Source organism: Panthera onca, chromosome A1 (genome assembly GCF_046562875.1).
Source record: "Panthera onca isolate mPanOnc1 chromosome A1, mPanOnc1 haplotype 2, whole genome shotgun sequence".
Classification (NCBI taxonomy): Eukaryota; Metazoa; Chordata; class Mammalia; order Carnivora; family Felidae; genus Panthera; species Panthera onca.
This window is the reverse complement of record NC_138339.1, coordinates 90586758-90875115: the sequence shown is the minus strand read 5'-3', so window position 1 is coordinate 90875115 and position 288358 is coordinate 90586758.

Below are 288358 nucleotides of genomic sequence, written 5' to 3'. Positions count from 1 at the left end.
CTAAGGTCATGATCACGGTTCCTGGGTTCGGGGCCCACATCGGAATCTGTGATGACAGCTTAGAGCCTGGACGCTGCTTTAGATTCTGTGTCTCCCCCTCTCTTTGCCCCTCTCCTGCTTGTGTGCTTTTTCTCTTTCTCTCCCTCTCTATCTCAAAAATAAATTTAAAAACTTAAAGAAATAAAGAATTTAATTAAAAACTGTAAAAGTATATGTTTGAAATGGCCAAAAATAAATAAATAAATAAATAAATAAATAAATGGCCAAAAGAAATTTAAATGGGATTGTAAAAACAAAGTCAATTAACTGGAGTGGGTAGAAATGGAGAAAAAGAGAAGTAAGGAACAAGTGACACAAGCAGGATACAAATGACAACATTGCAGACCTGAATCCAACCATATAATTGTAAATAAACTATAAAAGTTATAAAAATTAAACAGTATAAAGTAAAATTGTCTGCATTTGCAGAGATGCATTTTTTTAAATATGGAAAATCTTAAGTAATTCAGAATGTATATACAGGAATAGAAGAGTAGGGTGATAAGGGGAGATAGATTTATGACTTTACAAAGGTTGTATCAAACTATTGTCTAAACTAGTTGTACAAATTACAATTTCGTGGCCAATATATAAAAAAAATATCCTATGTATCTACGTGTTCTCAAAATCTCCGTTATTTTCAAGCTTTTCATTTTTAGCAATTAAATAGTTAAAAATGTTTTATTATAATTTTGATTTGCATTTGCTTAAATCCTAGTGAGGGTCATCAGCTCCTTGTGCTCTTATTAGGCCTATTTTATTTTCTTAGGCAAACATTCTCATCTTTGCTTACTCACTGAAAATGTTGACTCCTATTACCAAGAACAGGATACACTTTTACAGAAATTCTATGTGTACTTGAAAAAATATGTAAAAGTCTATTTAGGTGCATATTCTAATTGCTGATTATTGAATTTGTTAATGCATTTTTCAAGTCTTTTTAGCTCTACTTTCTTTGCTTTAGCTATCATTACAAAGAAAAATGTTAAATTTCCCAATATGAAATTGGATTTGTCTAACTTTCACCTTTGGTTTTAATAATTTGTTCTATATATTTTGTTTTTTGTTTTGTTTTGTTTTTCTGATATATATTTAAAATTGATAGTCCTCCTGTCAAGTTGACCTATCATTATGCAGTAATCCTTTATACTCAATACTTATTTTTGTCCTAAACCAAATACCAGATATTTTGATTATCATTTGTTTGATATATGCTATGAACTGAATTGTGTTTCCACCGAAATTCATATGCTGAAGGGCTAAACCCCAATACGATATTAGAGATGGTGGCTTTGGAAAGTAAGTAAGCCATGAGGGTGGAGTTCTCCTATGATTAGTGTCTCTCTGCTGTGAGGACACAGCAAGAAGGTAGCCATCTGCAAATCTAGAAAAGTGTTCTCAACAGACACCAAATCTCTTGGAACTTTGATCTTGGATTTCCCATCCTTCAGAGCAGTTATGAATAAATATCTGTTATTTAAGCCACCCAGTCTATGGTATTTTGACATGACAGTCCCAGCTGATTAGAGTTTTCTAACCCACTCTCTTTTCCCATTCATTTGTTTTCCCCACATTTGGTTCTCTTTTATCTCTACGGGCCAAGTCAGTGTCTAGGGTACTCCTACCCTGACACATGGCATTCCTACCTCAGCTTACCATAAAATTTGTCCATTTCTAAACTTTCTATGTACCTCTGATATTCTTTGGGCTCCTCTCTCATTTTTGACCTGTTTGTGTGTTTTCTTTTTGTGTTTGTGCAAGTTGGTGTCTCTTTAGATTTCTCCAACATCCCATGATACCAGAAATGTTTCTAAGACTTCATTATTTCTGGTATCTAATTGTGCTGGAACAGGTGTATTCATTCCTCACAGCTCCTAGCTACTCATAAGCCCAGAAGCAGAAGCAATCAATACAACTTGAAAATAATGACATCCATAAAAGTCTTTTATCCTAGCAGAAGTACGAATTAGATGGCACTGAGGTGATGTAATTCTATAATCAACACAAATTATTTTATGTTTTTTTTGCTGAGGAAGAGACATGAAGGAGAGGGTAGTAAACTAGGAAAATAAGTGGTAGCACACTTCACAGAGAATAGTACACACATTGACAATTAGATAACAAAATGGAGCTAGTAAGAGAAAGAAGGAATCGATTTGCTGTGTGTCAGGTTCCCAAATGGATGTGCATTTACAGTCACAATATGGGTCTTGACTATTTCAATTCCCAGACATCATGCCTATGTCTGGTTTTCCTGGCCCTTAAGTTGCCAAAGCATCAGCTTAGATTTGTGGCTCTTAGAATCCAATTGCTGTTTCAGAAACTAAGATTTTTCACTTTGTTTCTAGGTCTGTTATGCATTAATATTTTTTTAAAGTACATTTTTTTCCTAGCATTTCTATGTTAGACTTAGAGCAGAATCAACTTTGTCTAAAATATATATGTTATGGTTGTAATATACACGTGTATAATTTTCATAATTATAACCATTTTAAAATCTGGCAAAATACAAAAAAATGATAATCCTAAATTTTCCTCTAATGTGATACATCCAATAACATGCACTAAATTTTTTTAGAGCTGATTTTATATGTGTATATAAAATCACTTAAAAATACTCTGTGGTGTTTTAGATCTGTTTCAGTTTATATCAATTATATTTTGCAATAGGCTTCATAATGAATTTTTTAAAAAATATACACTTTTAAAATCTATGTAGGTTGCTGATTATATATCTAGTTCAGTGTTTTCAAGTTCTTATGGAATTCCTTGGAAACAATCCAGCAAATTTTATTTATCTATTATCCTCTGTGTTGAAAGCTGAACTAAAGTTTTAAGTTTTCCTGTATTGTAACAATAAGTGAATGATTTTAACTTACACACTTTTATTTGTTTTGCTTTAATGTGTCCCACCAATTTTGATTTGAGTTTCTTTTAATTTTTAACTAAATGACTATTTCTCTTTTAATTTACATATGTAGGCAATAAAATTTTTCTTTAAAAGGCAAGATAAATAAATATTTTCAGATCTGTGGGCCATATAGTCTTTGTTGCAACTACTCAACCCTTCCATTATAGCATGAAAGCAACCATAAATAATTCATAAAGAAATGAGTGCGGCCAGACTTGGCCCACTGTGTGCTGTGGACTACAGTTTGCCAATCCCACATTTCAATTAAAAAAAAAAACTCTTAAATATAATCAGCCCAGGGAGGTATAGATATACTACTTTATAAACTGTTTGCTACCCTGTAGGACAATACCTTTACATATTTATGTACTGACTATTATTTTCCATTTTTTAGAGTTATTTTTGAAGTCATTTTTCTTTCTTTCTTTCTTTTTTAAAATTTGTTGTTAACATTTATTCAGTTTTGAAAGAAAGAGAGAGAGAGAGAGAGAGAGAGAAAGAGAGAGAGAGAGAGAGAGAGAGAGAGAGAAAGCATGAGTGGGAGAGGAGCAGAGAGAAAGGGAGACACAGAATCTGAAGCAGGCTCCAGGCTCTGAGCTGTCAGCACAGAGTCAGATGCAGGGCTTGAACTCAGGAATGTGAGATTATGAACTGAGCCAAAGTAGGATGCTTAACCAACTGAGCCACCCAGGCACCCCTCAATTATTTTTTCTTATTCTTTAAGAACTTGTAAGATAATTTTTAGAGAAGGCATTCTGAAAACCTCTATGCCTAAAATTATATTTGCTGTACCTTCACACTAACTGATAGTTTAACTGGATATGAAATCTAACCTTGATGTTCTTTTCCTTATAAATGTTGAAAACATTATACAATATTCTTCCTATCTGTATTCTGTTCCTGGGAAGTATGACGTAAATTTTGTTTTTGCTTATACCTATGTTTCTTTCCACCTGTAGTGAGCAGAAAAACCTCTCCTGCACCGGCTAATGGTAACACTCTAATTTCTGGAGCCTATGAATTTATGTTCCATGAGCAAAGGTAATTAAAGTTGTAGATGCACTCAAGGTTGTTAGTCAGCTGACTTTGAGATGGGGAATTATTCTGGATTATGTGATTATTCCTAACATAATCGCATAGTCCTTAAAAAATGGAAAAGAAAAGAGAAGAATGGGCCAGAGTGATAAATTGTGTGAAGGGCTCAAACTGTCAATGCTGGCAACAAAGATGGAAGAAAGTGAGCCACATGTTAAGGAAGGCAGATGGATTCTAGAAAGGCAAAGAAAAGAATTATCCCTAAGAAGTTCCAGAAAGAAACACAGCCTTGCCAACACCTTGATTTTAGCACAGCGAGACTTGTATCAGACTTCTGAACTCTAGTACTATTAGGTAATAAACCTGTATTGTTTTATGCCACTAATTTTGTAAACTGTTACAACAGCAACAGAAAACTAATATATATCCTCCAATGCTTTAGCAATTTCCCTGTCATTGTTTGAGAATTTTATTATAATATTTCTACATGGGTGTTTTCTCTTACATGTCAAATTTGGCAATATATGATCACATTTTATCAATATTTTTGATCATGTGTACTCTGATATGCAAATATAGTGAGAGAAGAGGGTACAGAAATTTATACTGGATTGACCAAATTCTAGACATCTCTTCTTATCCACTCCATCCAATAGCTGGGATTTTATTACACTATGATATAAATCAGCTTATCACAGGCACACTAGAATGGAGCAGCTGTTTTTCTGTCTTCTCAGTGACTTTCTAATGGTATAATAGGGAAGAGATAAGGGCCCAGGAAAAGAAAATTATACAATAAAATCATGAGTTTTGCCTATGAAAAGGAGGAAAAATGAGTAAAGCAGGGAGAATAAGTGAGGAAAGAACAGCCCAGGCTTAAGAAATGGTTGGAGAAGTTCAAGCTTGATGAATAGACTAGAAGAGATGACTTGGATCCCTCTCTTCTTAATCCAAGAACATAACTTTTCCAGTAAGTCTCATGAATAATTTAATTTACAAAATATAAAATGACGTTTTTAAAATTGTCCTTACAGAGGAGTAAAAAAAGAATGCCAGCATAACTTCTAAATGTGTTTAGAATCAAATTAATGACAAATATATCACTATGCTCATAATCCAAGATAAACCCATCAGTGTTCATGTAGCAATAAATTTTCTTATCTTTGTTACCAAATATTTACAAAGAGTTTTAATAAGTCTGTATTTATAAATTTAAAAATCCCCTTTATTGTTTTTCATTGATTACTTGAACAAACTTGAGATGTCATTTTTAATGTGACGAAATCTCTGGCAGAATGTTTGTGTCACTTGCTGCCATCTCTGGTGCCATATCCCCAAGTGAAATTGATGATGATCCTCATGAACCTGTCAGCTAGATGCACTTGCAATTTAATTCCTTCAATCCTTTATCAGTAATATCCCATTTACAACACGAGACTTGAGATTTAAACAAGCTGCCCTTTCAAAATACTGCATGTTTGACTTCAATATTTTTTCACAGCTACAACTGAATTTCATTAGAATGACAAAAATCATAAAGGTACTGACAATGCACATTAAAATATATAATGGAACAAGCTTATTGTAACAATAGTCCAAACATATTTACCAGTAATATTCTCTTTCCATCCAGTTGTGCTCTAGTCAATATATAACAATATATATTATTTAAAACAGTGGACTGCAAATGTGATGAGAAATGGTGCACCCATTGGCAAAAATGATATAAATATCACCTAATCTGAAATCAGCAATTGTGGGTTTGTTTTTAAAAGCTAGGCACTTTCCTGGTTCATTTTTTTGTTTAATTTAAGAGCTACATGATGCTGTTATAGAAACTGGATGACAAACTGTCATATTTTGAGGAACAGTGATCCTTTGATTATGAAATAGCTATGGCAATAAACACAAAGAACTGAATAGTCAATGAAACTTTAGAGCTCTGTTTTTAAAATTGAGGGCTATGACTGGTTAAGAGACATAAAAACAATTTAATAAATGTTATTAATATTTTTTAAATGAGACATACTAGAAATGCTAAAATATATGCTATACAGATAATTCTTAATGATATTTTTATTATATGTATATGCTTGCTGGTTCATGTAAAATATATTGTCTACTATAGGTTGCAGTAAAAGTGAAGTCACAGATTAGAAGGGTAACATGTTGTTATTTACATTTAATTATCTCATAAATAGGACTCTGGTACGAACTTGTTGTTATCTTTATAATAATAATCAATTGTTGAGCTTCTATTATATTTCAAGACCACTGTTCTAGGCTAAATATACACACTTTAGTCTTACTCAATCCTATAGAGTAGATGACATTATCTTCTATCAGGAAAAAGTTTAAGCTACTTATCTAAGGCCAAAAAGGATAATCATGGACTCTATGAAATAGGTGCACTATGGGTTTTCATTCAACCTATATTAAGAATTACCTATGATATAGGATAAGAAGAAAAATGGAATAATTCGCTCATTATATATACTAAGATGGATACAGAAATGTGTTAGAAATATTTTGGCAAATGACAGCTCAACTGAAAGCAGACTTTGTGAAAAGGGAATTTTATTACTTTATGTGATCAAGAGGGCAGGATTCTTGCTAGAAACAGTGGAAGTAGGCCTGACTTTCTCAAACTCTATTTGCTTCTTTAGGAAGATCTTGATCACTTTCTCTTGTAGATTCTCAGTGTCTTTGGGCTCTATATGACCACTTCTACCTTTGAGCAGCAAGGAATTTTGAGCAAGAGTGGTGAGGAAAGGCTAATCTGCCCTCCACTCTTATGCTGTATCTGAATGGATGACAGTTTATAATGGGAAAGATTACTAACTCTCATGCAAGGGACATACAGTTGGAGTTGTTTAATAGTATTCTGGGATAATCCATTTTTCCCAATTTCTGTGACTCTTTCTGTATGTTTCTCTTTTTAGGCAGTTCAAACTTTGGCAGGGAGTGATGAATTCAGCTTTTAGCTTTGGTTAATTACACAACTGGTAGTCCTCAGTAGTTTTGGATGTGGAACTAAGAATGTTTCTCCTTTAACCAAAGTGTTCTTCTTGGAATATGCTAGATGCTTTTTTTAGAAGAGTAACCTTAACACTTTAAAACTCTGATTTTTTTTTTTCTACACAGAATCTGGTTCAGAATCTCAGAAACAGTTAATGTGATCCAAGATTCACAGAGCTAAAATAATTATTTAGCCAACTGATTTGTAACTATGCTACAAACTGACAAAAACAATTATATAATGCAAAGTTAAATAAAATATATAATTATAACTTATATGATTATATAGTGCAAAATTAAGTAAAAATTAAATAGTAAGCAGGCCTAAAACTGTTCCTAAAATTTTTTTAATATATTCATCATATCAAAGAGTACTGGATCTCTAGCACTTTGTATTCTAATGACACCTTCCATGAGGGATTCACTCAAAGAAGACCCAAAAACTTCAGAGGCAATACTCTGAAAAGGTATCTGATAATTTGCTTGAAGAGAGTTTAAAAACTAGTGAAGAGTGCAGATTTTTCCCAGAGATATTGTATCTAAAAAAACAGTGAAGTCTGTAGATTTTCCCCAAAGATATAATATATAACCCTAGATCTGTTAAATGGACCTTCTTAGCTTGGGCCACCAGAACACGATACCATAGATTGCATGGCCTACACAACAGAAATATATTTATCACAATTTTGGAGCCAGAACTCCAATATCAAGGTGACAGCATGGTCAGTTTCTAGTAAATTGTCTCTTCCTGGTTTACTGAACTTTTGGAGTACTCACTTAGGAGCAAGAGAGAATAAGTTATCTGGTGTCTCTTCTTATGAAGATACTATTCCCACCCTGAGGGCCTCCCTCATGACTTCATCTAAACCTAATTATCTCTCAAAGTTCTTAACTCCAAATACCATCACATTGTGAGGTAGGGCGTCAGCCTGTGGATTTGGGGGATTATTCAGTCTATAGCAGTATCAGTGTCTAATCACTGATTTAGGAGGATATCTGGTTGACTGATGCTGAGTATAATAAAGAGAATCTTGGACTCCCCTTGTTAGAGTTATCGCACTACAGGGCCTATCAAAATGTCTGACACACAGAGAACACTTAAAATATTGAATTTTTGAACACATGAATGAACACCTCAAACCCAACATGCAGTGGCTATCAATTCATGTGCTAATTGAAACTGGACTGCCAAAAACTGAGCTTGGCTTTACCATTAACTGACAACATAATCATTAGAAAGTTATTGAACTTCTCTGCTTCAGCTACCACATCTATAAAATGAGAACAATAGGGGCACCTGGGTGGCGCAGTCGGTTAAGCGTCCGACTTCAGCCAGGTCACGATCTCGCGGTCCGTGAGTTCGAGCCCCGCGTCAGGCTCTGGGCTGATGGCTCGGAGCCTGGAGCCTGTTTCAGATTCTGTGTCTCCCTCTCTCTCTGCCCCTCCCCCGTTCATGCTCTGTCTCTCTCTGTCCCAAAAATAAAAAATAAAAAACGTTGAAAAAAAAAAATTTAAAAAAAAAAAATAAAATGAGAACAATAGTATCTACAAAAGTAAAATTATGTTAAGGATTAAATGATTTAAAGAGTTCCGAGCACACTCTATATGCTGTACAAGTTTTATCTATTTATTATTATTATTATCATTATTATTATTATTGAAATTCAGTTCATCTGTCACATTTGAAGTCATTTCCTCTCCTTCAATGTCCATGGTAATTAATGATCATCTACCCAGTTGCTCAAACCTGAAACCTGCCACATTCCTTTCTCCTGCTCTTTTCATCACTTTTACATATACAAACATTTATTTATTTTTCAGGTTTAAGCTAAGAAACTTTCCTGTTTCCTAACAAAGAGTTACCTCTTCAGAAATTTCCATATTCTTATATTTAGCACCTCATTTAAAGACAATTTAATGAAAAATACTATAGTTTTATTTGAATTCTTCTTGTTTACTTATATTTTATTTATTTTTGGTCTTTAACATAAAAATATAATAAACATAGAATGCTTAGTAAAGATTTGTTGAAGTGATTGAACTAAAAACCAGATTTTGGGAGAAAAATGAATGTGACATATAAAATCACTTTATATAGCAATATAACATTAGTGTATGTGGGGGTAAGGGGATGGAAAACTTTTCCTAAAAAATGAATCCTCATAAAAATTGTCACTTGTTTCAGGGGAGTTTGATATGGTTAACGGTCTATTTAGTTTTATGTGTATAATGGCTATAAGGCTCCCTGAAAAATACTTATCAAATACTGAATTTTTTCAATAGACAGCTCCACAAAGAACTCATCAGCCTCTTTGTCACTTTGACTTCTGGAAGTAGCAAACTGACACTTTCTTTGATTTGGTTAGTTGTTTCTCTCAACCACTCCCCAGGAGGTTAATGAGTTCTGAAATGCTCAAGTGGTAAGAAAGAGAAAACCAAGTAGGGAGTAGGAAAAAGCTTAAAACCAATAGAAGAAAATTAATTTTTGAATGAGTGAATGTAAGCCATATTTAAGAACTATGGCACTATTTTAATCATTTGATACTAGCCCATATATTTTATATAATATATAAAATAAATATAAAATATATTAAAAGTTTAGGAGTTCAAGAGGGCTTTTCCTTTAGTTGAATTACTGATTGTAGAATGGAAAATATATATTTTATATTTATATTATGTATTATATATATTTAAGAACTATTGATTATATTTAAAATATAAAACTATATTCTAAACTATTTTATTCATTGAAATAATGTTTATAAACTATATATAAGAGATAATTTTTTTATGTAACATAGTAAAAATTGAATATGTTCTATCTCTAACAAATGGATAACAAAGAAAAATTAAGCCTTGGCTTTCTCATTGGCAAAATGGAATTACAGAACAACCTGAAAGAAAAGAGTGCGAAATTTAAACAAACCAATATCTATAAAGCCTGTGGTATTTCATACATATGTTGTTTTATAACAATTTTGCCTTTAAGGTACTGATAATGATTTTCTAAGCACCAAAATCCTTAATTAATTTTGGGAAATGAGTCAATCTATCTCTAAATTACTAACCCATTGAAATATATAGTATATATGAATAGGTTATATATAATTAATATATAAAATATAACGTGTAATATATAATATATAATAAATATATAATCAAATAATATATAATATATAAATATATAATATAATAACATATAAATATAGTACATATTTTATTATATGTATATATATCATATGTATATGTTTTTTAGATGTTACTCTTTTACAGAAAGTAACAGAATCTTATTAATTTCAACAGTTTGTTGTCATTCCAAATCTGCCTTTATTATATGACTTCTAAATTAGATGGGATTCTTATAATCATTCAGTTGTTTTATACTACATGAGCCATCATGGCTAGTAATTACTCTTGAAGGATTTGGTGCCAGCCAAAATTTTGGTTGGTACGTTAAAAAAAAAAAAAAAAAAATACTTGTCTTGAATGCCTGAACAGTTTGTATCAGCAAGATATTTTGGTAAAAGAAGTCTAAATTCTTCCTTTCCTTTAGTTCGATCTTCTTGGTTTTTTTTTCCCAATTGAAACTAATTCTGTTGAGAATGCTCCAGGTAGAATGCCAATGTTTATGAAATGTGTATTCAAACCCTGCAGTCATAGGTAAATTGCAGTTCTCACATACTGATGCTTGGCTGGTAGATGCCTTCTTTTTAGAAAATACTTTACTCAAGGGATGACTATAATAAAGAAGTCAATGACCTGTAAATTGTAACTAAAATGCTCAACCCGGTCTTGTTGATAAATATTTTTCATTGCAGTCTACAATTCTGTTTAGGCAAAGACTTTAACTTTTGTTATTGTTATTCTTGTTAAGAGTTTGATAGGACCTTTTAAAAAGGTGAACACACAGCATAGAAGGCTTAAGCATTTTTATTTCTTATTCAATAAACACAGAAGTCAACTGACTAAAATAAAAGGAGTAAGAGACAGGGATACACAGGAGGGGGAAAAATAAAATACCTCCAGCTAAAATCTTTTTATGCTAATTAATCTTATTAATTAGATAATGATCAATGGACACAATGGGATGGCTATAGATAGAAATAATACAAATCAAATTTCTTCAGTCTGCTTGTGCATTGTTTTCTTATTTTCCACATTAAACTATTTATGATTGACTCTTCTTACCTTTTAGATAACTTAGTTGCCATCCAAACACCATGGTCTGGGAAGTCATCACTCATCAAAATGTGAGCAGAATTCTTCTCAGTGTTCAGAGATTTATAAAATCAGTACCCATTTTTCTAATAATCAACATATGTCCTCTATCTGTGGGCTATGCCTTTTTACAGACATCAGAAAATAACAAAAATTGTCAATTTGATTTTAGTGGCATTAACGTTATCATTGAAATAATAATTATTGTTTCCTTTTTTTGTTCTTTTTAATTTCTTGGAGCCTTACAAAAAAACAGCATAAACAACATATTAAAGTAAGTGAGAGTAGGGGCTCCTGGGTGGCTCAGTTGCTTAAGTATTGGATTCTTGATTTTTGGCTCAGGCCGTGATTTCATGGTTTGTGTGATCGAGCACCACTTTGGGTTCCGCACTGGCAACATGGAGCCTACTTGGGATTCTCTCTCTCTGCTCCTCCCCTGCTTATGATCTTTCTCTCACTCAAAATAAATAAATAAGTATTAAAAAATAAAGTTAAAATCTAAGGGAGGGGTTCCTGAGTGACTCACTCAGTTGAGTGTCCCAGCTCAGCTCAAGTCATGATCTTATAGTTTTTGGGTTCAAGTCCAGAGTTGGCTCTGCGCTGTGACTGCAGAGCCTGCTCGGTATTCTCGCACTCTCCTCCTGCTTCTCTCTCTCTCTGACCCTCCCCGCTCGCACTTTATCTCTCAAAATAAATAAATAAACTTAAAAAAAAAAGTAAGATTAAATTGAGACTCCAAGCTTCATTAAACAAATGGTAATCTGTCAGCCATGAAAGGTATCTTAATTGATGCCTAATTGATTTGAAAAGAGAACATTTACAGAACTTATAACATTTCTTCTCATGTAGTCTGTTTCTACCTTTGTCATGAATAATCCAAAATAATAGGTATTTCAAGGGTAATTTATGCTTGAGATAGGAACATCTTAAGAATTCACTTTTGTGTCAAATCTCCCTTTCCTGGCAGCTTTCTAATTTAATTTTCATAAAAAACAAAATTAAAAGCTGTAAATACAGTCTTAAAACATCCTGGGGCATAGTAATGTAACTATGAGTAGGGAAAAATTTGGAAAAAAGGGGATGTTTGTTTTTAACATGTTCTTTTCCTCTATTCCAACTGATTTTTCTCCCTCTTCCCTCCTCTCATCATATTTTATTAAAACACAACTGAGTGCTATCAGATCACGTAGGTCGTCTATTCATATCACTCAGTAAGACCCCTCTATCCTACAAAAATTCCCTGGGAGCCTGATGTCTACTACCAGATATGATTCCCTATTTTCTGCTGATATGCTTATAGTTGTTATTGTGTTAACACATAGTGTAGTATTACCTTTCTTATTTTATTTGATATTAATTGACAAAGTTTTTGTTTGAAATTTTTGAATACTTATATATACACATGTTACAGAATTCATAAGACATACAGTAGTAAAAAGTAAAAGATAAGATTTTCCCCTTTTCTTTTTCCCCAACCATGCAGTTGTTATATTTATTTCTGGAAATATGACAGAATTGCTTTAAAGTTTCCAAAAATAGTCATATAATTCTCTACAGATTCTACAGCACTGATTAACATGTACAAGAAATATGTGGGCCAGATTCATTTCCACACCTTTAGTTTTTGGAAGTTGTTGATAAACAGAATCATCTTGTCCTCATTATTTCTTTTTATTTTATTTCATTTTTATTTACTTTTTTTTAGTTTTAAGATTTTTATTTAAATTCCAGTTAGTTACTATACAGTGTAATATTAGTTTCAGGTGTAGAATTTAGTGATTCATCATTTATATACAACACCCAGTGCTCATCACAAAAAGTGCCCTCCTTAATATGCATCACCCCTTTAACCCATCCCCTCCCCTCCCCTCCAGTTACCTCACACCAGTCAGAATGGCTAAAATTAACAACACAAGAAACAAGATGTTGGTGAGGTTTCAGAGAAAGGGGAACCCTCTTACACTGTTGGTTGAAATGCAAACTGGTGCAGCCACTCTAGAAAACAATATGGGGCTTCCTCAAAAACTTAAAAATAGAACTATCCTATGATCCAATGATTATATTACTAGGTATTTACCCAAAGGACACAAAAAATACTGATCTGAAAGGATACATGGACCCAGTGATTACACCAGCATTATCAACAAGAGCCAAACTATGCAGAAGCCCAAAGGTCCATCTACTGATGAATGGATAAAGAAGAGGTGGTTTTATATACATATAAAGCACGGAATATTACTGAGACATAGAAAAGAATGAAACTTGCTATTTGCAATGATGCAGATGGAACTAGAGAGTATTATGCTAAGGGAAATAAGTCAGTCCAAAAAAGACCAATACTATATGATTTCACTCATATTTGGAATTTAAGAAACAAAACAAATGAACATCTGGTGGGGGAAAGAGAGAGGTAGTATTACCCATTTTAGATATCCCTTATCACAAAGGGTAATTGTAGGAATTTTTGTCTGGAAAGTGAGCCTGCAGTACAGAGATCTGGGACAGATTGAGAGGATGCTCCTAATTCCATGTACTTATATTGAGATGTATTTTGGTTTGGGATGACAAGGAAAAGCCCATCTATGAAAATGACAGGTGGCACAGGTTATCTGGAAATTCTGAATAGTAGAGTACAAAGTTAAAAATTTAGGAGTTCAAGTGCGCTTTTCCTTTAATTGAATGACTGACAGCAGAATTAAAAATGTATGTTCAAACTCTAAAATCAATCCACACTGCTTCTTTAAACCAAACCAAAGAATCAACCAAAGAATGTGTTTTCAGGGATTTTTCTCCTGAAAGACCATAAAGTAGAAAACTGGAATTGAACTAATTTCAACACTAATTTTAAAAGTAATGGGACAGGATTGAGCTTATTCTGATTACTTAAAAATGCTAATAATAACATAATGCCCCTCTTTGGAACGATCTTACCAAACCAATACCCATAGTGACAAATGAAAGAAAGGACAACACAAATTAATGAAGAGTTGGGAGAATTAACTCTTAAGGGAATACCTATTGCATTGTTGAAAATGATGTAATTCATCTTGCAAATTCATATGACAGGAAAAAAAAGAAATAAGAGAATAAGATTTTACTCACAAATACTGAATAATTCATGCAAACATAAACATATTATTGAATAAAGCAGCAATATGTGTATTAATTCAGATTTGACATAAGCTGCCACATTTTTAACATTGCATTTGGCTTTTCCTAAGTATTCTAGACTGTCTGTAACAGTGAATTTACTATGAAAGAATGAAAGATATTTCTGGTTCAGAACACATCTCATTACCCACATGCTGTTCTTCTTATGTGTTTAACCTGTTAATCAAAATACCACCTGGTATATATCATTTGGCTATTAGGAAACATAATTGTTTATGTCTTAGAGTTAAAAAGGCTTTGTCTTTGAATCAAATGAGGGCACATGCACATATCAGAATAAATAGAAATATCCTATTTTACAATATTTATTTGTAAGACTCTACCATACAACCTACCTTGTTTTAGGGTCTTATTGTAATGCACTTACATATAAATAATAGTATATTGAGACAACTTTTGTTGGGTCATCATGTTCTCTTATTTCTTACGGTTTTTCAAGTATTAAAAAAATGCTTTTATAGTTGCAGTAAAGCTAAAGGGAAATACACTAGTTTTACACAATGACATTTAGATCAAAATAACAATTAAAATGTCACTGAAAAGATACTATTGATTAAAGTCACACCATTTTGCAAAATAATTAGTGGCAAGAATACTACAATTTCTGGTAAAAGACAAATTATAATTGGGGCACCTGGGTGATTCAGTTGGTTAAGCATCTGACTTAAGCTCAGGTCATGATCTCATGATCTCACTGTTCATGAGTTCAAGTCCTGCAACAGGCTCTCCACTGACAGTGTGGGGTCTGCTTCAGATCCTCTCCCCACACCCCTCTTTATGCCCTTCCCCTGCTCGTGTTCTCTCTCTCTCTCTCTCTCTCTCTCTCTCTCTCTCAAAAATAAATGAACATTAAAAAAGTTTTAAAGACAAATTATAACTATTGGTTTTCTCACATATTAAATACAAATTCACTTTTATTTTTCCCAACTATAAATGGAAAGAAAATAAAATGCTACACTACGTTCCAGAAAAAACTCTTTAATGTTACATCCAAGATCTAACAGATTTCTAAAATGCACTTATTAACAAGTAAACTTTAAACAACTTGAAAGTGAATGCATGATTTCCACCACCAATTCTTGTACTATTGTATAAAGAAGTTGCCTCACACTAACTTTGTTAGAGGGATATATTGTTGTTTTATTTTACATGGGATTTGATACAGAACCAATTACATATAATTTAATGAAAGCGACTATTACCAGAAATAACTAAAAGGTTATGTTTGGTGCTTTATATATAGATATAATTATAGATGTAGATGTAGATTTAGATATAGATATAGATGATATAAATATAGATATATAGATATATATACTCTTGGTGTCTTGAACTTAAGTAGCAGTCATAATTTTCTCAACTTTGTAGAGACATGCCACTTAATAGTTTTTTCCTGACTTATATAGTCAGCATCACAGCAATTGGGGACAGCCTACTTTCACATGGTGAATGTACAGTAACGTTTTCTCCTATCATTAATCTCTACACATTCTTTCATTCAAGGGGTTGGGCCATCTTTATTTTATTACAATCACCTTGACTTCACAAGTGGCAAGCAAGAAGTATTTTAAATGATGCTGATAAAATCAGAATTAAAAAAAACCTTGAAAACAGAGATTTTGGACTAAAAGTAGAATATTTATTAAGGGAAACAAGTGAGTAATAGAGTTGTGCAGCTCTAAAGACATTACTTGGCTATACAATTTCTCTCCAGATAGATATGGTTCAATGGGATCTTCTCTGATAATTAACAGGAACAATTATTGCTTGCTTCTCTGAAACTTGTATATTATTTTTCATTAGTTCATGTAACTATCTGATTTCAAAATCAATGCATTTCTATATGGGTTGATTGTCATAAACTCCAGTAGTCTTTCTTGACCCAAATTCTAAAATAACATAGAAATATTTTATATCTGCCAAAGACCTTAGAAATCTAATATTATTTCAACTTGCATAGTATCTGTTTCCTCATAGTGCTGATTCAATATTCTTTACATATATTTATACATTCTTTGCTTACTCTAGTGTATTATAATTTATTTTAACAATTAGGTAGTAAATACCCATTTTCTATCCTCCTCAATTTATCAAACCATTTTTGATTAAATTCAATTTTTCGTTAAAAAAACACTTTCAATGTATTTATCGTGTGTATATCATTTCTGAGTGAAGGTAATACAAGAAATATAATTGTTGGGGGACAGAAACTGTCAACTAAACTCAGAGCATTTATATTTAAATATAGTTTATTTTAAGTAAGTGCTATTCGTTAAGCCATTTTAGCCATTGTATGTGAAATACAAAATTTTCCAAAAAAACTGTTTTTCAATTTGCCAAGTAAATTTAGCATTACGTATTTCAAAATGATGTGACATAAAAAATAGAATCATAGAGAAATTGAATAGTCAAAGAGAACTCAAAAGTTGAAAACTTTGCATAAAGTCTGCTATTAGTAGTTATAAAATTTGATTTTAAATATATTGTTGGACATACAGATACCATAGTTAGGTAAAGTCATTATAGATAGAATCAACCAGTATAGAAATCACTGCATATTACTTTCCCTTTGAGTCTGATGGATGTCCAGGTTGAACCATATCTGAATGTCATATACACACATATATATGTTTAAATGTTCATTATAAATATAAATTTTATATATGCATATAACTACTCCTTATATGATAAATCATTATTGATTTAGCAACAATTAATAAGCAATAATTGACTGATTCAAAAAACTATATTTGCAATTCACTATAGTTTTACATAATTTCTGTTCTAACTTTGGAACTTAACACCAAATGTGCAAAATTATAGACTAAAACAAATAGCAATTACACAAGAGATGACTTAACAGCTGTCAGCTTCTGCAAAGAATGGCAGTGCACCAATTCCCTTGGCATTCATGAAGCTGTTACCATGCCTGTTGTTGCCCCTGTCTTTGCTGAGGTTAACAGCAATCATAAGATACTTTTTTGGTTCATTTACTCAGTCTGTTGATTAACATGGATTCAATGCCAGAAAAGTGTTACAGTCAACTGAAATGCCTTTTAGACATCAACATTATCAAGGATGCTCTTCTGGTAGTTTTAGTTTCGAGGTATATTTTTTGAACATTATTTACTACATCAAAGTGATTAATTATAAGACGTGTGTGTGTGTGTGTGTGTGTGTGTGTGTGTGTGTGTGTGTGCATGTGTGTATTTTTCTCTCTGTGTATGTGTATATCTCTGTATGGGTACATATGGCTTTCACAGCAGTAAGCAGTGATACATTTAGTGTTCAGAGTCTCCAAGATTATACTCCCTGTCACCAAAGCCATATGCTCATTGGTATCATCATTCTATGAATGTGTTTGGAAGTACTGAATAATCACTCCATACATTCACATAATGTTGTCAGTTTTAAAAGCCCATTCACATTCACTATGTTGCTTGATAATGGCTTTCATACAACCCAGCAACAAAAGCAAAATGGGAACTGTAACATTTTAAAGGTGAGAAATTGAGGTTCTAGAGGTTATGTGTCCAATATGATATCTGATCGGGTACTTGGATGCCAGATCTGCTAACTGCATGTCCATAGTACTGTTTTTGTTTTTGTTTTTCCTTCATAGAAGCAAATAATCCTTTTCAGATTTGAGTAAGCCATATAACTGATAGCATGCCAAGAGTGGATATGCAAGCATTTTCCCCATTTTCACACTGATTATCTCACTTCTGATTATCCCAATTTGGATTGGTATCACTATGATCAAAGTTTAGGAAATCACGACAATTTGTAGGTCATATTCTGGTTTCCTAAGAATATAAACAGTAACTCACATTTGAGCACATTTAATATTGTGCCTAAAATAAATATTATACCCCTTCATAAGGTTACATTCAGAGAAGAAAAAAAAATTTAATAGCACATTTTAACCTCCATAAACATCTTCCTAAATTTTTTGTTGTCCTTTTTCTCTCAGAGACTAATTCTATAATTAAATTTCTTAAATTAATTAAGGAAGGAGGCCATCAGACTGAGGTAGCTCTAACGAGGGGGCAAGTTATATAAGCAAACCAATATCTACACCTGTAAATGTCTCAAGGTTATGAAATTGAAACTTAAAGGCAACCAATCACCAAGAGCCAACTAGGCTTTAAGGTGTAGGAGGTCAAAGATTTGCTTTGCTTTACTTCTATCTTTTCTGTAAAAAAAGGCTCTTCCCCAGCTCCTGTCAGTGGAGTGCTCCTAATCACTTCCTGTTTGGTGCTGCCCACTTAAATAGATTTTTTACTCAAATAAATTCTTAAAAAGTTTGGGGCGCCTGGGTGGCTCAGTCGGTTAAGCCTCCGACTTCGGCTCAGGTCACGATCTCGCGGTCCGTGAATTCGAGCCCCGCGTCAGGCTCTGGGCTGATGGCTCAGAGCCTGGAGCCTGTTTCCGATTCTGTGTCTCCCTCTCTCTCTGCCCCTCCCCCGTTCATGCTCTGTCTCTCTCTGTCTCAAAAATAAATAAACGTTAAAAAAAAAAAAGTTTAACATGCCACAGTTTATCTATTACTGAGCTTCTTCCCAAATGCTGTTGCCACACTTATTTCATCAACACCTGGGAGAAGAGAGGACACCTGTGAACTTGGGCTAGCGCTCTGAAAGTCAAAGAGTTCTGATCATTGGATGATAAAAATATAAACGACTCATGAACCAGAAATTCCAATTGTACATTAAAAAAAAGAAGAAGAAGAAGAAAGAAAAGAAAGGGTGCCTGGGTGGCTCAGTCAGTTAAGTGTTTGACTTTTGATTTCAGCTCAGATCATGATCTTGAGGTTTGTGAGTTTGAGCCCACCCCTGCATGGGGCTCTGTCCTGACAGTGAGGAGCCTGCTTGGGATTTTCTCTCTCCCTCTTTCTCTGCTCCCCCACCCTCCCTCGAACCTGTGCTCTCTCTGTCTTTCTCAAAATAAATAAATAAACTTAAAGAAATGAAAAATTAAAAGAATTCTTGCACATGAACGCACCAAGACACATGCATAGATATTGAACACGGGTTTGTTACAATAGCAGAAATCGAGAAAAGTCTGAAATGTCAGTCTAGAGAAATAAGTAACTGCACTTACAATCCTAAAACCACAGTGCTGGATAAATAAAGCATGCTTAATAATCTCACATACAGAAAAAAATCATTAACAAAACTCAAAATGTCAAAAAAATACTGTTTATACACATACCTGTTAACTTTAACATTTGTTAAAGCAGATCCCCAGCATATTGAATACGGAGCCACTGTTCAACAAAAGAGCATAAGGGAAAGTGAAACAGAGAAGTTTATTACTCACAGGTCCTGGAGAAGTTACAGGGGAAGATGAAGGCAGGGTGTAGGCAGAGAAAGCACGGCAGGCAGGACCTGGGACACACACAGGTGTAGTGCTTAAGTTTCTGTGCTTAAGCCAGATTGGTCAGTTCAAACCAGAAAGAGTGGGGTTTTGATAAGCTTCACCAGAGTTTTATCTAAGGCTCTCACAAGTGTGGGGCAGTCATATCAGGAAATTACTTTTACTTAATTAAGACTGCAGGTGGTTATCTAGGGCATGTGCTGGCAGGAGGGGTTCTTATTGGTTAAAGGCTCCTGCAGGCCAGCAGGCCACATAAAATGGATGCCCAAGGCAGCAATATTATGGAATAGTAACTTTCATTAATACCTTAAGTATTAAAGTATATATAAAAAAAAAGAGCACAAAATTCACAAGAATAGTTATCTCTGGGGTAGAAAAAAGAGGCAAAAAAACCCACTAGAGATTTCAAATTTCATCTGCCTTTATGTCTTGTTAAAAAAATAAAGAGCTTTAATCACATGTTAATTATTATTTTTTTCAATTTGGGGTGCCTGGTACATGAGCATTTAATTACTTAGTTATTATACTTAAAAAACAGTAATATTTAGATTACTTCTCTGGGAAATTTTCCTCCTTACTTCATCTACTATGGTAAATTAGAATTTCTTCTAAGGGTGGCTGGGTGGCTCACTTGGTTAAGCATCCAAATTCTGCTCAAGTCATGATCTCACAGTTCGTGGATTCAAGCCCCCAGTTGGGTTCTGTGCTGACAGCTGAGCCTGGAGTCTGCTTCAGATTCTGTGTCTCCCCTTCTCTCTGCCCCTCCCCTTCTCGTGCTCTATCTCTCTCTGTTTTTCAACAATAAATAAATGTTAAAAAAAAAGATTAAGAATTTCTTCTATTGTCTTTTTTCTAATGTATGAATCAGTTCTTTCAAAAATGAGGAAAATTATTAGCAAAGTGAATATGAAATTCATTAAAAAAATCAATGTGATCCTCACAGAAAGTTTGTGCCTTAGTCCTGTCTTATTTAACTCTACAACAGCATGGCATTTTCAGAGAATTGCAGGATTTTGTAGATTATATTCTAGAAAAGTAAACTCATTGAAAGACTTTGGTAACTTTAACTATGTATAATAAATCAATATTTTCTATCAGTGAAGGTACTGATGAAAGCTTTCTCAGGTTAATTATGCTTTACATAAATTTTATTTACATAAACAAGTAAAATAACCATTCAAATTACTTTATGGGGAATTTTTTAAATTATGGAAGTATGAGAATACTTTGAGGTATGCATATGATTTGCCTATAAAATAAAAATAAATAACCCATAAAATCATTTAGATTACCATCACATTTGCCAAATTTGAGCTATTAATTAGTTAACTTGCTAAATACTTTTAGAGAAATGACTTTCAGCATTAAATAATTAAATACCACAGAATAAACTGCTCTTATTCAAATATACAGTCATATAGGTAGTAATATAATATATGGCAATATATACAGTAATATAATGACTGAGTTCACCAAATCCTGTGTGTGTAAAGGTTGCATGAAGCAGGTGGGCATTGTGAAGTAGTGACAAGTCAGCGGTGACATAGGGAGCCAAATGGGGTAGGACTACCAGTACGAAAGGTACGTGATCTGCGGGATCACTGAGATGCTTTCAAGATCAGGCAGAGAGGAGAAAAGAGATAGGCATTCCTGTTAAGGAACAAGAAACTGCCTCTTCCAGGGATTCAGTAGAGAGAAGGAGCAGTTGGCATGGGACTGGCTGCAGAGGTCAGCCTGAGCAGACACCGTTCTCATTGCTTCTCTGTGAGGTGTGGGTTGAGGCAACATAAAAGGCAACAATAATTGGATCACATGAACAGAAGCAAAAGGATCTTTTCCCTGCTCTTTGGGGTTTATATTTTTTGAAACAGTGTAGTGGTAGGATTTTCAAGTTTTATAAGAAAAAAAATATGGCCATTATCATATTACATTATCTCCATGAAAAATATTACATAATTAAAATCAGATAATTAACACATTTCCATATATAAATATTGGGTGTTCAAATGGTCAGTATAAAACAAATCTTTGAGTGTATAGATGATATCACCAAACAGGGTGAATATATATATGCTTTTCAGCTTATTGGCACAAATAAATCTAACAACAAGAACATCTGCCCTTGGAATAACTTATGCGTCAGATTCAGATATCAATAAATGCAAGAATAAAACATGAATTTTAACTATTCTACTTAAATGTTCCTCCATCTGGAAAAGATCCAGTGCGATAAAAATAGGGTTATTTCATCTTTGTTTGATATAATCATCTTTGGTTCAGCTTACCACACACAAAATAAAATGAACAATTGAAGCAATTATCTGATAATTCGTGCCCCCCCCCCCTGTTTTTTTGCTTAAATTGAATATCTAGAAAGCTGGACCAATTTTCCACTTTACTTTCAGCATATTGTCAGATCATTAAGAAATATATTACTATGGAGTATAAACTTGCATTTTCATGTTAACTCTGAATGCATCTTTTTTTTTAATGTTTATTTATGAGCAGGGGAGGGGCAGAGAGAGAGGTAGAGAGAATTCCAAGCAGGATCTGTGCTGTCAGTGCAGGGCCCAACATGAGGCTCAATCTCACAAACTGAGATCATGGCTTGAGTCTACGCCAAGATTTGGATGCTTAACCTATGGAACGACCCAGGCACCCCTGAGTACAACTTATGAAGATTATTTTCTAATTATTTTTAATTCCAGTTTTTAAATTATGCTCACATATCTGTAAAAATTCTGGGTGTTTTATTGAATCTTTGAGTATTTAAACATTCTATTTTATTTCACAAAATTGAAAAATCATCAAAGAGCCCAGAAGTCAGAGATCATGACCTGAGCCGAAGTCAGACACTTAATTGACGGAGCCCCCAGGGTGCCCTGTAATTTGTTGTTCTTAATAGGCCTAAGAATCATGTCAACCAAATGTGGAGAATGTTTGTATCTTGTTATGAATGAAGAAAAATGTGCTTTGAAAAATTGCAGATAGAATGCTGACTTGATAATGAGGTTTCATGTTAATGCTAATTTTGATAATGCTATTGTAGGAGAGAGAAGGAGGAAGGAAGAGAGATTTGATCTACACATACTGAATCATTTATGGATAAAAAGCTGACATTTGGGTTTTACTTTGAAATATTCTAGTGAAGGGATTGATCCGCATGGGTATAGAGTTGAAACAAGATAGCCAAAATTTAATAATTATTGTACTAGATCATGTGTACATAGGAGTGTTCATTGCAGACAAGTGTCACGATCATCTCAACTTCATGGGCCAGGAATAGTTATAAATGCTTTTCATATATTAGCATCTATAATCCTCACAAAAACTCTATAAGATAGGTACTACTATTTTCACTGTTTTGCACATTCATAAACTGAGGCCCAGAGAAATTAAATATTTGCTCAGATATGTCTCTGCAGATTTTAACAAATATATCACTTCAGATCCTCAGATGGAAAATAGATTATTTTAAAAGTTAGTGTCAAGGGTGGCTGGGTAGCTCAGTTGGTTAAGCCACCAACTCCTGATTTCAACTCAGGTCGTGATCTCACAGTCCTGAGATTGAGGCCCCCTCTTCCCCACCAACCCTGGCATTATGCTTACAGCACAGAGCCTGCTTGGGATTCTTTCTTTCCCTCTCCTTCTGCCCCTTCCCCCTTGAACTTGCCTTCTTTCTTTCAAAATAAATATACATTTTAATTTTTTTTTTATGAACGAATGCCAGTCGACAGCCTCTTTTAGCTTTTTTTTTTAACGTTTATTCACTTTTGATAAACAGAGAGTGAGTGCAGAATGGGCAGAGAGAGGGAGGCACAGAATCTGAAGCACGTTCCAGGTTGTGAGCTGTCAGCACAGAGCCCCAGCTCAAAGCCACAAATGGTCAGATTTAATTCTTTCTCATTGCCAAGTAGTATTCCACTGTATATATAAACTACATCTTCTTTATCCATTTGTCAGTTGATGGACATTTAGGTTCTTTCCATAATTTGGCTATTGCTGAAAGTGCTGATATAAACTTTGGGGTAAAAGTGTCCCTATGCACAAAAACAGACACACAGACCAATGGAATAGAATAGAGACTCCAGAATTGGACCCACAAACATATGGCCAACTAATCTTTGACAAAGCAGAAAAGAATACCCAATGGAAAAAAGATAGTCTCTTTAACAAATGGTGCTGGGAGAACTGGACAGGAACATGAAGAAGAATGAAACTAGACAACTTTCTTACACCATTCACAAAAATAAACTCAAAATGGATGAAGGACCTGAATGTCAGACAGGAAACCATCAAAACCCTATAGGAGAAAGCAGGGAAAAAACCTCTCTGACTTCAGTCGCAGCAATTTCTTACTCAACACATCTCCAAAGCAATGGAATTAAAAGCAAAAATGGATAGTAGATGGTAATGAACACATTTTTCAGAGAAAAAAAATGAGTGTGTGTGTGTGTGTGTGTGTGTGTGTGTGTGTGTGTTAGTCAGATCCCATAGGATTCCATTTCTGCCAGAAAGAATTTAGGCTTCTCAGCTTATATATTGATAATTAGTCAGAGAACAGGATACCTTGATTGAACACATTTTCATGCAATTGGTAATGAGTATCTTCTACAGCAAAGATATGTTGCTGCTACCAAGACCGGTTTGGTGAGCAGTGGGCAATGCTTGCTGTACAAGAAAAGATGACACTACAATTGTTTCAGTGGTGGATGGAGGAACAAAAATGGACTTCTTGTTAGAGGTTAATATTTGATAATAACTCCTTTATACTAACCATTTTAAGCAAGCAGATTAATAAAGTAATAAAATAAAACAAAATAATTATTTAGCAAGAAGAAGTGACTACAGTTGAGCAAGAGAGATATTACACTCATTATCTTCTGACACATAATGGGATACAATAAGGAGAAAAAAATCTTGAGATATGCTTAGAGGGATAAATATTTTGCTGAAATTAATCCTTGTGCAAGTTCCAATGAAGGATTCAGGTTTCAACATAGAATTAATACTGAAATATCTTCATTTAAATGTCTCTGTAAAATTTACACATGGTAAAGAATTTAATATTAGAAATCATTCAGTAGCATGTGTTCTTTCTGTAAGATGTTATCAATGATTTTTATTAAAATAAATAAAAAAAATTCTTTGATAGTTGCTGCCTTTTTACTAAGTCATGATGTTTGTTGAAAGTACTATAGGAATTTATTTCCAGAGAGTGATATTCTTCCAATGATTCTATCGAAAAACATGGCTACCACTCATAAAAATGTTAAGGTGTCTTGGTAATAAATGAATTTTCCCCAAATAACTACAGTAAAATAATAATTTTTAAAAAAGAAAAAAAAAGAGTGTCATGCACCATATACTGTACAATGGAGTGGAAAGAGAAGAATAAAAGTTAAAATAAGAGATGAAGAGGAAGAGAGTAAAGAAAGATTAAGGAAATAGGAATAAAATGATTCAGAAGGCAGCACACAAGATGAGGGAAAAAAAAGAGAGAAAATGATCAAACAGAGTTAGTACATAATAAGGAAACCCTAGAGCCAGCCAAACCCTGATGATAACACTTTGATATTAAGATATTTATGGGGGGTGAGAGGGAGGGGAGGGTGGGTGATGGGTATTGAGGAGGGCACCTTTTGGGATGAGCACTGGGTGTTGTATGGAAACCAATTTGACAATAAATTTCATATATTGAAAAAAAAGAAAGAAAGAAAGAAAGAAAGAAAGAAAGAAAGAAAGAAAGAAAAAAGAAAAAAAAATTAATGTTTTTATTTAATTTTGTGAGAGAGAGAGAGAGACATAGTGTGACCAGGGGAAGGGCACAGGGAGAGGGAGATGCAGAATCCAAAGCAGGCTCCAGGCTCTAAGCTGTCAGCACAGAGCCTGATGTGGGGCTTGAACTTGTGAACCACAAGATCATGATTTAGGCTGAAGTCAGACACTCAAGTGACTGCTCCACCCTGGCGCCCCAGAAACCCCATTTCTAAGTGTCTTGTTTTAAGCTCCAATACAGTCTTTCTTAATTTCATACTAAATATATGTATAATGATGAAGAAAGGATAAATACTGAAAATGCCACAGAATTAAAAATAAAGATATCCAATACATAATGTGGTAAAATATATAAATATAAATTATATATATAATTAAATTAAATATAATTTATATATACAATTTATTTAATTTATAAATATAATTAAATAAAATATAATATATATAATTATATATAAATATAAACTATATATAAACTATATATTATATATAATATATATTGTATATAATATATAAATTAATAAATATAAAATTTAAAATATAAATTTATAAATATAATTAAATAAAAAATAATATATAATTATATATGTATAAACTATATATATAATGTATATATAATATTATATATATTATATATTATATATATATAATATTATATATTATATATATAAATATAATATATAATAATATATATAATAAACTATAATATATAATTATATATATTATAATTATATACATAGTATACTATAATTATATATGATAATAAACTATAATATATATACTATATTATATATTATATATACTATATATAGTATACTATAGTATACTATAATATAGTATATATAATATATAATATAGTATATATACTATAAATAATACTATACACTACTATAGTATACTACTAGTATAGTATAGTATACTAGTATTATATATAGTATACTACTATACTATATATATACTATATATATAGTGTATATAATACTATATATAATATATACTATATATATACTGCTATACTATATATACTATAATATATATACTATATATATACTATATAATATATGCTATATATACTATATAATGTATATATAATATATATAATATATTTTATATTATATATAATATATATATTTTATATATATATTATATATATAATTACTTTATGGACAGTGGAACTAGGTTAAAAATATGTTAGTTAAATTATAATGAAGTTTTGGGCACCTGGGTGGCTCAGTCATTTAAGAGTCTGACTTCGGCTTAGGTCATGATCTCATGGTTAGTGAGTTCAAGCCCCACATCAGGCTCTCCACTGTCAGTGCAGAGCCTGGCTGGGATCCTCTGTATGCTCTCTTTCTGCCCTTCCCTCACTTATGCTCTTTTTCTCTTTCTCTGTCTCCTTCTCTCCCTCTCTCTCTTTCTCTCTCTCTCAAAAAATAAATAAACTTTAAAATAAAGAAATAAATTATAATGAGGAGTTTGTGTATGTGTGTTCACTATTCTTTAAAAAAAATCAAGAAAATATGTGCTATATCCTCTAAAGTATTTTTTCACTTTCTAAGTAACTAAATTCTTTATCAATCAGAAAATTGGGAATTTACAATTGTGCTATACAAAGATATTTATTTAAGAAAACAAAAGCAATATCCACCCAAATCTGACCATCTATAGATTTGAAAGCTATAAAACACTGCAGAAGAATGAATCCAGATAAAGGCACATTAAGTATTAATATTTTCCAGCTACTTCCTCTCTCATCTAAGAGTATTAAGAAGTGGGAAGTGAAAATAGGAATATTTCTCACCTTTAGACAACAAAGATAACTAGGTAAATATCACTAAATGAGTTTGTGATGGAATTTACAGAAACCAATTTACCAATTTACTAAAGACGCAGTACCCTAAAAGGTGAATCACACTGTCCTTGGTAGACAGCAAGAGAGCCAAGGACTAGTTATCAAATGCATCTGTTCAAAATCCTTATTTTATTTTATTTTATTTTATTTTATTTTATTTTATTTTAATCTATTTGGGGGGGGGGGGGGGGGAGAGGGAGAGGGAGAATTCCAAGCAGGCACAAAGCTCAGTGCAGACTGTAAGATCATGACCTGAGCTGAAATAAAGGGTCTTATGCTTTTAACCGACTGAGCCACCCAAGTGTCCCATAAACTCCAATTTTACATAGACCTCAATCTCTTTAAGAATAAACTAGAGATTAAAAAGTATGGCAATTAAGTTAAATACTATAGTACGAGTTACAAAATTATCATGTTAAAGACTCAAAAAAGGCATATCAGAGAAAAATTTTTTGCAGCATCTAGAATAAACTTTAAAAAAACTACTTTCTGGGGTGCCTAGGTGGATTGTTTGGTCAAGCACCTGACTCTTGATTTCGGCTCTGGTTGTGATCTCATGGTCGTGAGATCGAGCCCCATGTCAGGCTATATATGCTGTGCATGGAGCCTGCTTAATACTCTCTCTCTCTCCCTCTCCCTCTTTCATGCTCTCTTTCTCAAAAAATAAAAATTAAAAAAAGAAAGAAATTACTTGGTATCATTGAGTAAATTCAATAATCTTGTTATCTATGAAACAGAAAAAGAATATTGAATAGGGAAAATAGACTGAGAAAAAAAATAGAATTCCCAAAGAAGAAAAGAAAGATGAATTAAATAATGCTTTACGGTGAAATAAAAATGCAAATATTGACAAAACATCTAAAGTAGAGATGATGTAAATCATACTTAAGACTAGGGGACCATTAAAAAATGACATGAATAAAGTAATGAGAAATTTCCCTATGTAAAACAACCCCTGATCTATATTATCTCAACATTGCATATCATACATGTTCAAAATTGTCGGCAAACTAAAATTGTTCTTCTTTGAAATAAAAAGATACATTTTGTTTGTTTTTGTTATCTTTTTGTGATTTCAAAGCAAATATTTCCAAAATCTATAATTAAAGATAAATTGAGCTTCAACATAAATTCTTTTATTATCTCTTCTTTATATGTCAAGAAATAAATGTGAAAGATATTAACTGACTTGGCCAGGGTCATACATCTGATAAATGATGAAGCAACAATATGATACAAACTGACTCATTAAACACTATGCTATACTTCATGAAAGAAAAAGGTAAGAAAAATTAACCACTGCTATCACCACCACCACCACCAATAAGAACAAAAAACAGAAGAGAAAATTATGAAAGTTCAAATATGTCTACTATAAAATTAATATGAATTAATTAAAATTACTTTAAAAAACTGAGATAATCAGACAAGCTCAAAATCAACAAAGATGTATTCTTTCTGTAAGTGAGTCACTAAAAGTCTGCATAGAAAAAGTAAAACTACTAGAAATTATGTAAAGATGATAAAAATACCGGCATGCCTGACTGGCTCAGTTGGAAGAGCATGAGACTCTTAATCTTAGGGTCATGAGTTCGAGCCCCACGTTGGATGTAGAGACTACTTTAAAAAAATGCATAAAAATACAACAAAATATAATAAAGGACAATAAAGTTGGTACTAAACAAAGTATTAAAAGGGAGATACAGGGATTTTTTGCTATTTAAAAAATATTTTTTAATGTTTATTTATTTTTGAGAGAGAAAGACAAAGAGCGCATGAGCACAAGTGGGGTAAGGGCAGAGAGCGGTGGAGACACAGAATCTGAAACAGGCTCCAGGCTCTGAGCTGTCAGCACAGAGCCTGACCCTGGGCTCAAACCCATAAACTGCGAGATAATGACCTGAGCTGAAGTCGGAGGCTTAATGGACTAAGCGACCCAGGTGCCCCAAAAGGGACACACAGGTTTAGATCACCACGTATACACCCAGTCAACCAATATTCAGGAAGTGTGTTCAGTACACGTGTTTTGTATTGCAAAATAATATACATATATGTGTGTGTGTGTGTGTGTGTGTGTGTGTGTGTATATATATATATATATATATATATATATATATATCTCCTCACCATCACCAAAGTAATACTTAAGTGAGACTAATATTAGACAAATTATAAGACAAACCATTTTTATATATACTAGGAAAGAAAACATACTGATATGGTATGAAAGCCATTGCATTTGTTAAGCTTTACATAACTGATGCTCTTACATCAATGTATGTAAAATAAATAACACTAGAAACACCAAGAGATTTTTTTTCTGGAATTTATTTTCTCAATATGAGGATCTGAACGATATTTTTTTAAGGATTCACAGAAAGGTAAAAATCTTCCCTTTCTCCATATATCTGTTCTCACACACATTATGCAAAAAAAAACAAAACAAAACAAAAAAAAAACAACAACAACAAGAAATCATCCATATTTTGTTTCTATAGACTCTTCAGTAAAGAATAACAAGAAGCCACACACACTTGCTCAAAGTCAGGTTACTGTCATTATTTAGATTAAGATTTCCAGGGTGCTTGGGTGTCTCAGTTGGTTAAGCATCTGACTCTTGGTTTTGGCTCAGGTCATGAACTATGTCATAGTTTGTGAGGTTTCATGAGTACAAACCTCACTTTGGGGCGCCTGGGTGGCGCAGTCGGTTAAGCGTCCGACTTCAGCCAAGTCACCATCTCGCGGTCCGTGAGTTCGAGCCCCGCGTCAGGCTCTGGGCTGATGGCTCGGAGCCTGGAGCCTGTTTCCGATTCTGTGTCTCCCTCTCTCTCTGCCCCTCCCCCGTTCATGCTCTGTCTCTCTCTGTCCCAAAAATAAATAAAAAATGTTAAAAAAAAAAAAAAAAAAAAAAAAAAAACAAACCTCACTTTGGGTTCTGCACTAAAGCCTATTTGATATTCTCTCTCACTGCCCTTCCCCACCCCTTCTCAACAATGAATGGATAAATTTTTAAAAAATAGATTAAGATTTTCTTATATATTTCAAGTTACAATATATGTTTTCTTTTTCTTGATATTCTATTTAGATATTGTGCAAATTATTAATAATGTAATACATTTATTTATTTTTTCTGTTGTGTTAAAATGTAATTAAAATATCAAGAACTTATATCAAATGTACTTTGACTTTGGAAAAAAAAATCTTCTCCTGAATTTTAAATAATTGCTTTTCTGAGACCCAGAAGCACTAATTCTTTCCTTAGAATAGCATATAAAATGTATGCAAATATGTTTGGACTACTTTCAGTTAAGAATGGATTATTATTACTGACATGATGGATCCAAATAGAAAGTCAAATTGCGTAGAATATTGGAAACACACTGAAATGTTTCAGCTGCTTGAGCTTTAGTTGATTTATAAGCTACATTATTAGACAGAAATTTCTAGTGTAATATGACACATTTCTGTGACCCATTCTAATAGGAATTAGGGGCAACAGTCTTTCATTGAAAAATTTGGTGGAAGGCTGCTTTCCTCATAGAAAATACAAATCCCAGATATGCATGAAGGCCAGACCCAGACATTGATGGACACTAGACATTAGGATAGCACTGAAATTCCTTCTGCTCAAATTTTTAGGGATTTGTAGATAGAAGAGTTGGGAAAAGTTTAGTACTGCATAGTGCATAACTGTATTTCATCTGCAGCATTAATAGACAGCCTAGCTTTCCTACCTAGTCTAAAATTTTTCAATTTTCAAATATCATCAATACTAATTATATTATTATATAATTATTTTATTATTATTATTATTATTATTATTATCATCAGGGTCAATGTAATTTTGTTTTATAACTCTGTTAGAATTCCTTGAACTGTATTAAATAACTACCTCCAAATAAATATTATTTTATCATATTTTGCACAACCAAAGGGAATTAGTCCAACAGTGGCTTTTCGGATCTGTAAAATGATACATAGGACATAGGAAGTATGTAAATCATAGTTAATGCATGGAGCTTAAAGAAGACAAGTTTTAACATCTTTGATACCATCAAAAAGGCACTGTTTCATGGGTATAATTCATATCTTGCCCCACCAGGGCTCCTTTCTAGGGTGTGTGATTTGAAGATGGTGGGATTCTCCCAGGTTGCAGGGAAACTCACAGTGAGTTTTCCAAACATTGCTATCATTCTCCTGGCCATGCCATCAAGCCACTGAAACATAATCATTTTATATGGTTGCAAAAAGTTACTTGAGAGTCACTTTATTTGTATATAAAATCCAGATTCTGGGAAAAGTTTCTTATAACACCAAGTCCATAAGATTGTGTTATCCATAGGTTATATGTCTTGTTTCACTGATTTTTTTATAGGTATGCTTTTCACTTGTTACTATCTCAGAAAATAGGATACACAATGTAATTGATGGAGGCCTACTATAAATGTTGGCTTGGTCTAAAATGGATTTTCTTCCAGATAGAATTTCTTTTGTTTCTCTGTTACCTGGGGGAACGGCTAACCTGAAACCATTTTAAATTAAAATCTTTGCTTAATAATTTTTCAAATATACTGTTAATATGAATCTTGGAAAGATTGTTTTTACTTTACCTGTAACAACCAACTCCAAATTCAAGACATACAGAAACGTTTTCTGATCCTTTCTTGGTGGTACATTTATTTCTTATTATGTTTACTCTGATTATGTCCAGGCTTATCTGTGGGTCTCTAATAGACTCCCTAACTAGGACAATCTTCTTAAATAATGGAACACAGAATGATATGTAACTTTTAACTGATGGAATTTTCATTTGGTTAAATATAGGAATGAAAAATGGAGATCACACCTGCACAGTTATGCTGAGAGTTAATAATAATGATGTATCTGTGAGAATGTACTATAATAATTTCAACATGAGAATTGGGAAATACTGAGGACCTTAGATAGGGAATGGCCACTGGAAAACCAAAAATTAACTCACTTATATATATTGAGCACAAGTTAAATGGATTATAAAAGGCCAACATTATGGAAATTGGTCATTCAATGAAAAGTTAAAGTCTAATGAGGAGCTAATATTGGTGTATCATGAGGAAGCATTATTTATGGATTAATATAAATAATACTTGGTCAAAAAAAGTTTCATAAATGATTCATCATAATTTATAGTTATACATAAGGTCAATTAAATATTGGAATAAGAGTAATTACGAGTCAAAGAAGGAAACAAATGCCAAATCAGTTGATAGGTCCCATCTGTAGAACAGCTATAATATCTCACCCCCTCTCTTCATCGGAGATATCACTGCAACTATTACCTAGGAAATATTTCTCAAAATGAGTTGATTCTGTATCCTACTACTGTATCTGTGTCTTGAAGATATCCTATCCATCAGCCCTACTCTATCTATATAACCACAAAATATCCTGACTCTGCATCTACCACAGTCATATTTCTCCTTTTGCTACAATAAACTCTTCTGATGACTCTTTGTGAAACAATATTTTCCTCATATTCTTTGATTCTAAAATTATGTATTCTACTCTGCCCTTTTGGATACTTTTTTTGTGTCCTGGGCAAGTAAGCCCCTCAACTCCTTAAATAAATAATTCCAGGTCTGTTTCCTTCTACTCTTTTGTAAACACTCTTTCTAGGTCACCTCACTAAATCCCACAACATACATACATACATATTTAGTTAACACCTAAATTTGTATTTCCAATTCAAGAATACTCGTGCTCCATACTCACATAAATTTGTTTGTCTATCTTCTGGACATGTCTATTTGATATCAGACATAGACTGCTTCCTTTTGCAATTCATCATTCATACAACAAAGTCTAACTTATTCATTTTCAATGTTGAAACTAATGTAACATGTGTCAGGTATACTTCAATAAAAAAAGTTTCAGTGTAAATATAATTTTCTCAGAGGAGTGTTACCCACCACCTTTCACTATAAATTCATAACATCCTTATATCTCTTTTCATTGTACTTCACCATAAATTCCATGAAGAGAAAGAACTATGACCATTTTGTTCACTATCAAACCTAGAAAAATATGTCTAGCATAGATATTGTCACATACTAGTCAGTATATAATTGTTAAATAAAGTAATTTCCCTCCACTGCAAAATGATTCAGATCTAAAAACTATAAGCTCTGTGCAATTTTTAAACATATAATCTATATCAAGTATCATTAAACAGCAGCCCACTGGACTGATGCCCCATGGACTATTTGCTGATGGCCCATAAGTTGAGAATTTTTTTTGTTGTTGTTTTTGGGTTTTATTTTTAATTTTTAAATGTTTTTTTTTAAAGGAGTAAAAAAAAAGAATATGCAGCGGAGACCATGGCCTACAAAATCTAAAATGTTTATCATCTGGCCCCTTACAAAAAATTGTATAGACTTGTGATCTATGCATATGATGCCCCCTTGTCCACAACCTGTGCAGTTGTACATGATTGTTTTGAAAGAAGTAATTACTCTTGGGTACTTGAAACTTTCAGAATACAAGTTCGTGAGTCATTCAAAGGACTAGCACGTAGGTTGTTTCTTTTACCATCTGAGTTGGCCTTATCTCTAGACCAAACCAATAGCAAATAAGCAAACAAAAATCTGGAAGAAACAACAAATTCTAAAAAAAAAAAAAAAAAAAAGTAAAACCATTGGTTTAGTCTAGGCCAGTTCTCAATCAGTTCTCAATCCTTAACCTCATTAGTCTGGTCAGTTGTGAGGGACAATGTATATCTGGTGTTCTTTAAAGACAAATAGAAGAAATTCTCTTGACATTCAATGAAAGCACAGCATGAAACTGTTTTCTTACTGTTGTCACACAACTGGCCCTGATTATTCCAGAGAAAAATGAAAAATAACATCACAAAAATAAGATCCATATTTTTTTTCAAATTGCTATTGTGTAGTTGTGGTCTTTTTTTAATGTACTGAAAGTTAGAAATAACAGGTCTGTAGAACTCTTAAATGCAAATAGCAACTTTAAAAAGCACTATGGTAAGCTGTCCCCGTGATATATAAGCTGACTATAACCTGAATATACCAAAATCATATTCTGTTTCTACACAGAATGACAATGTGAACTCCCTAGAAACCACATAGCATAAATTTCATTTTTAAGAAGAAACTAGGATAATGAGAAATTCACTAGGAAAGAAATAAGAGACAAAAAAATTCAATCTTCTATTGCATCAATATGAAAAAAAGATAGGCCGACAACTTTGTGCTTTCCCTTTTAAATGAGAATAAAAAAAAGGACAAAATAGATAGAATAAAAACAGTGTCAATCCCAATTATTGTCATATGTTTGGGTATACATAGAAGATCTATGTGTGCTTTGAGGTTGTTGTGACTGGGTTTTACAAAAATGATTTACAAATAGGTTTGCTTCCTTAAACAAGCTACAGGTATGCTATTTAAATAAGAAATTGAAATAGACCACAGTAAAAGTGTTATATATTATACTTTCCCAACAGTCTTAGTATAAAAACATGCATATGAACATTTAGTCTCTTAATTCAAAATTATATAAGTATAAAGTTTGGGATCTTTCATATTGAAGGAGAAAGGGTATGATAATACAGTAATAAGTGTTTGTAAGAGATATGCAATGATAGGAATCTCATAATAGAATAAGAATAATGTCTAATAAAACAGGTTTTAGTTATAATATCCACTTCACATTCATTTGGATATAGATCAAATAAGTAGAGAACAAGTGTTAGAATCTAGGAAAGTATAATAGCATGATTTTTCTTATACAGAATTAATTTTATTTTGAAGGACAATTGAAAAATGAAGTGTACATCTGTGATCTATACTTTTCTTAAATGCTTGCAGGAAATTAAATAAAAGGAAACAGCAACTAGACTGGACATCAGGAGAGCCAGTTTCCCTGTTTACTACCAACCAGCTATGTGACCTAAGTAAGTCACCCAAAGAAATTACTATTCATGGAGCATTTATGATGTACAGGATGCTTTACAACTGCCATGAATTTTTTACAGTAGCTTTATGAAACAGAAACACCCAATGTTACTTATGAGACACAGATTCATTAAGTACCCAAGGTCACTTTGTAGGCAAATGGTAAAGCCATGATTTGAACTAGAGTCTGTCTAAATTTATCCAGGTCATATTTTTTGCGAGATTAGCATACTGAGCTATATGATATGCTTTATTCCTTCTAACTCTATTGATTTATATATTATTTCCCTACTATGGTGGGTATATCTCTTCCTTAAATCTATTCACACCTCTGAGATCTCCTCTTTGCATCTCTTCTGGTCACTAATCTTTTTCCATTTATTCCTACATATAATGAATTAACATTTCTCAATGCTCTTTTCTTGGCTTTCTTTTATTCCAACGATGTAAATCCTATTGTTGGGTTTTGTTTATTTTTATTTCATAGTAATCCACGTACATGGCAATAATCATATTGTATAAAATGACATTGCTATTTCATCCACAATATTATCCCAAATAAAAAGAAATCAAAATGTTCTATGAATGAAAAATGTTATAGTTTTTTCAACATTTCTTCATATCTTAACACCAAGAGTCAGATTTTTAAAATAAACTATTGTTGCCAAGTATCTCTATAACTTGAAATTATATGTAGATGTATGTACATATAAGTGTTTGCTCTTAACAGAAAGGATTCCTTGTTCTGGCTAGTACATTAAAAAAAGTTATATCTGGTTCTGATTATAATTAATTCTACTCCTAAAACAGTATTATTTCTGGAGTGTTTTCTTTATACTGACAAAACTTGTTCCTAAATGACTGCTTTATCACATTACATTTTGGATTATACATACATGTGTCAAGAAGTTTGGATGTTGTATCAGTTTTACTGGACAAAGTTTTATGAAATTATCTACTTAAATTTATACAAGACCACCACACTGCTGTTGCTAAAACTTCCATCTGGATGTAAGAATACCTAGGAAGATGAAGTATTAAAAAACAAACAATTCAGCAATCTAACATCTGTCAATAAACCTTCTAGAAAATATAATGTGATAGGTCATGACAACATTTTGGTTTTTTTATTTTTTTTAACGCTTATTTATTTTTGAGACAGAGAGAGACAGAGCATGAACAGGGGAGGGACAGAGAGAGAGGGAGACACAGAATCTGAAGCAGGCTCCAGGCTCTGAGCTGTCAGCCCAGAGCCCGACGTGGGGTTCGAACTCACGGATCGTGAGATCATGACCTGAGCCGAAGTCAGACACTTAACCGACTGAGCCACCCAGGCACCCCGATGGTTTTCAATTTCTTGCACATGTCACACCTTACTATGAAACAGTCAAAACCTCGATTTGTCGAATTTAATGGCACTTTACCAGAAAAACAACCAAGCAGGGTCTACCTTATCTAGATTGATTTATAATGTTATTCTAACTAAAAATCAAATTAAATTAGCTGTAAATCTTATTTGATTTTATTTGTCTAAAATTCTGAGATAAGAGGAGTGTCTGGGTGGCTCAATCGCTTAAGCCTCCAACTCTTGATTTTGGCTCAGGTCATGATCTCAAGGTTCATGGTTCGAGCCCCAGGGCAGGCTCTGTGCTCAGAGTGTAGAGACTGCTTGGGATTCTCTCTCTCTCCCTCTGTCCCTCCCCCTCATGCTCTCTCTCTCTCTTTCTCTCTCTCTCTCTCTCAAAATAAATAAATTTAAAAGAAAAAAGAAAAACAAGCAAGCAAACAAAAAAGGCTAGAAATGTTTTGACTATAGAAATCAATTGGCACATTTTAATCAGAAAGGTGAAGCTCACATCTCTTTAATGGAAGGAGTAGTCAGTTGACAGACTGTGAAAACATGAGTTTACTTGTGAAATTCCTGTTCTTTTCCAAAAAAATATTTTATTGAGATTTATTTTACATACCATTTATCTATTTCAAATGCACAATTCAATTATTTTTAGTGACTTTACTAAGTGGTGATATCATCACAATTAATCAGTTTTATAACCTTTTCACTCCATCAATAAGATACTTCAGTCATTTATCATGAATCCTCATTATCACCCCCAGCACCAAGCGACCACTGATCTTTCCATCTTTATGCATTTGTTTTTTCTGGATATTTCATGTAAATTGAATTTCATGTAAATTGAATCATTACATATGTTGCATCATGGGTCTGGCTTCTTTTACTTAGCATAATGTTTATGGTAAGCAAAATAATGGCCCCACAGAGGTCTGCACTTTCATTCCAAGAACCCGTGAATGTTTCCTTACATGGAAGAAGGCTTCACTGGTGGATTTAAAGGTGTGAATCTTGAGAGGAAATCACTCTGTATTATTCAGGTAGATCCAATCAGACACCTGGGTCTTTTTTTTTTTTTTTTTTTTTTTTTTTTAATTTTTTAATATATGAAATTTACTGTCAAATTGGTTTCCATACAACACCCAGTGCACATCCCAAAAGGTGCCCTCCTCAATACCCATCACCCACCCTGCCCTCCCTCCCACCCTGCCCTCCCTCCCACCCCCCATCAACCCTCAGTTTGTTCTCAGTTTTTAACAGTCTCTAATGCTTTGGCTCTCTCCCACTCTAACCTCTTTTTTTTTTTTTTTTTTTTTTTTTTTTTTTTTTTTTTTCCTTCCCCTCCCCCATGGGTTTCTGTTATGTTTCTCAGGATCCACATAAGAGTGAAACCATATGGTATCTGTCTTTCTCTGTATGGCTTATTTCACTTAGCATCACACTCTCCAGTTCCATCCATGTTGCTACAAAAGGCCATATTTCATTTTTTCTCATTGCCACGTAGTATTCCATTGTGTATATAAACCACAATTTCTTTATCCATTCATCAGTTGATGGACATTTAGGCTCTTTCCATAATTTGGCTATTGTTGAGAGTGCCGCTATAAACATTGGGGTACAGGTGCCCCTATGCATCAGCACTCCTGTATCCCTTGGATAAATTCCTAGCAGTGCTATTGCTGGGTCATAGGGTAGGTCTATTTTTAATTTTCTGAGGAACCTCCACACTGCTTTCCAGAGCGGCTGCACCAATTTGCATTCCCACCAACAGTGCAAGAGGGTTCCTGTTTCTCCACATCCTCTCCAGCATCTATAGTCTCCTGATTTGTTCATTTTGGCCACTCTGACTGGCGTGAGGTGGTATCTGAGTGTGGTTTTGATTTGTATTTCCCTGATAAGGAGCGACGTTGAACATCTTTTCATGTGCCTGTTGGCCATCCGGATGTCTTCTTTAGAGAAGTGTCTATTCATGTTTTCTGCCCATTTCTTCACTGGGTTATTTGTTTTTCGGGTGTGGAGTTTGATGAGCTCTTTATAGATTTTGGATACTAAGCCCTTTGTCCGATGTGTCATTTGCAAATATCTTTTCCCATTCCGTTGGTTGCCTTTTAGTTTTGTTGGTTGTTTCCTTTGCTGTGCAGAAGCTTTTTATCTTCATAAGGTCCCAGTAATTCACTTTTGCTTTTAATTCCCTTGCCTTTGGGGATGTGCCGAGTAAGAGATTGCTACGGCTGAGGTCAGAGAGGTCTTTTCCTGCTTTCTCCTCTAAGGTTTTGATGGTTTCCTGTCTCACATTCAGGTCCTTTATCCATTTTGAGTTTATTTTTGTGAATGGTGTGAGAAAGTGGTCTAGTTTCAACCTTCTGCATGTTGCTATCCAGTTCTCCCAGCACCATTTGTTAAAGAGACTGTCTTTTTTCCATTGGATGTTCTTTCCTGCTTTGTCAAAGATGAGTTGGCCATACGTTTGTGGGTCTAGTTCTGGGGTTTCTATTCTATTCCATTGGTCTATGTGTCTGTTTTTATGCCAATACCATGCTGTCTTGATGATGACAGCTTTGTAGTAGAGGCTAAAGTCTGGGATTGTGATGCCTCCTGCTTTGGTCTTCTTCAAAATTACTTTGGCTATTCGGGGCCTTTTGTGGTTCCATATGAATTTTAGGATTGCTTGTTCTAGTTTCGAGAAGAATGCTGGTGCAATTTTGATAGGGATTGCATTGAATGTGTAGATAGCTTTGGGTAGTATTGACATTTTGACAATATTTATTCTTCCAATCCATGAGCAGGGAATGTCTTTCCATTTCTTTATATCTTCTTCAATTACCTGCATAAGCTTTCTATAGTTTTCAGCATACAGATCTTTTACATCTTTGGTTAGATTTATTCCTAGGTATTTTATGCTTCTTGGTGCAATTGTGAATGGGATCAGTTTCTTCATTTGTCTTTCTGTTGCTTCATTGTTAGTGTATAAGAATGCAACTGATTTCTGCACATTGATTTTGTATCCTGCAACTTTGCTGAATTCATGTATCAGTTCTAGCAGACTTTTGGTGGAGTCTATCGGATTTTCCATGTATAATATCATGTCATCTGCAAAAAGCGAAAGCTTGACTTCATCTTTGCCAATTTTGATGCCTTTGATTTCCTTTTGTTGTCTGATTGCTGATGCTAGAACTTCCAGCACTATATTAAACAGCAGCGGTGACAGTGGGCATCCCTGTCGTGTTCCTGATCTCAGGGAAAAAGCTCTCAGTTTTTCCCCGTTGAGGATGATGTTAGCTGTGGGCTTTTCATAAATGGCCTTTATGATCTTTAAGTATGTTCCTTCTATCCCGACTTTCTCAAGGGTTTTTATTAAGAAAGGGTGCTGGATTTTGTCAAAGGCCTTTTCTGCATCGATTGACAGGATCATATGGTTCTTCTCTTTTTTTTTGTTAATGTGATGTATCACGTTGATCGATTTGCGAATGTTGAACCAGCCCTGCATCCCAGGAATGAATCCCACTTGATCATGGTGAATAATTCTTTTTATATGCTGTTGAATTCGATTTGCTAGTATCTTATTAAGAATTTTTGCATCCATATTCATCAGGGATATTGGCCTGTAGTTCTCTTTTTTTACTGGGTCTCTGTCTGGTTTAGGAATCAAAGTAATACTGGCTTCATAGAATGAGTCTGGAAGTTTTCCTTCCCTTTCTATTTCTTGGAATAGCTTGAGAAGGATAGGTATTATCTCTGCTTTAAACGTCTGGTAGAACTCCCCTGGGAAGCCATCTGGTCCTGGACTCTTATTTGTTGGGAGAGTTTTGATAACTGATTCAATTTCTTCGCTGGTTATGGGTCTGTTCAAGCTTTCTATTTCCTCCTGATTGAGTTTTGGAAGAGTGTGGGTGTTTAGAAATTTGTCCATTTCTTCCAGGTTGTCCAATTTGTTGGCATATAATTTTTCATAGTATTCCCTGATAATTGTTTGTATCTCTGAGGGATTGGTTGTAATCATTCCATTTTCATTCATGATTTTATCTATTTGGCTCATCTCCCTTTTCTTTTTGAGAAGCCTGGCTAGAGGTTTGGCAATTTTGTTTATTTTTTCAACAAACCAACTCTTGGTTTCGTTGATCTGCTCTACAGTTTTTTTAGATTCTATATTGTTTATTTCTGCTCTGATCTTTATTATTTCTCTTCTTCTGCTGGGTTTAGGCTGCCTTTGCTGTTCTGCTTCTATTTCCTTTAGGTGTGCTGTTAGATTTTGTAGTTGGGATTTTTCTTGTTTCTTGAGATAGGCCTGGATTGCAATGTATTTTCCTCTCAGGACTGCCTTCGCTGCATCCCAGAGCGTTTGGATTGTTGTATTTTCATTTTCGTTTGTTTCCATATATGTTTTAATTTCTTCTCTAATTGCCTGGTTGACCCACTCATTCGTTAGTAGGGTGTTCTTTAACCTCCATGCTTTTGGAGGTTTTCCAGACTTTTTCCTGTGGTTGATTTCAAGCTTCATAGCATTGTGGTCTGAAAGTATGCATGGTATAATTTCAATTCTTGTAAACTTATGAAGGGCTGTTTTGTGACCCAGTATATGATCTATCTTGGAGAATGTTCCATGTGCACTCGAGAAGAAAGTCTATTCTGTTGCTTTGGGATGCAGAGTTCTAAATATATCTGTCAAGTCCATCTGATCCAATGTATCATTCAGGGCCCTTGTTTCTTTATTGACTGTGTGTCTAGATGATCTATCCATTTCTGTAAGTGGGGTGTTAAAGTCCCCTGCAATGACCACATTCTTATCAATGAGGTTGCTTATGTTTATGAGTAATTGTTTTATATATCTGGGGGCTCGGGTATTTGGCGCATAGACATTTATAATAGTTAGCTCTTCCTGGTGGATAGACCCTGTGATTATTATATAATGCCCTTCTTCATCTCTTGTTACAGCCTTTAATTTAAAGTCTAGTTTGTCTGATATAAGTATGGCTACTCCAGCTTTCTTTTGGCTTCCAGGAGCATGATACATAGTTCTCCATCCCCTCACTCTCAATCTAAAGGTGTCCTCAGATCTAAAATGAGTCTCTTGTAGACAGCAAATAGATGGGTCTTGTTTTTTTATCCATTCTGATACCCTATGTCTTTTAGTTGGCGCATTTAATCCATTTACATTCAGTGTTATTATAGAAAGATATGGGTTTAGAGTCATTGTGATGTCTGTATGTTTTATGCTTGTAGTGATGTCTCTGGTACTTTGTCTCACAGGATCCCCCTTAGGATCTCTTGTAGGGCTGGTTTCGTGGTGACGAATTCCTTCAGTTTTTGTTTGTTTGGGAAGACCTTTATCTCTCCTTCTATTCTAAATGACAGACTTGCTGGATAAAGGATTCTCGGCTGCATATTTTTTCTGTTTAGCACACTGTAGATATCGTGCCAAGCCTTTCTGGCCTGCCAAGTTTCAAAGGAGAGATCAGTCACGAGTCTTATAGGTCTCCCTTTATATGTGAGGGCACGTTTATCCCTTGCTGCTTTCAGAATTTTCTCTTTATCCTTGTATTTTGCCAGTTTCACTATGATATGTCGTGCAGAAGATCGATTCAAGTTACGTCTGAAGGGAGTTCTCTGTGCCTCTTGGATTTCAATGCCTTTTTCCTTCCCCAGTTCAGGGAAGGTCTCAGCTATAATTTGTTCAAGTACCCCTTCAGCACCCTTCCCTCTCTCTTCCTCCTCTGGGATACCAATTATGCGTATATTATTTTTTTTTAGTGTATCACTTAGTTCTCTAATTTTCCCCTCATACTCCTGGATTTTTTTATCCCTCTTTCTTTCAGCTTCCTCTTTCTCCATAACTTTATCTTCTAGTTCACCTATTCTCTCCTCTGCCTCTTCAAGCCGAGCCATCGTGGATTCCATTTTGTTTTGCAATTCGTTTAAAGCGTTTTTCAACTCCTCGTGACTGTTCCTTAGTCCCTCGATCTTTGTGGCAAGAGATTCTCTGCTGTCCTGTATACTGTTTTCAAGCCCAGCGATTAATTTTATGACTATTATTCTAAATTCACTTTCTGTTATATTATTTAAATCCTTTTTGATCAGTTCATTAGCTGTTGTTATTTCCTGGAGATTCTTCTGAGGGGAATTCTTCCGTTTGGTCATTTTGGAGAGTCCCTGGCGTGGTGAGGACCTGCAGTGCACTTCCCCTGTGCTGTGGTGTATAACTGGAGTTAGTGGGCGGGGCCGCAGTCCGACCCGATGTCTGCCCCCAGCCCACTGCTGGGGCCACAGTCAGACTGGTGTGTGCCTTCTCTTCCCCTCTCCTAGGGGCGGGATTCACTGTGGGGTGGCGTGTCCCGTCTGGGCTACTTGCACACTGCCAGGCTTGTGTTGCTGGGGATCTGGCGTATTAGCTGGGGTGGGTAGGCAAGGTGCACGGGGGCTGGAGGGGCAGGCTTAGCTCGCTTCTCCTTAGGTGATCCACTTCAGGAGGAGCCCTGTGGCAGCGGGAGGGAGTCAGATCCGCTGCCAGAGGTTTGGCTCCGCAGAAGCACAGAGTTGGGTGTTTGCGCGGAGCGAGCAAGTTCCCTGGCAGGAACTGGTTCCCTTTGGGATTTTGGTTGGGGGATGGGCGGGGGAGATGGCGCTGGCGCCTTTGTTCCCCGCCAAGCTGAGCTCTGCTGTCCGGGGGCTCAGCAGCTCTCCCTCCCTTTGTCCTCCAGCCTTCCCGCTTTCCGCGCAGAGCTGTTAACTTATGACCTCCCAGACGCTAAGTCGCGCTTGCTGTCGGAACACAGTCCGTCCGGCCCCTCCGCTTTTGCCAGCCAGACTCGGGGGCTCTGCTTGGCCGGCGAGCCGCCCCTCCGCCCCGGCTCCCTCCCGCCAGTCCGTGGAGCGCGCACCGCCTCGCCGCCCTTCCTACCCTCTTCCGTGGGCCTCTAGTCTGCGCTTGACTCCGGAGACTCCCTTCTGCTAATCCTCTGGCGGTTTTCTGGGTTCTTTAGGCAGGTGTAGGTGGAATCTAAGTGATCGGCAGGACGCGCTGTGAGCCCCGCGTCCTCCTACACCGCCATCTTCCGGCACTCTCGACACCTGGGTCTTTAAAAATGGAGAAACTTTCCCCACTCTGATCAGAGAGGGAGGTGTGACTATTGAAAACTAGTCAAGAGAGATGCAAGGAGACTGGCCTTGAGATGGTTGAGATAGATAAAGGGGTGATGAGACAAGAAATTCAGGCAGCCTTTAGAAGTTGGAAAAGGCAAAGCAACAGATTTTCCACAAACCTCAAGAAGGAACCATTCCTGCCAGTATCTTGATTTTAGCTCAGGGAGACTTGTGTCAAACTTCTAAACTACAAAATTACAAGATATAGTTCTGTTATTTTTTGTTAAATTTGTGGTGATTTTTAGTGTAGAAAACTAATACAGTGTTTTTGAGGTTCATTCATGGCATAACCATGTATCAGTAATGAGCTCATTTTTCTTGCTATATAGTATTCCATTGCATGGAGTGAGGTGCCAGATGATCTCCCAAAATAACTTACCAGCAATGTATTAGAGTTCTCCTTCTCTACATCCTTGCCAACATTTGTTATTGTTTGTTCTTATTTAATAAAGCAATTTTAATGGTAATGAAATGGCATCTCACTCTGTTTTTAATTTGTATTTCTTTAATGACTAATAATTTTGAACATCTTTTCATGTGCTTATTAGCCATTTGTATATCTTCCTTGGTAAAAGGTCTCTTCATTTCTTTTGCCTATTTTTTTTCTTTTGTATTCTTTATTCTTTATTTTTAGGAACTAAGAGTTTTGTCGTATTGTTGTTGTTGCTGTTTTTTTAATTTATTTTTTAATGTTTATTTATTTTTGAGACAGAGAGAGACAGAGCATGAATGGGGGAGGGTCAGGGAGAGGGAGACACAGAATCTGAAACAGGCTCCAGGCTCTGAGCTGTCAGCACAGAGCCCGAAGCAGGGCTCGAACTCACGGACTGTGAGATCATGACCTGAGCCGAAGTCCAACGCCTAACCGACTGAGCCACCCAGGTGCCCTGAATTGTTGTTTGTAAATTCTGGACAAAGTCTTTTATCTGATAAATATTTCCTCTGATTAAAAAAAAAAAAACAATTGTTTTATGTTTATTTACTTATTTTGAGAGAAAATGAGAGTGAAAACAGGGGAGGGGCAGAGAGAAAGAGAATCCCAAACAGGCTGTGCATTGCCAGTGTGGAACCCGATGTAGGACTCGAATTCACAAACCTCGAGATCATGACCTTAGCCAAAACCAAGAATCAGACACATAACTGACTGAGTCACACAGGTACCTCCTTAAAAAAAATTCTTAATGGTGACTCTGAAGTGCAAAACTTTTAAAATGTAATGAAAATGAATTTACTTTTTTACTTATTTTATATGTTTATGGACCATGCTGAGAAATCTTCGCCTAATCCAAAGGTTCAAAGATTGGTTCCCATAATTTCTTCTATTTTTTTTTTCAGCTCTTGCATGCACATACAATCTATTTCATTTTGTGTGTGTTGTGAGTTAAGGGCCCAAATTCCTCTTTGTTCAGCAGGATGGCCAATTATTCCAAAACTATTTGTTGAACAGACTATCCTGTCCCACAATGAACTGCCATGGCAACTCTGTCAAGAATCAATTGACCTTACAGAACTGACCCTCTCTCTCTCTCTCCACACATACATATATATATATATTTTTTTTTTAAATATATATTATTTATTTAATATGTATTATTTCTAGAATCTCTAGAATATCTCTAGAATATCTCTAGAATCTCTAGAATGTCTCTAGAATCTCTAGAATATATTTAATATATATTATTTATTTAATATATATTATTTCTAGAATCTCAATTCTGTTCCATTGACCTGTCTGTCTAGCCATATGTCAGTATCCCAGTGCCTTGATATCTGTTGCTTTGGGTAGGTTTTGAAATCAGAAAATGTAAGTTCTTTATTTTATTCGTTTACAAAACAAAATTGTGTTTGAAATGTTCTAGGTCTCTTGCATTCTAAATAAATTTCATGGTCTTCGTGTTAATAACTGCAAAAAAGTCTGATGCAATTTTGATAAGGATTGCATTAAATATATAGAGAAATTATGAGAAAACTGCCATCTAAACAATATATTATCTTCCATTTCACTAAGCATGAAATGTCTGTCATTTATCCTTTCAAAATGTTGTTCAATAAAGTTTTATAATTTTCAATGTGTAAGCTCTGCACTCGTTTTGTTAAATTTATTACTATGAATTTTATACTATTTTGTGTTTTGTGAATGGAATACATCCAATTTCATTTTTGCTTATTCATTTCTCATACAGAAATATAATTTGTTTTTGCATGTGTATATCGTATCCTGCAAAACTGATGTACTTATTTATTAATTCTAATAGTTTTTCTATGGATCTCTTAGTTTTTCTACATTCAGGATTGTGTTGTCTGTAAATAAAAATTTTGTTCTTCTTTCTAATATGAATGACTTTTACTTCTCATGCCTGGTTGAACTGGTTAGAACTTAGTTGAATATAAGATATGAGAGCAGACATTCTTGACTTGATTCCAATTTTAAGTGAAAAGCATTCATTCTTTCACCATTAAATATTATATTTGTTATACGCTTTTTATAGATACCTTTAATAAGGTTGAGAAAGTTCCATTCTATTCCAAGTTTGCTAAGAGTTTTTACCATGACTGATTGTGGAATTTTGTCAAATTGAAGTGATCATATTTTTACTTTCTTTTTCTATTAATAGCACATATTACATTAATTATTTTTTAAAATTACTTTTAGGTAACTACCCAACCTTGCATTTAATAGATAAATTCTACCTGGGCATGATATCTAATTTTTTATATGTTATTACATTTTATTTGCTAATATTTTTAAGGATTTTTGAATGCATGTAATCATATGGGATATTATTCTGTAACTCTCCTTTCTTGAGATGAGTTTGTCTGGCTTTGGTGTCAAAGGGATACCAGTTGTGTAGACTGTGTTGGAAAGTATTTCATCCTCCTTTGCTTTTTCTGGAATAGTTTGTGGAGTACCAATATTATTTAATCTTTAAATATTAATACAATTTAACAGTAAGCCATTTGGATTTGGACTTTTTATAGGAAGATTTTTAATTACCACTTTAACTTTTAAATAAATTGTTATATATCTACTGAAACTTTTTATTTATTCCTGACTCAGTTTTCTTAATTAGTGACTTTGTAGAAACTTGTCCATTTTATCTAAGTTGGATAATTTGTTAGCATAAATTTGTTCATAGTGCTCTTTTATAATTCTTTAGAAATCAGAGGGTCAGTAATGATGTCTCCTTTTTGAATCAAAATTTCATGACTGTGTTGTCCCCCTCCCTCCCCACTTTAGTCTGTCTGAAGATTTGTCAATATTGTTGCTTTACTTGTTTTTTTTCTTCCAAATTTGACTACAATTATTCATTTGGAACACAATAGGCTCTGACTCTATAGGTCTGGAGACAATGTGATATTATGGGGGTAGAGCAAGAAAATAATTGATTTCCCCTTCTAAGTGCACTGATGAGGCAACAACTCTATCCAAGCAAAGGAAAAATGAACAAATAAATAAAAAGCATTTCAACAAGCAACTGAAGAGAGGGCACTTTTCTGGCAAAGCAACAGAGTTTTGTTGTGGTTTGTTTTATAAGATCTATGGATTTGATATAGACAAAGTCCTATGACTGCCTTCATACATTTCCATTTAAATTCTCCAGTTGTCTCTCATTCCAGGAGAATGACTAGACTTTCACATAAGAAACCTACTGATTAAGCCTTATAGTTTGGCAAAATTCAGACTCAAACTGTCCATTTGGAATTGAATTCAAGTGATCAGGTTATAAAGATAGAAATAATTTAACATATCCTAGAGTGGTCATAGTCTATGCCCTGAGCCAAAGACAGATATTTGATCTTTTCATACTCTTACTTTAATCTTCCCAGTGATATTAGAAGCGATATCTGCATACAGTATTTTGCATATTATTTTTGCTAATGTAGAACATCAGACTACTTGTCTCCTAAGACATTGATTTTTAGGGGATTTTTATTTCAGTAGTTTAGAGACAATTCAAAATTTCCTTCTCATTCTCATGGTTTGCTAATTTTCCCTTCTTTATTAAAAGCTTAATTTTTATTTTCTTTTTAATTCCAATTAGGCCAGATAGTTTAGGATGCCATTTATTTTATGGAAATCCTGTTGCCTTTAAATAACTAGTACAAAAATATCCAGGGTTGGGGCACCTGGGTGGCTCAGTCTGTTAAGTGTCTGACTCTTGACTTCGGCTCAAGTCATGATCCTGAAGTTCGTTAGATCGAGCCCCATGGCGGGTTCTGTGCTGAGAGCATGGAGCCTGCTTGGGATTCTGTCTCTCCCTCTCTTTCTGCCCTTCCTATGCTTGCACGTGTGCATGTGCTCTCTTTCTCTCTCTCTCTCAATAAATAAATAAACATTAAAAAAATGTGTAGTCAAACCGGATTGTTCTGAGCATCTCATTTTGAATACTAGCTCAATAGGTAAGTCAAATATTTTTTAAATGGTTCAAATGTTTAATTGCATGATAATTTATCTAATAATCAGACATCTTTACCATTGTTTGTTATATACTATATCTCATTAATTATCTCATTCATCTTAATTTTAACAAGTATTGCTGCAAGTAAGAGGCTAAATATGAAATGTGAGTTGAATTTCTAGTCTGAAATGCCAGGATTTTCCTAATCTAGCTGGAGGGCTTTCAATACCTATTTGACAGGTATTATTTATCAAGCCAACCAAACACCAAAAGGGGAAAATATCTTTAGATGAGATCTCTGATGATAAATATCATAAGTTCACCCTTAATTCCTTCCTCTATAGCATCTACCACTGCTGTGTAATGAGATGTATATTGTTATTATATCAAACATTAGCAGAACTGGGAGAAAATAGGGAATACTGTTTCTATCCACAGTGGAAGTTATAGGCAGCATATTTCATGGAAAATTAGTCCTCAGAATTAGGTTTAAAGTACAGTATTTCTTGTTTTCATGGAGTTGTTATATGTGCCCAAACCAATAAAACCTACATTATTTTCTAAGTAAAAACTATCTTTCTTTAGCATCATGTTACTCTGGTGACATCATGTGTGTCACGACTATTGGTCATGGCTCTTAAAATGGTAAGAATTAGGGGAAAATCCTTAATAATACTTTTTTTCATATATTCAAACAGAAATTTTCAATCCCAGTACTTGTTTTTAGACCACCTATAGTGTGTCTATCAAGGAGTTTTCCTTGTTCCTTTGTTTTGTTTGTTTTATTCCCTCCATCCTAGTCTATTTCCCTAACTTTACATTTAGAGAAAAGAGAGTAATTTGCAATTGTAAATTAATATATCGTGCTATAAGATATTCTTAATATGGTTAAACAGTATTAATTAGCCAAGTTACCATTTTATTGAAGTCAGAATAAAATCTACATTGGCCAGTAAAAATAAATGAACTATGAATTCTAAGGATCATTTGACTCGAATATCTTTCCATAACATGCCCTGAGAAGGATGTGGGATGAGAGTAGTATAATGTCTGGTTGTGAGTGTCCAGAGATGTAATTCAGACAGTAATTATGTGGAATTGTGCTTTGGAGCCCGATATGGGTAGAGTGCAAAACCGACATATCATCTATTACTGCCTGCCTGTCTGATCTAAAGAAAAACCTTATGACTTCATCGAATTATACATTTCTCAAAAGATGACTTTACCAACTATTTTTTACATGGTTATATTATGCCAGACTAGCTTTTCCTTGATCCTTCAGTTTCATAAAATTTCCATGTGAAAATAAATTATCTGAGTTAACTATATTTAGGTCAAAGATATGTCTAATTAATGTAAGCCAAATAACTAATCATATGGTTTATATAAACAGATCTTGGATATATAACTTCAAGATATTGTACATGGAATTTTATTTTCCTACACACAACCTGTGTGTATACACATGTAGGTCATTCTCTAACAGTTGAAAATAAAAAATCATTACACTTTCCATAGTACCAGAGGGAAAAGAAGTATTATTTCATACTTTCATTTGAATCCCCCTACTTATTAAACGTATGCATCTAAGTAAAGCAGTTCCCAAGGTGGATCTAAAATGGACTTCAAGTGATAGTCAACAGGAAAATGTGATCCAATCAGTGTAGCACCCATATTTGTCACATCTTTCCTAGTACTCCAGATGAATTTCACCCGCCAGCACCCACATCTCTGTGCATGAGATTTCCCCCCTTTACTAGAGACAGTCACGCTGAGCTCTTAAGAGTACTTGTGACACATGCAACATGCCAGAGAATAAATATCCACCCAGGAAAATTCCTCAACCAGTGAACCTCTGCACTTGGTGTATAATTACCCCAGCTCTCTCATACCTCACATAGGATATTTCTGAAGTGTGTTATGCACCCCTTCACAAAGTTTCCCAGGAGAATTATTTTCTAGTCATCCACTGTGCTAGCTGTCTTAAAGTATGAACCTTATTGTCCTCCTTTTCCTCTATGTTTCACTTCCCCCTCTTCCCTACTAATGTTACCCAAGCTTCCCAATATACTACTTTCATCAATACTGGTTTCACGATCTAATTAAGGGAGAATGCAGCCTTAGACAGTTGGTATTAGATGAGATAAATAAGATGGGATGCACATGGATTATAGTAAACTACAATGTGTGTCTTGTGTTGGACGGTTTATCACTACTCAGGCCCATCTCATTGCAACCATGAGGGAAAACAGGACCAGTATTCCTCTATGGCAATGATAACCAGTATGCCTGGTCTTGGAAGATAAATTGGTCATCTAAAATTTTACCTAAAATTTCTTGTTTTGTTAGTTTGTTTGTTTAACATTGACAAGTAATGAAATTTTATTTAAATGTACATAGCTATTAAAAAATACATCAAACTAAATGGCTAATATGCAGCCAAACTAATCTGTTTTGAATGATACTCTAGCTCCATTGAGCCTACCTTGTTTAGCTTCAGAGAGCTCATTTGCTCTGGGCCACTATTAAAATTGGTATGCTTTAAATTAAGCTGATAAATTAGTATAGCAATACTTTCAATTGTTGTATATTCTCCTTCCAGAATTCAAAATCTCCCATAAATACCTGCCTTTTTTTCTTACTGGTAAAGGTTAAAAAGTACAATAATGTATCTTTTACTTTGGAATGAATACCCTGGATTCCAGGATATTCCAGATCATTGGAACCTTTATAACTTCACCAATGTGGTTATTTCTGAATATCTACATATTTCCCTCCCATTCTCTGGTAAGCATATATCTGTGTTCATCAGGTTTGATTAACATAATGTCATCAATATAGTGGACCAGTATGGTGCTCTGGGGAATGTTATCATAGTCTTGACAGTTTTGACCAAAAACTAGTCCCCCAAAAGCTCAGTTACAAAGAAAGAAAATTCACAGTTTTTATATTTATATTTATGTATAATATGTATACACCATGAGTAAAAATCAAAGTTCTGTTATCAAAGATGAAGAACTTTAGACAACTAAACTCTTTGCTATAGACAAATTTTTTTGTATACTTAACATAGATATAAATTTTTAACATATTTGAAAATCATGAATTTTCTTTTAACAGGTTTTGAAGGATTAGTTTTTGGCCAAAATTACCTACATTTATTTTATGCAAAGTTTCAATTCACCACACATAATGCTCTAAATCTGCGGTTCAATGGTGACAAAAATTCTATTAATATACACACTGGTAGAGTTGTGACAAAATGCTTCCATTGTGTGGTAGGAAGAACCCTTGGAATCAGAGAACAGATACTGTTAGGTGTTTGATTTGAATACCATTACAGCCTTCAGTCAGCTTCAGGAACTGTATAATGAGATAATAATGTTTTCTGTAGGGGTGAACAAAAATGTATAAAGAATGAAAACCTGATTTTTAATTGAGAAATCTTAATAGACCTGATATAATACGGTAGCTGTATTGGGCAATCCTAAGGTCAGGCTTGGGATCCCGAACAAATACGATTCCTATCAAGAGTTCTTTGCTTAGTCACCTGATTCTCCCTGAAGTTAATCGAAGCCTCTATGCTTTTTTTTTTTTTTTTTTTTTTTTTAACATTTATTTATTTTGGGACAGAAAGAGACAGAGCATGAACGGGGGAGGGGCAGAGAGAGAGGGAGACACAGAATCGGAAACAGGCTCCAGGCTCTGAGCCATCAGCCCAGAGCCTGATGCGGGGCTCGAACTCACGGACTGCAAGATCGTGACCTGGCTGAAGTCGGACGCCCAACCGACTGCGCCACCCAGGCGCCCCGAAGCCTCTATGCTTTAAACAGGAAGTTGACTGATGCAAAAGAGTGGTTTGAATTTAGGAGTGCATGCCACTTTCAAAGTTTAAGAATGTCAAAGAATGTCTTTAGCTCTATACTGTTGAAAGGATTTACCATGTACTGGCTTCTTCCCGAAATTCGTTTCTACTGTTGATGCTCATGATGGTGATGTTGATAAGAAACAGTAATAGCAAATTTTACTCAATGCTTGCTATGTTCAAGGCACTATTCTGTGCACTTTGTATGTTTTAATACATTTACTTTCATAAAATATGAAAAAGGTAACATCATTAGTCTAATTTTACAGATGTGGAAACTGAGGCATAGAGTTTCTTATGGAGTTTGCATAAGTTTATATACTTAGGTAGTGACTAAGCAGACTTTCAACCCAGAGTGGCTCTGCACTAAAGCTACACCAAAATATTGCCCCAGGAAAGCAGCACGCAGGTGCCTCACAAATCGAAAAAAATTCCGATGACTCTCTTCCCAAGGCAACTTGCATCTATGGAAAATTAATTGTTTCCCCATAGACCTATCTAGGTTACTGCCTGAGATGGAGGTAGTACTCTTCATAGACAAGAAAAGGAAGAACTTATTTCCTGGAGAGAGAGAGAGGCTTCTAGAAAAATCTAGTCCTCAGGTTATCCAACCTGAGAGGGATAATGAACATTTAAATATTTTCCCCCTCTTACTCTTTTTCTTCCCCGAGAGGTGTAGGGCTCAGTATTAAATCTGGATTTTGCTTTAATATATCTCAGTGAGATTGTGTTCTCTATGTAATGTCCCACTTATCTAAAGGGAAGGGAAAACATGTTTCAGTTCTACTTTTGGAGCTGAAATGCTATCTCTTAATCACTCTAGCGTCATTTTCTTTTTAAACGTCATCACTATTGACATCTTGGTCTGGATGATTCTGTACTGTGGAGGCTGTTGTGTGCATTGCAGTATATTTAGCAGCACCCCGGCCTCTACCCACAAGATGACAGTAGCATCTCCCCAGTTATGCCAACAAAAAAGTGTCCTATAGTTTGCAAAATCACCTCAGTTGAGAACATTTAGACTTCAGCACTTTAGTTCAAAAATAAAATAAAGATTGATAATGAGATCGATTTGACTGCAGTGAGAAGAGTGTTTAATGTGATCATTTAAGGAATTGTTCCTTAGAAAACAAAGTTAATCAATAAGGCTTTTTTTTTTCTAAATTATGTTACAAAATTTCTGTATACCTCACCTAAGTGTAAGCCAAATATCAAACTTGTCCTCTATATTGTATATTGATGACTACAAGGCCTATACCCTTACCTTGTATAGGTCTAAGAGTCACATAAACAATATAGTAGATTTACTTCAGCTTCATGACATAGCATATAGCAAGATAATGAAATAAACCAAGGCTGGAAATTAATGAAACAGTGCAACAAGTTAAGGAGGCATTACAAATCCAGGCAGTCCTCAGAAGTTAGGGGTTTTTAGAGTATTAAGTCAAAGTCAAAATGAGCTAAAAGCCACACATCATGATGCAGCAATAGGTTAAAGTCAGTCAAGCTGTCAGTGACTTAAAAGCAACATTGTATCTGGGTGGCTCAGTCGTTAACCTTCAGACTTTGGCTCAGGTCATGATCTCGCAGTTTGTGACTTCGAGCCCTGCATCGGGCTCTGTGCTGACAGCTCAGAGTCTGGAGCCTGCTTCGGATTCTGTCTCTCTCTCTCTCTGCCCCTCCCCCGCTCATGCTCTGTGTCTCTCTCTGTCAAAAATAAATAAACATTAAAAAAATTAATAAGAAAAAGCTACAAAGAATTCTTTAAGCTTTTATTCAGGGAGAAGGGTACAAAATTTCTTCCATTTTTATGAACAAAATGTATAATATGCTGTAAAAATCCAAAGTAAATTGTTAATTGGCACTTGACTGACAACTGATTAGTAAGTTTTAACAAGAGCAAAATCTTAAATCAGTTTTAATTCACTTTCTCAATTTAAAACTATTACGTTCTTGGGGCGCCTGGGTGGCTCAGTGGGTTGAGCATCCGACTTCGGCTCAGGTCATGATCTCACGGTTTGTGGGTTCAAGCCCTACATCGAGCTCTGAACTGACAGCTCAGAGCTTGGAGCTGCTTCGGATTCTGTGTCTCCCTCTCTCTCTGCCCCTCCCCTGCTCCCACTCCGTCTCTCTCTCTCTCAAAAATAAAGAAACACTAAAAAAAAAAATTAAAAAAAAACATTGTATCTAGAGATAAGTATACCTCAAGTCAGAGAGTAGCCCTTTCTCACAAATGCAGGCTTTCGAGGCCAGACACAATAATTGATTTCCTAGGGAAGACTACCATATAGTGTGGTTCATTTAATGGATGTTAAAAACTAAGAGTTGAAAAGAAGAAATATTTTAATATATATACTTCCATAAAAACAAAAGAAGAACGTGGTGAAATATGTACCTCATTACTAGAGAAAGTTCGAATAGAAATATAATAGTATTCTTTAAAAATGTACACAATGAAGTTCAGAGAAATTAAATGACCTATCTGTGTGCTTATAGCTACTAAGAAAAATAGAAGTCCAATTTCTTAATTACTTGGCTATCTGTTCCAATGTTTACTACTTTTTTTAGACTAATAAAACACCTCTGATTTCCACTGTTTTAGAAACACAGGCTTTTGTAGCATATTAAACAGACAAAAAAGTCAACCACCAATCACATCCCTGCGGCTACTGAGAAGGCAATACATTCTACCAATGAATAAAAACTGACAGAAAGATTAGGTACAGTGTTTAAAAACACACTTTTCCTCAACGTTAGACATTTTGTTTGGCTAATTAGAGAAATTACTCCAATTATAAATATTTCTTCATTGGTACAAATAACTGTAGTATCATTTGCACATTCCTATCCTTAGCATCTTTCCAAGCATATTAGAGGATAAAATGTCTCTTTTGCATTATCTATGTTTTCATAAACCTTTTAAATATATATATATTTTATATATTATATACTATATTTTACTTATATATATATTATTTCAAGCTAAACTTTTCAACTTAAAAACATATTTTCTTGGAAGAAAAAAATAGCTATTGATTACATATGCATATAATTCTCTATAAATATCTCCAAAAACATAAAGAAGGAAACATGTAAATAAATACATAGCATATGTAAAATAAATGTCTCTCATGCAAGAAATACCACTAAGATAGTGGTTTTTCTCTGTGTGGGGGATCTCTCTCTTTTTCTCTTATTAATAAGATTAATCAGATAAGTCTTATTAACTTTTTCTCTCTGATTAAACTTGATAATGAAGACATTTGTTTTATCTTTTTAAGGATTACAATTGATGCAGATAGCTCAGCTGACCCTAAACATGCACTTTGTAGTCCATTGCATTGGAGGATTGTTTACAGAATGCTAATCACATTAAGAAATATGCCTTCAGGGGCGCCTGGGTGGCTCAGTCGGTTGAGCGGCCGACTTTGGCTCAGGTCATGATCTCTCGGTCAGTGAGTTCGAGCCCCGCGTCGGGCTCTGTGCTGACAGCTCAGAGCCTGGAGCCTGTTTCAGATTCTGTGTCTCCCTCTCTCTGACCCTCCCCTGTTCATGCTCTGTCTCTCACTGTCTCAAAAATAAATAAAACGTTAAAAAAAAAATTTTTTTAAAAATCTGCCTTCAGCTTCTGTTTACCTGAGTCTTCCAGACAAGCATACATTTTGAAGTAACATATTTGGTCATAAATTAACAATTTAGGGCTGTATAACAGGTACTCCCAAGACAGAAATGACTGTGACTAACTCTGGCATTTCGGAAGCAACAAGTCTCGTCTGTTATCAGCATGTTATCTGTTATCTGTTATGGTCGGTTGTGGAAACTGAGAATCAGTGTGTGCTAAATTAAAATAGAACTTCCGGGGGCGCCTGGGTGGCTCAGTCTGTTTCAGATTCTGTGTCTCCCTCTCTCTGACCTTCCCCCATTCATGCTCTGTCTCTCTCTGTCTCAAAAATAAATAAACGTTAAAAAAAATAATAGAACTTCTGACTTTTTAAATATTAAAAAAGAAAAGCTCAAGACCCAAAACATAGAGTTACTAAATCTATTAGCAGTGAAAAGAATTAGCTGTCCAGGTGAGCTTAATGTTCATGATACTCATGGAAACTTCTTCCCAAGTGTTAAGGATTTTTAGCTGATCTACATTTCATCCCCAACACCTAACGCCATCAAGGGGCCCTCAAAATGCTTTAGTTTCAAGCAGTCACACCAAATTGTAATATAATACAGAACCAATCTAGAAATAGGATTTTTAGATTCTATTGTGAGTCAGTGTGCATTCTGTCATGAGCAAATTATGCGCTGCATTTCTACTGTGGATTATATCATTCTAGAAAGGCTCATCTAGATCGAGGAAATCAACACTAGAAAAATATAGACCTTGACTACATGTTAAAACTATGGTACTAAAATGATTAGAGAAAATTATGAGATTATTGATCATAAAAACAAGCAATAGTTTTTAATTAAATTTTATAGCAATCATTTTCAAATGTGGAAATTTTTGCACATTTTAAAGTAATAACGTTTATTGTTCATATTATAACTTTGATCAAACTTTATTCATAAAATTACAGCATGACTTTTTTTTTTCCTTAAGTAGGTTCCACACCCAGTGTGGAGCTCAATGTGAGGCTTGAACTCACAACCCTGAGTTCAAGACCTGAGCTGAGATCGAGTCAGATACTTGCCTGAGCTACTCAGGTACCCTTCAACATGACATTTTAAACCAATTTTCATAAGTTCTTCACTTTTTACATTTTGCAAATAAAAATATCATTTTCCACAGGAAACCACCCTGAAATATTTTATACATTATAACTTGGACACATATAAAAAATTATTGGTTCACTGTCTTTTCTTATAACTGAACAGAGTAAGATATTCAAATAGTTTAAATAAATACACAATTTAAATAATTTTCAAGAGTTATAATGTAGTTAATACAATTTCACTGAAAATGGTGAATTCATAAAATGAGCATTTTTTTCCAAGTCAAGTATGATCCTTATGGAAGGAAGTTTTTGCCTGGAAATATTTTTTCTTAGATGTGAGCTAATTGTAACATCCTTCACATAGATAAGTTGAGATTACTCTTTGAAATCTCTTCCCTCCAGGGACCTTCCCTCTTCTCCCCTCCTCAACCCTTTCTTCTCTTCATATGTTCTTTCTTTTTCTTATTAGAAGGAGGCATCCCTTACACTGAACTCTACTTTCTGAGGCCAAAGAAATAAGTGGCTTTGTCCACATCTGTGGTTCCCAGACCATCTGGTAGTAGCCCCATTTCAGCCACTCTGGAGGGTGTTTGTGTACCCTCTAGATACAGGAAGGTATTAGGCTTGGTTTTCAGGAGAGAAGATGCCTCTTTTGTTTGGCCAAAAACATTCTTCATTTTTTGGTTTTTGTGTTTGTTTTATTGTCTGATTTTTTTCTTTTTTTTTTTTATGTCCTTGAATTATTTAGTTATTGCCATTAGAGCCTTATATCATTATTCTTTTAAGGCATTCTCAAATGTTTTTATTAAACAAAAAAACCTTCTTTAAAATCATTATTAAATCCAAATTTTAAAAATATAAATAAAAGTTAACTGTTAAAAATACTTGGAAAATGTAGTATATTTATAGTGTAACCATATTTTAGGTACACCTTGACATGCAGTTAACATATAAGAGAAGCTGAAGATTCAAACTTATTTCACATTAAAATCTTGTTCTTTCTACTGTATCCAAAGTTGATAGCCAATATTCTTGTACTCCTTATCTTTTTCTTTGGTGGAATAAAATGAAATTAGAGACTAAGATTTCTTCAAATTCATCAAAGAGAAAATTAAATTCGGTCAACGTCTAGTCCACATTTTAATTTGAATTCTTAACTAAGGGTTACATTACAACTAATAACAACTTTCACTAAGAAACCATATCGTATTTTTGACAATTTCATGTTGTATAAAATACTCAGTGTGAGAGAGACTCAACCCTTTACTCAATGTAAGCAGTTTTGAATTTAATTTTCTGATTTGACCTAAAACTGGTGACTTAAATCTTATCTGCAGCCCTCCTTCTTCCCACTATGGAAGGGGAATATACTATACTCTTTCATGGACTCTTGATTTAAAAAAATAGACTATGGATCCTTACATTTTTCAATGTTCCCTTTAAATGTATATCTTAAGGTTAATAAATTTCTCAAAATCACCAGTGTGCTTTAGGAAGTCAGTTAAAGTTCATATATTTTCTATGGAAACCCTAGGTGCTTTATAATAAATTGTAACAGATTCTGAAGTAGATATGACTAATTTATCTCTTAGAAATTCACCTAGAAACTAATTATACTGCTTTCTCTCAATTTAGTGAATTATCACACTGCTATTAAGCAAATGAAATGGTCTGTTAGAGTTTCACTGAATCATGCTAATAAATGACTAATATTCTATGTTTTCTAAGATGCTGCAAATGTATTTTTATTCCTCAGGTATAATAAATACAGGAAAAGCCTCCATAGGAGAAAAACAGATACAGCACAGAACCTTTCCAGATATTTGTTGCCCAGACAAAACATGACAACGTCATATTCAATAATTGTTAACAAAAACTATTCTTGCTTAGGGCAAAATATTCTTAGGGGATGCATCTTGAGAAGTTATACAGTCTTCAAAAATTATTAAGTAATTAAATTATAGAGTTCCTGAAAGAAAATTGCTCTCTCCCAAGTTCACCGACTCTATACTGTATCTGAACTCAAAACATTCTAGTGTTTTGTTTTCAGTGCAACACCTCATCTTTAACAGAAATATATACTAGGTAGAAAACATGCATACCCCACTATGGATTTATGGTATCACAGTTAAAACAGACTTGCCTAAACCTCTCTGTGAAATAGTGTATTTTTTTGTGTGTGCACTGAAGGTATTTAAACTGAGGCCAAGGCACCAGAGTTCAATTTGGAGCATAGAAAATTTATGCTTTTTCAGTGTTGGAAAACAGTTGGGGAAATAGGATATCTCACTAACTTTTTTTGAAAGTGTAATTCTTCAGCTTATCAAGAGGATAGTTTGGCAGTATCTATCAAGATAAAAAATAAACATTCTGGGGGTGCCTGAGTGGCTCAGTCCATTAAGTGTCTGACTTCAACTTAGGTCATGATGTTATGGTTCGTGAGTTCAAGCCCCACATCAAGCTCTCTGCTGTTGGTGCAGAGCCCTATTTGTATCCTCTGTTTCCCTCTCTCTCTGTCCCTTCCCTGCTCATGTGCTTTCTCCATATCTCTCAACAATAACAAATAAACATTTAAAAATAAATAAACAAACACACATACATTCCATGGTAACATAATTTCAGAAATAGTCTCACTCTCTGCCAAGATATTTGTACAAAGGTTATTATAGTAGCAGCTCTTGTAATTATTATACATAAAAGAATCATAAATTACCTGAATATCCATCAGAAGCACTATGGTTAAACCAGTTATATGAAACAAATGCTCTAGAATACTAGGAAGACATAAAAGAAAAAAAAAAGCAATACTAAGCAGCCATTAAAAACATCAATTTGATCTGTGTCCTGATATGGAGAAATCAGTAACATGTTCACTGTTAATTAAATAAAAGTTGTATTAATTAATTTTATTTAACAAACACGTATAGTGCCTTCTAAGTGTTGCATACTGTTCTAAGTGCTTTACAAATATTAACATTTGTTAGTTTTTCAGTAACAATCTTATGAAGTGGAACTGTTATTACTTCTCCATTTTCCAGACGAGGAAACAGAGGTATGGAGAGGTTAACTGACTTGCACAATGTAACACTACTAGTACACAAGAAAAATTACATTTGAACGCACAGGTCGAAGAGCAATAGGTCATATAGATGCTGGATGATGCCATACAATTGCCTCCTGGATGAAGAAAAGGAGTACATTGTTTTTATAATTATAAAGTTCCTTCAAAGAAAACTGTAGACATGAAAATGGTAAAGCACCTCTCGTTTACATTTTCTAGTCTTAGGATATTTCAAAAGCTTAGTATATAGATTTAAATGCCAAGTTTTCTTTGAGAAAACTTAAAATAACAGAACACCACAAAATGTGCCTGAAATAATTTGCCACTATTAGTCTTACTTTTTTTTCCCTTTCTGCAGACAGATAGGTTGCATAGTCTCAATAAATTAAAAACAAGTCTTTCCAGAAGTTTACATTAAAGTGACTTCTAACAGTTTGCTAACCTTAATCAGAAATCCAACTACATTGTACCCAGAGATAAATGCCTGCTTAAAGCCCACTCATGTACTAATTCAGATTCCACCTAAGAATTCCATATATAAATTGAAAGGTAATCATACTTTCACTTCCTTAATTACTTTATCATTTATTTTTCCAATTTTATTGAAGTTTAATTGACAAAATTGTAGTATATTTAAAGCTTACAGCCCAATGATTTCATATCATATACTTAGTGAAAAGGATTCTCACAATCAAGTTAGTTAACACATCCATCGTCTCACAATTACTCTTTTTTTTTTAAATTTTTTTTAACTTTTTTTATTTTATTTTTTTTTATTTTTGAGACAGAGAGAGACAGAGCATGAATGGGGGAGGGGCAGAGACAGAGGGAGACACAGAATCGGAAGCAGGCTCCAGGCTCTGAGCCATCAGCCCAGAGCCCGACGCGGGGCTCGAACTCATGGACCGTGAGATCTTGACCTGAGCTGAAGTCCGACGCTTAACCGACTGAGCCACCCAGGTGCCCCTCACAATTACTCTTGTGTGTGCGTGCGTGAGTGTGTGTGTGTACGTGTGTGTGTGTAGAAAGTTTAAGATCTACTCTCTCAGCAAATTTCTACTATATTATACAGTATTGTTAATTCTATTCACCATGGAACATTAAATCTTCAAATTCTATTCATCCTATAACTAAAAATTTGTACTCTCACCAATTTCTCCCCATTTCACCACCCCTGGTCCCTAACAACTACAATTTTTCTATTTTTATGAGTCTGAATTTTACTTCATTTTTTATGACTCCACAAATAAGTAAGTGACATACATCCATATATTTTAAAAATTTTTTATGATTCCACATATAAGTGATATATATGTATATCTATAACACATTTTATGTATCCATACCCTTAGATTGTTCCCACACTTGAGATATTGTAAATAATACTGCAATAAACATGGGAATACAGATACTTCTTCAAGATAGTTATTCTGTTTCCTTTGGATACATACCCAGAAGTGGTATTGCTGGGTCATATGTTAGTTCTATTATTAATTTTGTGAGGAAACTCTATATTATTTCCATAATGGCTGTGCCAATTTATATTCCCATCAACAGTGCACAAGTCTTCCTTTTTGTCTACATCCTTGCCAACGTTTATTTTTTGCCTTTTTGACACAGATATCCTAACAGGTATGAGGCAATATCTCATTGTGCTTTTGATTTTCATTCCCCCAATGGTTAGTGATTGTGAGCAATCTTTTCACATACTTATTGACCATTTGTATGTATTCTTTGGAAAAATGTTTATTTGGGCTCTTCTCCCATTTTTAAATTGAGTTACTTGTTTTTTGCTATTGAGTTGCACAAGCCCTTTATATATTTGGATATCAATCCCTTATTAGATACATAGCTTGCAAATATTTTCTCTCATTCCATAGGTTACTTTTTCATTTTGTTGATAGGTTCTTTTGTGGTGCAGAGCTTTTAGCTTGATGTAGTCACACTTGTTTATTTTTGCATTTACTGCCTTTCCTTTTGGTGTCAAATCCAAAAAAATTGACAAAACCAATGTCAAGAATTTTTCTCCCTATGTTCTTCTCTGGTATTTTTTATGATTTCAAATTGTGCCCTTATTTTTTAATCCATTTTTTAAATTTTATTTGTTATTTTTTAAAATTTACATCCAAATTAGTTAGTATACAGTGAAACAATGGTTTTTTAATCCATTTTGAGTTGACTTTTCGTATAGTCTAAAATAGGAGGTTCAATTTCATTGTTTTAAATGTGGCTGTCCAGCTTTCCCATCACCATTTATTGAAGAAGCTATCCTTTCCCTAACGTGTATTCTTTGTGTATTTGTGGAAAATCAGTTGACCATAAACCATGGATGTATCTCTGGGCTCTCTGTTCTGTTCTATTTATCTGTATCTCTGTTTTGATGCCTATATTATCCTGTTTTGACTACTATAGCTTTTCAATATACTTTAAATCAGGAAGTGTGATGCTTCCTCCACCTTTGCTTTTCTTGCTCAAGCTTGCTTTAGCTATTTAGGGTCTTTTGTGGTTCCCTGGCATTAATTTCTTTTCCTATTTCTGTAAAAAAGCATTGGAATTTTGATAGAGATTGCATTGATTCTGTAAATTACTTTAGTATGAACATTTTTAAAAATATGAATTATTCTAATCCATGAATACAGGATATCTTTCCATCTATTTGTGTATTCTTCAATTTCTTTCATCAATGTTTCATACTTTTCAGTGCACAGATGATTTTTGCAGGACAGCTTTGCCAGGTAAGGGGTTTTTGGTTGGCAGGATTTTTGTTTGTTTGTGTGTTCATTGTTGTTGCTACTATTTTTCTTTCAGTGCTTGAATATATCTCCCCATTCTCTCCTGGTTCCCAAAGCTTCTGCTGAGAAATCTTCTATTAGCCTTTAAGAGTTCCTTTTTTTCCTCTTGGTACTTTAAAAATTATCCTTTTCTCTTTGATTTTAGACAGGTTTAATTATAATGTGTCTTCTAGAACATTTTTTTGAGATGAATCTTTTTGGGAACATATGAGCTTCATGAACCTGTATGTTCAACTCTATCTGCAGATTTGGAAACTTCTGAGCCATTAGTTCTTTAAATAGGCTTTCTTCCCTCTTTCACCTTCTTTTCTCTTGGTATCCCAATAATTGTTCCACTTGATAGTGCCCCATAATTCAGGTAGGCTTTCTTTACTATTTTTATTCTTTTTTCCTTGTTCTCTGACTGGATAATTTCAAATGATATGTCTTCAAGTTCACACATTCCTTCTTCTGCTTGATCAAGTATGATATTCATGCTCTTTACTGATTCCCCACTTCCCACCTCTGTTGCATTTATTTTTCAGCTCGAGAATTTGTTTGGTCATTTTTTTTCTCTATTTCTCTGTTAAATTCACTTTGTTCATGTATTGTTTTCCTTATTTGTTGAATTGTCTGTATTCTCTTGTAGCTAGCTAAATTTTCTGAAAAGAATTACTTTGAATTATATCCCAAATGATTTGTAGATATCCATTTCTCTGGGGTTATTTACTGAAAAAACTATTGTGTACCTGTGGTGGTGTCCCTTTCCCTTTATTTTTCAGACTCCTTCATGACTTGTGTTGTTATCTTCACATTGGAAAAGGCAGTCACCTTCTTCAGTCTTGACTGACTGGTTTCATGCAAGAAAACCTTTTGGTTGGTGCTGCTAGATATTTTGTCTCACAGGTTTTTTATTTGTTTCATTTTGTTTTGTTTTATGGATATGACTGTTCCACACTTGTTCTAACTTGGTGGGTAATTTTTTTGTTTTGTTTTCTTTTGTTTGACTGTATGACTTTTCTTGATTGTACAAAACAAGGCTGGGTTTGGCAGTTTCCCATTTACCTTGCCCAGGGGAATTCTGAATGCTCAACTTTTGTACTTTCATTCAACCCTGCAGAATTCGACTAGCTTTCTGTGAATGCCCACTAGCTATCTGCAAAGGCTCACATTCACTAATCTTAGGGATAAAGGGAGCCAGGTACAGAATTGGGAGCATTTGGGCGAGGCATGTGCAATGTTAGATGACCATGTACCACATGGGGGAAATCCACATGTGATGTGTCCTCAGTGGTTTGTGGAGAAGCCTCCTTATAGAGCCTGTGAAGAAGATAGAGGATCTGCATCCCTTTGATATGTTCCAAACCCTGGCTGCTATTCTCCTAGTTCCTCTCCACCCCTTAGTCATGCAGCTCACCTCAGTATTCTGGATGGGATGAAAAAGAAATGAATTTCTTTCACAGCATCACAAACAGCTAGGGAAACTGGGTGCTCACTTGCATGCTCTAATTTTCCTCTGTGAGTGAAATCACAGGCCAATGGGTATCTCTTGGCATTGAACCGTCATGACTTAGGGGAAGGGTGATGTGTGTAGGTGAGCCTCCCAGCTACCCTATAAACTTATCTTTACTCTCTTTAGTCTTACTGTCTTCAATGCATCCAATCTTGACTTTTTTTTTCTTCGTCTTCAACAGTGTGCTAGGATTTCTCTGCTGAACTCCTGAACTTTCACAAAGGTACTCTTTTCCATGGGTGATTGTCAAAATCACATTTAGGTGGTAATATGGTAGAAAACCCTTATTCCACCACTTTGCTGACCTCATTTAGCCTTAATTCTGGGTTAATTCTTTGTAATTCAATGTGAAAATAATTGTTATTTACAATTTATTGAATCATTTAAGAATATATGTTATTATTCTTGGAATAGGGCTGCAAATTTAGCAAATAAAAATGTCAAAGTCCAGTTAAATATAAATATCTGATAAGCAAGAATTAATGTTGTTAATATAAAAAACACAGCATGTGGAACAAACTTATATTTTTTAAAAAGACTTTGTTTATCTTAAAGTTAAATGTAATTGAGTACCTTATTTTTGTGTATAACATCTGTCTCTCTATAAATATACATATCTTTATATTTCCAAAATATATATATTTTTAATTTCTCCCTCTCTGGGTCGCTTACGTGTCTGACTGGCTCAGGTCATGTCTTGTGGTTCATGGGTTCAAGCCCATGTTGGGCTCTGTGCTGACAGCTCAGAGCCTGGTGCCTGCTTCGTGGATTCTGTGTCTCCCTCTCTTCCCCTCCTCCACTGGTGAGCTCTCTCTCTCTCTCTCTCTCTCTCTCTGTCTCAAAAATAAATAAATCCTTATTATTATTATTATTATTTTTAGTTTCTTCTTGAATGCATGCTTAAATGTACACACATACACACAGACACACACATATACATACACACATACACAAACATATTGGGTTTTGGATTTTTCTGTCTTACCTATAGTTAAAGAGAGAAGAAATAGCATTTTTACCTAAGGCATGAATTGGTAAGTTATCTCACTGAAACTTATATTGCAGTTGTCAACCAGAAGATCTGACTTATCTTTACATGCAGGAATCAAGTATGCCGCATATCCCAAACTGCTTTTGCCCTCCTCTCAAGTATTTCAGCTAATTAAAAAGTACACTAAATGTAATAAGTCAGAATGAATTCCAGGCTAGAGAGCTATTCAAGGATGTACTGGTTTGCTGAAAAATACCTTGAATTTCATGAAATCCGTAAGTATGGTCCTATCTAAATGACCCCAGATAGTATTCTATTGAAGATTTTATAGCCTTCTAAATAGTGAATGATTTCACCAATCTAAATAAAGTGTATGTCACTCTTATTCTTAAAATCTCACTACCTAAAATCTGAAGTCAATATTCTAAATGACATAGAAATAGAATTTATATAGAATACCAATGAGGTCATTACTAATTATATATAATTTGTAGTTTTGCATATATGAGTCAGTAAGAATAATGATAAGTAATATTGGTCCAAAATTAAAAACTTATATATTTTATATTTTAGAAAGAGGCAGTTGAATCATAGTGTTCTTCAGTGAGCAACACAGACACTTACCCTGGGAGCCCTGCTTTCTTGCTCAAGCTCCTTTGCGTGAGCAGCACATTGCCCTTCTATGTCTTTGGGCCTTCAGAAAACAGGAAAATGTTTGTTCACATGAGTATGGAGTTTTTATTGTTAAAAGTAGCAGTTAACTAGTTGTGTTGTATAAGATTATGATCTTAAATTGAATATTCTAAAACTTTCCTTAGATGTTTTGGTAGATAATTAAGCAAATTTGTGTTGGCTTATGATTAAAAGATTTATATAGCAAATTAACTGAATCAGTACTTTTTATAAAGTAAAAGTAGGGAAGAACATAACTTGAGTTAAATATTAGATACTTTCCTGAGGTATTATTATGATTAAAATGAACATTTGGTTATACACAATACAAAACATAAGATCTTCCAGGCTGGAATTGTTGCAGCCATGTTCTAAAGAGTAGAACTTTGGGGTCTCAATGACAGCTAATAATTCTACAACAACCTCAATTCCTTTCTTTTCTTTCTTCTTCCTTTCTTCTTTTCCTTACTTGAGGAAAAAGTTCTTCCTGATAATCAGTGCAGCCTTTCTGGCCACCTTAGTTGGTAAGCAATTATGATATTCTATTCAAGAATTTTTTTAATGGACTTTGTCATTATTCTAAGCTGTCCACCCTCACTGGGTCTCACCTAAATAGCATGAGAGAGTATCTGCATCCCCAATACTGCTAGATAATATCACTTTGAACAGACTCTTCCTATATTCCTAACAGAAGGAGATAAAAAAATGATAATATTCCAGATTACCTATTAACATGTGGTCCACTTAGTCTTCTACATTCTCTATACTTGTCCTTATCTTTATTTTTATTTTAATGTTTATTTATTTTTGAAAGAGAGGGATACAGAGTGAGAGCAGGGGAGAGGCAGAGAGAGAGGGAGACACAGAATCCAAAGCAGGCTCCAGGCTCTGAGCTGTCTGCAGAGAGCCCGATGTGGGGCTCAAACTCACAAAGATCATGACCTGAGTCGAAGTCAGACTCTTAAATGACTGAGCCTCCCAGGCACCCTATAAACTTGTCTTAATAGAGATCATCATGTGTACTCTCCTTGTGTACATTGCTTTGGGCCTTGCTTTAATTGTTTTTTTTTTTTAATTTTATGTATTTTTGAGAGAGACAGAACATGAGTGGGGGAGAAACAGAGAGAGAGGGAGAGACAGAATCTGAAGCAGGCTCCAGGCTCTGGGCTGTGAGCACACAGCCTGAAGTGGGACTGGAACTCACAGATGGCAACATCATGACCTGAGCTGAAGCTGCCTGCTTAACCAACTGAGCCACCCAGGTGCCTCAATATTGCTTTTATTGAACCACTCTTTAATATTTTCTCAGCCCTCTATAATAAAGGATGTTCTAAGAATCAATACTTTGAAACATGTTAGATCTGTTGTGATTGAGGACAGTATCCATATGCCAAAAGTAAATATGTTTTGTGTGTGTGAGTGTTACCTCCAGGGGTAGAATTTCTGAGCCATTGTTCTGATTTCTTATCTTCTGAATGCCATAAATCAAATAAATTTATTTTTTCACTATTTACATTGACTCTTAAATTTAATAGGTTCTATGCTTAGATCCTATATATTTACTTATTATTTTGTGTATATTCATAGTCACAAAGACAAAGTGAAGAAAGGGGGTTTTGTGTTTTTTCTTTACATAGACTTTGTAAAAACCCAATTTGTTGGTAAAATACAGAGTAAGTTACTTTTCACCAAAGGGTGTCCAATGTGCCAGTGCTTGTCAGTATTCTTCACCCAGAGGAACTCCAATATTAGAGACCAAGATGACAAAGAGGAGTCCATTGTTTTCTAATAGCAGTGGTCCTTATTTAACCCTGCTATCAAACTGGTGGGTATTCCTTATAGTTTTGTGATTATATTAGGCCAGCAGTTGTCAGGCTATATTTTTCCCCCATTAATGCTTTACCAACTAGTAGACACTCAGCACAATAATGTAGATTCCAATTCATTCACAGAGATTTCTTTTTTCTTGGTAAATTTCAGGAAAGTAAAAATATATAAAATTACAATAACAATTTCTAAAATAGTTATCCAGAAAGCATAGAAAATATTTTTGAGTAAAACCTAGTTTTACTAAAACCTAGTTTTACTAGAAGAATATAATTATATTTATATACTGAGGCCAGATGCACTGGTATTTAAAATCTCCAACCCAGCAGAAGTCACATGAATTCTATACACAAACTTGTCCATTTAAGAAAAGGAATGTCATAAGCTTCACAAAAAATGATGTTAAAATAATTTAAATTGTGAATAAACATAAGCTACTTGACTTTTTTAAATTAGAAATATAATTTTAAAATAACTAACAACTTTTTACATTTTCCAAACTTGGATATTCCTGGCGGATAAAAATTATGTGATAGATACTTTCATGAGGATGGTAGAATTGTCTTCACATTAGTGAAAAATGGGAAAACATAACCACTGCGTTGGTTAGTCTTATATAAAATTAAAATTAAACTCTCTCTATTGCATATATTGCATTCTTCTTTGAAATTGCTTATAAACAGTATGATAATGTATTAAAATGAAGTGATATAATATGCGAAATGGTTGTGACAAAGAAACGAAGTCTATTTCCAATTAAACATAAGTACCCCTACAATCCCTTCAAAGATGTATGTTTGTCTTAACGATAAAGTGCAGATGTTACTTTTCTGTAGAAGATGAGATTGAAAATTGTCACTATTTCTAATGCTGTTTCCTCCATTCCTGATTATATTTTAAGAACTATAGTGTCTCTACAAAACCACACAATTCAAAGTGCTTTTCTTTTCTTTTATATTCTACTACTGAATATCAGAGGAAATTAAGAGTAATATCCAGAATGCAAGGAGCACTATTACATATAGAAAACAGCATAATAACTATGGGGAGCTATTGAGGAAATTAGCTAAAGCATGGACATAGATTAGAAATACCTTGTTGCCTCATCTGTAATGCTACTTTTTAATGTATTTCATTTGGCTAAATGATTGTTTCACCACAAACATAAAACCCCAATAAATGTATGTAACAGTAGCTGATGTTAATTTTACATTGTTTGTAGCTCTTTAAATTATGCATCAGAATAATTTAAAAATTTTGAGATTGGTACCAGTGTCTGAATCAGAGATAGTAACTACTAGCCCTTAGTTAAATATACATATGTTATGTGATATGCTTTCTCTACTTTTCTCTTCTCCTGGGATTTTGCTCTTTCCCCTTTATTTCTTGTCCATACATACTTAAAACCTGTCTGAATCCCAATTTGTTAACATCATTGGGTATGATTTAGCATGAGAAAAAGTTAATTTTTCTCTTCGTTTTTTTGAATTAAAATTATTTACTTCAGAATTAACATGTTTGTCCCAAACGATTTACAGATTCACAGTACTTTTGTAAATATTTTTATAATATATATATTTTTAATATTTTGTTCCACAAAATTTTTTAAATAACTGAGGTCCACTACATTCATAGTCATTGCATATTTTTAAGTTGCCCCACCTGTCTGCTGAACATCTTAAAATGGATATTATTCAGAGAAACAAACCCACTTCTGCCATAAACTTGCTTCTTATCTGTAACCTGCCTATTCTAATATTTTTATTAAAAAAATTAATGTTTATTTACTTTTGAAAGAGAGACAGAGACAGAGAACAAACAGGGGAGGGGCAGAGGAAGAGAGGGAGACACAAAATCAGAAGCAGGTTCCAGGCTCTGAGCTGTCAGTACAAAGTCCAATGCAGGGCTTGAACTCAGGAACCTTGAGATCATGACCTGAGCCAAAGACAGAGGCTTAGCTGACTGAGTAATCCAGGCTATGCTTAAAAAAATTGGTTTTAAGTTTATTTATTTTGAGAGAGAGAGAGAGAGAGAGAGAGAGAGAGAGAGAGAGAAAGCATGAGCTGGGGAGAGGCAGAAAGAGAGAGAGGAGAGGGAGAATCCCAAGCAGGTTTCTCACTGTCAGCACAGACCTGGATGCTGGGCTCAAACTCATGAGCTGTGAAATCATGACTTGAGCCACAGTCAGGAGACTTAACCAACTGAGACACCCAAGAGACCAACTTATTCTAATTTTAATACTGGTGTTTGTTAGGAGGAGACTTTTAACCTCAGAGTGACTTTCAAAGAAATTTAACTTAAAAAAATTAAAATATCCACAAACACATGAAAACACAGCCTTGGAAAAGTAGGCATGTGTTCTTATTCACACATGGTCCTAAATGAATGGTAATATTAACAATTCAAAAGGATGTAGTCCATTATTTTAAGTGATTCTAGACCTAAGATTGATCACAGCCCTTCCAGGAAAACCAGTCAAGTTGAAAAAAACTTTAGACAGGGAGAGGTTGGAAGATGGCGGTGTAGGAGGACGCTGGGCTCACCACGCGTCCTGCTGATCACTTAGATTCCACCTACACCTGCCTAAATAACCCAGAAAACCGCCAGAGGATTAGCAGAACGGAGTCTCCAGAGCCAAGCGCAGACGAGAGTCCCACGGAAGAGGGTAGGAGGGGCAGCAAGGCAGTGCGTGCTCCACGGACTGGCGGGAGGGAGCCGGGGCTGAGGGGCGGCCTGCCGGCCAAGCAGAGCACCTGAGTCTGGCTGGCAAAAGCTGAGGGGCCAGATGGAGTGTGTTCCCACAGCAAGCACGACTTAGCGTCTGGGAGGTCATAAGTTAACAGCTCTGCTCTGAAAGCTGGAAGGCTGGAGGACAAAGGGAGGGAGAGTTGCTGAGCCCCTGGATGACAGAGCTCAGCTTGGCAGGGAACAAAGGTGCTTGCCAGCACCATCTCCCTAGCCCATCCCCCAACCAAAATCCCAAAGGGAACCAGTTCCTGCCAGGGAACTTGCTCGCTCCCCGCAAACACCCAACTCTGTGCTTCTGCAGACCCAAACCTCCAGCAGCGGATCTGACTCCCTCCCGCTGCCACAGGGCCCCTCCTGAAGTGGATCACCTAAGGAGAAGCAAGCTAAGCCTGCCCCTCCTGCCCCCGTGCACCTTGCCTACCCACCCCAGCTAATAAGCCAGATCCCCAGCACCACAAGCCTGGCAGTGTGCAAGTAGCTCAGACGGGCCACACCACCCCACAGTGAATCCCGCCCCTAGGAGAGGGGAAGAGAAGGCACACACCAGTCTGACGGTGGCCCCAACGGTGGGCTGGGGGAAGACATCAGGTCGGACTGAGGCCCCGCCCACCGACTCCAGTTATACACCACAGCACAGGGGAAGTGCCCGGCAGGTCCTCACCACTCTAGGGACTATCCAAAATGACCAAACGGAAGAATTCCCCTCAGAAGAATCTCCACGAAATAACAACAGCTAATGAACTGATCAAAAAGGATTTAAATAATATAACAGAAAGTGAATTTGGAATAATAGTCATAAAATTAATCGCTGGGCTTGAAAACAGTATAGAGGACAGCAGAGAATCTCTTGCTACAGAGATCAAGGGACTAAGGAAAAGTCAGGAGGAGCTGAAAAACGCTTTAAACAAAATGCAAAACAAAATGGAAACGACGACGGCTCGGATTGAAGAGGCAGAGGAGAGAATAGGTGAACTAGAAGATAAAGTTATGGAAAAAGAGGAAGCTGAGAGAAAGAGAGATAAAAAAATCCAGGGGTATGAGGGGAAAATTAGAGAACTAAGTGATACACTAAAAAGAAATAATATACGCATAATTGGTATCCCAGAGGAGGAAGAGAGAGGGAAAGGTGCTGAAGGGGTACTTGAAGAAATTATAGCTGAGAACTTCCCTGAACTGGGGAAGGAAAAAGGCATTGAAATCCAAGAGGCACAGAGAACTCCCTTCAGACGTAACTTGAATCGATCTTCTGCACGACATATCATAGTGAAACTGGCAAAATACAAGGATAAAGAGAAAATTCTGAAAGCAGCAAGGGATAAACGTGCCCTCACATATAAAGGGAGACCTATAAGACTCGTGACTGATCTCTCTTTTGAAACTTGGCAGGCCAGAAAGGCTTGGCACGAGGTCTTCAGTGTGCTAAACAGAAAAAATATGCAGCCGAGAATCCTTTATCCAGCAAGTCTGTCATTTAGAATAGAAGGAGAGATAAAGGTCTTCCCAAACAAACAAAAACTGAAGGAATTTGTCACCACGAAACCAGCCCTACAAGAGATCCTAAGGGGGATCCTGTGAGACAAAGTACCAGAGACATCACTACAAGCATAAAACATACAGACATCACAATGACTCTAAACCTGTATCTTTCTATAATAACACTGAATGTAAATGGATTAAATGCATCTACCAAAAGACATAGGGTATCAGAATGGATAAGAAAAAACAAGACACATCTATTTGCTGTCTACAAGAGACTCATTTTAGACCTGAGGCCACCTTTAGATTGAGAGTGAGGGGATGGAGAACTATTTATCATGCTACTGGAAGCCAAAAGAAAGCTGGAGTAGCCATACTTATATCAGACAAACTAGACTTTCAATTAAAGGCTGTAACAAGAGATCAACAAGGGCATTATATAATAATTACAGGGTCTATCCATCAGGAAGAGCTAACAATTATAAATATCTATGCGCCAAATACCGGAGCCCCCAAATATATAAAACAATTACTCATAAACATAAGCAACCTTATTGATTAAGAATGTGGTCATTGCAGGGGACTTCAACACCCCACTTACAGAAATGGATAGATCATCTAGACACATGGTCAATAAAGAAACAAGAGCCCTGAATGATATATTGGATCAGATGGACTTGACAGATATATTTAGAACTCTGCATCCCAAAGCAACAGAATAGACTTTCTTCTCGAGTGCACATGGAACATTCTCCAAGATAGATCATATACTGGGTCACAAAACAGCCCTTCATAAGTTTACAAGAATTGAAATTATACCATGCATACTTTCAGACCACAATGCTATGAAGCTTGAAATCAACCACAGGAAAAAGTCTGGAAAACCTCCAAAAGCATGGAGGTTAAAGAACACCCTACTAAAGAATGAGTGGGTCAACCAGGCAATTAGAGAAGAAATCAAAAACTATATGGAAACAAACGAAAATGAAAATACAACAATCCAAACGCTTTGGGACGCAGCGAAGGCAGTCCTGAGAGGAAAATACATTGCAATCCAGGCCTATCTCAAGAAACAAGAAAAATCCCAACTACAAAATCTAACAGCACACCTAAAGGAAATAGAAGCAGAACAGCAAAGGCAGCCTAAACCCAGCAGAAGAAGAGAAATAATAAAGATCAGAGCAGAAATAAACAATATAGAATCTAAAAATACTGTAGAGCAGATCAACGAAACCAAGAGTTGGTTTTTTGAAAAAAATAAACAAAATTGCCAAACCTCTAGCCAGGCTTCTCAAAAAGAAAAGGGAGATGACCCAAATAGATAAAATCATGAATGAAAATGGGATTATTACAACCAATCCCTCAGAGATACAAACAATTATCAGGGAATACTATGAAAAATTATATGCCAACAAATTGGACAACCTGGAAGAAATGGACAGATTTTTAAACACCCACACTCTTCCAAAACTCAATCAGGAGGAAATAGAAAGCTTGAACAGACCCATAACCAGCGAAGAAATTGAATCAGTTATCAAAAATCTCCCAACAAATAAGAGTCCAGGACCAGATGGCTTCCCAGGGGAGTTCTACCAGACGTTTAAAGCAGAGATAATACCTATCCTTCTCAAGCTATTCCAAGAAATAGAAAGGGAAGGAAAACTTCCAGACTCATTCTATGAAGTCATTATTACTTTGATTCCTAAACCAGACAGAGACCCAGTAAAAAAAGAGAACTACAGGCCAATATCCCTGATGAATATGGATGCAAAAATTCTCAATAAGATACTAGCAAATCGAATTCAATGGCATATAAAAAGAATTATTCACCATGATCAAGTGGGATTCATTCCTGGGATGCAAGGCTGGTTCAACATTTGCAAATCAATCAACGTGATACATCACATTAATTAAAAAAAAGAGAAGAACCATATGATCCTGTCAATCGATGCAGAAAAGGCCTTTGACAAAATCCAGCACCCTTTCTTAATAAAAACCCTTGAGAAAGTCGGGATAGAAGGAACATACTTACATATCATAAAAGCCATTTATGAAAAGCCCACAGCTAACATCATCCTCAATGGGGAAAACTGAGAGCTTTTTCCCTGAGATCAGGAACACGACAGGGACGCCCACTCTCACCGCTGTTGTTTAACATAGTGCTGGAAGTTCTAGCATCAGCAATCAGACAACAAAAGGAAATCAAAGGCATCAAAATTGGCAAAGATGAAGTCAAGCTTTCGTTTTTTGCAGATGACATGATATTATACATGGAAAATCCGATAGACTCCACCGAAAGTCTGCTAGAACTGATACATGAATTCAGCAAAGTTGCAGGATACAACATCAATGTACAGGAATCAGTTGCATTCTTATATACTAACAATGAAGCAACAGAAAGACAAATAAAGAAACTGATCCCATTCACAATTGCACCAAGAAGCATAAAATACCTAGGAATAAATCTAACCAAAGATGTAAAAGATCTGTATGCTGAAAACTATAGAAAGCTTATGAAGGTAATTGAAGAAGATATAAAGAATAGGAAAGACATTCCCTGCTCATGGATTGGAAGAATAAACATTGTCAAAATGTCAATACTACCCAAAGCTATCTACACATTCAATGCAATCCCAATCAAAATTGCACCAGCATTCTTCTCGAAACTAGAACAAGCAATCCTAAAATTCATATGGAACCACAAAAGGCCCCGAATAGCCAAAGTAATTTTGAAGAAGACCAAAGCAGGAGGCATCACAATCCAAGACTTTAGTCTCTACTACAAAGCTGTCATCATCAAGACAGCATGGTATTGGCATAAAAACAGACACATAGACCAATGGAATAGAGTAGAAACCCCAGAACTAGACCCACAAACGTATGGCCAACTCATCTTTGACAAAGCAGGAAAGAACATCCAATGGAAAAAAGACAGTCTCTTTAACAAATGGTGCTGGGAGAACTGGACAGCAACATGCAGAAGGTTGAAACTAGACCACTTTCTCACACCATTCACAAAAATAAACTCAAAATGGATAAAGGACCTGAATGTGAGACAGGAAACCATCAAAACCTTAGAGGAGAAAGCAGGAAAAGACCTCTCTGACCTCAGCCGTAGCAATCTCTTACTCGACACATCCCCAAAGGCAAGGGAATTAAAAGCAAAAATGAATTACTGGGACCTTATGAAGATAAAAAGCTTCTGCACAGCAAAGGAAACAACCAACAAAACTAAAAGGCAACCAACAGAATGGGAAAAGATATTTGCAAATGACATATCGGACAAAGGGCTAGTATCCAAAATCTATAAAGAGCTCACCAAACTCCACACCCGAAAAACAAAGAACCCAGTGAAGAAATGGGCAGAAAACATGAATAGACACTTCTCTAAAGAAGACATCCGGATGGCCAACAGGCACATGAAAAGATGTTCAACGTCGCTCCTTATCAGGGAAATACAAATCAAAACCACACTCAGATATCACCTCACGCCAGTCAGAGTGGCCAAAATGAACAAATCAGGAGACTATATATGCTGGAGAGGATGTGGAGAAACGGGAATCCTCTTGCACTGTTGGTGGGAATGCAAATTGGTGCAGCCGCTCTGGAAAGCGGTGTGGAGGTTCCTCAGAAAATTAAAAATAGACCTACCCTATGACCCAGCAATAGCACTGCTAGGAATTTACCCAAGGGATACAGGAGTACTGATGCATAGGGGCACTTTTACCCCAATGTTTATAGCAGCACTCAACAATAGCCAAATTATGGAAAGAGCCTAAATGTCCATCAACTGATGAATGGATAAAGAAATTGTGGTTTATATACACAATGGAATACTACGTGGCAATGAGAAAAAATGAAATATGGCCTTTTGTAGCAACGTGGATGGAACTGGAGAGTGTGATGCTAAGTGAAATAAGCCATACAGAGAAAGACAAATACCATATGGTTTCACTCTTATGTGGATCCTGAGAAACTTAACAGAAGCCCATGGGGGAAGGGAAGGAAAAAAAAAAAAAAAAAGAGGTTAGAGTGGGAGAGAGCCAAAGCATAAGAGACTTAAAAACTGAGAACAAACTGAGGGTTGATGGGGGGTGGGGGGGGGGGGGTGATGCGTATTGAGGAGGACACCTTTTGGGATGAGCACTGGGTATTGTATGGAAAACAATTTGACAATAAATTTCATATATTGAAAAAAAGATAAAAAAAAAAAAAAAAAACTTTAGACAAATCATAGGAAGTATTGGGACCATTATGGCTATTGTACGTATTTTGAGCCACAAAGCTGGAACTTGATAATTAAAACAGATTAGATGTTTGTAATCATTAAATTAACATTTTAATAATCATTGATCAAATGTCCTTTCTGCAAAAAAAAAAAAAAAAAAAAAAAAAGAGCAAAGCCTGTAAATTGCTAAGTGGCAAACTTTGCTTACATGCTGATTTTTTTGGAATCAGAAATGGTGCTCCATAAATAAATGTTCCTTAAATACTTGTATGAAACTTCTCTAATTTCTAATCAAATTAACTTAGACACAGTTTTAAAATCTAATAAATACAGAAGGAAATGTGATCAAAATAAAAAGGAAATTAAAAGCAAATAGTATTAGTTATTGCTTCACCTTCTTGAGTCATATTTAGCGTAAAACCCATTTAATTTTGCATATGCATATGGGACAGAGGGGGCTATTGGGATTATTTAGGAAATAAGTTCTATACAGTAATATTATGACTTGGGAAATTTAATGAATACCATTTCTTCCATTTCACAGAATTTCAAGTGGGATGTAAAGTAACTGCTCTGGACCATTCAGAAGGAGTTGTTCTTGAACCCAATCTTAAATACCTACACCTACTAATCAGGTATAAAATATAATATTTAATTATATGTATAGTTTTTATCAACTTTACAGATTATAATAATAGAAAATACATCATATCCAGACATATAGCAAGGGACAGGGAGACCAGGGGTAATTTAAATAAGGTTCAATCTGTAATTTGACTGATAATCTGTTTTGTTTCCTAACAGTCTACATACAGTTATATGCAGTCTATATATAGTCTTACAGCATTAAAAACCAGTTGCATATTAATAAGAAAAAATGATTTTTTTTAGTATTTGGTATGGAGGATTTTCATGGGAAATTACCATTGAAATTAGTGGCAAACTGTAATTTGGTAAAATGACCCCAGTTTAAATTGCAAAAGGCCATAATAGACAAATTTAGTATCTACAACAATAAAATAAAATTATCAAATATATGATCGTCTATGTTGTGCAATTCATGTTGAAATATATTTCAATTAAAATAGAGATATTTGTTCTATATTGACAGGGGAAGTTTGTTGTGTGGGAAATGTATATAAAATCATAGGTTTCCCTTATATTTAATATATCCTTTATATAGTCAAAGACTAAATTATTATATATTGCGTATCTTGTTATTTGAGAAATAGCTTATTTTATTTAAGATATGAAAAAAAATGTGTGACATTTGCCTGTTTCTACAGTAAATAGCTATGGCAAATAAATGGAAAAGAAAGGTCAGGAGTTTTATCACTGCATTTCAATATGATTTTCCCGTAAATATTGGGTGCCCTACACTTTATTAATGGGTTTGAAATGAATGCTTTCAAATTCATGATGATATACAGAAGTGAATAAAAGGATGAAAAAAAATTAAGAGAAGAAAATTAGGTAAATTGGAGGTTTTCTGTATATTTAGAAGATAAGGATAGATGTCAGATTTTGCAATAATTTCTGAAGTACAATTATTCTTAGGTTTAGAAACAAAGTTGATGTGATTCTAAAATTCTAAAAATTGAGGGTGGGTATAAGTTGATATATGAGAAAAAACAAAATCAATCCCGGTTTGTGTTTAAGCCTATTCTTAACTACAACAACAGATATCTCTTTCTAGAAAATGAAATGAAGACACAACAATAATGTGTTCTATGAAAAAAACAAACAAACAGTACTTTAAAGAATTATACAGTGTATAATCTCTTGATGTGCAGGAGACATTTTAGGATAACTTCATATATAGTTTCATAATAGGACATTGTTATAAAAATATAGAGCCAGAATGAGAACAAGGGAAAATGATAAAAACAACAGAAATTCAAGTTAAAAAATAGTTACTAAATTAAAGCTTATTATGGAAATGTAAATATGCATAATGATTAAAAACTAACACAATTTAAAATAATAATAATAGCAGAAATCAAATTGTACTAAGTAAAATGGAGAATTTAATTGTAACTCTAACTTAAGTATGTTAAATAATTCTACTCAATGAGGCGTGAGTAGGTATTTTCCATTGATTTCTCAGTTAGGCTCAAATACTATTTTTTTGAAAACCAAAATAACAAAAAAAATAAAACCCACAAAAAACCAAAAGATCAACCGATATCAGATTTTTTAAATCTAGATTTTTAGAGAAAATAAATATTTTATTTCATTTATTTAATGAAAAGTATTTGAGTGCTTACTCTATGCCAGGCATTGTATAGTTATCAAGTAAGTTAAAAATATAGTTACTATCAATTAAAAATGATCTGGCCCTTGCTCTCATGAAACTTACATTCTAGATGGGGAGACAGCAACTATATAAGTTATTGCTGAGCTGAGTTCTGTGCACCACTTATCAATTCCAAGAATACTGGGTACTGATTATCAAAACCAGGGTAGGACTTTAAACATGCCTCTTCACTGCATGTTGGTACCTTACTGACCAAGGAAAACATAACACAGTCAAAAAGTGGAGGGAATAATGATTTACTTATTACACAGAGAAGAGACATAGCCAGATCGGCTTCAGTAAATGTGTGTCAATCACTCTTGGCCAGAGTTTCTCTGACCTGCAGTCCTTTATGCTACAGTAGAAGAAACCCTGTCTCCCTCCAACAGAAAATAGACATTAACATAGGGGTTGACCACGTTCCATATGACACACAAGCCTTAAGCAGAGATAAAACTGTACTCACTGTGCCTGAAACAGAAAGATATTTGATAAGCCTGGCACAGGACATGTGTGTTATCTCTTGGTAAGGATCTGTTCCAAGTCCTTGGACCATTTTTATACAGTCCAGTAGGAGTCAAAAGACTATGTACATGATACTGTCTTTACCAAGATTCTACCTCTCATCCATTAGTTGTCCATTGAAGAAGCAGATACATAAAGCACATAAAATCTGGTAGGACCACTGCCCACCTTAAATTTCGAGATGAGGTCAAGTCCAGTGGGGCTCCTGAACAATCCATACTCATGCATTTTTTTCTCACTTGTCTCACTTTGAGACAGCACTTTACCAGGTCAATAAGAAAGCCAGACACAGAAGAATGACTAGTCCTCTCAGAGGATACTATTCAAACAGGAGCATTGGCACACACAAGGTATTGGCAATAACACAAATGCCATTCTGTTCCTCTGCACATAACCAAAAGCTGTTTGGTTTTTCATCTCCAACTTTGCTCATGAGTTCAGTGAGTTTTGTTTGTCCTGAAGCGCTTGAATGGTAGTTTTAGTTTTCTTCACCGTAGTTAATAACAAGTTGTGTACCACTTTTTTTTTCTTCTAGGTCAGGTATGCCTGTGCAAGGTATGAGGACACAGACACCAGAGCAGAAGCAGTTATTTGATGATTTTCCTAACAGTGTGCTTCAGGCAATGATGCCATGTGTCAGAAATGTGGGGCTCTTCCCTCTAAGAGTGCCATTTTGCACAAACACTTGAGGACATAAAATTTCCAAATAGCACACTCGATTTGAGGGTCACAACACTCCATAGCCCAATATACCTCAGAGAGAAACCCTATAACTTGAAGGAACACATGGAACTCAAAAACAAAAGCAAAAAGAAAGAAAATTTCAGATCAGTATCTTTCATTAACTTAGATACAAAAGTCCTAAAAAAATGTAAACCAAATCCCAAAATGTATAAAAATAAATATACACCATTACCAAGTTGAATTCATCCCAGAAACGCAAGAATGATTCAACATCTGAAAGTTAATGTAGTCTACTTTATCAACAAGCTAGGGGATATAAAAACCAAATGAATATATCAATTGATGCAGAAGAATGTAAGAACTAAATGTTTGTTGTGTATAAGCCACCCAGTTTCTGGTGCTTTGTTATAGCACCCCAAATGAACAAGGAGAGTAAGTTTATTATACAACACTTGATTAGAGAATGTGAGGATGTAGTCTTAGTGACCAAGGATAAAATGGATGGAAAAAAAAAAAAAACAAAACAAAAAACATGTATAGACAACTGGTGTATGTCTATTACAAATTAGGGTGAAAATCAATCCGAACCTGTTCACCTGTGATATAACAACTGCTACAACTATATGGAATTTCTTTACTTATATATCAGGCACCACTCTTTGTGGTGAATTTTTGAATTCTTTGGAAAGCTTTTTATACTAAATATGTTTTCATATTCTGGATGATTCCTAAATCTTTACCATATATCTTAAAAAATTCAGTCCCATTAGAAAGCAGTTAAGTCCATGAGAGGTCATCACCTAAAACATCAATACCTCAGTGCTATTCAGTTTCAATTTCTTTCCAGAAAGCTGATTTAAAAGCCCAGTGTGGGGGCACCTGGGTGGCTCAGTCTGTTAAGTATCTGACTTTGGTTCAGGTCATGATCTCACAGTTCATGGGTTCAAGCCCTGCATTGGGCTCTGTGCTGACAGTTCAGAGCCTGGAGCCTGTTTCAGATTCTGTATCTCCCTTTCTTTCTGCCCTTCTCCCATTCACGCTCTGTCTCTCTCTTTCTCTCAAAAATAAATAAACATTAAAAAAAATAAAAAAAATAAAAATTCCAGTGGGAAGACACCAAGAGTTCACTAGGTACCAGATGGATTGGAGACAGGATATTATAAACTGAGGTTGTGATCTTCTGTGGCAACCAACAAATGTATTTAATGTTTCTTGGTGCTATATATAGTACTTTGGAACAGAGATGCTCATTAAATATCCATTGTATTAATTAATAAATAAAGTAAAAAAAAGGAATTCCAGAAGAGAAAGAATGAAGAAAATATAACTTTGGACAAAATATATTTAACAGTAATTAGAGGTGACGACAGGTTATTTCTTATTACTTCATTCTATGACCAGCATTCAGCAGAACATGTAATCTCAGGCTGCCTCAAAACGAATGACTGAAGACAATTTTCACACGTCAGTGGGCGGATAATTTTTTATTACATATAGTGATGATGCATGGTGCACAGTGATGACTTGATCAAATATTATGTCAGCAGTTATGTGAAAAATGGTCCCAGTGAAAAGAAGTAGCATAGCAATAATGCTTAAAAGCACAGAGTCTGGGAGTCAGATTGCCTGGTTTTAAATTAAAATCCCTCTTCTCAGTAGCTTTTAGGCAAGGTACCTCATCTTTAAGATGAAAATAATAATGTCTATTTCATAGTTTTTGTTTTGTTTTTTTTTTTGTGTGTGTGTGTGAAGATTAAACAAGTTGATACTTGCAAACATAATAAAAAAGTGTCAGGCTTATAATAAAGGTCATACACATGTTTGCACTGATGACTATTATACTTTTAAGGAGAATAAATGGGGAAATTATTCTCCGTATCAGTCTTCCACTATGCATTGTGTCATGTCTCCTTCCATTAAGGGGTGTGTCTACCAATTCAACCTTTGTCTTATCTTCTCATCTCAGTCTCTCCATTTTCACCAGATCACCTTACTCACTAGTTTCACACGGGTAAAATCACCCTACAAGCTCTAAATCATTTGTTAATTTCATATTCTTCATACAGAATTCACTGTCTCTATTCTTCTCCAACAGTACACTAACCGGGCTAATAACACACTTTGACTCAAAACACATACAACTATTTTTCTTTAATTCCATTTCTACCTCTGGATATAACTCCATGCCACACTCTCATTCTTGTTTACTTACTCTTTAGATCTGCTTTCTAAATCTTTACAAACTACTTTCTGTCACAGTAGTTATAAGCCCGGTGAAAATAATGCCCATATTCTCTATTCTGGATTTGTTTCTTTCACAGTTCCTCTAAGGCGTTAGACACAGAGTAGACACATAATTAGACTGGATGACTAAATACGGTTAAAGTGGCTCAGACACTAGGGCAGCTATTGGTTTTGAACAACTATTTTAAATGGTTAACTGAGCATAATGTTTTATAATGGTTTTCACTCAATTATTTGATATACAAAAGTATGAAAAACAGGAAAATAATCACCATAGAATTGGCATTCATAAAGTTGTATGTATTCATAAGATCTAATATACATTCTTACATTAGAATACATTTTTGGAAATGAAGATAACCACTCCCAAGAAAGAAGAACATGATTGCATAATTCAAAATCAGTTCACCTAAGATTATAGGTGATGTTCAAATAGGTACATATTTCTTGATGTTCCCTTTGTGTGTATGACACAAATGATTCTGCAAACCCGTCTGTATCATTGACTGAAATAACCTCACACTGAGGAATGCTCGAAATAACCATTATCATGATTCAAAGAACAATAATGTTTGGATTTGTTGTAAGAGTCATTGCTTCTTATGACGCTGAAAGAGCTTAGTACACCTTATAGAGGTGTTTGAATATTCGCTTTAAAATATTGCTCACAACAAAGGAATTTCATAGTGACAATTCTTTGGCAGTGCTGACTGATAGCATCACATGCTACATCTTATGAAGTGCTTAGTAATCAGGTCTTCAAAGGCATTGAGCTCTAGTCAACAGAAGGAAGGGTGATTTCAATGACAGTATTCACAATAAATGTTCTCCTGGGGAGCATTTACATAATCATGGGAATGGAAATGATCATTACTTGTCATTTATTATTTTACTGTGTCCCCTTGAAGAGTACTATGGATGAATATCTCCATCCACCTTCTTCATATATTACTCTAATAGAGCTCATCTATACAATCCGCTTTGTTCTCCATAATAACAACAGTTTAGACTCTGAAAGAAACCTTTCATTTATGCAATTATTAAGCACATTTTAATGATTCCAGTAAAATAAGAAAGGAAACAAAGAGAAGAAAATGAATTCAAGAAAAATCCTGTAGTAACAGAGTACACGTCCTTATGTGTATTCACTTCTTTTTTTTGAATTTTTGTTTTTTTGTATTCACCTTTTTAAGTTCAAATAACCACGGGGAAGATTCCACTCTGAAATGCAAAATGGCATTTGCCTTTGGTTTATACATATCTTACATTGCATGCAGTTTCCTGAAATATTTTGTTCAAAATATAATTAAATACCTTTTTTCTAAATACGTAATACAAATATGTTCATGTGAGGTATAAAAATATAACTAAAGAATCAAAGGTTATTAAAGTATTTAGACAATTCATTGCTAAATATTTTAGTATATTTAGAATATTCCCTGAATAACTTTCTGAAAAACTTCCTCTACTGTTTTATTAAAGGTACACTACTCAAGTGATCAGCTATAAAACAAATGTTTCTTCTGGTTTTTCCCTGTTTCTATACCACCCTTGGGTGTGCTGTCTTTTGGAATAATTATGACCCATAAAACTTGCCCTCAGGGCCATATATTATAACTCTATTTGTTTGGCTCATTTGACCAAGCCAGTCATAATCTAAGGAATTATTTAAAATTATATATCAAGATAGTTTACATGATTAATGTGTGGTTAAAAAAACAAAACAAAACAAAAAAAAAGATGAGACAAAGTAAAACAGGGAGCAGACTATAAGACACATCCTCAAGTCCATAACATTAACTTAATCTGCTTATGAAGTACCAAAAAAACCCCCAAAACATCAAGGTTTGATCGCCTGCCCAAAAAATGTTTCTAATCAACAGCCTAAATATACATATGCATAAGATACCAAATACTTATGATAAAAGACCACTACATCTAATTCCAAGGACAAAAAAAAAATCTATATCCTTATAAAGATGATATCATGAACAAGATTATGATTAAGTCTATTAATAAATAATGCATTGGACTATTTCTTTTTACCATGTTATTCAACATATGCTAATAGCATTCCATTAAAAAATACTTTATAAAATGTGGGTTAAACATTTATAAACATATAACTTCCCATACATGGTCCTCTAATGATACACTGTAATCATGGCATAAATTTTGTTTATATTTCTAGGTGGATAAACTACTATTTTTATGTATGGTTGTTAACTACTGTTTCTTGCAAATAAACTCAGTCCACAGTGAATTTAAGCTCATATTCTTTGACATTATTAGGAATGTGACTATTGCTTTCTACAGGAATCTAAGTATGTGGTAATTATCACTCCATTTATAACCCTATACCTGCAGTTCAGTGAAGAATTCCTCCTTGTTCCACTTAAATATTTCACAGCAAACACTCAAAATTCACATCCTAAATTGTAAAGGACCTTTAGTCATCTGAAGGCTTTAGGAAAACTGCACAGTACAATTTTAAATGGATAAAATATTTAATTCTATGAAAACCTACATCTAAATTAATATAAATATATATGTTTCTGGAAGGATAAGTAATCAGTTATGCAATACATTTAACTAATTGTATATGGTGGACTTCTGTCTCTTGGGACAGAGGACAGAAGAAAATAAGATATCTTTCTTTCCCTGGTTCAGAACTTATATCATCCACACATTTGTTTCTTCCATTAAAACAAATAAACAAAAAGATGTGTTGTGACTACTCATAATTTCAAACACAGAGGTACACATATTCTTTGACTTTATAAGTCTCTGGCATAGGACAACAGATAAGAGAGCACAGGCTTTTGAAAGATGCCAACATTATTTATCCCTTTCCACTACTTACTGCCTTTATAATTTTTAATTTCTTCAGTTTTAAAATAGAAATAATTAGAAAACATTTCCTATGGAATTGTTGTGACACTTAAATGACATATGTAATAGAAGATATGCCTGGAACAGCGAACCAAATAGGTAGACAAAGTAGTAAATTGAAGGTTTCACCTGAAACATCATAATAAAATAGACTGAAATTCACATAGTTAGAAGATGGAAATATGTTGACAAAAAGTGGCTTCACACATTTTCACCCTTTAATTCATATCCAGGATATCAGATATCCAGGTAGACAAAAGAAAAATATTGTTAGTGTATTTCTTGTGACAAAGTAGCAGTGGGTCCTATCCCCTTAATCCCAGAAGGGCCAAATAGCAAGTTTTTAACTCCTTTCCTCAAGCCTCAGTGGTGCGACTGAGATCATTTGTTGTGTGTTCCCTGTTTCTGAGGAATACAGTGATCTGGTATCTGACTTCCATTTCAGGGAATTTGTAGAGCAACAGAAATGATCTGGTAAGCAGTTTAGAAGACAAAGCTGAGTTGTTGCTATATCTAGAAAGTAGCGATAGGCCCAACTAAATGGCAAGTAAGAAAAGAGAACTAGTGTTTCCCAAGGAAAATTATGGACCATACATGGAACTATTTTGATGCTGTTTCAGGTCTTACCTAAAATGACTTATTGGAAAGATTCATGTACTTGAGACTGTCACTCTGGAAAGGCGGTGTCAGAGTGCAGAGCTGACAATGGAGTGGCATCACCAAGATCATACAAGTTTCAACTGGGGGGTCCCAGTAGAAGGCAACCACATGAGAAAGTACATCTGCACAGCTGGGTGACAAGTACACACCCAGTAGGTAAGTCTATGTGTTATTCTGAACATCACTTTCCCATGGACTATTTTAGGATTAAGCAACTTTAATTAACAAGTAAGGAAAGGAAAAAATACTAGGTGGGGAAGAGATGTATAAAGGACTATGCTACCTTATCCACAGAAGGCAGCCAGACCTCAGTATGCCCCAAGCTGGGAAAGAAGAAAGAAGATATTCACATATTCTCTCTCTCTCTTGTTCTCTCTCTCTCTCTCTCTCTTACACACACACACACACACACACACACACACACACACACACACACATTGGAGTTTCTGTGTTTAGAGATTCAACGGAAGCTATGGTTCTAAAATTAATGTTCTCACTGCTCTGCCTAATATCTAAGTTTAAACAGATAAGTGATGGGTTATTTTCCAGTTTTTATGTAAGTAATGGAATTACCCCTATTGGACACATTTTAAAGCGACAAAAAAATAATAAAAATAAAGTCAGGCTTTGATTACATCACATTCCTTGGGTTTGTTATTGCACCAATCACTTTGGTTCAACAAGCTATTTCTTGCTTTTATGTATTTGCTTTGAGAGCGAATTCATGTTTGAAAATTCAGTCTTGAGTTTATAGCTAAAATCTTTATTAAAGTCTATATAATATGCAAATTAATAAAACCACTATTTTTTGGTTCAAAAAATGAGAATTTATTCCCATTCATACTAATTGCAAATTTGGATGAAGTTATTCTATTCTGTGGTTCTATACAAAGAGTTGAAATATGATTTGCTTTATTTATCAAGCTGTACTACTTTTGCTCCATTTGAATGTATCGTACATATACTGATCTCTGTGTTTCCAACCACCAAGAGCCCTGGAGAGTTTACTCTGTAATGGTCTGCAACATTCAACGAAGTCAATCATGTCAATGTTTTATTGCCTGGTGGTATATCAATGTTGGGCCCTATGGATTCTGAGAAATCTCATCCATGAAATCTGTAACCACTTTCATAACATCAGGACACTAGAATTCAGGGTATTTCTTTGGTAAAATCCAGCTCAGGACATTGTATTTTTGCTTTCCTGCTGTGAACGGTTTTCTACAATGGAAAAAATTTTTTAAAAATAAAAGTTAGAGAGTCTTTTAAGGTATCTCCATACTATTCTCCAGAGTGACTGCACCACTCTGAATTCTCACCAACAGTGTAATACAGCTCCACTTTCTCCACATCCTCACCAACACCTGTTATTTCTTGTGTTGTTAATTCAGAAATTCTGACAGGTGTGAGGTGATATCTCATTATAGTTTTGGATTGTATTTCCCTGATGATGAGTGATGTTGAGCATCTTTTCCTGTGTCTTTTAGCCATCTGAATGTCTTCTTTGGAAAAATGTCCCTTCATATCTGTCCATTTTTTAACTGGATTATCAGTGTTTTGGGTGTTGAGTTTGATAAATTCTGTATAGATTTTGGATACTAACCCTTTATCAGATATGTCATTTGTAAATATCTTCTTCTATTCTGCAGGTTGCCTTTTAGTTTTGTTGATTTTTTCTTTGTTATGCAGAAGCTTTGTATCTTGCTGAGGTCCCAATAGTTCATGTTTGCTTTTGTTTCCCTTGTTTTGGTGACCTGTAGTAAGAATTTGCTCCTGTGTTCTACTCTAGGATTTTTACTCCAGTCTCATATTTAGGTCTTTCATCCATTTTGAATTAATTTTTGTGTATGGTGTAAGAAAAGGTCCCGTTTCATTGTTTTGCATGTTGCTGTCCAGGTTTCCCAACATCATTTGTTGAAGAGACTGTCTTTTTTTCCACTGGATATTCTTTCATGCTTTGTTGAAGATTATTTGACCATATAGCTACCCTATGACCCAGCAATTGCACTACTAGGTATTTACCCAAAGGATACAAAAATACTGGTTCAAAGAAACACATGTATCCTGGAGAACATTATCAACAATAGCCAAATTATGGAAAGAGTTCAAATGTTCATCGACTGATGAGTGGATAAAGAAGAAGAATGTACACACACACACACACACACACACACACACACACACACTGTGGAATATTACTCAGCCATCAAAAAAGAATAAAATCTTGCTCTTTGCAATGACATGCATAGAGCTAGAATGTTTTATGCTAAGCAAAACAAGTCAATCAGAGAAAGGCAAATACTATACGATTTCATTCATATCTGGAATTTAAGAAACAAAACAGATGAGCATAGGAGAACAGATGAGCATAGGAGCATAGGAGAAGGGAGAAAAACAGAGAGGGAGGAAAACCATAAAAGACTCTTAACCTATAGAGAAAAAACTGAGAGTTGATGGAAGGGAGCTGGTGGGGGGGGGGGGAATGGGCTAAACAGGTGATGGGTATTAAGGAGGGCACTTGTGAGGATCCCTGGGCATATATGTAAGTGATGAGTCACTATATTCTACTCCTGAAACCAATATTACAACTATATGTTAAATAACTAGAATTTAAATAAAAACTTGAAACAAAATTTTAAAAAAGCACAAAATTAGACTCAAATAGAAAGGCATTTCCCTGCTTTTGCATAGGATGACTCAACATTATTTAATATCAGTTGTCCCTAGTATACAAATGCAATGCAATCCTATATGAAAATATCCATAAGTTTTTTAAGGAAAAAAAGTTATAGCATAATGATATTAATATTAATGATATTGTTGATAGAATATAAACGATATAAGACATTAGTAGGAAGTTAGAAATTCGTGCATATTATAAATATGTGTAAGATCCAACACAAATTTAAAAAAAAAATTTTTAACATTTATTTATCTTTGAGAGACAGAGTGTGAGTGGGGGAGGGGTGGATAGAGAAACAGGGAGACAAAGAATCTGAAGCAGGCTCCAGGTTCCAAGCCCTCAGCACAGAGCCTGATGCAAGGCTCAAACCCACAAACAGGGAGATCATGACCCGAGTGGATGTCGTATGCTCAACCAACTGAGCCACCCAGGTGCCCCCAACACAAATTTTTCATGTTTATGTCAACTCTTATACAGTTACCTCAGGCAATCACATACAAAGTAGATATTGAGAAGGAAGGACACTCTATGTCAATGTGAACGTGAAATTTCATCCTTCTTAATTTCAAAATTTTATAGTCATAAGTACTATTTTTTCAGTTGATCCAATAATCTTTTAAATTTTTTTTGTTTATTTATTTTTGAGAGAGAAGGAGAGCGAGAGAGAGCAGGGGAGGGGCAGAGAGAGGGAGACAGAGAATCCCAAGCAGGCTCTGTGCCTGCTGCTGCCCAGCAGAAAGCTCCAACTCATGAAACTTGAGATCATAACATAACTCCAAATCAAGAATCAGGCACTCAACCAACTGAGCCACCCAGGCACCCTGATCCAATAATCTTTTAATGACATGCCAAATTCTTCTTTATTCTTAATCTGAGGAATTCAATTCTGGACCTTCTTTTAGGAGCTGGTTCACTTTTCCAGCCATCTGAAGTGTTTATGCAAAAGACATACGCTCTCAAGCATAAGGCAATAGTTTTTCCATATCCTTTTATCTTGTTTGATACAGAAATTCTGCATACCTTTACATTTGTTTTAAGAAAAAAATATGGGGGTGCCTCGGTGTCTCAGTCGGTTAAGCATCCATCTTGGGCTCAGGTCATGATCTCACGGTCCGTGAGTTCGAGCCCCGTGTCAGGCTCTGTGCTGACAGCTCAGAGCCTGGAGCGGGGAGCCTGCTTCGAATTCTGTGTGTCTCTCTCTCTCTGACCCTCCCCCATTCATGCTCTGTCTCTGTCTCAGAAATAAATAAACGTTGAAAAAAAAAAAAGAAAAATATATGTACTTTATTTTTACAGCAGTTTTAAGTTTACAGAGAGATTGAGTAGAAAATGGTTTCCATATATCCAAATACTTTCTTATTTTATTAACATCTTACATTTGTGTGATATATTTATTACAACTGATGTAATAAATGTAACAATTGTTGATTATACAATGATGGAATCCTTGATAACATTTATTATACTTGGTTGCCTAATATTAATTTTTATTAATCAAAGGCCATTACATTAGGTTTGACCCTTTGTATTGCACATTCTACGGACTTTGACAAACATATAGTGTCATGTATTCACCATTCCAGTATCATATAAAATAAGTTCACTGCCCTAAATATCCCCTGAACTCCACCTATTTATCATTCTTTTCCCCTTAACTCCTAGCAACCACTGATCTTTCACAATCTTTATGGTTTTGATTTTTCCCGAATGTCATACAGTTGAAATCATATAGTATGTAGTCTCCTCAAAATAGTGTCTTTAACTTAGTCATATGCATTTAAGTTCTTCCACATCTTTTCCTGGCTTAAGAGTCAATTTTTTAAATCGCTGAATAATATTTAATTATATGGATACAACACAGTTTGCTTATCCATTCACCTGTGCTTAAATTGCTTTTCTTTCTCTAGAGTCTTCTGGTGGAAGGACTTTATTAATATTCCATTTTTCTTCTTTCCTAAATATATGCATTTAATGCTATAAATTTCCCTCTAAGCAACTCCAAAGCATTGTATCCCCAAAATATTACAAAGGTGTATTTCACTTTCATTTGTTTCAATACATATATTGAAAATTCAATATATATATATATATATATATATATTTTTTTTTTTTTTTTTTTTTTTTAATGTTCTCTTAAGGCTTCTTTTTCTTTTCTTTTCTTTTTCTTCCTCTTCCTTTTTTTGTTTTAAATCTTTACTTTGAGAGAGGGAGAGACAGAGCGTGAACAGGGGAGGGACAGAGAAAGGGAGACACAGAATCCCAAGTGGGCTCCAGGCTCTGAACTGTCAGTCTAGGGCTGAGTTTGAGGGGCTCAAACTCACACACCGCGAGATCATGACCTGAGTTGAAGTCTGAGGTTTAATGGACTGAGCCACCCATGCGCCCCTTAAAGCTTCTTTTTCAACCATGTATTACTTAGAAGTGTGTGGTTTAATCTCTAAATGTTTGGTAAGTCTTCTATCTTTCCATTGATTGATAGCTAATCCCTAATCCTGTTGTGTTTTGAGAATATACTTTGTATGACTTCTATTTTAAAAAATTTGTTAAGGTGTTTTATAGTCCAAAATTTGATCCAATGGGTGGGTGTTCCTTGTCAGCTTTAGGAAAATGTGTATTATACTGTTCTGGGGTAAAACACTGTATAATAGACAATTAGATCAAGTTTGTTGAATCCAACTTTACCATATGGATTTTCTTCCTTAATCAATAAATCACTGAAAAAAAGTGTTGAAGTCTAGAACTATGATAGTGATTTGTCTATTTTTGCAATTCTTGCAGTGTTAAAATGTATTTTTATGTTTTATTCTTAAATTGTAGCTATTTACTAAAATTTGATATCTTTATGATTGTGTAATACTGCCTCTTATCCCTGATAATTTTCTAAAGTATGCTTTGAATTTAATACAACTATTCCAGTTTTCTCATTAGCATTATCATGGTATATCTTTTTCCACCATTTTCCTCTTTTAAAACATTTATTGAGATATAATTCACTATTGCTTTACTTTTTACCTGAATCTTTATATTTAAAGTGGGTTTCAGATAGACAAATTATGGCTATGTCTCATTTTTTATTAACTCTGAAGATCCTCATCTTTTAACTGATGTATTTGACCATTTGCACATAAGGTGATTATAGATTTACTGGGGTTATCTACTACCTTTGTGATTGCTTTCTATTTACTGCACTTGTCTGTTTCTTTTCCCTCTTTTTCTGTGTTCTCTGGTTTTAATTGAACATTTTACATGATTCCATTTTATTACTTCTTGTAGCATATAAATTAACTTCTGTTTTTAGTTGGTTTAGTTGTTGCCTTAAGAGACTGAAATACACACCCACATCTACCTTCAAATAACATTATATTATTTCTGTTGTAATACAGGTAACTTACACCAGAGTGTGATGCCTCTCTTCAATCTGTTTTTCATTTGCTGCCATTTATATCATTCATTCACATCTATAATAACTCAAAGATTTTTATTATTCTTACCTTAAACAAAACTATTTTTTAAATGAAGAATGAGAAAAGTACAAATTTTATTTTACCTTCTTTTATTCCTTCTCTAACGAACTTCCTTTCTTTTTGTAGATGCTGGTATCTGATCTACATCATTTTATTTTTTCCCTTAAAAACTTATCTTGCAGTGCCAGTCTGCTGTTAATGAATTCTCTTAATTTCTGTTTTTCTGAGAAAATATTTTTCCTTACTTTTGAATGATGATTTTGCTAAATATACAATTTTAGTTTTTTTTTCCTTTCAATACACTAAATATTTCTCTATGCTTCCTTCCTGCTTACATGGTTTCTGATGAACAGTCCACATCCTTATAACTTTCTTTCATACATAAAGTGTTTTATATTCTCAAGATTCTTTCATGATCTTCTCTTTGTCCTTTTTGGCAGTTTGAATATGAAATGTCTGTAAGTACATTTTGTTTGTTTTTATCCTGCGTCGTTTCTCTGAGATTCCTGAATCCATAGCTTGGTGTATTATTAATATGGAAAATTCTTGGCCATTGTTACTTAAGTTTTTCTGCTAGATTTCCTCTTTCTTTTGGCACTCTAAGTTTATATTACACCTTTTTATATTCATTTTTACCTTTACTTTTCAATTTGTGAAGTTCCTTTGGATGTATCTTCAAGCTCACCAATTCTGTCCTCAGCTGGCTCCAGTCCACCAGTGAACCCATTAAAAGTATTATGCATTCTTATTACAATCTGTTTTAATATTTAACAATTTCTTTGGAGTTTTTTCTTATAATTTCTTCTCCCTGATTACATTATCCACATCTTTGCATGGTGACTACTTTTTTTTTTTCTATTGGAGTACTTAATATATTAATTATACTTATTTAAATTTCCCATTTGACGATTCCAAATTCTATGCCATGTCTGAATCTGGTTCTGACGCTTGCTCCATCTATTAGAACTTTTTTCTTTGCTTTTTTGCATGCCTTATAACATTTTTTCTTCAAAAGTCAGACATGATGTGTAGGATAATAGGAACTGAGGTAAATGGGCTTACAGTGTGAGGATTTATGTTAACATAGCTGGGAGTTGGACTGAGTTAATGTTTGCCATAGTTGTAGATGACAAAGGCTTTAAATTCTCTAGATGACAAGGGCATTAAATTCTCTACTTCTAATACCCTTTTTGTTTGTTTTTCTCTCTTCTTATCTTTAGTCTTCCCTTTGTACTCCTGCTTAGAGAGTCCTAGCTTCAAAGCCTTTCAGTTATAATCCATTGTAATTATAATGGAGCCCTTTTGTGTGATGAGAAGGTGTGGGTTGGGGAAGTAGGCTACATTCTCTGATTAAATTTTCATCTTTTACTGTGCCTGTGCCCCTGGACTGTAACATGCAGAAGTGTTTCTAGCATTATCCTCCACTCATAGGTTGGACAGGAAGTCAGGTTGGGACTTCAGTCAGAGGAGTGTTCTTCCCTCATGTTGAGATAATGCTCATGTAATGTATTGAAAGGAACAATCCAAATGACAGCCCTGCCTTAGTTTAAAGCTAGGTTCTCTTTTCTGCTTATTATGGATCTTTGATAAGAAATACAATTGTTGAGAAGTCTGTTTTGCTTGCTGTTTGCTACAAGCATTGTGAGGCCTTTCATGAATGTAACCCACTGTGTAGTAGAATGGGTTGTAAAACTTCCTAAATGTAGTCTGATATGTAATGGAATGAGTGATTGTACATAAACTAACGGGCATTTCTCGCTTCTGTAAACCTGCTTGCTCAACACATTCCTCCCCTTCCCCCTTCCCCCTTCCCTCTTTTTCCTCCCGCCACAAGTAACGGACAAAGCCTTCCCGCCAAAGGACAGACAAAGGACGCCCAATTAGAGAACAACAAATGTCCTTACTTTAAAACCAACTAATCAGGCCCCTCATAATTTGAAACCTCCCCTGTGCTATTTGTCTTTGTCTATAAAAACGCTGTACCAACCCTGATCGTGGCCTCTTGCGTCACCGGCGACGAGTGCGCAGAGGACCAGGTTCGAACCTGCAATAAACGACCCTTGCCGCTTGGTTTTGACTTACGACTCTGGTGGTCTTTTGTGGGAGGTTTTGGAACTTCAGGCATTACAGTATTTTTCTCCAGAGAATTAATCTTTGTTGTGGGCAAGTCTCTGGATGAATTTCACAAAGGTTATTCTTTCCTGGTGCTGGTGAGAACATTATACAGATCTCCTTGATAATCTGGTGGTGTTCTTGGAGGTAAATCTCATGAAAATATGGAGGCCTCTCTAACACTGAAGCTCCTAGGATTTTCTTTTCCTCACATTACTCCACATTCATCTTCCGTGAGCATTACTATTTAAGCATCCCTACCTTTATAGCTCTAATGCATTCTGTTCCAGCTAAGCTTATCTTGGTTATAATTGTCTGGGTAAGCCTTATCTCCAGATTTCAAGGTCATGGTTTTTCCTGCAAAGTCAGCTATATGATGAATCCATGAGTGTCCTTAATTTTCAGTTTATTCAGCTTCTACACAAAGCCCTGACACAGTCCAAGAATGTTACACGACCAAAATAATACTGGAAGTCCAACATTTTTTTTTTTTTTAACTATTCCACTGGATGTTTCCTACCTATGATTTCCCAGTATCCTTGAATTTTCTTGTTTCTCACTGGTATCCTCACTGGTATTTAGATTTCAATTTGCCATTCTGCTAAGTTACATCATGCTTTCCACTTCTGAAAATCATTGTGACATTTTTCCCTCTTAGCAATTGGGGATTTTAAAATGCCTGTTTAAAAATTATAACATCCTTTACTGTTTCAATATTTGACTTCTCAAGAGGAAAGTACTTGTATTCAATGTGTAACTTTAATAAGAAAGAATGCACACACACAACACACGCACATTTTTAGTTAGCAACAACTGGCACTCAGAGATAACATTCAATTATGTGCAAACTGTGTGGGGGCTTTATTTTGTTTCTGTTTTATTTTTCTGGAAAATCTCATTCCCTAAAGACATTTCTCAAATGGCATATATAATAGAATATGGAGAAAATAATTTTCTTGGATTTGTTCTGTTGAAGAAGATTTTTTTTTTTTTTTTACAAAATAAGCTATTTGGAAAGATATTATTAAGATGTTAGCAAAAATGTCATTTAGCAAGATGCTACTAAAATAGGCCTCATGTTAATAATTATGCAAATTGTCCTGCTAAAGGTTTTGACAAAATATTTAGTCCTGTATTTGAAATTGTTCTAGATACAGGGACCAAATGTTTAGACATAAATAAAATTTCTTTTGAAAAAATATTAAATATCTTCTCTAGAGTTAGTTCATTAAATTAAATATAACATTAACTTGCACAGAAACTCAGTGCAGTTGCACAGGATAGCTTCTGGAAGTTATAAAGTTTTGTTATACTTTTCTTATGTCTTTCCACCAAAAGTAAGACTTTTTAAAAGTATTTAACTTTTATTTCATGCCTTCCTGGTTTATTTTCTTGGTGCTGTTTTTTCTTGAATTATCCTTCTGCTTTTTTCTTTCTTTCTTTTTTTCTTTCTTTCTTTTTTTTTTTTTTTTAATCTAGTAGACTTTGCTCTTGAAGTCTTGGTGCAGAAACAAAGGAAATTTCAGGCAATTAAAAAAAAAAAATCCAACTGCTGAATTTTTCCTGCCAGTTTTCGTGGAATTGTTATAAGGAGGGTACCTAGAAGTCTATCCAGGTTAAAAATGCAAATTCAGAAGTTCTGAAGTGTGTTAAGTATAAGAGTTTTATGATTTCTTATAGATAATACACCTTTTCCTGTGGGATTACATTTGACATCTGTGATTGTATAAGTCAACATGAAAGCACAATGGATTTAGATACTACTTATGGACTCTGCTCCTACACAGTGTGGTGAATTGGTATAAACTTAATGAATGGTTTATACCACTGCCTTTGTGTTACCAACATTTGTCTACCAGTTCATTATGTATTCTAAAGTAAGGTCTAATATTACACTAAATGGTGTGATTCACAGTGAGCATATGCGTAGTGTCCCAAATTGTTCAACTCTGCTAGTGACTTTATCCATTTTTCAATTTATCAATTTAACTTATCTAATTGTTACATTAATATATAATTTATCATAATTTTGACATTCTTATATAATATATTTTACAACACTACATTGGGGTGTCTGGTTGGCTCAGTCAATTAAATGTCTGACTTTGGCTCAGGTCATGATCTTGTGGTTCATGAGTTTGAGTCCTGCATCAGGTTCTCTGCTGTCAACATGGAGCTCACTTTGGATCCTCTGTTCCCCTATCTCTCTGTCCCTCCCCTGCTCATGCTCTCTCTTGCTCTCTCTCACTCTCTCCCAAAAATAAACATTTAAAATAAAACTACATTAGAAAAAGTTATAAAATAATAATGCTTTATAAAGGATAAAGCCACTAAAACATGTTTTAAGGAGGTTTTTCTGCACACATAAATATTCACTTCCGTTGGGAAATACCTAGGAGAGAAATTATTGGATTATTTGTGAAGTTTGGGTTTTTCTTTTTAACAAACTACCAAACTGTTTACCTTTTTATTTTACCTTTCCAACCAGTAATATCTGAGGGTTCCAATTTCTCTACTTTTTCATCAAAATTTTGATTTTGTCTGTTTTTTTTAATTATAGACATTCTACTAATGTATAGTTATATTACATTGTAGTTTTAATATGCATTTCCTAATGCAATGAAAATAATAAAAGTGGAATAAATAAATGAATATGATAAAAATAGTACCAATGATGAAGGTATGAGTATCCTTTTAACAAAAAAGAAGCAGTAAAAAGCTTTTCAAAGCTCTGAGTGGGCATAGAGCAAGAAATCCTGTTGGGACCTTATACTTCGTTTGTGAAGCAAGCATTTATAGCATGACTTGATCAACTGGTGAAATTTTAGAGAATACCGGCTTAGAAGTAATAGAATCTTTATATCTGAAAAAAAGAAATCTCTTGACAGATGGCTTTGTTGTGCTGTGAAAATTGTCCTCACACTTAAAATGAGGCAAATATTGTTAATTTGACTTTAGCCTTAGTATCATCCATACTGAAAATATTTAGAACGTAGCTATGTTTATAAGACCAAAGTAAATGCTATCAACATTGTCAAGGATAAATTGAAGGACAGTTTATTTTTTTCCATAAACTATGTGACACTATTTGCTAATATCTTTGCTATAAATAGAGTGAAATAAAATAAAATAAAATAAAATAAAATAAAATAAAATAAAATAAAATGAAACAAAATAAAATAAAATAATAAAATAATAAAGGGGATGGACATATAATGGGGATATGAGCATACCTACTTTTTGCCAAGATGTAGTATTAACATTTTTAGTCAATATAGCAATAAAATGTTCATACTACTGCTTTATTATGTGACAACAAACAACTTTTCCTTGTGCTTGGCTGGTAGACTATCTTTCCCTCATGTGATTGAAAAGGAAGAAGAGAGCTAAAATTTCCTGAGGGATTACCAACTGTAGGCAGACATTGCATTAGATTCTTTAAATATCTTATCTCTTTAATCCTCACAATAAATCTGCTAGGAAGAGAATTATCTCTTTATAGTGGACCAGAGCAGTTCTTAGTTTATCAGCTTTGAGATTAAGCTAGGCTCTTCTTAAAGGAATTTGCTATAAGAGTGAGAGTCATCTCTCTCTCTCTCTTTTCTTTTAAACATCAGCAGAAAATGATTCAATATAATTTTAACACCAGATAATTTTATAGAGATGACAAGCCTTAATTTTCTTTAAGTAACTTACTATTCAAATAAATAATGTATAATCTCTAAAGATCAATAATTTACATAGCAAAATTACCTTTTATCAACTATATAGAAAATGGATCATTCAACAAAGTATTCAGTTTCTTTAGTTTCCTTTTGTCTTCTCTAAACTACAATACTGAAACCAACACATATACACACAAGCATACTCATATAAAAGTACACATTATATTTTCCGTCATGAATTTAAATAACCAATGGACAAGATTTGCTATATATTACTTTGTTGTTTTCAAATTTAGGCTTTCGTGTTATATTATTACACTCAAAAAGTTCTATTCCCTAAACCATAGGTCAGAAAAGGTGGGTCATGGCCAAATCAGGTCCCCATATTTTTATTAATAAAGTTTTATAGAAGTAAAGAGCCCACAATTTACATACTGCTTATGACTGTTTTTGTGCTCCAACATCCTAGGTCAATAGATATGATAGAGATCATTTGGCCACAAGAACTAAAATATCATTAGTTCCTTTACAGAAAATATTTGCCAACCACTGCCTCAAGATATTCTGCCCTTTAAATTTTTCATACAGGATTTGGAGTTCAAGTCTTCCGTGAAAATTTCCAGGAAACCAATCCTTATTGTTATTGATCCTTATCCTTATTGTTTCTACTAATGACCTCAATAGTTACCTAATTCATGTATATGATTATCTTTGATTTATGTCCCTGAACATACGATCTTTAGTTAAGATAAGCATATATGCTGTGCCAATGCCACTGGATTATAATATTCATAAGGATAAAGGTTGTATATACTGCTCTTGTTGAACTCTTCCTAATTATATAATCAGTAATGGTTAGGGATACAATGTGTACTCAATGAAACTTTAAAATTTCACTCAAACCAAGCCCTTAGTTGTTTTTTGATTCCTCTACCAAAACAGCAAATTACAGCAGTAAAATAAAAACTCCTTAGTTATATTCTTACAAAATGAAGCTATATTCCCCATATTTCAGTTTTGTGAGGAAATAATTACAACAGCAGTTTTTAGAACTCTGGATTTATAAAACAGCATTTCTAGGAAAGATATAACAAAGAAACTAGAATCTGCCAACAATAAGTTTTAAAACTTAGGAGACAGTGAAGAAAACAGCAATAGGCAGTATATTATCCACGAAATACCCATAAAAGGAAACGAAACAAAACAAAACAAAAGAGTCACTACTCAGTTATCCTAAAAAGAACAAGCATTTACCATGGAATTCTGCCCATACAAAATAACATCATCTTTCTGGATCAAATGATTTAGTGGATTTTTTCTTATGGACGTATCACTTTGTTTACTTTAACTTCAGCTGAATTACAAGGATATAAGCAGTTATTAAATAAGCATATTGTGCAAATAAGAGGAAATTTTCATAAACAATCACAGTTTTACCATGATCTGACTATGTAATAAAACACAATTAACAAAATTTTTTAAAGTAAAACACCCAGGGAAATTTAGAAATACTCAGTAGCCTGGGGTGACTGGGTGGCTCAATCGGTTAAGCAGCCAAGTCTTGATTTCAGCTTAAGTCATGATCTCAAGTCATGAGATCAAGCCCTGCATTAGGCCCTGCACTGAGAGCGCCAAGGCCTGATTGGGATTCTCTCCCTCTCTCTCTCCCTCTCTTTCTGCCCCTCCTCTGCTCATGGTCTCTCTCTCTCTCTCTCTCTCAAAATAAATAAACATTTAAAAATATAACCAGTAGCCTATAACTAGTGAATAGTAAATGAGTGTAGAAAACTGTGTGATTACATCCACTAATATATATATTTGGCATACTTTATATTAATCAAGTATACACTTAATTGCTTTTTAATACATACTGAATCAGGATATACTTAATGATCCAAAAACAAGGCTACTCAAGTTATTACTTAATATGTAATTAACCTTTGTCATGTAATTAACTATATTTCTTTCGTAAATTATATATGTCAAGAATTATTTAGAAAGAATGCTGATGAAGTATGGTAAGATTTACTAGTAAGGTTAAGCATGACTGTTTTCATTAAAAGTGTGAATGTTTATACAGACATTCATACACTGTTTCAAAATATATGAAAATAATTTTCAAAACATATTATTTATATAGAACTCATGCAAATTTAAAAAAAAGGAAAAACTGTATGAAGTAAAGTTCTATCCAAACATTATCATTTTCTTTATTTTTAGATGTTTTATTGTTAATGTAAAGAAACATCAATGATTTCTGTATGTTGACTTCATATCCTGCAATTTTCGTGAATTTGTTGATTAGTTCTAAGAGTTTTTTTGGTTGATTCTATAGGATTTTCAATATACAAGATGACATCATATGCAAATAATGACAATTTTACTTCTTCCATTTCAATTTGGATGCATTTTAGTTTTTGACTTGACTAATTTCTCTGATTAAGAGAACATTACTATGTTGAATAAGAATGATGAGAGAGTGCACTCTTGTTTTATTCCTGATCTTAGAGGAAAAACCTTCACCCTTTCACTATTATATAAGAGATTAGCTATGTGTATGTCATATATGGCCTTTCTGAACCAATGGTAGTAATGTAAATTGATTTAGTCATTATGAAAAATAGTATGAAGTCTCCTCAAAAAAATTAAAAACAGAACTACCATATAATCCAGCAATTCTTCTAGGTTAAAAAAAAAAAAAAAAGAATATCAAGGTTATATCTGCACTCCCATGTTCATTGCAGTATTATTAACAATAGTCAAGATATGAAAATAATCTAAGTGTCCATCAGTGGACAAATGGATAAAGTGGATGCGTAATACATAAACAATTGAATAATATTCTGCCACGAGAAAGAAGGATATCTAGGGGTGCATGGGTGTCAGTTGAGTGTCCTACTCTTGATTTCAGCTTAGGTCATGATCTCATGATTTCTTGAGTTCAAGCCCCATTACGGGTTCTGTGTATTGACTGTGGGAGCCTGCTTGGGATTCTCCCTCTCTCCCTCTCTCACTGCTCCTCTGCTGCTCACACCCTCTAGGTCTCTCTCAAAATAAATTAGTAAACTTAAAAAAAAAAGAAGAAGGAAGGAAAGAAATCTTGCCATTTGCAACATTAGGGAAAGGACTTTGATGAAAATATACTAAATGGGGTAAGTCAGACAGAGAAAGACAAATACTGTGGATATCATTTATATGTGATGTCTAAAAAAGCCAGACTTAAAAATACAAAGAGGAGAGGGGTGCCTGGGTGGCTCCATCGGTAAAGCGTCTGACTTCTGCTCAGTTCATGATCTCACAGCTTGTGAGTTCAAGCCCCATGTTGGGCTCTGTGCTAACAGCTCAGAGCCTGGAGCCTGCTTCAGATTCATTGTGTCCCTCTCTCTCTGCCCTTCTCCCACACTCTCTCTCTCTCTCTCAAGAATAAATAAAACATTTAAAAAATTTTTAAAAATACAAAGAGGAGAATGGTGGTTACCATGGGATGAGGAATGGAGACATTGGGGAGATGCTATTTAAGGGTTCATATTCATACTTCATAGTCAAATAAGTCCTAGAGATCTAATGCATGGTATGATTATAGTCAACAGTGCTGTATTATAAATTTCAAAGTCTTTAAGAGACAAGATCTTAATTGTTCTCAACACACAAAGAAAATGACAGTTATATGACCTGATAGAGGTGTCAGTTAATATCACTGTGATAATCATATTGCATTATGTAAATGTATTAAATTAAAACACTGTACACCTTAAACTTACACAATATTATGTGTCATTTATATCTCAAAAATTATTATTTTAGTTTACTAACCATATTTATTTTACAATAGCATGTATATGTCTTACAAGAAGCATACCAAAACTGACTGCATACACTCAAAGACTAAAAAATAACCACTAATCTTTTCACTCTTGGTTCAGAAAAATTATTTTAATAATTAAATTTAATTGGCAGAAAAGTACACCTTAGATCCTCATATCTCATTTGTGTTATTTCTCTTTTAGAGCAGTTCATTTTACATGACTTGCTGTTATGTTTCATCCTCAAACCCGCTTTTTTCTTTTTTTTCCCTGAGTGGTCTTACTATGACACTTTGCTTTGGGTAGGATGCATGTTCGATAGGTTGATACTTAATTTATATTCTTCTTTGATAGAAATAATAGATTCTAAAAATCAATTCTACTCTAAAATTAGTTCTAATAATTTTTGCCAGGCATGGCTTTTTATTTATTAAGTGCTTCTAATTATTGTTTCACCATTCATGTTTTCAAACTCTCTCCTTTGCTTTCACCAAGATTAAAAATAAAAGATTTGCTCTTGGTCAGAATAAAAGTAATATGACTGCCTCATTGTGTGTGTGTGTGTGTGTGTGTGTGTGTGTGTGTGTGTGTGTGTGTGTTTTATGCCTTCAGGAGGATAGGTAAGGACACTTTGTCAAATAATGAGTCTTGCCCTGTGTTTTGGGTATTGTGCATTAATGGAATCTTCGAAAGATAAACATACACAATATTCCACCTAATTTAACTTTGTTAGAAGGGTGTTTTATCTCTTTGTTTTTATACTTATCTCTTTGTTTTTATACTTGTGTTTTATACTTGTTTTATACTTTTTTACATACTTAGCATGTATGTGCACATTTCAACACATCCTCTGTGACATTTACTGTCACCTGAAATGTTAAAGATTAAAGTTAAGCATTTCTCAAAGTCTTAACCATGAAATATTGGTTGTTCTTCCAGGCACTTTGTTGACATGGCAGCAATGATAAAGGAAAAGATATATTTGATGTTTAAGATGTGTCACATGGACTCACAATTTATAATTATGAATCTTTCCTGGTATTGTTAAAAATAATCCTATTATAGTAACTAACAGTTGAAAATTTAAACAAGATTTCACAATTATCATTTTAACAGAGAGATTAAAAGATATGTTAAGTGGGTATAATGTCATAACTAGGTGACTGAAATGGTATAAAGTCTTTTAAGGTTACTGAAATGGTAAGCGAGAGAGAGAGAGAAAGAAAGAGAGAAAAATCTAAAATATATACTGTGTACCAACTGGTAAAGCAACTTCCACCCCAAGGGCTAGGGAAAACAAAGGGAGGAAGTTGGAATTATTAAAACATAGAAGGCAGGATGAATGTCCCTGTAGAGCTGAAATTCAGACATCTGTGGAGAAAACACCAAGGTAGTGCTGTAGTCCCTGGATGTATATCTGTTGGATATGAGCGATTTGGCTGGGATTAGGATCTGCTTCTGCCATAGTGAAACGATGGGCTCCAGTGACACTCAAAGGACTGCAAGCAGAAAGGTTGCAGACTGGAAGGTCACGGGAAGTACATATGAAAGAATAGTCCCTTCCTCCTCTTCCCGGCCCACAGATTCCTTCTTTTACCCATTACTGGAGTCAAATGGCAAAGCAGAGAGGTTTCACAAGTAGAATATGAGTTTAAAGCTGAAAGAGAATAATAAGTAGTCACCATTTTGAATGATTAGCATGTATGTGCACATTTCAACACATATTTAAATGTTTGGAAATAATCACAAATGTAGAGAAGAGTTGCTAATGAAGTTCAATCCCGCCACCCCCTTGAATTAGTTGAGAGCATGTTGCTGACATAATGCTTCCTCACCCTTGAATAGTTTGTGGCTGTATATTCCTTACAAAGATATTTTCTAACATTATCAATGTAATTATTAGAATCAAGATATTGACATTGACACATTATTACCACATGATACCCAGACCTCATTCACGCTTAACAAACTGTTTCAATTGCCTTCTTTATAGCAAAAAGTTTAGAATGAACCACATGTTGTCTTTAGTTATGTGCCTGATTTCCTTCAACCTAAAAAAGATCCTGAGAATTTGATTCTCATGACTTGGGTAATAGTTTCTCTTTTGTTTTGTCTTATTTTTGATCCCCGCATTGCAAGAGCTTTTAAAATAAATGGCACCGTATCAATTAGCTATTGCTACATAATCAATCACCTTCCACCAAAATCTAAAGACATAGGACAAAATAATTTATTACTCTGCTTTGTATGCTTTGTTTTGGTTTGCCTTTTGGGGAATGCTTCTTAATTTGGAAAACAGTTTGGGCCCAGTGTTGGAGTTTTTCTCAGATTTTCTTATCATTAAATCTGACCACATATCTTTGGCAGTGCTATGGACTGAATGTCAATGTCCTCCTCAAATTCCTATGTTGAAACCCTTAACCCCAATGTCATGGCACCTAAAGATCAGGCCTTGAAAGATAATTAGAGCTAGATTAGGTCATAATGGTGGGGTCCTCATGACAGCATTAATGCCCTTATGAAAAGAGAAAGAGACACAAGATCTAAATCTCTCAATTTCTCTCTCTTCCCTCCTTTCCCTCCTCTCTCTCTGCCCCTCTGTAAGCACCAGGGAAGCCATGGGAAGATAAACCAGGAAAATGACTCAGCAAGAACCTGACCATGTTCACCCTGATCTCGAACTTATAGCTTTGAGAGCTATAGAAATAAATATTTGTTGTTTCATCCACCTACTCTGTGGTATTCTTTTACAGACGCCCACATTGACTAAGGCAGGCAATGATATAATAATAATAAATAAAATAAAATAAAATAACAATAGTGCTGTTATGTACTCATTGCATCCTATCACATAGTATAGAATTTCAGTGTCTCTTTGCTAGTGATGTTTACTTTGATCTTAATAAAGGTTGTATCTACCACCTGTACCATGTAAAGTTATGCTTTTATTTTCCTCTGTACTTAATAAATACTTATGAGAAAGTATCTTGAAACTATGTAAATTCCCAATTCTTCATTAAATCTTTTTTTCCTGTTTATTATTGATGTAAGTATGGGCTTATGGATTTCTATTTTATTCAATGAAGCATAATCTATTGTAATTACTATTTAATTTGGAAGTTTAATTTCCCAGGGTTAAATCAGGCATCCATTTCATTTTGATATTTATTATGTTCTGTGAATACCTCTTTATTTTCTTACACATCAAAATGTAAAAGGTCAATCTTGTACTGTTCCTTTCCATCAATGAAATCTGTTAAAAAAGTCATATGGAAGTAATAGAAATAAAAGTCATGTTATCACAGGTGAATAAGTTCCTCAGTAGGCTGAAGAAAAGACCCTAACTGAAATATCAAGAGGAAATAAGTAGAAACAAAACAAAGGCAGAATTAAATATTTGGGAGCTGTAGAATAATAACAAACTGTCTAACATACATGTAAGAAGAACACTAGAAAAGATGATAGAGATAAAGGTGGCAGAAAAATATTTGGAGAAAAAAGAAAATTATTTATTTATTTATTTATTCATTCATTCATTCATTCATTTATGAGAGACTGTGCAAGTGTACGAAGGGCAGAGAGAGGGAGACAGGTAGAGAGAGAGAGAATCCCATGAGGGGCAGAGAGAGAGGAAGAGAGAGAGGTAGGGAAAAAGAGAAGCCCACACAGGTTCTACACTGTCAGTGTGGAGCCTGAAGTTGACTCGAACACACAAACCAGAAGGTCATGACCTGAGTGGAAGTTGGATATTTAACCAACTGAGTCACTTAGGCACCCCCGAAAGAAAATGTTTTAAGAGGAAAAAGCAAACTCCAATCTCATTCAGTTCTCTACTAAGATAATCTTGATACCAAGATTGATACTTTGAGGGGCGCCCTGGATGGCTCAGTCGGTTAAGCATCCGACTTCAGCTCAGGTCAAGATCTTGCGGTCCCTGAGTTCGAGCCCCACGTCGAGCCCCACGTCGGGCCCTGGGCTGATGGCTCAGAGCCTAGAGCCTGCTTCTGATTCTGTGTCTCCCTCTCTCTGCCCCTCCCCCTTTCATGCTCTGTCTCTCTCTGTCTCAAAAATAAATAAACGTTAAAAAAAATTAAAAAAAAAGATTGATACTTTGATACCAAGGTCAATATGAGAAAGAAGAGAACCAATGAAACCTACTAGTAAACACAGGTGCAAAAATCCTAAACACAAATAGGAAATTTGAGTTTAGGATTATATATAATCCTATGAATATGTATATATAAACAGATATAGATATAGATCTATAGATATAGTACACATGACTTATATACACATATATACTTATATCTATAAATAAGCATGAAGACATTATATCATGGCTTAAATTTGTCAGGAAATAAAATATTGATCTAATTCTACAAAATTAATTAATATAATTATCCATATTAACAGATTAAAGGGGATAATTCACATAATCGTATTGATAGGAAAAGCATTTGACAATCATTAGTACTTATGATAAACTCTCTTAGAAAAAAATGTGGTTTTGCATTTAGAAGTTACATCAAATATTATATTTAAAGGTTAAATGTGAACAGCTTTTCTTTTTAATGGGGAAAGATACAGAAATGATCATGAACCACTCTTCTATAAAACTTTGTAATGAGTTGCTAGATAGGGCAACAAGGAAAAAATGAGATAACATCTATATGGTTTGAAAAGGAGGAAAGCAATTGTCATTATGTGGTTTAGAAAAAGAGAAGAAAATGTCATTAGTTTAGGCAGAAATAGAGTATATATAGAAATTCCAAGGGAATCTAGGTATAAATTTAGATAATTAATATGGATGCATACAAAAATCGATATATAAAATCAATTGTATTTCCTATCAAGACAACCATCAGGAATTTTTTTTTAAGTTTATGTATTTTGGGAGAGAAAGCATACATGTAGGAGTGGCAGAGAGAGAGAGAGAGAATCCCAAAGCAGACTCCACACAGCCAGTGCAGAGATCAGTGCAGGGCTTAAACCCACAAACCATGAGATCATAACCTGAGCCAAAACCAAGAGTGAGGTGCTCAAGTGACTGAGCCACCCAGGAACCCCAGGGAATATTATTTTACAAAAAAAACAGTATTATTTCAAAATATACAGCACTGTGGAATAAATAAAAAGCAATAAAACTTTATTGAGGCACATAAAGTAGAGCTAAATAAATGAGGATACATACCTTTTCATGAATTGTAAGACTCAATATTATCAATTTGTCAATTCTCTTCAATTTTTGCTATAGATTAAAAGTATTCTAATTAAAATTCTAACTGTATGTATGAATATTGGTGGGGAAACCTGTTCTACATACTAACAATACTCATCACAAAACTTTAGTAATTAGAAGAGTGTATTATTAGCACAAGGACAAATAAATATACAAATTCTCAGATGAGAGAGCCCACAAACAGACATGTTTATATAGACACTTGATTTATAACAAAGTTGGAATGCTTAAGAAGAAAGGACAATCTTTTCAACTGTGTTAGGAAACTGGCTATGCCTATGGGAAAACAAAACACAACAAAACAAATACTTTAATTGAACACTTATGTGTTCTCTTACATAGAACTCAATTACAAGTAAATTATAAGGAAAGATAAAACAATGAAGATTTCAAAACAAAACCTAATAGTATCACCATGTACTCAGTGGAGGGAGATATTTATAAAATAGGAAATTAACAGGGAAAAAAAGAGTCATGTTTGACCTTATTAATATAAATTATTTGTTCATGAAATGTCCCCATTAAAACATTAAATATATTTATTTACTAGATAATAAAGAGGAAGATGATATTTAGAGCACATTTACACAGAAAGTGACTCAATCCAAATACTTTATGAAAACTGAAAATAATTGAGTGAGATGAAATGTTTACTAATATTAAGTTTTATTGAGGATATAGGGCAATTGGGACCTCTCAAACATTACAGACTGGATGGGGATACATAACACTTAGGTTGAAGTTAAAGTATTTTCTATGAACAGGGATTCAATTTCTAGGTATAAACTCTATAGAATAGTGTTTTTAATAGTTTGTGTCTTTTTAGGAATATGTCCATTCCATCTAGGTTATATATTTGTTCACATAGTTTCTCATAGCATTATCTTCTTCAAACACTGTTTCAGCCACTTCTAAATTCACATGTGATTTCTTTGACTTATTGTCTATTTAATACAGTCTAATTTAGTTTGTGAATATCCCACTTTTCCTATTGTTATTGATTTCTAATTTCATTCCATTGTGGTCCGAGAACATACTTTGTATTATTTCAATATTTATTAAATTACTGAGGTATTATTTCTTAACGTGTTCTTTTTGCTTCTTTCTCTGTTTCCTTTTGGATTCTCATTATGTACATGCTAGTGTGCTTGATGTTGTCCCACAGGTTTCTAAGGTATTGCTTTTTTATTCTTCATCACTTTTTTCATTCTGTCATTCAGACTGAAGTCACAGTCTATCTTTAAGTTTGCTGATCTTTTATCTGCCAGTTCAAACATGCTTGAGGCCCTTTTGTGATTTTTTTCTCCTTTCAGTTATTTTATCAATTGACTTTGGACGTGCTGATTTATTGTTTATCGTAAAATTTCCATCTTTTGAAATATTTTATTTGAGATACATGGTTTTAATACTTTCCTTGAATTCTTTACACATGGTTTCCTTCAGTTCAGAACAAAGGTAATAGTTGATTTAAAGTCTTCGTCTAATAAGACCAGCATCAGGACCATCCCAGAGATGGTCTCTACCAACTGTTTTGTTCCTATTTTTTCCTGTATATGAGCCATACATTCCTATTTTTGCATGTCTTTTTTTTATCATTGAAATTTTAAATAATACAATTTGCAACATTGGAAATCAGATTCTGCCTTCTTTCTAGGGCTTGTTTGTTTTTTTTTTTCCTCTTTTGTTGTTGTCACTTTTTAGTTATCTCTGAAATTAATTGAAGCATAATCTTTGGTATATGCAGCCACCAAAGTCTTCAATTAGCTTAGTGGTTAGCTTATGATAAGACAGAGATTTTCTTAAATACCTTGAACCAACAGGTCTTCCACCCTTGAACCAATAATGACTTCAACCAATGTTCTTGCATTGTGGTATCCTTTCAGTGCTCTGGTAGCTCCTTAAAAAAAATTTTTTTTTGAGGATGGGGCTTTTGGAAAGTGCCAAATCTATTAGACCTCTGTTTTCACAGCTCACTGTGGTTTCAAGATTGTTGTTTCTCAAGGATATTATTGGGCTCAGGGGAGGACAGGAAGAGTGCAAGTTAGAACAGTACTAAATTTGCTCTTCTTACCAAGATTAAGTCGTTTTCTTTGAATTGTTGCAAGCCTTTGGTTAATTCCAAGAGTTCTGAAGAAGTTTAATTTGACAATTTTTTTTTTTCAGTTTTCTTGTTGATACTTTGGAGAAGTGGATTTTCAGTTTCTTACCACATTACCTGAGAAGCGTTTCATTAGGAAACACTTATGTGTGTGTGTATATGTTTGTGTGTATATAGATGTATATATATTAAAATTCATGTGTATCTGGAAACACATACATATATATCTAATATAATAAGAACTGATTTGGAAAGTATATTTCCCATAACTTCATATTGTTAAGCATGTTTTTAACTGCATGTTAGAATTAACAAAGACTGGCAAGCTTACCATGAACTGGTAGGATTACTAGTGATCTCTCTTTTTCTCTATCACTTCTCTGTATTATGTTATTTTCTTATTTTTTCTAAATAATGATAAATTACGGGGTGCCTGGGTGGCTCAGTCAGCTAAGCGTCTGACTTTGGTTCAGGTCATGATCTCATGGTTCCTGAATTCAAGCCCTGCATAGGGCTCTGTGCTGACAGCTTGGAGCCTGGAGCCTACTTCAGTTTCTGTGTCTCTTTCTCTTTCTGCATACCCCCAACCCAGCCCCCTGCTTGTGCTCTGTCCCTGAGTCTCTCTCTCTGTCTGTCTCTCTCTCTCAAAAATAAACATTAAAAATATTAAATAATTATAAATTATTATCATTAAATAATAAAATCAATAAAATGTTTTTTATCTGAAAGTAGAGTAAATTTCTTTTCTTTTCTTTTTTTTTTTTTTTGGTCTTTAAAACTTCCTCAGTTTTTCTTCACCTAACAGGTGGCTATAACTACCAAATATATAAGGCTAAGAAAAAAAAAGTACTGATGCTATAACTTGGATGTAATTTGTAAATTTTAGAAAATGATCGTATCAGGAGCTCCTGGGTAGCTCAGTTGGTGATAGTGATCAGTTCAGCTCAGGTCATGATCTCCCATTTTCTGAGTTCGAGACCGACATTGGGCTCTGTGCTGACAGCTCAGAGCATGGAGCCTGCTTTGGATTCTGTCTCCCTCTTTCTGCTCCTTTCCCACTCATGTTCTGTCTCTCTCTCTCAAAAATAAACATTAAAAAAAGAAAATGATATTATTCAGATTTTACAGTCATATATATATGTGTATGTATAAATATATGTCTATTAGAGCATATATACATATGTATTTTATAATATTTATATAATTTTAATATTATATAAATATTAATATGCAATTTAATATAATATATTTATATATTATAAATTATATTTATGTATTATAATATTATATAATTAACATATAATTTAATATTATATAATTGTTAATATATATTATGTCACATTATTATATATTATATTATTATATAAATATAATATTTATATATTAAATAATTAAATAATATACTCATTAATATATATAGTTATATATTAATATATATATATAATATATATATAATATATTCTGTCTTGTGCTTGAATGCCAAAAGTTATTTTCTTGATTTCTTCAAAAGAAAATCTCAAAATCCTATGAACAAAATACCTTTCTTCAGTCAAGACATTTCTGGGGTTTTTTTGAAAATTGATGTCATTTTTATTGCCCAAATAATGAGACAAACACTAATAAGTTTTTATGATAGTTGTATAAATTGGGCTTTAATCTGTGACCATTGAGATATTGCTACTGACTGGAGATTAAATTTGTTTTTATTCAATGTAATAAATAAAGATGATATATTCAAATATCCTGAATCATGTGTATTTAGAAATAGTTTTATCAAGTGCAGGAAATAGGACCTATTAATTTTTGATATTATTGCCTAGATTAGTGCCTTGAACATAAAAAGTGGTCATTAACTTTTTTTTTTATTTTTTAAAAAGTAGCTTTATTGATATATACTTCATATACCATAAGATTCACCTTTTTACTTTTTATTTTTTTTTAGTTTATTTATTTAAATTCAAGTTTGTTAACATACAGTGTAGTCTTTGTTTCAGTAGGAGAACTCAATGATTTATTACTTACATATAACACACAGTACTAATCCCAACAAAGGTCCTCCTTAATGCCCATCACCCATTTAGCCCATTCTTCCACCTACTTACCCTCTGGTAACCATCAGTTCTTTTCTCTATATTTAAGAGTCTTTTATGGTTTGCCTCCTTCTCTGTTTTTATCTTATTTTTCCTTCCCTCCCTTATGTTCATCTGTTTTGTTTCTTAAGTTCCACATATGAGTGAAATCATAGGATACTTGTCTTCCTCTGCCTGACTTATTTTGCTTAGCATAACACACTCTAGCTCCATCCACATCATTGCAAATGGAAAGATTTCTTTCTTTTCCATCACCAAGTAATATTCCAATGTATATATATACCACATCAATTGATGGACATTTAGGCTCTTTCCGCAATTTGGCTATTGTTGATAGTGTTGGTATAAACACTGGGGTGCATGTGCGTCATTGAATAAGCACTCCTGTAACCTTTGGATAAATACCTAGTAGTGCAATAATCTGTTTGAGGAACTCCATATTGTTTTCTAGAGTGGCTCCACCAGTTTGCATTCCCACCAAGGGTGTGAAAGAGTTCCCCATTCCCCACATCCTCATCAACATCTGTTGTTACTGAGCTGTAAATTTTAGCCGTTCTGACAAGTGTAAGGTTGTATCTCATTGTGGTTTTGACTTGTATTTCCCTGAGAATGAGTGATGTTGAGCATCTTTTCACATGTCTATTAGACATCTGGGTGTCTTCTTTGGTAAAGTGTCTATTCATGTCTTCTGCCCATTTCTTCACTGGATTATATGTTTTTTGGGTGTTGAGTTTGATAAGTTCTTCATAGATTTTTGATACTAAGCCTTTATCTGTTGTCATTTGTAAATATCTTCTCCCATTCCATCAGTTGCCTTTTAGTTTTGTTGATTGTTTCCTTCACTGTGAAGAAGCTTTTTATCTTGATGAGGTCCCAGTAGTTCATATTTGCTTTCATTTGCCTTGCCTCCAGAGACATGTCTAGTAAGAAGTTGCTGTAGCTGAGATCAGAGGTTGCTGCATGTTTTCTCCTGCAGGATTTTGATGGTTTTCATCTTGCTTTTAGGTCATTCATCCATTCTGAATTTATTTTTGTATGTGGTGTAAGATAGTGGTCCAGTTTCATTCTTCTGTCCAATTTTCCCAGCACCATTTGCTAAAGAGACTGTCTTTTTTCCAACAGTTATTCTTTCTTGTCTTGTTGAAGATTAGTTGGCCATAAATTTGTGAGTCCATTTTTCGGTTATTCAGTCAAGAAATTTCTAATTGTCCATAGACTACTTTGTTGTATAGTATTGCCAATATAGCATACGAAAATTGCAAAGCCTCTGATTCCTGTGTTTGAAATGTAACTGCTTGAAAGGCCCACATTTGTTCCATGAACTCTCAGAGCAGAAGCAGTTCCAGTCTTCATGAAATGAAGATCAGTACTTGGTCTCTCTCTCACTATTAAAAATCATATATCATGGTCTTTATTATTCACTTGTTGAAAGACAGTTTTAAAAATTTTCAGACGTTGAAAATCTATAGGAATCTCTTACATTTTTCAGGACAAAAAAGTGAATATTTTCTCATTTAAAGCTTTGAGAATATAGCCCTTATTTCATCGGAAATAAACTTCAGAAACTTGGCTTAGGTATTATAATAAATTAGATGCGATTAAAGTAATAGTTAAAAATTAGTAATGCATACCAGGAACAAATCATGAAGCAGCTAAAAAAGGAAATAATGCACAATGCAAAATTTTGTTTAGCGGAATGATGTACTCATTAATCATTTATAAAATAAATCATATGGGAAAAATTTATGAAAGGTTATAATTATATGAAATGAAAAAATCATGTGATTTCATGTTCATTATGTTTTATGTCTATTTACTATCCCAATGCTTGCTCTTTTATGAACATACCCTGATTATACTTGCCTCAGTGATGATCTAGTTATTTCCCCTTGGAAGGCCTTTTTTTGCAGATCCTTCTAAGAATCCATTCCTTCTTCCATTCCTTACCAATGCTACATGCTATAGGTAATGTTACCCCTCCATGCACCAGAAATAATATCTTCTTCTACTATAATCTATTGCAATATATATGCCTCTATTGAATATATTTTAATGTCTTTAATTTATTTATCACTTCTACTGAATTGTTAAATCCTTCAGAGCAAGAACTATGTTCCAACCTACCAAGAGTAATGCAGAAAATATCACATACAATAAATATTTGATCAACAAACAAATTAACTAGAATGTATTTTGTCAGAGGAAACGTACAGTAGGCATACATAAGGATTGTTTTTTCTAATTAACTACTGTCCTTTTAATGTTAAGTAGTGGCCTTTCACATGGTTTTTGGCTTCCTATCTACATTTGAATACTTCTATGTTCAATTAATTTCGTATAGGGGGTGACTGAATCTCCTTTTTCTAATGATTTTTCATCTAAGTTGTAAACATGTGATACGGTCAGTTATTCCCACTGTTATGAGAAGAGAGCAGTGGTAATAGGCAGACTGGTACCCATTATCCAGTATCACCAGCATGAGCCTCATATCTGAACATAGTGGGCAGGTGCAGAATAGTCTTCACTGGAGTAGCCTCACCTTGTTTCTGGCTGGATAGCCTCCAAGCCTAACTCTAATGACCCAGGATATTTATGATTATTAGATCTAATAACATTTAGTGGATTCCTGTACTCCTTAAACTGTCTAAAATAAGGTCTATGGCTTACAACTAAAAATCTGATTAGATACATAGTTACTGACTGTGAGATTGACTCCAAAATACCCAGTCCAAGGTCAAGAAGTCAAACACAAAAAGTAGAAACAACACAAAAAAGTGGAAAAACAAGAAAATAAAACATCATGATGCTGTGTCATTTCAAAATCAAATACCTCCCCACAAAAAATCAGCAGTTGTTTTACTTAATTAAAAAATAGTATATTTTTTTAACATTCATTTTTGGGAGAGAGAGAGAGAGCACATGAGCTCAAGTGGGGAGACACAGAGCAAGAGACACAGAGGATCACAAGCAGGCTCTGAGCTGTGAGCACAGAGCCCAATGTGGGGCTTGACATCACAAACCTCAGAGCAAGACTTGAACCCCCATGAGATCATAACCTGAGCCAAAACCAAGAGTTGGCCACTTAACCCATTGAGCCACCCTGGCACCCCTCAAAATAATATATTTTGAAGCAGTTCTGTCTATGGTATCCTTACTTGGCAAACCAATAAATAGCATTTAAACTAATGAACAGTGAATTTGGTTGCATAAACAAATATTGGTATGGGAGGACCACCAGCTGTAGTGATGTTCAGAGTAAAGACAAAAAAAGATTGATATTTTTATCCCATTATTCTATTAAAAAGACATATGAAAGGTAACAATTTTACACATAAAAGAAGCCATTGTGAAAATTCTGGCAAAATTTTGCATTTGAGACCAAGGTAATTAGATAACTTTTCTCTGAACTCATCCCTATATCAATTAATAAATGTTGAGCTATATAATACTACATATGTTTGCAAGACTGACATCTAGTTAGCTTAGTCTTTTCTTTTTTACTTTAAAAATGGCATAGAATATAACAAGTATCTTTTTTTGTAATTGATCATATTTTGTTTAGTTTTTTTTTCTTTCTTCATCTAAGTGGTTACTAATGCAAGAGAATATGATAACCACACTTTTTTAAACTCCTTGGATTATGTGCTCTTACTCTTTCTTCCTTCTATTTAATTTTCTCTTCTAAGCTGTGCATTTGTTTATCAATTAGCCCTGAGGTTTGTTTGTTGTTGATGATGTTGTTTTACTTCGGTTTCTTTCCTTGTTTTATAGCAGAAAACATTTCTTATTTGACTCTGATCCTCAGTCATGTTTTTTTTTCCCACCATAATTTATACTTCTTATTGACCATATTTTTTTTTCCTTTTTCAGTTGCCAGAATAGCTGAACTTATATCCCCTCCTCCAGGCAACAGTGGCATTGGTTCTTATCTTTAAAAACTCCTATCACTATTATTTTTTTAGGTTAATTGGTAAAAAAAAAAAAAAAAATGAAGAGTTCCTTTGCAGATGCTATCTTACTTAGTAAAAACTGTCCTATACTCCAGAAATTAGATTCTTGAAGCGATTTAATGAGTTTACTATTTTGCCTTCTGTATCCAGTGTTTTTCCCTATTTTACAGATGTAAAGTTGACCTAAGTCAATGTTTACTGCAATGGCTCATTTTTTAACTATCTTTTATAGACTATAAATCAACTGTGAAGTGATAGGAAACAAGAAATTAGATGGGCACAAAGTGAAAATTGACAGACATTTGCGGTGTTGTAACTTGTAAATTAATTCATTTTAAAATCAGAAAATGTAAGTGTCTGATTTTTTTTTTTATTTTATTTATTTTGAGAGAGAGAGACAGGGAGAGAGAAGGAGAGTATGTGTGCATGAACAAGGGAGGGGCAGAAAGAGAGGGAGAGCGAATCCCAAGCAGGCTCCACACTGTCAACTTGGAGCCTGATGTGGAGCTCGAACTCATGAGCTGTGAGATCATGACCTGAGCCAAAATAAGTCAGAGGCTTACCCGTCTGAACCACCCCGCTGCCCCGTAAATGTTTGATTTTTAATGAACTTTTAAATAGGCTATCATAAAATCATTGGGAGATTTTTAACTTGTATTAGTTAAGTTGTATACTGAGTCATAGTTTTCTGTAATTGAAGTTCTCTACACAATTGTATAGTTTTACAGAACTGTTATAAAATAAAAGTTGGAATTCTTAGTATTGTTTAACGGAAGTGGAGACTATTGTGGTGTGAAATTATCGAGCTTTAAGTCTAAGGAACTATATTAAAAATCCTGACAGTACCACTTAAAATCTACAAGCTTTAGTTTTCTCATTTGTAAAATACAGATTGTAGTTCTTATTATTTGTAGCACACTGGGGATGAATATGCCATAATTCACAGGAATGCTATGAATCTCAGATGAGATACAGATGGTGAAGGTGTATTGTAAATTATAAAGGTCTATGAAAATGTAAAGCAGGGGTGGCAAACTTTTCCTAGAAAGGGTCAGATAGTAAGTATTGTTGGCTTTGCAAGTTTTAGAGTCTCTTTCCCAATGGTTCAGTTCTGCTGTGACAGCCCCCAGCTATAGGCAGTAAGTAAAGGGTTAAATGTCCTATGTTCAGTACAACTTATTTGTGGACAATGAAATTTAAATTCCATATAATTTTTTACAAAATATACTTCTTCCTTTTTTTTTTTTTTTTCAACGTTTTTTATTTATTTTTGGGACAGAGAGAGACAGAGCATGAACGGGGGAGGGGCAGAGAGAGAGGGAGACACAGAATCAGAAACAGGCTCCAGGCTCCGAGCCATCAGCCCAGAGCCTGACGCGGGGCTCGAACTCACGGACCGCGAGATCGTGACCTGGCTGAAGTCGGACGCTTAACCGACTGCGCCACCCAGGCGCCCCTACTTCTTCCTTTTTAAGCTTTCCCCCAATCATGCAAAATTATAAAAACATCCTTCACTTGCAAACTAATGAAAATAAAAACAGCCACTGTTTTTGGCTTGTAGGCTCTAGTTTTGCTGACGCCTGATGTAAAGCACTGTAAATGTTGATCTTCTAACTTTTCATTATCTCTCTACATCTTTAGAATACACAGAAGTCAAATCTTCCAATTAAATGCAATAATTGTTTGGCCCCTAGTGTGCATCACACTCTTTTGTAACAATGGAGGTCACAAAAACAAATAAAATGACTCCTACTTTAAGAAGATTATATCACTGAAGTTGTGACAATAGCAGTGAAAGCAAGGACATAAGGCAGAATCTGATATATATAAAACATGAAAGGGTGGAGACTGGAAGCTTTAATTATCATTAAATATATTGAGACCTGATGGCATAAAAACTGGACTTTTTCGTTTCATCCTTTCAAATGTTTCCTTTATTTAGTGATTAAAGTGGTATTCATATTCTGATCATCTTTCACCTCATAGTCTCACAGTCTTTTTTTCTCAGTAAATTGTTCTTTTTAATCTGATATTTGCAGACTTTATCAGTTCTTATTTCTTCAAAAATTCTAATGTTCAATAATTGTTATTGGTTTCTGTTATGACAATGTGGTGACTAATTGTATCACTTCTGGCTCCAGAATGGTGTTAAAATTCAATTAATGTGAGGTGATGACTTAATTTATACACAATAGAATTAAATGCCAAGTTTTCACTAGAATGGGAACTACATAATTTTATACACATAGAATAATATGTGCTATATTGAAAGTAATAATGGAAAATCATACTGAAAATAAATAAATATATTAAGGTAAAAAATACAACAAAATTAATGACCATTTACTACTTGGTTTTTTCAAAAAACATTAAAAATTCATAGGCATACCTATGAATAATGTTTGTATATAGTAAAAGTATAATGTTTGGCATTGCTAAAAATTATGGGATTATGCATAATAGGAACTTTTTTCTGGAAACTTTGAAATGACATTGTTGTCAGTTCCAGATTTTAAAATAATAATGGTAAATAGGATGCTGATGGCAAACAGAAAATAAGTGAAGAGTAAATAAATAAAAAGGGTAAATAAAAATTGCTATTATGCAGAAAAAAATAGGTATTTATTTTTCAATGTAAGAAGAATTTGAGAATAAGCCAGTTACATGTGCAGTCTTTCTGTTAACATCTTTCTTGCTTCTCAATAATACCAACTAGTTAAATAAAACGGACAAGAATTGAATAACATGGCTAATTAAGTTCATTAAAAAAATACCAGTGATAACTATAGCTATCATGATAGTGATAATAATTAATATAATAAAGTATTAAAATTTTATGCAATTTCCTATGTAGTTTCATGCAATCTTCTTACATTAAATAGTCTGAGATATAAACTCCCCCAATTCGAAGATGTTAGGTTACTTCTACAAGTTCACAAGAATAGTAATTGGAAACATTGGATTTATGTATCAGTTAAAAAGGTGCCAAACCCCATGTTTGTAGGAACTTTTTTTTGTCCCAGTGTCACTGTAGTACAGCTAAAGAGAATCTTAGACTATGTTTTCCATTCAATAACAAAACAAGTGACATGAATTAATCTAGATATAATTATTTTCTACAATGGGGAAAAATAAGCCAAACTATGAAGTCATCATTATTCATCTATACCAGAGTGTCTCAAAGTTTTTTTTTTTTCCTTAACAATAAGACACATTTTAATTACCTGAAATGGTCATAATAAAATAGTCTCATTTTAGACTATGCCCTTATCTTAGACTGAAACAATATTTTGTGGACAGAAACAGTATTTTAAAAGACTTCCTAACTACTTCTGACAAATACTGTTTCCCAAGAACAGACACAATATTATGGATATTGTTTGTTTACATGTATATGGGGCAGATATTTTAGCAATAATTCAGCATAAGCTTTAGGATTATCTATGTAAGGATAATTCTGATAATCAATAGTCATTTCATTTCTAGAATCACTGACTTGTTTTTTTATTCACCACAAAATGGAGTTTATGATTCCATAATGTGGATGAAAGTTGTGAGCTACTGAAATATATATTCAGTATATATTTATAAAATAAAATTTTTTATTTTGTTCTTCAAAGTGTTACAGATAAATATAGTAAAGATTTCTGGTAAATGAATATATACCCGTGAGAGTAAAATTAGACAAGTAAAAAATAGCATGAAAGATATTTATGGAATGTTAAGCGTTAAAAGTATAGCTTGCACACACATAATTTTGAGAAGCAATAGAAATAATATTTCAATAAATCCATAGTTCATAAAAGAGAGCTTACTTTTTAAGCCACTAAATGTCCATGGGTTTTAATTTTTTCAACTTTAAAATCAGGCCAGGGTTGCTCTAGGGATTATCTATAATTTCTTTCGTTTTTATTATCAGTGATTCTATTATTGAGCCAACCCTTAGTGGGTTTTTTATTTGTTTGTTTGTTTTTAGTTTTTCTTCTTCTTCCTTCCAAATCCCTGTAAATTGAATATTTCTCATGTTTGAGTAGCTAGCTTATTAACCTTTCACACATGCATGTTTCTTTTCCCCACATTCATAGTAATTCTTGCTGAAAATCCTCAATGATCTTGACTCTTTTGATAAATGTAGAATATTGAAATAATCTGCATTCTTGCTATATTCATGATAATGCAGACAAAAAGGTGTCAATTATTAGGTATGGTTAAAATACTAATTTAAGCCAGGTAGTTAGTGATCTATTCTTCACAATGGAGTTATATGCCTATCTATTGCCTGTTTTAGGGTTCTAGGTTCCTGAAAAAATGCTCTGCAACTGAAGACGAGCCTTGGAGCTTAATTTTTTTTAAGGAAAAAAAAAAGGAAAGCTTTATTTTTTAAAACATCTATGTTTTTCTGTTTGCTGGAGGCTATCTTCATCTTCCTTCTTAGGCCAAATGGGTATTTTCAGTGTTTTCTTTTTTTTTTTTTTTTTTTTTTATTTTTATTTATTTATTTTTGGGACAGAGAGAGACAGAGCATGAACGGGGGAGGGTCAGAGAGAGAGGGAGACACAGAATCGGAAACAGGCTCCAGGCTCCGAGCCATCAGCCCAGACCTGACGCAGGGCTCGAACTCACGGACCGCGAGATCGTGACCTGGCTGAAGTCGGACGCTTAACCGACTGCGCCACCCAGGCGCCCTTTCAGTGTTTTCTTGAAGGCATCTTTCAAAATTGTTTCACAGCTGGAATCCCCACTGATAAGAATGGGCATAAGGCAAAAGAAGCTTCAAAGGACATGTCCCAAAGAAAAGCCAAGGAGCTTGCCAGGACTAAATGAAGTTTGGGAAAGAAAATAAGCCAGCAATCAATCCAATTGGATGCAGCTGTAACATTTGTTCTTTTTAAAAATACATTTTTGCTAAGGATCTATTCCATCTATACTTAAATATTTTCCACTTGCCCACAAAGAGCCTCATGTTCTCATAACAACTGAATGTAATGCCTCATATTACAAATACTCTATAAGCCCTAGTAATAATAGTATTTTTTAATGTTTCTTTATGTTTGAGAGAGAGAGAGTGCAAGCAAGGGAGGGGCAAAGAGAGAGGGAGAAACAGAATCTGAAGCAGGCTCCCGTCTGAGTTGTCAGCACAGAGCCTGATACAGGGCTTGAACTCACTAGCCATGAGATCTTTACCTGAGCTGAAGTCGGATGCTTAACTGATTGAGCCACCCAGGCACCCTTATTTGCTATTATTGTATACTGGTCTGACATTCTTTTATTTCTTTCTAAGTTATCTGGCTAGTCTCAGCAATTTAAAAAAATTGGACTAATAGGATTAATAAAATTAGAACACAACTTTTTTTTTAAAGGTTTTAAGGAACATAAGAGACTCTTAAAAACTGAGAACAAACTGAGGGCTGATGGGGGGTGGGAGGGAGGGGAAAGTGGGTGATGGGCATTGAGGAGGGCACCTGTTAGGATGAGCACTGGGTGTTGTATGAAAACCAATTTGACGATAAATTTCATATATTAAAAAAAAAGGTTTTAAAGATTATTTTTCCTTAAAAGTAAAGTGACTATGAGTCTACAATGTCACTTTTTAGTTGTTACTTTAAAAAATAAGAAGTGTTCTTGGGGCGCCTGAGTGGCTCAGTTGGTTAAGCTGCCAAATCTAGATTTCGGCTCAGGTCATACTTTCACCGTTCATAGGATGAAGCCCCACATCAGCCTCTACGCTGACAGTGTGGACCCTGCTTGGGATTCTCTCTCCTTTCTCTCTATAACTGTCCTGCTTGTGTGCATGCTCTCTCTCTCTAAAAATACATTTTAAAAATAAAAATGATAAAAATAAAAAGTATTTTAAAGGCAGAGGATAAATGCCAAGAAAACATTTATTCTGAAAAGACCTGCAGAATCGTCAGTAGTTGAGCCAGAGCATCAGATAGTTCAGAAAAGCAGTGAGTCATGCTTTAAAAGTCACTCTTAGAGACCTCCTACACCTATCATTATGGTAATAATTAAAATTAAAAATATTAAGATTTTAGGAATTCCCTAAGGGCATTTGAGTGTTTTCTAAATGTTTATTTTTGAGGGAGAGACACAGCATGCGCGGGGGACGTGCAGAGAGAGAGGAAGACAGAACCTCAAACAGGCTCCAGGCTCTGAGCTGTCAGCACAAAGCCAGACATGGGGCTGAAATCAGGAGCCATGAGATCAAGACCTGAGCCTAAATAGGATGCTCTCAACTGACTGAGCTACCCAGGTGCCCCTGAGCAATTTTTTAATGCATTATTAAATACACAAAAATGAATCAATTTTGCCCCAAATTCCAAAACCAAAAAACAACAAAAAACCTTCAACTTGTACACAACTACAAGGCCCCTCTATCCTCCTGATCCAAGTCTTTTCCCTCCTGCACAACAGTGGCCTCTCCTAACTGTAGTAGACCTTCACAGGGACCTTTCCTCTGCATTTGTATAATGTATGTATTTATGTGGTATATCAATTAATATCATATTTCAATATATTTTAAAAATATAAATAAGATCCTTTTCTTTGTATCCTTGTGGAACTTGCTCTTTTCACCTGTTACTATCTGTAAATCATGTTTAAAACAAACATTAGGTGTGAATTGCAATCAAAACATAGTTTAATTTTCTTTTGTCTCTCTGTTTCCTTAAACTTTATTCTTTGGGGGTAAATGTCCCCTGTAGATACATGGAGATTTAAATTGACTTGAGACTGAGCTGGTCATACTCTGGTAATCAAACTTCCTTTGTTCACTTTTAATCATGAAAGAAAAAAAAAAACCTAAATTTTGAAAATAAGTTATCTAGTCCTGTGTGATGGTCAACATTTTGCAAGTGTTTAGCTTTGAGTCTTCTTGTTTTAACCATTTAGGATTGTCCCAGGCTGAAGCTACAGGGAAAAGAAAGCAGGATCCTTCTATTTTCTTACTATAAGTTTAAAATCTCCAAGCTCATCTCTGTCCGCACTGGCCAGCTGCAAATTCAGCCATAGCCATTTGTCAAATAAAGGAAAGGGGAAAAGATTCTTACTGGTTTTGCAATTTAAACTGTCTAAAGACTGACAGATAATTAAATGTGACTTGCCCTCGGGGGTGCTTTCCTGAGCACTTTAAAGGTTCCCAGCTGGACACTTCTCTTTTATTTCTCTTGACTGATGTGAGGCATCTTCTCTTGAGTTATGTGTTTTGGTCTTCCTTTCACTCATGGACTTTTAATTGTTTACCTCTCCCTCTGTCTGCTGAGGTCCCCCCTCAGGCATCCTCTTAAATAGGATCCAGGATGGTACCACATCTGTGCCCTCTCTCTCACTCCCCAAGGTGCTCTAAAAGAATTTGGGGTTCCCTTATCCCTACATATGTGGGGACTGGGAGTATAGCAGTAAAACTCCTGTAGTATAGTATAAGGCCCATCCTCCAAATTGCAGGAAAACACTTCTAAAATTTTCCCAAATCTTTTTAAAAATAATTAAAAAAAATAAAAAATTCCCCAGTGGTTCTTTCTTAAGCCACCTTCAAAAGGTTTGGGGATAAAAAGTGGCATTGTTCTTCTTGAATGCATTTGTTCCTAGACCAACTATCAATAGATGGAATTTTGGGGTCCTGAAATGTATACCTTTCAAATTTTCATAGAATGTAATAAATGTTTTCACTAAATGATTTTGTTAATTTATACTAAAAGCATTTGAGAATCTCTATTTTCTCATATCCTTAATTCATTTATAATTTATAATATTTTTCTCCATTTTCATTAGCATTGCAATTCCTGTGGCCTCCATTACAGTTTAAAATAATCAAATCTCAATAGAAAATTTTAAAAATCAACATTAATAGTCTGGATTTTTTTTGGCGAGGAAGTGAGAATTTGCTCTCTACATTCAGTATATTATTCGCTCTAAAATGTTATTCATCATGAAGTCTTGCCATTTGCAACAACATGGATGGATCTAGAGATTATAATGCTAACAGAGATGAGTCAGTCAGAAAAAGACAAATACCATATGATTTCACTCATATGTGGAATTTAAGAAAGAAAACAAACAAGCAAAGGGAAAAAAAAGAGAGAGAGAAAAATAAACCAGGAAACACACACTTAAGTATGGAGAACACACAGATAGTTACCAGAGGGGAGGTAAGGAGGGGTGGGTGAAAATGTTATGGGGATTAAGGACACACTTATGAGCACTGAGTAATGTATATAATTGTTGAATTACTAGATTATACACCTGAAACTAATATAACACTGTATGATAACTATACTGGAATTAAAATTTAAAAACTTAAAAATAAAAATAAAATAAAATTTTATTCACTAGCTTTACAGCCTTTTAAAAATAACTTTCAGGGGCGCCTGGGTGGCTCAGTTGGTTAAGCGTCCGACTTCAGCTCAGGTCACGATCTCGCGGTCCATCAGTTCGAGCCCCGTGTCGGGCTCTGGGCTGATGGCTCAGAGCCTGGAGCCTGCTTCCGATTCTGTGTCTCCCTCTCTCTCTACCCCTCCCCCGTTCATGCTCTGTCTCTCTCTGTCTCAAAAATAAATAAAACGTTAAAAAAAATTAAAAAAAAATAACTTTCAGATAGTAAGATCTATTGTTCACCACGACCAATGTCTAATCTGCTATACTTCTCCCTTTCTTTCTCTTTCTTTCTTTCTTTCTTTCTTTCTTTCTTTCTTTCTTTCTGTGTGTACTCTGGTAAAGTTAAATAAAAGTTAGGAAAGTAACTTTATATTCACCTCTCTGATTTATCACTGAATCAGAAATGCCTAGGTTCTGCTGTTGTGTGCATGAGAGCAAGAGTAAGAATAAGAGTGCTTGAACATAAGAGGGAAAAATGCATAGATTTAAAAAGTGAAAAAAAAGGGAAATGTGTTGGGAAGATGATTGATTTATGTCAACTGTAAATGTATGTTTTGATAAAGGAAAAATATAACTGTGTTCTCTTCATTAGGAATTTTGTAATAAGAAATGATCTATTTTTATTAGATTATATGAGTATTTTGTACAATTTAGCTCTATTTGAGGTAAAAACATTCTAAACCAGATCATTCCTTTATTGCTTCTCCCTGTAGCTTGCATCAATGGTTTTAGAGATTTTCTGAGAAATCCCTCTGAACATGCTATGAGAAGACGGCATCTGACAGCTTTGAATGTCATATACCCTTAAATTGAACATAACATATTAAAATTACACTGAGAAGAATAATGTAAATGGTGTAATGCAATAGAGGTTAATTTCTTATTCTTTTTCTACTTCTCTTTGTCCAACAAGCTTTAAGAATATTCTTTCATGTTGGTGACTGATTGTTTTTCCCCCAGCAGCTTCCAAATTACTTTTCCTATTATCATATTACTTTTTCACTATCCAAAAATAAATTTTGTAATATTCAAACAAGGAAACACTAGCATGTATAAGGCTCCCTATTCTGCATTGCCAATTCTTGTTTGACTGTTTGTTTATTTCAAGTGCTGTGGTTTAAAGGGGAGGTTGCAATGAAGTGTACCCATGTATGCAACCAATGTGACTATAGGAGAGCACAGGAACAATGCGATAACCACATGAAAAAGAAGCAAGTGGGCAAACTATACACTGCACATAGGCAGAATGACAAGAACAACATCACATTTCTTCATTTATGGGAAGATGTTTTTTACCTAGAAATCGTATTTGCCTGGGAAAACAACTTCTGACCACGCTAGTGATTTTACATATTTACTTCCCACATGTGGATGAGAATTCTCATAGAGAATGTATATTTAATAAGGAGGAAGTTTCTCATTGAGTCGATGTTAAAAAAAAAACATCTTGACTTAATAGAAATACAAAATAGAAGATATATAATTCTTGACTTGCATTTGACAGAATAAAAAACAATAATAAACAAATTTTTATAACTACATCATAAAGAGAATTGTAGGTGTATATGTCTATTTTCCCCTAAAATATAGTATAAATTCAGGACTGTTATATTTCTCATTAGTTTCCTAAAATGCATTTTAGTTGCCAATTAATACTAAAAGTCTCTATTTTGTATATATATAAACACATGCATGCATTATAGGCATGGGTTAATAAATAAATAAATCTAAGAAATCTTCAAATTTATTCTACAAATTTAATATTACTTTGATATGTTAAAGTCTTCCAAAGGTGATAAAGTCATATAACACTCCCATTTAACTCCAGACCAACAAAGTGGATAAGCTCTTGTAATGGTGTGAAAATATGAAAGCCATTAATTAAATCTTTTTTTAGAGCTATTTATATTCACTTTACATTGCAAATCTATTGCCATTAAGTAGAAGTGCTATTTTATTTTCTTTGCATAAGAGTTGAGATCTGTTTTAACAGTGAAAAATAATTCATTAGATTACTCTTCAAAGTATAATTTCGATAAAGGAAAAAAGATGTTCAGCCTTAAAAAGTTGCCTAGGTATTTATGTGCTCAGATAACCACAAAAGTACTTTTGCTTAAGATCTCCTACTTGGTATGCAAATGGTCTTTATAAAGCAATGCTTGATTTGCCCTATTTTAAATTAAATTCCTGTGACTTTTTGTCAGTCTACTGGATAGGAACACGGAATCTGACATATTGAATCAGTCCATTGCTCCATCAAGTAGACTATTTTGTTTCCAATAATAGTCTATAAAATGAGACTTCAGAGAAAAATAAAGTATATTGCACACAGTGAATTTTGAAAGATCTTACCTAATGTTCCTGATTCAGCCCCATGTAGGCATTTCACTGTGAACTTTAAGGTGAGAGCAGTGCTAGATTTTCACATTTCCTTTACCACCAAAGTAATTCCAAGCGCAATTCTTATTTTCAACTAACAGCAATTTATGTAGTAAACTTGTGTTAACTTTTATTAGATTGCATATTTATGGTAAATTATAAAAGTAGCAACAGTTTCATATTGAATTTAATTGTATATATTCTGTAAAATCTGCAGTAGTTGTTTTGATGGTGATTGTGTTTTGGAAATGTTTATGTGGCTCTAAATAGTTTGGGCTATTATAAACAGAGCAGTATTCTTTTCAGCTAATCTTTTCTGTGACTAACAGGTTGGCTGCTACTCTAACAATCAAAGAGTGTCTGTTCACTTTGGTTATAAGAAAGCCTTAAAATACAGGTGGGAAATTGAAGAATATATATTTAGGGCAATCACGGTATATTTGTCTCCTAGATATAGTTGATACATGTTTATTTCAATAGGAAGAAACCACATTAACCAAAAGTTGAAAAAAATGTCTGAAGTTTACAGTGACATTCACCTAGACCAATCAACTCCATTCAGCTCAAGCAGCACTGAATTGCAGATCTTAGAAGTGAAAGCAAAGTGACTTCATTTATCATGTTACAAACACAAAAATAAATTTTCCACAATATCTCATTTTTGAGAGCTTCTTTAAAGAATAAGAGATACTTCTATGAAAAACAGAGGTATCTACCTATACCATATAAATTTTTGGAAAGTATACATGATGTTTTCCCAATAATTTATATTGGCTCAGACATAACACATGTTGCTTTGATTCCTCCTTAGTTCAGGTACAGAAATTATTACAAATACAGAGTTAATTTTTTCCCACAGAATTATTAGAATAAAGAAATCAAGATATTTTCGCTCAGAAATTTCATTGCACTATCATGATCTACACTACCACCCATAAAGTCAGATAATGTAAGAACAGATGATTGTTTTAATCATATTACCTTGAGTGATGTATGGTAAGACCAGGTACAGATCATGATATACAAAGACTTAGCACAAATTAAAGGTTTTACTATACTCACAGCTTCCTGGGGAGATCACAGTACACTAGGCAGGGCCACTCAGGGGAAGAATCTGTCAGGAGGTAGGAATAAAAGAACAGTGAGCAAGCAACTTTATTGTGGTTTCTGTGGGAAGGAAAGGGTGAGGCAGGGCAACCAGGCTCAGAATTGGTTTGTTATATTTGAAGGTGGCTTCCTCCCCCATAATGTTCATATTCACTGTGAATGCTAAAGAATATAACTTAAAATTATCTAAGGACTCCAGATATCTACAGATAGGTCACAATTTGGTTATGGATAGTGAATAGTCCCATAGGTGGATGTTAAACATCAATTTATACAAATTAAAAGTATGGTTAATATTATGATATACCCATCCTTAAATGTCACTATTGTTCTAATCAATGTGAGTATAATTCACATACAAATTAGATATAAAACATATTCATGCATTTTAAAATTAGCTTTTATTTGTTCCATGCACATTTGCAAATAAATGCCCTTTAGATTTTTATTATTCATTTTTCAACTTGCTTTACAAAAGTGAACATGCAATTTCTGCCTGCTTTCCACTAAAGAAAATATAGAGCCTGGATTAGATAATTTTCCAACATTTTTAGAAAGTCTCCTATCTGAATTATGAGCTTTATTAGTAGCTTCTTTCTGGGTTCTGGATGAACTGTGACATTTTTCAACTCACAAATAGATAATCTCTTATATTATTGTGGACAACTTTCAGTCAGTTTGGTTTTTGACATGATGCTTACTTTTAATTTTTTTTAATGTTTATTTATTTTTGAGAGACAGAGACAGGGGAGGGGCAGAGAGAGAGGGAGACACAGAATCTGAAGGATGTTCCAAGCTCTGAGCTGTCAGCACAGAGCATGATGTGGGGTTCAAACCCACAAACCATGAGGTCATGACCTGAGCTAGAGGCAGACACTTAACTGACTGAGCCACCCAGGGACCCCTAAGACTTATGTTTAAAAAGTCATATATAAAAGTGACTTCACTTGCATTATTATAAGAAATATTGTGTACAAATCTTAAATCAAATTAAAAGGACCTAGTGTTTATTAACTCTTTTAAAATAGAAAACTGAAGTTAAGCAGGAACCAACAGGGCATCCAGAGTTTTGTTTCCTTTCCCTCTCTCTTCTCCTATCAATTTTTAAGTATCATTTGGCTATTGGTTTAGATTGAGAATTTTCAGCAGAGAGATAAATAAGGATGCAGTACCTTAAATACTAAATAAGCAACTTATTTCACCATTATCCATTGATTCCAAATTATTTTCCCCTCTTATGAATTTCAGAGTATATCATCTGGACTAGTCACCATTATCCTGAATCAAAGGCTACCTTCAAAGACTTCAACATGTTATCATTGCAAATGTTTTGAGTCCTCATGCAGATTTTAAGCAAATTGAGTCTGACCAGTACATAATAACTGCTATGATCTGCTTCATGCATGCTTCTCCCGCCTCATAGTTTGCCTCTCTCCTGAATCATCAGATTCTTACTGATTTTTTCATTACATTCATACATGCTACCTTTGCTCTCAGACCATGTCCTTCTCCCTCCTCCATATCCTCTCTCTACCTTGGATGGCTAAGATTCATCATTCAGTTCTCAGCTAAAATGTAAGCTCTTCAGAATCAACCTTCCAAACTATCTTTTCTACAGAAGGCCCCTTCTCTTTCTATCATAGAATAGATAAGTTTCAATATTATATTATTATAATTTTAGATAATATTAGTACTTTTTTTGTTTCCTGATATTATTAGTCTTCCTTAGAAATGGCAAAGTCCATAAGGACAGGAAGTTTTTGCAACACTGATCAAATACAAGGCTTAGCAAAGTGCTTGGCACTCAGTTTGTTTATTTTGAACCAGTGAATGAAAGTTATGAAATAGTTGGCATAAGGAAACCAGTTACTGGATTTTTTTAGAGATGCAGCTATTACTCTATGTTTATTGATAAAGTAGAATAAATCTATTAAAATATACTATAAAAGATATTCATTTCTTGCCACAGACAGATGCAGGGCAGCAATTTTATGTGAATGAATCTCCTCCACTGATCTAAGCTTTCTCTTGACTTGGTCTTCCCACAGTCAACACTGGCATGCTGATGGTGACATTGGTGGGGTGAAGAACGCCAGAGCATCAGTAAATGTACTTGGTCATATATATTACAGCCATGTTCTCCAACAGCTTTTATGTATAAACAGCATGTTTTGTTCTCAATTTTTCTGATTCCTCTAGCCAATTATTAAATGGTTCTATACATAAACAAGGGAGAATTGATATTTTTCTATAATGCTTCATTCTCCAAAGAGTATTTTGAAGACTCATTACACAATGTCAATAAGGTAAATATCAGGTGATATTCTTGAATACTATTATGATTAAAGCTGAAGACATTCATAAAATGTCTATTTGAAAATTTTTGTTTTCTGTTTTCCTATTTGAAAATTTTCAAAGGAGAAAATATTTTTTTCTTCCAAGATTTTATTTAAATTCAAGTTAGTTAACATATAGTTCAGTATTGGCTTCGGGAGTAGAATTCAGTGACTCATCATTTTCATATAACACCCGGTGCTCATCACAAGTGCCCTCCTTAATGCCCATCACTCATTTAGCCCACACACCCACCTCCCCTCCAGCAACCCTCAGTTGGTTCTGTATAGTTAAGAGTCAGGCTCCTTATGGTTTACCTACCTGTTCCTGTCTTATTTTATTTTTCTTTCCCTTCCCCTATGTTCATCTGTTTGGGTTTTTAAATCCCACATATGAGTGAAATCATATGGTATTTGTCTTTTTCTGACTGCCTTATTTTGCTTAGCATAATATTCTCTAGTTCCATGTCATTGCAAATTGCAAGGTTTCATTCATTCTCATGGCTGAATAATACTCCATGGTATATATGTATGTATGTGTGTCCATCAGTTGATGGACATTTGGGCTCTGTCCATAATTTGGCTGTTGATAGTCCTGCTATAAACTTTGGGATGCATGTAACCTTTCAAATCAATATTTTTGTATCCTTTGGATAAAAACCTATTAGTGCTGTTGCTGGGCTATAGGATAGTTCTATCTTTAACTTTCTGAGGAAGCTCCATACTGTTTTCCAGAGTGGCTGACTAGTTTGCATTCCCACCAGCAGTGTAAGAGGGTTCCCTTTCCCTAAATCCTCACCACCATCTGTTTCCTGAGTTGTAAAGTATAGCCTTTCTGACAGGCGTGAGGTAGAATCTCATTTTGGTTTTGATTTGTGTTTTCCTGATGATGAGTTACGTTGAACATTTTGTCATATGTCTGTTAGCCATTTGTTTGTATTCTTTGGAGAAGTATCTGTTCATGTTTTCTGCTCATTTCTTAACTGGATTATATACTTTTTGTGTGTTGAGTTTAGTAAGTTCTTAATGGATTTTGGATACTAGCCTTTTATCAGATATGTCATTTGCAAATATCTTTTCCCATTCTGTGGGTTGCCTTTTAGTTTTGTTGATTGTTTCCTTTAATATTCTAATAGTTTTCTTTCTCACTTTTAGGTCTTTCATCCATTTTGAATTAATTTTGGGGTATGTTATAAGAAAGTGGTCCAGTTTCATTTTTCTGCACGTTGCTGTCCAGTTTTCCCAACACCATTTGTTTTTTGTATTAGATATTTTTTCCCACTTTGGCAAAGATTAGTTGACCATATAAGTTGTGGTCCATTTCTGGGTCCCCTATTCTGTTCCACTGGCCTAGGTGTCTGTTTTTTTTGTGTCAGTACTATACTGTCTTGATGATCACAGCTTTGTAATACAGCTTGGAGTCTGGTATTGTGATGGCTCCCACTTTGCTTTGCTTTTTCAATATTACTTCAGCTATTCGGGGTCTTTTCTGGTTACATACAAATTTTAGAATTGTTTCTTCTGGCTCTGTGAAAAATGTTGGTGTTATTTTGATAGGGATTTTGTTAAATGTGTAGATTGCTTTGGGTAGTATAGACATTTTAACAGTATTTGTTCTTCTAATCCATGGAATGTTTTTCTATTTTTTGTGTCTTCTTCAATTTCTTTCATAATGTTTTATAATTTGCAGAGTACAGATCTTTTAACCCTTTGATTAGGTTTATTCCTAGGTATGTTATGGATTTTGGTGCACTTGTAAATGGAATTGATTTTTTTATTACTCTTTCTGTTGCTTCATTATTGGCTTCCATGTATTTTTTTTTTAATTTCTTCTTTAATTTCCTGGTTAGCCAATTCATTATTTAGTAGGATATTCCTTAACCTTCATGTGTTTATGGCCTTTCCAAATTTTTTCCTGTGGTGGACTTCAAGTTTCATAATGTTGTGGTCTAAAAATATACATGGTAATGATCTCAATCTTTTTGTACTCATTAAGGCCTGATGTGTAAGCCAGTACATGATCTAGTTTGGAGAATGTTCCATGTGCACTCGAAAAGAATGTGTATTCTGCTGCTTTAGGGAAACATGCTCTGAATATATCTGTTAAGTCCATTGGTTCAGTATGTCATTCAAAGCCATTGTATCCTTGTTGATTCCCTGCTTCGATTATCTGGCCATTGTTGTAAGTCAGGTGTTAAAGTCCCCTACTAGTATTATATCATTAGCAATGAGTTTCTTTAAGTTTGTTATTAACTGATATATGTACTTGGCTTCTCTTTAGTTGGGTATATAAATATTTACAATTGTTGGATCTTTTTGGATGGACCCCTTTATGATGATACAGTGCCCTTGTTTGTCTCCTATTACACTCTTTGGCTTAAAGTCTAGTCTACCTTATTTAAGTATGATTTAAGTATCCCACTTTCTTTTGATGTCCTTTAGCATGAAAAATGGTTCTCTATCCTCTCAGTTTTAATCTGGAGATTACTTTGTGTCTAAAATGAGTCTCTTGTAAGCTGCATCAATGAGTCCTGTTTTTTTTTTTTAATCCATTCTGATACTCTCTATATCTTTGGATTGGAGCATTTACTCCATTTACATTTAGAGTAATTATTGATAGATATGAAATCATTGCCATTGTATCATCTGGAAAAATAGCTGTTCCTGTAAATTTTCTCTGTTCTTTTCTACTCTATCTTGCTTTTGGTCTCTCTTTCCTACTCAAAGGGTCCCTTTTAATAATTCTTGCAGGGATGCCTGGATGGCTCAGTTGGTTGAGCATGTGACTCTTGGTTTCAGCTCAGGTCATGATCTCATGGTTCATAGGATTGAGACCCATGTCAGGCTCCATGCTGGGTGTGGAGCCTGCTTGGGATTCTATCCCTCTCTCTCTGTCCCTCCCCTGCTCATGCTTTCTCTCTCTCTCAAAATAAATAAATAAACATTAAAAAAATAATTCTTTCAGAGCTGGTTTAGTGTTCACAAATCCTTTAGTTTTTGCTTGTCTTGGAAATTCTTTACCTCACCTTCTATTCTGAATGAAAGCCTTGCTGGATACAATAATCTTGGCTGCATATTTTTCCCATTTTTCACATTAAATATATCATGCTATTCTCTTCTGGCCTGCCAAGTTTCTCTGGACAGGTCTGGTGCCAACTTTATGTGTCTACCCTAAAAGGTTAAGGACTTTTTGTCGTTAGCTGCTTTCAGAATTCTCTCTTTATCTTTATACTCTGCAAGTTTCACTATGACATGTCTTCGTGTTGACCTGTTTTTGATGATTTTGAGGGGAGTTCTCTGTGCCTCTTGGCCTTGAATGCCTGTTTCCTTTCCCAGATTAGGAAAATTCTCAGCTATAATTTATTTGTTCAGATAAACCATCTGTCCCTTTTCCCACTCTTCTTCTGGGACTCCTACAATATGGATATTACTACACTTTATAGAATCACTGATGTCCCTAGTTCTATATTTGTGATCTATTAGTCTTCTTTTCTGATCTAATAGTTTTATTTTCAGATTCATTAATTTCCATTATTTTATATTCTGTATCACCTATATGATCCTCTGCTTCTTTCATAGTTGTAATTACAACCAGTCAGTTTTCCATCTCAGTTATAGCATTTTCTATTTCATGTAACTAGTTTTTAGGTATCTTATCTCTGCAGCAAGCATTTCTCTGAAGTCTTCTGTGCTTTTTTCAAGCCCAGCTGGTATTCTTATGACTGTTGTTCTAAATTCTTATTCAGGTATATTACTTATATCTGTTTTGAGCAAATCCTTGGCTGTGGTTTCTTATTGATGTTTCTTTGGGAGAGAATTCCTCTGTCTTGTCATTTTGTCTAGGTTCCTGTCTTTTGAATGTTATGAAAGCTTGTTATGTTTCCTGCTTCTGAGGGTAATGCTGTATTAAGAAGGGATTATACTGTCCAGGACCTGGCACTTCAGGAAGTATTTCTGATGTATGCTGTGGTACTCTGCTATTGTGATTTGGCTGCTCTTTCCCCCAGGTCATTCCTCTGCAGAGCTCCTCCTTGCTTGCAGTGGGGAGTGTTTGGACCTTTAACTAGGTGTGCTTTGGTTCGTTTGTTAAAATAAGCCTGATTAAAAAAAAAAAAAAACACCTTATCCAAGAACATAAAAAGAAAGACATAGAGAGGAAGAGAGAAAAGAAGGAACAAAAATAAATAAATAAATAAATAAATAAACCCCAAACAGACAAAACTATAAGCCTGATTCCAAAAAAAAGAAAGCAAAAAAGAAGACAAAGAAAAAGAAAAAAGAAGAAGCCTGATTCAAACAATGAGGAAAATTCAAAGCAAACACACAAATAAAATTATAAGTCTGAGAAAGAAAGAAAGAAAGAAAGAAAGAAAGAAAGAACAAACCTTTTCCTATTTCCACCAGAACTGAAGCACGGAAGCTTATGCTTTGGAGCACTCCACATTCAGTAGATTTGGTGATTGCAGGGGGCCTGTGTTGGTCCTCTGGGAGACAGGGCCTCTTCACTGGCTCACAATCAGACTTGGCCTTGCAAAGATGACCCCATAGGGCATAGGGTGCAGGGTTTGGTAGAAGTGGCTCCAGCCTTGACTGGGAATACTGTGTTGCTCTCTTAATTTTGACTGTGCTGGTGGGCAGGGAAGATGGCATCACCCTGCTCTCTTGTCCCCGGGTAGGGGAGCTAGCGTCCACCACTGTTCAAGCAGTCCTCTCAGAAAAGCAAACAATCTCCCTTGTTGTGTCCCTGGCCATCAGATCCCTGCCCTCAACCATTCTGTGCTCAGACCATCAACATGCTCAGCACCAAAGCTCTCTTTTCTCTGTTCTATCTCTGGTGGGAGACTGGGATTCAAAATTCCAAATCTTAAAGGACTCAGCAAGGCACGGACCGGCTACCCTCCTCCTCCAGAGAGGCTTTCAGCAGTGCACTTGGCACTGTTCTGTCCCAGAAAAGCAATCCCATGGCTGTGGAGGAGCCTGGAGCTTATGGTGAATCACAGTGGAGAGCTCAAACCTCTTTATCCACCCTCTGTATGTACCTCTGAACCTGTTATTGAAAGGCTGCTTAAAGACACCAGCCAGGGGGCACCTGGGTGGCTCAGTTGGTTGAGCGTCAGACTTCCGCCCAGGTCACGATCTCACAGCTCCTGAGTTCGAGCCCCGCATCGTGCTCTGTGCTGACAGCTGGGAGCCTGGAGCCTTTTTCGGATTCTGTGTCTCCCTCTCTCTCTGCCCCTAACCCACTCACATTCTGTCTCTGTCTCTCTCAGAAATAAATAAACATTAAAAAAAAAGAGAGAGGCAATACACCCTGTTCCAAAAGTACTCCAGGCAAGGGAATGTTCTCTCCCAGCATGACCCAGGGGATCCCCACATGAAGCTATCCACTGTCTCTTCCCTGGCTTCCCCTTCTTCTCCCCTGGAGCACCAGTGCCCATCTGGATCTACTCCAGCCAATGGTACAGACTTTCAAAAACACAACATTTTAGCTCCACTGTTTGCAAGAACTTGCGACAGTCAATAATAACAATTATTATTGTTGCTATTATTATTATCATTATTATTATTTTGTAGTTAGATAGTTCCATCAGTCTGGTGTTGCCAAGAAAATATCTTTGTTGGAAGACAAGATCAGAAAAATCACAATGCACCCTTAAGAAGATGTGAACCTCCTTATCTGTCTTGATTAAGACATGTGATATAAAAGATCAAGGTTTAGTTCCAGTATTAAGAATACAAACTATATAAGTATCCATAAAACATGATCATTTTAGCTTTTGTTTTCCTTGATAAAATCAATAGCTTATGAACAATGATTACTTATATCTAAGTGTCTATTTAGAATTCTTTTGGATGTTGTAGAAAAAATTACCAAATACTAATACTGTAAGAACTAATTTGCCCTGATTATAGCTACATGACAGCTATCCTAGAAGAAAAATAATTTTTAAAAAGCATTTGGAACCATTCCCACTGTTTCTCTTTTACCCTCATTGAGCAATAAAGTATACACAATAGGGAAATTGACAAGTCTACTTTGGTAGCTGCAATTCAATTAAATCATGACTATTTGTCACACAAAAGTGACAACACATTTATTTTTTCACCACTCCTACATACCTTTGTATTTATACCATAATTTTTTCATTAAATATGCTTAATATTTAATAAATATTATATGCCTAGAAAATACATAAATAGGATTAAATTAGAAATCCATTTCCAGTATATACTTGAATCATATACTCTCAATATACAGTTATACAGTAGCAAAAGAACATTGACACACATTGCTTAATATCCAATGTTAAAAACTGCTCCTCACATTGATAAAATGTTTTGGTAAACAAATTTTCCTTTTTTTTCTTTCTTTTCTTTCCTTCTTTCCTTCTTTCTTTCTTTCCCTTTCTTCTCTTCCTTTTTCTCCTCTTTTCTTTTCTTTCATAAAACGTATTAAATGTATTCTATTTCAGATAATACAACCATGAACTCAGATGAGGGAATTATTTTCTCTTCTTTGTCAGTAAGTATACTGACTGCAGCATTCTCTAGTCCCGGTGAATCTAGTATACTTTGATAATAATTATTTTTTTTCTCCTTTCATATATTTCACATATACATATGTGTGTGTGTGTCTGTGTGTGTGTGTATATATATATATATATATATATATATATATATATATATATAGTAATATTCAGTCACTCAAAAGTTCTTATCTCTCTAAACACTTCCAAATTTCATATGTTTTAAAACCATTTAATCTTAGTAAATAGTATATTTTCTGTTTTAAACGTCTCACCCTCCGTCATTTGCATTTTATCTGTCTGTTATGTTAACCAATATTTTTTCATCTCATCAAATCTTGTAAGGGAAAGGGTGTTAAGTTAAATTTTCCAAAGCTCAAGTTTAGAGAGGTCTAACATGAAGAGTAAATGTATCTAATATGGGCATGTCTTTCCTGCATTACCTTTGCTAGCATTGGCTTTGTTTCCTTAAGACAAATTTAATTCTATTAAGTTTCTCTTTTCCCTTCATTACACATCACAATCTTGATTTCTATTTAGGAAAACATGCTTTTCTCATTATCAATACACTTCCTCCCCTGTGTCTGTTTTAATTCTCTGTCTCCTTACCTTCTCCATTAAAAAAAAAAAAAAAAAAAAAAAAAAAAAACTTCTCCCCACAGGACAAAAATGCAGATTTGCCTGAGATAGGCCTGAAACTACTCAAGGAACAGAATTCTTCCAATGAGACTGTTTTCTTCATAATTTAAGCCCAGAACTGCTAGTATTCATGGCAGAGACAGTACCTACATAAGAATGAAATTATGAAATTCAGTTCATTCTCACACAGAAATATCCACATATTTATTGTTATTATTTTACTCAGGATTTAATGAAGGAGAATGTTCACTGAATCCTGATGCTATTCTTGAATTTCTCCTTGCAAAAGAATGTATGAAATATTAATTAGTGTGGTGATGAGGAAATTTTTGTATTGACCTGGGTTTCCTTTAGTGAATTATTGTTCTAATTTCACCTGATCTTGTCAGAATTAGGAATGCCAGGATCCATTGAATGATTATTTTAGTGTTACAGCAAGATTTAACTTTTGCATATGCATTTATTTAGATACCTGTCTTAAGCATTGATACCGGTTGCTCTCAATAATTGTTGTGTAAAGTTATGATATTGTTTTTATAAACTAAGTTCATTTACATGTGTCCTCACTTTTGGAGTTCAAGTTCTTCTGCTTTGACTTCTGAATTATTTACAAGCTTCTGGGTTGTCCACATTCCATGAGGGAGACAGTAAAGCCCTTTGACATAGAAGTCTCTGTCCTTGAACTAACACCCCCCAGCTACTCCTCTTTATCAAAGTAGTACTGGAAACCTTTCAAACTAATGTAATTCAACAATCCCCTTGAAAATTTTGGCCAAATTTGCTAATCTGTTTGCTCCAAACACCGTATGTGTCACATGTTGTTATGTAGAATATTGAATAATCTAGCTTAGTTAGACTATTCTCCCCTTGGATCCTTCAGTTCACAAGCTGAGCAAAAGTCTGATTTATCATACAAAGATTTGCCCATGTGTGGAGATATAATTAATTATCCAAGAAGGAATAAGTTCCTACTGAATATTGATTTAGTATATGTCCTTGACGAGAATGATAGGTCCTTGTTTATTTGACTTAGTCTGATCCTTTTAGAGTGGCAACAAATTTGAGGGTGAGAGCAGTGGTCAAAATTCTACAGTATTACAAGGAGCTAGAGCAATCCCAAGGCATTCATTTCTCCTGGAGTCTCATTCAGATATAGTTGAAACAACAACTAAAAGGAGTGGGTACTAGTTTGTAAAGCTCAATATAGAGATAAAATAAAAGTCAATTTGAAGACATCAGATTATGAAGCTTCATATAATGGATAGGGATGTTGCTGAGAAGAAGGGAAGGTGGTAAGCTATGTTCAGAACAGTTGAGTAGACCAAGATTCTCTAAATCAGTATACATTTGAGCTTTGAAAAATGTGGAAGTTAGGAGCACTCTCTGTACAGTGAAAAATCTGTGTATAACTTTTTGACTCCCCAGAAACTTAACTACTAATAATGGCCTACTGTTAATCAGAAGCTTTACCAAGAACATAAACAATTGATTCACATATGTTTCCTATATGTATTATATATTGTATTCTTACAATAAAGTAAAGTATAGAAAAGAAAATATTAATAAAATCATAAGGAAGACAAAATACACTTACAACAGTGTACTGTATTTATAAAAAAAATCATGCAGCTCAAGCCCATGTTGTTCAAGGGTCAACTGTATTGTGTACATTCTGTCCTTAGTGATGTCAGAGCTATCCAAGCTTCTTCTGCTAGGTCTCTGCTCTGTTATTCCACAAGTCATATGGAATACCAATGCAGAATGATAAGTCCCACTCTGATATACACTAGAATTGACTTATCTGAATATACTACTTACATATATGCTTTGCTTCTCCATTCATTAATGTTAATTTTTAAACAATGTTTATTTATTTATTTTGAGAGAGAGAGAGAGAGAGAGTGAGAGTGAGCGTACATGAGCTGCGGAGGGACAGAGAGAGAGAGACGGAGAGAAAGAATCCTAAACAGGCTCTGGCTATCATTGCAGAGCAGGACATGGGGCATGATCTAACGAACCATGAGATCATGACCCGAGCTGAAATCAAGAGTCAGATGTTCAACATACTGAGCACCCAGGCGCCCCAAATTAATGTTAAGTTTTTTTTTGTTTTTTTGTTTTTTTAAAAAAAATTTTTTTTAACGTTTATTTATTTTTGAGACAGAGAGAGACAGAGCATGAACGGGGGAGGGTCAGAGAGAGAGGGAGACGCAGAATCTGAAACAGGCTTCAGGCTCTAAGCTGTCAGCACAGAGCCTGACGCGGGGCTCGAACTCACGGACCGCGAGATCATGACCTGAGCCGAAGTCGGCTGCTTAACCGACTGAGCCACCCAGGTGCCCCTTAATGTTAAGTTTTAATAAGTTTTTGCAGATGTCTCTACCTCATCATTCAAACTTCATCTTCAGTTTTAGGTATGTTCCATTAAAATATTATTCTAGGACTTATAGATTTCATCACATCACAAAAGTAAAATGTTGGATTCTCCTCTTTTTTTAATTGAGATACAATTCACGTAGTATAAAATCCATTATTTTTAAGTGCAAAATTCAGTGGCTTTTAGTATATTCACATGGTGTGTACCCATCACTATACTGTAATTCCAAGACATTTTTCTCATCACAAAATAAACTTCATACCCATTAGCACAACATTTGTTTTGATTTCAGGGTAATGCTGATTTATATAATGAATTAAGAAATATTCTTCTCCTTCCCCTCCTCCTTTGTAGAAGAGTTTGTGAAGGATTGTTGTTAATTTTTACATCATGGTATGGTAAAATTCCAGTGAAGCCACTTTATCGTGAGCTTTCCCTTGAGGGAAAATATTTGATTACTAAATCAATCTTTTTACTTGTTATAGGTCTATTTAAAATTTCTATTTCTTCTTTAGTCAGTTTGAGATTGTTTGTCTTCAGAATTTGTCCACTTCATTTAGTTTATCTGATTTGTTAGCAAATCACTGTTCATGTTATTCCTATATAATCCATTTTTGTTTCTGTAAAATCAGTAAGAATATCTTTTCTTTAATTCTTGATTTTTTAAATTTAAATCTTCTCTTTTCTCTTGGTAAGTCTAGCTACAGGTTTGCAATTTTATTATCTTTTTAAAGAAATAATTTAGTTCTGATGACTTTTTCACTACTGTTTTTCTAAATTTTATTGATTTTCACTCTAATCTTTATTTGTTTCCTTGTGCTTATGTTAGTTTAGTTTGCTGTTCTTTTGTCCCTATCTTAAGGTGAAAACTTATGGCATTGATCTGAGATTTTGATTTTTTTTTTAATATAGGTATTGTAGTTATTTTTTTGGTGACTTTTCTATCTAAATCTGTGACTTCTGTATCTTTGTTGGGCATACCTTCAACCCTCAACCAAGCAGTTTATAATTCTGCCTTACTTTAACTTATTGCTTTTACAGAAGTTTAAATTCAGTCAGAGTTGGAAGATTAGGACCTTCTTAGGTGTTTCCTGAACATGTCATGGCTATATTTATCCTTGAGGCCTCCAGATTCCCAGAAATATATCGGAGGTTTTCAAAGTCCCTACGGCTATCTTATTTCTCAGCTTATTTTTTCAGCTTATTTCTTCAGCTATGATGTTAAAATATTTGATAAATGTGCTGCAACTCTCGACCTCAGAAGTTTTTATCACTAGGTCAAATAAAGATAGATCTTCATACTGGTGTGTTCAGGGAACCACAGGCAGGTCAACTGATGAGTTTTCTTTGAGAATAAAGCTTCAAAAGTGCTCCTGCCCCATTTTGCTCCCTCTAGTACTAGTAATATAGACTGTTATTTTCAAGGCTGATCAAAATTTGAGGACTAGAACTGGGGCTAGGGTAAATGCAATTCCATACATTTACTGTTCTTCCTAAGATTCATCCACTTTCCTTTCCTGAATGTCTCCTTTTTTTGCTGCAAGCCTTTAGTTAATTTCCAAGTTCTAAACATTTTGATTCTAATTATCACTGTCATGGTGTGGTAAATTTTCAAAGCTCCTCTCTACTATTTTCAATGATATTACCCAATTATCTCCAGTTTTGAAATGAGGTCTCAAGGGCAATGGACTTAAGTAACTTTTCCAAAAAGTAGATCAGTAGTACTATCTACACAACACCTAACTACACAATCTATGCAGATCTAAATTATGTGCAACTACTGCCATTCTGGGCCAACTGTACATGATTACAAATAAACTTTCAAAACATACAAACACATTATATTCTAGATTCAAATTCTATAGCTTTGATACAACATGGAATAAAATCTGTACTTTTAAACCATAACAACTTGATTACAGTTTTTGAGGTCAGTAAATTTGATGAATTGTGTCTATATGGATTCAAATAGTAGGTGCTTTTTCTGCATTCATTTGAGAAGATGTAGTCTTATAAAACAAAGCACAAAATCTTTCTTTTAGTTTTCTTACTTCCTTTAAGTGATATGTAGACTTTCTGAGTTTCTAGGTCTTTCTATTAAATGTGATTTGTCACAAAAGTGTCTGCTTTCCATTTTCTGAAAGAGGGAGTTGGAGTATGAATAGATGCTGACCTAATTTGATTTCTCTTTGATTGTACTGGAGTGACAAGCATTCTTTATTGCACAATGGGGAGAACATATCTGATGATTGAGATTGTATTGACAAGGAGGAAAAATTCAAGTTGTGATTTCTCTATTAAGCAAAGACCTTTCAGAAGGGGAGAAAGATTAATGGATAGTGACATTAACTCTGCTCTCTCCAAGGCTTTAGACAATTCTAGATGGGTAAACTCTTTTCTATAATTCCTTAATATGAACAAAGGGTCATGAAATGTTTCTATCATGGCTAATCTATCAGTGGAAGTGATGACTGCTTAGTTAATATATTTAAAAAGTAAAATAATTAAGAAAATAAATGTTAATTGTCATAGCATTTTGCTGAGTGTAAAGTAGTCTTCCTCATTCACTTAATTAAAAACTATGTATTAGAATTTGCATATTTAAGTACATACATCTAATGTTGTGCTAGTGCTATCAGGTCACATAACTTCTTGTTCTCTCTTCTTAAGTCTCTGCACTTTTTCTTAACTCTTTAGTTGTCCCAAGTATGTGGTGGATAAAAGATGAATAAGCTATGTACTTTGGAATCAAGGACCCTATACTGTAGCCTGGTAGATATCAATAACAAAATTATCAATTGTGAATCCTCAATTTATCCTTCAGGCTTCTCTTTTTCAGACTCCCCTGATGACAGTTATTTTAAATTTATTAAATACTATAAATACGTAAATTTATTCATTAAATACTGTTCCCTTTCCACAGTCCATTGTTATTTAAAGTTAGTTACTTGGTTTTAAACAATATTCACTGAGATCTAATGACATGTCACCCACTGAGCCAAGACATTTAAATGCTTTATTTTATTTAATCTTCAGAAACCCTTGAGAAGGTGCCTGCATTGAAATCATTTTCTTAATGAAACAATCGGATTTTTAAAAATTTAAGTAATGAAGAAGTTAAGTAGCTTTAAGAGGTAGATTGATATGTATTGTCTCAATAAAAATATGTCTGGAAGTAAATAGTCATTGGAATTGGTTTAATAGTTCAATCATGTTAGGGTTGGAGTCTATACAGTCATCCTGGCTCTTTTTTCAGTGTCAATATAGATGTCCCAGCCCAGTTTATCAATTATCATTCAGGAAGAAGGGTAAAAAAGGTCAAAGTATCAATGCTATCAATTTTATTAGGAAGATAAGTTAGAAAACCCACAACAGAATCTTACTTACTACACTTTACTAGAATAGTGTCACATTCACTTATATTTGAAATTCTTAATTTCACAACTTTGGGAAAGCACAAGTATATATCTGCAGAGGAATGTAGAAAGTGAAAAGAGGTATGGAAATACTATTGACAAGCCAAATAAGTCAGTTTCACCTACTTTTTGTCACTCACAAAGCCCACCTTCTTAGCCAGAAATCTACACCTACTTATCCCTACTTAGATGTAATCACAATCGTAATATTGGTGTTTAATCTTCTCAGGGACATTTAAAAATTTTTATAACAAAAATAAGTATCCTAAAACAACAACTAATATTATTTTAAATAATAATATTTAAACCTTCAAATATTTAAAATAATAATCTTTAAACCTTTATAACACAATGAAACTATTGTTAATCTTCTGTAGCTTATTTTTGTACCCCCTTGATGTATTTTTAAGTCTTCCATAATGATACCTGTAATCCAATTCATTCTATTTTATAGATAAATTATATTCTACTGTGTACACATAGCAGAATGATGATGACCCATATAAGACTGTTCTTTTTGTAGCTCAAAAAAGGTTGTGTATCATCCATTTCAAATGGCTTAATTTGATAAGTATCTATTTTCCTTTCTAAGGACATTGAGATTGTTTCCAAACAGTTTAGCCATGAATAGACTTGTATAAATTTTCTTATGACAAAAAGAAAGTTAAGTTTAACTTTAGGCAATGCTTCCCAAAAAGCATTTCCTGTCAATGTGAACATAGAAAATTGTATTATTTAACACAGCATTGGGATAGAGAATGCTAACTGGTGTTCGTGACTGGCCTTGGACCTCCAGCCACCACAGACCTGTCTGGTCCCTTTCTGACCATACAATTTGTAGTATAACTGTTGAGAACTTTTGCCCCAGAGAAAATACTATACATATGTTACAGTTATTATACAATATATCTATATTCTTTTACAAAACTAAACCTCACTTTTTTTTAAATTCCATATCTGTTCTTATAATAACAATAGAAAGTGTGTAGGGGCACCTCGGTGGCTCAGTCAGTTAAGCGTCTGGCTTTGGCTAAGCATGATCTCAGAGTTTGTGAGTTTGAGCCCGCCTCAGGCTCTGTTCTGACAGCTCAGAGTTGGAGACTGCTTCAGATTCTGTGTCTTCCTCTGTCTCTGCGTCTCCTCCACTTGAACTCTCTCTCTCAAAAATAAACATTTAAAAAATTTTAAAAACTCACAATAGAAAGTGTTTATATATTGCTGATTTTGAACCATGCACCTGCTAAGCATTTCCCATGTATTTCTATATGTCATCTTCATAGAAGCACCATGAGGTTATCTGCATTTGAGATAAGAAGGAAACTAAAGTATACTGAGGTTTAGAAACTTGCCCAAGATCATTCACCTAGTAGAGCATGGAGCCTGTATCTGAAACAAGGAACTCTGGCTTCTCACTCACAGCTCTTAACCATTGCATTACAACACTTTATTATTCTTACCTTCTACTCTGCAGGTATACTATTTAAGCAATGTAACATCTCCATTCTATACACTAGAGAGATACATCTCTTCCACTTTAACTGCATAAGATGGATATGTTACTATTCATATCAGCCTTTTTTTTCGTTCCTATTTAAGGTATTGAAAAAAAGAAAAACACTCTCTGATGGTTAGACCATGGTGATCTCCTATTAAACATGAACAGTTTCACAAAACACCATCAGACAAGGCCATTCCATAAAAGTGACTGTCCAGGACACAATAATATCAGTCTATAACCATGTCTAAACACAGACAAAACATCACTGACTATGCCATAAAATTTTTTTTAAATAATTTTTTTTCTAACGTTTATTTTATTTTTGAGACAGAGAGAGACAGAGCATGAATGGGGGAGGGTCAGAGAGAGGGAGACACAGAATCTGAAACAGGCTCCGGGCTCTGAGCTGTCAGCACAGAGCCCGACGCGGGGCTCGAACTCACGGACTGCGAGATCATGACCTGAGCTGAAGTTGGCCGCTTAACCGACTGAGCCACCCAGGCGCCCCTCTGCCATAAAATTAAAACAAAAATAAACACAGTGGGGAGGAGCCAGGATGGCATAACAGCATAGAAGTTTTTTGTGTTTCTCGCATCCATTAAATACAGCCAGACCAACACTTAACCATCCTGCACACCTAGAAAAATGATCTGAGGATTAACACAACAATCTGCACAACCTGAGCTACAGAATTCAGCAGGTACATGGCATGGGGAGGTAAACTGGGGGACAGAGAAGCCGCGAAGGGCAGGAAGCCGCTTTTGCATGCAGAGAGAGGACAGAGATGGAGGCGGGGGAGGGTATGGGAAAAGCACTCCCCCAAAAGCAGCTGGAGAGAAAGTGGAAAAGTGGAAACAGCTGCAGGGACTGAACAAAAAAGGGAGAAAGGAGAAAGAGAAAGGAGAAAGGAGAAAAGAGAGGGTTTAAATTCCATTAAGACTCTGTAAACATGGAGAGTGCAGAGTCTGAAACTCCACAGCTTGATACCTGGCAGTGCTTTAGTGAGAAGGGTGAATCTCTAGGAGCAGAGTGAAGTCTGGAGGTCTTAGGGCCACACAGGGAGAGCCGGTTTCCCTACTGGGAGGAAACCTGGTAGAGGCTGTGTGAATCGCCCAAAGGCAAAGGCGCCATGGACCCAGGAGAACAACTACATTCACTGGTGCTGGAACAAGGTTGCCGGGGGTGAAGCCTGGTGCCAGATGCGTGTTGTGATTTGCCATAGTCCCTGAAACACTGCTGCTACACGGTCGTGTGAACTTTTTCTGGGGTGGGCTGGCACCCAGCCAAAGTCTCTGGGCATCAGCAGCAGCATGGTCCCTCAAACCTTTCTGGGTGTGGCCAGCACCCAGACATTGCTCAGTGAGACCCTCCCACAGATGGGCAGAATGGGTCAAGCCACAGTCCCTCAGAAATAAGGGGTCAGGAAACACAGCCTCATCTGAGATAAAACTCAGGAGGTAGGTTCAGCCTGAGGCTTGGGCACGAATAGTGGGGACGGTGCATGATTGCTGATCAGGGGGAACAGAGTTCCAATACTAGAGACTGGGTAGCTGGGTGACATCAATTTTACCACTCCGAGCCTGGGCACACACACACCTACAAGAGCCACAATCATCCACCCCAATAAGCTAAGTAGCACCATCTAGTGGAGAATGGAGCCATTACACTAAGTTCCTCCCAACTTGGCCAACCTCTCTCTTTAGGAACACAAGTCTCTCCACGTGCTTAGTTTATGGACTATAAAGCACTTTGTACTTGGACTGCTAGGGGGAAACGAAGGAATTTCAGTCGTATTCAGTCTGTTTGCAGGTCCATCTATTCAATTTTCTTTTTTTTTTCTTTTTTCCCTTTTTTGTTTCTTTTTCTTAAATACAGAAAGGGAAAAAGTCATTTTTATTTTCAATTTTTATTAAAAATATTGTTGTTTAATTTTTTTCTACTATATTTTTTTACTTTTGTGTAAATTTGTCACATTCTATTTTACTTCATTTCATTTTGTTCTAATTCAGTGTATTCAGTTTTCCAAATTTTCAAACAATTTCCTTTTTTTTCTTCTTTCCCCTTTTTTCTCTAACCTATCAAGCCACTTTCAACACCCAGACCAAAACACACGTAGGATATAGCATCATTTATTCCATTTGTGTGTGTGTGTGTGTGTGTGTGTTTGTTTTGAATTTTTTAATTTCAATATTTTTTAATTTTAATTTTTTTGATTTTAATTTATTTACCTCATTAATTCCCTTTCTCCCTTCAAAATGAAAAACGAAGGAATTCACCCCAAAACAAAGAGCACAAAGAAACGACAGCCAGGGACTTAACCAACATGGACACAAGCAAGATGTCTGAACTGGAATTTAGAATCATGATAATAAGAATACTACCTGGAGTCAAAAATAGATTAGAATCGTTTTCTAGGGACATAAAAGAAGTAAAAGCTAGTCAGGATGAAATAAAAAATGCTATAACTGAGCTGCAATCTCGAATGGCTGACACGGTGGAAGGGATGGATGAGGCAGAACAGAGTATCAGAGATATAGAGGATGAACTTCTGGAAAATAATGAAGCAGAAAGAAAGACGGAGATTAAGATTAAAAAAAAGCACGATTTAGGAATTAGAGAAATCAGTGACTCATGAAAAAGCAACATCAGAATAATAGGGGTCCCAGAGGAGGAAGAGAGAGAAACAGGGGTAGAAGAGTTATAGAAGCAAATCGTAGCAGAAAACTTTCCTATCCTGGGGGGAAATACACAGACAGCAAAATCCAGGAAGCACAGAAGACTCCCATTAGATTCAACAAACACCAACGATCAACAAGACATATGATATTCAAATTGACAAAATACTCAGGTAAGGACAGAATCATAAAACCAGCAAGGGAAAAAAGTCCTTAACCTACAAGGGAAGACAGATCAGATTTGCAGCAGACCTACTAAAGAAACTTGGCGGGCCAGAAAGGAGTGGTAGGATATATTCAGTGTACTGAATTAGAAAAATACGCAGCCAAGAATTCTTTATCCAGTATGGCTGTCATTCAAAATAGAAGGAGAGTTTAAAAGTTTCTCAGACAACCAAAAATTAAAGGAGTTTGTGATCACAAAACTATGCTGCAAGAATTTTTTTTTTAATATATGAAAATTATTGTCAAATTGGTTTCCATACAACACCCAGTGCTCATCCCAAAAGGTGCCCTCCTCAATACCCATCCCCCACCCTCCCCTCCCTCCCACCCCCCATCAACCCTCAGTTTGTTCTCAGTTTTTAACAGTCTCTTATGTTTTGGTTCTCTCCCACTGTAACCTCTTTTTTTTTTTTCTTCCCCTCCCCCATGGGTTTCTGTTAAGTTTCTCAGGATCGACATAAGAGTGAAACAATATGGTATCTGTCTTTCTCTGTATGGCTTATTTCACTTAGCATCACACTCTCCAGTTCCATCCAGGTTGCTACAAAAGGCCATATTTCATTCTTTCTCATTGTCACGTAGTATTCCATTGTGTATATAAACCACAATTTCTTTATCCATTCATCAGTTGATGGACATTTAGGCTCTTTCCATAATTTGGCTATTGTTGAGAGTGCTGCTATACACATTGGGGAACAAGTGCCCCTATGCATCAGTACTCCTGTATCCCTTGGGTAAATTCCTAGCAGTGCTATTGCTGGGTCATAGGGTAGGTCTATTTTTAATTTTCTGAGGAACCTCCACACTGCTTTCCAGAGCGGCTGCACCAATTTGCATTCCCACCAACAGTGCAAGAGGGTTCCTGTTTCTCCACATCCTCTCCAGCATCTAGAGTCTCCGGATTTGTTCATTTTGGCCACTCTGACTGGCGTGAGGTGATATCTGAGTGTGGTTTTGATTTGTATTTCCCTGATAAGGAGCAACGTTGAACATCTTTTCATGTGCCTGTTGGCCATCCAGATGTCTTCTTTAGAGAAGTGTCTATTCATGTTTTCTGCCCGTTTCTTCACTGGGTTCTTTGTTTTTCGGGTGTGGAGTTTGATGAGCTCTTTATAGATTTTGGATACTAGCCCTTTGTCCGATATGTCATTTGCAAATATCTTTTCCCATTCAATTGGTTGCCTTTTAGTTTTGTTGACTGTTTCCTTTGCTGTGCAGAAGCTTTTTATCTTCATAAGGTCCCAGCAATTAACTTTTGCTTTTAATCTTTTAATTCCCTTTCCTTTGAGGATGTGCCGAGTAAGAGATTGCTACGGCTGAGGTCAGAGAGGTCTTTTCCTGCTTTCTCCTCTAAGGTTTTGATGGTTTCCTGTCTCACATTCAGGTCCTTTATCCATTTTGAGTTTATTTTTGTGAATGGTGTGAGAAAGTGGTCTAGTTTCAACCTTCTGCATGTTGCTGTCCAGTTCTCCCAGCACCATTTGTTAAAGAGACTGTCTTTTTTCCATTGGATGTTCTTTCCTGCTTTGTCAAAGATGAGTTGGCCATAAGTTTGTGGGTCTAGTTCTGGGGTTTCTATTCTATTCCATTGGTCTATGTGTCTGTTTTTGTGCCAATACCATGCTGTCTTGATGATGACAGCTTTGTAGTAGAGGCTAAAGTCTGGGATTGTGATGCTTCCTGCTTTGGTCTTCTTCTTCAAAATTACTTTGGCTGTTCAGGGCCTTTTGTGGTTCCATATGAATTTTAGGATTGCTTGTTCTAGTTTTGAGAAGAATGCCGGTGCAATTTTGATTGGGATTGCATCAAATGTGTAGATAGCTTCGGGGAGTATTGACATTTTGACAATATTTATTCTTCTAATCCATGAGCAGGGAATGTATTTCCATTTCTTTATATCTTCTTCAATTTCCTTCATAAGCTTTCTATAGTTTTCAGCATACAGATCTTTTACATCTTTGGTTAGATTTATTCCTAGGTATTTTATGCTTCTTGGTGCAATTGTGAATGGGATCAGTTTCTTTATTTGTCTTTCTGTTGCTTCATTGTTAGTATATAAGAATGCAACTGATTTCTGTACATTGATTTTGTACCCTGCAACTTTGCTGAATTCATGTATCAGTTCTAGGAGACTTTTGGTGGAGTCTATCGGATTTTCCATGTATAATATCATGTCATCTGCAAAAAGCAAAAGCTTGACTTCATCTTTGCCAATTTTGATGCCTTTGATTTCCTTTTGTTGTCTGATTGCTGATGCTAGAACTTCCAGCACTATGTTAAACAACAGCTGTGAGAGTGGACATCCCTGTCGTGTTCCTGATCTCAGGGAAAAAGCTCTCAGTTTTTCCCCATTGAGGATGATGTTAGCTGTGGGCTTTTCATAAATGGCTTTTATGATGTGTAAGTATGTTCCTTCTATCCCGACTTTCTCAAGGGTTTTTATTAAGAAAGGGTGCTGGATTTTGTCAAAGGCCTTTTCTGCATCGATTGACAGGATCATATGGTTCTTCTCTTTTTTTTTGTTAATGTGATGTATCACGTTGATTTGCGAATGTTGAACCAGCCCTGCATCCCGGGAATGAATCCCACTTGATCATGGTGAATAATTCTTTTTATATGCTGTTGAATTCGATTTGCTAGTATCTTATTGAGAATTTTTGCATCCATATTCATCAGGGATATTGGCCTGTAGTTCTCTTTTTTTACTGGGTCTCTGTCTGGTTTAGGAATCAAAGTAATACTGGCTTCATAGAATGAGTCTGGAAGTTTTCCTTCCCTTTCTATTTCTTGGAATAGCTTGAGAAGGATAGGTATTATCTCTGCTTTAAACGTCTGGTAGAACTCCCCTGGGAAGCCATCTGGTCCTGGACTCTTATTTCTTGGGAGATTTTTGATAACCGATTCAATTTCTTCGCCGGTTATGGGTCTGTTCAAGCTTTCTATTTCCTCCTGATTGAGTTTTGGAAGAGTGTGGGTGTTTAAAAATTTGTCCATTTCTTCCAGGTTGTCCAATTTGTTGGCATATAATTTTTCATAGTATTCCCTGATAATTGTTTGTATCTCTGAGGGATTGGTTGTAATAATTCCATTTTCATTCATGATTTTATCTATTTGGGTCATCTCCCTTTTCTTTTTGAGAAGCCTGGCTAGAGGTTTGTCAATTTTGTTTATTTTTTCAAAAAACCAACTCTTGGTTTCGTTGATCTGCTCTACGGTTTTTTTAGATTCTATATTGTTTATTTCTGCTCCGATCTTTATTATTTCTCTTCTTCTGCTGGGTTTAGGCTGCCTTTGCTGTTCTGCTTCTATTTCCTTTAGGTGTGCTGTTAGATTTTGTATTTGGGATTTTTCTTGTTTCTTGAGATAGGCCTGGATTGCAATGTATTTTCCTCTCAGGACTGCCTTCTCTGCGTCCCAAAGCATTTGGATTGTTGTATTTTCATTTTCGTTTGTTTCCATATGTTTTTTGATTTCTTCTCTAATTGCCTGGTTGACCCACTCATTCGTTAGGAGGGTGTTCTTTAACCTCCATGCTTTTGGAGGTTTTCCAGACTTTTTCCTGTGGTTGATTTCAAGCTTCATAGCATTGTGGTCTGAAAGTATGCATGGTATAATTTCAATTCTTGTAAACTTATGAAGGGCTGTTTTGTGACCCAGTATATGATCTATCTTGGAGAATGTTCCATGTGCACTCGAGAAGAAAGTATATTCTGTTGCTTTGGGATGCAGAGTTCTAAATATATCTGTCAAGTCCATCTGATCCAATGTATCATTCAGGGCCCTTGTTTCTTTATTGACTGTGTGTCTAGATGATCTATCCATTTCTGTAAGTGGGGTGTTAAAGTCCCCTGCAATGACCACATTCTTATCAATAAGGTTGCTTATGTTTATGAGTAATTGTTTTATATATTTGGGGGCTCCGGTATTCGGCGCATAGACATTTATAATAGTTAGCTCTTCCTGATGGATAGACCCTGTGATTATTATATAATGCCCTTCTTCATCTCTTGTTACAGCCTTTAATTTGAAGTCTAGTTTGTCTGATATAAGTATGGCTACTCCAGCTTTCTTTTGGCTTCCAGGAGCATGATAAATAGTTCTCCATCCCCTCACTCTCAATCTAAAGGTGTCCTCAGGTCTAAAATGAGTCTCTAGTAGACAGCAAATAGATGGGTCTTGTTTTTTTATCCATTCTGATACCCTATGTCTTTTGGTTGGCTCATTTAATCTATTTACATTCAGTGTTATTATAGAAAGATACGGGTTTAGAGTCATTGTGATGTCTGTATGTTTTATGCTTGTAGTGATGTCTCTGGTACTTTGTCTCACAGGATCCCCCTTAGGATCTCTTGTAGGGCTGGTTTCGTGGTGACAAATTCCTTCAGTTTTTGTTTGTTTGGGAAGACCTTTATCTCTCATTCTATTCTAAATGACAGACTTGCTGGATAAAGGATTTTCGGCTGCATATTTTTTCTGTTTAGCACACTGAAGATCTCGTGCCAATCCTTTCTGGCCTGCCAAGTTTCAAAGGAGAGATCAGTCACGAGTCTTATAGGTCTCCCTTTATATGTGAGGGCACGTTTATCCCTTGCTGCTTTCAGAATTTTCTCTTTATCCTTGTATTTTCCAGTTTCACTATGATATGTCGTGCAGAAGATCGATTCAAGTTACGTCTGAAGGGAGTTCTCTGTGCCTCTTGGATTTCAATGCCTTTTTCCTTCCCCAGTTCAGGGAAGTTCTCAGCTATAATTTGTTCAAGTACCCCTTCAGCACCTTTCCCTCTCTCTTCCTCCTCTGGGATACCAATTATGCGTATATTATTTCTTTTTAGGGTATCACTTAGTTCTCTAATTTTCCCCTCATACCCCTGGATTTTTTTATCTCTCTTTCTCTCAGCTTCCTCTTTTTCCATAACTTTATCTTCTAGTTCACCTATTCTCTCCTCTGCCTCTTCAATCCTAGCCGTCGTGGTTTCCATTTTGTTTTGCATTTCGTTTTAAGCACTTTTCAGCTCCTCGTGACTGTTCCTTAGTCCCTTGATCTCTGTAGCAAGAGATTCTCTGCTGTCCTCTATACTGTTTTCAAGCCCAGCGATTAATTTTATGACTATTATTCTAAATTCACTTTCTGTTATATTATTTAAATCCTTTTTGATCAGTTCATTAGCTGTTGTTATTTCCTGGAGATTCTTCTGAGGGGAATTCTTCCGTTGGTCATTTTGGATAGTCCCTGGAGTGGTGAGGACCTGCAGGGCACTTCCCCTGTGCTGTGGTGTATAACTGGAGTTGGTGGGCGGGGCCGCAGTCCGACCTGATGTCTGCCCGCAGCCCACCGCTGGGGCCACAGTCAGACTGGTGTGTGCCTTCTCTTCCCCTCTCCTAGGGGCAGGATTCCCTGTGGATTGGCGTGGCCTGTCTGGGCTACTTGCACACTGCCAGGCTTGTGGTGCTGGGGATCTGGCGTATTAGCAGGGGTGGGTAGGCAAGGTGCATGGGGGCAGGAGGGGCAGGCTTAGCTCGCTTCTCCTTAGGTGATCCACTTCAGAAGGGGCCCTGTGGCAGCGGGAGGGAGTCAGATCCGCTGCTGGAGGTTGGCTCAGCAGAAGCACAGAGTTGGGTGTTTGCGCGGAGGGAGCAAGTTCCCTGGCAGGAACTGGTTCCCTTTGGGATTTTGGCTGGGGATGGGCGGGGAGATGGCACTGGGAGCGCCTTTGTTCCCCGCCAAGCTGAGCTCTGTCTTCTGGTGGGCTCAGCAACTCTCCCTTCCTTTGTCCTCCAGCTTTCCTGCTTTCTGACCAGAGCTGTTAACTTATTACCTCCCAGATGCTAAGTCGCGCTTGCTGTCAGAACACAGTCCTTCCGGCCCCTCTGCTTTTGCCAGCCAGACTCCGGGGCTCTGCTTGGCCAGCGAGCCGCCCCTCCTCCCCGGCTCCCTCCCGCCAGTCCGTGGAGCGCGCACCGCCTCGCCGCCCTTCCTACCCTCTTCCGTGGGCCTATTGTCTGCGCTTGGCTCTGGAGACTCCGTTCTGCTCAACGCTGCAAGAAATTTTAAGGGAGACTCTCTGAGGTGAGAACGATTAAACAAACAAACAAACAAACAAATGCCAAGAGCAGCAAAGACTAGAAAGAAAGAGACAACACCACCAGAAACTCCAACTCTACAAGCAACATAATGGCAATAAATTCATATCACTCTAAACGTCAATGGACTCAATGCCCCAATCAAAAGACATAGGGTAACAGAATGGATAAGAAAACAAGATCCAACTACATGCTGTTTATGAGACCCACTGTAGACTTAAAGAAACTTCAGATTGAAAGTAAGGGGATGGAGAACCATCTATAATGCTAATGGTCAACAAAAGAAAGCTGGAGTAGCCATTTTTATATCAGACTATCTAGACTTTAAAATAAAGGCTGTATCAAGAGATGGAGAAGGACATTATATCATAATTAAGAGGTCTATCCACCAAGAAGACCTAACAATTGTAAAAATTTATGTGCCAAAAGTGGCAACACCCAAATATATAAATCAATTAGTCACAAACACAAAGAAATTCATTGATAATAATACCATAATATTAGGGGACTTCAAAACCCCACTTACAACAATGGAAAGATCATCTAATAAAAAAATCAACCAGGAAACAACGGCTTTGAATGACACACTGGACCAGATGGACTTAACAGATATATTCACAACATTTCATCCTAAAGCAGCAGAATATACATGGTTCTCCAGTGCACATGGAACATTCTCCAGAATAGACCACATACTGGGACACATATCAGCCCTAAGTAAGTACAAAAAGATCGAGATCATACTGTGCCTCTTTCAGACCACAATGCTATGAAACTTGAAATCAACCACAAGAAAAAATTTGGAAAGATAACAAATACTTAAAGACTAAAGAACATCCTACTAAAGAATGAATGGGCTAATGAAGAAGTTAAAGAGGAAATTAAAAAGTTCATGGAAGCCAATGAATATGATAACACCACAACCCAAAACCTCTGGGACACAATAAAGGAGGTCATAAGAGGAAAGTATACAGCAATTCAGGCCTTCCTAAAGAAGGAAGAAAAATCTCAGATACACAACCTAACCTTATGCTTTAAGGAGCTGGAAAAGGAACAGCAAATAAAACCCAAAACCAGCAGAAGACAGGAAATAAAAAATATTAGAGCAGAAGTTAATGCTATCGAAACCAAAAAAGCCCAGTAGAACATATCAATGAAACCAGAAGCTGGTTCTTTAATAGAAATGACAAAATTGATAAACCTCTAGCCCATTTGATCAAAAACAAAAAGGAAAGGACCCAAATAAATAACATCAAGAATAAAGAAGAGAGATCACAATCAACACAGCAGAGATAAAAACAATATTAAGAGAATATTATGAGCAATTATATGCCAATAAAATGGGCAACCTGGAAGAAATGGACAAATTCCTAGAAAAATATACACTACCAAAACTGAAACAGGAAGAAATAGAAAACTTGAACAGACCCATAACCAGTAAGGAAATCGAATTAGTAATAAAAAATCTGGCAAAAAGCCAGAGTCCAGAGCCAGATGGCTTTCGAGGGGAATTCTACCGAACATTTAAGGAAGAGTTAACCCCTATTCTCTTGAAGCTGTTCCAAAAAACAGAAATGGAAGGAAAACTTCCAAACCCTTTCTATGAAGCCAGCATTACCTACATTCTAAAACCAGACACAGACTCCACTAAAAAGGAGAACTACAGAAAAATTTCCCTGATGAATATGGATGCAAAAATCCTCAACAAGATATTAACCAACTGGATCCAACAATGCATTAAAAAAAATATTCGCCATGACCAAATGAGATTTATACCTGGGATGCAGGGCTGGTTCAATATCTGCAAAATAATTAACGTGATTCATCACATCATAAAAGAAAGGACAAGAACCATATGATCCTCTCAATAGATGCAGGGAAAGCATTTGACAAAATACAGCATCCTTTCTTGATAAAAACCCTCAAGAAAGTAGGGATAGAAGGAGCATACCTCGAGATCATAAAAGCCATTTATAAATAGCCCAAGGGTAATATCATCCTCAATGGGGAAACACTGAGAGCTTTCCCCCTAAGGTCGGGAACAAGACAGGGTGTCCAAACTCATCATTATATCCAACATAGTATTGGAAGTCTTAGCCTCTGCAATCAGACAACACAAAGAAATAAAAGGCATCTAAATTGGCCAGGAGGTGGTCAAACTTTCATTCTTCGCAGATGGCATGATACTCTATATGGAAAACCCAAAAGATTCCACCAAAAAACTCCCAGAACTGATCCATGAATTCAGCAAATTTGCAGGATATAAAATCAATGCACAGAAATTGGTTGCATTCCTATACACCAACAATGAAGTGACAGAAAGAGAAATCAAACTATTATTCTCATTTACAATTGCATCAAAAACAATAAAATACCTAGGAATAAATCTGAACAAAGAGGTGCAAAATCTATACACTGAAAACTATAGAAAGCTGATGAAAGAAATTGAAGAAGACACAAAAAACGGAAAAAGATCCCATGCTCCTGGATAGGAAGAACAAATACTGTTAAAATGTCGATACTACCCAAAGCAATCTACATATTCAATGCAAACTCTATCAAAATAACATTGGCATTCAAATAATCCTAAAATTCATATGGAAGCAGAAATGACCCCGAACAGACACAGCAATTTTGAAAAAGAAAACCAAAGCAAGAGTCATCACAATCCCAGACCTCAAGCTATACTACAAAGCTGTAATCATCAGGACACTATGGTACTGGCACAAGAACAGACACTCAGATCAATGGAATAGAATAGAGAACCCAGAAATGGACCCACAAACGTATAGCCAACTAATCTTTGACAAAGCAGGATAGAATATCCAATGGAATGGAGACAGTGTCTTCAGCAAGTGGAGCTGGGAAAACTGGACAGCGACATGCAGAAGAATGAACCTGGACCACTTTCCTACACCATACACAAAAATAAACTCAAAATGAATGTAAGACCTCAATGTAAGACAGGAAGCCATCAAAATCCTCGAGGAGAAAGCAAGCAAAACCCTCTGTGATCTTGGCCACAGCTTACTCAACACATCTCAGGAGACAAGGAAAACAAAAGCAAAAATGAACTACTGGGACCTCATCAAAATAAAAATCTTCTGCGCAGTGAAGGAAACAATCAGCAAAACTAAAAGGCAACTGACAGAATGGGAGATGTTTGCAAACGACATATCAGATAAAGGGTTAGTATCCACAATCTATAAAGAACTTATCAAACTCAACACACAAAAAAACAAATAATCCTGCGAAGAAATGGGGAAAAGACATGAATAGACACTTCTCCAAAGAAGACATCCAGATGGCCAACCAACACATGAAAAAATGGTCCACATCACTCATCATCAGGCAAATACAAATCAAAACCACAGTGAGCTATCACTTCACACCTGTCAGAATGGCTAACATTAACCACTCAGGCAACAACAGACGTCGGGGGGGATGCGGAGAAAGAGGATCTGTTTTGCATTGCTGGTGGGAATGCAAACTGGTGCAGCCACTCTGGAAAATAGTATGGAGGTTCTTCAAAAAACTAAAAATAGAACTACCCTATGACCCAGCAATTGCACTACTAGGCATTTATCCAAGGGATACAAGTGTGCTGTTTCAAAGGGACACATGCACCTCCATGTTTATAGCAGCACTATCAACAATAGCCAAAGTATGGAAAGATTCATCGATGGATGAATGGATACAGAAGATGTGGTGTGTGTATATGTATATGTAAATATATGTATACATATACATATACACACACACAATGGAGTATTACTCAGCAATCAAAAGAATGAAATCTTGCCGTTTGCAACACATGGATGGAGCTAGAGGGTATTATGCTAAGCGAAATTAGTCAGAGAAACAAAAATCATATGACTTCATTCATATGAGGACTTTAAAGAGACAAAACAGATGAACATAAGGGAAGAGAAGCAAAAATAAAAATAATAATAAAAACAGGGATGGGGCAAAACATAAGAGACTCTTAAAAATGGAGAACAAACAGAGGGTTAGTGGAGGAGTTGTGGAATGGTGGATGGGCTAAATGGGTAAGGGGTGGAAGGAATCTACTCCTGAAATCATTGTTGCACTATATGCTAAGTAATTTGGATGTAAATTTTAAAAAGTAAAATAATATAGTAAATAATAAAAAAAAACAAAAATAAACACAAAAACAAGCATCTCTCTATTCTTGTTAATGTGTGAGTTTTACTTCTGTTTTTTTTTTTAATATTTATTTATTTTTGAGAGACTGAGAGAGATAGAGCATGAGTAGGGGAGGGCAGAGAGAGAGGAAAACACAGAATCCAAAGCAGGCAACAGGCTCTGAGCTTTCAGCACAGAGCCCAGTGCGGGGCTTGAACCCAGAAACCTTGTGCTCATGACCTGAGCCAAAGCCAGACGCTTAACCTAGTGAGCCACCCAGGTGTGCAGTTTTACTTATCAGTCATAGCTTTAGTGTCTCTTCTACCTAAAAATATTAACATAATCACTTGGAGAATTTTACTTACTTTCTGAGAGCTCAAATTTCTAGCAATGCCCTGCATCCTTGAACTCTCCACAAAAGCATCTAGCAATCCTATAACAAGCCCTTCCCACATCCTCTCATTGATACCTCCCATGATTCCTCATTGTATAAAGTTTCCTTCTTTGCAACAATACAGCCAACTAAACATGAGTTTCTAAATTTCTAAATACATAATAATTAGTTTCCATGTTTTTTAGTTTACTAATAGCATAGTATCAAAATCCCCCATGTGTTTTATATTTCTAAAAATGTCCCATTCTATGTTCAAATTTATATATATACATATATATGTATATATATAGACTTACAGCAAAATTGAGAGGAAGGTACAGGGATTTCCCATATACTTCCTGCCCCCACATATGTGTATCTTCCCCCATTATTGACACTCCCCACCAGAGTGGTACCTTTGTCACAATTGGTGAACCTATATTGACACACCATAATCATCCCAAGTCCATGATTTACATTAGGGTTCACCCTTGGTGTTGTACATTTTATGGGCATTGTCAAATACAAAATGTAAAATGACATGTATCCACCATTATAGTATCACACACAGTATTTTTACTGCCGTAAAAATCCTCCAGGTTCTGCCTATTCGTCACTCCATGTCCCCTAACCTCTGGTAACTACTGATTAAAAAAAAAAAATTAAATGTTTATTTACTTTTGAGAGAAAGAGAAAGAGAGAGAGAGAGAGAGAGAGAGAGAGAGACAGACACGCATGAGCAGGGGACGGGCAGAGAGAAGGAGACACAGAATCTGAAGCAGACTCCAGGCTCTGAGCTGTCAGCATAGAGCCCAATGCGGGGCTCAAACCCACAACTGTGAGATCATGACCTGAGCTGAAGTCAGACACTTAACTAACTGAGTCACCCACGTGCCCCAGTAACCACTGATTATTTAACTGTCTTCATAGTTTTTTTCCCAAAATGTCATATAGTTAGCATCATACAGTATGTAGCATTTCCATTATGGTTTTTTCATTTACTAATATGAATTTTAAGTTTCTTCTATGTCTTTTTATGGCTTGAGATCTCATTTATTTTTAGGTCTGAGTAATATTCTATTGAATATCATAGTTTATGTATCCATTCATCTGCTGAAGGGTATCTCTTCAAAAAGTTCCCATGCACAATCCTGAGCCTCACTGCCACCCCAGACAGCCACTAACATAATCAATTCTTCTCTCTCACCATATGTATAAACACACACATACACACTATATGTATATGTATATACGTATATATGTATATATATCGTTTATAAAACTCAAAAACAGGCAAAATCAATCTTCAATGACAGAATGATATATAAATATATATGTGAATATACATAATTTTGGTGTCATTATAGGTTAGTCTTCCTGTTCTAGAGTTTTATTTACATCAAATAACAATATGTATTTTTATAGCAGCCCGATTTTTAAAAGTATAAAAAAGATGTATATAACTCAATTAAAACAAGTGTGGTTCTGTCAGTCAGAAAGCCATGTCTGATCTTAAAACATACATGAATGAACCAATTACAGACAACAAATTAGGAAAGGATATGTAAACAAAGAGATACATAAACAAAAATATTTATAAACAAAAAGACCAAAAAGCTAAAATTAAAAATAATCTGACTGAATGTCCCACAAACCAAATCAATTAGGTGAACGTTTTAGAATCTGCTATAATGACTGAATCTTAGGCTGGGAAAAAAAAAAAAAAAAACAAACACAAAAAACAAAACAAAACAAAAAACTACCACAGTTTTGGAAGGTCTCAGCAGTGAGGTAAAAGCAAATTAGGTTTTTAATTTATTTCATGTTTAAACACCAATGGTTTATATAGGCTCAAGTAAATGAATAAGCTAATTAACACATAACTAGAATAAATGCATAACTAAAGCAAACTCAATACGCATTTATAAAGCATAAAATTCTGTCAATCAAAAGTAATCCTGATGATCAGATTATATGTCAGAGATTATGATGACTTCCAAATACACAATTTCAAGAAGAATTCTAGGGGTGCCTAGGTGGCTCAGTTGGGTAAGTGTCTAACTTCAGCTAAGGTCATGATCTTGCGATTTGTGAGTTTGAGCCCCTCAAACTCGGGCCCTATACTGACACCTCAGAGACTGGATCCAGCTTCAGATTCTGTGTCTCCCTCTCTCTCTGTTCCTCCCCCACTCGCACTCTGTCTCGCTGTCTCTCTCTCAAAAATAAAGAATTTAAAAAAAATTAAAAAATAAAATAAAGAAGAATTCTAAGCAATTAATGTTTAACAGAAAACTAATCTCCAATTTAAGTACCTGGAAATTATGTAGCATAAGGAATGTTTGCAGAAGGTAGTGATAGATAACATAAAAATAAAAGAGAGTAAAAGTTTAATAAAGACAGGGTTGAAATCTTTAAACATGTGGAGTACTTTCATGTGGAAGCAAAAGCTGATTCACTCTCTTTTGTCTTCAAAGACAGAATTAAACTAAAGAGGAAGTTAGAAATGTTTCATCTCAGTGTGAGCATTGGTAGTGCAGTGGTAGCTGATGAAATGTGGCTGGTGAAAAAAAGAGAACAACGAATATATTCTCCACTGGAAGCATATTTCAGATAATTTTAGGATAATATTTTGAAATGATGAGATGTTCAACCATCTACACTGAAAACACAACTCTAAGATGAATTATTCTTTCCTTAGCTATTAATATCTTAATACCAAACAGGCCTCACACACCAATCATGCTTCCTTCCACCTACCATGTAAATCTAATTTTGCTTTTGAGAAGAATGTTTGTATTTTAAAAGTTAGAAAATACCAAAATTGAAAGAAACAGATGCATGATACAGTGAAATTTCTGTAATAATTTCTTTCATTTTCCTCTGGCTAACTTCTATTTCTTTTGGCTTGAGTAAACCAAAATACCAAAATTATAAAATAAGGGTCAGTGAATGCTCAAGTAAATGCTTATAAAGTAAAATAGACAGTTCTCAAAAGGAAATTGAGGTGTCCAATTTGTTGATTTAGCTCTTTTGTCTATTTTATTATTGTGTTATTAGTCTTTATACTCAGTGAATTATTCAAAGGTATTATTTAAGTAGGTAAAAATCTTACTGATGGAGTAATGGACTCTAAACTTCTTGTTTAACCTCTGCCTAGTCAATCTATTTAAATGTTTGCCTACTTTATCTAAAGTATCTTCACCTATTCAAATGATTGCCTATTTTTATGTAGTATAGAAAATCTCATTTTTTCATTTGAATAAAAATATCTGAATTTAAAATCTAATGTCATATTATTTTAAGTCAATGTTACTAAAAATTGTATCTACAGCCAATCAAAGTAGAATTACCATCAATACTTGTTAAAGATGCAGATTTCTGAAGATTTCTGAAGTGCCCTTCATTAGCATCTGTAGGATTAGGGTCTGGTCAATGTTTTTTAAGCAGTCTCCTTAGATGATTTTGATGTGCATTGAAGTTTGAAAATCACTAAGTTAGGAAGTAGAATCAGCTTAGTATTTGCAATGGGAAAATAGGCAGCATTTAAAGCTGACAAATCAAGCAATAAAATCTAAATACATAAAAGACAAAGACAAACACTAAAAATCTAATCTTGACTAAAATTGGGGGAAGAAGAGTAATAGAAGAGTTTAGAAAAGACATATGATAGGTATGATGTTAAAAGGATGATTATGTAAGGATTATTTACAAAGATAATCACTAAAAGAAAAATGCAAACATTTTTAAACATTAGAAGAACATTATTTCTTTGTTTTAAAATAACAAAGAAATAATACTTCAAGGAATTTAAAAATATTCACATTTCAAAACAGATATCATCCCATAATATTAATTAAATGCTAGAACTAAATCTCTGATAGGCAGAATAAAGTTCAATTTGTTAATAATTTTCTTCATCTTCTTTTTTGTTTTTTGGTGATCTCTGGGGACTTAGTCAACATATTGTCTCTTTCCCAAAAAACATGCAATTAGTCTCTTATATATTTTCTATATGTTTCATGTTTTTAATCTTATAAACTCTATAATGCTATCTGATAATATTTTACTCTACTACTAAGAATTTAAGCCAAACTATAAGCCAATATCTTTAAATATTTTAAGACACAAAAATCTTTTTAGATGGGATATATGTTATAAATTATTATAATAACTAAAGGTCAATAATAATTAGTATTTTTCTAGAAAATTGATTCAAAACTTAGAGCTAGACTTTCAAGTTGGAAACATTACATAATAATATGTAAATTTAGTGTAATTGTAAATGGGATCGATTCCTTGATTTCTCTTTCTGTTGCTTCATTAGTGGTGTACAGAAATGCAACCAATTTCTGTGCCCTGATTTTATATCCCATGACTTTGCTGAATTCATGGTTCAGTCCCAGCTTGGTTTAGGGCCAGTTTCACTTCAAAGGTAACATTATTATCTTCACCCAGAATATAATTAAGATTTTTTTGAGATGTAGAGACGAAGAAAAGGGGAATCCAGCAGAAATAAAATCAAGACAAAAATCATGGGGTAGGAAAGAAAAAAAAAACTATATTGAGAGTGACAATATTCCTAGTTTGCAGTTGTGGTAGGCATGAAAAAACTAAGAGGGAAGAATCTATAATATCAAAGTAAAACACAAAACAACAGAAGCAATATTATTTGAAAAATTCAAATCAATTGCACATATTCAGGCTTCTATCCTGTCAGAATAACATTAGCAAACATCCATCGAGTTCTTAAAATGGCAACTACAATTTTATGAGAATTTCTCACATTCATCAGCATTTTCAGTTGAAGAAATCATAGGAAGGAGACCTCAAGTAATTGGCCCAAGTACAAGCAGCTAATAAATGACAAAGCCAGGATTCATATCAGGAATGATGTCCAGAGATTAAGACCTTGACCACCATGTTATACAATTTCCAGGGGTGGAAGAGGGTGGTTTTAAGATGTTGTGAGAGTGAACTGGCAGCTCAAGGTCAGTTAGGAAGCCAATTTCAGAATTCAGTCAAAAGAAAGTGATATTTGAAGCAGGATAGAAGTATAGAGAATCTAACAGAAGAAATTTACCCAACATGATAATAGAAACTATAGAACTTGGTTACCAGGAGGACTGTGGAGTAAGAGGAGACTTGAGTATTTATATCACATAATACAAAATACTATAAAGAATTTGAGTAAAATGGTGAATAAAAAGGCCATTTAAATTTGTGATAAAGTTGTGATTTGCTACTCTGAGAGTATTTTTCAGCAAAGTCAAACTAGATTGCATAATACTGGAAAAAGCTAAAGAAATAGCAACAAAATGGTTTATCCTTCAAGTTATTGGGCAGTATTGGAAAGAAAAATAGAAAAGCCATTTATAAGGTTTCAGTAAAAAAAATAGTAATAATTTCAGGTTGGAAGAGTTGTATCTGTGTGTGTGTGTGTGTGTGTGTGTGTGTGTGTGTGTGTGTTTTCAGATTAGTGGTTACTAAATTTTCATCTAATAGAACAGGTGTATACTATGAGAGGGAGCATATTCCAATACCTAACTGCTAATAGGATTACTATTAAAAATTTTATCACTAAGCAAGTCATGGCTATGATCGCTAATGACACTAATTTTAATTGTTTTTCTTAAATATTTCTTAAATATTTGGCATATCTATCACTTGCTTGCAAGGAAGTTTTGGCAATTTAGAACAAGAAAATCCAAAGTGAATAGTCATGTTTAATTGGTATCTTATTTTAAAGACTTCTTTTCATTTTTAATTGCCTATATATAAAGCCAAACTTTCTTTAAGTAAAAGTGTTTAAAATTTGAAACATGACATTAAAATGACAATGAATAAATAAGTTGCAGTGATCTGTAAAATTCATAAGGTATTTCAGAAGTTTGTCAACGGAACAAGTATAAGTACCGTGGATTTGGAGAACAAACAGTGAAGTCAAGAAAATAGAGAAACATGAGTGCTTACAGCAGGGTGAGTTCCCAGGGATGTCTGGAGGGAAAGGGAATCAAACCACAGGTGAGAGACTTTAGTCCCAGAAAAATGGTGCTGCGTTCCCTTCACACAGCACAGGAGAGGAGAAGGGAAAACATACCTACTGATGTTGGGATTCTCCTTCATATTTAATTGACCCTGCTGTTATTATTAAGCTATTGTTAATTATTTCTTCACTCCTCCAAGCAAGAGCTATTGGTCACTGCCTCATGGCCAGACCCACTCTTTCTATAGCAGTATAGTCTAAGTAGTTGTTGACCTAATATGGAGAATTAAAGTCAAGTGTAAGATCTCATTGTATTTGGGATTTCTGATTCCCATATTGCCATTTCATTGCTTGTAAAATAAAATATGTAGCACTTAACCTCTCTTTGTGTATCTGTTTCTTTATGTGTCAAATAGGTATAATAATATTTATCTGTCTCACAAGGGTGTTTTAAAGATTAGTTAGTTAAGTGTGTGGAAGATAGAAAGGCTATATAAATATATAAATGCTAAATAGTCATACCCATTAAATGTCTTCCTTAAAATTATACAATCAAAGTTATTCCAGAGTAATTCATAATTAAAATGGAAAACAAGGCAAGGCCTTTGCTCTTTATCATTCAAGATGTCTTGGAGCTGATACATTTATATTTTCTCTTTTCTCAATCCTCTCTCTCTCTCACTCTACAATACCCACCTCCTCCTTGAATAAATACATGAGTAAATACTTCAACAACAATTTTTAACCTGAACCTCATCTAAGTGTCTTTGCTCTGCAGGTTTAAATCAGATATTTATGTTATCTTATGATATTTAACCTAGCTGAATGATGCCTTATTAAACTCTTCAAGAATTCCACAACATAGAATTTTATCATATTAAAAGTAATTGAAAGTGATTAAGGTAGCTATAATTAATGGCATATTATAGCAGCAATATGCAAAACTATTTCAAAGATAGTGGGAACAAATATGGGAAGAAATATTTTGTCATGTCCTGGGGTATTGAAAAATGAAAATGACTCCTCAAAATCTTATAAAAGATAATGACCACAAAAAAACAATAGATTTTATATAGACTGGATTTTACAGAATGCTGATAAAACATAATCTGGCAATGCTAAGTAATTACTATCATTCTTTTTTATCATGACATTTTAGTAGTTGTCACAAAAATAATGGAATTAAAATTGCATTTCTGAAGTTGAGAAAGCACTAATATCTTGTCTATATTGATTTAGGTTTTTTTTGACGCTGTGTAAGTGAAAGGTAAAATTTTGAGGGAGAAAAACAGAGTACAGAGTCATTAGCAAAGAGACTGATGCTTCAAACTATAATTGAAAGTTAACTTACACACTAACAATGTTATCTGTTTCTCATACTGCTTTGTGTGAAACTTCAGTTTTTGTTGGATGGTTATCATGCTTGTTATGAGTTTTTAATTTTTTTGTTTGTTGTGTTTTTTTTTTTATTTAAAAAAAATTTTTTTTTTAAGTTTATTTATTTTTGAGACAGAGAGAGACAGAGCATGAACGGGGGAGGGTCAGAGAGAGAGGGAGACACAGAATCGGAAGCAGGCTCCAGGCTCTGAGCCATCAGCCCAGAGCCTGATGCGGGGCTCAAACTCACAGACCGCGAGATCGTGACCTGAGCTGAAGTCGGATGCTCAACCGACTGAGCCACCCAGGCACCCCGTTTGTTGTGTTTTAATAAGGCATAAAAGAAAAATAATGTTCAAAAATAGACTACCAAAAGAGCATACTGCATATCTACATAATGCAGATACCACGTTTTTTGTTTTTGTTTTAGTTTTAGTTTTTGTTTTTTGATAAGGGTAAGGTAAAGATATATATGTCTCTAAGGTTCAGGAAATCAGTTTAGGGTGTGTTTAGAATCAAAGTTTTCTGTTCCCTGCTTTTAGTTGGTCTATGTGTATGTATATTTGGTCAAGATCAGATCTAGAAAATTCATGATTCCAGAAGACTGTTTAGTTTAAATAAAACATGGGTGCCTGGGTGGCTCAGTTGGTTAAGCATTCAACTTTGGCTCAGGTGAGAATCTCGTGGTTCGTGAGTTCGAGCCCTGGGTCATGCTCTGTGCTGATAGCTCAGAGCCTGGAGCCTGCTTCCGATTCTGTTTCTCCCTCTCACTTTGCCCCTCCTTCGCTCATGTTTTGTCTCTCTGTCTCTCAAAAATGAATAAATGTTAAAAAAAAATTTTAAAAACCCAAAAAACCATAAGGTTATTTCTGCTGTTAACATATAGAATATCATGTATTTATGTTATATGTGAAGTTACTTGACCTTAATAATTTGTCAAGCATTTACATCTTGGGCATTTTTCCAATATTTTGTGTTATATATGTATGTTTTTCTGTCAGAAACCCTACCCACCCCCTTGATTTGATACCCAAATCTCTCTCTCCATACAAAGCACTTTTTCCTGGGTCCTGACCTAAATTTGTACCCCTGTTTTTAATATTTCCACCGGTATACACAACTGACACCTTGAACAGTTCTGATTGTTTATCTGTAAGCAACAAAAACTAAATATGACAAAAGTATAAAAAAAAAAAGAAAAAAAGGGTATCACTTAATTCAAAGAATGGAAAAAAATCTGAAGAATCAGACTTGTGAAAATATAGAAATCAAAGTAGTTCAGAGAATTGCTTTAAAATCCAGTTTACAGACTATTTTGGTGCGTGTTCTATGAGGACCTGCAAAACAACGTGTATTCTGCCATTACTGGGTGACTGCTATTTAAATATCAACTGGGTTGTGTTAACAATTTTGTTTAATATTATGCACGCTCACTGATTTTTGTCTATTTGCTTTATTCATTGTAGAATATAGGATATTGAAATATTAGCCTATAATTATAGACTTTTCTATTTCTCCTTGCAGTTTTATCTTCTTTTTCTTCATATTCTCAGAAACTCTGTTGTTACATGCATAAAGAGTTATGATGGTTAAGAGTTATGATTCGGGAGTGCCTGGCTAACTCAGTCAGTAGAGCATGTGACTCTTGATCTTGGGATTGTGTTCGAGGCCATTGTTAGATGTAGAGATTACTTAAAATAAAAATAAATAAATAATTTTATGATTGCAATGATATAGTAATACCTTTCTTTATTATAAAATGGCCTTTTTGTTTCTAATAATATTCTTTTCTCTGAAATCTACTTTCATATTAATATAGCCACTCTTTATTTAGAAAAATGTTACAATGATATATCATTTTACATCCCCTTATTTTAACCTAGTTGCATTTTTAATTTTTTAAATTTTTTTTTAATTTTTATTTTTTAACATAGTTGTATTTTTATATTTATGTGGATTTCTTCTGGAAGCATATAGTAAATTATTTTTTATTCTAATCTATTTCTACTTCCTAATGGGGCCTTATTCCATTTACAGTTAATTTTTAATATAGTTGAAATTCAATAAACTATCTTTAAATAAACTTGTTTATTTTCTTTGTGTCTAACTTGTGTTTTTTTCTAAATTCTGAAACTAATTTAATAATTTTATATTCCATTTTATCTTCTTTATTGACTTATTAACTGTAAATCTTGGTTGTCTGTGTGTAATTGTTTCATTTAATATTTTTCACTATGCATCTTTAGCTTATCACAATAAGCTTTCAATGATGCTTTTTGCTCAACATTTCTTTAGGTGATATATTTCTTTTTTTAATTTTATTCTCATTTCATATTGAAACTTTTAAAGATTTTTCTACTTAAGTCTTTTTGTTGCACAAAAACTGGAGAAATTCTTATTTTTTAAAAGAAATATTTCCTTTCATAAAGATATCTTACTTGTCTTTGTCATGTTATAATCATTATGCTGCCTTCTTGTATCTATGATGAAGTATTTTTACACTTTTATGTTGTTTGCTTTCATATTATCCACTTCTCCCTACTGATGCCCACTGTGGTAGACTGACTAATGACCCATTCCTCCCTTCCACAAAATGTCCACATCTTATCCCACCCAAACTTGCAGATATGTTACCTTGCATGGTAAAAGTGATGTGATTTAGTTAGGGATCTTAACATAGAAAGCTTATCCTAGATTATCGAGTAAACCCATTGTCATCACAAGGATCTTTATAAGAATGATGCAGAAGGGTCAGAGAGGCAAAGAAGCTGATGTGACAACAGACAGAGGGAGGGGAGGGAATGTGATAATGGAGGAACCATTAGAGAAATGCAGCTAGAAGCCAAGTAATGAGGGCAGCAACTCAAACATGCAAAAGACAAGGAACAGATCTTCCTCTAGAGATTCCCCACGGAACATAATCTTTCCGGGGCACCTGGGTGGCTGAGTTGGTTAAGCGTTGGACTTCAGCTCAGGTCAAGATCTTGCAGTTCACGAGGTTGAGCCCCACATTGGGCTTGGGCTGACAGCTCAGAGCCTGAGATCTACTTCAGATTCTGTGTCTCCCTCTCTCTCTGACCCTTCTCCTCCGCCCCCATTCCCCCGCACTCTGTCTCTTTCTCTCTCAAAAATAAATAAACGTTAAAAACATTTTTTAAAAAAGAGCTACTTCAGATTTCTGACCTCAAGAACTGTAAGACAGCAAATTTTTACATTGTATTTAGTAACTAAGTTTGTGGTAATTTGTTACAGCTGCAATAGGAAACATATTTCCTCCTATGAATAAGCCCTTACCACTTTCTAAGAGTATAGTGGGTGGAGTGTGTTTGAAAATATATATTTAAACATTTGACCTTTCCAATTTAATCTCAGACTCAGTTGCTTCCATTTCTACCTTTCATTTCATAGACTGTGCTTAGGAATGGGTTGCAAAAAAGTGGGAAGTGCAAAGTATGATTGAACCAAAAACAGGCACAGTAGAGCCTAGATGATGGGTCTTCTCTCTTCCTTCCATAGTCAGTTTACAAGGCTGGTAATCTATTCACTCCACAAAGGTGTGAACAAATCTTAGCATTCTGAGAAGAGTGTTTTTGTACATTGGACAACTGTCTAATGAATCCTGGAGAATTTACTTACAACATTTACTTGTCCTCTACCTATTCCCTCATCATCCAATTTCCACAGAAAAACACATGTCATCTTCTTTTTTTCCCTTCAGTGCTTATCAATTCCAATTTCTGGTTGGAATAAAGTAAATTTGAGTTATGTGGACCATCTTTATGTTCCTCCACAGACTTCCTCTCAGCCTCAAGAACATGGTGTGTCTAGCACTGGGTGGGTGGGGAACACTTATGAAGTGAACTTAATAGAAAGCTTTATCCTGTAGCATTTGCCCTATCATTTGTTTTAATATTAGCCACATAAATATATGGATATATATTTTACAAGGTAAGTTGTTACTTATTTTATTTTGTTTACCTTCTTAGGTTTTGTTAAATTTTTTGGTTCACACTACCTGTTAAAATACATTCTTTTTTTTTTTTTCCATTACTCTCATTAACTCATTTTTTAGTTTCTTGTATGTGTATAAATGGAGAGAGGACATTATATAATGCAAAATTGTATATAATTTTTTAAATAAAATTATTGTACAGAAATGAATATGTCCCTCACATAACTAAACTGCTGGATTATAAAGAAAATACACAAAGATTCTTTCTTTGCTATTTTACCAGCAAAATTCCTAACTTGGTATGCAGCAGGTGAATTAGGCAGCCAATATAGCATATGAATCCACCACTTATTGAAAGGTTATGCTAAAAAGTGAGGTCCATTTTCGGATCTATAACCTACTTGAGGCTTTCAGTGGCTTTTCTTTTTCTGTTGTTGTTTTTTGGTTTTTGTTTTTGTTTTTGTTTTATGTGTTATTTTCTCTTTAGTGATCAAACACAAATCTAAATATACTCAGATTTGCTATTAGTCCAGAGACCAAATAATTAGATGGAAATTATTTCTATTTTTCATGGATTAGTCTTATATTAAAATTTTAAGTTCAAGTTAATGTACACAACTCCTAATTTTTTTCCCTGTAATAAGTAAAGATATCTCCTGTGCCCCCACTCCTGGAATTCTGCAACTCTGAACTGATACAAAAAAAAAAAAGTAACCCTATGAAATGTTCTCCGAGTTCTTCCTTCCTGTCCTCACAGGAGTGTCTTAGCTTGTGGCATAAACCTCTACCAATATTATTATGATACTTCTGCACAGTCTCTCTCCTCCCTCCCCTCAGCCACTCCCCACCTTAGTCTTACTTTCTTCTTAGTGGTTATTGTGATTTGAAGCCTCAGCCTGGTTGCAGAAAGATAGAAGTGAAGAAAAGATGTGAGAAAGCATACTCTGCTCCTGTCACAGTGCAGCTCCTAAAGGAAAATGACAGTTACTCCTTTTTCTTGTTCGTATTGGCCTAAACACTATAATTCAGACACTAGTAGTAGTTAGTAGAACAGAGAAGCATATATACCTTTTCAATTAATGTTTATCTCTTCCTGAAAAGTTGAGGCATTCATAGAGTGAAGCTCGGGTTAATTTTTACTTCATGTTACTCTATTGTCATCTAATATACTGATAAGCCTCCTTTCACAGGACTCACTTACTTTTAGAAATCATTCAGGTACTATCTTCAAATAAATAGATCCTGCTTGTGAAATAATTAGTATTAGAAGGATTTTTGTAGTGAGTTTTATGCCCAAATGTGGGGCTCAAACTCACGACCCTGAGATCTACTAACCGAGCTAGCCAGGTGTCCCAGTATTAGAAAGATTTCTGATGAAACTATGAAATCCTACCATGTATACAAAAACCAAGCTCTCCCTAATTTAGGGAACTGCTGTATTCATTCTGACTTTATTTTTATTTGCTTTAAAATTATAATGTCTCTCTTGGGGTGCCTGGGTGGCTCAGTTGGTTAGGCGACCGACTTCGGCTCAGGTCATGATTTCGCAGTTTGTGAGTTAGAGCCCCGAGTCCGGCTCTGTGCTGACAGCTCAGAGCCTGGAGTCTACTTCAGATTCTGTGTCTCCCCCTCTCTCTGCCCATCCCCTGTTCACGCTCTGTGTCTCTCTTTCTCTCAATAATAAATAAAAGTTAAAAAAAAATTTAAAAAATTATAATGTCTCTCAGGTTCTTGGGTGGCTCAGTCAGTTCAGTGTCTGACTCTTGAGTTTAGCTCAGGTCATGATCTCCCAGTTGTGAGATCAAATCCCAAATCAGGCTCTGCCCGGGGCATTGAGCCAGCTTAAGATTCTCTCTCTCCCTCTCTCTGCCCGTCCCTCCCTTTAAAAAAACAAAACAAAACAAAACAAACAAACAAAAAACAAAAAAGACTACAATGTTTCTCAAGGTACAATATGATGTTATAATTTTTGCATCACTTTTTTCTATAGCACATCAATAAAATAAACTACACATTTTCTCTAGGTTGCAGTTTCTTCATCTGTACCATGAATGACTTAAAAATGCCCTCTAGAGACATTTCCAGGTCTAAAATAGTGTGATGTTAATTATGAAAAAGTGTTTTCACCATACATGATCTTAAAAAAGAAACAAAAATCTGATCCATTCTTTAAAAACATTAAAACATATATATTTTTACTAATGAATAATAAATTTGCATTTTTATGTTAATTCAAACACATTGAAAGCATGTTTTAAAATTTAATAATAACTTAAAAAGAGATCTCTGCATAAATTAGAATCTTCTCATGGGTCTCATTAGGAAAAAAAAGTGATGAATTAAAAATTAATATTTTATAACATTATTAATACACATGCATCACTTAAGGCAGAGTGCCAAAGTAGGTTGTTTTTACTTACAAAATACCCTAGCAATAGATAAACATAAAAATGTAGCTTATGAAATTATTTGTGACCTGAAGCCTTAATCCAAAGGGGAAAAAAAGTCAATGAGATAACTAACCCTTACTCTTAATTTAAAACATTTATATGATTTTGGAGGTCAGAGTCAAAACTGAATCTTAGGGGACTAAAATCAAGGTGTTAGGAGGGCTGTTCTCACTCCAGAGTCTCTAGAAGATAATTCACTCACTGAGTTTCTGGTGAATGCAGGCATGCTTATTAAGTCCAACCTCTGTCTCCATGGTCACTTTGCTGACTTTTCTATGTCAAATCTCTCTCTGGCTACCTCTTGGAAAGATACTTGTGATTTCATTTAGGGCCCGTCTGGATAATCCAGGATAATCTCCTCAGCCTTAACATAATCACATCTGCAGAATCTTTTTTTTTTTTTTTTCCATATTAAGTAGCATTCACAGATTCCAGGGATAGAGACTTGGGAAGAAAGTATTTTCAGTATTTCAGCATCCATTTACTTTCATTGAAATCACAGTTTATTTTCATTAAACACAACACTAATTCATAATCCATGAAATGGTGACTCTGGATCTCCCAATCATTTGCTAGCTACACATGAGCCTGAGCTTCTTATACACTGAGAGAATGTTGACAGTTTGGCATTTTTTCCGTCACTATATTTTATGTAGTGCACATCCTTTATATAAAGTATTGAACTAAATTCTCCCTTGTGGCTTAAGGAATTGTTTTAGATCATAAGCTTTTAATGGGAAGAAACATAGAATATAGTGATTTAAAAGTAGTGAATACTTCAGTATGAGGCACAGAGTGACAGCCTATAAATATATTTCATTTATGATTTCATGGATAATGAACCACTCATGCCTCTTTGCAAATAAACAGGTGTAATATACAACAAGGCTGTCAGATCAGGAAACTCTTAACCACATGGCTGTAAATTGTTCAGAAGGTAAACTGTTTTCAGATCCTAACACAGTAAGAAAATGTCAGAGAAGATCACAGTAAAGTATGGAAGGAATTAACTAAGAAGTATGAGGTTTAACAATATAAACAACAAAAATTTAATTTGGAACTTTCCAGCCAGCGATTTAATAAGAAGCCATGAGAATCCTTGTTATAGCAATGTTATAATGAAATTTTAGCAATTCTAGCTTGAGAGAAAGGGAACCCATACATAGAATTACATTTTAATAGAACTAGTGTGGCTTGTTCTGAAATGTGACAGGCAGAGGGACGGGGCAGAGAAAGAGTTCACAAAACACAGGAGAAAAGAAACCAGATTAGAATTTTACCTGTCTTAGATTTATGTACTTCAAATAAAGCCACTTAGACTGGAGGAAGTAGTCCTGAGTACACACAGAAAGAAGTATGACCCTATAATAGATTATTTTTAAAAACACCCACACAGCTGAAAACTAAATGCATATGAAGTACACAACACTAAAAGCTTGTAAACCTAACTTTAAACAATTAAAAATGCAAGTGTTATTTCTGTTTAAGAAAGTTTCTTCCTATCATATGACACCTCTAAGACTATAGAACTATGTTTTTTTCTTATTTTTGAATCCCAGTAACTTGCACAGTGCATATCATGTTTAATACATATTCGTAAACATAGTTTGGAATAGCTTTATTGATACATAATTCATATACTATTCAGTTCACCCCTATAATATGTATAATCTAATGATTTTTAGTATTTTATAGAGCTGTACAACCATCACATCAATTTCTATATTTCATCCTTCTCCAAAGAAATGCTGTGTCCTTAGCAAAACCTTGCAACACTTCCCGTCCTAGTAAAACAGAATCTACTTTTTGTGTCTGCAGATTTGCCATTCTCTGAGTTATTTCACTGAGCATAGTGCCCTTTTTATGTTCTTACTGGTCATTTGCCAAATATTCTGGGGAAATGTCTATTCAAATTCTTTGCCCACTTAATAATTTGATTGTCCTTTTATTATTGCGTTTTAAGTGTTCTTTTTATATTCCAGATACAAGTCCTTTTCAGATATGTGATTTGCAAATAATTAGTCCATTCTATGGGGTAACTGTTCTCTTTCTTTTTTTAATGTTTATTTATTTACTTTGAGAGAGAGAGGAAGAGAGAGAGAGAGCAAAAGAGGGGCAGAGAGAGAGGAAGAGAGAGAATCCCAAGCAGGCACCATGAAGTCAACACAGAGCCTGACTCGGGGCTCCATTTCATGAAGTTTGAGATCATGACCTGAACCAAAATTAAAAGTTGGATGCTTCAGCGAGTGAGTCACCCAGGCACCCCTTATGTGAATTATGTGAAAATGTGAATATTGGAATACTGTGTAATATTCAGGAAATAAGAAAATTACTTGACCTCAAATTCCAAATCACTGATAATACTTTTGTTTATAATGTGTATTTTCAAAATTTCTGAATACATATATGATTTATGGAAAAGCAGGTATCTTAAAAAAATTTTTTTTACATTTATTTATTTTTTGAGAAATATAGAGAGACAGAGCACAAGTTGGGGAGGGGCAGAGAGAGAAGTAGACACAGAATCCGAAGCAAGCTCCAGGCTCTGAGCTGTCAGCACAGAGCCCCACACGGGGCTCAAACTCACAGACTGTGAGATCATGACCTGAGCCGAAGTCAGGGGCTTAACCCATGGAGCCACACAGGTGCCCCAAGAAGGTTATCTTAAATATAGTTTCTTCAAACTCGTTAACAAAGTTAACATAAGGTTTGTAAAGTTGTTGCATTTTTTTCTTTGTGAAGTAGTTGTATAATTCACAATGAGACTATTGTATGATTTATTTATCCAAAATCTTAATATAAAATATCACACATTTAAAATCCACATTGTAATATACACATATCTGCATATATTTATCTTCATTTCAGTCACAGAAGTCCTAGAAACAGAACTGCAATATCAAATATTGGGAAAAATTTCAAAGTATACATTATCATACTGCTCACCAAAGATTATGGTGGTGAATAGTATTAAACATCTGAAACATATCAAATCACACTTATGTTTAAAATTCATAACATCAAGTGGGACCTTAGTCTAGCTACTAGTCCTTCCACACTTCCCTAATCAAGTGCTATGTAAAGGTCAGTACAGAAATCAATAGTTATCTTTTATAAAATGTGCCAATTTGACAAAATAATGTCATGAAAGATAATAATAAAAATGGATTTGTATGTTGTATGCCTTTTATTTCATTCTCCAAATAATTTTTATGGTGTTTTAGATACTAGTGAGAAATTAGAAATTTAGAGCAAAATGAACAAGCAAAATATTACATTTCACCAAAGGTACTGTTAGAAGCACTGCTCTAATCCATTCCATTTTCTACTTTGTTACAGACCATTTCATACCTGCCCTTCTCTCCTCCATACTTTAGAACATCTTCCATATTTCTTACCATCAGCTAAAAACTTTGTTTCATATTTTGTTGGCAAAATACAAGGGGAAATCCACATAGCTTCTAACCCACCTCTCCCTCTCCTCCCACACAGACCTCCTCCACTCACTTCTAGTATCTGTGTACCTCCACTATCCTTTACCTTTCATTATGACAGATAAATTGTCTATGCATCTAAAGACAACCCCTTCATTATCCTCCTTGTCTATAATTAAATGACTTCCACCAGTTTTATTGCTGCCACTTTGGTACAAATCAATATAATTTCTCCCTAATCTATTGCAAAATCCTCTTGAATGTTCTTTCGACCCCACTACAGAACAACCAGAGTGTCCCTTTTAAAAGGTAAGCCTGCCTCTGTCAGTGCTGTGCTGAAGCCTTCAAAAGCTCCTTGATTTCTTTCTTTCTTTTTTTCTTTCTCTTTCTTTCTTTCTTTCTTTCTTTCTTTCTTTCTTTCTTTCTCTTTCTTTCTTTCTTTCTTTCTTTCTTTCTTTCTTTCTTCTTTCTCTTTCTTTCTTTTCTTTCTTTCTTTCTTTTGTTCTTTCTTTCCTTCTTTCTTTTTTCTGCATCCACCTTCCTCTCTTTATTCCAGTCATACTTATCTGTATATCATTCTTTTCTTTCTTTCTTCCTTTCTTCCTTTCTTTCTTTCTTTCTTTCTTTCTTTCTTTCTCTTTTGTTCTTTCTTTCCTTCTTTCTTTTTTCTGCATCCACCTTCCTCTCTTTATTCCAGTCATACTTATCTGTATATCATTCTTAGAACTCTGAAACCACAGATTAGAGTTCTGCCTAGGGCCATTTTCTCTCATATATTTCCAGAGCTCATTCCTTCTCCTTCTTCAGGTATCTGCTCACATGTCACTACTGAAAGGAATCCTTCACTAACCACTTCTTTAAAAATTGAAAATCTCAGCATTCCTAGTTCCTTTTCCTTGGTTTATTTTTCCCACATCACTATCAGGAGGGATTATATTTTACTTATTTTTTTTGTTTGGTAAAGCCTTTCTCTGGAAGCAGGTGCCTGTTCTGTCCCATTACACAGCAAGACAGAGGGTAGTGCTCACATGACAACTGATGAAAATTGTATAGATATTCATTTTCTTTGTTTCTCAGTTGAGATATTTCTGGAATTTGTGCTCAAGAGTTTTATACTGCCCTAGACTTCCCTACAGGAATATATTCGCATTTAATTACAGTGGTAACTTCCTTGATAATGTATCATTTATTTGTGTCCTTCCCTTCCCTGTCTTAATTATTCACTTCACTACTGGGGTTTCTAAGGATTGCATCTCACATAAAGCAAATGCACTTGAATCCTTGTTTTGATGTCTATATCTGGGGAAAATGAAAATAACACAATGTGTGAGACGTTTGTTGATATATATATGAAAGACTGAACTTGTAGAATACACAAATGTTCAGAGATATAATTCTGAACTTTTTTCCAAGGTAATGGTAACAATTTATATTCCCATTGTCAATACATAAGAGACCTGTGAATTCAAATCCTCTTAAGTCTTGATACTTGAGATATTTATGTATTTATTGCCACAGAAAGTGTGATGATGGCTTAGTGTTGTGGTCTTGATTTATATTTAACTTATCACCAATACTGTTGAACATAACTTTTTATCTTTGTTGGTCATATGTGGTTCCTCTTCTGTTAAATGTGTGTTCATATATTTGACTTTTTTCTATGGGTTATTTTTTTGGGGGGGAGGGTACAAGTTCTTTACATAGTCTTATGAATTGTGTACCTCAAAGTTTATAAATAATATATTAAATTTTTTAAGTTTTATTTATTTATTTTGAGAGAAAGAGAGAACATGAGCAGAGAGGGGCAGAGAAAGGGAAAGAGAGAATCCCAAGCAGACTCCTTGCTGTCGGCATGGAGACCAATGAGGAGCTCAAACTCACAGAACTGTGAGATCATGACCTGAGCTGAAATCCAGTGTCACACGCTTAACTAACTGAGCCACCCAGGGGCCTATATATATATATATATATATATATATATATATATACACATATATATATATATATATATATATACACACACACACACACACACACACACACACACACGATGTTTCTTTTTGAGAAAGAGAGACAGAGTGAGAAGGGAGGAGGGAGAGAGAGACAGAGCGACAGAATCTGAAGCAGGCTCCAGGCTCTGAACTGTCAGCACAGAGCCCAATGCGGGACTTGAACTCATGAACTGTGAGACTGTAACCCAAGCTAAAGTCATGCTTAAGTGACTGAGCCTCTCAGGTACCCCAAAAATAATATATTTTACTAGGGTCATATATATCTGTCAACTAAAGACAAATGGCCAAACTACACACCAGACCTGCTGAAGCATGGAGAGAGGAGCAGAAGCAGGTATAGATTTTCTCTTATCACCCATCCTATTCTGGAGCAGAGCCCAAACATTCAGCCAAGCTGGAGTATTTAGGCAGAATTATTAAGGAAGTACAATCTCCTCACCTGGAAATATCAGAAACTGAACTATAATGACAAAAACTTGGATCCAGCAGTATTCTTTCAGCTAAGCATATACAACCAATCCATACCTTGGTACAATTTGAGGGTTGGTGTACAATCTACATTGCAGATGTCTGACATGACAAGCCTGTGGCATCATACATGACTAAAAATCATAGTTTAGGTACCAACAGTCGGTCTTTGGGCATGGTCAGGAACTGAGGTCAATTTATATAAATAGGCACACGACTTCAACACTCTACCAAGATTGATGGTTTCCATGGTTACTTTCAGTCTCTTTGTTTATCCTTGCACCAATAACATAATTACATTAGTTACTCTGGTTTCATAAATATCTTAATATTAGAAATCCACCAACTTCTTATTCTTCATCAAAATTATATTGATCTTTCTTGGCATTTGCTTTTTCATTTACAAAGCAATAGCTTTATAATACAAGACAAATAAAATACAGGATTGTATGCTATCTGATACATTACATATAACATTTAATATGGATTAATAATGTTCCTATAAATGTTTAGACCACATGATTCATTCTTAACGTTATCAAAGTCATCCAAATATAAATTACACATAAATTTTTACAAACATATTTATTATATGAAATATGTTATACGTGTTAGAAAGAATCACATAGCATGGAGAAACAGCAGAAAGGCAGGAAGTTACTAAAATATATTTCAATAAAAGATTTTGAACATAATATTTGGGATTTTAGTTTTCTTTATAAAAGGATGATTCGCAGATTTACTATCAGCAAACCTGAGCCACTGTTCCTCTTAAAGCAATATTCCCAAAGAATGGTCAAAGGGAATTGGTGGAAAATCCTAAAGGATCAAAAAATACTTGTTCTACCTTTGAGTCTTCGGCGGTAGATCAGGACTTTACTGAAAAAATATCCAAGACCTCAGTCCAAGTTTTTGTCAGACTTGGAGATGAAATACAGAATAAAATGATATCAAATAAGTTCTTATCAATGCTTCTACTATATGAATCACTGGAATGTTTAAACATCCTATTAGAATACCAACTATCAGTTCCTATTATAAGATAAATTAGTGTAGAAAACATAATTATCCAAACTTCCTGTTCTTGGGACTAGGAATCACATTTCTTTCTCCATAAAAGCAGAGATTAAGCCTCATATCTTCTGTTATTCTATCATCTCTTCTGTCCAATCACCAGTCACAATATGGTGATAATTTTGTTCAATCTAAGCACCATTTATTTTTTGTCATTTCTATAGATTTCTTTGTTATAGTAGTGAACTATTAAAAAGCAATCTATTCTTTGCACCAAAAATGAGAACATGAATGTGTGTGTGTGTGTGTGTCTGTGTGTGTAACTCAAGGATTACTTGAAAACTTATAAGAATCTATAGTAGTTTATTTTAAGCATTACCCCATTTTATTGAAGTCACACAATTAATCAAAATATTATCTGCCAGAGGAACACCATTATTCATCAACATTATATGTGCAGCAGAATGAAACTTATCTCCACAGGGGTAACTAAATTTATCACAATACAAAATAACCTTCTAACTCTGGTATCTCCAGATATCACACATCATCACAATAGGAATTAACATTAGAAATTTTCTTTTCTAAGGGAGTTTTTATTTATTTCTTTTGTTTTTGCATAATTCTGGTGTGACTCTCAAGACCCATAGCTTGAGCAAGATAGCATCCTACATGGTGAGCAGAAATGCCAGGTCATATACGCTTTTAAGATGCTGTGTCTTCCCTCTAATTCATCGTATGTTACAATACAATAGCTGCATGCTAATGATAAAAACAAATCCAGGACAGATTTAAAGCATCACATGTTTTGTCAGTGTACAGAAATCAGTTGTATTTCTATACACCAATAACAAAGCAGCAGAAAGAGAAATCAAGGGATCAATTTCATTTACAATTACACCAGAAAACATAAATTACCTAGGAACAAACCAAACCAAAAAGGTGAAAATCTATACACTGAAAACTATAGAAAGTTTATGAAAGACATTGAAGAAGGCACCAAAAAAAAGAAAAAATGGAAAAACATTACATGCTCATGGATTGGAAGAACAAATATTGTTAAAATATTGATACTACCCAAAGCAATCTACATATTCAATGCAATTCTCATCAAAATAACACCAGCATTCTTCAAGAGCTAGAACAAACAATACTAAAATTTGTATGGAAATAGAAAAGACCCCGAATAGTCAAAGTAATGTTGAAAAAGAAAACCAAAGCTAGAGGCATCACAATTCAGGACTTCAAGCTATATTACAGACTATATTATCTGTAATTATCAAGAGAGTATGGTAGTGGTACCAAAAAAAGATACCTAGATCAATGGAACAGAATAGAGAACCCAGAAAAAGACCCACAAAGACATGGCTAACTAATTTTTGACAAAGCAGGAAAGACTATCCAATAAACAAAACAAAACAAAACAGTGTCTTCAGCAAATGATGTTGGGAAAATTGGACAGCAACATGCAGAAGAATGAAACTGGACCACTTTCTTCAACATACACAAAAATAAACTTAAAATTGATGAAAGATTTAAATGTAAGACAGGAAACCATCAAAATCTTACAGTATAAAATAGGTAACAATAACAAGCTCTTTGACCTCAGCCACAGCAACTTCTTACTTGACATGTCCCTGGAGGCAAGGGAAATAAAAGCAAAAATGAACTATTGGGACCTCATCAAGATAAAAACCTTCTTTACAGCAAAGGAAACAATCAGCAAAACTAAAAGGCAACTGACAGATTGGGAAAAGACATTTGCAAATGACATATCAGATAAAGGGTGAGTGTCTAAAATCTATAAAGAACTTATCAAACTCAACACCCAAAAAACAAATAATCCACTGAAGAAATGGGCAAAAGACATGAATAGACACTCTTCCAAGGAGAACATCCAGATGGCTAACAGACACATGAAAAGATGCTCAACATTTCATCAGGGAAACACAAATCAAAACCAAAATGAGAGACCAGCTCACACCTGTCAGAATGGCTAAAACAAACAACTCAGGCAGCAACAGATATTGGCAAAGATGCAGAGAAAGAGGAACCCTTCTGCACTGCTGGTGGGAATGCAAACTGGTGCAGCTATTCTAGGAAAACTGTATCAAGGTTCCTCAAAAAAAACTAAAAATAAAACTACCCTAAGACTAAAAAATTTCACTACTAGGCATTTATCCAAAGGGTACAGAAATGCTAATTCAAAGGGGCACATTATCTCAATGTTTATGGCAGCACTATTGACAACAGCCAAAGTATGGAAAAAGCCCAAATGTCCATCAACTGATGAACGGATAAAAAGATGGGGATACACACACACACACACACACACACACACACACACATACATATATATATATAATGGAATAATTGAATATTACTCAGGAAAAAGAATGAAATCTTGTCATTTGTAACAATGTGGATGGCACTATAGTGTAGTATGCTAAGCAAAATAAGTTAGAGAAAGACAAATATGATTTCACTCATACATGGAATTTAAGAAACAAAACAGATGAATATAGGGGAAGGGAGGCAAATATAAGATAAAAAGAAAGACAAACCCAAGAGACTAAAGTACTGAGAACAAACTGAGGGTTGCTGGTGGGATGTTGGGTGGGTGGATGGGCTAAATGGACAATGAACATTAAGGATACACTTGGGATGAGCACTGGGTGTTATATATCAATGATGAATCATTAAAAGCTATTCCTGAAATCATTAAAAAAATAAAAATGAAGAATAAAATAAAGTATCACTTGTTTCTGATCAAAATCATTAAAATTTCTTCTTCCATTGACCAGTATAAATATGAAAAACTTATGGTATATGGCATGTAAATATTTTAATATATAATGTACACTATATATAAATTCTATATAAAAATGTATGTATATATATACATATATGTAACATATATTATTGCATTTGTTAAAAACCATAAGCAAAATAATGTATTCATTTTTCACTCTATTCTCACATAATTATAATATATTAAGATAAATATTTTATTTACTTTAAATGTTATAAATACATAAACTAAAATATTTGTTATGTATTACCTTCTGCATCAGATAAAGATGCTCTTACATACTGTTAATATATGCCTTTCAAGTATATCTGAATCATACACATTTTGTTAGCAAATTATTATTTATGATGATAATATAAATTATAATCTTCACCAAAGGGTGTAAAATTATTTATTTCCCTACATGCCTGAATACATTGACTATAATCTGCTATAGTTGTACATTTATTTTATTATTATGCTGTGAGTAAGGAGGAAAGAGAAATGAAAGAAGGTAAAGGGGCAGGAAACAGAAATATTATTGAATTTTAATAGTGAAAATGTTAACATTTATTGTAGGATTTGTAAAAAGGATGAAAATAAATGAAAATCTATATTAAGATTCTGTGTTAATGGTACAAGGATAGAAAAGTAAACCAATGGAAAATAGTAGAGACCATTATCAGGACAACAGAGAAAATGAAGGTTAGATTGGATTGAAAAGGCAGTCACTAAGTAGGAATAACAGACACAGATAAATCAAGATGCAAGTTTACAGGGAATAATATTTTTCCCAAGGACATGCTGCAATTGTAAGCTATTATTACAGTCTCCTTTTTTGAATGATAAATACATTCTTAGTCACAGTGGGAGTATGTTCTCTAAAATCATTATCAGAAAACTCAATGTTATATTCAATGTTATATTCATAAAAATAAAACATCCCACTTTTGCTTTGAGGATCTAAGTCATTCTGGCACAGAGAAGCATCCATAACTTAAAAACTCAATTCAGAGTTTCAGATAAAAAGTCTCTGGGTACATTTACATCTGTATTAATGTTGTAGATTATGATGAAACAGATTCCTGGGTCTATTATGTATTTCATAATCAATATTAACTTCTTTACCCAGACCACTGTTTTTTTTTTTTTTTTTTAGGCTTCATACCCTACTTTATTTAAAATCCCCTAAATTTTATCATTTCTCTAGGTCTTATGACTCTGTCTTTTCCTTTGTTTGATGGGATGTTCCACCACTCCTCTGCTGTGCACTCAGCTTTTATGCCATGGGTCAATAAACCCGATTTGTCAGGCTACAGATTTATACCTGATGGTTTTATGTTTCTTTGGCTAAAACACTGTATGTGTATGGCTCCATGTCTTATTAAAGGTAACTCTAACATTGTTGGAAAGGAATAATTTTTCAGTTACTATGGCTGGATCAATTGGATATTCACATGGGAAAAAAAAATTAGTCTGGAGATTTACCTTACATCTCACAAAACTCTGTTCCAAATAGGACAGAATTAAATGTGAAATATAAAACAATGGTCTTCAAAAGGAAAATTAAAAACAATGGATTACCATCACTAATACAGCTTTCTTAAACAAGGCATAAAAATAGCTGTAAGATAAAATATTAACAACTTGGGGTTCATTAGAAGTTAAAACTTCAGTTTATCAAAATACAACATTTAAAGAGTTGAAAAGCAAGCCACAGACTTGAAGATGATATTTTAATGCACATAACCAGAAAAAAAAGTGACATCTAGAATATAAGAACAATAACGAAAAGTCCTGCAAATAAATAAAAAAAGATGACCCAATAAAGTTCTCATGATTTAATGGGCAATTAAAAAAAAAAAAAAAAAGATTTCCAAATAGACAATAAGGGTGTTAAAATGTCCTCAAAATTATTATTCATTATAAAATTTCAAAATTTCATTTAAAAATTCAAAGAGATCCAAGCATTGGTAGAGCAATGCCACAGAAGCTGCACTGGTCTTCAGTACTGCTATGCAGGCAAGCCAGGTGAGCTGTTGATACCGCATGTCTTGCTTCCAGTCTCATAAATGTTTACACTTTCCTGACCCTCCTGTGCCTTGGGTCTCTAAGGGTTTATTAGCTGGTTGCTGATATGCAGTTGGAGCTCCTGTGAAGCCCTTCTGTCTCCAGAGATATAATTGCCATTGGCAGACCATTTGTGTCCTTATAGTGGTGGTTCTGACATTGTTAGATCACTGATTCCCTATCTACATGGACAGCATCATTTAAATAACCACAAAAAAATCCCCTCAATCCAGTCCTTTACAGTGTCATTTCAAACAAACTGTAGAGCAGCAGCTTGTAAACTGCTGCTTATGAATGTGCCTTGAGAAAGAGGATCATCAGGAATCGCCAAAAATAGGAAACCAACCCTGGAGGGACACTTAAAAAAGACACAGTGGGTTACATAGAGAGAGATGCTAACGTGAAAATGGTGCTATCATCAGCAAGGCTGTGCAAAGGTCATGTGCCCACAGTCTTGGGAACTAGGTAAAAACAAGCAAACAGGTATATAGAAAATGATGATGAAGAGGAGAACTGATGTTCTTAAGAGGAATAGAAAGAACAGCTGAAATACTGCAAACTGGTTAAAAAATTATCAGCATAACTTTTGAAATCAAAATATGTAACAAAGAAACATGTTATCTATTACTTATCTATGTCCTTTTCTATATATTCCCTAGAGAGAGTATGCAACATTACACCATGACTATAATCAACTGGAACAAAATATACTTTTGGGCAGTTTTAAAAATCTTTATACTTGCTTTTTGAAATATGCCATGATAGCCTCATTTTATAGTCACTATATGTGGTATACAGATGTTTCCATAAAATATTTTATCTCTAAGTTTAGGGGTGTATTTTTTGTATTATTCATGTATAACACTATATCTACCACGAAAAGAAACACAATAGATACACTTCTAATAAAATAGCTAAAACTAAACAAAAAGAAAACTAAAAAATACCTATTATTGGCTAGAATATAGAAAGTTATGAATAACTTTCATAAATTGGTGGTGGGTACATTTGGTGCTACCTATTGGCATTCCCATTTTGGAAAGTTACTTTGCTGCAATCCCTCTCTCTGGTACATACCTAACAGAAATGTAAGTACGTTCCCCAAAAGACATAGTTAAAATTATTAATAAAAGCACAACCAATAATGGCCAAATACTGAAAATAATCCAAATGTTGTTCATAAATTTTAAGAGTGATAATTAAGATTTATTTATACAATGGATTCTTGTAGAGCAGAGATAACTTTTTCTTTAAGAGGTTAAATAGTAAATTCGTTAACTTTATGGACAATACTGTCTCTACTGAAGTCACACAACTCTACTGTTGTAGCATGAATGCAGTCAGAGACAACATGTAAACAGATGAGCCTGGAAGTGTTCAATAAAACTTTATTTATAAAAATAGTCAGCGGTTTAGCGTTGGCTCTAAGGCCACAGTTTGTTGACTCCTGTTCTACAACAATGAAAAATAATGCATAACTTCTATGTGCAACAATGTGAAAAAATATTTAGGGAAATAAGTGAGACACAAAAGAGTACCATATGAATGATTCCAATCACATAAACCTCAAGAAAGGAGGCAAAACTTCTTGGGAATTGAAGTCAGGATGTTCTTGGTTCACTTTAAGTTGAAGTGATCAAGAGGGGACAGAAGAACTTACATGAGAAATGTCAATGTTATCTTGCTTCATATGACAGATTATTAAATAAGAATATTCATTCAGAATTTTATAATTTCTTCAATTTTATTTATATATGCTATATTTTAGTGAAAAGTTCCCTTTATTACAGCATGTTCCTCAAGAATAAATATTTGTACCCATTTAGTCAATTATTATTTTACATTCCACTGAAATTTATAATTATATACATTTACTGAAAAGCTTATTCTTTGGTATCTCATATTTGATTTTATTATTAAGAATGGGGCCTTTTTCTTACATGATGTTATGTGTGTATGTGTTTGGAAAAACTGTAACTTTTTAAATGTTTATTATTTATCTTGAGAGAGAGACAGCATGAGTAGGGGAGCAGTAGAGAAAGAGGGAGAGAGAGAATCTCAAGCAGGCCCGGCAGCATCAGCACAGGGCCTGATGCAGGGCTCAATCCAATGAACCATGAAATCCTGACCTGAACTAAAACCAAGAGTCAAATAATCGACTGAGCCAACCAGGCACCACAAAGCAATAGCTTTTACAATATGTTTTACAATGTAACAGCCTACTGAACTCTCTCCAGATATTTTGGGGGTGAGAATTGTATTTTGTTTAGTTTGATTTATTGTTTCTCTTTTGTTTGATTCATTCTTTCTATGAAAAGGTGGCATCAAGTTTTACATAGTCTTAATTTTTGCCAATATTAATAATGTTCTTCCTTTAGAATTACTGCAATGGAAATTAGTTATACCTTGTTCTAGCGGTATACAACAAACCCTCTCACAACCTAAGGGCTTAAAACAACATTTATAATATCTAACAATTTTGTGAATCAGGAATTAGGCCTGGCCTCAGCTGGAAGATTAATTAGCAGTTCCAAATAATGACGTATATTGTCACTCGGTGACACTAAGCTGGGAACTGACAAGGTCTGAAGGATACAAGTTGTTTTCACTGATATGTCTAGTGTATTGACATAGATGGCCAGAAGTCTGGGTGTAATTGGATCTTCTCTCTCTCTCCATGTTATCTCAGAGCATTTCAACATGGTTTTGTAATAGGGTAGTTGTGCTTCTTCCATGGTGGTTTAGGGCTCTCAGAATGTGAAAGGTGATAGTCTTTTAAAGGAACTCTTATACACTTTTGGTGGGAATGTAAACTGTTTCCAACTGTGGAAACAGTATGGAAGTCTATCAAAAAATTAAAAATAGACATACTATGTGATCTAATAATTCCACTAGGGGATATTTACCCAAAGAGAACAAAAACATTAATTCAGGAGGATACAACCGCTATGTTTGTTGCAGCATTATTTACAACAGCCAAGATATGGAAGCAACCTAAGGGCAATCATACCATGGAATGTTACAGCCTTAAAAAAAAGGATGAGGTCATGCTATGTGAGAAAACATGGATAGACCTAGAAGATACTATGTGGAGTGAAATAAGTTAGACTGAGAAATAAAAATCTCATATGATTTCACTCGTATGTGGAATCTAAAAAGAAACAAATAAGCAAACAAACAAAGCAGAATCGGGCCTGTAAACACATAGAACAAACTGACGGCTGCCAGAGGGATGGGGGTGGGCAGGTCGGGGACACACATAACAGGTGAAGGCGAGTGGAGATACAGGCTTCCAGTTATAGAATGAAAGTGTTGTGGGAATAAAGGGCATAGCATAAAGAATAGAGTCAATAATATTGTAATAGTGTTGTATGATGTCAGAAGGTACCTACACTTGTGAGCATAGCATAACGTTTAAACTTGTCAAATCACTGTTTTGTACATGTAAAACTAATGTAACATTGTGTGTCAACTATACTCAGATAAAAAATTAATAAATTTTTTAAAAGAATAAAATAAAATAAATAAAATATAAAAGGCATATTTTCACTTTCACCATATTGTAGTAGTCAAAACACTCAATACACTAGCCCAAATTTAAGATGAAGAGAAACAAACCTCACATTGTAAAGGGAGAAATGCCAAAAAATCTGCAAACACGAAAATCCATCAGAAATTTTATTTCTTCACAAGTCTTTCACATTTTCCTCCCATGATAAATATTATGAGACATACTTTTGAAACACATAAAGGTTTATTTTCTAGCTTAAAAGTAGGCAAACTTTTTCATAAAGGGCCAGGGAGCGACTATGTTAAGCTTGTAAGCCATACAACCTGTCACAATTATTCAACTGCTGTTGGAACACAACAGTCATAGATGGTATATAAATAAATGGGTTCAGCTAGTTCTATTACTTACAAAAATACATGGCTAGCCCAAGGGCCATAATTTGCCAATTCCTGGTGTAGCCACCAGGTTCTATATTTTTTTGATGTCTTAAAAAAAGATGATTCTCAGAGATTATTTTGCTGGGAAAGACTGGGGATTTGTAAGAGTTTTATTTTTAAACCTATTAAGCCTTGGCTCATTTTTTCCGCAGTCTTTTAAAGAAAACAGTTACTTTTATTAATTCAAATTTTTCCTTTCAAATTTTATCATGAGCAACTAGAAGAAGTTAGTTGGCACATTATGTATTTTAATTAAGAATACCACCCCCCAGTCTGACTCGTGAGCCCAATAAGTACCCTTTCTCTGTTCCACATCATCACAAGTACCAGTGTTGACAAACACTTTGAACTATGCTTTGAACTATAGCATATGTAACCTTGTTACCCTTCCCAATAACAGCACCCTCACTGCTATTCACAACCTCACCAACAATCTCTCTTTGGCCCTTCCATTTTTCCCTAATACTCTACTCAAGAATTTTTGAACATTTACTAACAGCCTCCTTGAGAATCTTCCAGTTTTTATGTCTATCCTGTCCCAAGATAATCTCACATCCTTTAGCTTTTCGTAACGACAATACACAACTTTTGATTCCATATTCTATCACTGTTAGATTTCACTGAATAACAAACTACCTCAAAATCTAGTACCTTAAAACCACCAAACATTTTAATATAGCTCATGATTTTTCTTGGTTGGAAATTGGGACATGGCTCTGCTGAGTGATTCTTCCGTTCCATTTGGAGTCAACTCATGTCACCACGTTGCCGCTATTCGGAGGGCAGCTAGACTGCTCTGGAAAATAGATGGTGGCTTCATTTGCATGCCTGGCATCTTGGCATATGTATAACCTGACATCTGGGCAGAGGTGGATATAAGACTTGACTTTAGCTAGACCACTTTTGCTCTTTCCAAATAGTTTCAGGGACTCTATATATGGCCTATTTCTCTTTTTTTCCCCAAAATGATTGATGGATGATTGGTCAGTTCCATTCTTTTATTTGTTCTAATTATGTGGTACAGTATTGTCATGTATATTTTTTGTTTATTTTTTATTTTGTTGTCAAATTTTAGTTACTTAACATATTGGTTTGAGGAGAATTTAGTGATTCATCACTTACATATACCATCCAATGCTCAACATAACAAGTGTTTTCTCAAAATATTTACTTTGTACTTAGAAAAATACTTGTCACTTCTATCACTCTTCTTTGACTCATGCATCTCTGATCATTTAGTATGATTGTTTTTATTTATTCTATGGACCACAGAGAATAAAACACTCATAAACTATTTCACCAGAGTTGTGTGTTTATGGATGATGGCAGTGGTGGCACAATTTAGATTTTATGAAGTTAAATCTATATTCAGTTCTTTTTATAAAGTCTGAAAGAAGGAGATAAATAATTAATATAATATTAAAATCTATTATTCTTTATAAACCACCTAAAATATGTGGGGTCTAGAGAATATGGTCCATTTTCCAGTCTACTGCCTTAATGACTCAGTGCACAAGCAAATATATGCCTGGAGCAAAGAAGTGGTGTTGAGAGCTAAATCACTTTAGAGAGTAGACTGGTTATGATTGAAATTAGGAAGGAAGAATGACTTGTTTTAGCCCCTGAAACTGAACGGTAGGATCAGGGGAAATGAATCTTAACTATGAAATGCCTAGGGACTTTTAATAAAATTACCTCTAATATTCCAAATTTTTATTTATTCTTATCCTGAAATAACCCCTTAAATTCCCTAAAACCTCTAGTGCATTATACTATAATATATTGACATGCGAACCAGAACTATCAAAGCATTAATTTGTGATTCAAGTTGTATTCTTCCTGTGTTTATCTTAGGCAGACCTATTTAACCATTCTTGAATTATCTTCTTATATCTTATTACCCACCTGTTAAAAGTTAATATCTTCTTGCAACTGATTTGTAAAACAACAGATATAAAATCAGATATAAGCTGTTAGCCAATGAATATGACATATGTTGAGCAATTATTTAGGACAATTGTCATCTATAAAAAAGCAAAGATCAAATCTAATAAAGCTGTGACTTTTTTAAAAAATGAGAGTTTCAGATGAGAACGCAAGTGGTGAAAATGGAATAATTTATTCCATAATGTGCAACATTAAATTAAAATTAACATCATCTCTATATATCCTCATAAAGGAATTTGCTATGATTTGTAAGAAGGCTTACATTTGGTGCCTAAGATTAAAATTTCATCAATATGTCTCTCATTTTACATAATTCAGGAAATTGAAATTTTTAGAAAAGGCTTAGCTATTTGTCTTCTTGTGGAAGTTCAGCAAAAGCTTACTGATTAATACATCTGTACAGCAGCCAGCCAATGGGTGGCCTCTGATAAATCTGATTATTACTGTATCAAATAAATGGCTCATTTATCAGCCTTTGTATACCCTGGATGTCCGTGCACATGTTGGAGAAAGATAATCACACAATGCTTGGAACAAACAAATTGGTCCATTTTCGCTAGTTTTGTAATAAGAAAAAAAAAAACAAAACTGGATAGGACAGATCAAGGGTTCTCAGTTAAAAGGAATTTCATTTTGAAACCAGTTAGGAAAAAGCCCAGGAAACAGACTCTGTAAAGCTTAATGTTACGAGTAGAAATTAAGTATATATTTTAAAATTAAATCATGCTAACATGCTTTAAATTGATTTCCTCATTTTCAGTAAGTTCTTATGCTGAACATATTCATGCCTCAATAATAATTTCTTCAAAGATAAATAACCTATATTAAAAGGTTTTATGTTATTGTGCTATGTCTCAAAATCAAGGGTTTCTGTCTCTTCCACCAACTGACAAACTCTAAATTTGAGAAAATTAAAAAAATGTACATATTTATATATGTTTGTTTTTTTATCTATCATCTATCTAACTATATATAATTTGAAAGGAATATATTAAAAGAAATGGCATTATTTGCCTTTCTATTCACACATATGATAAAGCAGTGTATTATATAAAATATTTTTGAAAGAACTGTGGGGTTTGTTTAGTATTCATGTATTATATGTAATAAAACAAGCATAAATATTCATACAAAGAATAATTTAATGTCGAATTACAATGCCTTGAATTTGCCAAAAGTTAATGTTCCTAAATTTGAAAGTTAACTTTTATGTTAATTTCTACCAATCAATTCTTGCCCAGTGTTTTTCAGATAAGAGAAAATAAAATACTGAAGAATTGATACTCAGATCACATGAAATAGTGACATAATTCAGTTACACAGAGGTGATGAATTCCAAACGATATAGTGAAAAGCACAACATAAATGTAACACAGGGAATTGAATCTAATAACACGCATGCACATTTGTCTTTATTGAGGCAAACTCTTGAATTCAAAATGGTGACATCCAAATTGTTAATATATATTTCACAAGACTCAGGATTGTTAATATGCAAGCATAAATCAAAGTAATCACATTATGAAATTTTCTTCTATTAAATAATAAAAAAATTGTTTTAACTTTATAGAGAGTATGCAGATTTCCATCCTTAAATCAGCATTTAACTTTGGAAATTATCCTTTATGTAAATAAGTACTATACATCTACTACTTTGATATAAGCAATATTCTGTATACGTTAATGTCCTTTTCAGGTTTTTATATACCTTTATATTATTATTGTTATTATTATTATTATAGAAATAATGTATCTGTGTATATTAATATATGAATATCTATCTATAGACATAGGTTGAGATATGTAATTTCTCAACACATATAGTTAATCTGAGGACCAGACTGCTGACAGTGGCTCCATTCTCTGACTCAGAGATATTAGGATGGATGAAATAAAACTTTCACACTGTGTTCTATATATTTCTTTATGTTCAATTCTTGTATTATTCATATACTACATATGCAATTGAGTAAATTCTGAAAAATGTTTTTGAATGCCTAGTTTTCTCATGTAGATTGCAATATAGAAATAAAATTATGTTGCCATCTTTGTAATGTTTAAACTGAATCTATGACATCGTTTTCTCTCCTATGATTCTCTTATTCTGTTTCAGATTTTTTTGATCCCTTGACGTTAGTATTTTTTTGTATACCTAAAATGTGCCATTTGTAATCCTAAATCCCAGTAGCCTTCTGCCCTTTGTCCTCAATAGATCACTTTCAAGTGATTGTAAGAATTATTGTCACATTCTTTCAGAATGAACTAGTTACTTCTTGTTCTTCAAGTCAGTAATCTCATTATAAAAAATTACAGTTACCAAATAGCTAGCTTCCTAAGGCTTTCTACAAATTCTCTTATCATTATACTTATGTTTTTTAGCTCCAATAAGTATTTATAAAATCTATTTCATAAATTTATCTCAACTACATGGAACTATATGCTAAATCACTCCCTAAAATAACATGTCAAATAACTGAAGAGTATTTTTCAGGAGGCAAAGATATTTCTAAAGCATTCATAGTTATGTAACTCATGGAAGACATTCAGAATTTATCAGCAGTCATAATTACATTAATAATGTTTTAAACATACCATTTCCTTTATGTTGTTATGAATTTCCAAAATTCACAGATCTTGAGATAAGATTTCCATATGAACTATCTCATACTATATTGTTTTCCTAGTTTTATAATCTATAATTCACAAGAAATCATTTAACTATTTGAACCTAAACTAATACATTTCAAGTCAGAGTCACAGTTTCAATTCCTGTTATTGAGGAATAGATGTAATTTTTGATGGACTAAGAGGAGGGAAAATAAAGGACTCCAAGATAATGATTAAAAAACACATATGTATGTATGTGCACGTGTGTGAATGTCTTGTTTTGTGTATATGTATCTATGTTTATATGTTCATTTTCATTCAAATCATGTTCAGTACAAAGAGACACCAAGACAAATTTGTGTAAATTGACTGCTAGTAATGTGAACAAGAACATTAATGGTATTTGAGTCATTAAACTCATAAAAGTGACAGTAAATATTACAATTCTGAAAAGAAATTTAAACTCGTTATTACAATCACACATACAAATTCCCAAGGTATTAAGATTAAGCAGTTCTATCATTAAAAAAGTATAACAGGGGAGCCTGGGTGGCTCAGTCGGTTGAGCGTCTGACTTCGGCTCAGGTCATGATCTGGCAGTCCGTGAGTCAAGCCCCGCGTCGGGCTTTGTGCTGACCGCTCAGAACCTGGAGCCTGTTTCAGATTCTGTGTCTCCCTCTCTCTCTGACCCTCCCCCATTCATGCTCTGTCTCTCTCTGTCTCAAAAATAAATAAACGTTAAAAAAAATTAAAAAAAAAAAAAGTATAACAGATGTTGAACCTGGGTGGATCAGTCAGTTGAGTGGCCAACTCTTACGATAGTGGCATTGATCCCTATGTTGGGTTCTGTACTGAGCATTGAGCCTGCTTAAGATTTTCTTTCTCTATCCCTGTACTCTTTATTCCCACTCATGCTCTCTCTCTCTAAAATAATTAATAATAATAGTAATAAATCTATCATAAATGTAAGATTAAGACATGGGAATGAAAATAATAAAAAATATATATACTACAACTCAAGAAATGAAATAATTAAGCAGTCAAGCAATATCCTTTTAACTTGGTGACTACAAATTATGTGGCTTAACATTTATCTGTGGGATCAAAAGAATGAAGTTTCTCAGAACAACATGCTTCCTTCTTTCAAGACATAATGGTCTATTACAGGGATTGCCAAAGTTTACATTAATGTAAATCCTAAAATAATTTTGAAAAAGATACACACTTTGTCATATTTTGTTTAATGGCATATCATTTGTATGCAACAAACTTTAAAATGTACAGTTGGGTGAGTTTTGCCAGATGTAAACACTTATGAAGCCACCAAAACAAAACAGAACATTTCTGTCACCCCATAGCTTTCTCAAGCTCCTTTATAGTCAAATCCATCACGGGCTTCAGACAGCCTTTTTGTCACTATCTTCTCAGATTTACAAAAAACGTGTATAATCATATGGTATGCTCTGTTTTATGTTTAGCTTCCTCTGTCAGGATGATTTTGAAAGTTATACCTGTTGCATGTATCAACAGTCTGCTCCTTTTTGTTGCTGAGAATAGTGTTCTATTGCATGGATGCATTACATTTTGTTGGTTCATTCATCTGCTGATTAAACTTTTAGATTGTTCCCAAGTTTTAGTTACTAAAAGTAAAACTGATGTGTACTTTTTTTTAGTTACTAAAAGTAAAACTGATGTGTACTTTTTTTGTCTAGACATGTCTTTTATTTTCCTTTTTTGGGGAAAAAGATATGTAGGAGAGAGAAGTCTTCATCTCTAGGTAACTGGATGTTTCACTCTCTAGGAGGTACACTGTTTTCCAAAGTAGCTATACACTTTCTATGTGCCTGCTAAAAATGTTCTCAAAATGTACTACTAACAGTCTTTTCATTTTAAACTTTCTCTATGATATCTAGCTGTATCAATTTATGGTTTTAATTTGCTTTTCCTTTATAACTAATAATGTGAGCATTTTCATGTGTTTATTACCCAATCTAACATCCCCTTTTGTTAACTATTGTTAATGTTTGTTAACTGTATCATTTATTAACATAAATTGTAACTAAAATTTTATGCCTATTCCTGGGGAGTGAAAGGGTCAAGTTTTTTTCACAGAAAACATTCCAAAAAATCAATTTAGATATCCTTCCCTCCAGGAGCCTGAGCCTACTTCTCCTTTTGAGCACTGGCTGGATTTAGTAACCCACTTCAAACAAACAGCGTGCAGAAAGACAGGCGGGGAGCACCCAGTAACTATTACACAGTAAAAATTGGGAAAATGCTGTCTTAACCTCAAGTGTTTGAGGTTAACATCATTTGTGATAAATAGTGTTGATATGGGGCGCCTGGGCGGCTCAGTCGTTAAGCAGCCGACTTTGGCTCAGGTCATGATCTCACAGTCCGTGAGTTCAAGCCCCGCGTCGGGCTCTGTGCTGACAGCTCAGAGACTGGAGCCTGCTTCTGATTCTGTGTCTCCCTCTCTCTCTGACCCTCCCTCATTCATGCTCTGTCTCTCTCTGTCTCAAAAATAAATAAACATTAAAAAAAATTAAAAAAAATAGTGTTGATATGAAGTATCCCATAATATGATGCAATGAAATACACTATGATCCAGTAACTCCACTATTGGATATATACCCAAACTAATGAAAACACTAATTCAAACTTATATGCATCCCTATGTTTTTTGCAGCATTATTTACAATAGTCAAGATATAGAATCAACCTAAGTGTCTATCCATAGACAAATGGATATAGAAGTTGTAGTACACAACACACACACGCGCGCGCGCGAATATTATGCAGCAATGAAAAAGGATGAGACTGCCATTTAAGACAACATGGATGGACCTACAGGGTGTTATGCTAAGTAAAATAAGTCAGACTGAGAAAGACATATATCATATGGTTTCACTCGTATGTGGAATCTTAAAAAAATAAATAAACAAATGGAAAGCAGCATCAGACCTATAAATACAGAAGAGAAACTGATAGTTTCCAGAGAGGAGGTAATGAGGGGATGGGAAAAATGTGTGAAGGGGAGTGAGAAATTCAGGTTTCCAGTTATGGAATGAGTAAGTCACAGGAATAAAATACACAGCATAAGGAACACAGTCAATGATATCATAATAGTATTACATGGTGACAGATGATAGCTACACTTGTGGAAAACATAGCATTATGTACAAACTTGTTGCATCACTATGTAGTACACCTGAACTAACGTAACACTGTGTGACAACTACACTTAAATAAAAGAAAAAAAGAAAAAGAAAAAGAAAAAGAAAGCACTTCCCCTTTGTGGTATTCTTCCCAAAACCCAAAGTCCCAGTCTACTCATGAGTCTACTCATGAGAAAACATGAGTTTTCTAAATTGAGGGACATTCTACACAATACCCTATACATTCTATATAAAAGTGGTAAAGTCATGAAGATCAAGGAAAGAGTAAGCAACTGATTAAGAGTAAGCAAAGAGTAAGGAGACTAAAAAGATAAAGAGTCATGGTACCTAAATTCAACATGGTATCCTGGATTGTATCATAGAACAGAAATAAGGACGTTAGCAGAAAAAACTGGTGAAGTCCAAATAGAATATGTACTTGAGGTAATAATTTAGTACCAATAGTAATTTCTTAGATTTTCAATATCTCATTACCATATAAAATGTTAATATTAAGGGAAACTGAGGAAAAGAACAGAAACTCTCTGCTATCTTTGTAACTCTTCTCTAAATGTGAAATTACATCAATATGACAATATTTTTAAAAATCTTATGACCATTTTAGCTTTTCTGTATTTTTTTTTAGGTTTTAAGAGTTCTTTGCATAATCTTAGTGCAAGTCTTCTTCAGTCATATATATATCTCATTAACTCTATCTTTTCTTTTTAAAGTTGCAATTTGTGCATGGCACCTGAGTGGCACAATTGGTTAAGTGTCCGACTTTGGCTCAGGTCATGATCTCATGGCTCGTGAGTTTGAGTCCCATGTTGGGCTCGGTGCTGACAGCTCAGACCCTGGATCCGCTTTGGATTCTGTGTCTCCCTCTCTCTCAACGTCCCCCACTAACACTCTGTCTCTCTTCTCTTCCTCTCAAAAATAAATACACATTAAAGAAAAAAATCAAGTTGTAATTTGTTAGGTTTCATTATTAAAATATGTGAGGGGCAAAATTATTTTAAATATGTACTTTCTAGAGAATTGTAAATATTTTTATTATGATATAAAATTCTTTTATAACCTTTATATATATATATAATACATATAAAGTATATATATATATATATATATATATATATATACTTTCCATAAATAGCAGTTAAAGAACCTGATTATCCATTTTAAAAGTACAAAAAGAAGTTTGTTTATATTAAGATTTTTTTTAATGTTTATTTTTGAGAGACAGAGTGAGTGGGGGGTAGGGGGCAGAGACAGAGGGAGACACAGAATCCGAAGCAGGCTCCAGCACAGAGACTGACGCAGGGCTCGAACTCGCGAACCGAGAAGTCATGACCTGAGCTGAAGTCGGACGCTTAACCAACTGAGCCACCCAAGTGCCCCATATATTAAGATTTTTTTAACTTCTTTTTTAAAAATGTTTTATTTTAATTTTTTTTCAACGTTTATTTATTTTTGAGAGACAGAGCATGAGTGGGAAGGGGCGGCGGGGGGGGGGGGGGGAGGGGACACAGAATCCAAAGCAGGATCCAGGCTCTGAGCTGTCAGCACAGACCCCAATTCAAGGCTTGAACCCATGAACCATGAGATCATGACCTGAACCAAAGTCAGCCACTTAACTGACTGAGCCACCTAGGTGCCCCTAAACTTTTTTTTTTAACTTAACTTTTATCCTGTGCTTTCTCCACAGTTTATATAATAGTAATATGTGCAAATTTTCATTAAACACCACATTACTTTTTTCAATGAAACTACTATCTGAATTAAATGAATTTGTTTTAATTTTCAAAGACATAGTTACTAGAAATTGTTCTTGAACTGATATAAAAGTATCAGTGCTATGATTTTTAAAACATAAATACATTATACATTAAATAATTATAAAATATAAAAGTGTAATATTATTGGAAAACACCTCTTAATGAGCTATACAGTTTTACAGGGTTCCGGATTCAGCTTTAACTCACTCTTTCATTCTTTCTTCCTTTCTTTCTTTCTTATGTTATAAATGCTGACAGTTATTTTCTATAAATTTATTGATGAGAATGTAATTTTAGTTGAAAATATTTTTATTATTTTCTATATGTAACAAAACACTCAAAAATTTAGAGGCTTAAAGAACAGCAATGTGTTTTTTCCATTCTGTAGGTTAACCAGGGAATTCTGCTTCATGTGGTATCAGCTAAGGTGATAAGATGTTTAGAAGGCCCAAAGTTCTCATTCAAGAGTTTGGCAGAGTCTGTAATAACTAGGACTTAAGCTGAGACTGCCAGTTGGGGTCTCATTTCTCTTCCACATAAGCCTCCTTAGGTGGCTGTTTATACTTTCTTCTGTTATGGTAGCATCCCAAGCTGTAAAGGAAAAACCTGCACATGTCTTAATGCCTAACTTTAGAAGGTGTACAGCCTCATATCAGGTCCAGTGTATTCTACCACTTAAAAGAGGATAAAAAGCCAACACAGGAATTTGATCAAACAGATGAACAACTGATTTCATTTCTTGATGTGGGATTGAAAGTCACATTGGAAAGAACATGATGTATGGGAAATACTGTTGGTCGTCCTTGGAATCACAAACTACCATGCCAAATGTCATGCAATTCTTTCTATGTGTGCATAGAACGGAAGTCACGTGAATATAAAAGGAGAGGTCAGCCACCCGCAAGCCAATAAGCCCATACAGAAACTAAAGTTACTGACACCATGGTCTTGAACTTCTAGCCTCCAAAGCTGAAAAATTAAATTTCGGTTGTTTGAGCCACCCAGTCTGGTATTATGTAATGGAAGTCCTAGCTAAATAATACCTTTACAAAGAACAGCCCTGAGAGAATTTATTCTATAATGCACAGACTCAGTATACCCTACAGAGTCAAAATTGTTTTGAAACAACTGCTTATAAGCACACTCATAAAATTAAACAGATACACGCACACACTCTCACACAAAGTCCACATTAAGTGTGCACATGCCAGGGGACTCATTACATCATTGGCTTCTGAAAACAAGAGCACAGGCTTAGTCATCAGGCAGTTCATTAAAGTTCATTAAGCTACTTTCTCAACTATGGATAGAAAGTCTCCCGAATTTTAAGTTTGTATGTTCACACGCATGTTGTTCATCATGAAGAAGAACAGTAATGTGCTCATTAATTCAAGTAATCATTCCCCAAATACCAATCATGTGAAGGCACTAAGGGGACAATAAGGATCCATGCTGCAAGGTATCACACAGTCTGATGTACGGTTAGAAGGCAGGACCAAAATAATAGTAATGCAAGGAAGACTAAGAAAAGAAATTGTCTAAAAAGAGCAATTATGAATACTTGCACTGCTGATAAAGAGTTATTGGTGTTATCCTTGTGCTTTGTAAAAATTATCTTAGTTATGTGTTAGCACTTATAACGCCATGTTTAAAAAACACTATGGACACTTGTTTTACTTAAACAGTAAGTGATGTCATTTTGTCACTTTGTCAGATTTATTGGCTTTGGAAATGTGTGTCTCTTCTCTAGACAAAATGAAAGAAGTAGTTGAGAATTTTTCTTTTTATGTTCTTGTGCTGAAAGTTAAATTGTGTTGCCATTTATTTATGTTTCCAAACAAAACCTTGATTTATTTAATAAATACAACATTACCTTATTGAAAGAAATAGGCTTTTAAGGGGCAAAGTGTGTACCCTTACTTATTTTAAAAACATAATTGGTCTATCAAATTTTCTAAAATGATGGAATATTTTTTTCTATTTTATTCATTTTTAGTGTTATGTAATTTCACTGCCATATATACCCATTTTGTGAAGATATTATACATATACATATAGTAAATAATTGTAATTATTGATTAAAATAATTATGTAATCATTGAATTACACATACCTAACAACTTTTCAGTTGGCAGCAATAAAATAATATAATACTGAAAGGATAAAAATGCCTGTGACCTAATCTTACTTTCTTAACTTCCATTGTGTAGTCACATCATTGTACATTGTATTTGATAAAAGAGGAAACGAAACTAATCACTATTAAACACTTTCTAAATTATGTTATGTTACTACGATTTCAAGAGCATGTATAATTTTTTTGTTAATTGATCAAAGGGTCCGTAGGTAAAATATACATAATAATAATAATTCAGAAGAATTTCAAGAGGCAAAACATACTTGGGCTTTTAATATCCAAATTGACTTTCAATATTAATAAAATACAGTTCTCCTTTAGATTAGTAGATTTTACACCTTTTATTTCAAAGCAAATACTTTCTGGTTCCACTAGAGAAGAATGGAAATGAGAAGTGTAAAGATTTGAAGCTAGTGTTGATTAACATTGCAACTTTCTTTCAAGACAATTTAAGTAGCATGATGTTAGTCTCAGAGGAAAAAATCAGGGTTCTGAAAATGTAACTCCTGCCATAGATTCCAACAGCCTAGTCTACAAATCCCTTCTCTGCAGTATATTTGAAAATATCAACAGAATAACAAGCAGAGAACATCTATAAACATTAAAGACTTTCATTCAACATGTATTAGCTGTTATCTATTTCACAAATACTCTGCCAGGTACTCAGCCTCTAACTGTGAATAAAGCACTCATTGTATCAAAGAATCAAATATTTCAGAAGCACTTAGCTGTGGGATCTCACCTGCTTTCATGACTAAGGATAAAATCTGAAGGCAAAGTACAAATTGGCAAGGGGAAAGAAAGGAGTAGGAGGGTGTTCCTAGGTGAACAAGGGCAAATCCCAGAGGCAAAAACAAAGAAAACAGGCTGGACAGTATTAAATATAGGAATAACTCAGAAGGCTCAAGGATATGGTGAAAAGACTAGTGGTAAAAATGAAGCTGGAGAAGTAAGTTGAAAAAAAGTCAAGTAATCACTGTGTTAAATTTTAAATTTTATCCTAAGATTGAGTCATGGGATTTTTTTTTTTTTCAGGTATGGAAGTACATGTTCCAATTTAAAATTATCACAGCGGCTAGAAAAGTTAAAATGTATTGGGTTAGGGAAAGAACAGAAGCAGGGAGAAGATCCAGGAGGTTCATACAGAAATTTAATAGTATCTTTTTTTGTTGATATAAGATATAATTTTAAGAGGGACCAGACTTTAGAGACTTCTAGGTTGTTATGTCAAAAGGATATGTTAAGTTATTATAAGTGGAATGAGTGAAAAAGAAAAATCAAATACGTTTCCAAGTTTGTGGCTTGGGAACCTGGATAGATTTCAGACTAAGTGATTGATCATAATCACTTGTACCATTGAAATATGAGCACCTCTCCAAATCTTCCAGACTCTAGTGCCTGTGTTCTATCCAGGATATCCCTACACTGCCTTTTTACATTTTATTTATATACTTTCATTTGAAGTCAAATGAGAATGGAGACATAGTGTCTTAACTGGCAAACATTTGTTAAGCTCTATTTATGTGTGTGGAAAATACTGTGTTAGATATTCTCTGTAGGTAAGTCTATTGGGGAGAGGGGTAGATGATTGATAGATAGATAGATAGATAGATAGATAGATACATACATACATACATACATACATACATACATGTATGTCTATGTAGGTGAGTTCCCATCATCAATAAGCTCAATAGCTTAAAGACATGAGGTATATGCAAGAAAAACGCTAACCCTATTGGGAACAAAGTTATGCAAGTTCATAGAAAGTAAAAAATGCTCTAACTACAAGGTCCACATAAGATTCCTTCTCCATCAAAGACCAAAGTAGGTCAATCAAAATAGGGAAAGGAGAGAAACTGTTTTAAGAAAGCACTGAAGCATAGCTGTAGACAAATGGGAAACAGCAGCAGTAGAGACCATTCTGACAAATAGTTATAAGGGCAAAAGCTTTAGGACAACTCTAAATCTAAGAAAATAGAAAACATGTTTCTGAAAATAGTGACTGCAGTTTTTCTATCTAAAAAAATCTAATTTCCTTACAGAGGCAAAGGCTGCTGTATTTTTCTTTTCATACCTATAGTTATTAACCTTTCTCAATAATTTTATATTTAAATATGGACAATATGTATACATGGCTGTACATATAAATCTATCATGAAAATCCAATATAGCGAAATGTACAGTTAGAGATAGCATATGTAAGCAAAAGGAACATCAAATGTTTAACCTCTCAGTATGATTCCTTAATTTAGTATTTTGGTGAAATTTAAGCATTCTGACTTAATTATATCAGCAAATCAATAAATCATCTTTGGTTAGCATCATGATTCATCTCTTAAACCTTATCAGTGAGACAACATAAAAAATGTCTGTTGACCTTGATTTCTTAACTCATTTCCAACATCATTGCTTATTTTGTAGAACAAATTCACTGTGTATCTGGATTGAAAAAAAAATAAATTAAATTTGAATACACCTAAACTATATCTAAATTATATAGGATAGGAGATATCTTATTTACTTTTATAAATTCCCTGTGTTTCATGCAGTATATTTCATGTAACAGGATATGTATGTGTCTATATACATACATGTATCCATCTCTCTCTTTATATATATATATATATATATATATATATATATATATATGTGTATATATATATATATATACATATCTATCTATATCTATATCTATATCTATCTATATCTATAATCTTTTCCGTTCTAGGAAAAGTTTAATCCTGATAGATCTAAAGGAATAAAGTTACAGCCACAAAATGATGACAATATAATATAGCAATAATAACTACACAGTGCCAGTTATTTTATATGTGACCATTTATAAAATTCTAATAATGGTCTTATAAAGAAGGGGATATTATTGCACCTTTTAGTAGATGCTTAAGCTAAAGCTTCGTGAGAAACAACCATCTCCTTAAACCATCTCCTTAAAATAATACAGACAGTAATGGTGGTGATATATCTTATCTTTGGAGTTTATATGTCCTCTATAGACAAACGCATAGAGAAAAAGAAGCCCAACACAGACCTAGTGGGGAATCCCAAATCCTTATGCCTATTTCAGGAGATGGTGGCAAAAACCACCAGCAGTTGTGACAGAGAGGGCCTGAACCTCTTGGCTCCTGCTTTATAACTAATCCTAGTAAGTGGTCTGATGTGCTTACAGTGACAGCAGCAAAGTCTCAGTACCTGCTTCTCCACATTTGGGGCACTTACATGTGGTCTGACTCATAAGCAGCAGCACAACAGTGAAGCATCTGGCTATTCCAGCCTCTGATACATAACCTGAAAGAAACCAGAAAAGTTGGGAGTAGAGGGGTGGGGAGTAGTGTCCTATATATTCATGTCTACAAGAGCAGCAAAGCTCCACATCTCCCTAATTTCCACCCAGCGGCTTCAGGAGACCTAGGCCCAGTAACTTCTGTGCCACCTGCTCCAAGAATAAAACAGACCAGAAAATTACTGCAAGGGCTCTGAAAACTAAACTGTCATTGAAACTGAAATCCACAAAAGTAGACCAACAATCAAAAGCTAAATCCAAAAAGGGTAACTGCCTGCTAAAGCAATCCAGTTAGGTTTAAGATTAAGACAGAATTGAAAGTCTCCTATCATAGTAACCAAGATATTCGGGATATACTTAAATATCACCTATTCATACCAAGAACCAGGCACAGAATAATTTAAATGATAAAAGACAATCAACAGATGTCAACACCAAGATAAATGAGATGTTGGGATTGTCTGACAGGTATTTTAAGTAGCTGTCACTAAAATATTTAATGGAATAGTATTCAGCCAAGAAAAAAAGGAAATCCTGCCATTTGTGACAATATGGATGGAGCCTGAGGGCATTATGCTAAAAGAATTAAGTCAGAGAGAACCAAATACAGTATGATATTACTTTTATGAAGAATATGAAAAAAAACAGAATTCATCATCTCTTAGGTATATTGGAATATTATGCATATGGAATATTATTAACCATAAAAAACCCAGAAAATATTTTCCATTTGCAACAACATAAATGGATCTTGAGTGCATCATTCTAAGGGAAACAAGTCAGCCAGAGAAAGACAAATACCAGACCTCACTTATATGTGAAATCTAAAAACAAACAAAAAAATAAAACGAAAACAGAAAACAACAACAATAACAAAAAACCCTCATAGATACAGAGAAAAGACTGGAGGTTGCCAGAGGCAAGGGGTGTGGGGGTTGGCAAAATGTGTGAAGGAAATCAAAAGTTACACACTTCTAATTATAAAATAAGTAAGTCATGGGAAGGTAATATATAGCATGATGACTATAGTTAAAAACACTCTTATTGTATATATGAAAGTTGTTACAAGAATAGATTTTTTTTATTAAATATAATTTATTGTCAGATTGGTTTCCATATAACACCCAGTGCTCATCCCAACTGGTGCCCTCCTCAATGCCCATCACCCACTTTCCCCTCCCTCCCCCCCCATCAACCCTCAGTTTGTTCTCAGTATTTAAGAGCCTCTTATAGTTTGCCTCCCTCCCTCCATGTAAATTTTTTCCCACTTCCCCTCCCCCATAGTTCTCTGTTGAGTTTCTCAGGATCCACATATGAATGAAAACATATGGTATCTGTGTTTCTCTGCCTGACTTATTTCACTTAGCATAATACTCTCCAGTTCCATCCACGTTGCTACAAAGGGCCAGATTTCATTCTTCCTCATTGCCAAGTAGTATTCCATTGTATATATAAACCACAGTTTCTTTATCCATTCGTCAGTTGGTGGACATTTAGGCTCTTTCCATAATTTGGTTATTGTTGAAAATGCTGCTATAAACATTGGGGTATAAGTGCCCCTATGCATCAGCACTCCTGTATCCCTTGGGTAAATTCCTAGCAGTGCTATTGCTGGGTCATAGGGGAGATCTATTTTAAATTTTTTGAGAAACCTCCACACTGTTTTCCAGAGTGTCTGCACCAGTTTGCATTCCCACGAATAGAGCAAGAGGGTTCCTGTATGTCCACATCCTCGCCAGCATCTGTAGTCTCCTGATATTTTTCATTTTAGCCACTCTGACCAGCGTGAGGCAGTATCTCAGTGTGGTTTTGATTTGTATTTTCCTGATGAGGAGTGACGTTGAGCATCTTTTCATGTCATTAAGAGAATACATTTTAAAAGTTCTTGTCATGAGGCGCCTGGGTGGCTCAGTCAGTTAAGCATCCGACTTGGCTCAGGTCATGATCTCATGGTTCATGGGTTTGAGCCCTCCATCAGGCTCCATGCTGACGCTATAGAGCCTGCTTCGGATCCTCTGTCCCCCTCTCTCTCAGCCCGTTCTCCAGAGTGCCCCACTCCTCTATGTCCCTCTGACCCCTTCCTCTCTCTGTACCTCCTCTCTCTCTCTCAAAAATAAATATTTTTTTCAAAGTTCTCATCACAAGTAAAAAATACTTGTAACTATGTGTGGTATATAATGTCAACTAGACTCATCATGGTGATTATTTCACAAAATACGTGTACATCAAATCATTATGTTATACATCTGAAACTAGTATATATCAATTACATATATCTCAATAAAAGAAAACTATAATGAGATATCACTGTACACCTATCAAAATGACTAAAGTAAAACTTTTAAATGGTGATAATAAGATGTTATCTTTTTATATTCGTGTGAAGACACTGGGTCACTAATATAATGCTAGTAAAAAAGTAAAATGGTAAAGTTACCCTGCATGTTCCTTTTAAAACTACAAATAGTCTTTCCATACATGTTAATTAGGGTTCTGCAGAGAAGCAGAACCAAGAATATACTGGCATGGTTCATATGATAGTCTTGAAACAGAGTTTCTCCATGTTGAGGCAACTCACATTTTGAAGAGCAATTTCTTAAAGTTAACTGAATGTAGATCTTAAACCATATTTATAAAATGCCTTCAATAACACCTAAATCAGTCTTTGATTAAACAACTGGATACTACAACTAGCCAAAGTGCTACATAAAGCTAAACCTCATACCTTATTACATACCAGCAACTACATTATTAGACATATATACCAGAGATATGAAAACTTACTTTCACCTAGCAATCTGTATATCAATGTTCATAAGCATCTTGATTTCATAGCCAAAATCTAGAAAACTATCTAAATATCCTTCAAAGGATGAATGGTTAAATAAACAGCAGTATATCCATATGAAATATTTATAAAAAAAGGAACAAACTATTAATACAACAAGTCAGATAAACCTCAAAGAAAGAATTCCTTGTAAAATAACCCAATCTCAAAAGGATACATGCTGTATGATTCTGGTACTGCAAGGGCATTTGTGGTAATGGTCGAGTTAATTACCTTGATTGTGGCTATGGTTCCACGAGGCTACATATGATAAAATTGCACAGACATACACACAAACTGGTGAAATCAGAAAAATCTTCATGGGTTGTGCTCATGTTTTTGTATTTTATATTTTACTATTGTTATGTACAATGTTAGCACTGGAGGAGGCTGGGTGAAGTTTACACAGGAAATCTCTATACATTTATTTGTACCTTCCTGTGAATCTGTATTTCAAGATAACAAGTTTTCTTCAAAAAATCAAGACAGACTAATAAGCAAAAAATTAACATAAACAGCGGATTTATGGCCATTCTTCATTAGGTTGTTTCATCAGTGTTGTTCACTTACATAAAAGATAAGCTCTCAAACTTTTTGATTAAATAAGAAATCTAGGGGCTCCTGGTGGTTCAGTTGGTTAAGCGACTGACTTCAGCTCAGGTCATGATCTCATAGCTCATGAGTTCAAGCCCCGTGTTGGGCTCTGTGCTGACAGCTCAGAGACTGGAGCCTGCATTAGATTCTGTGTTTCCCTCTCTCTCTGCCCCTCCCCCACTCATTCTCTCTCTCTCTCTCTCTCTCTCTCTCTCTCTCAAAAATCTCTCTATCTCTATCTCTCTCTCTCAAAAATAAAGAAACATTAAAAAATTTAAAAATAAATAAGAAATCTAGCAATCTGTTTTAGACATGAAATTTCCCTCCCTATGTATGTATCCTTCCAAGAAAAAAAAACAAAACAAAACTTGATTCCTAGAAGTGGGGAGTGATATTAGAAGACAAACTCCAAATATGAGTTTTTTCAGGGTAGGCATCAGCTCCAGAGGATTGTTTTGCCAAATGTCTGACTTCTTCCAAGAAAGCACTTATCCAGTGATTGAGTGAGGCAGCAGAACAGAAGCCAGCAAGTTTGAGGACTATTCTCCCCAGAGCTCCTTGTAAGTTGGATGAGTATTTGTTGGGTCTAAATCACAGTTCAATACCTCCCTCTGCCTAATCCTGTTTCCTTCTTCTTTTTACTAACATTAGTCTCTGATAAACATCTTGCCATTCCCACTCTGATAAGAAATTACCTATACGTGAAGACTGGAGTAACTGCTGCTTAAATTAGGGAAAGTGCACTAAATGAAATATTGTGCGATTAAGGTGATGTTTTTGAAAAAGTTTTTAATTACTTAGTTAAAATTTATTTTATAATGTTAAATAAAATCACTATGGATATTGAATTTTTAAGATGATTTCAATATGTGAATGTATATACACCAATCATGAAAATAATATCTATGTCTGATTATGTATTATTTCATTCTAGTTGCTGTTTTATGGATTTGTATAAATCTTCTGTAATAATCATGGATTGTTCTTATAATTAAAAAAACTAGTTACCAAATGATCAAAAACTGTATAAGAATGCCAAACTAAGGAAGAAAGTTAATTTTCACTCAAATTAAAACTTAATTGGAAGTCAGTCTTTGTCTGTGAATCAAGTTGATTTTATTTTATTTCTATTCTTCCCTTGCATTCAATGTTTTACCAGAAAAATTCTTCATAGATGAGTTTAATTGTTAAGCATATAGTGCTTGTACCTAACTTAAGTAATGATCACACATGAAAGTAGAGATTATCTCCTTTTTAGGGCTGCAATTTCTCCCATTTGAAAGAGAAATTTTATCCATAATTGCTATAAGTATAAAGAGATGTTTCCAGTATCAATTTTAGAAAAATTTAGAAGGTAACTCTTGGGTCAACTATTCTAAATGGTGGATTATTACCTTTATTGATAGCTTGAAATGAAATTCAGGGGTAAGTGTAACACATCATGGTCTCATTTGGATTTGCTATGAAAGTTTTAATTATAAAACTGATTAAATAACACAATTCCTTTAGTGGATCATTTAGCATTATACCCACTTCTAACCTTTTCATTCTAGATTTTCCTAGATAACAATGAAATAAACAAAGCATAAATGTACAAAATGGTAATATGTTTGATTATCATTTTTCTACTTTTTTACAAACAACTTTTTCTGCATAAAAAACCTTTACCCTGTCCTAAAATGGGAGTATTTTGATGTTTGGTAAAGACATTTGTTGCAGATTAAAAAGAGTGAATAACTATGTATATTTAAGCGTTAAATGCCACGTTAAGTATGGGAAAATTTTTAACATGGAAAATTATGAGAAATTTTCCTAAAGAAGACCTTCGTACTATATAAGCATTATATAATATATATCATATATCATATAACACATATATATATTTCCATGCATTTGTATAGTCTTTGTATTGCCCAAATATTTTATACATCGACTCCTTACTTTCACAGTTTACACAAACTTATAGGAGAAAAACACACATTTAAATGACATATTACAGGGGCGCCTGGGTGGCTCAGTCGGTTGAGCATCCGACTTCAGCTCAGGTCACGATCTCACGGTTCGGGAGTTCGAGCCCCTCGTCAGGCTCTGGGCTGATGGCTCAGAGCCTGGAGCCTGCTTCCGATTCTGTGTCTCCCTCTTTCTCTGCCCCTCCCCCACTCATGCTCTGTCTCTCTCTCTCTCTCTCTCAAAAATAAATAAACATTAAAAAAAATTTAAATGACATATTACAATGGTAGTGAAAATTTTCTTTGCTTTTGAGTCTCCATTGAATAGAATCTAGTTATCTTTCTTTCCAGCAGAGTGCCAATGCTTCCTTTTTTTCTGGCAATTATTCTATTCTTGATGACTCTGCTTTTCTTTCCTCTTCCTTCCAGATATATGAAATTTTGCCTACAGTTTCCTTGCTTCTTAGCATTGAGAGAATTTGTTTTTATGTCAGGAAAAGAAAGAGAACCTGATTCTAAAATCTCTCCAAAAGGCACATAAAAGGTGATTATTTCAATCTCTTTGGGTTCCAGTAGGTATTTCCACTGGATTGCATAAAAGGACATTCCAGGTCGTAACACACTGCTCTACATTTAAAAGAATGTTTCTGTGACCATATATAAGACACTATTACTCATTTCTAACTCTGGGAAGTTTCCTCTTTTGCAGAGTGTTATTTCAGATATTAGAATGGCACATTATTCTAAAATCTTGACCCAGTGTTCTAAGGACAACAGTCAATAAAGGGTAATTTCAATATTTCTCAAACAAGGCATTTTCTGATGATATGATATGGTAAACAAATCTTCTGCATAGACCTAGAAATTCAGAGTACTTCCTTAGACTATGGCTAGGCACACAATGACCTGACCAATAATACAGTAATATAGAAAAGACAGAGAGTAATTATTTTAATATACAGGAATGAAAACTAAGCCTATAATATAAAATATTGCATATTTAATCTTATTTAATCCCACAAAGAATTCTTTAAATTTATTAATAATATCAACATTTGTAAAGTTTATTTATTTGTGAGGGAGAGAGAGAGAGAGAATTCCCAACAGGCTCTGCACTATCAGGAACTGTGAGATCATGACCTGAGCCAACACTGAGCCAGATGCTTAAACCACTAAGCCACCCAGGTGCCCCAATAATATCCACATTTGACAAATAAGCATATTGAATCTCTGGACTATTATCATTTTCACATATTGCATAACTAAATAAGCAGTAAAACAGACAAGAATTTCTGAAATTGCTGCCAATGGACTTTCATTATCAGAAACTGGTGGGAGTGATGATAAGAAATGATTCCACCCTTCAATTACTGCAATGAGGCATATTGAGTGTGAAATTCAGATATCTGCATTTCCAACAGGTTAATTGGGTGATTCTGAGGAGTATAAAAATTTGAGAAACTTCTTTATAGGCCTTTTGCCTTCTACTTTAAAAATATATACATGCAATAATTTAAATTTGGATATATAATCTAAAAATACGAAAACACACATTTCATATATATATATAGTTCAATGTATATATTTATATATATATTTTTTTTCAATGTACTACTGGTGCATTAGTTTTTAAAAACTAATGAATGAGTGACAATGCTTAGCTTAGAGTTGTCAGATTGTAGTCAAATTTGACACATCAGTAATAGTGACCTGAAGTACTAACTTGAAACAAATTAAGGTTGTATGTAGGTAAAGGAAAAAAGGTGCTATAATCTAGTAACTTAGACTTCTACAGTCAAAGAAGAGAAAAATGGCTCCATACTTGTCAAGTGTTTACTAGCCTTGAAATAGCTTTTATTATACCTATCTTGATGTTCAACCCACCTTGTGGCATTAACTTTTCAAACACTATTGTTAGTGGCAAAAATTCCAAATTTCTAACCAGTAAAACTTAGATTCAACTTTTAAAACTGATATATTCACCATGGAAACTGGAAATAGCATTTCCAAGTCTCAATTTTTGAAAGTAGGTTTGTATGTGCACATATATACACACATACACATATATATGTCTTTAATAGACTTTTTTTTATAAAGAATACATGAATATATGCAAATCTATTTACATAATGACTGCATGAGGAGTTCTACAGACCCTGGACCCAATGAAAGAACAATGAATGGTGAAAAACATAAAGATGTAAACATAAACACTAATGAAACGATTATCTGCTCAGACATATTCCTAGGAGAAAAAGTCTCTGGAAATTTTCCCAGAGGAATAAGAAAAATGAAGTATCTCTTTAAGAAAAATCTAAATGTCAGCGAGAACATGAAGTCTGAGGCACTTGAACCCCGAGCCACTCACTCCCTTTGTAACCTTTTAGTCAGGTGCCATGGTACCTCATTGGGAAGGACAGGCAGCCAGCATTATCTTTCGCCTCAACTCTGTGTTGCAGAGACTTAATATCAGGTGAATGAAGCTGAGAATATGACGGCTCCTTTTTTTCATACAGTCCTCAATTATAGGGTAGAGGGTCTGAATCAGTTAATGAAAGATAAGAAAATGGGAACCCAGTCACCTTCACTCTAGCTCCATGACCACAACAGGTGAAAGCATAGGTTAGCTATTTTACCAGAGAGAACCAGAGAAAGAGACAGCTATGACAAGCCCTTTTTGTGATCAGAGATCAAAGCCTTTTCTCAAAAACTACCTTGGAAAGGGGCCCAAATTCAACTGGATCAGACTTTGGTGTAAGTTAACCTCCCAGTCACTGATGCAAACAATAGAGCAACCTGTAAGCCATCAATGGTTAATTATGATAACTACAGAACCCTTAGCAGAAGTATCAAGGAGAGATAATCAAAAAGAACCTGCTAAAACCATTGTCATCATAGGGTAACTAAACATGTCCAGCTGTGCCCTCTGAGGAATGACATTGAAAACTTCTGATACAGGGAAAATAGACTTCACTAAAATCGTACAACTAAGTCACTAAAAAGTGAAATAAACAACAATAACAAGCCCCAGAATGGGAGTCAGTAGTCAGAATTACTAAAACATATCCTCTAAAATATCCAATTATAAAAGTTAATATAATAAACTTTACATTTATGCATGTTCTCCTTTCTTTTGTTAGTCTTTAATGACATGCAATTATATAAAATAAAAATTATAGTATTGTATTGTTGGTCTTGTTACATATATAGATGTAATTTGTATAAGAATAATAGCACAAAAAAAAAAAAAAAACCCAGGAAAAGGGAATACAGCTGTATAGAGCAAAAAGTTTGTATCTCACTGGAATTAAATTAGTGTGATTGAGAAATAAATTCTGATAAGTTAAAATATATGTGCTAAGTCCCAGAGTGCCTAAGATAATAACATATATACACACACACACACACACACACACACATATATATATATGGAAAAATTATTAAAGGAATTAAAATATTAGAGGGGTACCTGGATGGTTCAGTCGGTTAAACATCCAACTTCAACTCAGGTCATGATCTCACGGTTTGTGAGTTCAAGCCGCACATGTGATCTGTGCTGACAGCTCAGAGCCTGGAGGCTGCTTTGGATTCTGTGTGTGTGTGTGTGTGTGTGTGTGTGTGTGTGTGTGTGTGTGTGTCTTCCCCTCTCCTGCTCACTTTCTGTCTCTCTGTCTCTCTCTCAAAAAAATAAACATTAAAAAATTTTAAATACTACCCTAGAATATACTCATTTAGTGTCTAAAGAAGATAGTAAAAGAGAAGCAGAGCTACAGAAAAGACATGAAATATATGGAAAATCAGAAGCAAACGGCAGCATAAATTCAACTATATAAATTACAACATTAAATGTAAGAAGATTAACAATTCAAAAGGGAAAGGTTATCAGAATGGATTTTTAAAAATCCAACTGTGTATGATATACAAGAGACACATTTTAAATTCAAAGATACAAATAGATACAATGTAAAGATAGGAAACTATGCATGATGAAAAGAGTGGCCATAATAACACTGCATTGGTAAACTATCAACTATCAGACAAAACAGACTAAACAATAAAACATTACTAGTAATAAGAGGAATATTTTATAATGATAGAAGTGTCAATCTTGTCCTATTACAAACATACATGCACTTAACAATAGAGCCCCAAAACATGTAAAGCAAAAACTGGCAGAACTGAAGGGAAAAAGCCACCTCTATTTAACATTGTACTAAAGTTTCTAGCCAGAAAAGGTAGGCAAGAAAAAGAAATTAAAGGTATGCATATAAAAAAGAAAAAAGTAAGGCAATTTCTACTTGGTATATAGAAAATCTTATGGAATTCAATAATAATACCATTAGAATCAGTAAAAGAGTTGAGCAAGGGTGTAGGATACAAGATTAATATACAGAAAGAAACTACATTTTTACATACTAAAAATGAACAATCCAAAAGTTAAATGAAGGAAATTCTATTTATAATATTATCAAAAGTAATAAGATACTTCAAAATTAATCTAACAAAAAAAGTGCAATCTTGGACACTAAAAATTTAGTGTCCCATATTACAGATATTCTATAATTTGTTTCATTATTCCCTATTATTAGAAATGTTAGCCATTTAAATAATTTTATAATAAAGCAATGCCACAGTGACTAATATTGTGCATTTATGTGATCATTTATTTCAAACCCGTAACTGCTGCCTCGGAAACTATGTAAGTCTAAATACTCTATGCAAAACCAAAAATATTAATATATTTTTATACGTCTACCAAGAGTGTGCAAAAATTCGATTTTCCACATAATTTGGCTAATACTGTTTTATATATATATATATATATATATATATATATATATATATATATAATCTTTGCACCACACTAATGGACACTAAGTTTTTTTATTCTTATTATAATTTGCAATTCCTTGTTAGAAGATAATTTGAACATTTTTCACATCAGCTTATTTGTATGTCTTTTCCAAGTTCCCTATGATTGAACCATTATCAAATTATTTACTTTTATTAGTAAATTTGTTTTCTTATATTTTCTCATTCAGCAAGTATTTAATGAGTGTCTATTATAAGCCTCCTACCATTCTACTTACTGAGTTGTAGCTTTCTGCTGATATCCTTCATCAAGCTTAGCAATTTTCCTTTAAAACCATGTTTGATAAAAGCATGTATTAATAAAAGACTGAGAATTGTCGTGATGAAAAAAGTCTATAGAGATACGTTTTAGGCTCTCTGCTGTCAGCGCAGAGTCCACTTGGAATCCTGTCCCCCCGCCCCCTTTCTGCTCCTCCTCACTTGCGTGTGAAAGTGTGCATGTGAGCTTGCTCTCTCTCTCAAAAATAAACATTAAAAAAAGGAGAGACACACATTTTATAATTTTCCTTTCTGGATCTGTTGTTACTAAATGTTGCTCATATTCTTGCATAAAATCATTTTACCAGTGTCTTTTTATGGATTACATTTTCCAAGAGCTAACTTTAAAAATTTTGCAACTAGGAGGAGCTAAGATGGTAGAACAACATGGAAGTTTTTTGTGTGTCTCGCGTCCATGAATACAGCCAGACCAACACTAAACCATCCTGCACACCTAAAAAACTAATTGGAGGATTAACACAACGATTTACGCAACCTGAACCACAGAATTCAGCAAGTACGCAGCACTGAGAGCTGAACTTGGGGACCGAGAAGCAGTGGGAAGGGAACTACTTTTGCAGGTGGAGAGAGAGGATGGAGACAGGGGTGTAGGGGGTAGGATGCAGGAAAAGCACCCCTCCCCAAAAGCAGCTGGAGAGAAAATGCAAAATTGGAAACAGCCTCAGGGACTAAACTAAAAAGTTAGAAGGGAGAAAAGAGAGGGTTTAAATTCCATTAAGACTGTAAAGAAGGGGAGCTCAAAGGCTGCAACTCCGCAGCTCCATACCTGTTGGTGCTCTGGTGGGAAGGGTGAATCCCCAGGAACAGAGTGGGGTCCGGGAGGTTCTCGGGCCACACGGGGAAAAGAGGTTCCACTGCTGGAAGGACATTTGGTAGAGACTGTTGAAGCCATCTGGTCCCAGCAGACCCCAGAGAACAGTCACATTTGCTGGTGCTGGAACAAGATCGTTAAGGGTGAAGCCTGGTGCCAGATGTGTTGTGATTTTCCATAATCCCTGAATAGCTGCTGCTACACTATCTTGGGAACTTTTTCTTGGGTGGGCTGGCACCTGGCACAGTCTCTGGACATCAGCAGCAGCACGGTCCCACGAACTTTCTTGGGTGCCGCAGGCATTCGGCCATAGCTGGGTGTGGCCATTTCACCACTCCCACCCACGCACATACTCACCTACAAGGCCACAAAAATCTGTCCTAGGAAGCTAAGCAGCGCCATCTAGTGGAGAACAGAGCCATTGCTCTAAGACCCGCCCAACTGGGCCAACCTCACTCATAAAGAACAGGTGTCTCACCGCCTGCTTATTTATGGACTATAAAGCGCATCATAGTCTGACTTCCAGGGGAAAATGAAGTAATTTCAGTCATATTTCAGTCTGTTAGCAGATTCATCTATTCAATTTTCTTTCTTTTTTTCTTTTTTTCTCTTTTTAATTTCTTTTCTTTTTCTTGAATACATAGAGAAAAAATTCATTTTTTACTTTTAATTTTTACTAGAAATACATTTTTTAATTTTTTTCTACTATATATTTTACTGTTGTGTATTTTTTTTCAAATTATACTTACTTCTGTCATGTCATTTTAGTCTACATCAGTGTATTCATTTTTTCAAATTTTCAAATGATTTCCTTTTTTTTCTTCTTTCCCCTTTTTTCTCTAATCTATCAAACTGCTGTCAATATTCAGACCAAAACACACCTAGGATCTAGCATCATTTATTCTATTTTGTGTGTGTGTGTTTAATTTTTTAATTTTAATCCTTTTTTAATTTTAATTTTTTTTATTTTAATTTTTCTACCTCATTAATTCCTTTGCTCCATTCAAAATGGCAAAACGAAGGAATTCACCCCCAAAAAAAGAGCACAAAGAAACGACAGCCAGGGATTTAACCAACACAGATACAAGCAAGATGTCTGAACCAGAATTTAGAATCACAATAATAAGAATACTAGCTGGAGTAAAAAATATATTAGAATCCTTTTCTGCAGAGACAAAAGAAGTAAAAAATAGTCAGAATGAAATAAAAAATGCTATAACTGAGCTACAATCACTGATGGATATGCTGTGGTGGCAAGGACGGATGAGACAGAACAGAGAATCAATGATATAGAGGACAAACTTATAGAGAACAATGAAGAAGAAAGAAAGAGGGAGATTAAGGCAAAAGAGCAAGATTTAAGAATTAGAGAAATCAGTGACTCATTAAAAAGGAACAACATCAGAATCAAAGGGGTCCCCAAAGAGGAAGAAAGAGAAATAAGGGTAAAAGAGTTAGGTGAACAAATCATAGTGGAAAACTTTCCTAACCTGGGGAAAGACACAGACCTCAAAATCCAGGAAGCAGAGAGGACCCCCATTAGATTCAACAAAAACCAACCATCAACTAAGGCATTTCATAATCAAATTCACAAAATACTCAGGCAAGGAGAGAATCATGAAAGCAGCAAGGGAAAAACAGTCCCTAACCTCCAAGGGAAGACAAATCAGGATTGCAGCAGACCTATCCACAGAAATGTGGCAGGGAGAAAGGAGTGGCAGGATATATTCAATGTGCTGAATCAGAAAAATATGCAACCATGAATTCTTTATCCAGCAAGGCTGTCATTCAAAATAGAAGGAGAGATAAAAAGTTTCCCAGACAAACAAAAATTAAAGGACCACAAAAATTTGTGACCACTAAACCATCCCTGCAAGAAATTTTAAGGGGGACTCTCTGAGGGGAGAAAAGATGAATTTTTATATTTGTATATACATATATATATACACATACATATATGTATATATAAATGTATATATATGTGTGTGGTGTGTGTGTGTGTGTGTGTGTGTGTGTGTGTATATATATATATATATATATATATATATATATATATATATATGTATACCAAAAGCAGCAAAGATTAGAAAGGACCAGAAAACACCACCAGAAACTCCAACTCTACGAGCATGATAATGACAATAAATTAATATCTTTCAGTACTCACTCTAAAGGTCAATGGCCTCAATGCTCCAATCAAAAGACATAGGGTAACAGAATGGAAAAGAAACAAGGTCCATCTATATGGTGTTTACAAGAGACCCCCTTTACACCTGAAGACACCTTCAGATTGAAAGTAAGGGGATGGAGAACCATCTATCATGCTAATGGTCAACTAAAGAAAGCCAAAGTAGCCATACTCACATCAGACAATCTAGACTTTAAAATAAAGACCGTTTCAAAAAATGCAGAAGGGCATTATATCATAATCAAGGGGTCTATCAACCAAGAAGACCTAACAATTGTAAACATTTATGCACCAAATGTGGCAACACCCAAATATACAAATCAATTAATCACAAACATAAAGAAACTCATAGATAGTAATACCATAATAAAAGGAGTTTCAACACTCCACTCACAGCAATGGACAGATCATCTAATCAAAAAGTCAACAAGGAAACAGTGGCTTGGGTGACACACTGAACCAGATGGAGTAACAGATATATTCAGAACATTTCATCCTAAAGCAGCAGAATATACATTATTATCCAGTGCACACAGAACATTCTCCAGAATAGATCATATACCGGGACACAAATTAGCCCTAAGTAAATACAAAAAGATCAAGATCATACCGTGCATATTTTCAGACCACAACGCTATGAAACTCGAAATCAACCACAAGAAAAAATTTGTAAAGGGTAACAAATACTTGGAGACTGAAGAACATCCTACTAAAGAATCAATGGGATAAACAAGCAGCTTAAGAGGAAACTAAAAAGTATATGGGAGTCAATGAAAATGATAACACCACAACCCAAGACCTCTGGGACGCAGCAAAGGCAGTCATAAGAGGAAAGGATATAGGAATCCAGGCCTTCCTAAAGAAGGAAAAAAGATCTCAGATACACAACCTAACCTTACACCTTAAGGAGCTGGAAAAAAGAACAGTAACTACAACCCAAAACCAGCAAAGAAAGGAAATAATAAAGATTAGAGCAGATTAATGCTATTGAAACCAAAAAAAAACAAACAAACAAACCAAAAAACAGTACAACAGATCAATGAAACCAGAAGCTGGTTCTTTGAAAGAATTAACAAAATTCAAAAACCACTAGCCAGTTTGATCAAAAAGAAAAAGGAAATGACCCAAAGAAATAAAATCAAGAATTAAAGAAGAGAGATCTCAACCAACACAGCAGAAATAAAAACAAAAATGAGAGAATATTATGAGCAATTATATGCCAATAAAATGAGCAACCTGGGAGAAATGGACAAATTCCTAGAAACATATACACTACCAAAACTGAAACAGAAATAAACAGAAAATTTGAACAGAGCTATAACCAGTAAGGAAATCAAATTAGTAATTAAAAATCTGTCATAAAACCAAGAGTCCAGGGCCAGGTGGCTTTCCAGAGGAATTCTACCAAACATTTAAGGAAGAGTTATCATGTATTCTCTTGAAGCTGTTCCAAAAAATAGAAATGGAAGGAAAACTTCCAAACCCTTTCTACGAAGCCAGCATTACTTACATTCCAAAACGAGACACAGACTCCACTAAAAAGGAGAACTACAGACCAATTTCCCTTATGAACATGGATCCAAAAATCCTCAACAAGATATTAGCCAACCAGTACCAACAATGCATTAAAAAAATCATTCACCACTACCAAGTGGGATTTATACCTGGGATGCAGGGTTTGTTCAATATCTGGAAAACAATTAACGTGGTTCATCACATCAATAAAAGAAAGGACAAGAGCCATATGATCCTCTCAATAGATGCAGAGAAAGCATTTGACAAAATACAGCATCCTTTCTTGATAAAAACCCTCAAGAAAGTAGGAATAGAAGGAGCATACCTTGAGATCATAAAAGCCATATATTAATGGCCCAAAGCTAATATCATCCTCAATCGGGATATACTGAGAGTTTTCCCACTAAGGTCAGGAACAAGACAGGGATGTCCACTCTCACCACTGTTATTCAACATAGTATTGGAAGTCTTAGCCTCTGCAATCAGACAACACAAAGAAATAAAAGGCATCTGAACTGGCCAGGAGGTGGTCAAACTTTCACTCTTCACAGATGACATGATACTCTATATGGAAAACCCAAAAGATTCCACCAAAAAACTGCCAGAACTGATCCATGAATTCAGCAAAGTTGCAGGATATAAAATCAATGCACAGAAATTGGTTGCATTTCTATACAGCAACAATGAAGCAATAGAAAGAGAAATCAAGCTATCAATCTCATTTATAATTCCACCAAAAACCATAAAATACCTAGGAATTAATCTGACCAAAGAGGTGCAAAATCTATACACTGAAAACTATAGAAAGGTTATGAAAGAAATTGAAGAAGACACAAAAAAATGGAAAAAGATTCCATGCTCCTGGATAGGAACAACAAATATTGTTGAAATGTCAGTACTACCCAAAGCAATCTACATATTCAATGCAATCCCTATCAAAATAACCCAGTATTCTTCACAGAGCTAGTACAAATAATGCTAAAATTGTATGGAAGCAGAAAAGACCCCGAATAGACAAAGCATTCTTGAAAACCAAAGCAAGAGTCATCACAATCCCAGACTTCAAGCTATACTACAAAGCTGTAATCATCAGGACAGTATGGTACAGACACTCAGATCAATGGAACAGAATAGAGAACCCAGAAATGGACCCTCAAACGTATAGCCAACTAATCTTTGACAGAGCAGGAAAGAACGTCCAATGGAATAAAGACAGTCTCTTCAGCAAGTGGAGCTGGGAAAACTAGACAGTGACATGCAGAAGAATGAACCTGGACCACTTTCTCACACCATACACAAAAATAAACTCAAAATGAATGAAAGACCTCATTGTAAGACAGGAAGCCATCAAAATCCTCGAGGCGAAAGCAGGCAAAAACCTCTTTGATCTTGGTCGCAGAAGCTTCTTACTCAACTTGTCTCCAGAGGCAAGGGAAACAAAAGCAAAAATGAACTATTGGTACCTCATCAGAATAAAAAGCTTCTGCACAGCGAAGGAAACAATCAGCAAAACTAGAAGGCAACCAACAGAATGGGAGAAGATATTTGCAAACGACATATCAGATAAAGGGTTTATATCCAAAATCTATAAAGAACTTATTAAACTCAACACAGAAAAAACAAATAATCCTGTGAGGAAATGGGGAAAAGACATGAATAGACACTTCTCCAAGGAAGACATCCAGATGGCCAACTGACACATGAAAAAATGCTCAACATCACTCATCATCAGGGAAATATAAATCAAAACCACAATAAGATACCACCTTACACCTGTCTGAATGGCCAACATTAACAAGTCAGGCAACAACAGATGTTGGCAAGGATGCGGAGAAAGAGGATCTCTTTTACACTGTTGGTGGCAATGCAAGCTGGTGCAGCCACTCTGGAAAACAGTATGGAGTTTCCTCAAAAAACTAAAAATAGAACTACCTTACGACCCAGCAATTGCACTACTAGGCATTTATCCATGAGATACTGGTGTGCTGTTTCGAAGGGACACATGCACCCCCATATTTATAGCAGCACTATCAACTATACCAAAGTGTGAAAAGAGCCCAAATGTCCAATGATGGATGAATGGATACAGAGGAAGTGGTATTACTCAGCATCAAAAAGAATGAAATCTTGTCATTTGCAACTACGTGGATGGAACTGGAGGGTATTATGCCAAGTGAAATTAGTGAGTCAGAGAAAGACAAAAATCATATGGCTTCACTCATATGAGTACTTAAAGAGATAAAACAGATGAACATAAGGGAAGGAAACAAAAATATAAAATAGGGATGGGGACAAAACAGAAGAGACACATAATATGGAGAACAAACTGAGGGTTACTGGAGGGGTTGTGGGAAGGTAGATGGACTAAATGGGTAAGGGGCACTAAGGAATCTACTTCTGAAATCATTGTTGCACTATATGCTAGCTAATTAGGATTTAATTTAAAAAATAAAAAATAAAATTAAAAAAAAAGAGAAAACATCTGAAACTTAAACATAGTATTCAGAAAACATCTGAAACTTAAACTCTAATAATATGACCCACTATTTTCTGGTAATAATGTAATGAATAGACAAATAAGCAGAAACTTAATTTATAAGTTTATTATACATAATATAAGAGGATACCTGAATTATACAAAAGAACTAAGTTCAGTGTGATGAAGTACGCATTAGAAAATTTTCTTGTTCTTTGGGAACTTTCACGAAATTGCATAAAAGGAAAGACAGATGCAAACATTTTTAGAACTATCATTCTGAGACTTACAGAAGCTTTCTAATATAATAAACAATTTCAGTGCTAAAAATATTTTTGCAACTAATTATAGGAGAAAATGGTTTATATTCATTTTTATGCTCTTCTTGCTATGACATCATGAATTGGATAATTGTGCATCATTCCCATCCTTTACAAACATCTATTTAACATAGAAATTATTTATTTGTATACATGGTAGAACACATCCAAAGTAATATCTAGTTTTATTTCTTTCTTACAGAAGATACTTGATCATATTTTATTATTTTCTGTTTAATTTCTTCTAATACTTGAAAAATACAGATTTTTTCCTTTAAGTTTTGCTAATCCATAGTTTTGCCAAAAAAGTCATCCAATTTTTAAGTTTTTAATAATGTTTAATGGTGCATGACTCATTCACAATTTTATAGACATCTATATCTAAAGTCATTTCCTTTTTAATATGTAATCTAATTGGTTGCTTTCCCTTCAAATTCCTATCTTCTCTCTGCTATTCTTTAACATATATATAGATATATACATATATATGTTAAATACATATATTTGAAATCATATTCTGACATATAAAAATATATAATTATTTAATGTTTTCTTTGTAAATTGGTTCTAAACACTAAAAACACAAAAGTGGTTATTAAACCCTTATGATTATATAAATATTTAACCTTGTAGATACATTTATTGTGCTGATATTGAGCTATTTTTTCTTCTTCCCTTTCTCCCTTCCTTCCTTCCTTCCTTCCTTCCTTCTTTCTTGATTCAGTAAAATGATCTTTGTAAAATTTATAGGAAAATATTCCTTGTGTTGAAATTGAATTAATTTTTTCCTAAAATAATTTCTTATACGATACCAAATTTTAAGATAAGTTTTATTTGGATCTGTATGTTTCTCATACATTTTCTCTGCTTTTATTTATCCTTATTTTTCCTAGTTTAGAGGATTTGAGTTTTCTTAGCACATTACCAGTATTATCTGTCTCTTTTGTCATTTAATATTTAGCTTAAAAGCCATTACATTAATCAAAATGACATATTCCTCAGAACTCTCAACTTCATTCAATTGTTTCAAATGATTGCTTTCTGTATCTCCTTTTTAGTATTTCTCAGATTTCCTTCCTCTCAGTGTGTGATTATTGTTATAATAGTGTGCTTTGTACACATCATCATATTCTTTAACATTTATTTATAGAAGTTCATACTCATAGTAACTTTCTAAGTACATAAAAGGTAAAATTTCTTTGTTTTTTTTATATATGGTATTTTTGTTTTGTTGTCCTAACTGATATTTTACGAGTTTAGAATTAGAAATTTAATACCATTTTTGCTAAGCTATGTAAAGCCCTAACTCAACTGCCGCCTGGAATTCCACAGTGATAAGGAGAAGGCAGCAGCTTTCAGTTTTTCTTTTCATTCGTTTGGCACAAAAGACAACACATCTCTTTTTACACATGTGTGAGCATGTATGTGGTTGTTGGCAACTTAGGATCTCTATACCATCACATTTCATAGAATTCCTCATTGTGTAGTGCTGCTTATGATCTAGGCTCAGTCAATTTGATGTGCCTGCACAAAACCTTGAAATTTGAAAAAAATGAGACAAAAGTTCGGCGGTGAATTTAAATACTTAGTGGGTTGTAAGTGTAGAGTTTCTCAATGATGGCAGAGAGTTTCGATGTCCAACAGCCATCAGTAGTGGAGTGGTATGTACCTGATTATTGGTCTTACATGCCTATTCCTGTGGTTCCTGTGGCCTAATCTCCCTCCATATTATCTGAATATGGTTCTTCAGCATCCTTCTATCAATGTAGTCAGCTGCTCAATATGCATTCAAATCTATTATCAAATCTACTCATAAAAAGTATGGGTCCATACTTTGCAACAACAACAAAAATGATTACAGGAAGATACTATTGTTTTGTTATTATATAGAACTTTTTTAAATTCTTGAGGATCTTTTTTTTCTTCTGTTTTTAGAGTACACATCTTTTTTTTCCAATAATTTATTGTGAAGTTAGCTAACATCCAGTGTATACAGAGTGCTCTTGGCTTTGGGAGTAGATTCCCATGATTCAACACTTACATGCAACACCCAGTGCTCATCCCAACAAGTGCCCTCCTAAGTTTAAGACATTTTTTCAGTATATGTACATGCTTACCTACTTCTTTGCATTCACTCTGCTCTAAGGAATAGGATAACTTAAAAAAAAATAAGTTTCAATATCATAATGTATTCTGTTTTTATATAATACCTTCCACATAATTGATGATATTGTACAAATTTTTAAAGCTCCTTTTGTAGATTTAATTTTCAGATTATTTTTTATCATAATCACTATAAACCAGTAACTGTTAAATGTGTCCTTCTATTACAAACATTAAAAACAAAGTTTTTATGTCTTGTTTCTTGGAATAGTATTTACATGAATGATAGATTTGAGTATTAAAGTGGTTTTCTTTATATGAGTTTTATAAATAAAAAAGGAATAATCCATAAAATGTATTCTTGGGGTTTTCTAAATTTTACTGTAAAAAAAAAGTTTAAAGCACAGAAAAAGCATACTGTTAAAATCTTTGTATGGATTTCTTCCATTATCAAAGTTCACCTCAAACCTACGTAGCTTTAGTCAGAAAGTCAGTAAGTTTTTCTTTAAAGAGCAGAATTGAACGAGAGTTTAACAGGTAAGGGAATCAAAACATCACACTCTGCACAAGCCCCAGGGAAACAATGTTGATATATTTCAGCACAATTTTTAAAAAAGACTCTTACATTGTAAATTCCTTGAGATTTAGAATTATTTAATAATTATCATAAATATTTTAGAGTATTTGCAAAACAAATGTCACAGGTATGATCAGATATACAAATACAAACACACACACAAACACACGCACACGCACGCACACACACACACACAGCCATACTCCAAAATGTACATTTAAAAAAATTAAAGAAAGAAACCACAGGCTAACTTTATGTGTAAATCAGAGTGACCAGTTGATAATATATAGGCATTTATAAATTGTCTTTAGAAACGAGTTTATTAGTCAACACAGACTAAAGTTTGGAAACTTAAAGTGAATACTTTAAAGTGAAACTTATCTATTTCAGGTTAGAAGCCAATTAATAACAAAGTCATTACATGTCATTAAAAGTACAGACTTATCGGGGCACCTGGGTGGCGCAGTCGGTTAAGCGTCCGACTTCAGCCAGGTCACGATCTCGCGGTCCGTGAGTTCGAGCCCCGCGTCAGGCTCTGGGCTGATGGCTCGGAGCCTGGAGCCTGTTTCCGATTCTGTGTCTCCCTCTCTCTCTGCCCCTCCCCCGTTCATGCTCTGTCTCTCTCTGTCCCAAAAATAAATAAAAACGTTGAAAAAAAAAAATTTAAAAAAAAGTACAGACTTATCAATAACTGGCTAATGGAATTAATCCAGTTACTTGGCCTCTCTCATTTTGAATTTATACATTTAGACATTAAAGAAATAAAGATTTTCTTTTACTTCCAAACTTTCAGTGGGTGAGCTTTTTGATTATAAAATTATAGGTCCAGAGTAAATTCTCCAGAACAATTAAAATAATGACACATTAGTCAGATGTTTTAAATATAAAGATGCAAATATAAACATTATCAAATTATAGTAAAAAAGAAAATAGAAAAAAAATTTAAAAAACATTTTTAAGGGAATAGAAAAAAAAAAAATATATATATATATATATCTTCTAAGTAGTTTTTTGGATATTTTCTAAGCAAAAATAACACAGTCTATAGTAAAACCTGAACTATAAAGAAATTCCAGTGTTAATATATAAGCATTTTAAATAAATCATCTGTCATTTTGAAATAAATACTTATATAGAATTATTGTAGTATTTATTTATTAAAAAATGTTTTGATGTTTATTACCAATGTAAGGAACACATTTTTAAAAGTATTCACACACACACACCATATATATACATACATATATATCCCATTAGACCATATATACCTGTGGTGGTCTTATGGGATAAATGACTATTAGAGCAGAAAGCTAAGAGGGCTCTGGTGGTTTTTAGGTTCTCACACTTTTGCAAACTCATGCAAAAGATATTGTGTGAGGAATTATAAGTGTCTTTCCAATTGGTATGATATTGTTGAACACAGTGAAACCACTAAAATAAATATAACCAGATAAAAATTTTATCCAACCAGTAACTGTTAAGAAGCTCATTTCCTTGCAAATTCTTAGTGGGATTATAAAGAACACCAGTGAAATAAAATGAAGGCAATTTCATTGATCTAGGATACATTAACTGTTTATACAATGTTCAAATCAATGCCATCATCAGACTGTGTAGCAAAGATTTCCAATTAAATACAGAATAAATGAAAGTAGGTAGTTCTTGCTGAAATAATTACTATTTTTTTCTTAACGAATCTAATTCTCTGGGTCATAGGTAAGACAAAGTCCTGTCACTCTAAATACTTGAGTGTATCTAATGATTAAGTAAGAAATAAAATGCGGACACATTTAATTATGGAAAAGAAAATTTCCTTTTTTTGGTAATGAAGCACAGTATGTATTTACATCTAAGTCTGCCCTGATTTGTCTGGTAGATTCCTCATTTTTTTCTGAGCTGGTGATAACCACTGATCTTCTGAGGGTTCTCACTGAGGAATAAATGAAACAAAGGAGAACACCTCTGTCTAATTTTCATCTACAATTTTGTACGGTCCTCATATGTATTGACTTTGTAATAAGCTAAGATAAAGCAGTTGTAATTGAAATGGACTCTCTGTGTATGCCAATCTCTGAACCTAGAACAAAAGTTCTGATCCAGTTTAACCCATTTTTCCAGTTAGGTTAATTGGAGAAATTAAATGAGGACTGGGGAGAAACCTGGATAATAGTGAGACTCACTGGCTACAGGTTACATGTTTAATTCAAATAGTTGAACATTGGTAGACAAGGAACTGTGTGTTTTCAAAGAAAGAGGGCCCTTTTGTAAATGTGTGAGGAAATTCATGGAGTGGAAAGTATGAATGCATCCATCAATCATAGGATTTCTTCCTCTGAGAGGCATCTGCTAGTATAGGGAGAGAAAAAGGGTAAGAGATAAGCTTTGTAGCCAAACACAAAATAGAATCCCGGAGATAGTCTAAATAGCAGGTGGATGCAGCTACTCTGAACAATTTAATTAGCACTTGATTAGGGCAAATATGGAATTTATAAAAGGATATTTGATCCTTTGCCTGATGAAATAAACAATGTTTTAATATTTAAGGAAATGGTATTGGTCCAGTCTTGTGCCAGTCCTCAAGTATATTGTAGTCTAATGTGGTCCCAAATTCAGGAACAGAATTAATCCCCCACACCTAGATGTAAACAGCTTTCATTGACCCCCCTCAATTGCAGAATAAAAACAGCCCACCTCAGTCAACTCTCTGCCCAAACTTCTGCATATAAAAATGTCAGTGAACTGGGCAGTGGAGTGCTAGTATGGATGGTGTAAATATCTTCAGAACTTGATGCTCTCATTGGTCTTGCTGGAAAGTATTTAAGAAAGTTCTCTGAAATTACCATAGGAATGAACACACTAGGAAATTAGCAAATGATACTAGTTTACAACTTCAGCTTAGAACCTTATAGAGAGATACTGTGGTACCTAATTTGGGATAATAAAAAGCAAATGCAGTCATAGGAAAGATGATTGTATCTTGTTGGGAGAAATCATACAGTAGTTTTGTTCTTGTTTACAAATTCAAATATAAGCAAATGGGAGGTAAGGATGCTAAGTAATCAAAAAGGTGGACTATGCCAGTTACTAAATATTTTATTTTAGCTGTAAACTACCCTTTACATTCTGTTTTGTGAGCCTGGGAAGAGATCAAATAAACTCCATTTCTGCTTTGGCACCTGGTTCCCTATTAGGCTTTGACAAAGGTGGAAAAGAGGGAGACAGGCTGTTGGGAGAAAAAAGAAAGGGATGTGCTCCTTTTTTTTTGTTTCCTATTTCTGTTTTCCTTCCTGTACCGGTTAGCTTCACCACAGCAGCATTTCCTCACCTAAAAACATGATTTTGTTTGGCCCCCAAACAGAAATTTAATCCCTTTTGCAGTTTTTTCTAACAATCCCAGAACCAGCCTTATCATGTCTCCCTCAGAAACTTCAGGACTAACTATCTGGTTTGTACCCCCCATACATAAATGTATGACTATCACCTCTACAAAGCCCTTAATTCTGATTTCATTATTACACCAATTTCGGGATCTGTCACAAAACTGATGTTTAATAAGTTACTTTAATAAGTTGAATAGGGGCGCCTGGGTGGCTCAGTAGGGTAAGCATCCCACTCTTGATTCTGACTCAGGTTATGACCTCATCATTTGTGAGATTGAGTACTTCTACTGTCAGCACAGATTCTGCTTGGGATTCTCTCTCTCCCTCTTTCTCTGCCCCTCCCTCACTCATGTGCTTGCTCACTCTCTCTCTTCAAATAAACAGTAAAAAATAAGTTTAATAAATTAGCCTGCCACAGTCTCATGAATGCTAGAAGACATGAGACTCCTGAATCAGAAACAAAAGACATTTTGATATCTAGAGTAATGGCAATAGAATATTGGAATTTGTACCATTTCCCTGAGTCCCCATTCCCACAGGGATGTATGAAAAACATGCTGGGTCATAAGAGAGAAACCCCAAAATTTGAGAACCTGAACATTCCATAACAAGCTGTAAGAAAACATGCCCACTTTGCTTCAAAGGTAGACATTCTTTTTCTTAAACTTGACAGGAAATAAACTTGTCCTCTGAACTGAAGGGCAACACTCTCTCTTGTTTGCAAGATGCGCAGACATGCAAAAAATTCTTGGATGATCATCTCTCAACAATATTCACCATTCATTTCTACAGAATTCTGGCCTCTTGATAGTTTTCCCCAATATTATACCACTTTATTTGCCACTGTGACTAATTTGATAGAAAAAGAGTTGACAACATTCAATCATTTTGCCTCATGCAGAATTTGACTAAAGCTACTACCAACAGAACTCTAAAAAGCAAAAAGAGGCTAACCTGAAGCCTGTTCACTTCAACTATGCTAGGTTTTCCAGGTTCAAACCACTAAACAAATTCTATAAACCCATAGGGTCTAACTTTGAAAGTCAAATGCCTTTCTACAAGTTTCTGTACTTGGCATGAAGCATTAAAACAGGTAAATCAGAAGAAGACCAAAGCAGGAGGCATCACAATCCCAGACTTTAGCCTCTACTACAAAGCTGTCATCATCAAGACAGCATGGTATTGGCACAAAAACAGACACATACACCAATGGAATAGAATAGAAACCCCAGAACTAGACCCACAAACGTATGGCCAACTCATCTTTGACAAAGCAGGAAAGAACATCCAATGGAAAAAAGACAGTGTCTTTAACAAATGGTGCTGGGAGAACTGGACAGCAACATGCAGAAGAATGAAACTAGACCACTTTCCTATACTATTCACAAAAGTAAACTCAAAATGGATAAAGGACCTGAATGTGAGACAGGAAACCATCAAAACCCTAGAGGAGAAAGCAGGAAAAAACCTCTCTGACCTCAGCAGTAGCAATTTCTTACTCCACACATCCCCAAGGGCAAGGGAATTAAAAGCAAATATGAACTATTGGGACCTCATGAAGATAAAAACTTCTATACAGCAAAGGAAACAATCAACAAAACTAAAAGGCAACCAATTGAATGGGAAAAGATATTTGCAAATGACATATCGGACAAAGGGCTAGTATCCAAAATCTATAAAGAGCTCACCAAACTCCACACCCTAAAAACAAATAATCCAGTGAAGAAATGGGCAGAAAACATGAATAGACACTTCTCTAAAGAAGACATCCAGATGGCCAACAGGCACATGAAAAGATGCTCAACGTCGCTCCTCATCAGGGGAATACAAATCAAAACCACACTCAGATATCACCTCACGCCAGTCAGAGTGGCCAAAATGAACAAATCAGGAGACTCTAGATGCTGGAGAGGATGTGGAGAAACGGGAACCCTCTTGCACTGCTGGTGGGAATGCAAACTTGGTGCAGCCACTCTGGAGAACAGTGTGGAGTTTCCTCAGAAAATTAAAAATAGACCTACCCTATGACCCAGCAATAGCACTGCTAGGAATTTACCCAAGGGATACAGGAGTGCTGATGCATAGGGACACTTGTACCCCAATGTGTATAGCAGCACTCTCAACAATAGCCAAATTATGGAAAGAGCCTAAATGTCCATCAACTGATGAATGGATAAAGAAATTGTGGTTTATATACACAATGGAATACTACTTGGCAATGAGGAAGAATGAAATCTGGCCCTTTGTAGCAACGTGGATGGAAGTGGAGAGTGTTATGCTAAGTGAAATAGGCAGAGAAACACAGATATCATATGTTTTCACTCTTATGTGGATCCTGAGAAACTTCACAGAAGTCTATGGGGGAGGGGAAGAAAAAAAAAGAGGTTAGAGTGGGAGAGAGCCAAAGCATAAGAGACTGTTAAAAACTGAGAACAAACTGAGGGTTGATGGGGGGTGGGAGGGAGGGGAAGGTGGGTGATGGGTATTGAGGAGGGCACCTTTTGGGATGAGCACTGGGTATTGTATGGAAACTAATTTGACAATAAATTTCATGTTAAAAAAAAAAAACAGGTAAAACAGGATAATTAGCAATTGCAGCAAGGAGAAAATCTAAGGGAAATCTATCACACAAAACAACCTTGACCAATGAGGGAGATTGACCTGAATGTTTTCTAGGGTTGAGGTTGTATCATTGGTCATTTCAGCTAAAATTAGGGAAAACTCTCCTGACAATTTCTAATTAGGGAACTCCCGTTTTAGGGAGCATTGTCCACAGGTATGCATAAATAATGATTTCCTTTGCGAAGTTTTCCTGAGTAATCAAGGATAGTTTCTTTGGGGAGATTTTATTAGAGACTACATAATCTATGGTATATATATTACCTTAAATATTCCAATGCTTCTATGACTACCACTAAGATATGAGTCATGGTATAACTCAGGAGAGAGCCAAATTAATGACCAGTTTCCAATATAAGAAATACAATACCGGGAAATGCATGGCACTCTGGAAAGAAAGTGTTATATGCAATTGAGGGGTCCACTAAAAAGGACTTACAGCATTTGGGGACGTAGGTAGATAAGGCATCTAAAAGGCTTCTGGTACATCTCATTGACCTTAAATTCCCTAGTTCAACTAACATAATTTAGCCCTTTATTTTGGAGGTTCTGTCATATTTTTCCATATGACCAAATGGGGAGCATTTGTCCATAATATGAAATGATGAAATAATAGCTATGAAAATAAAAATAGGGAGCCTCCGTAGCAATGATGAGTGTTAGGCCTAGAATGTTCAGAAATTAGAATCTGATAAACTTGGTAAGGTTAGGGGCGGCTGGGTGGCTCAGTCAGTTAAGCCTCCAACTTCAGCTCAGGTCATGATCTCATGGTTTGTGAGTTCAAGCCCCGCGTCGTGCTCTGTGCTGACAGCTCATAGACTGGCTGCTTCGGGTTCTGTGTCTCCCTCTCTCTCTGCCCCTCCCCTGCTCACATTCTGTCTCTCTCTGTCTCTCAATAACAAATAAAGGTTAAAAAAATAAAAAAAAAAACCAACTTCTTAGTAAGATTAGAGGGAGTGGTAACCAGGGGTTCCTGGGTGGCTCAGTCAGTTAAGCATCTGACTTCAGCTCATCGTCATGATCTCATAGTTGGTGAGTTTGAGTCCCGCCTCAGGCTCTGTGCTCTCCCTCTCCCTCCTTCCCTCCCCCACTCACACTCTGTCTCTCAAAACTGAATAAACATTAAAAAAAAATGGGGGGAATGGTGACCAAATCGTAATCAGAACGACGTGACAGGATCAAAAATCCAGCAGTCATTTAAATTTAAGGTATTTATAACAGTTTGTGAGAGCATTAACAGTGTATTTTTCTTTGGAAAGAATACTCTTGGGATGGTTCTAAAAAACAAAGATCATTAATACCCTACCCTCTTCCATACTTCCCAGATTTAACCCAGCACTGTTTTGCTATCTGTAAACTTAAACAAATTGTAAATACATTTCAGTAGCTACAATTTAGTCTTTTTTTTTTTTTGTCTCAATCATTCCCTGCCCTTACCCAGATCTTTCATCTGAAAGAGTCATATGCAAAAGGGACAAGGAAATATTTATAAGCAAGCTTATAAAGATATGTTGTGGCACCAACATTGGTACAAGGACTGAAAGGAGTCTACTAAAAAAAAAAAAAAAAAAAAAAAAAAAAAAAAAAAAAAAAAGGATTATTATACCTGTAAGCTACAACTATGTCAATCTAGCAGGACTACCTGGGAGAATGACCCAGAATTAACTGAATCCCTTGGGATTTTTTTTTTTTTTTGTGACCAGTCTGGAGCAAGTAGTAACCAGGCCAGCCTTGAATTGCTAATAGAGAAAAGAATAAAACATCATGACTGGGGATAGTCAAGGTGAAATCCTGAATTTTTTAAATCGGTCTACATAACCTCCTATATATATTATCCTCGTCATTACACAAAAGCAGACAAGACAGGATAATCCCTTTCTGGGACCAGGATATTAAGTGACCACACAGTCTTATATGATTAAATATTTGATTCAGGAGGAGGTATAAAAGTGGTTCATGTGCCTAATAACATTAGTTTGCCATCAGTAGAAGGCAATATCAGAGGTGTAGTCTCAATGACCACCTTGATTTAATTTGGCCTCTTCACAGAATGAGTCCTTACCACGGGCATATACAAAAATTATTCAGATAATTTGATGAGCATCCAAAAATTCTACACTTCATGTCCGCAGTGACTTTAATTGGTAGACTTCAGTTTACCATGTGGCAGACCAAACTACTAATTCATTGGCAAGATCCCAAGAATCAGAAAACATAACAAGGTTTACCAAATAAAGAATTGACCAGAGTTCTAATGACCACCTTGAGCTCTTCCCACTCAGCAGAAATTGTCTTTGGATGTGGTAGCCAGTCCTGAATTTGAACAACTACAGAAGCACATTAGAAACCACTGTGTTTTATCATAAGGGGAAATTGTGAACCATGAATTTCATTGAGCCAGTGACTTGACTTCACATGGCAGAACAGGGAACAGATTTTTCTCCAAACAGACAGCTGCCATTTTTTGTATAATCTTACAATGCTGCTGAGGCCAGCCCAACTTCATTTTTGAATATCGCCACCATTTCTGGTGACCTCCTTGGAAAATCAGAAATAATTTTAAGCCTGTGGTTATTCATCAGTAAGTATTCAAGAAATATATGTTTGCAATGAATTTCTAGTGTTTGTAGGTCTTTTAAAGCACAGTAAAAAATCTAATAACCACAAAGTAAAGCTATTGGAGTATATGAGAGTAATTGACAAAATTTCTATAAATTATAACATAAAAACCACATAAATAAACATTATACATTTCTACTTTATTATTCTAATATAAAAATTCCTCTTACAAAGTCAATATGAAGTAGAAGTCAGCAGAAGAAAAATGGGAAAAAATGTAGAAATGTCTAATTCAAACTTCAAAACATGCAAAACTCACTAGAACTAGAATGAAACCAAATACAAATATTCCCATAGAGTCATATAAGGTCAGTGGGTATTCACTGTCTTCCAGAATGTTGGCAAATGTGTAACTGGGGACAACAGTGGTATAAGCATAAATTGATTTGATTTTGGGGGAGGTTAGTTTTGCACTATGAACCAAAATTTTAAGAACAGCAGTATGTATCTACATAATTCACCTTTCAGAGATGTACTATATTTTGCAAATGTCAAGTGAAAAATGATTTGGGCACAAGAATGTTTATCAAAAACTTATCAGAGTATAGAGTGGGAAATAAATATCCATCAACAGGGAGTTTTTCTTATATTATGGTGGAGCTTTACAATGGCATACATTTTGTAAACAAAGAGATACTGTATGCATTTTAAATTGTTAATATGGAACTCTAATATTTGGTAGGAGAAAAGGATCACAATATGCAACATGTAAGAATGTGATAATGCAATATGGCTAGAGGCTTATGAGAAAATAAAGAGCAAACACTTAAGTCACAATTATATATGAGACTCAAAGTCCACAAAATAATAAAACATTTAATGTTTTCCCATTTTCTTCAATAACCTTTTAGAAATAGTTATGTATGATCTGTATATTATTCAAGAATTTATAAATAGACTACAAATAGTTGCACTCTGGGGCACCTGGGTGGCTCAGTCGGTTAAGAGTCCGACTTTGGCTCAGGTCACGATCTCACAGTCTGTGAGTTTGAGCCCCGCGTTGGGCTCTGTGCTGACAGCTCAGAGCCTGGAGCCTGCTTCAGATTCTGTGTCTCCCTCTCTCTCTGCCCCTCCCCCACTCACACACTCTGTCTCTCTCTCCTTCAAAAACAAATAAACATTAAAAAAAAATTCAAATAGTTGCACTCAGATTGTATAATTCTATGTATGCATGTATCTATCATCTGTCTATATATCTATGTATTTATCTATGTGTGCACACAAAACAATAGAAAGAATCCATGAAAGTCTTAAAGATGATGTCTATGGATAGTAGGATGGTTTATGTTGTGTAATTCTCCCCTTAATTGTTAATGTTGAGCATATAGGTTTATAATCAGAAGTAAAAAATAATTTTTAAAAGTAATTTATTCTCATAATTTAGATTTAGTCCATTTCAAGATTTTTATACTTTAGTAATCCTCTAAACATTATTCATTAGCAGGTAAAATAGGTTAAAATATAATCATTACATGTGACAGATATTCTTATATGAATTGGCTAGTCAAAAATATTTTCATAGGACACAGAACTGTGGGCACAGCACTATTACAGATGCTATGATTATTCCAAAGGAATGTAACTTGTTGTTTCTGTCATGGAATATTCTACAAGTTAAACAGGAATTCAAGACAATTATTCATACTCATATAACATACTGAATGGAGAGTTAATTACAAAATGTGTGGTACAAGATTGCACAATGCAGAAGAGCCCCAGCTGGCTTCAGTCTCTGTAGCAGTGGCACAACCCCTGTGGAAGAGGACTAGCATGCAAAACACGCAGGGACTATGTACACACCCATGCATGATATGCAGAGCTCCCAGTCACCCAGGTCTTGGCAGTGGAGGCATGTTCCCCAGGAAGAGGACCCACATCACTTTACTAAAAATGGGATCCCACCAACTACTTTCAATAGCAAGAGACATGGCTGACTTTGTTAACACACAGAAACAGACACAGAGAGTTAAACAAAATGAGGAGACAGAGGAATATGTCCCAAATGAAAGAAAGGGACAAAACCACAGCAAGGGACCTAAGCAAAACAAATATAAGTAATATGCCTAATAAAGAATTTAAAGTAATGACCATAAAGGTACTCAGTGGACTTGAGAAAAGAGTGGTAGACATCAGTAAGATCCTTAACAAAGAAATAAAAAAGAACCAATCATTGCTGAATAACACAATAAATGAAATTTAAAATACACTAGATGGAATAAATCGCAAGTAGAGGAAGCAGAAGAATAAATTAATGACTTGGAAGACAGAGTAATGTAAAGTAATCAAGCTGAACAGGTGAGAGAAAAATAACAATGCAAAATGAGAATAGACTTAAGGAACTCAGTAACTCCATTAAACATAATAACGTCAGTATTATATTATTCCCAGAAAAAGAGAGAGAAAAAGGGGTAGAAACTTTATTGAAGAAATAGTAGCTGAAAACTTCCTGAATCTGGAGAAGGAAACAAATTATCCAGATCCAGTAGGTACAGAGATTCCCCCAACAAAATCAACCCAAGGAGGACCACACCAAGACATATAGTAATTAAAATGGCAAAAAGTAGTGATAAAGAGAGAATTTTAACAGCAGGGGGAACAGAGGAAGGCAGTTATATACAATGGAAACATCATAAGGCTATCAGCAATTTTTTCAGCAGAAACTGCAGACAAGAAGTGAGTGGCATGATATAGTCAAGTTGCTGAAAGTAAAAAAAAAAAAACCTTAAGCCAAGAATACTCTATTCAGAAAGATGTCATTCATAATATAAAGAGAGATAAAGAGTTTTCCAGACAAATAAAAGCTAAAGGAGTCCATGACCACTAAAGCAGCCATACCAGAAATGTTAATGGGGACTCTGAGTAGAAAAGAAGAACAATAAGTAAGTAAGAAAGCAGGAAACAAAAAAGCAATAAAAATAAGTATATCTGTAAAAACCACTCAAGGGACTCACAAAATAAAAGGATGTAAATTATGACACTATATAACTAAAAACTTGTGGTGGAGGAGTAAAGAATGGGTTCAAACAAAAGTGACCAACACTTAATATTAACTGCTGTATGCAGAAGATGTTATGTATAAACTTAATGGTAACCACAAACAAAGAATGAGTAAAAGAGATAAAACATAAAGAGAAAATAATAGGCATATCACTATAGAGCCAGAAAAATGTGAGATAATAGAGTGCAAGAAGAAAGGATCAGAGAAGAATTACAGAAGCAGTCAGATAACAAGTAACAAATGGCAATAAATACATACCTATCAATAATAGCTTTGAATGTAAATGGAGTAAACACTCCAATCAAAAGACCCAGTGTTAGAATGGTTAAAAATAAAGCAAGACCTATCTATATGCTGCTTACCAGAGATCATTTTAGACCTAAAGACACATGCAGATTGAATGTGAGGGGATGGAGAAATATTTATCATGCAAATGGATGCCAAAAGAAAGCCAGGGTAGCAATACTTATATTGGAAAAAACAGACTTTAAAACAAAGACTGTAACAAAGAAAAACACTATATAATAATGAAGGGACAATCCAACAAGAAGACATCACAATAGTAAATATTTATGCACCTAATTTGGAACACCCAAATACATAAAACAGTTAATAGTAAACATAAAGGAACTAATTGATAGTAATACAGAAATTGTAGGGGACTTTATATCCCACATACATCAATAGATAGATGAACCAAACAGAAAATCCACAAGGAAACAGTGGTTTTGAATGGCACACTTGACCAGATGGCTTTAGCAGATACACTCAGAAATTACATTCTAAAACAGAAGAATACACATTATTCTCAAGTGTACATGGAATATTCACCAGAAGAGATCACATAAGAAAGTGAAATCGATCACAAAACAAGTCTCAACAAATTAAAAAGATCGAAGTCATAGCATGCATCTTTTCTGACATGCTATGAAAACTAGAAATCAAGAAGAAAAATTCTGGAAAGAACACTAATGCATGCTTAGAGAACATGATATTGAACAATAAATGGGTCAACCTTGAAATCAAAGAAGACATAAAAAATTACATGAGAAAGATGAAAATGAAAACACAGTATCTAAAATCTTTGGGGTGCAGCAAAAGCAGTTCTAAGAGAGAAGTTTTTAGCAATACAGGCCTACTTCAAGATGCAAAAAAAAAAAAAAACCCTCAAATAAACAACCCAATTTCACACCTAAAGGGCTTAGTAAAAGAACAAACAAAACCTAAAACAAGTAGAAGGAAGGAAATAATAAAGATTGCAGCAGAAATAAATGATATACAAACTAAAAAATAATAGAACAGATCAATGAAAGCAGGAGCTGGTTCTTTGAAAAGATCAACAAAACTGATAGGACTCTAACCAGACTTATAAAAAGAGAGAGAGAAAGAGAGAGAGAGAGGGAGAGAAGATTCAAATAAAATCACAAATGAAAGAGAAGTAAAAACAAAATCACAGAAATACAAACAAGTGTAAGGGAATATTCTGAAAAGTTATATGCTAACAAACTGGACAACCTAGAAGAAATGCATAAATTCCTAGAAAAATATAACATAAAAACTGGAGTAGAAAGAACTAGAAAATTTGAACAGACTGATTACCAGCAATAAAATTTAATCTGTAATCAAAAATCTACCAAGAAACAAAAATCCAGGACCAGATGGCTTCATAGCACACAACAAAAAGTCCCAAATAATCAAAAGAATCTAGAAAAAGAAAAAAACAAAACCGGAGCTATTACAGTTCTAGACTTCAAGTTATATTACAAAGGTTTAGTAATCCAAATAGTATAGTACTAGCTCACATAGATCAATAGAAGAGAATAGAAAACCCAGAAGTAAACTCACAATTATATGATCCACAAAGAAGGCAAGAATATGCACTGGGAAGAGCACCTGTGTGGCTCAGTCAGTTAAGTGTCTGACTTTGGCTCAGGTCATTATTTCAGTTCAAGCCCTGCATTGGGTTCACTGCTGTCAGCCCGTCATTGCAGAGCCCAGTCTGGATCCTATGTTCCCCCCTCTCTCTGACCCTCACCCACTTGTGTTCTCTCTCTCTCTCTCTTTCTCTCTCTCTCTCTCTCAAAAAAAAAGTAAATAGAACATGAAAAAAATAATATACAGCAGAAGAAGTCTCTTCAACAAATACTGTTGGGAAACTGGACAGCAACATGCAAAAGAAGGAAACTGGACCACTTTCTTACAGGATACACAAAAATAAACTCCAAATGAATTAAGGACTTAAATAAAACAAAAAAAAAATCCTAGAAAAATAACAAACAGCAGTCTCTCTGACATTGGCTGCAGCAACATTTTTCTAGATCTTTCTCCTGAGGAAGGAAAACCAAAAAAAAAAAAAAAAAAAAAAAAAAACTATTGGAACTACATCAAAATAAGTCTTCTGCACACCAAAGGGAATAACCAACCAAAGTAAAAACAACCTACTGAATAGGAGAAGATATTTTCAAATGGCATATCCAGTAAAGGATTAGTATCCAAAATATATAAAGAATTTATACTATTCAATACCAAAAAAAAACCCTTAATAATTCAATTTAAAAATGGGCAGAAGACTAACAGACATTTCCCAAACAAGATATACACATGTAAAGATGCTCAACATCACTCGTCATCAGCGAAATGCAAATCCAAATTACAGTGAGATATCACCTCACACCTATTAGCATGGTTAAAATTTAAAGAAAAAATCAAGAAACAACTAGTGTTGATGAGGATGTGGAGAAATAGCAACCCTTGTACACTGTTGATAGGAACACAAACTGGTGTAGCCACTGTAGAAGATAATAGGGAGGTTTATCAAAAATTAAAAATAGCACTACCCTATGATTCAGCAGTCACACTACTGGATACTTACCCAAAGAATATAAAACAATAATTCAAAGTGATACATGTGCCCCCATGTTTATTGTAGCATTATTTACAGTAGCCAAAATATGGAAGCAGCCCATGTCCAATGATAGGTGAATGGATAAAGAAGACGTGATGTAGTTGTGTGTATGTGTGTGTATATACATATATATATGTGTGTGTGTGTATACATATATGTACATACATATATGTATGTATATATACATACATATATGTATATATGTATATATATGTATATACACACATATATATACAGACACACATATATATACACATATATATGTATATACACACACATACATATACTTATATAAAAGACAAATACCATATTATTTCATTCATAATATGAAATTTAATAAACAAATCAAATGAACAAAGGAAAGAAAAAGAGAAAGAGAAAGGCAAACCAAGAAATAGACTCTGAACTATAGAGAACAAACTGATGGTTAGTTAGCAGAGGGGAATTGGGTCAGGAGATGGGTGACGGAGATTAAAGAGTGCATTTGTTGTGATAAGCACCGGGTGTTGTATGGAAGTGTTGAATCACTACATTGTACACCTGAAAGTAATATAACACTGTATGTCAACTACACGGGAATTAAAAAACAAAACAAAACAAAACAAAACAAAACATTGAACCATGTAAAATAAGTGTACATTACTTCCTTAGCTTGTGATTGATAAGGTCATTTTGAGTTATGGCTTAAAACTTGTTTTTTTATTTTCCTTTGACCCAATTATTTCACACTTTGTTTCCAAACTTGGACTTCGCACTGGCGAGCTCGTTTTCCACACACCCCCTACCCTCATCCTTTGCTGAGCTTCCTGATCTCCAGATTTGATTCAGTGTCTGTTGCAGGCATATTCCTTATTAAATGTAGTTCATTGGTATATGCCGCCTGATTCTTTTGCCCTGAAAATGCCTTACCATGTTTCCCGTCTTCCAGGACTAATTATTTCCATGCCTTCTAGGTTGGACCTAACCCTTAAATTGAAGTGTGGCTTGGTCTGCAAGAGTAGAATTCAAGAGGAGTAATGAATGAACTGAGCTTAGATAAATAGGAAGGATTTGGGGAGGATGGCGTATCTTCTAAATTGCTTTTTATTTTCTCTATAGTATACCATCTGTATCATTGAAATTAGCAAATATGTAATAATTACTTTTGTATTTCGGAGGACTTTGATACTCTTTCTTCCATTGTAAGTGTTGGTAATGTGATTCAAATTCATCCCTCTTGATGCCGTTTCAGGGTTCAGTTCAGGGCTTTTAACAATGTCAGTTTATAATCAATGTGGTCGAAACCTTCAGCACTACCTACAGGTTGAGGTTGGCACCAGACTTAATTTTCCTTTCAATTTCAAATGGTATATCATGTGTCTTTATTACTTTTATGTTGAAAAGAAACAAACACTGCCTTATAGGAATATCTATATTTATGTGGATGACATTAAAGGACCAGTATATAACTCTTCAAAATTCTAATAAGATATTCATTGTTTTTAGTCAAATAATTATTATTTGCTCACTTTATTACTGTTTTTGTAATGTTAAAAGGAGCCATATTGTTAAAGCAAAGATATATATTAAAATTATTTAACTGTGTTGGGAAATGTTAGATGGATTTCTTCAAGGGTTCCAAAGGAAAAGAAAAAAGAGTGAAATCAGCAATAAAAAATGGCAGAACCATTTGCAAAGCATCTATGTACAAAGATAAGAGAAGGTACCAAAGAGATATTTGAACACTGGAGTCATATTATGATATGTATGGGGACAAAGAACAAATGCCATCAGTGTAGAGCATTGAGTTGTATTCTCATTCAAATCTATTGAGAGTGAATCTGTGGTGAAGCTAATATTATTTAACCTTGAGATTATGGAGGAGAATAGTACTGCTATACCAGATTAACATACTGTTAACCAGATTCTCTTTTACTGATGCTGAATCAAGAGGCAAAATTAGGGAAGAATATTTCATCTATGAGGATGCAACATTTTCTTGTTGCCTAAGAACCGACCTAAGAATTTATAAGAAGAAATGCTACCTCAGTTAAAATGATTTTTGTTAAAAAAAAATTTTCTTTCATATTAATTTTATAAAAATTCCATTTCATTTATAACTTCTTGTTTGACATTTCTAATATGATGATGCTTTGTGTGCTAAATAACATTCAAAATAAGTGAAAACAGCCCTAAATCATTTAAGAAAAACAAACAGAGGGACCTGGGTGACTCATTTGGTTGTGTCTTGATTTCAGCTTGATTTTCGACTCTTGATTTCAGCTCAGGTCATGATCGCACATTTCATGGGATTGAGCCCTGTGTTGGAGTCTGTGCAGACAGCAAGGAACCTGCTTGGGATTCTCTCTCTCAGTCCCTTCCCCCCTCAAAATAAATACATGAACTTAAAAATATTAAAAAAGAAAAACAATTTAAATTTATTGATAGCTCTCATGTTGATAATATCACTCATGTTGATAATAAAAAAATTATTAACAAGGTAGGAAAATATTTTTTAAGGACTGTGGAAGCAATTAGTTATAATACAGTTCTTACAGTTCTTAGTAAGACCTGTACAGTAGACATTTAAAGTTTTTTAATTAGTTGGCTTGTGCTATTCCCCCCCCCCTTTTTTTTTCATTGCAACATCTATTTCCTGTCCTTATGCCAACCATACCATATTCCATGTGCTTTCTAGGAACTTAACTCCATTCAATGCTCTGTAATGTTGCAAATATATGAGGCCAGTCAACATACTCTATCACTGACACAAATACTGGTATAGGAATGAGCAGGTGACTCAAATCAACAAGGGCAAAGGAAACCAAATCCTAGGATTTGTGTTTCTCTTACCAGGTAGCTGGAAGTTGCTTGGAACACCATGCAAATCTTTAGGTGGAAGCAATGTAATAGAAGAGATTTGCACCTGATGACACTGAAATCAAGACTGACGTTTTATGCAAGCCAATTGAATGTATTTTTGTGTAAGTCACTGGATTGAGTTTTCTGTATTTGGAACAAAAAGTCTCTTTGTGGGGCAGAAAAGCATAATTATTACTATCAGTAATATACTTCTGACTAGCTTAAAATCATTTTCAAATTATCTTGATGCTAAAAAAGACTCCAAAAAAATTAAACGTTTTAAATTAAAGTGAAACACACTAGGAAATTTTGAGTATGTGGTTGTATATATATTTTTCTTGTTCCTTTTTTTTCATAGCAAAATAACATATCTCTGTAATATCAGTATCCTTTCGATTATATAATTATGTCATTAATCTAGCTAGTTTCACTAGTTGTGGTGTCAATATTGTTTTCTTTCTTCTTTTTTTTAATATTTACTTTTGAGAGACAGAGAGAGCGCATGTGCGTGCAAGCTGGGGAGGGGCAGAGAGAAGGAGGGGACAGAGGATCCCAAGCTGACTCCATGCTGACAGTAGAGTGCCCCATGTGGTGCTCAAACTGACAAACCCACAAACCCACAAACTGCAAGATCATCACCTGAACCAAAGTCAGACTGTGTCACTCAAGAGCTCCTCAAAATTGTTTTCAATTATTCTAATACAATCAACTTTGTAGTAATATATGTGGATTGTTTTTTTTTTCTATTTTAATTCTAGCATTAAAAATATTGAGTGTGAGAAAATAAACATTTAAAATACTTAATCCATATTGCTTTCATCATCTGCACAAATTACACTATTTCTAGTAGGGTATTAAAATGGGGAAAAATGAGAAAAATTATGTTACCCTCATAAGCATAAGAAAGCCTGTCGTTGTCATAATTATTGTTCGTGTATGATTAGTGAAGTTGAAAATTTCCTGAATGTTATTAAGATTGGTTAGCATTATTACTTTGTAACTTCTCCATTTTTAATATTTCACCAACTTTTATATTGTGGCCTTTGTGTTTTCTTATACATTTATATTGTGATTTTTCTGTGACATTTCCTATAAAAATCTTCCATTTAATATTTTATTTCTTTAGATTTAATGTTTTTCTATTATGTAGATTAACTTTTATAATTGTGAAATATTTTGGTTTTTTTTTAAATATTTATTTATTTTTGAGACAGAGAAAGACAGAGCATGAATGGGAGAGGGTCAGAGAGAGGGAGACACAGAATCTGAAGCAGGCTCCAGGATCCGAGCTGTCAGCACAGAGCCTGACGTGGGGCTCGAACTCACGGACTGTGAGATCATGACCTGAGCCTAAGTCGGATGCTTAACCAACTGAGCCACCCAGGCGCCCCATTTTGGTCTTAAATATATGTTCTAATTTAAGAATTTTATTTTTCCAATAATGCATGAATCAACTAATATTTTCTTCCAGATATTTATTCATTAAAGTTATTTTTAGATATTATTGACTTATATAAAATATATTTTATTTTATTTTACTTTGTTTTTAAATATTTATTTATTTGGGGAGTGGGGCAGAGAGAGGGAGAGAGACAGAATCCCAAGCAGACTCCCCACTGTCAACATGGAGCCCAATGGGGCTCAACATCACCTGCTTTGAGATCACGACCCTGAGTCTAATTCAAGAGTCAGATGCTTAACAGACTGAGCCACCCAGGTGCCTAGAATATATTTTATTTTGATATGAGAATGTAATATTTTTTCCTCCTATAAATTTACCCATTTTTCATATGATTTATAAAAAACATTTCTTCTCTAAATATTACTTTTATCAACACAGTACCAGACCCGGTTGGAGAACTTGAGTTTGTGTTTATTTGACATGTGAAAATGGGGATGGAAAAACTATAGTCCATGTAACATTTATCAAGTGGTCTGTGATCCTATTCATTTTTTCAATTATTTTTAGAATTATTACTTTTATCACTACTTTTTAATCACAAAGATAAATAAATTATATTTTATCATGGCCTAATATATAGAAAATAGACTATGACAATGTATATCAAGTGTTATTAATAAACTATAATTTGAGGACCGCTAGTATAGCATCTAGTGTAGGAAAAGTGACGTTTATTCATACTGTTTTAACACCAGTGCTATATTTAAACTAGCTATATTTTAGTACTTAAAAATTGGTAATTTGCTTTTATTAATATATTACTTTAAACAGGATACTTACTGGGGTGCCTGGGTGGCTTAGTCAGATATGCGTCTGACTGTGGCTCAGGTCATGATCTCCTGGTTCATGAGTTTGAGTCCTGTGTAGGGACCTGTGCTGACAACTCAGAGCCTGGAGACTGCTTTGATTTCTGTGTCTCCCTCTCTTGCTGTCCCTCCCCCATTCACGCTCTGTCCCTCTCTCAAAAATAAATAAGCATTAAAATTTTTTTTTTAAATAAACAGGATACTTATTAATTTTATCAGGTAAGTTTAGAAAAGCATTTTCAATTTTCAAAAATGATTTGATATCCAATGTAATTAGATTGAATTTGTATATATTTAAATTAAGAATATTTGCTATCATTTAAAATATTAAATTATGTAACTCCTAGATTCAGTTTGCTTTTCAATTTATTTAAATAATCAATTAGATTTAATAGTGAACCTTTCAGGATTTGTGCTGGTCCCAGTTTTTATTTTAAAGTTATTTTTAGGTGTTTTTATTTTTGTCATTGTTGTTGTTCCTGTTACATATAGCAATGTTTTTCAAGAAAGCATTGTTGGCAATTTAAACAGGACAATTCTTCATTTTGCCAGACTCTCTTATACATTGTAAGGAATTAATCATCTTGGACATGCCCAGTAAATGGCAACAATGTTTCTCTTCCCAAACCACTGTAATAGTCAAAAACATCTTCCATCCATTTCTGTTGTTCCCAGGGTGAATCTCTTGTATTTAAAAAACACACTAGGGCCATTTTTCCCAACTATGATATAATGTGTATATTACTCTCCCATGTAAAGCTACCTTTGCAAGCTGACCTTTCAATAACATGGCTGGCTGCTCTCTAATTCTAATAGGTTTACAATTGATTATCATGTATTCTAGGTATATTAATCATCTTCCACATATTATGAAAATTTTATTTCAATATTTGGCCCAAACTTCTAAATGACAACAAATAATAGACAAAAGGTGCATGTTTTTATTTGTGGATGTATGTGTTTGGCAGGTATTCACATTTGGTGGGGGGGGACTATTTCTCCAATTTCATATTCAAATAACATTGTGACCATGAGGTTGAGGTAGAAATTCATTGACTTTTTAAGGAAGAAAGAGATAGTAGTTGTTTGATGGAGTTAGTCACAAAACTATTTCAGCATATAACTATCTGAAAATTATAAATGAACTTGGAGGAAAGCTCAGAATTGAATTATATTATGTAATAATTTTATGGATGAATATACCCAGCACAAGAGTTAATAATTTAATAAATTAACAATCTATTGATGACCTTTTTGTAGTCAACAATTGTGATAACATGATTTTACATAAGTTATCAATATGAAAATAGAATTCAAAATATCCAGTACATTGGTTTATTATTTTGCTAGCCAATCTGAAGCCAAATAAATATGCCTTACCATTTGGCAATAAAAACAATTACATTTATCAGAGTGAGATGAATTCATCACCCTCATTTCTCTTTTAATCAGTGTTAGCACTTGGTGGAAAGTTCTCAGAATATTATAATGCCTAACTTTGTAGTGAAATATCTACAGTTAAAAGCACAGAGGTCTCGTTTTGTTTGTTTGCCTGCTTATTTGTTTTGTGCTGTAAGTTTTTCTGGGAAAACCAGGCTCCGTGCTGACACTGCTGAGCTTGCTTGGGATTCTCTGTCTCCCCTTTTCTCTGCCCCTTGTTCTCTCAAAAATAAATAAACATTTTTTAAAAACTTAAAAAAATTCATTTAGGAGACAGTATCTAAGTTATCTTAGTAAGATGACAGAATGAGTACTCAGTACAGATAGTGACAGAAGTAGCATGAATAGTGACAGGAATCCCATGGATGAAAATGTAATGATAAAACAGTACTATTCTTGCTGAAGTTAATTACTATTTCCTCAAATACCAATTTAAAAATATATTCCATGGCATCTTAATAAGAATTTTGGTAAGTGATATTAAAACATGTTCAACTTTCATGGAACAACTAAAGAGAATCATGGTTCAGGAAAATAATAGATTTTCTACAGTGATCATTAATGTCAACATTTTAATTAATTTTGCTGTACAACTGTTGTGCTGAGAGTGACATTTAATTTCTCTGTAAATGCCTTATACTCCTTTCATATTTTAATCCTCTTGTTCTTTCTATGTGTGATTCCTTTCTTTTCTTTCTCATTTATAAGTTGGCCTTTACTTTGAGGAAAATTTAGTTTAAATTATAATCAAGCAATTCTCATCAATCTTCAAGACTGTATAAAATATAAGTTGCTGAAAAGTCACTTTTTCAGACTATTTTGTAAAATTATATAGAGAACATCTTGTCCCAATATGTTCAAGTATCTGTGATTATAAATTCATTCAAGCAAAATTTTAAAATTGGGTTTAATTTCATTTGGAATCATAGAATATTTAGGAGAATGTAGTCCTATATTCTATTCTCAAAGATCTTCATCCCAGATAATTGAACCTGATTGCCAGAGGCAACAGATAAGCAAATGGAAGATATGAAATTGGAATCACCTCTCATAGCTCCACATCCTGTGACTTTTTTCAGAATACCATAAACATATATTCATGCTAGGAACCTACTAATTGTCATTTAACAGAAAGAATGGAGACAAAATCACTGGAACAAAATATAGAATTAGATTTATTTCAGTAATTTAACTAGCTTGTATCTAAAATTATTCTAAAAGCAGCCTAGAAACTACCTCATAAATGGTAAACTTAATAATTATTTTCTAATTTGCATTCATTTTACGCACAAGACCTGTATAAATAATCCATCTATAAACTCCTTGGGAAACATTTTGCTATATAAAAATATATATACAAGCCTTAATTTAAAAATTTAAAAATACTTTCAAAATATTAATATATTCCTAGGATAGGTTTTTGCTCTAGCACAAGAAGTAAAGCAGGAGGAGTATATTTAAAGGACATAGAAATACAGGCTTTTTTTTTTTTAAGTACCAACATTAAATTAAAGAGAAGCTACTAGAATTCACAAAATCATCTGTACTTGAACATTTATTTTTTTTCATTTGTGCTTCTGATTTAATTAATGTCTGTTTCAGACATGTAATAATTTCTACTAATGTCAAGGTCAGGGAACCAAAGATTCTAAGATTTCTGCTGAAACACATGCAACCTTTTTTTTTTTTTAAACCATACTGTTAGGTTAAAAAGGACTAAAAAATGCCCTTTATTTATGCCTTGGATAAACTCTACCCGTTTCTAATAATAATAGTATTTGTATTTGTGTGTGGAGTAAGAAACTTGAAATAGTAGAGACAGATTTAAAATAAATTATGAAATCTTATACCTCTCCATTTGACCCCTTCAGTTGTAAATCTTGTTAAGCATTCTTGCCTTTCCCAAAGGGTTAAGTATAGAACCTTATATATCTGTATCTGTGTGTATACACATATCTATATGTTCTTCTATATGTAAATGCTACTTTCACATATAAAAAAATGGAATCACAAACAGTATCAAGGTCTTTGTCGTTTTCATACTAGATAAATTTTTAGGTCAGAATGTATAGCTTTTCCTTTTAAAACACTTGTTTCCTTTAAAAAAATTGTTTCATTTGTTTCCTCTTAAATAATTGTAAAATATATCACTCTACTTCAAACATCTGCCAATGATAGAGATGTCAAAATAAGTTGTTTTCATTATTGGATCATTACCTACAACTCAATCAAGTAGAAAAAAACCTGAGTTATCAGGCAACTTTTGAAACTTTCAGCTAAAGTTTGACATGTGGCAAGATGGCCTGTATTGCAATTTCCTGTACACTGCAATTTCAAGGAAGTTTCAAGAAAAATACACATTGATGGTAATACATTAATGTAGTTTGAACAAGATCTCTTGGGAGGTGGTTGGCTGTGGTCGGGATGAGAGGTATTGAAATCTACTAGCAAAATCTGAAATCCAGGATACAATCAAATGTCTTATGCCTGTTTCAGTGACATTCAAATGATACAGCCTATGTAGAATCTACAGAGGTGAGTGTTTTTCTTAATTAAAGCTCAGCAGTATAACTCTCATACACAAAGATGTAAACTTTCCTTTGAAAGTGTGCAGGTCAAATGAATAGTTTAGGGTGAAATCAGTCCCAATCCTAACTACCATAGAGGAAATGATCAAACTCTATTTTTAGAGTTAATTTTAAGCTACATTATTTCTTTTATTTCTTTTTTTTTTCTTTTGCCATTTAGAAATAAAACTTCACATTACAGAGAGAAACAGAGTTCACATTACTCTCTGAAATTCTGTAACACGGTTTTTACCACTCATTTTGTACTTAACATCATGCCTCGGATTGTTAAATTAGGATGTAATAATTTACCTATATGGAGGTCATTTTATTATATATTATTAGAATAAAAATGACCACAGGGTGCCTGGGTGGCTCAGTCGGTTAAGCATCCAACTGGGGCTCAAGTCATGATCTCACAATTTGTGGGTTCAAGTCCTACATTGGGCTCTATGCTGATAGATCAGAGCCTGAAGCCTGCTTCAGATTCTTTGTCTCCCTCTCTCTCTGCCCCTTCCCTGCTCATGCTCTGTCTCTCTCTCTCTGTCTCAAAAATAAACAGAACTTTAAAAAAAACTTTTTATCCACTGGGTAGATTCCTAGCAGTGCTATTGCTGGGTCATAGGGGAGATCTATTTTTAATTTTTTGAGAAACCTCCACACTGTTTTCCAGAGTGGCTGCACCAGTTTGCATTCCCACCAGCAGTGCAAGAGGGTTCCCATTTCTCCACATCCTCGCTAGCATCTATAGTCTCTTGATTTGTTCATTTTAGCCACTCTGACTGGCGTGAGGTGATATTTCATTGTACTTTTGATTTGTATTTCCCTGATGATGATGTGACGTTGACATCTTTTCATTTGTCTGTTGGCCATCTGGATGTCTTCTCTGGAAAAGTATCTATTCATGTCTTCTGCCCATTTTTTCACTGGATTATTTGTTTTTCAGGTGTGGAGTTTGGTGAGTTCTTCATAGATTTTGGATACTAGCCCTTTATCCAATATGTCATTTGCAAATATCTTTACCATTCCATCAGTTGCCTTTTAGTTTTGTTGATTGTTTCCTTTGCTGTGTAGAAGCTTTTTATTTTGATGAGGTCCCAGTAGTTCATTTTTGCTTTTAATACCCTTGCTTTTGGAGATGTGTCGAATCTACCCAAAGGAAACAGGAATGCTGATGCATAGGGGCACATGTACCCCAATGTTTATAGCAGCACTTTCAACAAGAGCCAAATTATGGAAAGAGCCTAAATGTCCATCAACTGATGAATAGATAAAGAAGATGTGGTTTATATATACAATGGAATACTACTTGGCAATGAGGAAGAATGAAATCTGGCCATTTGTAGCAATGTGGATGGAACTGGAGGGTATTATGTTAAGTGAAATAAGCCAGGCAGAGAAAGACAGATACCATATCTTTTCACTCATATGTGGATTTTGAGAAGCTTAACAGAAGAACATGGGGGAAGGGAAGGGGCAAAAAAGGTTACAGAGGGGGAGGGAGGCAATCCATAAGAGGCTTTTAAAGAACAAACTAAGGGTAAATGGGGGGTGGGGAAGAGGGAAAGTGGGTGATGGGCAGGGAGGAGGACACCTGATGGGATGAGCACTGGGTATTGTATGGAAACCAATTTGACAATAAATTATACTAATTTTTTTTAAATTAATAAAAAATTTTAAAAATTTAACAAAGAGTAAAAATGACCACTTATTTTTTATTTAGAATGCCAGAAACAAAGGCATCTTGAAAGGCAGAATGGGATAAATGACAACATAGCTGGAAAAGATAAAAATGTTTTGGTATGAAAGTGCATATACTTTTTTCTCCTTTATCCTTCTCTTTTACTTCAGGAAATAAAGAATATGAAGTATGAAATGAGAGATACATCAAAATTTAGAGAGGTAATGGAAACAAAACTCTAAATCACAATATATAATAGTGTATATATATATATATATATATATATTATATATAGTATTATATAGTATTATACTATATATATATAGTATATATATATATATATATATATATATATATATATATATCATGGGAAATTTGAAACTGGAAATGTGGTTTCTCAAAAGTTTCCAGGAAATGGAACAGTTTTCCATAGCTACAGTAGTCTTAAAAAATCCATTAAATACTTACAAATATATGGGTTTTTTGTAAGGCGCCTGTTTCCAGTAATTAATCTTTAAATGTATACATATGATAAAAATGTTAATCATTTTTCCTGTTCCTTTCTCCTTTTCATTAACCTCCCTCTACAGAAATTTCTGACCTCACACATTTAATATTTCCCCTCCCTACTCACTCAAAAAGAATTCTTCCATTTCTCGGTCAGTTATTTGCATATTTTTCATATCCAGGCAGTAGGAAGAGTTTATGTGGGAGATAAACTTTGCATTAAAGCTACAACTTGGAAGGGCACTTGAGTGGCTCAGTTAATTGAGCATCTGACTCTTAACTTTGCCTCAAGTCATGATATCACGGTTTTGGGAATGAGCCCCACATCAGGCTCCATGCTCAGCATAGATTCTCTCTCCCTCTCTCCCTGCGCCCCTCCCCCACTTACACTTTCTCTCTAAAATAAAATTTAGTATATGTGCTGCCGAAGCGAGCACTCTAAAATAAAATTTAAAATAATAAAATAAAATAAGATAAAATAAAATAAAAGCTACAACTTGGACAGAATGAATTCCAAGAAATTTTAGAAAGAATCATAAGGATAGTTGTAAATATATAAAAAAAAAGTTGATGACCCATAAATTACTGTGGTACATTATGTACATTACCTTCTTATTGTCTAAACAACAACAACAAAAAAGTACTGTTCATTTTTTAACTGCCTTCTGGTAGTAGATGGGATGTGTTTTTAGCCAAGAGCTGTTTGGTACTAGACAAAGGCATTCAAGCTTCCTATGTACAATAAGAAATGTATCTGTGCATATATTTGTGTATATGTACTCTTGATATATGAGTATTCGTTTTAATCTATATTTTATATATTCACATACTTATACATAACTGTACTTCATACCTAGTTTTGAAAATGGTCAAATTTATAGAAGGTATACTTTATTGGATTATAATTATAAAATAATTATTTCCAGGTTTGCAAAATGACAGTAAAAATGTAATGCATGTTTATAAAGTGTCCACTATAAATGAGATCCTTTAATTGCACTAATTTTAATATTTATAATACTAACTCAGAATATTACCTCCATTTAATTCATTCAGTATGAAACAACTAGTAAGTGGATGAAAGGGGATTTGAAATAATACATTTTCTACTTTGAGGTTATATTTACAACATAAGATTTCTTTGAGTAATACAGAATGTTGCTAAAAACATTTTTTTTCCTTTAAGGATTGTGGTTTCTCTGTGGAATATATATATAACTTAACTTTCCAAAAAATATAATTTCCTTGAGAGAAGATTATAAACTAAATGGGTTTTCATTTTAGACAAAACATCTAAGCAAGCAAAATAAGGATAGGTAATTGATTAGGTCACTAACTGTCCTAACAAACATACTGTGTAGGTATGCTTCATTACTATACAGAGCTTCTTAATTCATAGCCAACACAATGTTGAATTTCATCTATAAAGGGACAAATGAGGAAACTTTAATAAACATGTTATATAATATGAATACTTTTAAAATCAATTCCCACCACTTTACTTTTTCTCCAAAAAAAACCTCTGATCTGCAAAATTTAAATAGTAAGTAATCACCATCTATTTGCTGCTACGAAAAATAACTAAAAGGATAATATTTTTGACCTTTTAAAATATCAAATCATATCAATGAATTTTTTCTAACCTTTCAAAAATCAAATTTGTCACACTATACTTGAGAGATAACAGAACTATAATTTCAGTTGCATTTATTGTACACGCTGCATCTCAATTCAAGAGAAAATTAGCTAACGTGGGAGTAAACACTGCCTACTGCCACCCTAACTTTAACCTCTTTTGATATATTCATCAATCTGTTAATTATTATTCATCAAAAGTTCTGCATGATTAGAGATGAGAAAAACAGGGCCAGAGAACCCACAGTAGTAGCAATAGAGACAATAGCAGTAAGATCACCAGCTGTTGCTACCCTTGCTATAATTGATATTTATGATTCTGAAAACAGAGCAGCTTATAAAAAAGTAGAGAGATGTAACTTGTGGTGGATTTTTTTGTGGGAGTAAGGATTTTCGTTTCTAAAAGAACGTTGGTTTTATTTAGATTGAAAGGAGAAAAACAGGTGTGAAAAATGGGTAAAATATGGTGTAGTACAGAAAGAGAAAGAACAAATTATTAAGGTGAACCACCCCAAGATAAAGGCCTTTATTAGGTTTGTTTGGCTCTATTACTACAGGACTTAGCCCTAATGGCATCAACCAAGAAATGTTAATATACTCTAATAAGTATAGCAAAAACCTCTTACTTTACCTATATAGCATACATTATTTACTGTGTTTACTGTGTTATTTGGAGATCTTGATCTTTTTGAGTCTTATTTGCAAGCCCCCCCTTTTTTTTAAGTGAATCTAGAATGGTCTCTACTCTAGGCCTAGTTTAACCCCTCTAAAATGATAGGAATCCTTGGGAGTATCTATGAAATGCTTCATATGTGCAACAACATTTTTCCTATCTGATGGTAAATTTGAATGATTTCCAGCCCTGAGAGAGCTCAGAAAAATTTCCCGGTTATAGCTTCCTATTAATTGTCCTTTCTATGATAGTTGTTCTTTGCCTGACCCCTGGAAGTTCCACCTGGTGTATGTCAAGTTTAGTGTTCAAACACAGAAAATACTTTCAAGCAGATTTTTGGAGCTCTTTTCCTGAATATTTCCTTTTCATCAGTACTCTGTTCACAAATTCTAGCCACCACACTCTCCCTTAAATTAAATTTATATCTCCTCACCTCACCAAAATTATTGGATTCTTCTTGGGTCCTCCTCCCTTTGCCAGCCAACAATGGTAAGGGCTCATCTCATTGATTTTCCTCCTCTCAGAGATCACAATCTTGCGTTGACTGTATCAAATATCTAAATGCAATGGTTGCATATATGTTGCCCAGTTTTCTAGTTGTTTAAAGTGGAAGTTCAAGTCTCAAACAATTAATCTTTCATAGATGGAAATTGCATAGATTTTACTCTCCTACCTCATCAACCACAGAATCTAGCAATTGTTACTGAGGGGAAACCTGGCCATGGCCATGGTATTCATGAGAATCTCCTCGGTTTCTTTATTATTAGCAATTACTTTGCATGGATTTTATAGTCCCAAGGTCTTAGCCTTCTGCCACCATTCTGATATATTCATAGACAGTAAAGGAGCTGCACAAATCAGATAAACTTGGATTTTTTTCCTTTATCTGAGTTCTCATTATGTCCATAACTCTCCAGCTCAAATGCCTGAATTTTATTAAATGTTCTAGTTGTTTTTTCTCTAAGCACTGATCCTTCATTAGCTACTCCATCCCACTTGGAAACAATAGTTCCTATCTGCATTTTCAAAAAAAAAGTTTATCTTCCTCTGTAATTGTTAAAACCTTATCTATCTTCCATAAACTGTTGGATGGCTATTATAAATCTTTATGATGGTTATGCGATCTATCTGTTCAAAAGCTTTTACAAAAGACCACGTTAAAAAGTAACACACACACAGACACAGTCGCCTGCCTCTCTCTCCATCTCTCTCTCACAGACACACACACACACACACACACACACACACACACACACAATATGTTTTTATTTAAACCTATGGAAAACATTGTGTATATATTTGAATGGATAATAACAACACATATAAAGAATAATCTGTTGATTATTATATTTGTGTGAATTTGGAAAATGAAAGTAATTACTTAATATTATATATATGTGATTATATATACCTTTTATTTAACTTTTAACAAGAAGCACAATATTTTATTAAATATGTATTTTTTCTTTTAAATCCAGTAAAATACATTAAATTGCAAGTAGTAAATAGCATACCCTATTACCTGTGGATGAAATTTAAGCTTCAAAAAGTGTCACCCTTCCCCCCCACCCCACCCCCACCAAAAAAAAAGTGTCACCCAATGACTGCCTTGTGCCTGGTTAGTTTTCTCTAGATTCACCTCTGATACCACTTTCTACCTCTCACTTTGCACTCTGGAAACATGGAAATAATTCTAAAGTCTTGAACTAGCATGTGAATTATCTTTCATTGTGTGCTCTATTCCAAGCCCTTTTATATGTTCGAAAGCCATCTGTGCTTAGACTAAAGTTTCCCTCCTATAGCATTAAGTCTGTGCCACTTTTAGAAAACTTATCACTGTCAAACCTATCAGACTATTTCCCCCACCTGTGTTTATGCTTCCCAGTGTGAGTAACAGTGGATAATTTTTCTTTTCATAGTTGAAAATCATTGTGCTTAGTCTCATCTTTTGCACATATTAGGGAGGTAATGGCATGGAATTTACTTAATTTACAACAGTCAACACTTTAGTAATTCCCATGTGAATAATATCTTACTCTGATGGTAAAAGAAAAAATTAAGATGCCTTGGTATAAAGACAGTCCTGACTCCCACCCACTTGCCAGAAGAGCAACCTTTAATATATAAAATTATATTGATATGTGGTAATTTATTTTCCTAAATTCTTATTTTCCTCCTCATCTATGATTTAGATACTGTGAAGAATATCTCAAGATTCTATTAAGGAATCATTATAATGGAATCATGCATTTCTTTAAAAAGCACTCAAATATAATTATGGTAAAATTGAAAAATTGAAAAAGTAATTACACTAACATAATTACTTTGACATGATCACATCACATTTGCGGATATAAAGATCTTTATGCAACAAAAATTTGTATACAGTATTTATTTTCTGAATAAATTACCAGTTTGTGTAGAACAGGTATTATTTACATGTTGCTAAGGCCGTGCTTGTCATCAACACAGTGTATATAATCCCCTGAACAGCAATCATATTATGTAATTTTAAGTAAATTGTGTTGTAATTAATTTTTTTCCTAGCTAAGGATTTAGTTTAGAAAATACCTAGTTCTAGCCATTGCCAAGGACCTTGATCATATCAATTACCTAATATTCCAGAATATTTGAAATTATGGGGATCTGTGGCTTATGTCCAAATTCACTGCAATAATAAACACTTTTAAAAAATTATTTTACTATATCTACCCTAGGTAGCCCACAGGATTAGGAATAAAATTGAAATAGAAATGTTCTGTTATCACTTTTTTTAAACTTCTATTTATTTTAGGTAATGTAAACATAATATTGAAAAAATGTAATTTATTTGTTTCATTAAGCAAAATACAAGAAAAATTCATAAAATGAGCATCTTATTGTAATTGAAGAGTCAACTTACTGCAATTCTAAAATTACAGTAAAAATTGGAAATTTGGAAAATTAGACCATACCTTCTTAACACAGTACCATTTTTATATTATAAAGTTATCTAAGTGTGTCAACTTTATGTATATACAATATGTAACTACAGATTACATATTTTATGTATATATGTATTACATATATGAATATGTATAAATACATACATGTTTGTACACATATTTGTACATGTATGCGCACTTATGTTTTTGTAAAATGCTTTATGCTAGGAGGATTTTAAAATACAGCATGGGATACAGAATGATTGGGTTTGGATGAGGGGTAGAGGAATTTTAGTTTTGAACATAGGCTCATCAGAATGGCTAATTCTTGAGCAGAGATGTAAGTGATGTGAAGGAATGAGATATTAAAGGATCTATAGAAGAATGTTATAGAAAGTAGAAAGCCTTCTGTAGAAGAGCGCTATAGAAATAGAAAGTCAGAGACAAGAATTTGCTTAGCACATTCTACAAACATAAATAATCTTATTAAAAAAATATTGTATTTCACCAGCAAAAGTTTTCTTTTCCTCTATATAGCCAGATTATTTTCTTTTTAGTTGTACTTCATGTTCCTATTTTATCAAAATCTAACTTCCTTTAGTCCCTTGAGTCCTTTAAGTTTTCCTATGCTGCTTTCATTGATCTTCATATCACCACATTTAAAGGTGTATAAATTTAAATTCAACCTCCTAATATCTACAATCTACTTTAACTCCAGTCTCATCAGAGATCTGTTGATTCTTTTATTCTACCTTCAAGTGTCTAAAACTACACTTTACTTAAAAGGAGAATATACACATCAATTGATGTTTTTAATGAATTCTATGATTTTAGAAAATAACTTCATGTCACTGAATTTTAATTACTCATGATATTTTCATAAGGGAGAACAAAAATCAAAAGTCCAAATTAGGGGCACCTGGGTGATTCAGTTGGTTAAACCTTTAACTCCTGATTTCAACTCCGGTCTTGATCTCATGGTTAGTGATTTCGAGTCCCACATCAGGCTCGCGCTGACAGTGTGGAGCATGCTTAGGATTCTCTCTCCTACCATTCTCTGCCCCTCCCCCACTTGTATTTACCCTCTCTCAAAATAAATAAATAAACTTAAAACAAAAGTCCAAGATTAAAATCGTATGTTTTCATTGTTCATTCTGACTGTTGGATTTAGAGGCACCATTAAAACCAAAAGTGACTAAGCAGGAAAATATTTCTTAAACAAAAAAGTTTTGTTATTTTACAATATATCTACTATTATGGGCAGTGAATGCATAATGTGTATGACAAACTTTAAGACTATATATTACCATCTTTAAAACAAATAGTTTTTTCAATCACACGTCACTCTCCAGCTATCAAGCTAACTTTCTTCATATTGCAGAAAAATTACTTAGATGAGTTGCTTCTTCCCCCCTAATTCTTCCATTTATAATTCTTCTTTTCTAATTAGCTCTTAGACTCACTCCATTTATGCTCTTCCTCCAACAATCTACCAAAGTGACTCTCATCTCTCTATCCCTATCTCTATATAGATATATAGGTATATAAATATATAGATAATATATAGATATAGATGTAAAGTGAGATATAAAAACAAGATGAAATGACAGACAAATAAAATAAGTTTGGTAAAATTGGAAAGGATAATTATTGGAACAATATCCTTGAGTATGTGACAGACTTTACTATATAAATGAACGGTTGGCCTTAGCTAGATGCATTATCAGTTTATTCATAGGAACAAAAGAAAAGTTCAGCATACGGTACCAGATGAAAGTAGTTTTGTAGTTCCTGTGGTGAAAATGGGTGGGGTATCATTTGATGGTTCATATTTTCTCAGATAAATAGAGTGTGATGATCAGCTGGGAGCGAGGTAGTATAAGAGTCATTAAAATTTTGAGGGAAGAAAAGAAGTGGTGAAAACCTCATCAAGGAGTGTAGAAAAGTAAATAAGAAACAAAAGTGTAACCTGTAAGCAACATTAAGATCTCACTGAGGGTTAGTAATAATAGACTTAAGATGTGACCATTCAGTATATATCTGTGACTTTCTTGAGGCACATTGATCTATATGAGTATAAGCATGTAGGCAGAAGTGATATGGATTCAGTTAGAATTTTAGATATCTATAATGTGTGTCATTGCCTAAAAATATGAGAGTAATGGCCTTTTCCCAAGCACTTCACTTACATATTTTTTTAATCCTCAAAACAACCATACAAGGTTGATACCATTGTTTCTCTCCATTTTGCATGAAGAAAATGAGACACGGACATGTTAAGAAACGTGCCAAGCCACACTGATAATAAAGGGAGAGCTGGAATATGAATCCATGTATGTTGGCTCTGGCATTCATAACTTTTAAACTATAAGTTATGCTGCCTAGTTCTGTATTATTTTCCTGTCTTATCTTTTTTCAACTGTGTCTTCAACATCAAATTTCTAGGAATAATAGTACTGCTATGTTAGACTTGCCAAAATTCACATTATGAATCTATGTTTGCATATGGGAACCAACAGACTGCCTACTTTGGTAATGATGTTTTGTTAAACTCAAGGACTCCTTTTTAGTATTTTTGTCAGAAGAGGTTGGAAAGAATAAAATCTCAGTAATAGTTATTAACATTTTATAAAGAATCACTGAATTTTGTAAAACTACAATATTCAAAGAAAAATTGTATAGCCCCAAAGAACTACAATATATCACTACATATTGATTTTGTGGGTACACTTGCTTAACTGATTGCTAAGTTGTTTCACCTCAATTTATTTTTACATTTTTATCTTCCCAACATTGGAGCATCTCAGAATTCTGTACTTGAACCTCTTTTCTTTTTATCTTTACTTCATTCCTAGGTGATCACATTAAATTTAAGTCATTTTCTTTAAATATCATCTATATTAGCTAATCGGGTATATTAAGTCCCAATTCAAATGACCTAATACTACAAATTTTACTTTTATTTCTCATTTAGCATGCACAATGTAGGTTGATAGATTGACTCTGTTTATAGGAGATACTCAGAGACTTTGGCTCACTGTGATGAGAAGCCAACATTTTAGAATGAAGTTGTAAGGTATGCTTGCACATAGGAAGATAACTTGGAGAATTATTTCCTGACCCTTGAATGTTTCTAATCAAAGGTGACACACATCTTTTCTGTTCCCATTTTTTTGGCTAACAGAAGTCATATAGAGACACCTAACTTGAAGTCTCAACAAATACACCCTTTGTCCCTTATGTTTTGGGAGAGGAGGAAAACTAGAAAATTAGTTTTATTGGCAACCATTAGTAATCCTTATCATACACAGATAAATAATAATAATTTATGAATTTATATATTTGGACTTGACTTATGTAACTCTTATATTCAACCACATGCACAAATTCTCCAGTTGTGTGTCTAATTGGCAACTGAGTCTAAACATACCCAAAACCAAAGGACTGACCTATCCTATTATACATTTTCACCCCATCATCTTCTAGGTCTCCATTCTTCCTATTGCCCAGACCACAAAGATTGATGCCTTTCAATTTCTTCTCACACTGCATATCCAATCCATTATACTGTTGATTCTATCTCCAAAATATATCAAGAATATGATTATCAGCACCACCACTACTAGTCACTCTAATGCAAACTATGTTTATCTCAAGTGCAGCCAAAGTAATCTTTGGAAAACATAGCAATGTTTCTACATTAAAGCTAAAGTAAAAGCTAAAGACCATAATATTTCTCATAAGGCCCCTACTTGGAACTATAGTTTTATCCCCTGTGCTTAAAAAAATTTCCTTGCAATTTTTTTTCTTTTTCCTTCACTCCTTTCCATCCACACAAGTTTCCTTGCATTTTCTTTTACATATATGTCATGTTTCTATTTTGGGCCCTCTGAATTATTTGGTTCTCTCTGCCTGTGGTGTCTTGACAGTCACTACCTTAACAAATGACCAGGGTTAACATCGTCAATAATAAGTTGTGTTGACAGCATGTATTCTTCCTAAAAACAGTGAAAACATTATTTTGCATCTCTGGTACTTTCCCTCCAAAATCCCTAATTCCAATATAACTGTGAGAAACTAGTAGGCAAATCCAAATTGAAGGAATTACAAAATGCCTTTCCAGTGCTTTTAAAGAGTACTAGGGCCAGGGGCACCTGGGTGGCTCAGTTGATTAAGCATTGGACTCTTGATTTCTGCTCAGGTTATGGTCTTGAGGTTTGTGAGATCTAGCCCTGTGTCTGTCTCTGTACTGACAGCATGGAATCTGCTTGGGAATCTCTCTTTCTGCCCCTTCCCTGCACTTGCTCATTCCCTCTCTCTCTCAAAATAAATAAATAAACTTAAGGGTTGCATGGGTGGCTCATTCGGTTAAATGTCGGACTTCCGCTTAGGTCATAATCTCGTGGTTGTGAGTTTGAGTCCCACTTTGGGCTCTGTGCTGACAGCTCTGGGCCTGGAGCCTGCTTTGGAGTTGGTGTCTCCCTCTCTCTCTGCCCTTCTCCCACTCACAGTCTATCTCTCTCTCAAAAATAAATAAACTTAAAAAAATAAAAATAAATAAACTTTTTAAAAGTACTAAGACCATTAAAAATGTCTCAATAATAGACTGATTATCCAGAATTATTTAGAAGCAGTATCTATCCATTTGAAGATAGTCTAAAATTATTATTTAAATCAAGATGGGCATATGTTTTATAGACATAATACATGTACCACCCTAAACCATTTATTTACAGATATGTTTCTGTATGGATGTGTTAAGTACAACATTCAAGCACTTTGTGTTAGATTGTCAAAAAAGAGAAAATAACTGTACATTACTAATGTAAACATACAGACGGTAAATTTGAGTTCTACTTTAAACTTTTCCAAGGGTTTCTCTATCCATTTCTCCATTTTTTCAAGAATTATCTCTGTGCATGCACAGAATTCTTGTTTTTCGTTTCTTTAGACATGGAGTCACTCGTACGGTCTCATTTATTTTCTTCATATATTATATAGTAGTTTACTTGAGTGTAGAATATTTGGAATATTGTAATTTGATTCTGATAGCTGAAGGTCAAACAAGGATAATATTTATGATATTTTTGCTTAGTGAACACTGGAGTCATAAAAAAAATGATTTTATGGAGTGTGGAGAATGCATGGGAACAAGAGGCATACCTGCCTTGAACAAAGTACCACCTATTATTTAGTGAAATGCATTTAGCAAAGTGCCAACATTATATCACCAATAAGCAAGCATGATTAACTTCCAGGGGTTACATTTTTTATAGGTGGTAAAGTATTTCTGTCCTCTGTGCAAAGACTAGATTCCCAAAACAGTTACCCTCCATGTAAGAGATAAGTGAACTTGGATAGATGAGCTGCATTGTACATATTTAGTTAAAAATTACTCACATTTTATGGCATTATATAACAGAAAATTAAAACCTAAAATTATTGGTCTTGCTATGACATCATAATCAGTTGCATTATGATTATTTTATATGAAAATCAGAAAAAGTTACTTGTTACTGATACCAGGCAATTTGTTTGTGATTTCAAGGTAAGAATTAGAAGGGGAAATAACTCACTTTCTGAGAAGCACTGAGAGAGATCATGCACTAATCCCTCAGTGCAAGGGCCTGGTGATGAAAAGATGAAAAAAACATGGACTTTACTTTGAATTATTTTGTTATCCCAGAGCCACAGTAATATGAACAGAGTATATAATAGAATATGATCAAATTAGTACTTAAAGCTTTGGAAGTTGAAAACAACCATCAAAGAAACTATTTATGTTACAAAAAGAGAGCCAAGATAATATGTGTACAAAAACTAAAGAAAAAGAAAAGAAACGTTTCAAAGAAGGACCAAATGTTGATTTGGCTAAGTATGAACCATATGATTTATCAATATGGAGGTAATTATTGACCTGGCCAAGGGCTGTTTTGGTAAAATCATGAAGTTACTGACTGAAATGAGTTCAAGAAAAAAAAATGGATAGAGAAGAATTGATGAATAAAAATATAGGAAATTTAGTGTAAAGAGAGCAGATTCATTAGGATTTATCTATAGGAGAATTCATAGGTAAGAGATAACTTTTTTCTTTGAAATGGGAATTATTAAACTATCTTTGTGTGCTGGCAAAAATTAGCAGAAAAAGAACTGATGATGTTAGCCATAAGAACAACTATTGAAATTATACACTTGAGCAGATAATGGTGCATGAGACCTGGTGGTGCATAATTGGGGAGGTTTGCTTTACTTATCAGGAAGGGAAAATACTGACCTTTAGAAGTGTAGATATAGATAGGTGGGTGGGCATAGTAGTAGGGATATATGGAAACTTAGGAATATCTTTCAGTGAAATAGGATGCATGGAGAAACAGATTAAGTCACAAAATAGTCATTTATGAGAGTGGGAAAGGTGGCTGTGAATGAACCAGTAAATTATCGTGAGATTGCTGGGTATCTGAAGTTAGTCCTCAAGAATACAGGTTGACAAGGAAAAGAAAAAAAAAGAATACTAGATGACAAATTATTTTTCCCTCCCTCTAGCAACATTAAGGTAGGTGGCTCAAGGATAAAGTCCAAAATTGAACTTTCCAGAGTTGGGGTTTTGGTTGGAATGTATGAAAAGCTGTGAATATAATACTAATGAATTCTAAGGAGAGAAATGAAGACAAAAAAGGAGAATAAAAGTCAGCATAATGAGGATAGGATCAACACTTTGTAGAAAAGGAAATAGGGAGGAAGAGGATCACAGGGTTAAACAGTCGAAGAAATGAGACATTTAGAATGACGACTCCCTGATAAAAGGAGAAACAAATGTTGTATTGAAATTGGAGATACGTAGCAGATACTTAATACATAGTTTTAAATAAATTATGTATTAAAATAATGTTAAATATGCGCAACATAAATATTTAGGTAGAAACACTAAGTTCTGTGTTATATTCACTATAATTCAGGTCTCACTGTGGTGATCTTAGTCAGGAAGAAAAGTCCTAAGAGATTTACTACTTTGAGTTATGAGGCCATTTGCTGGATCTTCTCTCTCTTACTTTCTCAAGGCAGAAAAGAGGAGGTAATAACACATAGGGAGAGGAGGGTCAAGACCAAAGAAATAGGACTCTATAAACTAAGCTCCCCATACCAGCTCTGAACTCATTTTCTAAAATTCTGGTTCACTCTCTACAGTAGCTTGCTTACCAAAATAATATATCTAACCAATATTCTCTTGGAATTCAAGTTTTACTTTTTTCCCATTTCATTGGCATGTATATATAACAAATGTATTGTCTCATAATCAAAAGTCTTTTTGTTCTCATTTAAAAAAAAATTTTTAGCGTTTATTTATTATTGAAAGAGGGAGAGAGTCAGACTGTGAGCATGGGAGGGGCAGAGGGAGAGGGAGACACAGAATCCGAAGCAGGCTCTGGGCTCTGAGCTGTCAGCACAGAGTCCCACACGGGGCTGGAACTCACCAAAGACGAGATCATGACCTGAGCCGAAATTGGACGCTTAACCGACTGAGCCACCAGGCACCCCTTTCTGTTCTCATTTTTATTCTATCTCTTCTTCAGTAAAGAATGTGGCACAGAATAGCAAAGACGGGATAATTTTTCACCACTAACTTTTATTAAAGGCAGCTATCAATGTCAATCTAACTTTCCATGTATTTACTTCAGTGATTCTTAATAAGAAAATTAATGTAGAAAATAGCAAGAAAGTGGGTCTTATACAACACATGTAATATTAAATACTTCCTTTTAAAACCATACAATAAATATTCTTAAAGTGGTAGGGTAAACAGGGAAAGTGGCTTTTATGTACTTGATATTAGTTTTTGCTAGTTTTTGCTATTTGTACTATTAACGAAAAAAAAAAGAAAAAAAGTTCAATTCAGTATAAACTGCTATCTTCATCTTCTCAAGCTACCACAATAAAATACTATAGATGAGTACTTTAAACAACAGAAATTTATTTTCCACAATTCTGGAGGCTAGGAAGTGTAAGTCAAGGTGCTGGCAAAGTGGGTTTTATTCTAAGACCTCTTCATCTGGCTTATAGGCAGCCAACATCTTGCTGTGTTCTCACATGACCTCTTGTTTTTTCTGCATGTGGGTAGTGGGGAGAAGATGTCTCTTTGATGCCTCTTCTTATAAGAAACTAATTCCGGGGAGCCTGGGTGGCTCAGTCGGTTAAGTGGCCAACTTCGGCTCAGGTCATGATCTCACGGTCTGTGAGTTCGAGCCCCGCGTCTGGCTCTGTGCTGACAGCTCAGAGCCTGGAGCTGTTTTAGATTCTGTGTCTCCCTCTCTCTGACCCTCCCTCGTTCATGCTCTGTCTCTCTCAGTCTCAAAAATAAATAAACCTTGAAAAAATTTAAAAAAAAAAGAAACTAACTCCATCAGACTGGGGATTTTGCCCTCATGACCTCATCTAAGCCTAACTATGTCCAAAAAGACACTAAGTCTAAATGTTATCATACTGGGGTTAGGGCTTCAACATATGCGTTCTGACAGGAGACATACAGTAGTCCACAGCGTTTGCTTATAAAACTTTCAAGGCATTCAACAGGTAATATTTGATAAAACATCTGTAACTATTGAATCGGTATGTTACCCTTTCCTTTGAAGGACAAAATTGTTCCTGACCACTGTAGAATGTCCATGTTCAGTCTTACATAGTCTGTCTTGTGCAACAATGTGATATTCAGTTTTTAAAAACCTGACTCAATGCACAGAAATTGGTTGCATTCCTATATACCAACAATGAAGTGACAGAAAGAGAAATCAAGGAATCGATCCCATTTACAGTTGCACAAAAAACCATAAAAACCTAGGTATAAATCTAACCAAATAGGTTAAAAATCTATGCACTGAAAACTATAGAAAACTTGTGAAAGAAATTGAAGAAGACACAAAAAAAAAAGGAAAAAAAATTCCATGCTCCTGGATAGGAAGAACAAATATTGTTAAAATGTTGATATTACCCAAAGCAATCTACATAGTCAATGCAATCCCTATCAAAATAACACCAATATTCCTCACAGAGCTAGTACAAATAATCCTAAACATTTCTGGAAGCAGAAAAGACCCCGAATAGACAAAGCATTCTTGAAAAAGAAAACCAAAGCAAGAGTCATCACAATCCCAGACTTCAAGCTATACTACAAAGCTTTAATCATCAGGACAGTATGGTACTGGCAAAAAACAGACACTAAGATCAATGGAACAGAATAGAGAACCCAGAAATGGACCCACAAACATATGGCCAACTAATCTTTGATAAAGCAGGAAAGAATATCCGATGGAATAAAGACAGTCTCTTCAGCAAGTGGAGCTAGGAAAACTGGACAGCAACATGCAGAAGAATGAACCTGGACCACTTTATTACACTATACACAAGAATAAACTCAAATGGATGAAAGACCTCAATGTAAGACAGGAAGCCATCAAAATTCTGGAGGAGAAAGCAGGCAAAAACCTCTTTGATTTTGCCCGCAGCAACTTCTTACTCAACACATCTCCAGAGGCAGGGGAAACAAAAGCAAAAATGAACCACTGGGACCTCATCAAAATAAAAAGCTTCTGTACAGAGAAGGAAACAATCAGCAAAACTAAAAGGCAACCAACAGAATGGGAGAAGATATTTTCAAATGACATATCAGATAAAGGGTTAGTATCCAAAAACAATAAAGAACTTATTAAACTCAACACACAAAAAACAAAAATAATCCAGTGAAGAAATGGGGAAAAGACATGAATAGACACTTCTCCAAGGAAGACATCCAGATGGCCAACCGACACATGAAAAAATGCTTAACACCACTCATCATCAGGGAAATACAAATGAAAACCACAATGAGATACCACCTTACATCTGTCAGAATGGCTAACATTAACCACTCAGGCAACAACAGATGTTGGAAACGATGCAGAGAAAGAGGATCTCTTTTGCATTGTTGGTGGCAATGCAAGCCGGTGCAGCCACTCGGGAAAACAATATGGAGGACTGTTTAAAAATAAAAAATAGAACTACCCTATGACCCAGCAATTGCACTACTAGGCCTTTATCCATGGGATACAGGTGTGCTGTTTCAAAGGGACACAAGCACCCCCATGTTTACAGCAGCACTATCAACAATAGCCAAAGTATGGAAAGAGCCCAAATGTCCATCGATAGATGAATGGATAAAGAAGATGTTGTATATATATATATATATACATATGTATATATATATATACATATGTATATATATATATATATATATATATATATACACAATGGAGTATTACTTAGCAGTCAAAAAGAATGAAATCTTGCCATTTGCAACTACATGGATGGAACTGGAGGGTATTATGCTAAGTGAAATTAGTCAGTCAGAGAAAGACAAATATATGACTTCCCTCATATGAGGACTTTAAGAGGCAAAACAGATGAACATAAGGGAAGGGAAACAAAAATAATATAAAAACCAGGAGGGGGACAAAGCATAAGAGACTCATAAATATGGAGAACAAAATGAGGGTGGCTGGAGGGGTTGTGGGAGGGGGGATGGGCTAAATGGGTAAGGGGCATTAAGGAATCTTCCTGAAATCATTGTTTCACTATATGCTAACTAATTTGGATGTATATTAAAAAATAAATTAAATTTAAAAAAATCATGGCTCAGAGAACTGCAGGCTAACAATTAACCAATTATAATTTTTTTTGTTAGTGCACCTATGACAATTAACCAGTTATTAAACTGATTTTTAACTTTTGTATAAATTTACTCTCTTTGAAAATGAAGAGTAATTTGAAGACAGGCAGAGTAAATTAGTATATTTATGCATATATTCATGGGCCATGTCTTCAAGTAATTGTTTGCAATGATAGTTTAAATTGAACAAAATGAAAAACTAATGACATTTTTATCTGGATTTGTTTTTCTACTCTGTGTTATAGATAAGTGGTTTTAGTTCATTGACGACTGGTTTTTATAATTATTCTATAAGTAGCTGATAACAATTAGGAAAATGTACTAAGAGAGGTTTCTTAAGCACGTCCCTCAGGATGTTGATGTGAGTAACCCAAGAAAAGGAAACTTATCTTCATGTAAATTTAGGAAAATTGGTTTAAGCAAGGTTAAAATAGTTTCTCCACTGTCAGGTATTCTGAATTCTTTGATATGTTATGGTATTTTGTCAACCTACAAAAGAAATATTTGTATATTTCTCTAACACATTTTAACTGAGAACCGTTTTCTTTTATGGAACATAGCTCAGGACCACCATAACACAGAAGAATTTTGGAATGCAAGACAGACTTTTATTTTTCTTTTCTCTTCATTAGAACAGCCATAGAGGGGAAAGGAAAGGGGATTAATATGAATGGTCTAGAAAGGTCATGGTCAGACAAATTTAGAAAACATTGGTTTTAAACAGACTATAAACAAGGGATTTGGAATCAGAGCATTTATTTTGGAACACTGACCTACTGTACATTAACCCTTTGAGATCTGGAGTGTCACAACTTCTTTTGCTCTTATATTTTGTATCTCTGAAATAGAGTGTTTGTACTAATAACCTCCATGTGCAATTTTAACACATAATAAAACAGTGACTGAATTTAGACCCACTGATCATGAACTTGTTTCTTCTCAAGCACATTCATTTTGGGAAATGTAGATGCTGATGGATGAAATGAGAGTTAGTTAAAGAAGACAACTCTTTAATTATTGGGGAGTGTTATTGCTTAAGCAGTGTCCCTCTCCAAATCACATATTAAAATCTTAAACCCAGTCCCTCAGAATATGAAGTTACTTGGAAGTAAAACAGTTACAGATGCAATTAATTAAGTTAAAATGAGGTCACACTGGAGAAGGGCAGACCCCTAATACAATATTACCGGTATTCTTATAAAAAGTAAAATTTGGACATAAACACACACATATTCAGGAAGAATGCCATGTGATGATGAAGACAGAGATCAGGGTGATGATTCTACAAATCAAGGAATGCAAAAGACTATGAGCAAGCCAACAGAAGCAAGAGGATAGGTATTGAATAGATTCTGCTTCGCAGTTTCATAAGGAATCAACCCTGCCAGCACCTTGTTCTAGAAATTCTAGCTTCCAGAACTGTGAGATACTATAATTTTGTTTTTTAAGGCACCCAGTTTGTGGTGCTTTGTAATGGAAGCCCTAGTAGGTTAATACAGGGAGCAAGAAAATAGGAGGAATATCATAACAAGACTTATGTATTACCATGCATCTGTGCACAAAAGACAATGTGATTTCCATCCAAATAGGAAATCTAAAAAAAAATCAGTTATTACACAATTATTTTCAATTTGAATTGATTCTTAAACTGACAGTATTTTAAAATGTCTCATGACATGACAGAGGTTAGAGCTGAAACACAAGTGCAGGAGTTGTGAGTCACTCAAGCCTCCCCCCTCACACCTACCTCTCAATCACTCCTGAGGGAGGATCTGAGGCACAGGCACACTTCAGTACCTGGGACACCAGTGTAAAACTGCCTGAGTTTCACAAGACTCCATGCATGCCCTCCTTCACCTTCAGTACTTCTTCCAAAACTTATCAGCACCAGCACCTTTGTTTGAGTTGTTTTGCTCATTGGCGTTAATACATCTTAGTAATATCCATATGACACTATGTCACTTTAACAACTGCAGTGATAATAAAAATAATACTATTCATGGTAACAGCATTAGTTGGATATTTTTCATATATCTCAGGTACTCTTCCAAATACTATTAATATTTATTCATTCTATGTATTCTAGACCAACAGTATGAAGTAAATTCTAGTAAGTGGTAAGCCAGAAATCAGGATTAGAACTCAGATGAATTACAAACCAATTCTAAACAAATAATTTATAATACTGTAAACCGCTGTTATTCTTCAAACTCATAAATATGCATATATTTTCAATGATATATGATTGGGGGTGATATATAGAAAGTACAGTTCGTGTTGGTCTTTGTCTATAAGTTTACAACTTCATCAAGTTTTTATGTATCTTACTACAATAATGAATACTGGGGACTATATTGTACCAAATAATAATTCAGTAAATACTCTAAACAGGATTTAGTGTTTGAACATTGAATGAAGAATTATGATAGTTTTGCTTGTTTTCTTTTTTGTTATAAATATCTTTTAAGGAAGCATGCGTATTGAAAAATAACAGCTTTCTTTGTTTTAATTTTTAAAAATATTTATTTATCTTTGAGAGAGAGGCACACAGAGTGTGAGTGGGGGAGGGGCAGAGAGAAAGAGACACAGAATCTGAAGTAGGCTCCAGGCCCTGAGCTGCCAACACAGAGCCCGATATGGGGCTCGAACTCATAAACCGTGAGATCAAGACCTGAGCTGAAGTTGGATGCTTACCTGACTGAGCCACCCAGGAATTCAGCCCCTGCAGAATAACAGCTTTCTTATCAATGCCACTAACAGTAAACATGAATGGATTATAAATTACTCCTCTGTGCAAACCAGCAACGGCATATAAAAACACACATAGAACTCAAAGTGCAGAAATAAATTAACTTGGTAATTGCACATAACAAGACTACATGATATAATTCTGATAATGGTATTTTAATTCTCAAATCTCTCGTGAATTAGTTAGTAAAAGAAACAAGAGAAATTCAGGTTTATATTATCGCTCATTTAATATTTTTCACATATGTGATCTTGGCAAGTTACAACCCCATTGGAGCTTATTTCACTCTTAGTAAAATAAAAGGTTAGATTAGGTGACTGGTAAAATTATTTTTAACTCCAAAATGTAAGATTATATAATACAGCGTATGTAGCGTTCTAATTTTACCTGTTATTTATAACCAAAAACCTTAATTGCCTATTAGGTGGTTATCTGAATGGCAAAAGAATGTGAACTTTTATTTTAAAAATCATCTTAACTGTCATATCTACCTGTAAATGAAAATGTAAATATAAACAAATGTAAATGTATATAGTTAAAAGAAGTAAAATCAATTTTACATAAAGTTTATTTAACTGCTAAGATGTAAATCTAAACACTTATTGTTTTGGTAGGTAGCCAAAATTAAGAACTGTACTTTGAGAATTGATTTTTTTTTTTAATAGGCAATGAGGGGACATTTTCAGATACCCAAAGAATTTAGACCAATTGATAAGATCATACAGATTAACAATAACTTATTATTATATCATACACATAACTTTCAAAAATGTACAGGCATATATACCAAAAATAATTATTTAATATCATGTTTACTTCTTATAAATGTTTGTAGGCATTTTTGTCTTTCTCCAATTTAAGCGCTTAAGTTTTAATAATAATTTTTTAATGTTTATTTTTGAAAGAAAAAGAGACAGAGCATGAGTAGAAAGATGGACACAGAGAGACAGTGACACGGAATCTGAAGCAGGCTCCAGTTTCTGAGCTGTCAGCACAGAGCCCAGCATGGGGCTGGAACTCAGGAGCTGTGAGATCCAGCTGTGAGATCATGACCTGAGCTGAAGTCAGATGCTTAACCAACTGAGCCACCCCAGGTACTCTAAAGCACTTAATTTTGACTAATTTCTTATTTACTAAACTACATATTTAAATTGTTAGTTCAAGAATAAGGTACAGGTAATTTAATTTTTGAAGTCTTCAGTACCTGATAATACCCTTTTGATTTTTTTTGCATTCTGTACATTTTTAATTTATTAGAAAACATTTTCTAGTAAGTTTAGAAGTTTGTTTTTTGAAAACTGTAGAAAGGATTGTATGATTTCTGCCATTTAATTTCTGATAAATTTTTTGGTTGCAAAAATATTCTTCAAGTAAATATTTTATTATAAATACACAATATTAAAGGGACAGAGTATGTTAAAGAAAGGAGACATTAAAAATGTGTATACAATATACAACTTAAGAAACAAAATTATTGCTGCCAAAAAAAAAAAAAAAAAGAGTACCCTTCAGTATAACATTTATCTTTCTTTTCCTGACCCCAGATACACCAAGCCTAATTTTTCTTTTCTTTTCTTTTTTTTAAATTTTTTTTAAAGTATATTTTTGGGATTTTATAGGAAGATGGCGGCGTAGGAGGACAGTGGGCTCACCTCATGTCCTGCTGATCACTTAGATTCCACCTACACCTGCCTAAATAACCCAGAAAACCGCCAGAGGATTAGCAGAATGGAGTCTCCGGAGGCCCACTGAAGAGGGTAGGAAGGGTGGTAAGGCGGTGCGCGCTCCACGGACTGGTGGGAGGGAGGCGGGGGGGGGGAGGGGCAGCCTGCGGGCCAAGCAGAGTCCCCAGTCTGGCTGGCAAAAGCAGAAGGGCCAGAGGGAGTGTGTTCTGACAGCAAGCGCGACTTAGCATCTGGGAGGTCATAAGTTAACAGCTCTGCTCAGAGAGCAGGAAGGCTGGAGGACAAAGGGAGGGAGAGCTGCTGAGCCCCCAGACGACAGAGCTCAGTTTGGTGGGGAACAAAGGCGCTTGCCAGCGCCATCTCCCTCGCCCATCCCCCAGCCAAAATCCCAAAGGAAACCAGTTCCTGCCAGGGAACTTGCTGGCTCCCGAAAACACCCAACACTGTGTTTCTGCGGAGCCAAACCTCCGGCAGTGGATCTGACTCCCTCCAGCTGCCACAGGGCCCCTCCTGAAGTGGATCACCTAAGGAGAAGCGAGCTAAGCCTGCCCCTCCTGCCCCCGTGCACCTTGCCTACCCACCCCAGCTAATAAGCCAGATCCCCAGCACCACAAGCCTGGCAGTGTGCAAGTAGCCCAGACGGGCCACGCCACCCCACAGTGAATCCCGCCCCTAGGAGAGGGGAAGAGAAGGCACACACCAGTCTGACTGTGGCCCCAGCGGTGGGCTGGGGGTGGACATCAGGTCTGACTGCCGCCCCGCCCACCAACTCCAGTTATACACCACAGCACAGGGGAAGTGCCCTGTAGGTCCTCACCACTCCAGGGACTATCCAAAATGACCAAACGGAAGAATTCCCCTCAGAAGAATCTCCAGGAAATAACAACAGCTAATGAACGGATCAAAAAGGATTTAAATATACAACAGAAAGTGAATTTAGAATAATAGTCATAAAATTAATCGCTGGGCTTGAAAACAGTATACAGGACAGCAGAGAATCTCTTGCTACAGAGATCAAGAGACTAAGGAACAGTCACGAAAAGCTGAAAAACGCTTTAAACGAAATGCAAAACAAAATGGAAACCACGACGGCTCAGCTTGAAAAGGCAGAGGAGAGAATAGGTGAACTAGAAGATAAAGTTATGAAAAAGAGGAAGCTGAGAAAAAGAGAGAAAAAAAATCCAGGGGTATGAGGGGAAAATTAGAGAACTAAGTGATACACTAAAAAGAAATAATATACGCATAATTGGTATCCCAGAGGAGGAAGAGAGAGGGAAAGGTGCTGAAGGGGTACTTGAAGAAATTATAGCTGAGAACATCCCTGAACTGGGGAAGGAAAAAGGCATTGAAATCCAAGAGGCACAGAGAACTCCCTTCAGACGTAACTTGAATCGATCTTCTGCACGACATATCATAGTGAAACTGGCAAAATACAAGGATAAAGAGAAAATTCTGAAAGCAGCAAGGGATAAACGTGCCCTCACATATAAAGGGAGACCTATAAGACTCGTGACTGATCTCTCTTTTGAAACCTGGCAGGCCAGAAAGGATTGGCACGAGATCTTCAGTGTCTAAACAGAAAAAATATGCCGCCGAGAATCCTTTATCCAGCAAGTCTGTCATTTAGAATAGAAGGAGAGATAAAGGTCTTCCCAAACAAACAAAAACTGAAGGAATTTGTCACCACTAAACCAGCCCTATAAGAGATCCTAAGGGGGATCCTGTGAGACAAAGTACCAGAGACATCACTACAAGCATAAAACATACAGACATCACAATGACTCTAAACCCATATCTTTCTATAATAACACTGAATGTAAATGGATTAAATGAGCCAACCAAAAGACATAGGGTATCAGAATGGATAAAAAAACAAGACCCATCTATTTGCTGTCTACAAGAGACTCATTTTAGATCTGAGGACACCTTTAGATTGAGAGTGAGGGGATGGAGAACTATTTATCATGCTACTGGAAGCCAAAAGAAAGCTGGAGTAGCCATACTTATATCAGACAAACTAGACTTTAAATTAAAGGCTGTAACAAGAGATGAAGAAGGGCATTAAATAATAATTACAGGGTCTATCCATCAGGAAGTGCTAACAATTATAAATGTCTATGCGCCGAACACTGGAGCCTACAAATATATAAAACAATTACTCATAAACATAAGCAACCTTATTGATAAGAATGTGGTAATTGCAGGGGACTTTAACACTCCACCTACAGAAATGGATAGATCATCTAGACACACGGTCAATAAAGAAACAAGGGCCCTGAATGATACATTGGATCAGATGGACTTGACAGATATATTTAGAACTCTGCATCCCAAAGCAACAGAATATACTTTCTTCTCGAGTGCACATGGAACATTCCCCAAGATAGATCATATACTGGGTCACATAACAGCCCTTCATAAGTTTACAAGAATTGAAATCATACCATGCATACTTTCAGACCACAATGCTATGAAGCTTGAAATCAACCACAGGAAAAAGTCTGGAAAACCTCCAAAAGCGTGGAGGTTAAAGAACACCCTACTAAAGAATGAGTGGGTCAACCAGGCAATTAGAGAAGAAATTAAAAAATATATGGAAACAAACGAAAATGAAAATACAACAATCCAAACGCTTTGGGATGCAACGAAGGCAGTCCTGAGAGGAAAATGCATCGCACATCGCAATCCAGGTCTATCTCAAGAAACAAGAAAAATCCCCAATACAAAATCTAACAGCACACCTAAAGGAAATAGAAGCAAACAGCAAAGGCAGCCTAAACCCAGCAGAAGAAGAGAAATAATAAAGATCAGAGCAGAAATGAACAATATAGAATCTAAAAAAACTGTAGAGCAGATCAATGAAACCAAGAGTTGGTTTTTTGAAAAAATAAACAAAATTGACAAACCTCTAGCCAGCTTCTCAAAAAGAAAAGGGAGATGACCCAAATAGATAAAATCATGAATGAAAATGGAATTATTACAACCAATCCCTCAGAGATACAAACAATTATCAGGGAATACTATGAAAAATTATATGCCAACAAATTGGACAACCTGGAAGAAATGGACAAATTCCTAAACACCCACGCTCTTCCAAAACTCAATCAGGAGGAAATAGAAAGCTTGAACAGAGCCATAACCAGCGAAGAAATTGAATCGGTTATCAAAAATCTCCCAACAAATAAGAGTCCAGGACCAGATGGCTTCCCAGGGGAGTTCTACCAGACGTTTAAAGCAGAGATAATACCTATCCTTCTCAAGCTATTCCAAGAAATAGAAAGGGAAGGAAAACTTCCAGACTCATTCTATGAAGCCAGTATTACTTTGATTCCTAAACCAGATACAGACCCAGTAAAAAAAGAGAACTACAGGCCAATATCCCTGATGAATATGGATGCAAAAATTCTCAATAAGATACTAGCAAATCAAATTCAACAGCATATAAAAAGAATTATTCACCATGATCAAGTGGGATTCATTCCTGGGATGCAGGGCTGGTTCAACATTCACAAGTCAATCAACGTGATACATCACATTAATAAAAGAAAAGATAAGAACCATAGGGTCCTGTCAATCGATGCAGAAAAGGCCTTTGACAAAATCCAGCACCCTTTCTTAATAAAAACCCTTGAGAAAGTCAGGATAGAAGGAACATACTTAAACATCATAAAAGCCATTTATGAAAAGCCCACAGCTAACATCATCCTCAATGGGGAAAAACTGAGAGCTTTTTCCCTGAGATCAGGAACACGACAGGGATGCCCACTCTCACCACTGTTGTTTAACATAGTGTTGGAAGTTCTAGCATCAGCAATCAGACAACAAAAGGAAATCAGAGGCATCAAAATTGGCAAAGATGAAGTCAAGCTTTCGCTTTTTGCAGATGACATGATATTATACATGGAAAATCCGATGGACTCCACCAAAAGTCTCCTAGAACTGATACATGAATTCAGCAAAGTTGCAGGATACAAAATCAATGTACAGACATCAGTTGCATTCTTATACACTAACAATGAAGCCACAGAAAGACAAATAAAGAAACTGATCCCATTCACAATTGCACCAAGAAGCATAAAACACCTAGGAATAAATCTAACCAAAGATGTAAAAGATCTGTATGCTGAAAACTATAGAAAGGTTATGAAGGTAATTGAAGAAGATATAAAGAAATGGAAAGACATTCCCTGCTCATGGATTGGAAGAATAAATATTGTCAAAATGTCAATACTACCTAAAGCTATCTACACATTCAATGCAATCCCAATCAAAATTGCAGCAGCATTCTTCTCGAAACTAGAACAAACAATCATAAAATTCATATGGAACTACAAAAGGCCCCGAATAGCCAAAGGAATTTGAAGAAGAAGACCGAAGCAGGAGGCATCACAATCCCAGACTTTAGCCTCTACTACAAAGCTGTCATCATCAAGACAGCATGGTATTGGCACAAAAACAGACACATACACCAATGGAATAGAATAGAAACCCCAGAACTAGACCCACAAACGTATGGCCAACTCATCTTTGACAAAGCAGGAAAGAACATCCAATGGAAAAAAGACAGTCTCTTTAACAAATGGTGCTGGGAGAACTGGATAGCAACATGCAGAAGGTTGAAACTAGACCACTTTCTCACACCATTCACAAAAATAAACTCAAAATGGATAAAGGACCTGAATGTGAGACAGGAAACCATCAAAACCCTAGAGGAGAAAGCAGGTAAAGACCTCTCTGACCTCAGCCGTAGCAATCTCTTACTCGACACATCCCCAAAGGCAAGGGAATTAAAAGCAAAAATGAATTACTGGGACCTTATGAAGATAAAAAGCTTCTGCACAGCAAAGGAAACAACCAACAAAACTAAAAGGCAACCAACAGAATGGGAAAAGATATTTGCAAATGACATATCGGACAAAGGGCTAGTATCCAAAATCTATAAAGAGCTCACCAAACTCCACACCCGAAAAACAAAGAACCCAGTGAAGAAACGGGCAGAAAACATGAATAGACACTTCTCTAAAGAAGACATCTGGATGGCCAACAGGCACATGAAAAGATGTTCAACGTTGCTCCTTATCAGGGAAATACAAATCAAAACCACACTCAGATACCACCTCACGCCAGTCAGAGTGGCCAAAATGAAGAAATCAGGAGACTATAGATGCTGGAGAGGATGTGGAGAAACGGGAACCCTCTTGCACTGTTGGTGGGAATGCAAATTGGTGCAGCCGCTCTGGAGAACAGTGTGGAGTTTCCTCAGAAAATTAAAAATAGACCTACCCTATGACCCAGCAATAGCACTGCTAGGAATTTACCCAAGGGATACAGGAGTACTGATGCATAGGGACACTTGTACCCCAATGTGTATAGCAGCACTCTCAACAATAGCCAAATTATGGAAAGAGCCTAAATGTCCATCAACTGACGAATGGATAAAGAAATTGTGGTTTATATACACAATGGAATACTACTTGGCAATGAGAAAGAATGAAATATGGCCTTTTGTAGCAATGTGGATGGAACTGGAGAGTGTGATGCTAAGTGAAATAAGCCATACAGAGAAAGACAGATACCATATGGTTTCACTCTTATGTGGATCCTGAGAAACTTAACAGAAACCCATGGGGGAGGGGAAGGAAAATAAAAAAAAAAAGAGGTTAGAGTGGGAGAGAGCCAAAGCATAAGAGATTGTTAAAAACTGAGAACAAACTGAGGGTTGATGGGGGGTGGGAGGGAGGGGAGTGTGGGGGATGGGTATTGAGGAGGGCACATTTTGGGATGAGCACTGGGTGTTGTATGGAAACCAATTTGACAATAAATTTCATATATTGGAAAAAAAAATAAAAATAAATATATAAATACAAACATTAAAAAAAAAAAAATAGAACTACCCTATGATCCAGCAGTGACACTACTGGGTATTTACCTAAAGAACATAAAAATACTAGTCCAAAGGGATACATGCATTCCTATGTTTATAGCAGCATTATTTACATAATAAATAAAACATAAATATATGGATGCAGCCCAAGTGTCCATCAATCGATTAATAGTTAAAGAAGATGTGGTAGATATATACAATGGAATATTATTCAACCATAAAAGGGATAAAGCCTTGCCATTTGTAATGACATGGATAGAACTAGAGTGCACTCTGCTAAGTGAAATCAGTCAGTGAAAGACAAATACCATATGACTTCACTCATACGTGGACTTTAAGAAACAAAACAAAAGAGCAAAGAGAAAGAGAAACCAAGAAACAGACTCTTAACAAAAGACAACAAACTGATGGTTACCAGAGGGGAAGTGGGTGGGAGGATGGTTTAAGCGAGTGATGGAGATTAAGGATGGCACTTACCGTGATGAGCACAGGATGATGTATGGAATTAATGAATCACTATATTGTACACCTGAAACTAATATAACACTGTATACTAACTAACTGGAATTAAAAAAAGAAAAATAAAAGAATTCTGTTTTGCCCCCAGCACTAAAAAATAAATAAATAAAGTATATTTTTGAGGGGCGCCTGGGTGGCTCAGCCGGTTAAGTGTCCAACTTTGGCTCAGGTCATGATCTCACGGTCCGTGGGTTCTAGCCCTGCATCAGGCTCTGTGCTGATAGCTCAGAGACTGGAGCCTGCTTCCGATTCTGTGTCTCCCTCTCTCTCTGACCCTCCCCCATTCATGCTCTGTCTCTCTCTCTCTCAAAAATAAGTAAACATTAAAAAAAAAAAGATTTAAAAACAATAAAGTATATTTTTCAGAGAGAGACAGACACACACAGCGCAAGCAGGGGAGGGGCAGAGAGAGAGAGAGACAAAGAATCGGAAGCAGGCTCCAGATTCACACAGATTCCGAGCCTGACAAGGGTCTCGGAACCCACGAACTGTGAGATAAGGACTTGAGCCGAAGCTGGATGCTTAATCGACTCAGACATCCAGGCACCCCCAAAATTTTCTTTTAAGCATTCACTTCCTTTTGTATTTGTATTCATTAACTCAGTGAGTATTTTATTCTTATTTTAGCATTTATAAAGTTTATCTTCTTTCACATATTAAGTGTTTTATTTCACTCTCTTCAGCTTTATTTCTTGTGAGAAGTTTTTTTTGTTTTGTTTTTTGTTTTTATAGATGACACCACAATGTCCCTACTATTTTATAATATCAGTTTCTAAAGTTTTACCAGTGTATAGACAGGCATTGGTTTCTTTTTATTTTGTTTGTAATTACTGAGATTCTGGAACTAAATTTAGTTGTTTTGCAATAATTCTGGAAAAGATCTTAGGCATTATCTCTTCAAATATCACTTTTCCATCATAATATCTATTACCTTGTTGTGAGCCTCTTGTTAGATATGTAGGAGATATTTTCAAACCCTTTTTCCATGTTTCTTAACTGCTCTTTTAAGTTACTAGTCTACCCATCCTTGATCTTAGTGCTCATAAATTCTTTTGGAGTTTTCTTAAATTTCACTAATTCTTATTTTAGCCGAGCATAAATTAACACTTAAGAAACCAAATCTATATTTACTTTTCAATCTTTTTTATTTTCATTTTTTTCTTTTAACATTTTTTCATAGTTTTAAATCTTATTCCTTGAAACTTATCAAACATATGTACTTAAAAGTATTTTAATAGCTCCACTTATACATTTCCTGATACTTTCAAAATCTAAAATCTTGATAGGCCAAATACTTTTTTCTTCTATTTCTGTTAAGTCTCCCTTCCGGTGCTTTAGTTTCTTGTTAGTTTGTAATTTTTAAACAAAGCTTTAAAATTTTATTGGTGAGTACACTGATGAGATAAACGAGAAGATCCCTATGGGGCACCTGGATGACTCAGCTGGTTAAACATCTGACTTCAGCTCAGGTCATGGTCTCACAGTTCCTGAGTTTGAGCCCCACATAGGGCTCTGTGCTGACAGCTCAGAGTCTGGAGCCTGCTTCACATTCTGTGCCTCCCTCTCTCTCTGCTCCTTCCTGCTCATGCTCTGTTTCTCAGAAATAAATACACGTTAAAAAAATTTAAAAAAAAGAACATCCCAAGATCAATATTACTTTATTTTCCACATTATTATTATTTTTTGAAAATGGGATCACATAGAAACCGTTGAGTATAAGTTGTAAACTCATGAGAGGCCTTGTTTGAGTTCACCCATTCCCTTTGCAGGTTTTTACTCTCCATTCATCTCTAAGTCAAGAAAGGAAAAATTATTTTCTGATTGTTCATGTTTACTTTCTTATTTATTTGTTTATTGTGAAAGGGTTTATTCTGATTGGCTCTTTATTGTAGTAAAATATACATAACATGAAATTTGGCATTTTAACCATTTTGTAAGTGTACAATTCAGTGTCATTAGTTCATAATGTTCTATAAACATGACCACTATATCCACAAGTTTTTTATGATCCCAAACAGAAACAATATGTCCATTAAACAGTAATTGCCCAAGTCCCTGGTAAATCAAATCTATTTTCTGTCTCTATGAACTTGTCTAATATCAAGATTTCATAAATGTGGAACATTTTGCAATGACATGGATGGAGCAAGAGAGCGTTATGCTAAGCAGAATAAGTCAGTCAGAGAAAGACAAACACCATATGACTTCACTCATAGGTGGAATTTAAGAAATAAAACATATGTGGGGCACCTGGGTGGCTCAGTCAGTTGAGCACATGACTCTTGATATCAACTTAGGTCATGATCTCATGGTCCATGGGTTGAAGCCCTATTTCGGGCTCTGGGCTGGCAGTGCTCAGGGGGCTTGGGATTCTCTCTCCCCGTCTCTCTCTATCCCTCCCCTGCTCATGCTCTCTCTCTCAAAATAAATAAATAAACATTTAAAAAAATAAATAAAACAGATGAACTCAGGGGGATAAAATAAAAAGAGGGGCAAACCAGAAAACAGACTCTTAACAATAGAGAACAAACTGATGATTACTGGAGGGGAGGTCGGTGGGGTTGGTGGGGAGGTAAGTGGGTTAAATGGTTGGCAGGTATTAAGGAGGACACTGGTGATGAGCATTGGGTGTCCTATGTAAGTGATGAATCACCAAATTCTTCACCTGAAAAAAAAGAAAGTATATACTAAAAACCTTAAAAAAGAGAAGGGGGGTGTTAATTATAGAGAAAAGACTGATGATTGCCAGGGTAGGGGGTTAGAGGGATGGGTTAAATAAGTGATGGTGATTAAGGAGTATTGTATGTAAAGTGCTGAATCACTAAATCCTATACTTAAAACTAATATTATGCTGTATATTGACTAACTGGAATTTAAATAAAAACTTGAAAAAAATAAAATAAAATGACTAATATGTAGGTAAAAAATTGGAAGAAAGAGAGATTTTGAATATCTAAGAGTAAAAAATACATGAAAAAGTCATTCTGGGTAACCAATAATAAAAAGTAATCAATAAACAAGAGACTCTTCAGTGTGAGAAAACTCATTATGATAGGCAGCTAAGAAAACCCAAAATCCTAGGCCTTTGGTGTATACACACCTTCTCATAGTTATTCAGTTGAACATTAATTAGGTATGCCAATGAAGGTACTTTGCATATGTAATTAAGGTTTCAAGTCGGGTGACCTTAAGAAGAGATTATCAGGTGGGCGTGGCCAAATCACATGAGCCCTTTAAAACAAAGTTTTCTCCAGCTAGTTGGAGAAGAAAAAACTATAGAGGTGTATTCTTACAAGCCTGGAAAAAATCAATCATGTGTGCTGTGAATTGCCTTCATGTGTCCAGCTGCAAACAACTATTGGCAGCCTCGAGGAGCTGAGAGAATCCCTGACCAACAGGTAAATGGAAAACAGGAACTCAGCTCACAACTTGAAGAAGCTGAATTCTGCCAATTATGAGTTATAAAAGAGACCCCAAGCTCTAACTAAAATTACATCCCCAGTCAACACCCTGATGTCAGCCGATTGAGACCAACCAGAGAATAAAACAATGCCATGACTGGAATTTGGACCTACAGATAAATGCTTGTGACATATATTTTAATTTTTAAAAATAATTCACATATAATACCATTCACCCATATACTATGTTTGTTGGTACAATTAGAGAATTGTAGATAATCACCACAATTTTAGAGAATTTATATCACCTAAAAAGAAACTCCATACCCATTATCAGTCATTCTCCATTTTTCCCAGTCCAATCAGCCCTAGGTTGTCACTACCTAATTTCTGTTTCTAAAGATGCATCTATTCTTACACAGTATAGTATGACAAGGTCCTTTGTGACTATCTTCTTTATTTAGTATAGTGTTTTCAAGGTTCATCTATATTGTAGCATATATAAGAATTCTATTCCTTTTTACTGCCAAAAATTTTTCCATTTTATGTATATACTATATTTATCCATTCATTAGTTGATGGACATTTGGTTTGTTTCTACTCTTTGGATATTGTGAATAATGCTGCTATAAGCATTTGCGTAAGAGTTTTTGTGTGCATATGTGTGCATATCTAATTTTTTTGATATATATCTAAGAGTAAAAGTGAAGTACTGGGTTTTATGGTCTATATTTAACATTTTACAAAACTGCCAAAATGTTTTCCAAAGTGGCCACACAAGTTTGCATTCCCACCAGCAATGTATGAACGTTTCTATTTTTCCACATTCTCGCCAATATTTTTCTTTTTTTTTCCCTGTTATTTTAGCTATCCTAGCAGATGTGAAGTGCTATCTTATCATGGTTTTAATGTTAGTTTCCCTAAAGATTAATGATGCTGAGCATTTTTCATCTGTTTGTACATCCTTAATTGGATTATTTATCTTTGATTAGTACATTTAAAGAGTTATGTATTTCAGATATAAGTCCCTTGTTAAATATACAACATGCAAATATTATCTCATATTTATATATTATTTCACTCTATCATCTGCTTTGGAGAATAGTTTCTCACTTTGATGAAGCCCATTTAATGTACTTTCTCTCTCTCTCTTATCACTTATGTTTTTGGTGTCACATCTAAAGGATTTTTGTCTAATCCAAAGGCTCAAAGGTAAACTCCTAAGTTTCTTATAAGAGTTTTACATTTTTAGTTTTTACATTTAGGTCTATTATCTATTTGGAGTTATTCTACTATGGTGTGAGAAAGAGGTTGAACTTCCTCAGTTCCATGTAGATATCCAGTTTCCCAGCACCTTTTGTGAAAGGGCTATTTTCCCTCCATTGAATTGTGTTGGAACCACTGTTGGAAATCAATTTACCATAACTGTGAGGATTTATTTCTGTTCTATTTTATTCCATCAATCTACATATTTATGGCTGTACCACACTATTTTGATTACTGTAGCTTTATAACAAGTTTAAAAAATTAAGAAATATAAATCCTAGAAATTAGATCTTTTTCAGGGTTATTTCCCCCGCCTCTATTCTGGGTTCTTTATATTTCCATATGAATAGAATATTCCATAGAATAAGCTTGTCAAATTTTGTAAAAAGCCAGCTAAGTTTCTAATTGCACCAAATTGGCAGATCAATTTAGCTATATAACATAAGTTTGAGCACATAATGTTTTTATTTTCTTTTATCTAGGAGCATTTTCTGTCTTGTTTCTTCTCCTTTAGCCCATTGATTATTTGGAATTATGTTTAATATGAACATATTTCTGAATTTTCAAAATTTCCTCCTATTATTTCTAATTTATTTCATTTGTGGTTTGAGAACAACCATTGCAAAATTGAATTCTTTTCAGCTATTAAGAAACCTTTTGGGGTGCCTGGGTGCCTCAGTCATTTAAATGTCCAACTTTGTCCCAGATCATGATTTCATAGTTACTTAGTTTGAGCCCCGTGTTGGGCTCTGTGCTGACAGCTCAGAGCTTGGAGCCTGCTTCAGATTCTGTGTCTCCCTCTCTCTCTGCCTCTCCCCCACTCTCACGCTGTTTCTCTCTGTCTCAAAAATAAATAAACATTAAAAAAAAAAAAAAACTTTAATGGACTAGCACGTTATCTGTCCTGGAATTTGTTCCATGTGTGTTAAAGAATCATGTGTATTCCACTTTTGTTGGGTGGAGTTTTCTACAGATACATGTTAATTCTAGTTAGCATATAGTATTTTTCAAGTATTCCCTCTTCTTCCCCCTCTCCCTGCCTCATGCTGAATGGGAGATTTGTACTCAGTCAATATAACCATTACTTATTTTTGTTATTTTTGTATCCCTGAGGTATGCTGATTCTAGACAGGGTATTTTCTTTTACTTTAGAATCTATGTCTAATTTTCTTTGAGACAATAAGAGGTCATTTGAAGATCTCACGCTAGGATATACTTCTACACTATAACACAATTATCCACAAATAAAAAACAATTGATTAGAATTATAATTGATTAGAATTATAATTTTTTAAGCTAATCTTTTTCTTAAGTTTTTATTTTGAGAGAGAGAATATGTGCAAATTTGGGAGGGGCGGAGAGAGAGAGAGAGAGAGAATCCAAATCATGCGGGGCTTGAACTCATGACCATGAGATCATGACCTGAGCTGAAGTAAGACGCTTAACCAAATAAGCCACCCAGTTGCCCCAAAAACATACATTAATTTCTAATGAATATATGAATACACCCCAAATTTTTCCAAAATATTTTATGTAGTTAAGGGCATGATCCATCAACAAGTTTCACTGGTGAAAATTAAAAATTCCTAGTTAAAAAAATTGCTAATTTATAATAATTATATTATTTACCCTGATGAATCTCAAAGCTGCTTAGTATGCATATAATGTTTTATGTTCATGTAGAAGAAAATAGATGTAACACTAATGTAGCATAAAGGCAACATTTCTTTACAAATATAGAATTTGCATTGCATTTCTAATTAAGAATGATTACTGTGTACTTTAAAGCATTTTCTAAATTAAGCCTGTCAGATATACTTAAAAAATATTTTAGAAGGGAAGCATAGCAAAGTATATCACTTGTGATGAATTGTACTTTGTATATATGTACTAAATACAATTTCTAAATGCTAAAACATATGTTATAGGGGCTCCTGGGTGGCTCAGTCACTTAAGTATATGACTTCAGCTCAGGTCATTATCTCACAGTTTGTGAGTTCGAACCCTGTGTTGGGTTGTATGCTGACAGCTCAGAACCTGGAGCTTGCTTCGGATTCTCTGTCTCCCTCTCTCTCTGCCCCTCCCCCACCTCTCTCTCTCATAAATAAATAGACATTAAACATTTTTTTGATATGGTATATATAGCTGCTTTATTATCATTGTTGAGGAATCTACCTAGGATAATGTACTATAAATACAATCACATAACTATATACCTATAAGTATTTATTAATGTAACACTCACTAAGTTGCCTAAACCCAAAGTCTAACTTAATACAAAAAATTTAAATTTTCACAAGCATAATATGCTAGTATAATATATGCATTGTAGTAAGATATTTTCACTTATACCTAAAGATCAAAGAAAGTTTATGTTAAGAGAAATAAACCAAACATTTCAAAACGTTTTCTTCAGTCTATTGATTATTCAGTATATTTCTTCAGTCTATTGATTAAAATTTTTTAAATTTTAATATTGGATATTGTTCTAATTTGCATGCAGGGGGTTGTAACTGATTAACATTTTCAAGATGGTAGCTAGAAAAAAAATTAATGAACAGACTAATTAATTTTAAATCAGAGAACTATAAATTCAGAGATTTTTAGAAATTAAATTCTAGAGAAGAAAAAAAACTTGCTAAGTGAGTAAATATTGAAAGGTTCTTTCTCTTCTAGAGGAACGTGCTAACACTGCCCAGGTGAGAGGACATTGAGACTGCCACAGGCAGCAGTATTCTGCTGGAATTGAAAAAGAACAGTGGAGATTTATAGTGGAAAAATGGGCTAATGTACAGATTAGATTCTGTTAAAAACATAAACACAAAGCTATTTTTCCATGCCCCAAAATTTTCTTCATAAAACATTTGAAGCAAGAGAGCAACATACAAGAAGCAAGAGATAGACCTAGAATGTTTTGCAGCACTTAGAGACAATTGCTTTCAGAATGAGAACACCATAATAAAGTCAAAATTGCTCATAGTCTCAAGGCTTTTTTTCTAGCTTTACTGAAGTATAATTGACAAAAAAAAATTGGAATATATTTTAAATATACAACATAATGATTTAATATACATTTAGTATACATTGTGAAAGGATTCCACCATCAAATTAACACATCCATCGTGTCACGTATTCACCTTTTTTTTTCTTGTGATGGGAACATTTAAGTTCTACTCTCTTAGAAAATTTCAATTACACAAATACAATAAAATTGTATTTTACTGTAATGATAATACAATAATATTGTATATTATTAACTATAATCATCATTTTATACATTAGATCCTTAGACCTTATTCACATTATAACTAAAAGTTTATTATTTTATTAACCTCTTCCTGTTTACCCTACCCATCAGCCCTTGGCAACTTTTCTACCATGTTTCTAGGGAGTTGAATTTTTTTTTTTTTTTCTGTAGGTTCCACATATAAGTGATACCAGGCTGTATTTTTCTTTCTCTGTGTGGTTTATTTCCCTTAGCATAATGCCTTCCAGTTCCATCCATGTTGTCTGAAGTAACAGGATTTCCTTCCCTTTTAAAGCTTAATAATAGTCCTTTGTGTATGTGTGTATCTCATATTTTCTTTATCCATTTATCCATTCATCTATCCATGGGCTCTTAGACTTTTTAAATTCTAATAAAAATTCATAACACTAAATTCATCATCTAACTATTTGTAATTGTACAGTTCAGCTGTGTTAAGTATATTCACATTGTTGTGCAACTGATCTCTAGGACATTTTCATTTTGCAAAACTAGAACTCTATTCTTAAGACTTTTGAAATCAGCAGTTAACTTAAAGTAACTAAATTTGTAAACAACATAGTCTTGGTCAGCCCAAGTCCTCATGAACCAAATAAATTTCCTGGCATAGCTGCTTAACAGACTAAAGTATGTGCAATCTCTGGAGTAAATAATATTACTCCACTTTAGGCAGTACTTTAAAATACAAATCTCATGGGAAATATTTTTTTTTAATGAGAGGACTTAAGAAGGGACAGGAAAATGTGATTCTTTAATAAAGAGCATTAATAATTAGAAGGAGACTTATTCAGCAGTTGGAATATCAGACCAGAACTTTAAAATGATTATTATGTTAAAGTATCCAGAGGAAAAGATGAAAATTGGATAAACGGTGGAGAATTTAGACAGAAAAACTATCTCTACCACCAACAACAAAGTATCTGAAATAAGGATTTCAATGCATGTAGTTAACTTTGTCTTTTATATGTAGCCTAGTGCTATCAGTGACCTCAAAGAAAAACAGAGAGAAATTTTTCACACTAATGCACAAAGGGGTAAAGTAAGGAAAAACATACAAAATAAGATGCATGTTGGATAATATCGAACAACTGGCAATAGGAATTGTTGGAATCTCAGAAGGAAACAAGAGAATGAATAGAGAAGAACTATTTTAAAAGGTAATGTCAAAGAATTCTTGAAAAATAATGAAATCCTTATCCACAGATTCAAGAAGCTCTATAACTCTAGACGAGATAAGCACAATGAAAACCTTACATAAGCTCCTATAGTCAAACAACTGAAAACCAGTGATGCAGAGAATATCATAATGCAGCCAGAGGAGAGGAAGAAAAAAAATGCATTACAACAACAATATGTGCATATGTACGTATGCATAGGTTTCTCAGTGTTCCCTTAAAACATCTTGGTCTCCTGAAATACAGAAATGTATACAAATATAGCTAGATATTTGCTTGTACGTACCTTAGAAGCATTTCATTCTTCATATCACATAAGAATTAGATATGTTGTCATTTTTCTAGCCAAATGCCCTTATCTGAGAGGATCAAATGGTTACAGTATAGGTTGCTAGGTTGAGCCTCAAGTTGTAAGACTAGAGGGTGATATATCTGGATATTTACATTGTAAGAAACAGGAAATCCAGAACTTGAAATCTTCTTTAAGTCATAAAAGTTAGAGATCCACCGAGTTTATCTGATCCTTAGAAAAATATCTATTTCAAGATGATTGTAAGAAACAAGGATCCTTTTCACCGTATATCCAATGAGCAAAAATTGTCTTTGTCTCTCTCAGTATGTATATGTATATGTGTATGTACATGTGTATCTGTGTGTGTACATGTACATGTATATGTATGTGTGTGTGTATATATACAAATGTGTATATGTACATATAATTTGTTTATACTTATATACTTTATTTATTTATTTACTTGTTTGTTTTCCAGAAAGGAATGAGCTTTCTCCTTATACAAATGGAGAAAATCCATTATCCTCCTTCCCTTCCCTATGAAGTGACTGGCTTCTTTTGTAAGGTGTTTTTTTAATTTTGTTTTCCATCTGGCTTTTGTTGCATTTCACCTTAGGTAAGGTTTGTGGCAAGGCATAGCCAACATACTTATTATTTACTATAATTAACAAGAAACTATTGCCCAGTCCAGAACACTTCATCTGCACATTCAGGATAAAACGAATAACCATAATAATTAAAACTCAACCTTGGGGCACCAGCTGGCTGATGCCAGTACTTCTTAAAGGACACAATAACACTTGTGCTTCTACTGTTAGAAAAACTGCACACTGCATCCAGGTGTTCCTACCGAAGGAACTGCCAGGGTGAAGAAGTGTCACTAGAGTAATGTTCACAAGAAGAGAAACAGATAAGAAGACCACATGAATGTCCCAGGAATGATCAAGTCCCTCCTTCCTCCTCCTAACTTAAACTATCCTTCTAGTGCCATATACTCTCAGAGCCTAATGGAGCCAGCTGAAACAGCAGATAGCTGTTCTGTTCATAGTTCTAGGTCCAATATCAAAAAGTAGAGTAGAGAAAGGCATATTTGTAGCTCAGACATAACAACTAACTAACACAGATTGTTTCTAAGAAACAGGAGATATTCTATCAATCTATACCATCTGATACTCCTATGAGTGATTTATTTGTTTTTCTCTTTGAGATAGCGTCATTTAAATCTGAGCTGAAAATTTTTCCAGTTTTTTTATGTTTGTTCAGGATTATATTTTAAATATTTAGAAAGGAAAACAGATTTGTTCTCTTTAAAATTTATATTAGAAAAAATGTACAGATCGTTAAATACAAAAGTGTTGGTCTCTTAAACTACATTCTAAGCAGGAGCAAACGGTAAATGAAATAACAACAAAGCACAGATGTAAACTCTGTTGATTTGACAAGAAGAGCAAAGTTTAATCAAAATGTCTTATAACTCTAAAGAATTTTGTTCAGCTAGAAGGAAAAGGCAAATGGGGGTGGTGGTGGCTGACAGAGATACCCAAATAAGTGTTTTCTGATGTTTGTCAGGATTTGTGCAGTGGTGCAAATATAGACATACACATTCATAGGTGTGAGAAAATGTCATCATAACTCCCTGTAGCAGAGAAATGGATTTTGTTTAGTAAATACATTTATAACTGTCTTGTGGGGAAAGGTGAAACCCTTGAGGGAATCATTAGGTAGGAAGTCTATAAAAGAACTAGCTAAAATTTTCTCCACGAGAAATAAGCTAGAGTTTGTGGAGTAAGAGAAGGGTATGGGAAGAGATCAGCCGCGACATGGCATGAGGCTAGGGCTAGACACAAGGGGAAAAGAGCCAATATAACATATCCCATGAAATAGGTTATAAAAAAAAGAAACAATTAAATACATTTATGCCTAAATTTCAAACTGAATGTGTGAGTATGTTTTGTGGGCATTTCGCAGAAGATATGTATATGTACACACCACATCTTCTTTATTTATTCATCCATGGACACTTAGGCTGCTTCCATATCTTGGCCTTTGTAAATAATGCTGCAGTGAGCATAGGGTTCTATGTATCTCTTGGAACTGATGTCTTTGTTCCCTTTGGTAAGTAGCTAGAAGTAGAATTGCTCGATAATATGGTAGTTCTCTTTTTAGTTTTTTGAGGAACCTCCATAGGGTCCGTAGTGGTTGCACAAGTTTACATTACCATCAGTGTTGCCAACACTTGTTAGTTTTTGTCTTTTTGATAATAGCCGTTCTGACAGGTGTGAAGTGACAGTTACTGTGGTTCTGATTTGCATTTCCCTAGGAATTAATTAGTGATGTTGAAAATCTTTTCATGTGTCTGATGGCAATGTGTGTGCCTTTTTTGGAGAAATTTCTATTCAAGTTCTCTGCCCAGTTTCAGTCAGGAATTTTTTTGTTGTTAATTTTCATAAGTTCTTTATATATTTTGGATAGTAACCGCTTTTCAGATGCATGATCTGCAAATACCTTCTACCATTCAGAAAGTTCCCTTTTCATTTTGTTGATGGTGTCCTTCAGTGAGCAGAAGTGTTTGAGTTTGGTGTAATGTCATTTGTTTATTTTAGATTTTATGGCCCTTGCCTAAGGAGACTGGAGCAAAAAAAAAAAAAAATTACTGCTAAGACCAATGTCAAACAGCTTACTGCCTGTATTTTCTTCTAAGAAACATCTTTATTACAAGCCTTCTTAAACACTTCACTATATGAATTACAGAATGGGTATCTCTCCCTTAAATGAAAACACTGCAGAAGATACAACGAAAGTAGCTTTCTAGAATCATCTTTATTACAGGTTTTCTTAATTTTTAAAAATTCAGAGAGTGCTCTCCAAACTACCTATATCTTGCTTCTTCAAATATTAATGAAAGCATATTTATTTAAGCTTTAATATTTCTTAAAATAAAAAGTATTCTGATTTCTTTATATTATAATATTCAACTGACCAGACAAAATGCACATTTTATATTAATTTTATCATCTACCTGTGATTTAATACTCTTCCACAAGCTGTTGAAAACTATTTTGATTGCTATGCAGACACAAAGAGGTATAAAAATCCTCAAGTGTCTAGCTACTCATTTTTCCCAGTTAATTATAAATATAAGAAATGTAAATAGGGAAAATATTACAGTATAACGAAGATAATATCTACAAATATCATTCTTTTTCTTGAAACTAATTCTCAAATAAGCACACTACATTCAAAATTTTATTTTTTAAGATTTTATTTTCGAGTAATCTATACATTGAAGACGGGGCTGAAAATCATAACTCCAAGGTCAAAAGTCACATGCTGTAGCAGTAACTGAGCCATTCAGATGCCTCAAAACTTTAAAAATTTTAAAATAATAGTTAACTCAGTGGCTTCTCTTTTAGTTTTCATTGTAGCTAATATATTAATATTCAATTGTAAAATTATAATTATTTTGACATTATTTAAATAAACACAACATTATCAAAATGGAAATACAGCTGGCAATTACCTAAGGGAAAAAAGTCAGAGGAAATGTAGGCATTTTTAATCTATCAAAAATACTATTAATGACATTAAAGCACCACGTTATCTGGGATTACATACTCTATTGAATACATAAAACTCAAAGGAATAATGTATAAAAGACAAAGATGGACCTGACCACATTGCAATTCAGCACAGTTGACACTGGCAACTTAGCATGAAATATAAATGAACACATTTGAGAATCATTTAAGAGTCAACCTCTACCATATTTGGATAGTTTTATAGAGGAGAGGGATAACTTTAGGTCTGCTGGGTAGATGTGTAGAGGAAAAACCTGATCTTGAAGCAGGGAAGTGATGACAAATAGGAATCTATTAGAACAAACTGGTAACTATGAAGACCAGTAACTCATGTCCACTTCTCATTGATACCATTCTTGACAATGCAAATGTCATATAAAAAAAGATGGTATCCTTTGCCCTGAAACTATATATACACCTAGCTAAGGATTCAGTGAAATTGAAGGGAAAAAACAAAATATCTGGCAGAGGCTGGAAAAGCTGTGGGCTCAGCTGCTGTCCTACACCAACAATGTGCATTAGCAGATTAGTGACAATGCACACAAGTTGCAATGACCCCTGGCATACTACACCAACATACACAGCATGGGGGCTGCTGTTTAACTGCTTGCTTCCAAATCTCCTAAAAATCTCCCTTGGGGCCAAAATCTAACAAAAAATTCTACAAGGAAAGTGCTTTTTGAAAATGTAGTTTCAGCTCAGCTATGTTGACACAATACAAAACCACTACCAGTTTTATGACTTTGAGATCGGAAAGTATTGGAAGTACTTTCAGCAGTTAGGAATGATGTATGAAGATAGCTGGCAAATCTCAAGTGGAGACTCACAGTGCAAACCCCTAATGTTTTGTAGTAAGACCATGATTTCCTTTGCTACCAACCATCCTCTGTTTGAAAAACAGTCTTTGGAAAGCTACTAGACCCTGGTAACTGTTAAATGCCTGACTTTGGAATACCATATAACAAGACCACTCATCATAAATTGATCCAGTGAATAAAATCAGACCTGAGCAACAATGTTCCACTCTAAATGGAAATTTTATATCTGAGATGGTCTCTAAGCAGGTCCAGAGGCAAAAGTAAATATAAAATACAATTGGCTAAGTGTTTGCTCTTATTGCTTTGCTGCCCACAATTCAACCAACACTAATGACTTCATGGAGAATTCCCTTTGACCAGGTAGTATAGGAAAGTGTAGTTTA